Source organism: Tamandua tetradactyla, chromosome 23 (genome assembly GCF_023851605.1).
Source record: "Tamandua tetradactyla isolate mTamTet1 chromosome 23, mTamTet1.pri, whole genome shotgun sequence".
Classification (NCBI taxonomy): Eukaryota; Metazoa; Chordata; class Mammalia; order Pilosa; family Myrmecophagidae; genus Tamandua; species Tamandua tetradactyla.
The window spans coordinates 48,587,876-48,830,616 of NC_135349.1; the positions used below are offsets into that span (position 1 = coordinate 48,587,876).

The 242,741-nt window shown below is 49.7% G+C and overlaps 6 protein-coding genes, 1 long non-coding RNA gene, 1 other non-coding gene and 1 pseudogene across 21 annotated transcripts; 4 read left to right on the forward strand and 5 right to left on the reverse strand.

Moving 5' to 3' along the window:
* Positions 1 to 3,674: 3,674 nt before the first annotated feature.
* On the reverse strand, positions 3,675 to 7,379 carry LITAFD (LITAF domain containing). 2 transcript variants are annotated; one of them, XM_077141857.1, is made up of 4 exons: positions 7,265 to 7,379; positions 5,669 to 5,755; positions 4,277 to 4,433; positions 3,675 to 3,819 (listed from the first exon to the last, which is right to left on the reverse strand). In XM_077141857.1, the coding sequence occupies exons 1-4, from the start codon at positions 7,281 to 7,283 to the stop codon at positions 3,711 to 3,713; spliced, it is 372 nt and encodes a 123-aa protein (XP_076997972.1). In that variant the 5' UTR covers positions 7,284 to 7,379; the 3' UTR covers positions 3,675 to 3,710. The 2 variants fall into 2 exon arrangements, with proteins under 2 accessions (XP_076997972.1, XP_076997971.1); XM_077141856.1 differs by having other exon boundaries at positions 7,184 to 7,373.
* A 20,543-nt stretch (positions 7,380 to 27,922) lies between these two features.
* Positions 27,923 to 38,537, forward strand: CARHSP1 (calcium regulated heat stable protein 1). 3 transcript variants are annotated; one of them, XM_077141863.1, is made up of 4 exons: positions 27,923 to 28,005; positions 35,665 to 35,832; positions 36,453 to 36,575; positions 38,128 to 38,537. In XM_077141863.1, exons 2-4 carry the CDS (start codon positions 35,672 to 35,674, stop codon positions 38,288 to 38,290), a joined length of 447 nt encoding a protein of 148 aa, XP_076997978.1. In that variant the 5' UTR covers positions 27,923 to 28,005; positions 35,665 to 35,671; the 3' UTR covers positions 38,291 to 38,537. The 3 variants fall into 3 exon arrangements, with proteins under 3 accessions (XP_076997978.1, XP_076997980.1, XP_076997979.1); XM_077141865.1 differs by lacking the exon at positions 27,923 to 28,005 and adding an exon at positions 29,473 to 29,695; XM_077141864.1 differs by lacking the exon at positions 27,923 to 28,005 and adding an exon at positions 34,073 to 34,196.
* Positions 38,538 to 42,402: 3,865 nt separating this feature from the next.
* On the reverse strand, positions 42,403 to 66,069 carry PMM2 (phosphomannomutase 2). Of its 5 annotated transcripts, none has more exons than XM_077141858.1 (8): positions 65,924 to 66,069; positions 59,821 to 59,932; positions 57,842 to 57,918; positions 56,163 to 56,254; positions 52,930 to 53,029; positions 52,683 to 52,758; positions 51,113 to 51,228; positions 42,403 to 43,496 (listed from the first exon to the last, which is right to left on the reverse strand). In XM_077141858.1, exons 1-8 carry the CDS (start codon positions 65,987 to 65,989, stop codon positions 43,398 to 43,400), a joined length of 738 nt encoding a protein of 245 aa, XP_076997973.1. In that variant the 5' UTR covers positions 65,990 to 66,069; the 3' UTR covers positions 42,403 to 43,397. The 5 variants fall into 5 exon arrangements, with proteins under 5 accessions (XP_076997973.1, XP_076997976.1, XP_076997977.1 ...); XM_077141861.1 differs by lacking the exon at positions 42,403 to 43,496 and adding an exon at positions 48,188 to 48,371; XM_077141862.1 differs by lacking the exon at positions 42,403 to 43,496 and adding an exon at positions 48,188 to 48,398.
* A 147-nt stretch (positions 66,070 to 66,216) lies between these two features.
* Positions 66,217 to 68,595, forward strand: TMEM186 (transmembrane protein 186). Its single transcript, XM_077141870.1, has 2 exons — positions 66,217 to 66,258; positions 67,325 to 68,595. The coding sequence occupies exons 1-2, from the start codon at positions 66,256 to 66,258 to the stop codon at positions 67,958 to 67,960; spliced, it is 639 nt and encodes a 212-aa protein (XP_076997985.1). The 5' UTR covers positions 66,217 to 66,255; the 3' UTR covers positions 67,961 to 68,595.
* A 6,696-nt stretch (positions 68,596 to 75,291) lies between these two features.
* Positions 75,292 to 162,201, reverse strand: ABAT (4-aminobutyrate aminotransferase). Of its 3 annotated transcripts, XM_077141866.1 has the most exons (17): positions 162,102 to 162,200; positions 117,174 to 117,268; positions 116,395 to 116,502; positions 107,938 to 108,035; positions 106,131 to 106,160; positions 104,698 to 104,815; positions 97,376 to 97,425; positions 89,673 to 89,753; positions 88,822 to 88,914; positions 87,055 to 87,117; positions 86,112 to 86,175; positions 85,538 to 85,686; positions 83,229 to 83,366; positions 82,197 to 82,364; positions 80,950 to 81,096; positions 76,459 to 76,570; positions 75,292 to 75,869 (listed from the first exon to the last, which is right to left on the reverse strand). In XM_077141866.1, the coding sequence occupies exons 2-17, from the start codon at positions 117,241 to 117,243 to the stop codon at positions 75,748 to 75,750; spliced, it is 1,611 nt and encodes a 536-aa protein (XP_076997981.1). In that variant the 5' UTR covers positions 117,244 to 117,268; positions 162,102 to 162,200; the 3' UTR covers positions 75,292 to 75,747. The 3 variants fall into 3 exon arrangements, with proteins under 3 accessions (XP_076997981.1, XP_076997982.1, XP_076997984.1); XM_077141867.1 differs by lacking the exon at positions 116,395 to 116,502; XM_077141869.1 differs by lacking the exons at positions 116,395 to 116,502; positions 117,174 to 117,268 and having other exon boundaries at positions 162,102 to 162,201.
* LOC143667536 (uncharacterized) lies at positions 135,970 to 139,152 on the forward strand. The gene is made up of 4 exons (XR_013168081.1): positions 135,970 to 136,437; positions 137,526 to 137,614; positions 138,400 to 138,482; positions 138,623 to 139,152. It is a non-coding gene; the product is annotated as an uncharacterized LOC143667536 (long non-coding RNA).
* A 1,622-nt stretch (positions 162,202 to 163,823) lies between the features above and the next one.
* LOC143667881 (U6 spliceosomal RNA) lies at positions 163,824 to 163,930 on the reverse strand. Its single transcript, XR_013168188.1, has one exon. It is a non-coding gene; the product is annotated as a U6 spliceosomal RNA (small nuclear RNA).
* Positions 163,931 to 183,712: 19,782 nt separating this feature from the next.
* METTL22 (methyltransferase 22, Kin17 lysine) lies at positions 183,713 to 205,155 on the reverse strand. 5 transcript variants are annotated; one of them, XM_077141872.1, is made up of 11 exons: positions 205,042 to 205,155; positions 201,201 to 201,369; positions 198,541 to 198,921; positions 193,219 to 193,259; positions 192,988 to 193,132; positions 190,035 to 190,106; positions 188,475 to 188,528; positions 187,356 to 187,436; positions 186,987 to 187,089; positions 185,132 to 185,300; positions 183,713 to 183,812 (listed from the first exon to the last, which is right to left on the reverse strand). In XM_077141872.1, exons 2-11 carry the CDS (start codon positions 201,331 to 201,333, stop codon positions 183,777 to 183,779), a joined length of 1,215 nt encoding a protein of 404 aa, XP_076997987.1. In that variant the 5' UTR covers positions 201,334 to 201,369; positions 205,042 to 205,155; the 3' UTR covers positions 183,713 to 183,776. The 5 variants fall into 5 exon arrangements, with proteins under 5 accessions (XP_076997987.1, XP_076997986.1, XP_076997988.1 ...); XM_077141871.1 differs by having other exon boundaries at positions 205,026 to 205,155; XM_077141873.1 differs by lacking the exon at positions 205,042 to 205,155 and adding an exon at positions 204,873 to 205,010.
* A 2,246-nt stretch (positions 205,156 to 207,401) lies between these two features.
* Positions 207,402 to 209,132, forward strand: LOC143666804 (nuclear pore complex protein Nup50 pseudogene; annotated as a pseudogene).
* The last annotated feature ends 33,609 nt before the right edge of the window (positions 209,133 to 242,741 follow it).

Consider the following 242,741-nt stretch of genomic DNA (forward strand, 5'->3'; position numbering starts at 1 on the left):
TCGCCCATCACGGGGCCACCTTCCGCCCCCCGTCCCCAGGAGGTGTGGGCAGGGTGGCCCGACTGTTACTTTGAAGGAACAGTAGATGTTGGTTTTCGTTTTGACTGTTGGTGGGGGGGGGGTTGGTGAAAATCTTAGGCACGTGAAACTTCCTGCTTTTCCTGAAGATGTTAAATGACTGTTTGGACGAAGAACTTTTTGCAGCATGTACACTGTATGCCGCATTTCCTTTTTCATTCACTCCTGGTTATGGCAGCAAGATTTTGAGTTTACTAAATGGATTTTAGGGAGCTGGGTGGAATTTTTAAAGGAAGGAGATAACTGCCTTTCGGGTGGTTTACTGAGCCCTGAAGCTGTGGCACCCTCTCTAAGATATGCTGGGTGCCCTGTGGGTGCCGGCCGGAGGCCTTGGCGGGGCAGGCCCCTCGAAGCCACCACATGCTAGGGTGGGGCCCGGGGTTTGTCCTGGCCAGGGCTCATCCCACCTGTCCATGGAAGCAGCTGAGCCGGTCTTGCTTAGAATTAGAAAGTGCATCCTGGGGCACAGGCTCCGCCTCTTCCGTCTTCTGTAGCAGTGCTTTAGGCCCAGGTTCTTCTTCTTGAGGCATTAAGGCACCGTCCCGACGCACCCTGCTAGTTTCAGGGGGGGACCCTTGGGGCGCGCCCTTGGCCTTTGGTGAAGCGTTTTGGGACCCACACGCAGTGGGGTTCCGGGTAGTGCTCTTGGGGCCAATGTGGGATTATGGGGGGAGTGGGGGGTCAGACACCCTGGGAAATGCAGCTTGGGTGTCAGTGCCTGTCGGGGGAGGAGCCTAAGGCACTGAGGATGGCACTCCTGGCATGCTCTGTGATAGGTGGGTCTCGCATGGTCTCGGCACCCTCTCCCTCTGTGCGGGGTGTCCCTGCGGTGTCTCCCAGGATGTGGGGGCACCTGGCAGTGCACCCGTGTCAGCATCTGGTCCTGAGGCAATGTTTCCCGGTTCAGTCAGTAGCTGGGGCGAGTTTACAGAAGTCTGGCCCCTTAAGCCTCCACGAATGCTTGAGGCGAGGCATGTAAATTAGACAGTTCGGGTGGGGCAGTGGTGGCTCAGTGGCAGAAAAGAAAGAAAATGAGACGTTTCTTATCTGCTTTGTGGTTTGGGTTCATAGGGTTAGAGCTGGAATGGGCAAACCGTTTTAAAAGGGCCAGACTGTGGTCTCTGTCACAGCTGCTTGACCCTGCAGTTGGGCGTGGCCGAGTGGCACAGACGGTGCCCTCGTGGGGGCGTCATTTGCCCCAGCACGCCACGTGTCGCCCTGCATTCCAGGGAGAAGGAGGCCCCCTGGATAACTCGCAGGCTGACGTCAACAGGCGTCTTGGGTGAAATGACGGGATGGGATTACCTGGCCCATCCAGCTGATTAGTCTCTCCAGGGGCAAGGTTCTTGGCAAAAGGACCCTGGAGGCAGGCTATGCCCTCTGTGGGAGATATTTACACTCTCAGACGCTGGTGCCCTGGAGGTCCGAGCTCCATGACCCTTAAATCTGGACCAAACTCCCGGAGTTCCTCTGTTGGAACAAGGGAGACGGGAGCTTGCCTGTGTCCTCCCTGCCAGCCCCATACTTCTACCCCAGTGCTCTGCGAGCCGAACACGTTGGTGCCGAGCTTCAAGGGCGTGCCCGCAAAACCCCCGCGCGACATTGCACTGCCTGGGGGCGGGCACCCAACGAAGCAGGAAGGACCTATTCGGGGTGTGTGGCAGTTCGCGGTGCAATTCTCTTGTGGTCCATTTTGCTCCTAATCAAAGCTTGGAGACTAAAAAGCCACATGTACCCAGACTACCCGTCGAGCCCATTCCCTGAAAACGCTGGTCGCTGAGACCCTTTTCCACCCACAAAGTGGGGACTGCTTGAGCCCTTTTGCCTCGTTTCTACAAGGTTAGTTTCGCAGGCAGGAGGCAGGGAGGCGTCAGGCGAGTGAAGGGTCAACTTCTGCATCTGGACAGCAGCCAGGTGAGTGGGGTGCTGCCAGTGGACCTTCCGCTGCAGAGAAGTTGCTGGCGATTTGCAGCCCGGCCTCGGTGCCCCTCGCCCCTGCCGGGCGACACTGCTGCCTCCTCGCCTCCCTCAGCACAGAGCTCAGGCCTGGCTCCCGGGAGTGCTGGGGACACCTTCCTGGCAGCCCTCCCGGGCCACCGTGACACCTCCAGCCCGCAAAGGGGTCGTGCGGCGCCCGGTGCTGTGACGAAGGCTCGGAGGCACCTGACAGTGGTGCTCTGTCTGGCACCACACCTACAGGCCCACACTGGCACTGCCACCCCCATGATATAGGCCACCGGGGTGCACTCAGTCTCCAGGCTTGAGCCTAGCTTGGGGGACAGTGTTGGAGAAAAGCAGGTGACAGTCTTTCCTGACAGCGGCCCTGTGAGCTCTTGCCACGTGATCAGCAGTGAGGCCTCAGCACTACAAGCGGCACAGGACGTGGACTCGGGGACACCGAGTGGCCTTGCTCTGCTCTCGAGTCTCGCCGTGTGCGGGGCTGGCATGCAGACCCAGACTCGCCGCCAAGACATCTCTCCTGGCACTCCCAGTGCTGCTCTCCCTGTGTGGAAGCTGGGGGCTGTCCCGATGGTCAAGGTCACCACCAAAGACAGGACACTTCCCTCCATGCCTGGGTCCTGCCTCACCTCCTGGGGCGGGCCTCAGGAGGGGCCAGGGGCCAGGTCAGCCCTCGGGGAGGTGTGTGGGGCAGAGGGGGCCATGGAGACCATCGCAGGGGGGTTCAGGGACGGCCATCGGGACTTGGGGGAGGGCCCATTCGAACCCTCAGCTCTCGATCCCGGGTGCTCCACTTCCGCTGGCTGGTGACACCGGAGGCCTGGGCAGCTCGTGCCTCCTGGTCCCCTTGGCCTGGTGAGGCTGCCTGGATCCTCCCCACCACCCACAGAAGCTGTCCTGTCCCCCCTGTGCACACACACAGCACGTGCACGTACGTGCCCCCGCCCGCCACCCTTTCACCTTTTCTCGGAGGTGCAGCGTCGCAGGCAGACATCTGCTGGGTGTGGGTCTCGGGCCCCTGCAGTGGGGTGGGACGCACTGCCCCCCGGGTGGCAATGAGGCGTGCTTCTGCAAGTCCACTCGTGGGCACTCGAGCAGAGAGCTGGTGGATGAGGACGCGTGAGCAGCATCGCCCCTGAGGCCGACCGAGAGAGGTCTGGGACCCGAGGCCTCCGTGTCTACTGGATTTGGCACCGGTGTCACCAGTCCGATGGTCAACCAGGTGAGATACGGTTGACCTGGAGGGGCAGGGGGCCAGGAGTGAGCCTGCATGTGGGTGGAGGAGGGACTGGCTACTGAGGACGAGGATAACAGGAAGTCAGGTGTCCCCTCTCAGCGGGAGTCACCGAGAGGATTTTCTCCCTGCAGAACTGATGGGAGGGAGGTAGGAAGGATGGAATGAGGCAGAAGATAGAGCCTGGAAAGGGAGGGCGCAGCTACTGTGCCTGCCTCGTTCAGTCAGTGGGTGAGTCAGTCAACAAACGCTGAGCACCTATAGGTTCGAGACTTCTAAGCCCTAAGCTGAGCCTGTTAGGACAGGAGGCAGAAGGGAGGGGGGGCGCCTCTGGTACCCTCCCTAGGCCCTGCCCCACTCCTTAGGTCAGAAGGGACCCCAAGAAGAACAGACGCTAGGCACGCGAAGTTTGCTCAGAGAGTGTTGATTCCACCGCAGCTCACAGGCGCTGGAAGCGGTAGATCTCATGCTGGCACACGGGGCATGTGTGCTTCACGTCCATCAAGTCACTGATGCAGAAAGGGAGGAAGCAGCAGCCGAGGGCACACCTGCAGCCGCGATGGCACCGTGAGTCAGGCCCAGCCTTGGGCCATCTCCCAAACCCACCCAGTCAGGGAACTCGCCTGGGGCCCAGTTAAATGAGAATCTCAGGGTGGGGGTCTGGGCACCCCTACTTTTCAAAGTGCCTCAGGTGACAACTAGACCGTCGCGCTTATTAGCCCCGATGGCAGCTTCGGCCAACCACAGGCTGGCTGACACTAAGTGCTCCGCAGGCTCCGCCCATTGGCTCGTTCCCTGCAGTTCTCAGAGAAGCCCACTCACATGCCCAGGGTCTCCACGTGCTAAGTGGCCCAGCCAGACTGGGACCTCCTTCCCACCCGCCTGCCTTGGTCCTGCCCCGCCTTCCCCAAAAGCGCCCCCTGCGCCCCAAGCAGCAGTACATCAGGGAAGAGCCCCTCCACCTCCCCTCCCTGCCCAGCAGGCGTCAAGGGGCCATGCGCTCACCCGAACATGAAGAGGCCGGTGCACATCAGCCAGGTGAGGGTCCCCGGGACCGAGGAGGTGACGGTGATGACGTGGCTGCCGCAGTACGTGCATGTCGTGCGCACGGGGATGCTGGAGCAGCACCTGCTGTCCACCTTGGGAGTCCTGGTGAGCAGGACTTGGGGGCAGGGGGAGTGGGAGATGGGTCAGCCTCGGCACCCTGCCCTGTCCCCCAGGGCCACCCCTGGGGCGCCGTCATCAGCAGGTGCACTGTCCAGAGGGGCCTCCCTCCACGGAGGCCCCCAGCCCTGCCCTGGGCAGGTTCGGGCCAGGTGACCGCAGGGGCCCGGTATTGGCATGCACGCACGCTTCCGAGAGGGCCCCAGGATATCCTCCCCAGGAATGTCCTTTGTTTGTTTTTGTAAAATTCATCAGAGTTCAGGTCTAATCCCGGCAACGAAAAACCCTAATGGGACACCCTTGGTAAAAGAGCTGCGTGGTGGGGGGGTGAATCAACCTGAAACTAAACCTCTTCCGGTGGGGGCGCGTCTCGCCTGTTCTTGACGCGACTCCCTCGCGTTGCTGCAGTGCGACCAAAAAAAGTGCACGTAGCTATTTTTAAAACTGCAGCCATTTCTGCCTCCCCAGGCGAGCAGGGGAGGGAGCGCTGTGCTGGTGGCTGTCATGTCCCTAAACCAGCACCTTCCCCACATTGGTGTTCTGAGTACAGGCTCCGGGTCTGGGTGATGAGGAGGGGTTAAGGTACTGAGGAACCTGGGCTTCCTCGGGGGCCCAGGGGGAGAGGGTGCTGGGGTTTGGAGGCTCCCAGATGTGTGGGGGTGTGGAGACTGCAGTTTAACAGGGAGTTCAGGAAAGACCTTGGGCCACAGCGGGAGCCACGGGTGGGCTCGAGGGACAGTCATGCTGCTTTCCATCCATAAAGTTTGCCATCTTCATCCTGCCTGCTGGGATGCTCCCTCAGAATTGACAATCCAACCCGAGACCTCTCCAACTTCACAGTGCACGGGAATTCTCAGGAAGTTTGTTTAAAACTGATTCAGTAGGATTGGGGGGGGTGGGGGCTTGGGGATCTGTATCACCCTCCCCCCACCATGTGGTTTGGGGGGCTGCAGCTGCAGGGCAGCGAGTGGGACAAACATTTCCTGAGCACCTACTGTGTACCAGCCTCCCCCCCCACCACCGTGGCTTCCATTGGCGAGCGCGAGGAAGGCGCTGGGTGGCTGCTGGCCAAATGGCGACGGCTGGGGGCAGAGATGGAGCCACAGCTTGGGGCTGTGGGGGTCGGGGCGGGTGTCTTCCTGGGGGTTGCTGCTGGGCAGAGTCTCGGTGAGAGAGCAGGAGAGGGAGCCTCCCGGCGACCCTGGGAAGCAATGGACGAGCGGGTGTGCTCACCTGTCTGAACCCCTTGGGGGCTTTGGACATAGAAGCTGGGAGGTGCTTGAGAGCTCTGGTTTGCATTCCTGGGGTCCACAGGGGGCTCTTTGGGAGAGAGAAGGAAGAAGAGACACCCTCAGATCCGAGGGCTCCCTATGTGCTGGCTGCAGAGCCGCAGAGCTGGCCAGCCTGAGGGAGGCAGCCCCTTCCACAGAAGCCAAGGCTTGGTGGGGAATGAATCGAAAGCTGGTAGGGATGGGGCTGGGCCGGGGACCCGGGGGTCTCTGACTCCAGTCGTGCCCTCGTGGCCTGGCATTCCAGAAGGAGACGGTTCCAGGAAGGTGAGATGCACAAGTGGCAGGAGGGACCCCATAGGCTTTCGTTTAAAAAAAAAAAATCAAATATTGGGCATATATCACCTGCCAGCCCTTGTGCCGTTCCAGCCCTTGCTACAAACCCAGGTGGAGCAGGGGTTTGACATGACTTCAGTTTTACATGGCAGAGACGAAGCTGCTCCAGAGGTTTGGTAGCTTTCCTGAGACCACCCAGGGGTGAGTAGCCGAGTGTCGGGGCCAAGGCAGGGTCTTAAATGCCCCCCACCCCGAGCGCTGTGCTCCCAGCCCAGCCTGGACCCCCACAGCCTGTGGACACCCCGGCCTTTTCCCTCACTCCCCAAGAGTCAGGAAGAGTCCCTAGCAGGCTCAAGGCCATTGGGAGAAGGAATCGGGCTGGGGTGGGGGTCCCGGGTCCCTGCGAGGAGGGAGTTGGAGCCCCAGCAGCTCCCACGGGCACCACGCAGGCCCCATAGCTAGAGCGCCCTGCCCCTCCTAGGAAAGGAGCTGCGTGGCTCGAGGGGGGTGTCTGGGACCTCCCTCCCCAATGCCCTCACCCCCCACCCCAGTGGGGCCACCCAAGCAGCAGGAAGCCCCTCCCTGCTTTGGGCCACATGCTCTAGATTCCAGGGTCCGGGAAGAGACATCCTCCCGTCAGGGGACCCCAGCACCCTGGCCGGGCACAGGAGGTCAGAAAGGTCAGATGATCAGAGATGAAGTAGCTGCAACAGGGCTCAGGGCAGCCCGAGGCTCAGGCTGGGGCCTCTCAAGTCCCAGACAGGCCGGCACCCATCAGCTCTGTAGATCCCCTCATCCACACTGGGTGGCCAACTCCATTCCCCAAGGCCACCCCCTCACTTGCCCAGGGTTCCAGCTGCACGGCCACGGTGTGTGGCTGGCCACACGGGGGCAGGGGGGACAGGCAGGGGTGTGGACAGGTTGGGGGGCCAGTCAGAGGAGTCGTAGCCTCATGGGTTGAATTCATTGTGACATTTTAAGAGAGGCCCGGATGTCAGAGCCACCCCCTTCCCATCCCCACCTTGATCTAGGGCTGGTGGGGGACCAGCAGGGGGGCCGGGCCAGCCCCCAGCTCAGCCAAGGGACCCACAGAGTCTTGTCCTTTGCCGCGGGGGCACCAGAGCCTTCTCCTCCCTGTCGACCCTCCAGGGGCCAGTGGCCCCTTCTCGGAGGAGGCCCTCACCTGGGGGAAGCTGCTCTCTTGGTCCCAGCAGTGGCTTCTGGGCAGCTTCGGATTCCAAGCTCTGCTGTGTCATAGACTCACCTTTAGAGATCCCCATCATGGGTCCTGGTGGCCCTGTGGGAGACAAGTGAGGGCCCGGCCCCCCCTGACCCCTGCCGCTGGCCCTGACCGGGTGGCACGGCCATTGTGATGTGTGCCTGCCCAGCACAGGTGGGCAAGGGGAGGGCCTGGAGGGACCTCCCAAGGTGGGCCCTGCTCCCCCACCCCGCCGCCCCACACTGCCCCCATTTACCCCAAGAAGCTGAAGGCACAAACTCAGAGGTCGGCGCACCCACATTCGCAGTGGCTTTATTCACAGAAATGCCCCTGACCCCCAACAACGCCAGGTTTTCCCAGGTGATCTCATTTTACATTTACCCACAGCTGGTTTCTCAGAAAGCTGAACATACGTCCTCCTGTGACCCAGCAATTGCACTCTCCCAAGTTTTCACCCAGAGAAATAAAATCATATGTCCACGAAAATGACTTGTATGAGAAAATTCATACAGCCTTATTCGTAATAGCCAAAATTTGAAAATGACCTAAATATTTGTCAGCAAGAAAATGGATAAACAAGTCATGTGTATTTTAACATAAAACGACTCAGCAGTAAGAAGGAATAAGCTATCGATAGACTCAGCAATGCGAATCAGTCTCAAAGAAATACATATTTTTGAGTGAAAGGAACCTGCCACACAAAATCACATAGTCTGTGATTCCATTAGAAGAGTGGCTGCCTTTGGGGTGGGGGTTGGCTGTGGACTCAGAGAATTTTCCAGAAAGGTGGAAATGTTCTCTATCTGGATCATGTAGGTCTTTTCATTTGTCAAAACTCATGTTGAAAATGTTAAAATAAATGGAGTAGATTGAAATGCTAGTGATGAATGAAAGGGAGGGGTAAGGGGTATGGTATGCATAAATTTTTTTCTGTTTTCGTTTCATTTCTCTGTCTGAATGGATGCAAATGTTCCAAGAAATGATCATGATGATGAATATGCAACTATGTGATGATATTGTGAATTACTGATTATATATGTAAGACGGAATGATTAAAATAGGAATGTTTGCGTTTGGTGTTTTTTGGTATTTAAAAAAATAAAATAAAAAATTAAAACAAAAGCAAACAAACAAAAAAACTCATGTTCATTACTATTTTATTCGCTGCCATATTCTCAGTGCCTAGAACAATTCCTGGCATCGAACAGACACGCAATGTTTGTTGAATAAATAAATGCATTATATGTGCATTAGTGGCGGTTCTGACTTTAGAAAGTCTGTGGATAAACATTTAAAGATTTTTGTAATTGGTACATATATATTTGTACAAGTACCCCCCTCTTTCTGGCAGGTATACTGGTTTTCGTTTATGGTAGAGCGAGAAATGTTTCCTTTTAAAAGAATGTGTTTGGGTGCACGGGTGGTTCGGTGGTAGAATGCCCGCCTTCACGCAGGAAACCTGGGTTTGATTCCCGGACCATGCACCGCCCCCCATAAAAAAAAAAACGAATGCGCTTAACTTTAAAAAGAGAATAGCTTTAAAAATGTATTAAATTAAGCACAAAATTACGGTACAACCCAGCAATTCCACTCCTGGCTATATAATCTGAAGAAGTGAAAATAGGGACTCAGATACTCATACCCCCATTTTCATCACAGCGTTATGCATAAGGGCCCCTCAGCCAATGAATGGAGAAATGAAGTGTGGTCCATCCATGCGATGGAATGTTACTCAGTCATAAAAAGAAATGAAGTTGTGACCCATGCTATGACATGGACACACCTTGAAGACATTATGCTGAGGGAAAGAAGCCAGACACAAAAGGATAAATATATCATTCCATTTCTCTGAGCTATTAGAGGAAGGAAGTAGATTAGAGATTGCCAGGGGCTGGGAGGAGGGGAATGGGGAGTCTGGGCCGAATGAGGACAGAATTGCAAGCATGATACTGGGATGTAATTAATTGCCATGGAATTGTATATTTAAAACATGCTTAGGATGGCAAATGTTAGCATGTATATAACCACAATAAAAAATCTTTGCTTCTGTGAACCTCCCCGCCTGCTACCCCCGGGGTGGCAGCGGCTCCCCCAGCGTCACAGGTGGGCCTGTTGCTAACTCCAGGGCACCTGGGGACCCTTCTCCGACCCGCCGCCCCTGCCACCCCTGGCCCTCCCAGCGGCCCCCTGCCTCGAGACCACTCTCCTGTCACAGCCCTGACCTCCCTTGGCCCCCGCCCTGATGCCTCACTCTCCCCTCTAGCCCCCTGTCCATGGCGCCCCTGTCCCCTCTGGAGCCTGAGATTGGGTGATTCTCTGCCTCGTTGCTGGAGGCCTTGCCTACTCCGTTTCCTGCTGCATCCCCCAGGGCCTGGCATAGGGAAGCGGCTCAACAAATCCTGCTGAACGAACGAATGAACTGATGAATGAACGAAGAGCCCAGCCTGGATGACACACCAGGGCTGAGGTCCTTGTACAGACTTGAAGTTATGTATCTTGGGGGTGGGTGGGGACGGCCTCCTTTTCTGGGTATTTTCAGGGTGGGGTGCAGCCCCCCTAACACAAGGTTGGGATCCCAGCAGCCATGTCTGAAACGGGGACCCCCAGAGATGAATGAATGAGGCCAGCACTTGTGGGCGGGCTCTGGTGATTCTGGCCATGGCCACCAGGGGGCAGCATGAGGCTGCCATGAGTCAACCTTGCTTGTTCCTTCTGGCAGCCAGGTTCTGCTAAAAGCAGGGATTCCGATCCTGAGAGGGGCAGACCCAGGAAGCACGGCTGCCCCCAGAGGGCGTCTCCCCCACCTCCAGCCCTTTAGCACAAGTCCGGTCCTCCCCAACCCGCCCTGGGGTGATGGCTCCTTTCCCGTTTACAGGGAGGAATGAAGAGATCAGAGAGGGCCTGAAACCTACCCAAGGTCACACAGCAAGGCCCTGCAGAGTGAGGGCCAGCTCCGGCCTCTCACCCAGGACACAGGACCCCTAGGGGAGTCAGGCGGGCCAAGCTGGGCTCCTCGTGGGCCTCTTCTTTGTGCATCCTATGTCTTTTGAGTTTTGGGGCTCCTGGGGATTTTTTTTTTTTTTTGCTTCACAATTTTTTTTTAGTTGTGATAATATATATACAAAACAAAATTTTCCATTGTGGCCTCATTCAAGTCTACAATTCAGTGGCATTGGTCCCCTCACCCCCACCTTACCAAAGCGTTTCCATCATCCTGGATAGAAGCTCTGACCCATTGGGCAATAATGGCCCCGTCCACTCCTTCCCTGGCCCCGGTACCCTGCATTCTAGTTTCTGACCCTTTGGATTTGCATATTCTAATTATAACAGTAAGATCATATGATGCTTGTGTTTGGGGCTCTGGCTTTTTCACTCAACAGTCTGCACTCAGCATAATGCTTTAAGGTTCATCCATGCTGTAATGGGAATTAAGATAAAAATTGTGTCTTTGGGGCGGTGCCATGGTGGCTGAGTGGCCGAACTCTCACCTGCCATGCCAGAGACCTGGGTTCGATTCCTGAAGCCCGACCCATGCCAAAAAATAAAACCATGCCTTTGCACCCCAACATAAGGCCTGACCCAGAGGAAGAATGAGGTGGTTGAGGGTGGGCACCCCCCACTCAGGCGGGGGCTCCTCACCTTTCAGAGAGTCGCTTTCCCCCTCTGCACATTGGGTGTAGCAGGGGCACCTCCTGCTAAGTGCTGTGCAGATCCGCTGAGCCCGTGCTGGCCTCGTCCTGCAGGCGCACCTTCTCCGGCTAGCCTCCGCCCCACCCCGGCTCCGCAGTGCTGTCCCTGCTGCTGGGACGCAAGGCCCTGGAGTCTGCCACAACTGGCAGTCACCCCCAGGGTCTCGGCCATACGCCAACCCTAGGGGCCCACCACGGCCCCTGCCTGGAGAAGCCGGCTGCCCTCTCGCTTCCTTACCTTCTTTACAGCAGGGGGCGCGGCCGGGAATTACCTGGCTCACCTGGCGGCTTAGTCATTGGCTGAGGTCCCTGAACTGTCAGCTGTGCGCAGATGGCGGCCTCGTGGAGATTATTCGTGGCTGCACCCTCTCTCCTAGCACAGGGCCTGCACGTAGTAGGTGCTTAACAAGGACTTGTCAAATGAATGACCAGGTTCTCATAGGGAGAAGGAAAACACGGTAACAGGCGCGGGACATGGGGGCACCATGCTTGATTTTGGGGTGGGCCAAGGGTCCCCTCCTCAGACCATTACAGGTTTGAGCTATGATGACTGGAAGGCGGCAGCCTGGGAAAATCTGGGCGAGCAGAGTTGCAGGCAGAGGGAATGGCAAGTGCAAAGGCCCTGAGGCACCCAGAGGGGTGGGGAGGCTGCAATGCAGTGAGTAATCAATCAGAAGGGCGTGAATTTGGGCAGGGAGTGCTGAGATATGATTTATGTTCTTAGAAGCCCTCCGGGCCGCAGCGCACAGGGGCCATGGCCAGTGGCGAGTCAAGGGCAGGAGGGCGACTGTCCAGAAGAAAGTGGCTCAGATAGGAGCTGAGGGCAGCAGGCAGGGGGAGCCAGGCAACGCTTCCTGAGCAAGGGCCTTCATTCCAAGGGGCCCAGGGAGGCCGCCCCTCAGGGTGTGACACGGCCACGGTGTATTGGTCACCTGAGCTTCGTTTCTCCACCTGTGGCAGGGGCTGATGGTTCCTCTGGGTGGCGATGAGCGATGAGGATTTAGGGAGCTGAGCTGAGCTGTGGTGTGATGTAGATTATGGGAAATGTGCTGGCATATTGTAGGGGGCCCCAAGTGTGCCAGCGCTCGTCGTTCCCAGAGCCACCCCCAGATTTAGGTCAGAAGCTTTTAAAAAAGCGGGTGATGCCCCTGGGAAGGTGCCAGGCTGTGTGCCTGGAGGTCCGCTCTCTTGCTCACCTTCGCACAGCACAGCAGCCTCACGGAGGTGGGTTATTCTTACTTCACTGATGCGTTAACTGAGGCACAGAGTCCAGGGCCCCTCCCCACCGCAGCCTGTCCCCAGAGCCTGTTCCATGCTCAGCACAGCCGGCTGGGGCCCCTCCTGCCCCACACAGACAGTAACTTCCAGAAGATGGAAAGTGGCTTCTAGAGATGAGCAGAGGATTAGAATGGGCTGCGGGTGGCAGGGCAGAAGCCCAGAAGCTGCAAAGGAAAGAAGGTCAGAGTGAACCCCTGGAAGCAGAGGGGCCTCCCCGTGCCCCTGCAGGCTTGCACTCGCTGCTTGCTCCCTGCTCCGGGATGGACGGTGCCTCGGCCCGCCTGGGACCCCTCAGCCGCCGGCTGGAATGAGTCTGAGCCCTGGTTCTTGGTCTTTCAGCTCCAGCATCCCCTGTCTCTAAGAAATATTTGGGAATGCTCCTCTATTTCCCAGAATGAAATTCATGGAAATACTGAGCTTCAAACACACATTAAAAAAAAATAACAACAACAAAAAACCAATTTAATGGGATGCTGTAACTATAACACCAAGTAGGAATAAAGGAAAAGCAATTTATAGTCAAGTCTAAACCCAGTGTGCATGAACGCACATCACATTTTGAATGTATTTTACCGTTTCTAGTTGTGATGAATGTCACACGCTTAAGAAAAATGAAAGCCCACATCTCTACAGAAACCTGTAGGGTTTTTCTACCAGCTTTATGTGTAATAACCTTAAACTAGAAATGACCCAAGTGCTATCAGCAGGAGAACGAATAGACAAATTGTGCTACTTCCACGCCGTGGAATACTATGCAGCAGTGAAAAGGAACAGCATTCATACAACAAAGTGAATGAATCTCAAAATAACTACGCGAAGTGAAAGAAGCCAGGTAAAAAAGAAAGACATGTAGCATGAATCCATTTACATGAAGTTCTAGAAAGTGACAAATATTTATGGGGAGGTCGGAGAGAGGTGGGAAAGGGTGATCACCAAGGGGCATGAAGAAACTTTGGGACCACAGGTATTTCACTGTGGATTGTGGTGATGCTTTCGCAGGTGTACACAAACTAATCAGGGTATTGTTTGTCAGATAGATGTTGAGAAAGCTGTTTAAAAACAGAGAAGTAAGACAATAGTCAACCAAACATTGATCTGGTTCATCTTTGGCATTTCAAACTAAGTTCCCTATATTTGTAGGATTCCTTGGCATGTGTCAACAAGTACAGACACACACAGAAGTGCCAGGTGTGTGTGTGTGTTTGCACTTGTTGCTACAGTGGTGGTGTGACTTTTGGGGACATGGTTTCCCACAGGGTGGCCTCTTGGTGGGAAGCCCAAGCACTGATGATACTTGTCTCCCTGGGAATTCAGTGTGTATGAAAACTGTAACCAAAAGGTTCCTCAAGTTGTGAGAAATGCAACTCGGTGAATGAGCCTTGAGGACAGTGTGTTGAATGAAATGTCAGAAACAAAAAGACAAATCTGATCATACCTCACTCACATGGCCTAACGATAGCATAAAATCTCAGGGAATTGAAGTTGAGAACGTGGCTTGTGAGGTTGGGGCCTGTTGTAAGGGGTCCTAGATGGTAAGCTCTTATACCAGTCGCATATATTCAGGAGTAGTGACTCTCTAAATTCTGAGATGCTGAGTCATTTGTGTATGACCTGGTCGTTCTCTGGAGCTTTGGGTATTTATGTGACACCTGAGAGTCGGGGCAAGAGCTGTGAAGCTATGAAAGTCAGCAGCGCCCCGTAGAGCAACTGTTAAGAAAAGTTGTAAAAGCCCAAAGCAAGAGCACTGAAGAAATAAATAAATGGGAACTCCTCAAAATTAAACACTTTTGCACATCAAAGAACTTCATCAAGAAAGTAGAAAGACAGCCTTCACAATGGGAGACAATATTTGGAAACGACATATCAGATAAAGGTCTAGTATCCAGAATTTATAACGAGATTGTTAAACTCAACAACAAAAAGACAGCCAGTTCAATTACAAAATGGGAAAAAGACTTGAACAGACAACTCTCAGAAGAGGAAATACAAATGGCCAAAAGGCACATGAAGAGATGCTCAATGTCCCTGGCCAATAGAGAAATGCAAATCAAAACCACAATGAGATATCATCTCACACCCACCAGAATGGCCATTATCAACAAAGCAGAAAATGACAAGTGCTGGAGAGGATGTGGAGAAAGAGGCACACTTATCCACTGTTGGTGGGAATGTCAAATGGTGCAACCACTGTGGAAGGCAGTTTGGCGGTTCCTCAAAAAGCTGAATATAGAATTGCCATACGACCCAGCAATACCATTGCTAGGTATCTACTCAAAGGACTTAAGGGCAAAGACACAAACGGACATTTGCACACCAATGTTTATAGCAGCGTTATTTACAATTGCAAAGAGATGGAAACAGCCAAAATGTCCATCAACAGATGAGTGGCTAAACAAACTGAGGTATATACGTATGATGGAATATTATGCAGCTCTAAGACAGAATAAATTTATGAAGTATGTAGCAACATGGATGGACCTTGAGGGCGTTATGCTGAGTGAGATAAGCCAAAAACAAAAGGACAAATACTGTATGGTCTCACTGACATGAACTGACATTAGTGAATAAACTTGGAATATTTCGTTGGTAACAGAGACCATCAGGAGATAGAAATAGGGTAAGATAGTGGGTAATTGGAGCTGAAGGGATACAGACTGTGCAACAGGACTGGATACAAAAACTCAGAAATGGACAGCACAATACTACCTAACTGTAATACAATTATGTTAAAACACTGAATGAAACTGCATATGAGAATGATAGCGGGAGGAGGGCTGGGGGCATAAATGAAATCAGAAAGAAAGATAGATGTTAAAGATTGAGATGGTGTAATCTAGGAATGCCTAGAGTGTACAATAATAGTGAAATGTACAATGTACAAATTTTAAAAATGTTTTGGCATGAGGAAGAACAAAGGAATGTCATTATTGCAGGGTGCTGAAAATAGATGGTAATTAATACTTTAAAATGTCACCTTATGTGTGAGACTAAAGCAAAAAATGTTTATTTGGTACAAAATTAAAAAAAAAAGTTGTGAAAGGTTACAATAGGGCCAGGATGGAGTTTCTTCGCCCTTGGGTTTGAGAGCAAAAGGAAAAGCAGTAAATGATTACAGGTATTCTGTGAGGATTTACTAGGAGAAACACAAGCTCCCAGCCCAGTGCCTGTATGCTATAGCAACCCGAATGGCTGTGAGGAGGAATTAGATGAGGGACATGTGACAATCACTTTAGTTCCAGTAAAAGAGGAGCCTCAAGAAGAGTGAGACAATGACCAAGACAGGAAAGGGTCAGAAGAAGGAGAGAGAAGAAATGACTAAAAAAAATTGATGTGATAACTGCAGCTCAGGAGGCAATGCTGGCATCACGGACAAGAATTGCTGCAAGAGCAGTTCAACCTAAAACTGTGAATTCATGCCTACTTCTGTTGAGACCTTTTTGCTGCAAGTGTCAGGTGTCAGATGGTGGTGTGGTCCCTGGCAGAGCTCTCCCTGCAGACACAAAGGGCTGGGTTCACCTACAGTTCCATGCAGGGCAGGCCTGGCGACCTGACACTCCCAGGAGGATGAGCTCTCTCTTTCTGTTACCAGCCTGCCCTTTTGCATCTGCAAATATTGGGCCCAGAATGTGTGAAGAGGAACAAGAAGTTAATGAAAAGATTAATTCTAATTGAGAAGGAGAAGAGATCTGCTTTGAACACACCACCGTCTCTTTTGTTGGAAGGGAGATGTTTTGTTTTTTTTTTTAGATATCATTCCATTCTACATATACAATCAGTAATTCTTAATATCATCACATAGTTGCATATTCATCATTTCTTAGTACATTTGCATCGATTTAGAAAAAGAAATAAAAGGACAACAGAAAAAGAAATAAAATGATAATAGAGAAAAAAAAACTATACGTACCATACTCCTTACCCCCCGCTTTCATTTACCACTATTTCAAACTTAATTTATTTTAACATTTGTTCCCCCTATTATTTATTTTTATTCCATATGTTCTACTCTTCTGTTGATATAGTAGCTAAAAGGAGCATCAGACATAAGGTTTTCACATTCACAGAGTCTCATTGTGAAAGCTGTATCATTGTTCAATCATCATCAAGAAACATGGCTACTGGAACACAGCACTACATTTTCAGGCAGTTCCTTCCAGCCTCTCCATTACATCTTGAACAACAAGGTGATATTTACTTAATGCGTAAGAATAACCTCCAGGATAACCTCTCGACTCTGTTTGGAATCTCTCAGCCATGGACACTTTGTCTCATTTTACTCTTCCCCCTTTTGGTTGAGAAGGTTCTCTCAGTCCCTCGATGTTAATTCTCAGTTCATTCTAGGGTTTTTCTCAGTCCTTTGATGCCGAGTCTCAGCTCATTCCAGGATCTCTGTCCCACGTTACCAGGAAGGTCCACACCCCTGGGAGTCATGTCCCACACAGAGAGGGGGAGGGTGGTGAGACTGCTCGTCATGTTGGCTGGAGAGAGAGGCCACATCTGAGCAACAAAAGAGGCTCTCTTGGGGGTGACTCTTAGGCCTAAATTTTAAGTAGACTTGACCTATCCTTTGTGGGGTTAAGTTTCATGTGAACAAACCCCAAGACTGGGGGCTCAGCATATAGCTTTGGTTGTCCACACTGCTTGTGAGAATATCAAGAATTCAACTTGGGGAAGTTGAATTTCTCCCCACTCTCACCATTCCCCGAAGGGGGCTTGCAAATACTTTTCCAGACACTGATCAAATCACTCTGGGATTCATCGAGGCATCACTCTGGACAAACCAACAAAATCTCATTTCCTACCTGAGATTCCAAGTACTTACGCCATTTAATCAAACTATCTACATGAGTTATATTAGAAAATGCTCTAGTCAAAATCTAAATTTTGTAACAAATAAACATTTTTTGCTTTAGTCTCACACATAAGGTGACATTTTAAAGTATCAATTATCATCTATTTTCAGCACCCTGCAATAATGACATTCCTTTGTTCTTCCTCATGCCAAAACATTTTTAAAATTGTACATTGTACATTTCACTGTTATTATACACTCTAGGCATTCCTAGATTATACCATCTCAATCTTTAACATCTATCTATCTTTCTGATTTCATTTATGTCCCCAGCCCTCCTCCCTCTATCATTCTCACATGCAGCTTCATTCAGTGTTTTAACATAATTACATTACAGTTAGGTAGTATTGTGCTGTCCATTTCTGAGCTTTTGTATCCAGTCCTGTTGCACAGTCTGTATCCCTTCAGCTCCAATTACCCACTATCTTACCCTATTTCTATCTCCTGATGGTCTCTGTTACCAATGACATATTCCAAGTTTATTCTAACGTCAGTTCATGTCAATGAGACCATACAGTATTTGTCCTTTAATTTTTGGCTAGACTCACTCAGCATAATGTTCTCTAGGTCCATCCATGTTATTACATGCTTCATAAGTTTATCCTGTCTTAAAGCTGCATAATATTCCATCGTATGTATATACCACAGTTTGTTTAGCCACTCGTCTGTTGATGGACATTTTGGCTGTTTCCATCTCTTTGCAATTGTAAATAACGCTGCTATAAACATTGATATGCAAATGTCCGTTTGTGTCTTTGCCCTTAAGTCCTCTGAGTAGATACCCAGCAATGGTATTGCTGGGTCGTATGGCAATTCTATATTCAGCTTCTTGAGGAACCGCCAAACTGCCTTCCACAGTGGTTGCACCATTTGACATTCCCACCAACAGTGGATAAGTGTGCCTCTTTCTCCGCATCCTCTCCAGCACTTGTCATTTTCTGTTTTGTTGATAATGGCCATTCTAGTGGGTGTGAGATGATATCTCATTGTGGTTTTGATTTGCATTTCTCTAATGGCCAGGGGCGTTGAGCATCTCTTCATGTGCCTTTTGGCATTTGTATTTCCTCTTCTGAGAAGTGTCTGTTCAAGTCTTTTTCCCATTTTGTAATTGGGTTGGCTGTCTTTTTGTTGTTGAGTTGAACAATCTCTTTATAAATTCTGGATACTAGACCTTTATCTGATATGTCGTTTCCAAATATTGTCTCCCATTGTATAGGCTGTCTTTTTACTTTCTTGATGAAGTTCTTTGATGCACAAAGGTGTTTAATTTTGAGGAACTCCCATTTATTTCTTTCTTTCTTCAGTGCTCTTGCTTTAGGTGTAAGGTCCATAAAACCGCCTCCAGTTGTAAGATTCATAAGATATCTCCCTACATTTTCCTCTAACAGTTTTATGGTCTTAGACCTGATGTTTAGATATTTGATCCATTTTGAGTTAACTTTTGTATAGGGTGTGAGATATGGGTCCTCTTTCATTCTTTTGCATATGGATATCCAGTTCTCTAGGCACCATTTATTGAAGAGACTGCTCTGTCCCAGGTGAGTTGGCTTGACTGCCTTATCAAAGATCAAATGTCCATAGATGAGAGGGTCTATATCTGAGCACTCTATTCGATTCCATTGGTCGATATATCTGTCTTTATGCCAGTACCATGCTGTTTTGACCACTGTGGCTTCATAATATGCCTTAAAGTCAGGCAGCGTGAGACCTCCAGCTTCGTTTTTTTTCCTCAAGATACTTTTAGCAATTCGGGGCACCCTGCCCTTCCAGATAAATTTGCTTATTGGTTTTTCTATTTCTGAAAAGTAAGTTGTTGGGATTTTGATTGGTATTGCGTTGAATCTGTAAATCAATTTAGGTAAAATTGACATCTTAACTATATTTAGTCTTCCAATCCATGAACACAGTATGCCCTGGAAGGGAGATGTTTTAATGAACAACAAATGACCAAGAGTTCACAGCTAAATTGACTTGTATCCCAATGATTAATGTGCTGTGCCCTAAACATCCTCAATGCTGCCTGCTTTTTTTGAGTTAAAATGTGAATTTCTGGATTCTGGACTTTGGGTTTACCAAAAAGTGATTGCTACTGCTGCTTTTCATCAGTTGGGTTTAGGAAGAGGTTACCCCATCCATGTCAATTAAAATGTTGCTCCAGGTATTGGTTCCATAGAAATTACTGCTAAAGGAGAGTTCAAGTATGGAAAAGGTATCCGTAAATATTTTAACATTGTGTGCTATATAGAATATGTTTTTGCTACTTTAAAAAATTTTATGTGTATATGCCCACAATATTCAAAAAGTACTTGGGTAGATGGTGGAATATTTCTCATTGTAATATTGACACAGGCTTGTTCAATCATACTATGTGTGTGTATTTGTACAATGAAATTCCTACATGTGCATTTTCTGTTTAATAAAATTCACACAAGTGGAAAAAAAAGTTGTAAAAGTGACCAGACTTCAACTAGAGATATGAATGAAGCTGATATGGACAGGACTAAGGTAAATCAGAATATAGCGTAAAGGATGATATGGTCTCTATTTTAAAACATCAACTTCTGTGTGAGACCAAAGGAAGAGATGTTTATTTTGTGTAAAGTTTATATTTTTGGGCAGCACACTATCTAATTTAACTTGTATGGTCAGTTTATTTGAACATCATAATTACTTGGAATCTTAAACAGGAAGTGAGATCTTACTGGTTTGTACAGGTGTGCTGGTTTGAAAGGATGTAAGTACCCTAGAAAAGCCATGTTTTAATCAAAATCCCATTTCCTAAAGGTAGAATAATCCTATTCAATACTGTATGTTTGAAGCTGTAATCAGATCATCTCCCTGGAGATGTGATTTAATCAAGAGGGGTTGTTAAACTGGATTAGGTGATGACATGTCTCCACCCATTGGGGTGGGTCTTGATAAGTTTCTGGAGTCCTATAAAAGAGGAAACATTTTGGAGAATGAAGGAGATTCAGAGAGAGCAGAGCAGAATGACATAGGCAGGAGAAGCAGAGTCCACAGCCAGCGACCGTTGGAGATGAGGAAGGAAAACACCTCCTGGGGAGCTTCATGAAACCAGAAGCCAGGAGAGAAAGCTAGCAGATGACGCCGTGTTTGCCACATGCCATTCCAAATGAGAGAGAAACCCTGAACTTCATCGGCCTTCTTGAACCAAGGTATCTTTCCCTGGATGCCTTAGATTGGACATGTCTATAGACTTGCTTTAATTGGGACATTTTTTCAGCCTTAGAACTGTAAACTAGCAACTCATTAAATCACCCTTTTTAAAAGCCAATCTGTTTCTGGCATATTGCATTCTGGCAGCTAGTGAACTAGAGCAACAGGTGAATGTGACGCCCCAGGACATCCCAGAGTAATTTGGGAAGAGAACAAAAAATATTTGCCAAGTCCCCTTAGAGGGCTGGGGAGAAAGGAGGAAATAGTAAACTTCTCCACCTGGGAATTCCTGATATTCTCACAAGCAACGGGGCAACCATTTCAGTAGGTTGAGCCCTCAATCTTGGGGTTCACTGCTTTGAAATTTATTCCTGCAAATGAGAAGGTAAGCCTACTGATAATTATACCTGAGTCACCCCCAGAGAGTCTCTTTTGTGGTTCAGATGTGGCCTCTCTCTTCAAGCCAACTCAGCAGGTGAGCTCACTGCCCTCCCTCTTAAGTGAAACATGACTCCCAGGGGTGTAAATGTCCCTGGCAACGTGGGACATGACTCCTGGGGATGAGCCAGGACCTGGCATTGTGGAAGTCTTGACAAAAAGGGGGAAGAGATTGAGACAAAGTTTCAGTGACTAAGAGATTTCAAAAAGAGTCGAGAGGGTATCCCGGAGGTTATTCTTATGCATTATATAGATATTCCTTTTTAGTTTATGGTGATTTGGAGTGGCTGAAGGAAAGTACCTGCAGCTGTTGAGCTGTGTTCCAGAAGCCTTGATTCTTGAAGATGATTGTGTAATTACATAGCTTTTACAGCGTGACAGTGTGACTGTGAAAACCTCGTGTTTGATGCTCCTTTTATCCAGGGTATGGACAGATAAGTAAGAACATAAGGACAACTCCCCACCCCCAAACAAATAAATAATAGGGACGGATAAGGATTTTAAAAAATGGGTAGAGTGCAATCCTAGTGTGGTCAACGAGAGGGAGGGGTAAAGGGTATTGGATATATGGGGTTTTTGTTTGTATTTCTTTTTCTGGAGTGATGCAGATTGTGCTGGTTTAAAAGACTGTATGCCCCCTAGAAAAGGCATGTTTTAATCAAAATCCCATTTCATAAAGGTAGAATAATCCCTATTCAATACTGTATGTTTGAAACTGTAATCAGATCATCTCCCTGGATGATGTGATTTAGTCAAGAGTGGTTGTTAAACTGGATTAGATGACGACATGTCTCCACCCATTTGGGTGGGTCTTGATTGATTTATTAGAGTCCTGTAAAAGAGGAAACGTTTTGGAGAACGGGAGATTCAGAGAAAGCAGAGAATGCTGCAGCACCACGAAGCAGAGGGTCCACCAGCCAATGACTTTTGGAGGTGAAGAAGGAAAACGCCTCCCAGTGAGCTTCATGAAACCACAATCCAGGAGAGAAAGCTAGCAGATGACGCCATGTTCGCCATGTGCCCTTCCAGCTGAGAGAGAGACCCTGAACTTCACTGGCCTTCTCGAACCAAGGTATCTTTCCCTGGATGCCTTTGATTGGGCATTTCTATAGACTTGTTTTAATTGGACATTTTCTCGGCCTTAGAACTGTAAACTAGCAACTTATTAAATTCCCCTTTTTAAAATCCATTCTGTTTCTGGTATATTGCATGCCGGTAGCTAGCAAACTAGAACACAGATATTCTAAAAACAATCATGGTGATGACACATAACTATAGGATGATATTGTGAGCCACTGATTGTGTGCTATGGATGGGCTGCATAGTGCGTGAAGATAACTCAATAAAAATGTTAAAAAGAAAAAAGAAAGAAAACGTGTCCTCAAGCAGTTAAGCACAGAATTGCCATCTGACCCAGCAATTCTCCTCCTGGGTCTATACCCAAAAGAATTTAAAACAAGGGCAGGCCACGGTGGCTCAGCAGGCAGAGTTCTCATGCCCGAGACCTGGGTGCGATTCCCGGTGCCTGCTCATGCAAATAAATAAATAAATAAAAAGAATTATAATTGAAAACAGGGATCCTGAACAGATACTCGTACCCCAGAGGTCACAGCAGCAGTATTGACAGTAGCCAAAAGGCGGAAACGGCCCAGATGTCCATCAAAAGGTGAATCAATAAAACCACGTGCGGTGGACCCATGCAAAGCAAAGCGCAGACCAGGCTGCCACGTGGATGAGCCTTGACAGAAGCAGACGCCAGGGCGAACCCCGTGTGACTCACTTACCACGAAATACCAGAACCGGCAAATTCACGGAGACAGGAAGCAGCTTTGAGGTTAGGGGGGCCGGGGTCGGGGGGTGGGGGGGTGGGGGAGTGGGGGGGGTGGGAAGCTGTTGCTTGATGGGGACAGAGCTTCTGTTTGGGGGATGGAAGTGTCCTGGGAACGGTGGCCACACAACGTCAAAGACTGAAGGGAAGACTTGAAAATCGTTAAAATGGGGAATTCTATGCTGTATATATGTTTCCAGAATACATTTTTTTAAATGGTTAAAATGGTCAAGTTAATTACATATATATATTTACACACACACATATTAATTATATAATTATATATATTATACATATTTATATATATACATATATATAATTAAATAATCACAATAAAATGTAAAGACAGACCCAACTGATAAATAAACTGGAGGTTTCCAGTTGCTTGGGCCGGGGGTCTTGGGTGGGGTTCTGTCCATAAGGCAAGTAGGGACCTGGCTGTCGAGTGACTCTTCATCACGTGACACGGTGATGGGTCCCCGGCACCCCCACAACCCAGGCCCCTTGCTCTCCATGCTGGGGGCGTCCCCCAGTCGTTGGGACAAGCCTCAGTGCTCTGCCACACGCACTCAGGGCTGGGGGGGGGCGAGGGGACGGGAGGTGGGCCTTCCGCAATGTCGGTCCCTTCCCGGAATCCCTACCCGCCTCCTTCAAGGCTCAGCTCAGACTCTGCTCAGACCTGGCGTCCTGTCTGTGTACTCTTCCTGGAACCTCCCCCCGCCCCTGGGCAGGACATGGTGCCTTCTCTGGGCTCCCCCATCCTAAACTCAGTCATTCTCTTTCAGGTCCAAGGAAAAGACCCCGAAACGCCCAGGCCAGTATTCCCCAAGGTGTATTGGGAGAAGATTTGAAAAGGAGTTCTGTGACAAATGGCTGCCTGAGTGAATGCAGTTCATCCATTCATAGATTCATTCTTTGATTCAAGGAGACTTTTCTCTGTGTGGGGCACAGGGCCGAGCTCTGGAGATGCAGGCTGAGCCCGACAGAGGATGTTCTGTGTTCCTGAAAGTGATGGCCTATGGGGGAGGCAGGAAATTAACTGGTAAACAAGGTAACTAAAAGTTTAGGATAACTCTAAATGGCACCCAGAGGGTGTCAGGAAAGAGAGAGATTGGGGGTGGTTGAGGGAGGTGCTACTCAGACAAAGATGTCTGAGACCCAGGGAATGAGAAGACACACTCCTGTGCCCTGCCACATCAAATTCACATGCTGATGTGTGATGGGTGGAGCCACAGCAGCATTAAGGAACCATGAGGCAACCTTGATGGTGGAGCAGAAAAATAGGAGATGCCCAGGTCCTTGAGGACCCAAAACCTGCCTTATCAACCTCAGACTTCTTTCACATGACAAAAACATAAGCCTTTAACTTGCCTAAGATCTTTATCTGAGTTTTTAAAATATATGCAGCAAAGTCAAATCTGAACTGATAATAAACAAAGAAGGGTTTGGATTATATTTAAAGAGCAGGGGAGAGACATGGTTGTATTCATGCTTTTTGAAAGGTTTTTCTGGCTGTTGCATAGGAAATAGATTGGAGGGTGTATGTGGGTATTGGGGGAAAGAGAGGGGATGGGAGAATGCTGCTGCTTCTGGGGACAGACAGTGGAGACTCGAGTCGTAGTGGGATGAGGAGAGAGGAGGGGCTGAGTGGGTAGATCGGAGTTATACTTTGGAGGGAGGAGTCTCCATATTCTCCATGCTTTAAGCCCCCAAATGGCTGCTCTTGCTCTCTTTTTTTTAATGTTTTTTAAAATTGTTAAATATAACATATACACAAAGAAAGAAAAAGCAATGATTCTCAAAGTACGCTTCAACAAGTAGATACAGAACAGATTTCAGAGTTTGTTACGAGTTTCCATTCCACTATTTTAGATTTTTCCTTCTAGCTGCTCCAAAACACTGCTGGTTAGGAGAGATTTTTCTTCTTTTTCGTGAAAAATAACATATGTACAAAAAAGCAATAAATTTCAAAGCACATTGCAACAACTAGTCGTAGAACAGATTTCAGAGTTTGGTATGGTTTACAATCCCACTATTTTAGGTTTTTATTTCTAGCTGCTGTAAGATACAGGAGACTAAAAGAAATATCAGTATATTGATTCAGCATTCATACTCATTTGTTAAACCCTGCCTTCTCTGTATAATTCCACCATCACCTTTGATCCTTCTCCCACTCTTTAGGGGTATTTGGGCTATGCCCATTCTAACTTTTTCATGTTGGAAGGGGCTGTCAATAATATGCGGTGGGGAGATGGAACTAGCTGATGTTCTGGAGAGGCTGGACCTTCTGCATTTCAGGATTTATCTGGTTCAGGGACCCATCTGGAGGTTGTAGGTTTCTGAAAAGTTACCCTAGTGCCTGGAAACCTTGATAGAATCGTTTTTTTTTTTTTTTTTTTTTTTGTATGCTGTATGGTGAAGGTCACATTTCATTCTTTTCCCATGTGACTATCCTGTTAGTACAGCACCATTTGTTTATTTTTTGGAGGGGGAGGGGAAAGTGCACTGGCTGGGAACCGAATCCAGGTCTCCCGCATGGCAGGTGAGAATTCTACCACTGAACTACCCTTGTACCCCCTGTAGAATCATATATAACGCCCTAGGTGATTTTTTAGGATTGGAATAGTTTTGGTTGGCAAAAGTTATAACTTTTGTTATAACAGGTAGCAATGTCTAACTAAAGCTTGCATAAGAGTGACCTCCAGAGTAGCCTCTCGACTGTATCTGAACTCTTTTGACCACTAACACCTTATTTGTTTTTCCCCCCTTTTGGTCAGGATGGCATTGTTGATCCCACGGTGCCAGGGCCCTCCAGCACGGTGCCTGTCCCCACGGTGGGTCCCGATGGGATTTTATCCCATGTGCGACTGCTGCGTTAACATCTGCGTCCCCCACTGAGGGTACCCTCCAGGGGGACTGGGCCTCCGTGTGTTAAGGTTAGTCCAGGGCCTAGGACACAGCTCAGGAGCAATCAGGGTTTGTTGAGCGACTGATAGATGGCTGAATGGAAGACAGGCAGAAACCTTAGGCACCAGCTGGCAGCTTCTGGGCCACCGCCACAGCTGGGGTCCAGACAGAAGGGAGAAGATGTGGGGAGAGAAGCCCTCCTGCACCCCTCTCATGTTGACTTGCTGGCGGGTGCAGCGCCCTTGCTGGGTCTAGGCTTATCCAGCTCACCACACGACGTCCTGCTATCAGTTCTGTGTGCTGCCCTGCGGGCTCCTCTGGGGTGGGGGCTGGGTGGGTACGTTGGCTTTCTGTCCACCCCACACAGAGCCTGGCACAGCCCACATGCAGGATGTAAGACTGCTGAATCCAACTGCGTCCAGCCTTGGCTTGGAATTCCAAGAGGCCTTGATGAGGTTAGAGGTTGAAGAGTGCTTTCGGGATGGAAGGAAGAAAAGGGGCCCAAACACTGCAGAGCCTCTACCGGGTAACGCGGGCTGGGCTAAGCAAGTCCAATTGGCATCTCCGCACCCGTCACCACAACCATTTCACAGATGAGGAAACTAAGGCACGCAATGGCCATGTGGCCACGAGGTGTCACTTACCGGGGGTAGCTCCCCCTTCTCTGGGCCTCAGTTTATATTTAACATGGGATGAGGCCACATCTGCATTGGAATGTTGCTGGGAACAACGTGTGTGTGTGTGTGTGTGTGTGCGCGCGCGCGCCATAGCAATGACAGGGGCTGGTATCAGGAACACAGCGTCCCTCTGTCTTGATGGAGCACAGTTCACAGGGTCCTGGGGGTTGGCTTCTCCTTTGGGCATCGTCCCCAAATTCTTGACCCTAAATAGGGACCAGAGGAGTGAGAGCAGGGTCCTGCCAGGGTTGGGTCAGATCCCATCGTTATTTACAATTTCGATATTTTGTCCATCAGGGTTTTTTGGCATTAAGTTTATTTCTAACAATGTTGCATCAAAACGTTATGTATCTGAGTTTTGGGGCACGCCCTTGAATTGTGGGCCCACAGCGAGTGCCTCACTCACCTCACCCTAGACCCAGCTTTGTTAATAATGTCTATTTCACCTCCAGCTATTTGTGTAATGCAGGGGGAGGCTTCAGCTTTTCAATTTTCTTCTCTGTAATGGGGAGGTAGGGCTCCCTTGAACCAATGGGTTTCGTAAAAAACCGTACTATTGGAGTTTACCCCAGGCTGTTGTGGCTGAATGACTGTTCTTAAAGTGAGTCCACCATGTACGGAGCCCCCAGATTGAGGGATGGAATGTTACCAGCCCCCAATTCCGCCTTCTGCCCTCTACTCGCTCCCCCACCCCCCGCCTGGCCATGCCCCTCCTCCTGGGGTCTCCCCTTGCTTTATTTTTTGTTTAATGACACCTTTATCCAGTTCTCATTCACATACCGCCCAATCCACCTATTTAAAGGGTAAAGTTCAATTCTTTTTAGTATCTTTATGGGGTTGTGCAGCCATCACCCCATAAGAAACCCTGGACCCTTCAGCTATCCCCACCTATCGCCCCAAATCCTAAGGAAATGCCAATTTGCTTTCTGTCTCTAGATTTGCCTGTTATGGACATTTCAGATCAATGGACTCATACAACATGTGGTCTTTTGTATCCTCTTTTCTCTTGAACTCAGCATGGCTTTAAGTTTCATCCACGTTGCAGCATGGGTCAGTTCTCCACTCCTTTTCACAGTTGAATAATATTCCACTGTACAGGTCCACCACATTTTGCTTATCCATTCCTCTGCCGGTCTGGCTACTGCAAATGACGCGGCTGTGTCCACGCACGTACAGGTTTTTTGTGTGGACGTAAGTTTTCTGTTCTAGTGGGTATGTACCTTGGAGTGCAACTGCTGGGCCAAGTGGCCGCTCTGTGGGGTCGGAGCAGCAGGGTCACAGCCGAGGGCTGCGGAGGGAGGCCTTGGCCTTTCCCAGGGTGGGTCGCCTCTCCCTGCGCCTCAGTTTTCCTCGTCTGTAAAATGGGGGACTCAAGGAGTGGAAATAAAAAATTTTAAGAAAAAAAAGAAAAACGCCTCGCTCCTCTTTCCGTTTTTCCGTCTTTTCCCTTCTTTTCGTTTTTGTTTTCCTCTTTCCGGTTCCTTTCCTCCCTTGGGTTCTTTACCTGCCCCTCTCCTCCTCATTCCTTCTTCTCTTTCGGCTAAAGCGCGGGGGCCCGGGCCACCCGGCTCCTCGGGTCACGGGAACGAGGGCAGGTGGGGGCTGGACCGAGGCGCCGGGTCGGGAGCGGGGTCTGCGCGCTCTGCAGGGGAGGCCCTGCCCCCGGGCGCAGCCCCCGGCGGTCCCCAACCGCCCCGGCTCGCATTCCCGCCCCGCCGGCCCCGCCCGCCCGCGGCGCCCGCACGAAGGTGACGTCGGGGCGGCTCCGGCTGCCCCGCCCCCGCCTCCCCCGGGCTCCGGCTCGCCTCCCATTGGCCTGCGTGACCGGGGGCGGGCTCTGGGCGGGGCCGCGCCGAGCCCGCCCTGCCGGCCACGCCCCCTCCCCGGGGCCCCGCGCCCAGTCGGAGCCCAGCAGCTGGCGGAGCCGAGCAGGTCCCTAGGTAGGGAGTCGTCCGGGGGGCCCCCAGGAAGGGCGTGGGGGGCGCCCCGCCCCGAGGTCCCGGGAGCCGCCGGGACGGGACCTCGGCCGCCGCCCCCCCCAGCAGCCCCGGGTGCAGGGTCCCTTGGTCGGCCGGCAGGGGGCACCCGGCTGGCTTCTCTGGGCCCCCAGGAAATGCCCCGGCCGCCGGGGCCTCTTCGGGGGAGCCGGTTCCTCGTCCCCTGGGGAAGGGGTGGGTGTGGCTGCAGCAGAAAGGGTTTGGGGCGGGCGTCGGGCAGCACTTCCCGCCCGCCACCTGTTTTTTGCGTGCAGGGGAGCTGCCGCCGCCCTCGCCCCTCCCCTCCCCTCTCCCTCCCTCCCCCCTCCTCCACCTCTCGCCCGCGCTTTCGCCTGCGGGCTTGAGCGGGAATGGATGGGGTGACTGGTGGCGCGGGGGGCGCGCGGGCCGGGGAGGTGGAGCCGCCCCCCTCAGCCGGGCCTGGCCGCTCCAGCTGTGGGCCCCGTGGTGGAACCCGGGCCAGCTCCCCGAGTGGGGGGTGAGTATGGGGAGGGGGAGGTGTGGGTGGGGACCGTCCTGGCGCCGCGCGGGTGGCGGCCTGCGGGGGAGGAGGGGCTCGCGGATGCGGGGGGGCCTCCGGGCCGGCGCCGACGACTTCACCCGCGGCCGCGCGGCGCGCCCAGGTCTGCAGGCCCGAAACGCCACCTTGTTTTTAGATTTTTTGTTAAAGGAAGCCCCACACCGCCTCGCCGTTCCGGGGTTGGAGTGGATACGTGCGTGGGGAGGGGGTCACCCCGCCGCAGGCATGGCCTCCGTTCTCCGAGGTGGGGGTGTCTCCTTGCAGTTATTTAGGAGCCCTCTCGGAGCCTCAGTTTCCCGTTTTGTCGGTCGGGGCTATAATTTCCACTGGGAGGGGAATAAAAGGCTAGGTGGCTAGCCTGGTGCCCGGAGAAACGTTCGCTACTGTTCTTTTGAATTTATGAATTTCTGGGTCTCTCTGCGCCCAGTTCTGCGCCTCCGGTTCGTTCTCCACTGCGAAGCCAGAGAGAACTTGTGAAAACACAGTTGGTTCAGGTTAACCCCCGGCCCATTAAAACCGTCCCCTCATGTCCCCCTTGTGCCCAGTGCCTGGTTGCTGCCCGCCCCCCGCCCCCTCCAGCCGCGCTCTGCTCCCTGCCCTCCCTCCTTCGGGCCTTTGCCCCTGCAGGCCCTTCTCCCAGATTTCCCTCCATTTTTGAAGTCAAGCTTTAAAGCTCAGCCCCCGGGGCAGCCCCGATGACGTCCGGCCCTAGTACTGGTCACATCCCTCCCCGGGAGCCCCCCCCCCCCACCGCCAGGGCTGGATCGGGATCTGTTTCCGGGCGGGGGAGCTGGGGTGGGGGTGGGGGGCGTCCGCCCGGAGCTGAGCTGGGCCGGCGGGCCTGGGATCCGGGGGCGGGTGGAGGGAAGACGTTTTGTGTGTGCCGCCGGCAGCGTCCCGTCCGGCCGAGCTGGGGGAGTCAGGACATTTGATAGGTGTCCATCAGTAGGGGCCGCCCGGGAGGGCTGGAGTGTTCTAGACCGCCCCCGCCCGGCAGTTGCACCCCTGCGGCGCCACTGTGGTCTGCTGAGCTCGCCCTGCGTTTCCCTGGGGGCTGGCCCCCGGACGCTCCGCGGGCCCATTTGACAGATGAGGAAACTGAGGCACGGAGAGGTGAGGTCGCCTGCCAGGGGTCGTGGAGGGAGCCATGAGCAGAGACAGGGCTGAAACTCGGGTCCGGTGCCTAAGCCCCCGCGTCTCGTGGTGTGCGGGCTGGGCCGGGAGCACTTGGGCACCGCGGCTCGGTGCTCTCCGGGAGGGGCTGCGGGGCTGGCCCGGGGTCCTGGGCCGGCTCTGGGTGAGGCTGTGCGGGGCCTCCCGGTGGGGTGGGAGGAGCGGGCGGCAGTTCCCAGGTCGCTGGTCCTCGGGTTTCCGGCCTCTTCCCAGCACTGAGGGGCCCCAGGGGGCGGACGAGCAGTTCCCGGCTGTGCTGGGCACTGGAAGGGGGGGCCCCAGGGCTGCAGGCGCCCGGGCCTGGTGGTTTGTCCTTCTTTTGCGGCTGGGGCTATTGGCTCCCTGTCACTGGCAGGCAGTGGACTTGCCCGGGCTGGGCCCCTTCCCCTTGACTCCCAGTCCACTTCCCTCCCCTCCTCCTTTCCCTTCCCACCCCCTCCTCACCTCTCCCCCCTCCACCACACCCCTTCACTTGGCCCCTCTCTCCACCCCTGCCCTCCCCTGACAGACCCAGGCTCTCCCCGGGACAGTGGAGGGGAGTGGCAGAGGCCTGCCCCTCTGGCTGGTTCCCCGCCTCCCACTTCCAGGGACCCCTCTGTGGGGAATAGCACACCCACCCACCCTCCCTGGCCCTGCCTTCAGCAGTTCTGCCAGGCTGGGGCTCAGCTGGGCGGGGCAGGGGAGGGAGGCCTCCTCTGCCTCAGTTTACAGATGAGACTAGGGGTCATTTTGTGACTCCCCTGGAGGCCACCTGACCCATTTCCCTTCCATTTTCCCACACTGGGTCTCGGCCCTGCCTGCCCCTGAGCGAGCAGGTCCCTCCCGGCTACTTGGAGGGGGCCGAGGCCGAGGGTGGGGTCCAGCAGCCCTGGGAGCCCCGTGGAAAAGCAGGCGCCAGACCTGTGGAAACAGAATCTGCCTTTGAACCTGCTCCTGGGTTGGGCACTTCAGAGCAGGAGAAGCATTGGCTTAACCCTCGCTGTGCCTCAGTTTCTTCACCTGTAAAATGGGGCTAATAAAAGCACCTCCTCTGAGTTGGGCTAGTGTGAGGATTCATCTGGGGAATGTCGGTGGGCGGGGCCTCTCGGCATAGGGCAAATGAAAGCGGATCCACCCTGCTCACCCCTTCCTCTGCCCATGGGCACAAAGGCTCCTGCCTCCTGCAGCCCACTCTTGCATTTTCCTTAGGGTGAGCTAGTGTCAGTCCCACCTGCCAGCTGTGGCCTGGCCCTGAGGCTGGGGGGTGGGAGGTGCCTCAATCCAAGCCTAGCCATGGCCAGAAGCCCATGGGAAGCTCCATACACCCCTGTTTCATAGAGTAGGTTTGGAGGGTGTTCTAGTTTGCAAGCTGTCAGAATGCAATATGCCAGAAACAGAATGGCTTTTAAAAAGGGAAATTTATTAGGTTGAGTGTCTCTAGTTCTAAGGCTGTGAAAATGTCCAAATTAAAGCAAGTCTATAGAAATGTCCAGTCTAAAGCATCCAGGAAAACATACCTTGGTTCAAGAAGACTGATGACATTCAGGATTTCTCAACTGGAAAAGTTTTCTCTCCAGGCTTCTTGTTTCATGAAACTCCCTCCACATTTCCAAAGGTCTCTGGCTGCATAGTCTCTCATCGCTCTTTCCAAAATGGTTCCCTTTTAAAGGGTTTCAGTAAGCAGCCCCACTTTTAATGGGTGGTGACACATCTCCGTGGAAACCATCTAATCAAAAGTTACCACCCACAATTGGGTGGGTCACATCTCCATGGGTAATCAAAAAGCTCCCACCCAGCAATACTGAATGAGGATTAGAGACATGGCTTTTCCAGGGTATACCACAGATTCAAACTGGCACCGAGGGGCTCTGGGTTGGCCAAGAAGCCAGGCTGAGAATGAAGTACACAAGGTGAACCTGTTTTTGCTGCCCTTCCCCATCTCCCTGTCCTCACGGAAGGGTTTGAAGCTACTGAGAATGGAGCCTTGTGGAATGAATTGCACGCTCGTTCTCACTAAGGTGTGAAAGGCTGATAGCACCTTGGCACCTGCCAAGGTTTCCCTCCCTGGGCATTTGGCTCAGAAAAGACTCATCCTCAGTCAGGGGGGGGTTTCAGGCAGGGAGGGTGGGGTCGTGGTTGGGAGGGTGATTAAACCTGGGACCCTGCAAAATTGGGTCCTGAGTCCCCCCAAATGGGGATGGGCTGGGGAGGAGTTAGGAAAGCCAGAACCTGATGTTGGGCTGAGCTCGTGGAACTTTCCAGGACAACCTGTAGGGCTTGTGGAAACTTCCCAGGCTATTTTGGGGAGAGGCCCCCTTCTCTAGTCTGCCCTTTCCCGGAGGGTGGAGACAGGGCCCTGCTGACACTTCTCCCTGGGACAGCTGGGGTGGGATTAGCTTCCTGCATCCCTCCCTGCCTCCCTGCAGACTCTAAACCCCCTCCTCTGGCTGGGCCGTTGTCAGATCCTGGGCTGGCTGAGGGGGGAGGGAGTATGGGGGTGGAGGTGGGAGTAGTCATGGCCTACTACCCACCTCAAGCCTCTACCCCCACGCTCCTCCTTCCTGCCTCCCTCTCCCCACCCCCACCCTGACCCTACATGCTGTATATTTCCCTGGCGTATCTTATGTGACCTTGGGCAAGTTACTGGACCCTTTGTTCCTCAGTTTCCCCGGTGCTCTGGGGCTGAAATGTGTGACCTGCTCAGCGTGCTGCCCAGCCCCCTGGCTGTGACTGTCACTAGGGCCAAGTCTCCAATGAGGCCGAAGGGCCTCCGGGGCAGGACTTTCCGCTGTCCCGTGGCCTTGTTTCCTGCACACAGTGGGCGCAGCAGTGACTGTTGAATGGGGTTTCTTGGGACCCAGAGGGCAGGGCTCTGGTGGGCAAGGTTTCCCAATGCCCACACCCATCAAAGGCGTGCACACACGGGCAGTGTCAGGCTCGTGCTTGCACTTGCATGTGCACAGACAGCAACAGCGTCCACATATGTGTGTGCACAGATGGACACAGACACACCTACCCACAAATACGGGCACTGACATGCATGTGCAGAGACAGATTCACCTACATGCAGATGTGTGGCGTGTGTGCACATGCAGTGATGGACATACCCTTATGCACACATGCAGGACACACGAGCACGAGACACAGTTGTGAATCCGTCACGCTGATGGGCCTTGGGTTGGCTTTGGACCATTGGGGGTCCTGCCAGCCCGAGCTTCGAGCTTTCGGCTCCTGTTTGCTTCCTTCCTCCCCACCAGCTGAGGGAAACCAAAGGGGTACAGGGTCTGAGCACAGAGGGTGAGCCCCAGTTGTCCCAGGGACACTCTGAAGCCAGGCTTGTGGGTGGGACTAGGGCTGCTGCACACACCCCATGGGGAGCTTGGGCACCAGGAACCACAGAGCTGGCCCCAGGGTGATTGGCTCCCGCCGTCAGCTGTTTTCTTGGGAGCTGGCCATACCGGGAAAGGCTATTCACTCTGTCCTCCCTGCTGGGTGTACTGGGGGAGGTGAGTGGGGCTGGAGAAGGGGGCCCTGCAATTTGGGCCTGTTTCATGAACCCGGGGGGAGTTGGACATGGTAAGGGACACAGAGGCAGACAGACAGCTGCGGCTGCTGATGCCAATGATGTGTGGTTACTGAGCTGGCCTCACCTGCTTTTCCACCTTGTCTCCTGCCCCTTACCTCCCCAGCCTCCTCGCCGGACTTCAACCGCACCTGGGCCCTTGCCAACCTCAGGACCTTTGCACAGGCTGCCCCTCTACCTGGAAGAGACTCTGATTTTCAAAGACTCTTATGGTTCAGGGTGCAACTCACGTTCTCTTTAGAGGGGCACCCCCACCCTGTTACTTTTTAATCCCTTTCTATTTCTTGAGAGCCCTTTTGGCAGTCTTTAATGATCTTGTTTCTGTATTTGTTTACCCGTTTATTCTCTGGCTCCAAGTTCAGCCCTGAATGGGGCTTGGAGCACCCGTTTGTTGAATGACTTTATGACAGTTACAGCAATAGCTAACAGTTACTGTGCACTTGCTCTGGGCAGATGGTATACCAAGTGCTTTAGCGTGTATTATTTCAACTTCAGCACAACGGTGAGTGGCAGGGACTATTATATGCTCCATTTTCCAGATGAGGAAACCGAGGCCTAGAGAGGTTAAATAACTTGCCTGAAATCGCACAGCTGGCAGGTGGTAGGATTTGAAGTCAGATGTGCTTGACTCCAGAGGAAAAGAGGGAGGTAAAGTTTGGGTTGGTGGGGACAGGGCCATTCTCTGCCTGTCCCTGATGTCCCAGGGCACTGCCACCCCCCTGCCCAGAACCCCGGGCCTTGGAACATTCCAGGACTCTATGACCTGTGCTGATGGGTCATGCTGGAGCCCTGACCCCCTGGGGGCAGCCGGTGCCTTTATGAGGTGGGGGCTCCCGGACTTGCGGCCCTCCCTGGCCGCGGCTGCAGCTGAGAGAAGAGGTCAGGGGGCAGCTCTGCCACTTCCTCAGGAAGGCCATCCGGCCACCTCCCTTCCCAGCCGGACTGACACGCGGCCTGACAGGGGAGTTGGGGGGATGTTTTGGGAGGAGGCTGGCTGTGCCCCGAGGAGCTGGCCCAGGCCCCTGGGTGGATTGGCACAGGGGGCAGAGGGGACGTTGCTGGGACACGTGGGTCGAGAACTCAAGTGCCCTGGGGAACACATGGTTACTGTTAAGTAGAGGGGAGCTGGGATGGTGATCTGGGGGTCCAGGGTTCCCATAAATTCTGATCGTTTTTCAAGAGTGGCTGGAAATCTGGATTTTGAGGCAGACTGCCTAGATGTTTAAAAACTAACTTGCATTTTCAAATTTGAAAATCCGGGATGAGCCAGATGGCATCGGGGGCCGCGGGAGGCTGGTGGGCTGTGGGGGCTGGGCCCCAGGCTGCCATTTTAGCTGCTGGTCCTGGACTCTTCTGTGTCAGGTGACCCCGAGTGTTCAGGCTCCTCACCCCGTGTCGTGTCCCCATCGCTGTCCCTGAGCAGGTGCCGTGTGACGCCCACCCAGCTGCCCCTCTTTCCTGTTGGGGAAACTGAGTCGGGAGGGAAGGAAGGGACCAACAAGGGCTTTTGACTCCTGGCTTTTGCTCTTTCCACTTGACCTTGGGCCGCAGCCACAGTCGAACTGGCCCCTTCACGTTTATTCATTCATCGCAGCGTCCACGTTCTGATCTTGGCAAAACTGCCCCACACAAGGCAGCAGCTGTGGAACCCCTGCCCTCCAGCCTTCCTCCTGGGTCTGACCCAGCGTCTGCTCCGTGTGAGGGGCCGTAGAGGGAATTTGATTTCCTAGCAGCCGCCAGCGACCTGGCTGGGTGGAAATTTACTGAAGCGTCGTGGGTTCAGGCCAGCCTTTGAAATGCGCCTTCCCCTTTGAGTCCAGAGGTGGGGTTTAAGCCCCTCTTTGGTATGTGTCCAGGGTTTGCTGGAGGTGGACACTGTATAATGCTTACTGTTTTTGCCCCCTTTCCTCATAAAGTCTGGCACAAAGCAGGGTTTGCAGAGGTTTCCCGAGCTGCTGGAGTCCTGGTCATGGGCAGTAGTAGGCACTGGAGAACTGCTGGCTGGGAAACTCCTCCCCCTCCCTCCTCCTCCCCCTTCCTCCTCCCCACTCCCTCTCTCCTCCCCCCTCCCCCTTCCCTCCTCCCCCTCTCACCTCCTCTCCCTCCTCCCTCCTCCTTCTCTCCCTCCTCTCTTTCCACATGTATTTACCCAGTGCCCTGAGTGTGCCAGGTTTGGTGTGCTGGTCATTGGGGACATGGAAGGGACAGTGCCACCCTTGTCCTCTCGGAGCTCGTGTGTCATGGGGCAGGCCTGGCATTTCCGTGCAGAGCTGTGGTTGAGGGGCGCTCCTGGCTGTGGCAGGAGCCCCCAGGCCTGAGCCCCTGAGAGCCCCCTGTCTCTCTCCAGGTCAGCCATGTCATCTGAGCCTCCTCCCCCACCGTCACAGCCCCCCACCCACCCTTCGGCCACCGGGCTGCTGGACGCTCCGCGGGCCCGTGAGCGCTCGCCATCCCCCGTGCGGGCCAATGTGGTCCCCAGCCCGCTGCCCACTCGCCGCACCAGGACTTTCTCCGCGTGAGTCTCCGGCCGCCCTGGGAGGCCTGGGGGGGTCTTCTCCAGACACGCCTCCCTCACCAGGCCAGGGCGCCTCTCTGGGCCGCAGTGCCCCTGTCTGTCTCTGGGGGGTGTTGGGTCAGGCCCACCCAGAGCTGTTCACAGCAGGGGTGAGGGACAGGTGGCAATGGGTGGGAAGCCTCTGGGGCCTTCAGATCATCTTCCCTTTGAGACCTCACCTTCCCCAGCTGCAAAGAGGGGCTTGTGGCAGATGCATTTCTGGAGCTGCATGAGCTGAGGCCAGGCTGCTATTGATAATTATTAATAATGATTCCCCAGACAGATGCTCAGAACTCTTTCAGTCCAAACTCCTCTTTCCAAATGGGAAAATTGAGGCCTGCAAATAGGCTTGCTCACTGAGTCCTCCCTGCAGAGCTGGGGTCACCGGAGTCTGTGTGAATGGCTTCCAGAGTTGTGCAGTGCACAGCTTGCCCAGCAGGACATGGTGTCCCTTGCCAGGACCCCCCGGGGCCCAGCTATGGGTAGTGGGGGCTTTGAAGAGCTGGGTGGTCCTTGGGGAAGCCTGTGGCCGTCCTGGAGGGCTGACGTGGAGCCCCTCACCCCCCACCCCCACCCCCCAGGACTGTGCGGGCCTCGCAGGGTCCAGTCTACAGAGGAGTGTGCAAATGCTTCTGCCGTTCCAAGGGCCACGGCTTCATCACCCCGGCCGACGGGGGCCCTGACATCTTCCTGCACATCTCCGAGTGAGTCTGGGCGGGCCAGGGGCCCCGGGGCTTGGGCAGGCGCTGCTCCATGGTGATAGGTACAGTGTATGACTAGGACAGCTGTGGGGGGCTGGGCGTGACAGGTGCCGGGAGTATGTGAGTGTGAGCTGTCAGTTGTGGTTGTGGGGAGTGAGTCGGCAGGTGTGTTGGTGGGGTGTGAGTTGGGTGTGGCTGTAGGGCTGTACATGACTGCACTGGCGTGTGTAAGGCCGTGGGCAGCAGCTCAAGTGCCTGGGGATGTCTGTGTGAATAGCCGTGTATGATTGTGTGTGTGCATGTGTGTGTGTCTGTGTGGGAGATTCCAGCCATGTGCGTGCGTGCCCGTGGGTAGGGTCTGGGGACCCATTTCCTGCCTGCGGTGGGGACAGCCGCCTGGTGAGGAGTGACCCGGCCCTTCAACTCCGGGAGGTAGCTCAGGGCTGGACGCATTCTCCTGCCGCTGCGACACTGATGGCCTTCCTTCCTTCCTGTCCCGGGCCCTGGGACATGCTCAGCAGCTCTGCACCTCCTTTCAATGTGCCAAGGCCCTTCTCTGGCCCCCTACCCAGAAGCATCCCAGTTCCACCCCACAATGTTCCGTCTCAGACCACAGCAGGCATAGTCTTACCCTGCACAGCAGACCTGATGAAGAATCCAAAATCACTTTTTTTGAAAATAGGATCCTGTTGCGAAACCCCTGCTGCGATGGAAGAGCTGCCCCTCTTTTCCCACCAGCATTCCCACGGATCAGTGAGGCCCCTCAGTGTAGCCACGAGAGAGGTGTTAGGGAGATGCGTTTGTGTATGTATGGAGGCACACATGCATACATGATGTATAGATGTGTTTGCCCCTTGCCTCTTCCCACACAGGATTTGCAGTGGGTTATAAGGATATATACTGTGCAACATGAAAAACAAATCAGTAAAAAAAAGACAAGTAAGAAAGGTGGAGATAAGTGATCCCTGGTTTTGTGGCTAGAAGCTGGCTGCAAATTTACTTCTGAGCTTCCTGGTGGCCAATTCAAAAAGGGAAGCACCATTAGCTGTAAGAGTCTCTGATCCAAACAGACCAGTTCCTGGAGAGCTGAAGGGGATTTTTCTCCTGGGCTCTCTTCAGGGTGGGCGTCTTGCTCCTCATGGGTGACATGGTGACTCTTGTAGAAAGTCAGGGAACCTTCCGGGGGTGGTCTTAGGGAGAGAACCCCACCTGGAACTTGGTTTAAGCACGAAAAAGGACTTTGTCGACGGCTCACTGGGCACCCGGGGAATTCAAGAGCCGAGAGGCAGCTTGGTTTCTCTCCCGGTCCTCGGCTCCCATGTTCATGTTACATGTGAGCACCTGAGGAGGGGCTGAGCGCTTATTTTCAGTCCCAGGGGAGGAGCTGACTGGGTGGGGCCGCAGTGGAGGAGCTGAGGTGGGAGGGCAGAGGGAGCAAACCCTGGGGAGGGCGCTGGGCGCTGAGTCGGTGGGGGCCCACCCGGCTGGGATGGTCTCTCGGGCTTGGAGCCGCGAGCCAAGCTGGGGCCTGAATTCTCCCTCTTTGCCCCTGCAGCGTGGAAGGGGAGTATGTTCCCGTGGAAGGCGATGAGGTCACCTACAAGATGTGCTCCATTCCGCCCAAGAACGAGAAGCTGCAGGCGGTGGAGGTGGTCATCACACACCTGGCGCCGGGCACCAAGCACGAGACGTGGTCCGGGCACGTCATCAGCTCCTAGGAGCCGCCGGCACCCTTCCTCCGGGGCGGCCGGGAGACTGCGGGGGGCGGCGCGGGCTGGAGGGGCCGCTGACAGCGGGAGACACGGGGCCTCCGGGGAGAGGCGCGGCCTCTTTCCGTGCTCTCCGGGAGGAAGGGATGTGGGGGGCAGGGGCCTGGGATGGGGTGGTCTCGGCCACCAGCACAACCTCTGACCATTGCAACCACCTCTCACCATCTGAAAAACATTAAAAGCATTTAAAAAAAGAGGCACCCTCTGGTGGCCGGTGGAGGGCCCGTCCCCAGCCTGGGGTGGGTGGGTGGGGGGCTCCCATGGGTGGAGCAGCCTGGACCCCCTCTACCTCCTGGTGTGGCCCTCCCCATTGTCCCTCGAGTCTGGGCTTGGTTGGTTTGAAGGGAGGCTCGGTTTCAGGGGATTCGGATCTGGGGGTCCTGGCCCTTTGGTGCCTTTGGCAGTGGGGTTCCCAGCCCCCACCCCTGTGCCTGGTGGTCTGGAGCTGCGAGGCTGAGTGCTGACTCCTCAGAAGCCTGGTCGTTTCCTTCTGTGTTCAGGTTGAGGGGTCTCCGCATTCACCCTCTGCTGCTGGAAGGTGGCAGTTGGGGTGATGGTGGGGGGCGAGGGGGAGCCGAGGCAGGGCGAAGGGCGTGTGACCTTTCTCTGGATGGATTCCAAAAACACGCAGGCCGCCTGCTTCCTTGGTAGCCAGGTAAAGCCACAAGTTGCAGGAGAGATACGCCTCCGGTGAGGGGTTTTCTTTAAAACCCATGTTAATTAAGATGGGATTTAAAAATATATTTTTTTAATGAAGCTCTCGCCCAGAGCCGCCTGTTTGCTCTTCGCTGTCCACGTTGCCAGCCTTTGTAGTTGTTTCCAGTAAACAAATTCCTAAGCTTTTCCTTGCTGTGATTCCGTTTGGTTTTAGTTGTGATTTAAAAATAGAATGAACTGGGTGATCGGTTTTGGAATACGTGGCCTATGTGTGGCCAAGGGCCCCTCGTCACGGCAGGGATGCCGGCACCCTGCACGCTGGCTTTTGGGCAGACTTCGAGGTGGAGGAGGGGGGCTTGTCTGGTGCCCGAAGCTCTGTGGCCTCGGCCGTGGCCTCTTCACTCTGGGCTCGGTTGTTTCCAGCCTCAGATCTGCTCTGCTTAGGAGGTGGAAGGCGAGACCTGCTTTCCTGATGACTGGTGTTTGAGCATGAGCGAAGGAATTCGCGAGTTGGTCATGTATGCTGTGAAACATACAAACTGCCTCCGTGGAGCTGCCAGGAGCTTAGGGGACCCCCTGAAGGCCCCTCCACTCCTGTCTTGGCCTTTTGCTGGATCAGAGGTGGCCTTTTCCCCTCCGGTCTTGGCTGGGCCCCTCGGCTGGGACGGACCACACTCTCAGAGCGTCCTCACCCCTCGCCTCCACGTGTCCCCCCAGCCTGGTCCTCACCTTGGCACATGGTCCAGGCCTTTGACCCACATGCCGGCTCCCGCCAGGCGCGGCCCCTCTGAGCTTGGGAATTGGGTTCTGCAGTTCGGAGGCGGCCTTGAATCGCTTGTGGGGCCCTGGGCAAACAGCCCTTGCTGCGCTCCCTGAACGACCACTTCTTTTCAGTCAGTGAATATTCTGAATTGCAGGAAGGTCGAGCTGGGAGCAGCCCCCTCTCTGCTCAGACATGGTTTCAACTTGCAAGATGGGGAAACGCCTTGAAGCTCTCTGCAAGGGGCACAGGCTGTTGGTGACAGAGCCAGGATTAGAATCAAGGACCTCCCCTCCCCCCATGCAAATCTTTTTCCTGTTGACCACCTTTCTCTCAAAGTTTTGTCTTGTGCGAGGCTGTGCATTGGTAATATGGAAGCTGGCTAGCTGAGATGCATCCCCTTTAAGTTGCAAGTAAGGTGATCTCCCCAGGCTTTCCACTCTGCAGTAAGGTTTTTTTTGGGGGGTGGGGTGGGGAATGGCGGTGGATAGGATCATTCTGTTTTCCTTCAATGAATGATTGTGCTCGAGCTTAGGAAAGCCTAGCAGTCCATCATGGTTTCAGGACAATAGAAAAACAGGAAGCCATTAGTGCATTTATTTGGCCAATGGATGCTTAAGAAGCATTTAGGGGGTTTCCCTTGTGAGAGCAACCTCATTTCCGTCGGACCCCTGGGGGAGAAGAGAAGCTGCCACGGTGTCTGCCAAGGGCTTCCCTCTCCAGGCACTGGGGTGGGTGCCACGAGGACTGTCGGAATCCACACGCCGGGACCGGATGCTCGGCCGGTGCCCTGGGGAGAGCGCGTGGGGCAGGCGGGGAGGCTTCCCGTGGCACGGCCGCGCTGGGCACTCGGACCGTGGCAGACGGAGCCGTGGGAACTAGGGCTGGCCACACATGGGGGTGTTGAGAGGTGGGGAGGTGGTGGTTGGGGGGCAGGGCTAGGGCTGGTGTTGGGGGAAGAGGCTGGGGAGATGGGTGGGGTGGGCCCTGGGAGTGACCCTACAGGCGTTTGGGGTGGGGCAGAAATGGCCATTTTCGATGTAATATATTGACTTTTAATGTGTACTAGGAAAACTGTAACTGGCCCATCAAACCTGTTCACAGAGAGGGCCGAAGTAGGCATTTAGGTGAAAACAGGTGAGAATTACCAACTTGTAGCTCACAGGACAGGCGACAGGAAGGTTTGGCAAACGCCGTGTGGGAGTTGCTGGAAAGACTGACATTTGGGAAAACAGCCGCTGGTGAGGGGTGCGATGAGCCCCAGAACTGAACTTGGGGTGCTGTGCAGGCCCCAGTGGGAGCGGAGGCGGGGCTGCTGGCGACTGGAGTCCTGTGGGGACCGCGGTGTCACCACTAGGGCAGGGTGGGGGTGCAGCCTGCCTGGGCCGCGGTCCAGGAGCATTTGGGGGTGCGGGAGGCGGCAGCGGCCTTGGGAGAGGAAGTGAGTAACTCCTGGATTATGGCAACATCTGCCCACCTCCTCCTCCCCAGCCTGATCCTAGCGCTCCCCGCCCGTGCGGGCACATGGCCAGGCCTCGCCCCAGGGAGCCGGTTCAAGCCCCCGTGCCCCGGAAACCTGCTTCCGAGGCTCACCCCGTCAGCTTCCCCAGTGCTGGGGAGGGGCTCCTCAACAGCCCAGAGGGCTTGTGGCACTGATCGTGTTTAGTTTTCTTACCCAGGGTAATGAAATTCCTTCTGCTGGTGTCTTTATTGGGCACTGGCACTTCCTGTGGGGCCAGGGTACTGCCGAGCTGGCCTGGCCTGCAGACCCTTATCCGGATATCAAGTGGGCTTGCCCTTGGGGTCACCGGAGCCGTGGCTAGCACGCTGCTCTAAGTGCTTTACTGAGCCCCCTTCGATGACACGTGCGGTAGGAGTTCACCCCCATCTGACACCCGAGGGAAGGGAGGCTGCGAGGAGCCATGCTAAGAGGCAGAGCTGGTCAGCGCAGGGCTGGGACTGGAGCCTGGGTTGCGCTGTCCCACCTGCCATGCGAGTGGCCTCTGTGGATGGCACGGGGATCAGTGCCTGTTATTTGGTGATTGTCACTCTATGTCTGGCACAGAGGCCCATGGAGTACAAAATGATGGAAAGGGGGAAGGAGGGGGGAAAAGTCCAAATTGTTTGGTGATGGAAGGTGGGAGGTTGGGGGAATTCTGAGTCGGGGGGTAGGGACGGTGAAGGAGATGGGGAAAGGGCAGTGGGAGATGGTGAACTGGGGGGACCAGGGAGGAGGTGATGGTGACAGGCCTCCCCCCCCCCACAGTGGGGGGATGACAGGGACAGGACAAGGGGGCAGGGAGGGTCTAAAGCAGCCACAAAGGGTGGGGTGGGGTGAAACTGGTTCCTCTTGTCTCGTCATGAAAGCCCAGCCCAGGTTGAGTCAGGCTCAGTTTCCTTTCCTTGATACAGCAAATCAGGGAAAATTCCAGGGCATGGTGATTCCATATTCCATGGGCAGAGAAGGGGTGAAGGAGAGGAAGGTGGCGAAGTCAAAGAAACAGACAGTGTCCAGAAACAGCTCAGAGCTCCAGCTCTCAGCCGGCAGGTCTGCCTTCCAGAATCTGACTCGATGCAAGAGCTCATCTGTCACTCCACCACCAAGCAATTATCCAAGGAAGAAGAAAACAGGATGAGAAAAAGACAGTCCTGGAGGCTTTTGCTGCAAACAATAAAATCATTTTAATTTCCTACTTTTCCCTTTGAAAGGTCATTACAGTATCATTGAAAAAATCAACCACTGGAGCCACAACCATCCAGGCGGTGGTGGGGTGAAGCGGAGCGGCAGAGGTCACAGTGTGTCTCACTGCTGCGCGACCCGGCCCGGCTAAGGCCTGCAGGGGTGGGGGTGGGGGCAGCCCTGGGCCCTGCACTGGCATGAGGACAGTTTCTCTGAACTGGACCCGGCGTCCGGGGGTAGGGCTGGTGCCAGTCCTCGGCCAGGAGCCGCTGGTTCCTATTTCCCTCCCTCTGGCAGGGCACAGAGTGCCAGCTGGGCTGTGCAACATGTAGTGAACCCAGTGGCGGCTGCAGTGGCCCAGCTGAGGGCCAAACCCTCTGGGTCGGTACCTCCTGGGCTCTCACTTGCCTGACAGGCCGAGGTCAGCGGCTCACAAATGGGTCTGAGGCTGGGAAGAGCCACCCAGCCACTGACCTCACTCACCAAAGGCCACAATCCTGTGGGTTTCAAAGCCTCCTTCAGGCCGACACTGGGGGGAGCTCAGCCCTAGACACCCTGTCCTTTCATCACCAACCCCTTTTTGGCAGGGCATCCAAACACTGACCCCCAACAGGTGTCACGGGACCCACATGGGGAGGGCCTGGGCACATGTGTCCCTCCATGTAGGATTCTAGAATCATGGGGAAGTTTCCCAAAGCACACGTGCCATGATGGCACCTACCAGGCAGGTCTCAGGCTGGGGGTGGGAATCTTCTGTTTGAGGTATTTCTTGAGCAGTGTTCCCCTCCCTCTGGCATCATCTGGAGGGGGGTGTCCGCAAGCTGTCGGGGATGGTCTGATCAGCATGGAGGGCCTGGCAGGGGCTGGGCCAGGGACGCTCATGAGGGAGGAGACTCAGGCATGTGGCCCAGGATGGCTTTTGGGCCTGCTAGCCAGGGCCCCCCACCGGGGAGGGACCGCTAGAAGAGTTCTTCGCAGATCCGGCGCGTGTCCTCAGGTGTGGTCACAGTGTAGCCCATGGTTCTTGGGTCTGTGAAAATCTCATGGTCATTGCCGCCCTGCAAAAACCAGCAGCAGAGAGGCGGGCATCAGCCGGGGACCCTGGACCGCTCCACTGCACCCCTGGAGCCAGGCGGCCATGGCCGTGGGAAACTTCAGATGTGGCTGCGGGGAGAAGTGCCTCTTCATCGCCTTCATCTGTGTCTCCAGGAGAGGAGCAGCCCACATGCAGGCATCACTGAGACTCGGCTGTCTAACCTCACCTTGAACTGCAATTTAGCTCAGAACAGGTAATCATGCCTCTGAAAGAAATCACGATCTTCCTGTGAAGAGCTGGTTAGGGCTTATTTTTCTATAAAGACAACCAGGAGTCTATAAGAGAAGGCAGAACAGTGACAGCACTCTCACAGCTGTCAGCTTGTTTTAACCATACTCAAAGTTTTCTCCCAAGTGACGGAGTGTTAGCAGGGCCTTAGTACAGAGCTGCGCAGCAAGAGTTTGTGTGTGATGGAAACGGCCTAGCCCTGCTCTGTCCATGGCCCTGGCCACGTGACTGCTGAGTGCTTTAAGTGTGGCTGGTGTGACCGAGGAACTGAGTTTTAAATTTCACTTGATTTTACTTCATTTAAATCTGAACAGCCCTTTGTATCTGGTCTCTGGAACCCAAGGGCCTGGTTTCATGCAGGTCTCCCACTGCCTGGTGGAGTGCCTGGGGCAGCTCCCATCTGTGAAATGGGAGTGGGGGTGGACGGAGCCCCGGGCACTGTGGTGAGAAGTCAGCCAGATGGCCAGGGAAGCCTCTGGAGCAGGGCCTGGCTGATGACAGCCGTCACCACATCTGCTAGCACAGCTCTCTAAGTGTCCTCCCACGTTACTTCCCTCATGCGGCCCCCGAAAGGCTCCTTCTGCTAGGTTGTAGCTCTGAGGAACACCTAGATATGCGTGGGGTGGGGTGGGGTCCTCTGGGTCCAGAGCTCTAGACCGTGCAGCAACCCCCCCCCACCACACACTCACGTCCTGGGCCCCTGGTGTTGCACTGAGAGCTCTAGGACCGTGCGGCACCCCCCCCACACACACACACTCAGGTCCTGGGCCCCTGGTGTTGCACTCAGTAAGGCATCTGCCACTCCTCCATCCCCAGCTCTGCAGGAAAGCCCTGAAAATAAACTGGGGAAAATGGATTTTCCTCATAATGCAGATTTTTTATGAGGGCGACTGGAGCAAGACTGCAACTCCCTAGAAGCTCTGACTCCCTTTTAAAGGCGTGGCACTGAAATTTCCTTTGTATTCTCCGCTTTGTAAGAGCAGCCCATCCCCAAGCTGACTGCTTCCCCAGAGGAGGTGAAGGTCAGGGCTGCGAGGGCCAGGAGAGCCGGGTGGGGGTGTCAGGAAGTGCCGGCCTTGGAGCTCCTTCGAGAACATCCTTCCCTGGTGCTGCTCAGGAGCCCGTTGGCACCTCGTGTACCACACACGCACTGGAAAGAGGCTTTTGGTAGCTCAGCCAGCATCTGCCAGCCAAACACATGTAACATTAGTTCTAGTACTTCTTATGATTAAAAAAAAAATGTCAGATTTCTCATAGCAATGACAGATTACCACAGTGAAACTAACAAAGGAAAAACGAACACTTGCTCTACCCACAAAAACCAAACACTCATGCAGGACAATCTCACTTCCTCGTCAGCCGAGAACCACTGATTTAGTACTCAGGGACTGGGTACCTCCGTGGGGCACCTCCTACTGGGCAGTGGGGGCCTGGTCTGAAGCAGACAGCATGTGGCACTATCAGGAAGGGGAAGTGCAGGTGGAGGCATCTGCTTAGGGATGCTGTGGGGTTGGAGGGGAGGCAGCCAGCTGGGGGTGGGGGACCAAAGGGCCCTGCAGGTGACAGTGGCACGGTGAGAACCTGGGAATGACTTGAAGGGTACTGACTGGGAAACTACCGGAAGGTTTAGAGCTGTAGATGAAACCCGGTTTACCTGAAGGATCTCTGGGAAATGGTTAGAGGCGAGGAGGGATGCAAAGGTACAAGCAGAGGGAGCGGTTAGGAGGCTCTGCAACTCAGTAGGGTGGACTGAGGACCAGGCCATTACCTGGGAAGAGTGACGGCTGCCACACCTGCCTTCCTGGAAGAGGCTGTCATGTGGGACTCAGGCACCCAACGGGGGCCTCATTTGACGTGGGTTTCCTGTGGTCCTGTTGGGAAAGGGGTGTCTGCAGCTGAGCTGTGTCCCGTGTCACTCACTGGTGCTCAATAACCAGGCCCAGAAATGCGAACGTCCAGGGAGGGTGAGACACTGCCCACCCTGCTGGGCACTGGCCAGCAGGAGCATCTGCACCACCCAAAAATGTCCCTTCTTTGTGACCCCTGGGTGCGCTGGGCTTCCTTCCCCACCTGCACCAACTCGTATAACAGAAGGCGCAGGATTAGGAGCACCAGAACCCAAACCCTGAGCTGGTGGGAGAGCCAGAGCTGCCAGAGTAACAGGACTTCAGAGAACCGGAAATTTCAAGCCTGGATTTGCTAAAAGGTACCTGATTCCAGTCGGGGAAGCTCAGCCTCCCCAAGTCTCCAAGGACAAAAACCCTGTTTGCTGAAGGAAACAGGAGGAATAAAATGAACTACCATGTACCTGGCAGCCTATTCCTATTTAAATCCCTAAAAGGGCCAAGGTGCAAGAAAGCACCGTGGGGTGCTGCTCAGGCCTTGGGGGATGGGCCCGGTCACCCAGCAACACCGACCACCCTATCAGAGCCCAGTGGAGAGCACACACCAGGAGTGTCCACTGTCTGTCCTGCATGACAGGAAGCAGGGCTGGGCCTGCTGGTTTTCATCTCATCTCCAGTGCACATTTGCTGCATGAAAGCCAACCCGCTGCAGACAAAATGTGGCTTCTTTGTAGTTCAGACTCTTGCTGCTTGTGGATGTCTACTGGCATTAGTTATATGCCAATAAGCATAAATAATTCATCGATCTTCTTAGCTTTATGGGTACCAAGGCCAAGGAGACAAGGGTTCTGTCTTTAAAGAGACTGGAGCAGCAGGTCTCGCCCTGGAGGTGGGTCAGAGTTTGAGAGAGCTTTCGAAAGGTGGCCCAAACCAGAATAACTCAAAGTGACCACGTGATCGACTGTCCTTCCAGGGCTGAGAATCAGCGGTTTCAGGATACAGCATGGGGTGGCAAGTGGGGTGGCTGTGGGTTAAGGCCCCTCGGGTGAACCTGAGCCTGCTATGGCCCTGAGTAGCTGCCTGACAGGCCAGAATGTCTTCTGGAGACACCAGTAGCTGGACCTAGGGCATGGCGTGAAGCCTGATACACTCCAAGGGCCCTGGACTTAGGTCTCCTTGCAGAGGCACTGCAGTGCAGAAAGAGGCTAGGGGTTGCTTCTCCCTTGGGGCTCGTCCAGTCCTCCAGTTCTCTGGATCAGTGGGCATTGGACCCTGCTGTTCAACGGAAAGGACAGCCAGCAAGCACCAGCAAGCATCTTAGATTCAGGATTAGGCAGGGGCCTCGGCAAGCACTGAGAGCTCCTGGCTCCCCTGCATAACATCCTGTTTCCTGTCCTCCCAGTGATGCCAATGGGATTTCTCTGCAGAGCGGTGGAGAACCTCTCATCTACTCCAGCCTCCTCCTGTCAGCTGAGAAAACAGACCCTAGGGTACAGCCACTTGCCCAGGGTTCCTTGGAAAGTGAGGACCTTCGGCATCACCATGCCAATCTCAGCCTGCCAATAGCTACACAAGAGAACCTGGGTCTCAACTTTGCTGCAGAAACAAATGTACTAACAGAGGTTTGGCCACCACCATTCCATGTGCTCGTCAGCCCGTGGGGGGGTCTAGAGAGGGCAGGCGATGGCAGGCACGCAGCAGCAGAGAGTAAGTCTGGAACCCGGGCCAAAGAACAACTCCATCTGCAGCACAGACGATCCAACCAGGGTCACCAATTCATACCTCAGGTGAGCGGGAAGGCACCTATGCCGGGGAAAGCAGGGTCACTAAGGGGCTCCCTATCTCTTAAGACAATTTTGCTAACAGGTAAGTCTTTTTATAACTTTCTTAAAGGAAAACTGAAGGCTAGGCCCCTATGCTAGGAAAGATGCCAGCTCACACGGCCTGCATGCCATCCTTTCGTGAGCTAGGTCCTGGGTGAGCCGCTTTCTTACCCAGCCCCTTCAAAATAGGAAATGTCCCCAGGGAAGTGCCATGAGCATGAGGCTCAATGAGACAAAGCCAGGGGCGTGGGCAACGGTGCTGGGGAGTGGTGGGCCGGATGTGCACTTTCCTGGTCTCAAAGCTCAAAGCCTGATGCTGGCTGCCCGCAAGCTGTTAAAAGAGGGATTTTCCTTTTAAACATTTCTGGTGAGTAGAACATTACACAATTTAACATGAAAGGAAAGCCTTTAGCATTTGGCAGTGATGTGGGATAACAAGAGAAAGGGCTCCTGGAGCTCGCTGGGGCTTCGGCCTCCCCACCCACCGCCTCTGTGGAAGATGACATCACTCTCTTGTGGGGCTGCCGGAGGGCAGACCGTGGAAAGTGGCTCTAACACTGAGAAAGGGATTGAAACCCTGTTTCCATTCCTTTTTTCAATGTGGTATTTTAAAATTTTATTTTCAACAGATAACGCATTCACATAGTTCAAAAATAAGATAGCATCGTAGTACTGTGTCCCTCCTAGGCCATCCCCACCCCACAGTGACTCCTGTAAACTCAGACTACCGTTCTGCGTTTACAAAAAAAACAAAAAAACACGGGAGGAGCAATTTTATTCTCCTTCTTTAGAGAGAAGCATCATATAATACTTAGTATCCACCCAGCAAACCCCCCAGCGCAGATGGGCCGCAGTGTATTCCCCTTGTCCTGTCCTGAGGAAGGGCAGGGCTGTCCAAACCCTGAACCTGCGTGCATGTCGCTTCACTCACGCCCCAGTATGCTGGTGGATAAATTACCCAAAATGGAACTGCTGAGTTAAAGAGCAATTAATAAAGTGTTACAATATTTTAATATTGAAAATGTCCCAAAGTCACATCACTCAAATAAGTATAACTGCCTTGCCTTCCCATTCGGAAAGGCTGAGGGGGTAATTCAGCTGGTCCAGCCCCCCTGGAAACGGCTGCTAAGCATTCTGCGTGCGTGTGTTTCATGTCCCTGCCATCTCTCTCCCTGCAGCAAAGCCAAGGCAGCCCAGGCTGGGCCCAGGGCCTCCAAACTGAGGCCACAGCAGGGTTTGAATAAACACCGGCTGTTGTGGCTGATGGGAAGGGTGAGGCGGTTTCTGGGACTGACAAGTATTCCGAAAAGCAAGGGCCAACACTACTTCACTCGGATTGCTCAAAGCAGGGGAACACCACTGCCTAACATCAGACAGCATGGGTAGGAGGCTTCCTAAACCTTTAGCCTGGCAAGGAAATGACTCTTTTCTGACAGCTCTATAGCTCAGGTGCCAATTCCCTGGAAGCCAGCAAAATATTCTGCTTGGGTGTAAGGAAAGAAAGGAGCTTTCAAAATGTCTATCACTGACTATGAAAAGAAGTTTAAAGTTGGCGGATCGACTGCTGTGTGCCTCAAGTTTCAAGAACTGACGTGTTGCTTAAAGGTTCAGCTCCCAGATGATGCTCCCCCTTCTAGGGGACGACTGATGGACAGGATCAGGGACGAGGACCAGGGATCACGTGGCCCGCTCACCACGGCTCAGTGACAAGGGCAGAAGGCAGACGCAGAACGTGCCCCCAGGGAAACGGTTAAAGCAGTTCCGCCTGAGTGACAGACTGTTTAAAACCCTGTTTCCAAAGAGGAGGAGAATAAAATAAACGGAAAAAGCTGAAAATAAAATTCAGAACATGCAGGGAGAAGAGCCTGGGAGGAGGCAGGCCGGAGGATTGGCTGTTACTATCGGGAACTTTCACTTTCTGCTTCATACTTGCATTTCCAAATTTTTCTACAATGAGTACATATCAATTTAGAGTCAGGTGTGGAGGCTCCATTAAATAGTATTCGTTTTTTAAAACAGATTAAAAAAACAGAAGAATTAGTGTGTGGTAATTAGGCTGAGATGGTTAAACATAACAAACTTTCAGAAGTCATTTTCCGATCATTTCAAGAACTGTACTCCATTCTGCAAAGGGGCAGCAAACCTAACTGAAGCTTCTAGATAGCTATTTACATGCATCAAAAATGTAACTGGTACAGAAAAATCTGTTTTAACATCATAATAAATAACTCTCTTCTAAATTTGTAAGAAATGGCACTGAGTTGGAAGGTTTGAAGTAGCTTCTCGCATTCCTTAGATCCTAGATATAATCTCATTAACTTATTATTATTTTCTTAGGCATAAAACTGAAGAGTGAGTTTTTTCAAACCCTGTGAAAATATGCATTCAAGGCATTTCAAGAGAAGGATACAGTTATGAACTACTTCTCTCTGTCACTGAGAACAGTAGGCTGAAGGCTGCACCTCCTTAAGAGTGCCATGTCTGGGAATTCGCACAGTATCTTCCCCGCCTCACTAGACAGCCAGCTTGCTGCAGCGGCAAGCATGCTTATTAAACGACAGCTGCACTTGCCCTGGTATCACCAGTTTTGTCATTAGCTTTAAGACCTTGGGCAATTTGCTTACCCTTTGGGTCCCAGTTTGATCATGCTGAAAGGAGGAAGCAAAACTGTGCTATACTGCAGCCCCCTTCCTGCTGGAAGACGATAAGTTAGAGACCTGGCTGAAAAGCAGGTCTATCACCTAACAGACGCCAGCAGAGTATTTTAGAGCAGATGGGCGCGTGGAAGGATGAGAAACTTTTATAAAGCAGCGTTCATGCTTCGCCTCTAGTGGTTGCAGGATGACCACGAAGCCTAGAACAGAACCCCTGGTCGCAACCTAACACCACTGGCTGTCATCTGAGAAGAGAAGCAGAGTGGCAGAGGACAGGAGTAAAGGGAGACGGCCCGGAGACACCAAGCCCAAGGCTGGACTTGAATGTTCAGGGGGTGGGGGAGGGAGCTGAGCCTCTTCACTGACCATCATGCCTTTCCCACAGGCCAATGACCAACCATCCCAGGGAGAGCCTGGCTCTGCTGCCACAGAAGCTCTGAGAACATTTCTTCCATGTCCTCTTCCTGCAGTACCTGCTCTTTACAATGGGCTCTGTTCTCTTCCCAGTTTAGATTTAGTCCCGGACTTGGCTTTCTGATTCCCGATACACAGCTTTCGGCACCCTCAGTGTGTGACACGCAGGACCGGTTCTATCTCTTAGCTGTCCCTGATGCCCTTTCCTGAATTTCAGATGTAGGGGTTCCCTGGCCCATTATTTAGGACTCCTAGTGCTCAATGCACAAGCAGAGCCTCTGGGAAATTAATACATGGACTACTAAGAATGGCAAGGGCCTTTGAAATGCAAAGAGGATTTGACAACAGCACCAGGACAGGTGTCCTGGAAGGCACTGAAGCAGGCAATATTAAATTCAAAAGCCACAGTGAAAAGCATCAACTTAACACACAGTATGATTCTAGCCTCTGCTGAGGGAGTGTCAGGTGTCTGAGCGTGGAGAATAGAGGCTTAATCCCCTCCCACCCCCACCCATATGACAGAAGCTTCACTGATAGAGCTGGGCTGGTAGGTTTAGTGTGGGTGAGGGGAAAAAGCCAACATAAACAATGAAACCACAACAATTCCATACTTACTGGCATGGTTTTGTCTCCAAAGAAATAAATGGTCTTATAGCCGTCCTTTTCCACATGTCCCAGGCAATACCTTTTATCCCAACCATCAGGAAAAACGTCAAAGCTTATCTGGCCTCCTGCCAGGCAGAAAGGGGAAATACAAAAGGTAAAGGTGAAAAAGAGGCTAATGATATGTCACTTAAAAAATACAGAAGATGTACAGATGCCATTGGATTGACTCACTTGATTGTGTGTTCTTTGGTCCAATTGCCTTCTCATATCTTAATACCGGACATATTAATATAGCCCCAAATGGATTCACTCTTAAGGATATACCCTGTCTTCATCTATAGGGCTGTTTGTTTTAATAAACAGAAGATGGAATTTCAGATAATTCTGCCCCCCTCCCCGCCCAATACACAATGTAATCGTTGTCACCAACTGGATGGCTGCTTACTCTCCTTTAGGGATGGGTACTAGAAGCTAATCCTACATTCTTTTTCCCCCAATATTATTTTGCCTGGGTCTGAAAAATGAGACACAGAGTGCCAACTCAGACTGAGGAATGCATTTGCATTTAAGTGCTCTGTCAAGCCAGTGAGTTTCCATGAAGGATGCTCATGAAAAATCTGATGACAACCTCATTCAGTTGAGCTCGTCTTGAGCTTTAACCCACCCTTGGTGAAAATGTCTTGAATCAGACTGCATTCCGCTCATCTTATAAGAAAAATGAAAACCATATTGAAGGTGATTTACAGGCACCTTTCACAGGCAACAAAAACCCTTTCAAACCTTTGTCAGAAAGATGTTCATCTCATAGTTCAAGAATACTTAAAAATCCACCCATTTATCTACTGAACATATTTTCTTTGCAATTCCAGTTTTCTTAGAGCCCATAGCATTTATCAAAGCTAGTAAAATAAGGGGGCTTTAAGGAATGACTAACTAGCTTTGCCAGGAGAAATCAGTTTGCTTAGAGGATTCGACAGGTATATTCCACCAAAAAACAAGGCCGAGACATCACTACTGTGGGAAGAATTCTGCACCAGGCACCAGAGGACGATAAGCTCGGGCACTGCATCAATAAAACCTTTTTGCAAACGTACTCAAATTCTTTCTTCTTTTTGAGTCTCAGTTTTTGGATCTGTACAATCAACTCAATTGCTTTCTCAGGTTCCATGTGATTCTCCCAAACATTTTCAGTTTAATTTATCCAAGACACGCACACACACACACTCTCTCTCCTACAGGGTTCAATACAGTGCAGTACTGCAATCCTGCTCAGAGGTGTGAGGGGACAACGTCACACCTCGTCAATCAAGATACTCTTATTCTGACCAGGGGTACACGTAGAAAAAACCCCACTGGAGAAGAATTCAGAACCAAATTCAACAGTCTTGAAGTTATTTAGAGTAGGCAAGCATCACTATGGCCGAAAGGAGAGTGGTTTTCCTCTCCAGACTGGTCTATTCATTTAATCCTCTTCTCCACCTTAAAACTGGGCACCATGCAATCTTAAAAGCCCCATGGCCCATGACACATTCCTGGAAAAAGGTTAACAAAATCTGAAATACATTTGAATATACAATACCAATAGAAAATGTGAGGCCTTTTCCTGCAAACTCTTCCCGCAGATCCGCCACAAATTTTTGTCTTATATTTTCTTTCTGAGAAAAACAAAAAGATACAGATTGTCTATTGTACTGCAGTTTAGAAGGCATACTTTAAAAGAACAAATCTATTTATTTTCCTGAAATAACTACTCGCCACAAAGCTGACCGTCTTATCTCATTTTCTTGAGCTCAGCAATGCACCAAGGACATTTCCAAAAGACTCACTTTATCGAGTTCGTAGAACTCAATCCGTTCTTCTTGGCTGCAGCTTCTTCCAATAGGGGACACATTTAACATCCCATTTCGGAATTCAATGAAAGTGCCCCTGAGGAGAAAAAGGGGAGACAGGGTTGCCAAGATGCATTATTTGCATGGGCATTATAGATGGATAAGCCAGGATAAAAAGTTGGGCAAGTCTGAAAAGTTGAGGCCAGTCTGACCCACATCTCAGAGCTGAGCTGTGTGAGATGACGACCGTGACTCTCGGGTGGCCCCGAACCTTGGGCTGTGGCCAGTTTGAGATGAAATGGCTACAGACATAAAAGACACACTGGATTTCTCAGACTCAGTATGAAAAAGGAATGAAAATACTCATTATATAGGTTAAAAAGATTCTATTTCAGACATGGGTGAAATAAAATATAATCTTAAAACTAATTTCACCTGTTTCTACTTGTAAAATGCAGCTTTAGAAAATCAAAAATTGCATACAAGGCAATCTATTTCTGCTGGACAGTGCTGATCTAGGGTATTTCAGAATTAATAGAGCTATGAAAATGATGATTGCACTACAAAGCAGTTCCCTGAGGAGTTTGAAAATCTACGTCCCAGAGACCTATTTTGCTAGTGAACTCTGAACACTGATTTTACCAAACAGGGCAACAAAGAAAAACTTGTGAGAATTGTCTGTCAGGCCTCAGGAATGAATGAAGAAACTCTACCCAGTGCTACACTGCTCCCAGTGTTTGATTTTCAGATCAAACAGAAAATGAGAACGGTCTAACGCTTTTTTTTCTGATTAAAATAAATGCATTTATTATACCTTTTCATTGAGTAATTTTTAGGAAAGTACAACCAAGTTTGGAATTTTCCAGGTTAGAAAGACATATGATGAGATACATACATATAAGACCATATATTTAACTCTACTAAATGTATATATATGTTTTCTTTTTTTTTTTTCCACATGGGCAGGCACCGGGAACCAAACCTGGGTCTCTGGCACAGCAGCTGAGAACTCTGCCAGAGCCACTGCTGCCCCTCTATTTAATATTTTTAAATTAAATTTAGCAAGCATATTCACAATTCAGTATCTTCTCAACTAACCATATTTTTTTCTGTTGTTCCCATCTAACATTTTTAAGTTACTTTGAATAAAGATATTTCCAAAAAGACTTTTCTTTTTCTATCACATTTCCAGCTTCTCAAAATAGTTTTTTTTAATTTCAAGTAATTTCCAGCTTCTCAAAATAGATTTTTAAAAAATCTCAAGTAACCTAAATTTCAGTTCTGACAAACGAAATTCAAGTGTTTTGTGACAAAAATGTATACTCTTAAGGCATTGTTCAGCTCTAACTGTGGATACCATGGACCCCCAGAAACACTTCCTGTCCTCTTCTGTTGTTTTAATTATACAGCTCTAATCTCCAGCCACAGGTCAAAACTGAGTGACCACATACGAGCCGGGAGCTGAGGACCTGGCTCTGGGCCAATGGCCTCCCACCACGCTGTGGGACTCTGGGCGCTACTCTGAGCCTGTCTGTTCACCTGCGGAAAGGGCCAGTGGCACTCACTCTGGTTAGCTCTGGGTTGTGAACATGAAATGTGTCAGTGTATGTAAAAGTACTTTGTAAACTGGGAAGCAAGAAGGACTCAAGCAAGGTAAACACACCAAAATCTCCATCACCTGGACCCCTGCCCCTTCTGTGCTTCACTTGTAGAAAAAGAGGCAAACGATACGACGACACTGATGCGCCTAGTCTAGGTGTGCACTGTGGTGCCAGGGGAATGGCCGTCATTCCCGGGGACCACCCTAGGGCTGCAGGTTCTAAATCACCCAAAAAACAACTCAATTATTTTACCCCAGTTCAAAGGCACATTGCTACACTGATTCTCAAGGCAGGAGGTAAGCGGATGCATTTTTGAAAGTCTTCTTGGAAACAAGGGTTAAGTGGCCCATTAAGCATTCGAGTTGTCCCCACGGATGTGGGCCCTGTGATACCCCCTTGCATCTGCCTGACGACTGTGGCAGCCAGTCAGTGTTGATACCCAACCTGCAAACCTGGATCTTAGGCTATTCCAGAATTACAGCTCTGCTGTCTGTCTCCCTCACTAAATGATAAAACTCTTTGAGGACAGGATGATATCTGATTCAATTTTCTTTTTTTAAATGCTTAGCCTAAAATAAAGACTGAACTGAACTTGGGTACACGTATATTTAACTTTATTATGGAGAATTCCTAACATCTACAATAGATAATGAACCCTTATGTGCCCATTCCCAGCTGCAATAATCATCAACCCCAGCTCTAGCTTGTTTCATGCATGCTCCTTTTCAGAATCAATCTTAAAAGGGAAGTTCCTTGTATTTGGATGGAAGATGTTGAACAAGCAGCATTTGTTTTATGAATTGTTATAGTGTGAAGCAATTTCTAAAGTGCACCATGAAATTCAACCACCATTTAAAAAATGTTTCTCCCTTCATGATTGAAGTGTTACGTATTAAATGGAGAAAGGAAAAGTATCTAAAAGAAATCACTTATAACCTCACCCACCAAGAGAAACCACTGTTGGTATTTGGGTCCATTTTCTTCTCATCTTTTTAATTGTGGGCATTTATATACATCATTATAATTTTTAAACTGGGATTTGGGATCACACAGTCTCTAGAGCAGGAGGCCCCCAAATCAAATGCTTACAAAGGCCAGGAGGTATGAAAGTGAGAGAAGTAGGCTGGGTTGGGCCCTGGAAGACAAATGCTGGGGACTTCTGGGGATGGGTCCCCTGCAACTGCTGCCCTCTGAGACTGGGGTCCTAGGGTTGCCAAGTCTTAAGATTTGCCAAAATAAGCTGGTGGTCCAAATAAAATGTGAAATCTGACTTTTAAATGATGGCTATCAATTCATATTTTATTTTATTTTAACAACACAGGCCAACCAAATCTGGTTCTGCATGAAGGATTACCTGGGGCCTCCAGTTTGAGCCTTCCAGATTTGGGGTTTTCGATGTTGCTTTTTATCACATCACACTACTTCACAGGCATCTGACCTTTGTAAGCACAGGATTTTCAATGGCTGTCTAAATCTCTATCATGTGGATATGACATCATTTATGGAATCATTTTTATACCACTGGGTTTATAGATGGTTCCAATTACTCCTTTGGATAAATTGGTACTGACCCACCAAACGACAGTGTTCCATTTTCCAGCAAGGCCTCTCTAATAAAAGCAAACCTACCTCTTCTTCGGGAGTTTAATTTTCGCAATGTAGCTCAGACAGTAGTTGATTAAGTCTTGGATTAGGGCCTCACCCAGGTGACCCTGAATATTCTAGACAAAGAAAATACGAGGGTTACTGGATTCAGTGGGAGGCACTTTTAAATGATATACAGCAAACCCAGGTCTTCAGCCAACACTTTGTGAGGCACTTGGCCGATGTAGCACTGACGGCGACATGCTCCACAGCCTGTTTCTTTTTTTCCTTTTTCCTCTGATTGAAAACATTAAGGCAACTGGAAAGGGCTTTGGTCAAAAGCATTTTCTGCTTCATTACTCTGGACTTTTGTAGTCATTAGCTTTCAAATGCTTCATGGAAGGCCCATGAGTTATCTCTGGTGCTTTATTCCATTAAAATATCTACAGACCTTGATAGAAAATATTTGTCCTATGACCAACTAGCACAATTTACTACTGTACTATCAAAGCTACACAGCAGCTCTCAAAAGTCCTTACAGTGAGGCAGCCTGCCCTCACTTCTTTTATCATAATAGGAATATTACATTAAGTATTCTTAAAAATTTAGTTATCAATGTGGAATGGGTAATAATCACATGGTTCAAAATTCAAAATGTTAATTCTCCACCATGCCTCTGCAGAAGCAGTCAACGTTAAATACCCTTTTAGAAAAAAAAATATTTTTTTTTACTTTTTTTTATTGTGTAGTATAACATATTTACAAAGCAAAGAAATAAAAAAGCAGTAGTTTTCAAAGTACTCTTCAATAAGCAGTTACAGGACAGATCCCAGAGTGTGTCATGGGCTACTATATGATCCTTTCATATCTTCAAACTACTCCAGAATATAGGAGGCTAGAGGGCTTAAAGAATCTTTTATCATCACAACTGACTTTTTTTTTAGAGGGCTTAAATAATCTTTTATCATCACAATTGACTTTTTTCCCTTCCTTTTTTGTGAAAAATAACATATATACAAAAAAGCCATACATTTCAAACCACAGCACCACAGTTAGTTGTAGAACATATTTCTGAGTCTGACATGGGTTACAATTCCAGAATTTTAGGTTTTCACTTCTAGCTGTTCTAAAATACTGGAGACTAATTTTAATAACAATGTAGAGGAAACTGCTGTTCAGAATGCTGTGGGATCACATGCTCAGGCAAAACGCCACTCTTAGCAAATGACCCCTTTAGTGCTACCACAGCACAAAGGATTCAAAAAAGCAGGGAAAAAGATCTTACTTTTCGGCCCAGGGAGGCTGAGTGCTCAGGTGGGGGTCAGCGGGTGGCAGGCAGCTCTGCACTCCCCTCTCCGCACTGGAGACTAGGGGCACCTGCGCTGACTGAGTGCTGAGCTCTGATACGCTCCAGCGGGAGAGGGCCCTGCCAATGATAACCTGTGTGGCCTAGCAGGCAGCTGGGGCTGGTTAAGATTTAATGTCTCCCCAAGCTGTCTGTGGTCTATCGCAAAACAGAAACAGAGCAAACACCTGCATGCAAACAAGCACAAATGAAAACATAGCAAACACCTGCAAATAAAGAAGAAGGGAAACATAAACACTTGCATACAAAGAAGCTGAGGGGAAAAGGGGGATAGATGAGGGCTGGGAGAGGGTTGTTGAGTGTGCCCTTGACTTCCCCAACAAACTGTATATAGTAGTTTGGATGCTCCGGAACCTACCTGTTTACATAAGAGCTGCCCATCTTTGTATGCTACCAAGCCATTTTCTGGAAACACATAATCATATTTTTCAACCACTACAACCAAAACAAAAGAAAACTTAGAAGGCAATGGATTGAAACCCATGTTTCTATTTCTTGTTTAACACCTGCTACCAATAAAGCTACTAAACTCAATTAAGGACTGTGAAAGAACGGCTCATCCTAATAGGGAGAGTAGATAAAAGCTCCTTTAAAAAAGTAAGCCATTTTGATTACAAATTTACAGGAAGATTTCTGGGCTGGAGACTAGACACTCAGTGTTGGTTTATTCTGTGTCTCTGCCTCAGCCTCCCCATCTGTAAACAAAGATGTTGACCAATGATGGCTGTCAAACCTCGCTGGAAGGACAGTCACCAGGACACCAGCACAGTGAGTGAAAACAGATTTCCAGGCTCTGCTCTCAGGCTTTCTGAATCAGAATCTTCAGACAACAGGCTATAAACCAGATTTTTATTTTATTTTTTTTGGGTGATTCTTAAAATCAGTCTGATTTGGAAACCACCCACTCTTAATGAAGGAATTCTCAAACTTTGGACAGTTCTTTAAAATGCAGATTCCTGGGCCCTGCACCCCCTAGGCTATGTCACTACGTAATTTGCACTTTCATAAGTTCCCCAGGTGACTCCGATACAGGTGGGTCTTCAACTGTCTTCTAGCTTGAAAAGCTTTTGTTTCTATTGCTACACCCTCTCTGAAATATACAGACACTAACTGACTCTGCACAAGAGCTCTCTGAACAACAAGATGGAAAGGGCATTCGAGTCTAGGGAACAGGATTTCAGAGGCATAATATGCCCATTATCTTGATTACAGTGTTTCTGAAAGGAAAATTAGACATAAGTGGACAGAACATTTTAAAGGGATGCACAGATTACTTTTTTCAGCAGTTGTGAGGCAATAAGTATAGCTTACACAGATTTGAACTATTAGATATTACATTTAGAGCAGCAGTTCTCACCTGGGGGTTATTTTGCCTCACAGAGGACATGCAGCAAACGTCCGTAGACAATTTCTGGCTGTCACAAGTGGGAATGTGGTGCTGCTGGCATCTGGCAGGTAGAGGCCAGAGACGCAGCTACACATCCTACAGTGCACAAAGACAGCCCCACAACAAAGAGTTCTCCGGCCTCAAACGCCAATAGCAAGAATTTGGGAAATCCTGCTCTAGAGGAACTGGATCCAAGCTGTGAGGACTATGGGGGCAACAGTGGTTAAGAGAATGATCCAACTGTGCAACTCTCTACCCAACATTTTACAGATCAGGCACTCTGCAGGCCCTGAGGCTAGAGATGGATAAGCTTCAAGCATATGACATAACCAGACAGTTTCCAGTAATCAAGCATGCGAGGCATTAGCAGGGGTGTGCACTAGAATCACTGGGGTGCTTGCCAGAACACAGCTTCCCAGGTCCTGCAACACCTACTGAGTCAGAATTTCCATCAAAGGGACCAAGAAAAATCTACAGCCTCCCAGGACCCCACGCAGAGATTCTGGTTTAACAATTTGGGGAGAAGGCTGGGTGACTCTCATGGCTAGGGAACTTGGGAAACACTATGTCCAAGCAACACAGATGAGGCACGTAGCCCCAGAGGGTACCTCCGCACCCGGATGAGAAGGACTGTCAGGGTCTGAGCTGAGGCTAGAGGGGCTGTTAACGGGACAGTAAAAAGTATGCTAGGCAGGAAGATTACCGTGTGCCAAGTTTTGCCTTTCTGGGTCAAACTAACATGTGCTTGTTTACAAGTGTTTACCAGCAGCTCCAGAAATTTATTTATAGGATTACAAGCAGAGGGAAAAAAAAAAGGCAGAGAATATGTTTCCCCAAATCAGGAAGCAGAAAGCCTGTCATTTGGGGATGAGGGCTCCAGGCTGCTCAGGATACTTATCCTCCTAAGAAGTTAACCTTTTAGTGAAGTGTAATTAGCCACTATAGTTTACCATCATTTCCCAGTTGCTCCTTCATTTTTTCAAAGTCCGATCCACCGACCACACCAATTTTGATCTTCTGTCTCAATTTCTGTAGCAGGCCGTCCATTTCTTTGGTGATTTTCTACATTTCAAGAAGGAAAAGACAACAGCCATAAACCACAAAAAATCAGGAGACTAAAACTGCAAGAGGAACACAATCCTCACTTTCATATATGCCAATTCAAATCTAGGTATACAGATGCAGTCAAAGATTTCAGTTGTGATGTGGGACATTAAATTTTAACCAGAATATACTTGGTAAATTTTATTTATTTTGCCAAATTTTAAATACACAATACATTAACAGTTGCTATGTACTGTTCCAGATATTTTTTCTGTGCATTTATATACCTATTTATATGCACATATACTAATAGGTTTTGTTCTTTAAAACATAAATGGAATCATTCCATGTTTTGTGCAATGACTTGCTTTTCACCACTATGCTGTAATCTTTCCATGTCAGCACACAGATCTAGCTTACTCCTTTCTAAGGCTGTACTGTTTCCCATTTATGGATATAAGCTGTTGGTTTTAAAGCAAATATAATGAGATTAAAGAAGTTCAGAAATGATTTATTACAATTAATCAAAACCAAGAAATAAAGCTTAAGAGTAAGATGACCAGATTTTTTTACTCTCATAAAAGAAAAGTTTGATAAACAATGGTCTCAATGATATTTATGATAGTTAAATTCCAAATTTTAAAAGAAACTGTAAACCAAGAAGAAAATATTAGACAAATCACAATGACTTAAAAAACCTTAAGAATTCATTAGTTGTTTTATCAATCTTAATTGTATGCATACATGAAATATCTTAACAAAGTTTTCAAAAAAAAAAATTCAACTTCAGTAAATAAACATCTGGAGTTCAATCAACTTTTTCTTTTTAAATTTTTAACCAGTAAAACATATATATGATTAATTATTAAAATAAAGTTGTACAAAAGGGTGTATAATAGATACAGTCTTTTCTACATTTCAGGTACAGTGGAATCTCACCCACTAGACAAAATCTCGAATAGCACCAGCAGACTCCATTAATCACCGAGGACTGTGAAAATGAGTCCCAGAGTCCCCAGCGGTTTACTCACACCTGACATCAGAATGAGAGATAGTGGAAAGGCTCTTCAATGCAAAATATTAAAAATGAGATACTTAAAAGAAAAAAAGCAATATTCCCATCTTCAAACAGAAGCCTAAAGTTATGTTTATCTTATCCTATCCCTCGTGGACACAAAAGAGCTAAATAGTTTTGTGGTCAGTCATGCTGACATAATCTGCAATGCGATGGGGTACAGAAAGTATCTTTTCTCTCCTAAGTGGCAGCAAACATTTTCTGACAGGAAATAAGCCCCAGCTGCCATGACAAGTGAGCACTTGAATTATATCCTACTGCAGCGGAGATCTACAGTACAAGATAACTGTACAGCAAAATTGTCTCAATATTCCCAAATAACTCATGTCGATAATTATAACAATTGCTTTATAAACCACCCCAGAAAAAATAAATCACCGAGAAAGATTCAGATGCTTGAATTGAAGAGGGATGAAGTTAAAAATTCAACTTCTTAAAAAAACCAATTATAAAAGACTTCTTGTGACAATTAGGACTATGGGCCAGGGGGTTGGGGCTGGCACATGAGGGCACACAGGCCCAATCTGGCCTTCTGCCCGTTTCGGTACATGAGTATTACTGGAACGCAGCCAAGCCACTTCATCTACACATCATCTATGGCTCTTTTCACCATCTGAATGCAGAACTGAATAGTTGTGACAGAGATTAGATGGACTGCAATGCCTCAAATATTTACGCTGCAGCCTTTCACAGAAAATCGTTTGCTGAACTCTGGTCTAGGGAGTTAAGTATTAGGGAACTGGGGATACTGGTCTTGGTCTCATAATGACACTGTAGTTAAGACAGAGGACGTCTGTGTCCCTAAGAGATGCGTGCTGAAGGAGCTGGGGGGAAGTACCCTGATGACTGTGACTTAGGAGGTGGTTGGGCAAGACAAATCACAAAAAATGTAGAGATAAAGTTCATATGACAAAATGCCAACTGTGGTTGAATCTAAATGGTGGGGATAGGGTGTCCCCTTGGCTGTTCTTTCAGTGGTTCTACATCTTTGAAGTCTTTCATAATGAAAAGTCGGACAAACAATTCACACAGGTTTATATCCCGTTCTTTCTGAAGGCTATGGCCCCAGATGGAATGGCATTTTTTAGCAAAGGACTCAGCACATTAAAATTCTACTCAAACAACGAACTGTTTGAGAAAGCCCTGGGGTCCACTCTAATTAGATTTTGCCTGGTTAGTTACTTGTTTCTGCAAGAAAAGATAACCCATTCTTCTGCTTCTGGTTTATACTGGACTTATCCATGTTTGGGAATTCATATATTGAGGAAGGGAAAGATTGTATAATGAATATATTTTTTGCTGAAATATTTTTATTTAGAGCAAACAGGAATAACTATCTTTTAATTAGACTTTTTTTTTTACTGTAAAAACTTATTTTCTGGGGAAGAATTAGCTTTACTCAAAGGTCTGACCTTTGCCCTCAGCTACCTGGAGGCGATTCTGGTCCCCTGGAATGTCCTGCCTGATATGAGTGTCTTTGTTTGCCTGGGGGCTTTGGTCACCAAATAGTTGACCAATTATGATGGGGGTTTTAAGCCATATGAGCAGTTCTGACCTCTGGAGGAACTGGAGAGTTAAGCTGAAGGGGCTGGAGACTAAAGGTCAGCCATGCGGGCAGTATATGATTAAGCCCTGATAGAAACTCTGCAAACCAAGGCTCAGGCAAGCTCCCCTGGTTGGTGATACTCTAAGTGTATTGTCACACACAGTGGTCAGGAGAGGGTGACACAATCCAGGACTTCATGGGGAGTGGAAGACAGAAACTTTACGCTTGAACCCTTCCCAAAATTTGCTCTATGCATCTCTTGCCTGATTCTAATTCGTATTCTTCCCCCAAATAAAACTGTTATTGTAATTTTATCACTTTCCTGAGTTGGGTAAGTCCTTCTACTGAATCACCGAACCTGATGGTGGTCATGGGAACCCCTAAACTTGTAGCCAGCTGGTCTGACATGAAGGTTGTCTTGGGTGCCTGTGAACTTGCGGCTGGTATCTGGAGTGAGGGCAGTCTTGGGGGACTGTTCCCTGTGACTTTGCAGTTTGGCAAACTCACTGCAAGTTCAATGCAGAAAAACAGCCTGTTTCAAATGTTTTAAGGTATGTTGGTTTGAAACCGTTGTGTACCCCAAAAAGTTGTGTTCCTTAATCTTGATTCAATATTGCTGAATGGGATCTTTTTGATGAAGTTGTTTTCATGGAGATGTGACCCACCTAGTTATGGGTGGGCCCTTTTGATTAGGTGGTTTCCATGGAGATGCATCTCCACCCATTCAAGATGGGTCACTTACTGGAGTCCTTTACGTGGGAACCATTTTGGAAAAAGCTTCAAAGCTAACCCAGAGAAGTCTAGAGATACAGAAATAAAATGCCCCCAGGGGAAGTTGTTTAAAGAAGCTGGAAGAGAAAGCTAGCAGGCATCACCATGTGCCTTCCCAGCTGAGAGAAAAAAACCCTGAATGTCATCAGTCCTTTCTTTAGTCAAGGTATCTCTCCCTGGATGCCTTAGTTTGGACGTTTTATAGTGTTAGAACTGTAGATTTGCACTTTAATAAATTCCCCTTATAAGAGCTGTTTCATCTCTGGTTATCATATCCCAGCAGCATTAATAAACTAAATCATAAGGGATTACACTGCAGGTCACCTGGTTTCTTTACTATTTCAAGCTTTAAGCTCAGACATTCTGAATCTTTCTGAGAATCTAAAGCACTTTTCCAAACAGCATCCATAACAACTGGAACAGCTTCCGTAGGAAATGGCAAATGTGGCAAACAGCGATGCCCTAGGGTCCAGGGATTTGTAGCAGGTCTGCTGTGTGAAACTGAGAAGGTCAAAACTGCATGGGATCTCAGGTACCTTATGCGTAAATTGGGAATAACAACTATCCTACTTGGAGTGGAAGAGGGAGGAAAGAAGGTATGAGAGGATCCAATGATATTGTGTAAAAAAAGTTTTGGAAATAAAAACTTAGACCAAGGATCAATCAGCCATGGTCCACTGGCCAAAGAGAGCAGCTGCTTGTTTTTGTAAATGAAGTTTTATTGGAACACTGCCATGCCCATTTGTTTACATGTGGTCTATGGCTGCTTTTTTTTTTTTTTTAACATACCATACACCCACCAACCACCAGCATCTCAACCTAAGTTTATTTTAACATTTACTCCCCCATTATTCATTTTCATTCCATATGTTTTACTCGTCTGTTGATAAGGTGGATAAAAGGAGCATCAGACACAAGGTTTTCACAATCACACAGTCACACTGTGAAAGCTGTATCATTATACAATCATCTTCAAGAAACACAGCTACTGGAACACAGCTCTACATTTTCAGGTAGTTCCCTCCAGCCTCTCCATTACATCTTGACTAACAAGGTGATATCTATTTAATGTGTAAGAATAACCTCTAGCATAACCTCTCGACTCTGTTTGGACTCTCTCAGCCACTGACACTTTATTTTGTCTCATTTCACTCTCCCCGCTTTTGGTCAAGAAGGTTTTCTCAATCCCTCGATGCTGAGTCTCAGCTTATTCTAGGATTTCTGTCCCATGTTGCCAGGAAGGTCCACACCCCTGGGAGTCATGTCCCACGTAGACAGGGGGAGGGTGGTGAGTTTACTTGTTGTGTTGGCTGGAGAGACAGGCCACATCTGAGCAACAAAAGAGGTTCTCTTGGGGGTGATTCTTAGGACTAATTTTAAGTAGGCTTGGCCTATCCTTTGTGGGGTTAAGTTTCACTATGGCTGCTTTTGCATTAGAGTTGAGTAGTTACTATAGAAAAAAGGGTCTGCAAAGATGAAAATTTACTGTCTGGCCCTTTACAAAAAAAGAATTGCTGATCTTTGTCTTAGACCGCTGTGGACCTTTAGCAACCCACAAATGTGTGCTATCACTGAACCTCAGGGCCTTTGGAGAACTTGCCAGACAGACTGAACCTGTGGCTCAGAGGATAAAATGACGTGACTAAGGTCACACACATATAACGTGGAATTCTGGGTACACCACTGCCCACTCAGCTAAAAAACAATGGCAGGAAAGGGAATAGGGTAGAGGGGTTGTACTTGAGGACGGTAAAGCTATTTGGGCCCAGCCTCAAATCTCAATGGCTGATGCTGAGCAATCAATTTGTGCAGGAGATAATAGTGAGCCTCATCACAAATGCCGATTTTAGCTGAAACCTATCCATATCTATGGCAGCAAAATCTGGGAATGAGAAGCAAGAACCTAAAAAGTCCGAGAGAAGTCTCAACAGGTAGCCTCTAACTTCAACTCCTCTGCTGTCCAGATCCACTGCAGGGGTGAGAAAGGAGGGTGGTGGCTCACACTTATTAAAGCCTGCTGCGTGCAAGACACTTTTACAAGCTTATTTTATTTCATCTGATCCTCACGAATAACATAAAAAATACAGAATGTCCTCACTTAAAGCTGCAGACTGAGGTGTAGAGAGGTTAAGTGACTTGCTCAAGGTCACACAGTGGTGAAGCTGAGACTCGCCTAGGACTGCCTGACCCCGAATTCTTTGATTTTAATATTAGGCTACACAACACAGCTCATGGATAACGGGACCTCAGAAGGCACATGGCTGGTAAGGAGCCCTGAGCTGTGGTTCAAATCCACGGCCACCAGCCCGCAGGACTTACGGAGAGATTCTAGAACTGCACTTTTCAATCCAGTGCAAGTTTCCTGCTCTCAGGCGTTTTTTGGTTCCGTCCCATCACTCAGAACACCCTGAGGTCTTGAAGAATTGTACAGGGCTTTCTTCACATCCCTCCAAGACACCAGATTAAGACTCAGCCCCTTGGAGTTGGTAGGAGGTCATTAGCCGACCGGAGGTGGTCCTCAACCGCCCTCGCCGCCCACCCAGGGCGTCGTTAGTCCCGTCTGATCCCAGCAGAGGGCTCCACACCGGCTGCCGCCGGCCCACCGGGCGCCGCCTACCTGCCGCGGGGCCGTCAGAGTCCCGTCCACGTCGAAGAGGCAGAGCACTGGGCCGGGGTCCGCCATGTCTCCGGTCCCGTGACCACCTAAGAGGACTCGTTGGCACCAGGAACTCAACCCGGAACTTCCTGGTCCGGCCCACGTGCCGCAGGGCAAGCCGGGAGGCGGAGAATCTACTCCCACAATGCCTGGGGACTAGCAGCGACTACTTGGCTTTGGACCACAGCGACCAGAATGTAGTGCGCCTCGACGTTGTCGTTGCACGTATGCGCATGCGCCCTTAGAGGTCCGGAGGCAGGCGGGATTCACTTCCGGCAGCCGGCTGCGGGGCCATGGTAAAAACGCGAGTAATGGAATGAGGGAGGAATTGCGTTTTCCGGGGTTAGGGTAGAATTGGGGCGGACGGGCAGGACGCCCGAGTTTCTGACTCGGAGAATCCGCGGGAAGAAACTTCGGCGTGGGTTGCACTTAATTTTCTGGCTTCCTGTGCCCTCCATAGGTCACATGGGCTGATAATAGTGATGGCTAAAACTGACCGAGCGCTCACCTGTTCAAGCGCCGTGTTGAGGACTTTCAAATCATTTTATCTTTCACTTTGCTGTGAATCCCCATTTTTAAAGATGGGCAAATGGGCTCTCAGAGGTGTTGAGTAACTTGTCCAAGGAGATACAGCTAGTGACGGTTGGAGCCAGGTTGGGACCCAGATTGGGACCCAGATCTGGCTTCAAGGCCCGGGGCTCAGAGCTTTTTCCATTTTGTTCCACAAGGTGTAGAACTGCGCGCCTAGGATAATCTTTTCCCCTTCCCCTCTGCTGTTTTCCTCTCCTGAGCTAGGCTAAGGAGTTAGTTAGCAGTTAGTTGGTTAGGCACCCAAGCTAACGCATAAACCTGACAGAGAATTGAAAAGTTATTATCATAAGTATCTCACTGATTTCTTGCTCCAGTATCCTGATAGGACACTGATTGTTTACTGGGGAAGTGTCCACACAGCCTTGTGGATCCAGTGCTCAGCATAATGCCAGGCCCACAGTTGACCCTTATTAGTTATTTGTGGAATGAATGAAGGCTGGTCCCCCTTTTCTTACCTTTTTGGAACTGCCTGGAGGTAAGAGGAACGTTTTGAATGTCAGACCTGGCCTCCCTCACTAGCTGTCCATTTTGGGGCAAATTTTTTTTATCCTTTGTGGGTTTGGTTTCCTCAGTGGTAAAGTGGAAGTAGTGCTCTCTACTGCACATAGCTGGTGCAAAGGGCACTTGAGGTAGAGCATCTGGTTTTACCTTTCTCTTCATCTCTGGTGTCACTGATGACCTCAGGATGAGGGGGGAGTCTCTGTGTGAGAAGCCTTGCAGATTACTATGATGGAGTTCTGTAAGAGAAATGTTCTCCTTTCTCCCTTGCAGGCTGCCCTTCTCCGAGCTATACCCCGGTTGCGGGGACCAGCTGCGTGGGGAAGGCCTCTCTATGGGCTGTGGTGCTGCACTGAGCAGGATCCCAGGAGGTGCGTGGGGACCAGGTCACCCACCTCAGAGGAGAAACCACCAGACCCAGAGAAAGAGAAATTCCGTATGGTCTACCGGTTTGATGCCATCAGAGCCTTCGGGTATTTGTCTCGACTGAAGGTGGCACAGACAGCTCTGACAGTAGTGGCCCTGCCCCCAGGCTTCTACTGGTACTCCCAGGGCCTCATGACTCTCGACTCTTTGTGCCTTGTGGCTGGGATAGCTGGCTTTGCCCTGGCCATGTTGTGCTGGATGAGCTATTTCTTCCGAAGACTGGTGGGAATCCTGTATGTCAGTGAGTCGGGCACCATGCTGCGTGTAGCACACCTGAACTTCTGGGGGTGGCGGCAAGATACATACTGCCCTGTGGCTGATGTGATCCCCCTGACGGAAACCAGGGACCGGCCTCAGGATGCGTTCATGCGAATTCAGCAGTACAGTGGGAAACAGACCTTCTATCTCACCCTGCGCTATGGACGCATCCTGGACGAAGAGCGGTTCACACAGGTGTTTGGGGTCCTGGACACACTCAAGTGAATCCCTAGCTCTGGTCACCTAGATCTCTGAAGGGAAGACTGAGCGTACAGGGCAAGGCTGAAGAAGAGGATTGGACAGTTGGAGTCTTTGCCAGGACCCCTGGGAACTTGTCTTTTGGGAAGAGGAAATTCATGAGGCAGAAGCTAGTAATCAGGTTTAGAAAAAAGATCCTTAGTGCAGATTCTTAACTGCAATTTGTGTATATGACATTAAGTCAAATAATGACAGTTCATGGAGGAGGCTACGTCAGGTTCACCTGCATGGTACACAGTTGGGAAATTAGAAAACAGAGATGTGGCTGGGGGAGCCCAGGATTTGGAGTCTGAAGACTCCCAAGTTTTTCATTTCTCAGCTTTCTGTTGAGGGTAGGTTCTTGAATGTCTTTGAACATTGGTTTTCACATCCACAAAGTGGAGAGTCCTGCCTGTCTCCTGGGATGGGTATAAGGATAAACAGTAAATATCCGAATGCTTTGAAAACTCAGTGACCCTGAGCAAATACTAAGCTTTACGTCACAGTCCCAGACACTGCTCTGTTCTGAGGGTACCAGAGGTTCATAAAAGCCTTGGAGGTGTTTGTCGTTGAGTGTCTTGTGGCAGGACAGACATTAGACAAATAAACCTATGTTGTTACAAGTGGTGGCGAATGCAATGGGAGAGTGGGGTGGTTGGGGTGGGGAGGGGCATGGAAGGGACCTTAAATAGAGCCCTGAGATGGAAGTAAGAGGCAGGCACAGAGTTTGTTTCAGTCCAAGGAAACTGTGAGTATGAGCTGGGGAGAGCTGGGTGCATTTGCTGAGGAACAGAGAAGATGTGGAAGTGGAGCTAGGGAGGGAGGAAGAGCAAGGTCAGGAGACCTGCCTTGTTGGCAGGAGGGAAAGATTTTGAATTTTATCGATATCACAGTAGGAAGCCTTTGAAGGTCAGAGAAAGGAATTAAAACTTTTTTTTTTTAAGAACAAGAAATCACAGCTACTTTTAAAAAAAAATTTATTAATTAAAAAATTAAGAACAAAAACATTAAACATTAACATATAATTCTGTTCTACATATATATTCAGTAATTCTCAATATCATCACATAGTTGCATATTCATCATTTCTTAGAACATTTGCCTCAATTCAGAAAAATAAAAAGACAACAGAAAAAGAAAACAATAACAGAAAAAAAAATTATACATACCATATCCCTTACCCCTCATTTTCATTTATCACTAGCATTTCAAACTAAATTTATTTTAACATTTGTTCCCCCTATTATTTATTTTTATTCCAAATGTTCTACTCGTTTCTTGACAAGGTAGGTAAAAGGAGCATCAGAGACAAGGTTTTCACAATCACACAGTCACATTCACAGCTACTTTTAATGTTTATTCACCTTTACTTAAAGATACACATGAAGGGACTTAGGCTTACTGGTTTGTTTCAGTTGTTAAATTCCCTTTACACTTCAGTTCCTGCCAGTGGGAGAAAGGGCATGGTGGTTGGGGGAGGTATGAGTTTGTCCTTCATGCTTGGAGACACTGCGCACCCACTGCCAGTCTTTGTGCCCCAATAGTTTTCCTAGATAGAGGGGCCTGGAGGGGAGGACGAGTGGCATTTATACATTCTCAGCATACAGTGATTCTCACAAAGTGAGACCAAGAGCATGGCAGTGGGCCTAGAGAGCCCCAAATCCATACAAAAGTGCTTGCTCTTTCTTCAAGGTACATGCCAAACCATTCCATTGACTTAGGTCTTATGATGACCCTATTTTAAAAATATATTCAGGATCAGACCACTACTCACTCCCTGTACCATTACCACCCTGATCTAAGCTGCCTGCATCTTTGGATAGCTGCAGTCCACTGCATCCTTCCTGGCTCTACCAGACCCTGTTCTCATATCAGCAGTGATCCTTCAAGACTGGATACTGCTGTAAAAGCCAGAGTCCTTACAATGGCCTACAAGGCTCAGCATGGTCTAGCCCAGACCTCCCCAGAGCTCTGCTCTGTATGACTCAGGCACACTGACCTTCTCCAAGAAGCAAGGGCACTCCTGCCTCAGGACCTTTGCACTGGCATTCTCTGCTTAGAAGGCTTTTTCACTAGATACCTGCACAGAGGGCTCTTCCTTCAGTTTCTCCCCCTGTATAGTGGGGACATTATTTCTGTTCAAGAAGCTGTAGTGAAGGTTCAATTATGAGGCAGTGTTGGGCATGTGATAGGTGTGTTCCCTTATGATTGTTTTCCTCACCTGCTTCTCAGCCCCTTCTGGGATCAACTGAAGCTTTTCCCCTCAAAGACATACAGTCTATAGCTATGAAATGTCTTAAGAGGTATGAGTGATTTGACCTTGATCTCATTAAAGCCAAAAATTAATTCAAATGCCCTCCCTCAGTGTTAGGCTGGTTGTAAGCAATTATCTGAGTGAGCCTCACCCCTGGAGGTTCTGACCGTGTAGGTCTGGGGTGGAGCCTGAGAGGCTGTCTTTTTTGGCAAACTTGAACCAACTCCGAAATGCAGCCAGGTGGGGACATTTCTGAAATAGACTGCCAGGACAGAGACCCTAAAATGGGACATGCTTCTGCAGATCTTGTGTTCCTAGGCCGTTTTTGTTTTTTGGTCTCCAGATTGGGTCTTCAGGCTTACCTCCATGTATGGGATCACCTCGAAAGCCTTTTAAAAATACCAGTGCCCAGGTATTGCTATTTGAAAGGTCCCCCAGATGATTCAGATGTGCAGCTAGGGCTGACAAAACCTGCCCTAAAGTAGTCACATTGGAGCCTGCAAGGAAGGACTGTGAGCCCTTAGTCTCACCAGGCCACTCCGATTTGTGGTCTGCCCACACAGTACCAGCAGAGGTCGCACCGAACAAATGTTATTCTATCCACTTAACTCCTAACTAAAGCCACAGCTCTCCACGTAACAATGGGAAGTGGCTTAGGGCTTCTGCATGACAACGCTAGAACAGGATCGGGGAACCCCAAATCAACAAGCAACAGAGGTCATCTGGGCTTATGAGCTCCATAATGGAATCCATTATGGATTCCGGTAGGACCGGGCCCTCCCTGGTGATTTAGGCTTCCCCAGGAATTCCCAGGCATTTCCCAAGGTTTGAGGGTTGCCACGTGGGATTTTTGTACTTCTTCAGAACTGTGGGATGGACTGTGAAGTAGCTTTCCTGGAAACTGAAGTGGTTTTCGATTCAGTGGTGGATATATTGGTGATTCCTCCCCTTTGAAAATATTAATTCAATAGAAATCCTCAAGCATACATGTGAGGATGTTCATCTAATTGTTTTTAATAGCAAAAGCAAGGTGAAATAACCACCCCTCCCCCACCAAAAAAAACAACTAACCAAACAACAAGCTGGAAATCATCTGAGTTTCCATTAGTAGGGGTAGTGTTAAATGATCGTACATCCAAACAATGGAATTTACAAGGTCCTTAAAGAGAACTGCGTTGAACTTGATCTGCTCATGCGGGAAGATGACCAGGTGTTAAGGAAGCAAATTTCAGAACAGTGGAGTTCTGTGTGCTTGTATGTGTGTGTGTGTATCTTTTAAATAGGTAGATTCCAAATTGTGGTTACCTCCAGAGGACTGGAGGTTGGAAGTGGGATAAGAAGATTTCACTTTCAACTTGATAACTCTCTAGAATAGTTAAATTTTTTTTTTTTTTTTTTATGAAAAGTCTGCCATTCATCTTAACAAATGAAGAAAAGTCTCTAATAAATGCAGTCTCTTCCATTTTGTGACCCCACCTTTGGGGTCATGCCAGCTTTCTAGGCCAAGAGAGTTTCTCAAACATGAATTCTAGTTTTGGACTGGGAAGCTGGGTCAATAGTAGAAAACATTCAGCCATTGAAAGTATCTGTGAGGTAACCATGCTTGTCCTCTGTCGAGCAGCTTCTCTTCCCATCTTCTGAGAAAGTTTTGTCCATGCCCTGTGCTCTGTCCTGCGTCACTTTTCACATAGCTGTCATCCAGGGGTCTGCTCTAAATGGTGTGCCCCATTGTGGCACATGGAAAGCCTAGTCCAAGTGGTAGCTGCTGACCTTTCTACTTTCTGCCCCCCACGTGCCAGGTCTGCTACTCAACCTTGTCATGGGGCTAGCCCCCATTTAATACACTCCCCAGAACAGATTGGTGGGTCTAGCTGCTTGTGGGAGACAGCCTGAGATGAATTTAACAAATAATTGGGGTTGGGAGCTTTCCTTTTGTTGCTGCTTTAGGAGCTTCAGGTCCTGTGAATTCCTAAATGGAAAGTACTAGGGTCCCTTTGAACCCCAGGCAAAGTCCACATTTTATGGTCTTGTTTTGACACTGTGGCATTCAACTGTAACACCTTGCCTGATTAGAGTTAATCAGACAGAGCTGATACCATCTGGCCATGTTTGTGTTGACTAGTAACAAAACATCCATTTTACTGATTAACAGTTGAAATATTGTCCAGGATTCAGTTGGGCTTGTGTTTGTGTTGGGGAGATTTGATATTTATGAATGGGAACCTAACTCTCAAAGAAGTAAGTGTTTTGTTGTTTAGAACTGTATGTGAGACTCGCTCATCCATTTATTATGATGTGGCAGGAGGAGCTACTATATATATGTAGCACTTACTGTAAGTCAAGCAATTATGGTATGGTTTTATTTAATCTTATGAGCAGCCATTTGAGCCTACAGCAGACCCATACAGGTAGGGTATTCCCCCAAGAAGCACTTAAGAGCTACACAATACGTGCTTATCAAGTACTTGTCAGATAATTATTTAACAAGGCCACTTTCCAGCCCCCAAAGACCACATTCACTCTGATGATTCCATTATAAATTTTTTAATTTAAGAATACTGATTAACACAGGAAACTAATTTAATTCATGGAATTGCGCATGGGGACATCAGTTACATTATGACATGTTAATTTCTTCATTTATTGGCACTGTCAACAGAATACTGTAAACAAGATCACTTTGAATGCGTAAGTCTGCGAGGTTCCCTAGCTATGGTTTTCTACCATGAGCTGATATATATAGATAGATAGGTATAGATATATAGATAATGTGCACAATTTTGCATGGTTACTGAGTGTCAGTAAAAATTATAAAAAACACCCATTTATAATAAAAGTGAGGATGTGCTAAGACTTGCTATTACTGGATCTTGTTTTCTGTAAAAGTGACAAGACTTACTACAGATAATTTCTAAAATTGATGGTACTAATGTGTGATGGATTTGCTTCCAGACCATGGGCCACAGAGCACTTTTTCATGGACTGCTTCCTGGATGGCTGCCTATCCACTGGGCACCCCGTGTTTTTACCAATCACTTCCAGATTTCCACATCTTGAGCTCTGCAGAGAATTCTCTTCTTTGAAATTCTTAAAAATTTCAAATATAAATTCTTATACCTCCATCCCCAAAAGAGGATCTCTCAGAAACTCATTGTGCCCTGAGTCAAGCACTTGTTGATAAATGGCTTAATTTGTTTTTACAATAAGTAACTTCCCTTGGGGTAAGGAGCAAATAAGTCCAGAAATGACTTTCCAGATAAAATGGTTTCACTTTTCTGTCAGTGCCCAGTGAGGAGAGAACAAAATATTTGAGCCACTCTCTCCACCCAAGAGAGCTAAGTTTCTGATTGTGCCCTGGCTTAAAACCCTTTGAGACTCCCAGAATCTTGGTGAATGTTTGTATCCAATGCTGAAGTTCTCAGGGGAGAGAATTCTTAAGCCAATGAATGAATTTCTTCAGTTTGTCTTTGACTGGTTGTTAAATAAGGCCTTTGAACCTTGGGATAATGCCTGTGGATTCTGGCTCCCCAGTGAAGGGTGTGAGATCATGAACTCATGTGCCTTTGTACATGCTGTTCCCTTTCTACAATGCTCTTCCTTGCCTTGTCTGCTAGGTGAACTCCTACTCATTCTGCAAAACCCTGCTAAAGTGCCACTTCCTCCCCCAAGACTTCCCTGACCCTCTTTAGGTGGATTGGGGTGCTCCCTCTTCTGATTTCTGCACACACCTGACAGCACCTGTCACTCTGCTGTAATTACTGGTTGAAAAGTTGTCTGCAGTGGGATGAGAGTCCCTTGAGAACAGGGACGATGCTTTATTTCATCTTTATATTCCTAGTGCTAAGTACAGCACCTGGGATGGAGCAGGTATTTAATGAAAGTTTGACAAAGAATTGGTTGGATGAATAAATGATAATGTGAATAAGTGAAAATTTGCAGAAAGAGGGAGGCACAAATCTACATTTACCTGGCATTGCAAATGGCCTTAAATGTGGCAGAAGTCTTTATTAAAAGCAAAAGATTAGCTTTGACTTCAGGAATGCATCCATGTCTGTCGAACATTTTAGTGCCTTTCATTCCTCAACAAAAACAGGTTGGTGACCAAGTCTGTGGAAGAATGGAAGCTAAAAAACACTGAGGTCTTTGGATGATTAGTTATTAAAGGAACAAAGTGCCGAATCAGAAACCAAGATATGCCCATCTTCCAAAGTACTCAACCAAGGCACGGGGAGATGAAGTGGCTTCCTTTTGGACAGAGAATAAAAGCCAGGCTTCCTTAGGCTACCTGCTAAACAATACTTCATCACTGTAGAATTATCTAGAAGGAATGCTTGAGATCCAAGTGGTTCCAAGGATGTCTGACATCCAGCAGAGATAAAAATTTAGCTTCAGCCACAGCCCAGTGAAGCATTTAAGAGTCATCTGCCTGTTATCTCCATATTCATCTTGGGAAAATCTCTAATATTGTTTGGCAGGTACAAGGCAACCCCCTTGAACCAATGGGCTACTTTTCCATGCCCGGAACTCTGGTGGCTTTAATTCATGATGCTTCCCTCAGGAAGAAATCTAGTCCCGCAACTAGCCCCCCTGATGGAACAGCAAAGCTATTCCCACCCACCTAAAAGTGGTTGAGCCAAAGCTGGAAAAAGAGCCCCACAGGGTAAGGGGTCACAAAAACCAGACCGTGGCTGCCTCCGAAGGCAGGAAGAAGCAGCTTTGCTGCCCTGGCCCCTGGGCTTACCCTCCCAGGCTTACGTTTCTGACCTTCCAGCTCCAGTATGTCCCTCTGGGTGTCTAGGTTGACAGTGAGTAAGTAAGGATGAGCAGCTGAGAGTTCAGGAATGTGGGATGGTGGGAAAGCGCTCTGGTGATGCCACCGAGACATCCTCCAAGGGCAAAGTCATGCCAGAGCCAGAATTCTTAGGTCAGAGGAATCTCAGATGCATTGAGATGAGGGTCCCTAGTCACAGGGAGGCTGGGGGACCCCTCGACCCTAATGTGTGTCTCTTACCGCCTTCCTGTGATCTGCCCTGTCCCTCCTGAACTGTGGATGGAGCACGCTCCAGGGACTGAGTGAGAAGGTGAGAGCATGTTTGTCTGCCGAGGGTGGAGGGAAACCAGCATGCTTGGTCACAGAATATGGCACTTGGAGCACCGGCTGCCAGTCCCAGGAGCAGGTCTAATTCCCCGGATTCGCTCCCAAAGAAATCGTCGGGGTCAGCGGTGGGCAGATACAGGGACTAGGGCTCTCACAGCCCCTCCCCAAAGACTGTGTCCAGGGCTCAAGCAGAATTTCTGGGCTTAAACCAATATGCACCAGTGGCTCTGCCAAGACAGTCAAAGCCAGCGCCCCCCCCCCCCCCCCCCCCGACCACCAAGAACATCCCGTCTCCACACAGAACCCTTCTGGTTATGAATTCACCTCTGATACTTTTAAGTGAAAACATGAATTAGGCAAACTAATCAATTTGACGACTGTTGAGATCAGGGCTTTCTCAGAGTGTGGATGGAAATGGCTTGTTTACTTGAAGTCGGCTAAGATGTCGCTGAAAATATTGAGGAACAGGTGTGCGTGGTGATCCCTGAAGACCAGAGTGGGACGGAAACGGATGGATTTATCGCCGCAGCCCCCCAACACCACACCTGGGAGAAGAGGCAGAAGCTAAGTTAGGGGCTTGGATGATGGAGCTTCTTCCCACAGGAGCGGAGGGGTGTCTGATCAGGGGCACCTTTTGTTATTGGCTCCAGTGGCCCCAATAAATGGCCTCCATTTATTGTTCTGTCATCCAGGCTTCCATCTAGCCTTCCTTCCACCCGCCCATCCACCCTTCCTCCTTCTCTGAGCCATCTAGTCATCTCATCCGTCGCCTCCTTCTTTCCTCCACCTATTCATTGCTCCTTCTTTTTTATCTTCCTCTCTCCCTCCCTCCCTTCCTTACAATCCTGAATGCCTGCTCTGCTGCCCCAGCTAGGTCTGGTGATAGAGAAATCCCAACACCAAGTCCCTGGCCTTCCAGAAACTCATGATGAGAGAGTGAGTATTTGTTGAATGAATGAATAAATGATAAAGGAATCTCACTGGTAACTCCCTCATCTTTTGAGAAAGGACACTCTGACCATGCTTAGCCCCGTGTACCACCTGCCTGCCCACCTGAATCCCTAACAACATTTTGCCCTCACGTCACATAACATGGGACACGTAGGAAACTCGGCTTCTACTCATGGCCCTTACCTTTGTTCCTGGCTATTAAGATGAGTTTATTCCGCACGGATTCATCTGGAGTGTCGAAGGAGCAAAAGGTGCCTCGTCCTCTCACTCTGCTGATGAGTTGGGGGTACCGGGCCTGCAAAGGCAGAGACAAGGCAAGCACTGAAAACCGTCACCCACGTCCCAGTAGGATGAATGGCTGTAGTTCCTCAAATGCCCCCGCTGTCTGGCCTTTGAGCTTTTGTGTGGACCTGGTGGGACTTCTTTGGGGGCATCCAGTCCTGGGTTCAAAATACAACTCCTTCTGCAGCCTTGGGTGAGTCCTGTGCCTCGGTTTCCCCTCCTGTAAACCAAGGGATACTGTGCCACTGACCCCAACAGGCTGCGTGGGGATTTAGTGAGACGGAGGTTATGTCCTAAGCCCAGGGCCAGGCACCTGGTAGGTGTTCACCAGGTGTTAGTCGTCTATACTATTAGCTCTTCTACAACAGTGCTGATTCTTCTAGAAGAAAAGCTCATCTTCCCTCAAGGCTTTGAGATTGTGAGTCTAGACCAAGGGATCTTAACTGCTTGCCACTCTCCAAGCAAACAAGGGCTTGGATAACCCCTAACACTTTCAGGGTGCTGGGGGCAGAGATGTGGGGGGCCGGGTGGGTAAGTGTTCTCTCATTACAGCTCCTGGGGGGAAGCTGGAGATCCGGTCGCATCCTGGGATAAGATATCCTGGGATGTGCCTATACCAGGCTCCCCTACGCCAAATCCTGACTCCCCACTGTGCCACCAAGAAGGACACATGCTGGTCTCTACATGTGGCCACAGCTCAGAAGTCACTCCAGTCCGGAAGCTACCACCCTCCCTGGGCTGGCTGACTGCCTGGGTGCATGGATATTGGAAGTGTCCCTCTCTCCCACCTGAGTGTGGTCTGTGGGGGGCTGGGGGCATGCAGGAACAAGTCCTCGTCTATCCTAACTGATGTGTGATGGTCGGGAGCCCCCAGCCCCTCTCCCTGCCCCAAGGCCGAGTGGTTTGAACGCCTTTGTATTTGCCGACAGAGCTCACTTTTGCTTCCCCCACTGGTCTAGCTGACAGTTTTAGAGCCTTCCTGTAACCTCAGCAGTTTGTCCGTGCAGCTTTTTAGGGCTCAGATTGGAAACCCTAGACCATTCCCTTTGCTGAAATGAGCCAAACCCAGCCTCTCAAAAGCAGAACACTGATCCTGGCTCAGGAACATTTTCACGGAACCCTTTCCTTGGGGGAAGGCTGCACCCTATGGAACCGCTTTGGAAATGAGGGTCCTCCACGACTTCTCGGGGCCAGGCTGCCTCTGTGGCCTCTCTGAGACATGCCCTGTGACTGTGGGGGCTCGGCATCAATGCAGACAATTAAGAGGCCCACCCAGCCACGCTTCCTGCGTGTTCCCCAGCCCAGGGGCCTGTGCTCTTGTTGATCTGGAAGAATTTCCCTCCCAGGGTCCAGCCCTCCACGCCCATTCTCTGCTTCTGTGTACGCGAGCCACATTATTCTCTTGCAAGCTGATGGTGACCCACCGATTGCTCCCTGGGCCTCAGGTCTGACCAGGGCCATGGCAGGCCCCTCTGAGCTCATCTGCTTTTTTCTCTCTTCCTGCGTGAATTCTCCCTGGAGCTCCCAGCTGAGCCCTTGCCAACATGGGAACCTGCCTGTCACTTCTTATCCTGCTGCAGTGTCCGACTTCCGAGGGAGGTACTCAGGATGCGGACAGCCCACGTCTGGGACAGCTCTGGGACAGGAGGGGCCTGCTGGGCCCTGGGCCGCAGTTGGCAAGGGAAACCTGAGCGGGGCCCAGACGTCCGCCCAGGACATGAACCCCACTTGTCATTTCTCCTGCCTCCTGCCTGCGCTGGCGCTGGCGGATGGCGATGAGCGAAGCCCGCAGGAGCAAAGGGCTTGGCCTTTGCAGAGGCTTTGCCAGGCACCTTGCCCTGCCCGACCTCAGTTTAAACACAAATCCGGACTGAGAAAAGCGGACTCCATCCTGAGCAGGACGGGAGGCTCTTTGCTGTCCTAAGCGTGACATCATCCCCTTAGAGGCTGGACGCGTGGAATCCTGGGAAGGTGGCACATCGGGATTTAAAACTTAGCTCCCTTGCTGCTTGCTGCTCGAGCTTGGGCAGATTCCTCATGCCCCCAAGCTTCCAAGTCCTCATCCAGAAAAGGGGGGGGCGAGCCTACTTTCCTAACGCCGCATTGCTCAGTTTTAGGGCTGCCAGGTAACATACAGGATGCTCAGTTAAATCTGAACTTCAGATAAGCAACAGATACTTTTCAATTTCAGTATATCCCAAATACTCAGATCAAATGTTGTTTATCTGCACTTCAGGTTTAACTGGGAGTTCTGTACTTAATGTGCTAAATCTGGCTCCCTGCCGCAGTGGGAGGTCAAGGTCACTGGAGCCCCTGGCTCGGCTCTGTGCTGTGGCCGGAGTCAAGCCCTTCACCCACACCCTGCCCCACCTGCCTCCAGCCTTCTGAAGTTCAAATTTAATAGAGTCCTGCTCTGGACTAAATGTGGTAACACTATTTTGAGGGCTGAATGAGGCAAGGCACTTAATGCAATGCCTGGCAGGTAGAAAGTTCTTGATAAATGGAAGTTATTGTTATTATGGTTACGAGGTCCTTGATCTTGGCCGTAAGGTCAACATGGGCTCTGAGGCCCACAGAATCCAGTTCAGCCTGCAGCTGGCCCCATGGAAGTTGATAAGCAGTCATGCCTCAGTTTCCGCATCTCTAAAGTAAGGACAGTGATAGTACCTATACCCCATAGCGTTATTGTTGGATTTGAACTAAAAAGTTTATCAAAGCATCTATGATAGGACTTGGCACATATACGGAAGCTGTTATTATCCTCCTCCTCACTGCATCACCACCACTGTTGCCATCATCATCACCACATTGTCATCATCAAATCCCATCATCATCATCACCATCATCATCATTGCCACCATCACCACCACCATCACCTCCATCATCACCTCCTAGGCAGTTCTGCTCTAGGCCCTGGTGACTGAATAATAGAAGGCCCTGTGGGGACGGGGCTCCTCATGACCAGACACTGGTAAAGGTCACCTCGCCTCCCAGCACCTGGGTTGTGCCAGCGGTCCTGGACACTCACCCTGCTTCCCTGGCAGCCCCCCCCAAGTCTAGGAGAGTAGCGCCATGTGTGTGGGTGTGAGTGTGTCCTGGGCAGGGGGTATGACATAGCAAAGACACAGGTGATAATGCAGAGCTGTCCTGTCCAATGCAGAAACCACGAGCCACACGTGGCTGGCCCAAGTTGGGATGTGCTGGAAGTGTAAAATACATGCTAGGTTCCAAAGCTGCAGCAGAAGAAAAAGAATGTGAAATATCACACAATTTTTATATTATTTACATGTTGAAATGATATTTTGGATATAACAAGTCAACTAATATGAAAATAAACTTCACTTTTTTTTTTTTTTTTTACTTTTAATATGGCTGCCAGAAGAATTTAAATTCCACATGTGGCTCCCATTGCATTTGTATTGGACAGCACCGCTATAGGGTGTGTGTATGTACAAGGCGGCACAGAGGAGTGAATAAATAACATCCGTGGGGGCGAGAGGGGCAGTGTGTGGGGAAGCTTCTTAAAAGAGGGATGTCTGAAGTTGGTTTCAAAAGCAAAATAGAAGTTCAGGAACTGGAGTGGGGCTGGGATGGAGGGATGGGAGGGAATTCCGGGACGCCAGGAAAGCACAGCTCACTCAGAATAGCTGGAAGAGCAAGTTCAATGCTGAACCGAGGCAAAGACGTTGTCCCCGGGCTCAGAAAGCCAGGGAGAGGCGGCCCGGGGAGAGGAGGCCCGGGGAGAGGCGGCCAGGGGAGAGGCGGTCAGGGGAGAGGCGGCCAGGGGAGAGGCGGTCAGGGGAGAGCTGAGGTGGCCCGGGGAGAGGAGGCCAGGGGAGAAGAGGCCAGGGGAGAGGAGGCCAGGGGAGAGGAGGCCAGGGGAGAGGCGGCCAGGGGAGAGGAGGCCAGGGGAGAGGAGGCCAGGGGAGAGGAGGCCAGGGGAGAGGAGGCCCGGGGAGAGGAGGCCAGGGGAGAGGAGGCCAGGGGAGAGGCGGCCAGGGGAGAGGAGGCCAGGGGAGAGGAGGCCTGGGGAGAGGAGGCCAGGGGAGAGGAGGCCAGGGGAGAGGAGGCCAGGGGAGAGGAGGCCAGGGCAGAGGCGGCCAGGGGAGAGGCGGTCAGGGGAGAGCTGAGGTGGCCCGGGGAGAGGAGGCCAGGGGAGAGGCGGTCAGGGGAGAGGAGGCCAGGGGAGAGGAGGCCAGGGGAGAGGAGGCCAGGGGAGAGGAGGCCAGGGGAGAGGCGGCCAGGGGAGAGGAGGCCAGGGGAGAGGCGGTCAGGGGAGAGGAGGCCAGGGGGAGAGGAGGCCAGGGGAGAAGAGGCCAGGGGAGAGGCGGCCCGGGGAGAGCTGGGGCAGCCCTGGGAGAGGCGGCCCCGGGAGAGCTGGGGCGACGGTACCTGGAGGTCCATCAGCCCCGTGAGCAGGGCCTTCCCGGCGTGGGCCGCGTTGTTCAGCAGGTCCTCCCTCTTGATGACGTTGATGACTTCGGCCAACAGTAGGTTCTTGGATGGGTCCCCCAGCCACGTGTTGAAGATCCGGTAAGGCTGTAAATAGCCATGGGGTTTTGGGGTGGGTTTGCACACAGGCATCCCCCGAAGGCACCCACTTCCCTTTACACCTTCTCTTTCCTTTAGTTGGGAGAAACTAGCCTGCTGAGAGTCTCCCAAGGGCAAGGTGGCTACACCCTTTACCTCCCGGGAGTAGCAACCCTATAGGTAGGTGCTGCTATCAGGGAGACCAACTAGTCCCACTTTGCCAAAGATTTCCCATGTCCTGGGAAATCCTTCTGTCCTAGGGAAGCCAATAAACTGCTGTCCTCCTTATTTTACAGAGGAAGAGCTGAGGGTCTAAGAGGCTAAGTTATTTGTCCAGGGCAAATATGGTTCATAGTTGGTGGAGTCGGGTCTGGATTCCTGGCAGTTTGATCCTCAAAGACCACCCACTTGACCCTTCACATCTCTACTGAAAGTGGTAGCTGTGTAACTGTGTGTGGGATGGGGAAAAGAAGACAGACATTTTTTGTGATGGCTGGAGCTCTGGTATCCATTTTGAACCATAAGGAAACATTGACGGTGGAAACTATATGAAGGAGGGTGGAAGAAAGGATCTTGGGCCCCTGATGATGATGGTGACAAGGATGATGGTGACGTGTGTGTGTCTGAATGCGTGCATTCCATGTGTGTATCTATGAAAATCTGAATGTACATGTGGCAGTACAGTTTAGTGGCCTGAGCTCTGGGTCTGAATCCTGGCTTTGCCACTTACAGGCTGTGTGACTTTGGGCAACTTGCTTAACCTCTCTGTGCCCGATTCCTCATGAGTAGAATGGGGGATAAAAAATAGTGCCTAGTTGGTTAGAGTGTTCTGAGGTTTATGATGTACTTAGAACTGGGCCTGGCACCAAGCAAACGCTCAGCCCGTGGCAGGAGCTTTTAACAATGCACTGAACTGACACACAGAGGAATGGCAGAAGACGGATGGGACTGCCTTGCGGACATTGCTGCAGCAATCACAACCATGGGCTGATTAAATTGAGGCCTTAGAGAACCTCTGCAACCAGAAAGGGGTGCTCTGGAATGGCCCTCCCCCCGCTGTGCCCAGGCGGGGTGCCCAGGCGGGGTGCACAGGCTGGCTTTGCACTCACAGCATTGGGCCTGAGCTCCTCCTTGTGGAAGAAGCCACCAGTCATCATCTTCTTGCTGAAGGTCATCACGTCCGCCGGGTCATCCAGGCCCCAGTGCTCGTGGGCCCAAAACTTGCCGGTGCAGCCACCCCCCGTCTGGACTTCATCCACCAAGAAGGCACAGCCGTGCTGAGCAGAGACGGGAGAGAACAGGTAGGGGGTGGAGAATAAACACCCCGGGGAGCCCCGGGACACACACCCGCCACGGTGGAGCAAACCACAGAACCTGGAACCCCCAATCCAGGCACATAGTGGTTGCTTTCAGTAGGACCTACCTGCCGCCACTGAAGCAAAACAACAAAAACCACCCAAACAGGGCAGTTCCAGCTCTATCTGAATGTTTCCTAAAACTGCTGGACTGCAGCAAGACCAGAGCTCCCGTTACAGCCGGGACCAGAGCAAAGCAGTGTCTCGCCTGGCCTCAGTGCCGGGTCTTGCCCTACTCGGGAGACTCACACACAGCAGGAGACGCGTCCCAACCGTGCAGCCCGAATGATGTCTCCCAGACTTCAGTTGCTCTGCGGCCCGCTCTGCGTATCACTGTTCTTTATTTCGTATTTGTGTTTAAATCCATTTGCCTCACCTAACTATTATCTGGGGAATGACAGGCTCTGTTGTGCCAGTTATTCAATCAGCGTGTGAGATTAGCATAAAGATTTTTCGTTTTACATCCGAGTGTGGAAGACACCGGGCTAAGAGATGAGGTGAGAGGTTTAGAAAGAAATGGGGGGTGCTGAGGCTTTTCCAAGAACCTCCTGATTGGGAAGCCCCCAGATTAAGATGGCAGATTGGCTGGTGGCTGATGTGGCAATAAGAATGTAGAGGAGAGTTCTCTGTCTCCCACCAGAACCTCTCTATCGAGAGACGGACTCCGGCCTCTGCACCTCTGGAAGTTTACAAGGACTCCAAAGCTGAAGCGGAGCAAACCCTTTGCTCTGGGAAACCCACTGGAGCCCCCCGTGAGCTGGTCCAACCAGGGCAGCGTCCACTGACCTTCCTGGAGATGTCTCTCAGCTTCCGGAAGAAGTCATCGGACGCGTGGTTGTCTCCGCCCTCAGACTGGATAGGCTCCACGATGATGCCCGCCACCGTCTTCTTCTTTTTCCGGTACTTCACGATCAGGTCCTCCGCCTGGATTGCGGGGTTGGGGGGCGCATTCACTCATGGGGGCTCCTGAGCACGTCCGCGGAGGAGGATCTGGGCGCCAGGAGCCCTTTCAGATCACCCTGGGAATTCGTTTGCATGCCTCCCTTCCTTTCCGTTCCGTTTCTTTCTCTTCTCTTCCCTCCCTCTCTTCCTTCCATTCTCCCTCTCCTCCTTCCGTTCTCTGTGCATGTATTTAGTGTGAGGAGTGTGGCATCCTACCTGGGAACTGGTGCTAGCACCTGCTGGGATACAAACTGATAACTCAGAACAGGTCATTTAACCTTCCTAAGCCTCTCTTTTCTGAGCTGTATGTGGCTGCACTGGACAGGATCTACCTAAGAGGCCGGGGAGAGGCCAAGTGGGAAGTTATGTTCCAGTGTCCTGCATGCAGAAAGCAGGAGCTGGTGCTGCGTGCACAGCTGTCTTACTGGAGGCTGTCACTGCTGTGACCGCTTTATGGTTACTGTTGGTATTATCAATATAAGTGCTCGCTCACGGCAGCACCTGAATCTCAGATGCATCCTGGTTTGCAGAGCAGTCGCAAGACCCCTACAGTGAGAGAAACCCCACAGGGGTGCGTGGAGCAGGGCTCGGTGTGGAGCAGACAGACTCCCAAGGGGCCAAGGAAGGTTTTTGGGTGATAAGACACACTTGTCTGCAATGATGGCTGTACGAGTGTGTATGTTTGCCCAAACGCACAGAACTTCACGCTTAAAGAGAGTGCATTTCGTGGTATATAATTACACTTTAATAAAGTTGAGGTTGATTTTTGAAAATGTAACTTGTAACAGGCGTGGTGTGGGAAGGAAGGACCTGATTGTCCCTAAGTGGTCATGACTTTTGGGCTCTTGTTCTAAAGGGGGTATCGTCATATATAGTGAAAGGTGAGTAGTTACGGTACCATATTATTAGAGATGAGTGGTTATGATAACTCATGAATAGTTTAATAAATATGCATAATTACAAAAAATATCCAGACCAGACACCTAGACAGAATAACAAGTGCAATTCTTTTTTGCATTTCAGAACCAAGGAAAAAGCCTACTATTTGGCCCTGATGATTGGCCTATGTCTTCGCCATCAACGTCCAGAGGTGCTTGTTGCTTTTCTTTGCTTTCGGAGCATCATTTGCAATTTGCCCTTAGGTAGTTGTTTTTACGCTTTTCTGCTCGCCCTGCACTGCCCCATACAGCGGCCACCAAGCCACGTGTCACTGCTGAGCATGTGAGACGTGGCTGGTCCAAACTCAGGTGTGCAGTGGGTGTAAAATGCCCACCTGGCACAGAAGACTGAACAGGAGGAAAAAAAAAAAACAATGGAAAACATCTTAACAATTTGAAGAAAGTGATTACAAGTTGAATTGATGCTATTTGGAATATATTGGACTCAGTGAAATGAGATTAACAAATTGATTCTGCCCACTTCTTTTAACTGTGCAAAAACATTTTCACTAGCAAGTTTAATTATGGGTGTGGCTCACGTTACATTTCTGTCGGACTGCGCTAGCTCTACTCCTTGCTGTTGAGTATCAAAGCACCTGGCACCCAGCTCGGCACCGGGTAGGTGCTTGACACGTATCGATTGATTGGAAAGAATGACTGTTAAGAGGCAAACCAGAAGGCTTATTTGGGCTCAAATTCAAACAGAATCCTGCCAGTGTCTCCCACGGCCCTGCTAACCGAGGCACTCCTGGCTGGCGTGGAGGCCGGCCGTAGGGGGCTGCACTGTCCCTGCCTCTCCCCGTCCACCCTGCAGCCCCTGAGGGGACATAAAGAAGGCCCAGACTTGGGAGAGGATGAAAACCAGTGGACTGGGGGGCCCGCGGAGCCATTTTTCCTACATACTACTCCATTTTCTTTCAACCAATTCCTTCTCTCTAAATTTACACTCCTTGAAGCTTGTCCTTAAAGAAAGTTAAACGATGCAGAAATCAGAACCAGAAGTGGGGTGATGGATGCAGGGTGGCAGAGACGATGTGTCTCCCTGCAGGACCAGTTCCCAGGAGGCACACGAAGCCTCTGTCCCTACTCCCCGCCCAGGCAGCTCCCCAGGTGCGCTCTCTGTCTGCTCCTCTTCCCCAGGGCTAAGTCTCCGGGTGGCGAGGGGAAGGGGCCAGGGGAGTGCATGCAGGACGGACCCAGGAGGCCCCTCGTTACCTCCTCCAGGCAGTGGGCCTCCTCCTGCTGGTTCTCCTTCACAAACTCCTCCAGAGGGTATTTCAGCCGTGGGAACGGCGCAATGGGCCAGTCGAAGGAAGGGATGTCAATCTTGTGAATAGCTTTGGAGTGGGTGGTCGCTAAGCAACCTAAATCCAGCAAAGCAGAAGAGTCGGTGCTGGACTCGGGACCGTGGGATGAACCATGGGCCTTTGCAAAGGAGGTGGGCACTTTGAGCAAACGCTCTCATGCCCGGGGAGGCCTGCGGGCTGCAGAACCCGGGAACCCTGAACTGTGCGGGGGTTGCTTTCTGATTTATTACAGATTGAATGCAGGCTTTGAGGACGGGGAGGCGAGAGTTCAAATCCTGAACAGCCTTGCAAAGTTCCTTCCCTTGCTGAGCCTCTGTTTCCCATCTGCAAAGTGGGGCTAATAATCTCCACCCTGCAGGGGGTTTCGGGGTGGATTTAATGGGACACTGAAACACGTAACTGGCCAGCGTAGCTGTCGCTTTTGTTGCCACCATCATTTGCACTCGCAACTCCACCCTGCGCTGGCGCTGGCCCCTCCTTACCCATGGTCCTCCCGTGGAAGGCGCCCATGAAGGAGAGGATGCTGTAGTCGGGGCAGCCGGGGGCCTGCAACCAAGAGACACAGGTCAGCGTCCCAGCCGTGGGGGCCGGCCACCTCACTGCCGCCCGCAAACCCAGAGGACCCCCGAGGTCTGTGGGGGAAACCGGGAGCTCCCTCCCTGGCAGAAGGTACAAACTGGACCCTAAGATCTTGTTTTGCCTAAATCTGAAAAAGCAAGAGATTTCATATGCTGGTTTCTCCCGAGTCCTGCATCATGGGGCCCGTCTTTCTCCTGTGGTGACAAAAGGTGGTCAAGCCTAAAGGGCCCCTTTCTCCTTGATGCTGCCTGCCACCCCCATGGCCCCCCGCCCACCCAGCCCCAGACTGCACCGGCTTCTAAAGCTCCCAGGGGAGTTCAGAGTTGATGGGTGCAGCGAGAAGGGACGGAGCCAGGCACCTCGTGGGAAAGGCCCGCTTGGCTGCAGTAGGGTGGGATCCCCACCCTTCCCTCCTCCAGGGCAGTTGCTGCTTGGGTTCAAGAGGAGTGCGGGAACCCCCAAGCCCTTCGCAGCCCTAAGCAAATCTGCAGCTGCCCCACCCTTTCCATTGTTTTCTGACTGTTCTACCTGGCAAGGGAATCCAGACGCCTCCGTGAATTACCAGGGTTCCATTTGGGACCCCCGTATTTAATTCACCGCTTCCCAAGACTGGATATACAGGTGGTTTCCAACCCAGGTTAATGGCCTGCTTGGACTACTCAGGTGCAGCAGCTGTCCTGGGAAACTGGTGAGTGCTGGTCTGGACACCCAGGATTGGGCTCGGGAGGGGCAATGCTTGGTGAGGGACCTCTCCTGCCTGAGGAGGGCAAGGCCAGGCAACAAGCAGGAGCCTGAAGGGGCTGAGCAGCACCCGTGGCTGGCCTGGGAGGGCCGGACACCACCTACCTGGTTGATCATGCAGGTCTCCAGCTCCTCCTTGGAGAAGCCTGTTTGGCCCCGCTCTTTGCTCTGGGAAAACAGAAGAGAACAAATTCTCAGGGGCGCCGTGGGGCAGAAGGGGCTCCGGCTTTCCACCTAAGCCCATATTGAGCCCTGGTCAACTACAGAGGGCTTGCCCAAGAGCTGATCCCAGGTACTGGTCACTAGACTTATTTATAAGTCGGAGCCCGGGACTGTTAATCGTGTCTGCACTGAAGAAGAGAAAGGAACATGCAGGATGCACTGATGTTCTACTGGCAACAGCTAGGACCTGCCGAGATGGTCGGTGGTTTCTGGTTTGGAGACTATGATCTCTGCATGCATCAGGGAAGGGACATGGAGGACGTGCTCTGTCACGTGGGTGAGGAAGGGGATGGGAGAGTGGGGGGCAGCGGGAGTGCAGCTCTGTGCCCATCTCAGGCAGCGCAGGATGCCCTCTATTCTCGCCGAGCTTCCCATGTAGACCCCACCTGTCTCCTCCACAGCAGTGAGAGGCAGTGTTAGGGCATCAGCTTTCAGGTTGACCTGGCAGAAGTGAGATGAATGACGTTGCTCCCTGGCCTTAAATGCCGTCATCTGGAAGATGCGGCTGATACCACCTACTAGTAAAGACTTTGGGAAAAGGTGGGTAAAGTGCTCAGCACGTGGCAGGTGGTCAACAAGTTGGAGGCACCAGAAAGGAGCAGGGGTCTTGGCATCTCCCCTGCTGGTCCACGGGCCCAGCATGGCCACATGCTAACTCAGTGGCCCTGCACCTTACCAGCTTCCTTGGAGCCATCTTGGAGATGGCCCCCTGTTCTCAACTTCTGGTCTTTACACCCTTTTGGAGTCTCCGCCTATTCTGATCGGGCTGACCAGTGTAACCAGTAGAACACTGTGGAAATGATGTGTGTGACCTCCAAAGCTAGATCATGAAGGATGCTGGGTCCTCTTCCTGGCCCTCTCTTGGACTGTGCATTCTGGGGGAAGCCAGCCCCGTGCTGGGAGAGGTTCGAGGAGCCTGTGGAGGGGGAACGGAGGCTTCCCGCCAACGACCAGCACCACATGGGGGAACCATCCTGGGTGTAGGATGTGTCTGGCTTAGGGTCTTTGGAGACGTCAGGATGTCGGCAGGGGCAGCTGCATCATCTGAAGACTTGACTGGGGCCGGAGGGTTAGCTTCTCTACCTGGTTCATTTCCTTCTTAGCACTTACCCTGATTTGTATTGGAATATTTCCCTATCGACTCTCCTTCACCAGGGTAAGAGCTTACTTCTTTTTGTCCGTTAAGTGTTAGCCAGGTACCTTCAACACCTGTCCAGGTGTCGTGCAGAGAGCAGGGTCTCGATAAATTGACCAAATGAACTATCACCTATTAAGCCTGGATTCAGGACTAGGCTCTGTTCACCTGATCTGCAGGGACAGCCCCATGCAGTAGGAACTATTATTAACAAACCCATTCTACAGATGAGGACATCGAGATCACAGAGACTGGCCTGATGAAGGTTGCAAAGTTGGGATCCAAACTTGGGTTGGTCTAATGCCACAGCCTCGGCCCTTTGTCCACCCCCCACTGAGATGTTTGGGAAACCCATCCAGACAGTGATCCTGCCTGGATTTTGCCCCTCATCACTGTAGTCTAATACCCTGGCCAATAGGGATGAGCAGTTGGACAACCATAAGTGGATAGCTGGGTGCTGGGGAAGCCTACGTGTGTGTGTGTGTGTGTGTGTGTGTTCACGCCCAAAGCCTCACCCGGTACCACATGAAGATGGTCTTGAAGGCGTTTTCATTGGAGCAGGAACCACAGGCCATGGTGATGAGCTGGGACATCCCTTTGGGGGCCACCTGGAGGGGAGGGGAACAACTGTGAGTACAGACCCCTCAGGACTCCCCGCTTCCCTCCGCTGCACCTGCCTCCGCTGCACCTGCCTCTGCAGGGGCTGTGCCCTGGTCCCCGAAGCAGGGGGAGGCAGCGGGAAGATAGGAGGCAACGAGGGACACCTTGGGAGCAGTGGGTCTAGGAGGGGGACCAAGCCCAGGAAACCCTGACACTGAAAGAAGGAGCAGAAAGCAGAGTGAAGGAAAGCCAGGTCTGACTCTCCTGGCACAGCTGCTTCCCCTCTAAGATGCTCCAGGTTTCACAGGTGGGAATTTGAGGTTCCAAATGACTTCATCTTTTTTTTTTTTTTTTTTTTAACATGGGCAGGCACCGGGAATCGAACCCGGGTCCTCTGGCATGGCAGGCGAGCATTCTTGCCTACTGAACCACCGTGGCCTGCCCAACTTCATCTTTTTAACAATTAAAACTGAAAAGTGGAGGAGGGTTAAATAACCCACACATGGCTCCATGCATGGGACAAATAACTAATTTCCCTCAAGTTCCTTTCTTTGGGCACCTAGGGAATCCCTTCTTTTCTTCAAAAGCACATGAAAGCACAAAAGGCAAGATTTAAGTAAAACCCCATATCCTTAGTTGTGATGATCTCGGTCCTTCCCTTCTCCTGCCCAAAGGGACTCTTGAGAGAACAGAACTGATGTTCCTGCTTTTCCCACTGTGAAGTCAGCGGGGCTGGGAGTGGTGGGATTGTTTCCCGGGAACTCACTGAGAGTAAGGAGTCTTTTAGCCTCTCCACGAAGTTCTCTGGAGGGAGGATTCCCAGGGCAGGTCTGTTGATGAATGTGCTCTGCAAAAAAAGCCAGGAGACCACTTGTGACTTTTTGGAACTGAACCCCTGAGAACCTTGCAGCTCCCCCACACCAGCAGTTCTTTGCATAATTGATGTGTCCAAACAGCTCTGAGGGGTACCAAGGTAGGGCGTGCTGCTCTGTTATTCTGCTGGGAATGATGGACGTCCCCAACCTTTTTGAGAAATCCATTGGGATTTCCCTCGGTTAAAAAAAAAAGGATGTGTCAATTTCTGGTTATGACATGGATGACAGTTATGTAAGTTGCTAACCCTGGGAGCAAGGGAGACCCTGGATGAGGGAGGGGACACGGGCCTCTCTGTACTCTGCTTTGCAGCATCCCACGAAACCTTATCAGAATGGCTAAAAAAGCCAACAGTGGAGACTGACAAGTGTGGTCGGTTGAATTATGTTGCCCAAGGTTGATGTGTTTGTAATCTTAATCCATGACCCTAGGACCTTATGAAGATGCTATTTTTAGTTCAGAACTGAAGCAGAGTGGGTTTTTATCTGGATGCCTCATAAGGAGAAGGTCACAGAGAAAAGTAGGAAGGCAGTGATGAAGTAAGTAAGATAAGACAGCTGTAAGTCCTTGGTTTCCTGTTTAGCTCTGAAAGAGTTAACAGACAACTGCAAACCCCTTGTTTCTTATCTAGCTCCAAAGGAGCTAACACAGAGCTGCAAAGTTCCTGCTATGAAAATTTCCCTAAGCCCCCAAACCTCCCCAAACCATACAGGCCTGTAAAGTTCTGGGCCCAAAGCAAACTCTTAATTAATAACAGGAAGCATAAGGTCATAAAGTTTGTCAACCATTTGCCTAAAGACAAATTGTAAGTATGTGACAACACACCATGAATTCTGCTAGCTGTCACCTCCTGGAACAAAGAAGACACCTGTACTCAAAGGTTACTAGGGTAATCTGCTACCGACTAAACTTTCCTATAAAACAAGCCGGCCCACTCCACTCAGTGAGTGTCCCTCCCTTGGGCACTCTGCCTTAACCTCTCTAACATGTACTCTCTCTTTTAATAAACTTTACTACTTATTCCTACTGGCTCTCTCATCTCTAAATTCTTTTAGTTTTGAGACCATGGAACCTGGATTGGTGCTCAGCTGGCATCACTGCCAGCAGGGCACTGGTTACAGAGGGAACACGGAAGAGAAAGGAGGGACAGGTCCACGTGGCCGGGAAGCCAAGGAAGCCCGCTGGTAGCCAGAACAGCACCGTCCTCGGGTGCCGAAGCCTTGCTTTGGGACTGCTGCCTTCTAAACCTACAAGCCAGTACGTTCCATTGTTTAAGACCAAACCAGTTGGTGGTGTTTGTGACAGCAGCTCAGGCAAACTGGGACAGCAAATATTAGCAAGGACACAGAGAACCCCGACTTCAATCCACAGCTGGGGGAGGGTGAAATGCTGCAGCCACTTGGGGGAATGGTGCAGCAGTTTCTTATAATGCACCCCAAATACCCCGCAATCCCACTCCTAGGTATTTAGCCAAGCAGAGTGAAAGCACACATCCTGCATGTTTCTAGTGGCTTTTATTCTGAATTGCCCTAAATGTGCCTCCCCTGGGGAAAAGATAATGAAAGTTGGTACATGCATGCTATGGAATGCTCCTTAGCTGTAAAAAGGAACAAACTGCCCCTCTGAACGAACTGTGGAAGACTCTCAGTCCTGTTGCTGAGCAAATGAAATCAGAATCCTAGGGCTGCCTCCTGCATCCTTCCACTGACTGATAGGATATTCCAGAAAAGGCAGCACTACAGGGTAAGAAAACAGCTCCTGGCTGGAGGGGCTGGGGGGCTGGGGATGGACTACAAGGTCAGTGTTTTGGGGTGAGAGGACGGCAGGCTGGGCTTTGATAGGGAGTACATGACTCAGTGCATTTGCCAAAACTTACAGCACTGGACACTAAAAAGGGGAGATTTTACTGCAGCCAAATGATACCTTAATTAAAAAAAAATGTTCTTTAAAAAAGAGCATTAAGAAGTAATTGCAGTCTCCCTGGCAATGTGAGAGATGACTCCCAGGGATGAATCCAGACCTGGCACCGTGGGATCAAAACTTCCATCCTGACCAAAACGGGGAAAAGAAGTGTAACTAATAAAGTATCTGGTGGTTGCTCTTACCCAAGCTTCATGTAGACCTTGCTACCTGTCATAACCTGCCAACCCCCAACCAGGACCATCCCAGCCAATCCTAAAGAACACCTAGGGCAATATATAAGATTCCACAAGGGTTCCATGCACTAGAGTAACTTTCAGAAAAATAACATATTTACAAAAACGCTATAAATTTCAAAGCACAGCACCACAATTAGTTGTAGAACATATTTCACATAGCTTTGCTGTATATATGTTATTTTTCACAAAAAAAAGAAGGAAAAAAAGTCGACTGTGATGATAAAAAAATATTTAAGCCCTCTAGCCTCCTATATTCTGGAGCAACTAGAAGGAAAAATCTGAGAGGATGGTATGGTAGCCCATGACAAACTCTGGGATCTGTCCTGTAACTACTTGTTGAAGAGTGCTCTGAAAACTATTGCTTTTTTATTTCTTTGCTTTGTATATATGTTATACTATACAATAAAAAAAGTTAAAAAAAAAAAAGAAGAATCAACTGTGGCTCTGGAATTTCAAACACAATGGGGCTAAGGACAGCAATCTAATTGGGGGGCTGGTGAAACCACCGGAACAGGGTAAGCAAAGCAAAACACTTGAAAAACTGCTTAGCTCTTTAATCATTTTTTCTTCCTAATTTTGATAGAGACTTGGGTCCAGAGAAAGCGTCCTCTTGGTGAGGGAATCTAGAGTATAGCCTGGGTGGTCAATGGACACTCGGCTTCTGATCGCAGGGAGGCCAGGGCACGGCGGGAGGTGGTGGTGGCCGGGGGACACCTTCCCCAGCGCCGGTCAGCTCTGCCCAGGTCCTCCAGCTTCCGAAAGAAAAGGGAAACCCAGATTGTCATAGGAAATTACCCCACTTTAAATGCAGGCTCAAAAGACTCGAAGACGACCTCTGGCCAAGGGTCAGCCCACACGCATGGAGCCACATTCGTGCTGAAAACCAGCCCCGTCCAGGTGGGCATCAAATTCAGGGAGGTCGCTGCGAGCTGCCCACAGGGCGGGGCTGGAGACAGACGCAGGGGCGAACTCCCCTGGGCTTGCTGCCAAGCTCCAGACGCTTTCCTTAATGTGAAGGAAAAAAGACTGGCTCGACCCGAGTCAGTTGTAAATTTGCGTTTGGATTCCGCCTTCGCAGTTTTAGAACTCCTTCTAAAGAAAGAAGGGTACAGCATCCCCACCCCACACCCCGGCCACCTCCAGGCAGGTGCAGCAAGTCCCCAGGAGGTAGCGACTTCCCACTGGAATGGTCCTGGGGCGCCCTCTTTTCCCCATGGGCAGTGCGTGGGCCCCGAGAGCCGGGCAGCGAGTCCAGGGATGGCACAGGGAGGAAAGCACCTAACATGCAGCGGGCACATTACATATCCTCATTATAATGTAGTGAGGGAGAGAAATGCATCGATTTAGTAACACAGAGTATTAGGTCTAGGAGCTCCAAACGGTTCAGCTCTGGGAGAAATGGGGGAGGCAGAGGCTGCACAGCGTTACTCCTGGGACCCCAAGAGGGAGGCCAGCACGAGTAGCAGGGAATTAGGCTGACAGAGGAGATGGCTGGCTGGCTGGCAGCCTGACTGCGTATCTAGGTCCAGGAAACGTGGGGGTAGTTTTCTTGCTTGACAAAGTGTGACAGTAAGCACAGAAGATATCTGGGACATCGGGTGGCAGAATCAAATGAGGGCAGCTGTCTAGAATCCCTGCTGTCAGACCCAGTAGCTTTAAAATGCAGCCTGAAAAGAGTGGGCTTTGATTGTAGTGGCTGTGCAGTCTTGGGCAAGTCACTTAACCTCTCCGAGCTTCAGTGTCCTCATCTGCAAAATGGGACTTTGTCACCAGGGACTTGTACGGAGTTAGTGAGATGACACAGTATGCAGAAAAAGCAAGAGCTGAGTCTTAAAGGACAGATAAGATTATGCAGGTGGGAAGGCCTGGTGGTCCCAGGGCTGGCTCGTGGTTTAGCTTGGCCAAGCCTCCTATGCTACATCCACCCTGGGTGCTGGGGACTTCAGACTGCCCTCTTTATCCACTGCCCTGTGACTGTGCATGATCAATGCCCAATAATCATTATATAACTTATGGGCAATGTGGAGAAGACCCTGGTGACATATTAAGAAACTGGAACTGGAACCCAGATATTAGATGCAGGGGGCGTGGCTTCATTTTTTGCAATCACCTAGAGCAAGTCTGTTGGAATTACAGGGTGACGTGATTTGTGTGCCAAACTGTTGATAAAATACCATCCCCACCGCCTGAGTGCACTTCCTGTCCAGCGTTTGGAAGACCCAAGCAGTCAGCCAGTGCCCCCAGCTGAGGCTCCATGTGTGCCCGACTGGAAATGGACTTGAGCTTATGACAATCAGCTGCCTCTTTGATGACCCTTGGTGCTCCTTTTCCCCAACACCCCCGCCCCCCATTCTCTGCAGGACAATTGGCAGCAGCCCCTTGAAACTGCCGCAAGAAGGTCAGCATGGCGGGAGCCCTGCCCGGAGCCTCCACGAGGCCAGCAGCTTGTGTTCTGCTCACCATCAGATCCCAGCCCCGAGAAAGTGCCTGGCACATAGTAGGTCTTCATCCACTAACAGAAGGAACGAATGTCAAGGAATAAGGCTGAAGAAGAAAGCAGGCGTCAGATAGCCGAGGGCTTTGCATTAGAAGGGAGGAGTCTGGGGTGCATCCTGAAGGTAGAGGGGGCTCAGGGAAGGGTCCCAGGCACGGCACGCCTGCTCCAGGTCCGCAGCCTGGAGGATGGTTTGGAGGAGGTGAGAACGGAGGCAGGAGACTGATGGAAAAATCCAAGCGGGAGATGTGAGGGTTAGGACTGGTCCCGGACTGGGTAAGAGCTGAGAGGGCTGGGGAGGACGAAGCAGGGTTCCGGGCCAGTGGGGATGGGGTGCTGCTGCCCCCACCCCCCAGGAATCCCTGTCCCCGGGCCTGGCAGCCCCGCCCCACGCCGATCCCACCGATGCCGCCTCCGGAGGCAGCTGACACTGCAAATGTGTGTGACATGTTTGTTGACACAGTTTTTTCCAGCACCAACTGCCGAGGCATCTGGGCTCCGCACAACGTTTAGAAACAAGGCGTGCTTTGAAAGCAAACAAACTCGCAGAGGCTCCGGCCGCACACAGGCCTCAGGAGACACCTTCGGGGGGACGCCGCTAATCAGGGGCGAAAACGTCCCCTAAGTCCTGCGAGGTGGGGCACCCCCACTTATAAAGAGTGAGAAGTGGTCCCCTCATGCTTTCAGCTCTGTCAGTTAAAAGCAAGGAAAGGGCCAGGTTCCCCCTCGCCTCCATGGGGCACCGGGAACCTCCTGCCCCGCTGTGGGAGGGCAGACTGGTCCGACCTGCCAGGGGGCATCTACTGCAGCCATGACCAGCGACTCCATTCCCAGTTCTGCATCCAACAGAAACCCGTGCACACGCTCACCCTAAGGCACCTTCTGGAACGTCCGCAGCCCCCCTTCGTGGGAGCCAAACCCTGGAAACCGCGCGCACCCACCCACAGGGGACGCAGACGTAAGCTGCGGATTATCCGCACCACCGCAAGCTTGCGGGCAGCGCCAACAGCGCGAACAGGGGGCGTTGGCTGCGCACGGCGCGTGGACCCATCACAGACATGGGTTTTGGGAGCTGAATGGACCAGGGCGGATAAAACGCACACCCTGCACGATTCAGTCCAGTGACGACCAAGAGCAAATGCTCATCTTGGCTGCCAGAAGCGAGGGGCGTGGTTACCCTGGGCGGGGAGAAAAGAAAAGGGTGGGGGTGGGGTACCAAAAGGGACTTTTTGTTTTTGGATCTGAGTACCAGTCACAATGTCATGCATTTTCAACTGCAGCTCTCAACCTGTGTGTGTGTGTGTGTGTGTGTGTGTGTGTGAGTGTGTGTGTGTGAAAACTGAACCCCTTTTTTATGTATAAAGCACAGATATATATGCAGTCCATTCACAGTCTGTGTTCCACGGAATTCTGTTCCCCAGGAGGATGCTGTACCCCCATCCCATCCTTGGGACCGTGTCTCTGTGGCATGGCAGAAGGGCCGTGTGAAGTATTGCGGTCCCTAAACCAGGTGAGACCTGGCGATTATTCTGGCTTTTCCGGGGGCCCCTGTAACTGCCCGTGGCCTTAACAGCAGAGGCCGAAGGGGAAGTCAGAGAGGGTCAAAGCGAGAGGGGAAGTGACCTGCGGTGGCTGGTTTGCAGGACCGGCCGCACGGAAACCGCGAGAAGGAAACGGACTCTGCCAACAATTTATAAGCCGGGAAGAGGGCTCCTGACCCCCCAAGCTGCGAGATTACAGATGGGTGTTGCTTCAAACCCTATATCTGGGGTGATTTGTTATGACAGCAACAGAAAACAAACCCAGTAGGATCAAGGATTCGCGGAGAGGGGAGGAATTAGGAAAATAATGCCCGAAAAGGCTTCTTAAGGGGGTGATAGTGAAAAAATAGGCTGAGAAACAGCTGAGTTGGATGGGAAACTGCACCTCAGGATTTATGCACCTTTCTGTGTGAGCGTTAATCTTTAGGGGCATCTGGCCACATCTGGAGACATTTCTGGTGGCCGCAGCTGGGGGTGGGTGCTCCTGGCTTCTGGTAGGAGGAGGCAGGGGTGCTGCTGAACACCCGGCGTGCCCGGGGAGGCCCCTACACAGGACGCAAGCCCCCGTGCCGCGGTGCCCAGGCGGAAAGGGCCCGTTCTGGGTGGCCTATGAAAAGCGCACGCTGTCTGGCCCCTGCCGGCACCCCCAGTCTGGGTGAGATCCCTGCCCCCCTCCAGCCACCCCTGGCCCCTTCCGCTCGCCTGCCGGCTCTCCTCTCCCTGCCTGGACCCCTCTTCCCGGATTCGCCCTCAGCTGCCAGCACCTTCCCGGGGTCACTCTCAGAGCGTTTGCCCTGACCCGGCCCTCCCATCCCCCAATAGGTCACACAACCCCCCACCCCCTGCTCCACCAGGGGCCCTGGGCCCGGCTCCTGGGATTCCCAGCTCCCCCACTGGCCGTGTGGGCTGGGGCAAACACTTAACCTCTTTGTGCCTCAGTTTCCTTTTCCGTAAAACACGGTAACAAGGGTGCCTTTGCCTTCCTCACAGGCTCATCAATGTTAGAGGTGCAAAGCGCCGAACGCAGTTTGGCGTGTACACTGCACTTCACATACGGTCACCACCATCATCATCATCATCATCATCATCATCTTATGCTCACAAGGCCACGCCCACCTCTCTCTGAAGCGCTGTCTGGTGGCACGTTTCTGTGCATGAGTGCGGTTAATTGACTGTCTCTCCATGGGGACATCCCAAGTGCCCAGCACACAGTAATGCACTCAATAAATATTTAAGAAAGGAAGGGAGGGAGGGAGGAGAGGGAGGGGGAAGGAGGGGAAGGATGAAAGGAAGGAAAGAAGGAAGGAGGGAGGGAAGACACTCTTTCCAACAGCCACCCCAGTGGCACCCTGATTCCCCACGGGCACGTTTGCTGTTTATTCTGCGAAGGTCGGGGACTCACCATGTTTTGAGGCTGCTGGACGAGCTTCATGAGGGCAGGATGGTTGTAACCTGGGTGGGAGGAGGGGAGCGTTAGAGCCCAGCATCCCAGCTGAGGCCCCCTGTGCCCTACCCCATCCCTGCCCACTCCCTTCCTTTCCAGCCGCATGACCCTCCCCGTCTGCCAAGGGGTCCTGCATTCCTTGCAGACAAAAAGACTGATTCCTGGATGCACCGCAGCCCCCTGCCTCAGGACCTCTCAGCGTGGGGGACCTCCGAGATCTTGGACCAGTGGTGACCCGGATGCTTGGAGAACTGCAGGATGAGACAATGTAAGAGGAGGCGAATGCAAGATCTCAGGGGAACTTCCAGACCAGGGCCGGGGAGGGCGGGCGGCTGGCGTGGTGGGCTGCGGGGGTCCTTGCTAATCACCTCAGCTCAGGGGCCGAGGGCGAGGCCAGCAGTGCTCGGCATGCCCAGGCCTGCCTATGCTTAGCGGCTTGCTCCCAGGGTCCTGCTTAAAAGGCCTAAGGTACCCTCTGGTCCAGCAGACTACTCGTGCCGGGATTTCCCCGATGGATGCGGACAGGCATCTATGTGCAGATGCCCGAAATGAGACACGGGTCTGTAACAGCTCGAGATTTGAAAACGACCTGACGTCCACCCACAGCGGGTCAGGGAAGTAAAGGATGGCCCCCCCAAACAGTGAGAGCGCTGCTGTGTATCCGTGCAGCTGCACAGAAGGATGGGAGAGAGGTGTCCGTGTGGATTTAGGAAAATCGCTGAAATCTACCAAGTGAAAAAGGCAAGGCAGAGGATAAAGACACGCTTATGGGGCCTGGAATATCTCTCCTGAAGAGACCAGTGAAGGGGTGCCTCTGAGAGGAGACTTGGGAATGGAAGTCAGGCTGGGAAAAGAGATCAGTTTTCCCAAACACACGAAAATAATCTTTTTTTTTTTTTTAAAGAGCTAAGGTGGACGAGTTGTAGTCACGTTAGATTCAAGCAAGTTTGTCTTAATCTTTCAGGGCTTTTGGGAAGACGTTCTCTGTGATGTGACAGCCCTCTGGCCTTCCTGAAGAAGCGAGGCTGTGCTCTCCTGCGGCCCCTGCCCTGCAGGGTGTCTCACTGTCGAGCAGAAAACAGCCGCGGGAAGGTCTTGCCGGTTCTCTCTGAACAAAGAATTCAACAGTTGGCCTCAATTTTTTTTTTTTAATTTAAGTTAAAAAAGTAAGCACATCTGTCACTCCTGATGAGTTTATCTTCACTTTCATGGACGCTGAGGCCATGGGAAAGGAAAGCACTGTCAATTTCCAAGATCCCCATGGGGTATGTTATGAGCTGACTCGTGTCCCCAAAAGACACCTTCAAGTCCCAACTTGCGGCTCTGTGGACGTGACCCTATTGGGAAATAGGGTCATTAACGGTGTGATTGGTTACGACGAGGCCAACCTGAAGTTGGATGGGCCTCGATCCAACATGACTGGGGGACCTGGGTACAGACAGACAGACCCCGAGGAGAACGCCCAGTGACGACTGAAACCAAGGACAGATGACAACCCACCAGGGGCCGGGAAGAGGCCAAGAACGATTCTCCCTACAGATTTTGGACCTCTGGCCTCCAGCACCGTGAGTCACGACACATTTCTGTTGACTCCAGGCCCCCAGGTGGCCCTTCGCTGTGGCAGCCTTTGGGCACTAAGAGAAACTGGGAGATGGCACCCATTGGATGGCACCTGCCTCAAACTGAGTTCTGGGGGGACAGGGCAGAGGGGAGGCCCTCAGGGGCTGCATTTGGGGCCGACCAGGTCTCGATGGGACCTTCCCCCAGAGCTGGATGGGAGTGGAAGGGAAGGTTCCTCTCAAGGTGCTCGGACAAAGTCCGGCTCTCCTGCGGACTTTAGGGCCTGCCTTGGACACTGGGTTGGCCATAGGGGACCAGAGAAGGGCAACCCCTGGTTCCTAGTTTGAACCCTCTAGAGGCCTATCACCCCCTTTGCTTGTATTCTACCACTTGACTCGAACACCCAGTCTTTATCTCTCTGTATGTCCAAATTCTTCTCCTGCCTCAAGCCCAGCTTAGGTCCTTCCACCTCCAGGAAGGCCATCCACATCACTCTCTCCCTCCCACTGCCCCTTCCAAGAGTTTCTGTTCCTTCCACCCTTCAGTATTTAATATATACTGCCCAGCACTGCCATTTAACTCCCCAACTGGACTGAAGTTTGTTGAATGCTCTGTGCTCAATGTTTGTTGAGTGAATGCAAAAAATACAACTAATGAGGACTATAATCTCCATGCCTTGAGCGCTTACTATGTGCCTGGCTCCATGCTAAATGTTTTTCATTTAAATGTGAATCACCTCATCTACTCCAGCTCAGTGATGCAGATGAGAAGAAAAGGTGCAAAGAGAGTAAAGATCATGTGGGCTTGTTTATCACCGAGGCAGGATTGGAACCCTTGACATTCCTGCACCAGTGCTGGGCAGTACAGCCTTTCTCCTCCTTCTTTAAAATAACTTTCATTTACTGAGCATCTACTATGAGCAGGGGGCTTTCTGTACTAATTGCTAATCCTGGCAACAATCCTGAAGGAAGCCCAAAGTTTCCAGGATAGAGGAAGGCACTGCGGGCAGGAGACCAGAACGTCAGAGCTTCAGAGGCAAGAGCCACATGTTCAGCTCAGTAGATACTACACTGAAGAATGAATAAGGTGGAGAGTCAGAGACATGGGCAAGAACTCAAAACTGTTGTATAGGAGAAGAGATTAATCAATGCATCTTGGTGCAACCAGTAGATTTTGGAGAAAAACTCCAAGTAGGTATCATACTCTACCTTCTACCTACTTTCTTTAAACCAAGTCACTTTTTAATTTAAATAGATGTCTTTAGGTGGGGAGAAGGTGAATGCAGTGGGAACAATCTTTGTCACCTGCCTGAGGCTCTGAGCCTAGGGACTGTCTTCCCCATAACAAGAGATTAGCAAATGCTGACAGGTATGAAAGATACGGCAACACCCAGGAGAGACTTTTTACGGCAACACCCAGGAGAGACTTTGTCCTGGACAGAATAAATAAAGACTGAGAAACGGCCTCAGCCTAATGAAGACCGTAGAGTGAGACCATCAGGGCTCCGTCCCCCTGCAAATGATGCTTTGAATAGCCAGGAAGAACTGGCGAAAACCTAACTTTCTCAAAGCTCCAGAAAACAGTTAAAGGATGGCAGTAACAAGGGCAAGCAATGAAGCAAGAAAAAGGCTACTTCACAGTGGAAGGATCCCCCGGCTGCCCCCTTCTCCATGCCATCACGGCTTGGCCCCCTGGCTGCCCCTTCTCCATGACATCACGGCCTGGCCTCCCAGCTGCCCCTTTCTCCATGACATCACGGCTTGGCGCAGAGCTGACCCAGCTCTCAGTTTGCATCTTTGGTTCTGGTTCTGGAGGGAGCAGAGGAATCCTCGTGTGCGAGCTGGAGCATGTGTGTCCGGCCAGCCCCCTCTGGTGGTGGCCTGAGGGGTGTAGAAGGTGGATCTCCCAGCTCTCCTACAGGACACTGGGGGAGGGCAGTCAAATTGTGCTGCTTGGGACAAGGGGTTGCTGGCTGTAGGACTTACAGTGCAGGACCCAGGACCTGAGGAAACTGTTTCCTCAGGAAGAGGGGACATTTGGACCCATGTAATGGGGGAATTCCCAGGCACAAATCTGGGATGAGAGGCATAGTGAGGCCCCTATGCTTTGGCCTGGAGCTATTCTCTAAACTCATTATATGGATAAGCCCTAAAGGAGAGCATTTCACAGGTCAATCTGAAAAAACTAGGAAAGGTTTTCTTTCTTTCTTTCTTTCCTCTCTTTTTTGTTAACTCCTATCATAAAAGGAGAGCTCTGTCATAACACTAACTGGATAGAAGCTTAAGGAACAGACGCCTCAGAGTCTAAATTCCAGTCATAACACACCAAAGTATTAAAATGTCCAGATTTCAACAAAAGATTACAAGACATACAAAGAAACCAGAAGCAATGGCCCAGGCAAAGGAGAAGATGAAAGCACGAGAAAGCATCAGTGACGAGGCACATACCTGGACATTCCAAAGACTTTAAAAAGAAGGGTCCTAGGTAAGCTCAAATAAAACATGGACAAGCAACTAAAGGAAATTAGGAAAATGATAGATAAACACAAAAAGAATATCAGTGAAAATATTACTTGATACGATCTTTTTATTACTTTAAGTGACTAAAAGGAGCCAAACAGAGCAGAAGGCCATAGTAACGGGAATGAAAACTTCCCCGGAGGGGCTCAACAGCAGACTGGAACTGGCAGAAGACTCAGTGAACTTCAGGATGAGATCATCATTATCACTGAGTCTGAGAAGCAGAAAGAAGAAAGAATGAAGAAAAGTGAACAGAGCCTGAGGGCCCTGTGAGATAGCATCAGGCAGATGAGTGTGGGAGTCCCAGAAGGAGAAGAGAGAAAGGGGCAGAGAGAATATTCAGAAATATCAAGCTGAAAACTTCCCCCAGTTTAATGAAAGATAGGAATATACACTTCTAAGATGCCCAGGGAACTTCAAACAGGATAAACCGAAACAGGCCCATGCCATTCCATGTTATAATCATACTGTTAAATGCCAAAGATAAAGGGAGAAGGTCAGAGAATGTGCAAACTTACAGAGACAGAAAGTAGAGCACAGGTACCAGGGTTGGGGGTGGGGTGTAGGGATGATGGGAAGTTATTGCAAAATGAATACTAGGTTTTTGTTTGGAATGAAGGAAAATTCTAGTAAAGGATGGTGGTGAGGGTACTGCGACATTGCAAATGCAATTAACCCCAGTGGGTGATAGGCTTGAGAAGTGGTGGCCTGGGACGAGATAATGACAATTAAATGCAACAAATGATCCTGGATGGGATTTTAAGAATGGAGGAGAAAAAGATTCAAAAGGATTATGGGGATATAAGAAAAAACTGGAATACAGAGTGTGAGCTTTAAATTAATGTGAAATCGCTTGAACTTGATAATTATACTTAAGGTGATTACATAAGTGAATCTCCTTGGTTGTAGGAAATGCACATGGAAGAACTACATGTTCAAGGAGCATGATGTGCGCAAATTGTTTTTAAATGTTCAGAAAATAGATGGATATAGAAAGATAAATGGGATAAGGCAAAGGGGGCGAAATGTTCAAATTGGTTCACTGTGTATCTGGGACCTTGGGCTATGCTGGAGTTCTTTGCACGGGGTTTGTATTATTTTTGTAAATGTCTAGTAAGTTCCAAATTACTTCAAAATTAAAAAAAAACCCTACAAAAAAAAAAGAGATCGAGAGAAACTTGAAAATCCTTGCGGTTTCACTTGTGCTGCAGAGACACCAAGGTGCCTTGAGGGAAGGTTGTGGACATGCCCTCCTCCCCGCCAACTCCATGGGATGCCAGGCCCAAGGTCAGGATATGCTTATTCCTTAAGGAAGACTCTCTGGATCTTTCCAAGGGCCCAACCAACTGCTTTTTGGACAAAGGTCTCTCAGCTCTGGCTCCTTATCAAGCTGCCTGGTGCTTACGACTTTTCTGCTCCAGCAGATAAGCCTGTTCCAGGGAAATCTCATTAAGCCTCAGGCAGTTTGTCTCCCTGGCTCCCGAAGGAGAGAGAAAAGCCACGCCGGCCCCTCTGATCAGGGAAGCCCCACACCTGGGCTCCAGCGACGTTGGACCCCTCACTGCAGGGCAGGGCAGGGGCCGCCATCTGGACGGAAGTCTGGGACCATGGAGATAAGTTTAGGAGACAGAGCCATGGGTTCAAATCCTGGCTTACCCTTGTGGACTCTGTTTACGCTGGGTAGACCCTGCAGCCAGCCGGCTCATCTTTGGTAAACCAGAGGCGATGTGAGAAGACCCTATGTTAAAGGGCTGTTAGAGGGACTTAACAATATAACGCATCTCATATGCCAGGCATGTAGCAAATTCACAATAATTATTTACTTAAAAAAAAACAATCTTGAAGACTACAGATGGGGAAGAAAGGAATGGCTGGTGGGAGAGCTTTTAGACCTTCTTGCAACAACTGCTGCCTGTGTGGTCCCCCCACTCACAGACCCACCCTGGGTTCACAGGGACGGAGCCCTGGGGCAGCTGGGGGTGGGGTGGGGGGAGGGTAAGAGCAGCTGGAAAGGGATTGGCCCCCAGTCCCACTGCCAATCCATGGCGGACCCGGGGTTTGAACCCAGGCCTAACTTGAGAACCCGTTCCTTCCACTCCAACACAGAAGTGAGACAGGATTTTGCAAATCTTTGAATCTAAAATGCCTTCAAAGGCCAAGACATCCCCAAATGATGGAACCCCCCCCCCCACCAACAAAAGAACAAGTCATCCGCTTACTGTCTCTTGATGTCTTACTGGGAAATAAGCAGGCTGGAGGAAACGGGCTGGGGGAGCAGAGGAGGAGAGGAGGGGAAAGGCTGGGGTCTCAGGAGAAAGGCCCCCGGCTGCTGAGAGGGCAGGAGGGGAGCCGCTGACGGGGAGCAGGAGGAGGACCCCAGTGGCCTCCGCAGAAGACAAACCTGCACTGGCGGCGAAGGGGTCGCTGTCATCAGAGCCTCAGCCAACAGACCGCTGAATGCAGGGGGGTCCATCAAGCCAAGCAGACTGCAGCTCCTGCATTGCCTGCTGAGCCCTGGCCCTCCCGGAGTCTGTGGTACCCCCTCTGCAGCTCCGGGAGGGGAGCCTGGTGAGGCTGCCGCTGAGGATGCCCACCCAGACCTCCCTGACTGGCCCCCAGCTCCCAGCTCCCGTGCCCGGTGGTTGACAGTGCCTCCTGCTGCTTCCTTCTCTGGTTAATGGGAGCTGCTTTGCCCAGGAGAACACACACGTATCCCCTCTGGCAGCGAAAGGCAATGACCACTTGGCTCATGGGTACAAAAGGCCAGCCCCTTGGCCTCAATCTGCAGCCCATGCTCCACAGCCCCCCATGGGGTCAAGCTGGGGCTGGTCTCTGGTCCCTCTTCTCGAGAGCCCTCCTTCAGTAAACCACTTGCACGAGAATCCCTGCCTCGGGCTCTGCTTCGAGGGAACCATAGCTTTGCTGTCTCCCCTGCAAGCCACCTGGCCTCTCCCAGCTCTGCTTAGCTAGCTGCAAAACGGGGATATTAATGCACACTCATTGCCTTGTAGGGTTTCGGGAGGCATGGAGGAGATGAGGCGTGGCACATCGTCCACACGGGTTCCTGTTCCTTTTCCCTGCCCTGGAGGATCTGACAAGTAGCGCCCCTCCCCCCTCCAGGAGGGCCATTTAAAGCCTGGACGGCCACGGCCAACAGGCAGAGAGAGGCCGCACTCAAGGACGGACCTTGGCAGTTCTTACCTATGGGGACAGAGGAGATCTGGGAATAAAGATCCAACATCCGGTTGCCATCCACGTCGACCAGGTAGTTGCCTCTGCTCTCCTCGTAATTGCAGAAAAAATGCACCGCCTCGGCATTCTTTGGGGAAATAAGAGATCGACTCAGGCGCGCTGCCATTTCCTAGCTTCTCAGTGTTCCAGGATGAGTGAAGTAAACCATGTCCCGCCCGCCCCGAGGACATGCGGAGGGTACTGGGGTGCTGGCAATGCTAGACGTACAGCCCAACTGCAAGGGTGGTTTGCCTTATAAGCTTCATTAAACTGTGAACTGGTATCTTGTGATTTTTTTTTCCCTCTGTGTGTATTATATATGACAATAAAAGAAGGTTTAGATATAAATCTCAAGATTCTAAATTAAGGTTATGTTATAAGCCCTGGAGCAAGCACGAAGAAAATAACTAAAGAAAAAAAAAATAAAGCAACTCATTACATGAATTAAAATGTTACACTAGAAAATGTTCACTTAATGCAAAAGAAAGCAGAAAAGGAGGAATGGAGGAACAAAAAAGACATGAGGCAGAGATAACAAAAAATAAAATGACAGACTTAAGCACAATCAAATAAATAACAATTAAATGTGAAATGGTTTGAATGATCCTATCAGAAGGCAGAGATTGTCACGCTGGATAAAAAAACAACATTCAATGATATGCTGTCTATAAGAGAAACGTTTTAGATTCAAAGAGACAAATAGGTTGAAAGCAAAATAAAGGAGAAAGATTTATCATGCAAATAATAAAAAAATATTACTAGGGATAAAGAGAGACATTTTATGCTAACAGGGTCAATCCACCAAGAAGATACGACGATGGTAAATACATACGAACCTAACAACAAGCTTCCAAAATACACAAAGCAAAAACTGACAAAATTAAAGGGAAAAACAGACAATTCAACAATAACAGTTGGAGATGAATATTCTGCTTCCAAAATGGATAGACCAACCAGACAGAAGATCAAAAAGGAACGAGAAGGCTTGGACAACACCTGAAACCAACTAGACCTACAGACATTGACAGAACTCTCCACCATCAGAATAAACACACATTCTTCTTAAATGCACATGGGACATTCTCCAGGACAGACCATATGCTAGGCCGTAAAAAAGTCTCAGTAAATTTAAAAGGACTGAACTCATACAAAGCGTGTTCTCCAACCATAGTGGACTGAAGTTAGAAACCAACAACAGAAAGGAATCTGGGAAATTTACAAGTGTGTGGACATTAAACAACATACTCATAAATAACCAGTAGATCAAAGAAGAAGCCAGGAGGGAAATTGGAAAACAGGTTTAAAATAAAATCCAACTACAGTCTTTTAACAAGATGCAGCACAGTTTAAGCGACAGTGTAATACAGACGTGGTGGAGTGAATGCCTCCTGATGTCCACTTACCTGGATTATATTCAGCTGTTTCATTAACTCCTGCAGGAGAGAAAAACAGAAGACTTAGAGTGTGGGACATACTCTCTTGCCAAAGCAGCTCTTTCAGGTCTTTCCAAGCCCAGTGAAAAGGCCGTTTATGAACTGGTTCCAGCCTCCCTTCTCAGCTCCATCCAGTGTCTTTACATCTCACCCACTAAACATCTACTGCGGGATGCCATATTGTCACCCTTGCGTGCTCTCCACAACCCCTTGCCTAGAAGAGCATATGCTTCTTTGGCAAATTCATCTTTTTACTCTTCAAGAGTAAGCTCAAGGGCATTTGACATTTTTTGATGCCATGGTAGACGGCATTGTTTTAAAATTCCTTTTTTGGGGGGTCGGCTCCCACTGTGAATTGCAGAAATGGCCCAAATTCTTCATCCACCCTGGATTGGCGCCCTGTGCCATGTGCCACTGCTGTGTTCTCCCACTGCTAGTGACGTGCTCTACCCACCACTTGACTCTGACTCAGCCCCGTGGCTTACTTGGCCAACAAAATGCAGTGGACATGATGACGGGCCAGTGTGGAGCTTGGGCCTCCAGAGACCGATCAGGCTTTCCTCTTATTTTTTTGCCCCTTGGCCACTGCCATGAGAACAAGCCCAGCCTAGCATGCTGGGGGATGAGAGTCACGAAGCAGAGCCAAGCCACCCCAATCACCCCAGACAACCCGCAGCCAGGAACATAGCTGAGCTCAGCAGAGCTGCCTACCCAACCCCCAGCTAGCCCTAGAAACACAAGCAATAAACACCAGTGCCGTAGGCTACTGAGGTTTTGTGGTTGTTATGCAGCATTACTGAGGCATTAGGTAACTGATACATCTTTGCGAAGCCTTCTTTGATTAATTATGGTAGAGTGAGTCATGCGTTTTATATCTGCACCAGCACCTCACTGTTCAAATGACTATTCTAGCTCTGCTCATATCGTGGAAATATTTCTGTTGCTCTCTTATCCCTCAGACTGTGAGCTACCTGCCCCTCTCCACCTAATCATCTGCATAATAGGACTGATTGGGTGTGAGATTGGAGATATTTAGGGAAATTGGAGTAGCAGTTCTGGGAAAAAGAGACCACGTTAGGAGGCATGGTTAAGAGGAGATGAAAAAGGTTGTATTATCCTTTAAAGGCATTGAAACCTGAATAATAGCCTGACTCCTTTGGTATCTGGGGATAGCAAATATATAACTCGTATAGGGCCACTCTTCCCTTCTGCATCCACAGGTGGCAGTGGGAAAAGATCACTGATCTTTTCTGTCGAACCTGGATGCACCTCTGAACCCTTCCCAACACTATGCTCTTGACATCACAATTAATTAGAGTTGCGTGGGGGTAAATGGTAGTTAAAATGTGTTTGGTCTCTCTGACTATTCTCACAACAGAGACAAAGAGTGAGATACAGAGAAAGAAAGAAAAGAGAGAGAAAGAGAGAGAGAAACTGAGCAATCAGAGCCCCCCTAAAAGATTTCTTAAGATTAGCAGGAGGAAAACTTCCTGGTTTTGGATTCCAATTTGAGGTCTGACATGACACCATACACAGCTCACTTTTTAGCCTTCCATCAATCCTGCACCCATTTTGCCAATGAGGAAACTGAGGCTCCGAGAGGTGAAGTGACATGCTCCAGGGGTCTGTGGTTTCTGGGCTTATTTAATGTGCCAAACCCCAAGCTGGAAGCCCCTGAAAGCAGCCAACGGCAGGTTCCTGCGCTTAGCTGGGTTCTTGCTTCACAAAGTCCCTTCTCTCTTTTCCAGAACATGCTACTCAGGTGTGCACAACTCACCTGAGATCTAGGCCCTGGGACTTCTGTCTTCATCAGGGGCCCGTCATAATCAAATTCAACGTCGACTTTGGCTGCAGCTTGGCTGATGCGTCTTGAGCCTGCGGTCAACAAGGAGGATAAGAACCTCTGGCCATAGCAGAGAGAGTGGGGTTCTCCTTCCCGGACTCCAGTGCCCCTAACAGAGGTGGTGTTGGGACCTCCACCCCACCCAGCCCAGCAGGACCACCCACAGAACACTTCCAGCTCCCTGTTCCTTTCGAATAAGCAATTTCATGTTCCCAGCATTCATTCTAAGAAAACCGTGGGACGAGCGTGCAAAGATATCGGTCAAAAATATTCCTCAGAATGTGCAGCAATTGCCCACATAATTGCTGGTGGGAAAGCAAAATGGTACAGGCACTTTGGAAGACAGTCTGGTTATTCCTTACCAAGTTAAATATAGCTTTGCCATACGATTCAGCAGTCACACGCTGAGGTATTTATGCAAATGAGTTGAAAACTTACATCCATGCAAAAACCTGAATGGGAATGCTTATAGCAGCTTTATTCATAATGGCTAAAAACTGGAAGCTGTCAAGATGTCCTTCAGTGGGTGTGCTGGCTTGAAATTGTCATGCACCCAGAAAAGCCATGTTTTCTTTTCTAATCCAGTCTTGCGGGGGCAGACCTATTGTTTAGGGTGGAAACTTTGATCGGCTTGGCAAGCCCAATTGCTGGTATGGCTTTTTGATTAGATGGAGGTGTGAATACACCCATTCAAGGTGCATCTTGATGAGTTTACTGGAGTCTTTTAAAAGGGTAGACATTTTGGTGTAAATACAGTTGCTTTAAAGCCTGTAGAGATGCAGACCTTTGGAGATGCTTGGAGTGCCAGCAGAGAGAGCAGATGCCTAGACATGGACGTTTGGAGTTGCAGAGCCCAGCAGGTGTCACCATGTGCCTTCCTCTGAGATGCCAAGCAAGCCAGAACCCAGAGTTGTGTCCCAGAGGAGCTAAGGGAAGGCCCACAGACGCCTTCTTAGGGCGGAAACCACTGGCATCAGAAGCGGGAAGCAACAGAACCAGGAACAAGGACCAGCAGACGCGAGTCACGTGCCTTCTCAAGTGACAGATGTGAGTCTTTCTTGAGTCAAGGTCTCTTTCTCTGGATGCCCTAGTTTGGACATTTTTATGGCCTTAGAACTGTAAACTTGTAACTTACTAACTTCCTTTTTCAAAGGCCTTAGCACTATTGGTCTTTTGAACAGACTAATATTTTGCTGTGGGGGGCTGGCGTGTGCATTGTGTGCATGGTGAGATGCTCAGCAGCACCTGCGGTATACTGCATTTCTGGCCGCAGAGGCAAACCAAAACAATGGGTGAATGGCGAAACACACTGTGGTACATCCATACAAGGGAGTACTATTTGGTGACAAAAAGATGCACGTAATCAAGCTAGGAAAAAACATAGTGGAATCTTAAATGCATATTGCTGAATCCAAGAAGCTGGTGTGAAAAGGCTACGTACTGTATGATTCCAAAGATATGCCATTCTGGAAAAGGCAAAACTGGAGAGAGAGAGTTAATAGACCATTGGCTGCGGGGTCCAGGGGTAGGGTTAACAAGGTGGAGCCCAAGGCATTTTTCGGGCAGTGAAACTACTCTGTATGATACTATATTGGTGGACGCAGGACATTATGCATTTGTCAAAATCCTTAGAACTGTATAACACAAAGAGGGACGCCTAATGTAAACTACAACCTTGTTCACAATAATGTAACAATATTGGTGCATCAATTGTAATAAATGTATCACACTAATGCAAGGCGCTGAAAATAAGAGAAACACTGTTTGCAGGGTCCAGATAGGGGAGAGGGAGTAAATGATAACTCTACACTTTCTGCACAATTTTTCTGTGAACCTAAAACTGCTCTAAAAAAATAAAGTCTATTACATTTTTTTTAAATCACCAAAATATTGTCTATCATAGCAACAACAAGGAGAAAACAAAAGTCCAGTGACGGAAGTTGGTTCAATAAAATATGGCATTTCATGAAAAGTGTCCCTGGTATGGACAATAGACTGTTAGGCACACTTTAATGCAGAAATCTCAGGCATTTTTAGATAAACAAAGATTTTAGATATATAAAAATAATATACATCTTATTACATGAAAAATCAGATTTTAAAAATTATCCAAATAAAAAAAAAACCATACCTAAATGTGTGTATTGGCCAACGTTTCTCAACCTTAGCACTATGATATTTTGAGCAGAATAATTATTTGCTATGGGGGGCTGGTAGGGTATTTAGCGGCAGCCCCAGCTTCTACTCACTAGCTGCCAGGAGTACCCTTCTCCTTTCCCCTTGTGCTGGTTCAAAAGGCTTATGTACTCTAGAAAAGCCATACTTTAATCCTGTTCATTCTTAAGGAGACAGCCCTTCTTTTTAATCCCTATTCAGCACTGTAGGTTGGAAACTTGATTAGATCATCTCCACAGAGCTGTGACATACCTAATTGTGGGTATTAACCTTTGATTAAAGGGAGATGTGACCCCACCTGTTCCAGGTGGTCTTGATTAGTTTACTGGAATCCTTTAAAAGAGGGACCATTTTGGAGAGAGCAACAGAGCCATGAGGCTGAGGACCCATGCAGCCAGTGACCTTTGGAGATGAAGGAAAATGCCTTCATGAAACAAGAAGCCTGGAAAGAAAGCTAGCAGACGTCGCCCTATTTGCCACATGCTTTTCCAGTTAAGAGAGAAACCCTAAACTTCATCAGCCTTCTTGAACCAAGGTATCTTTCCCTGGATGCCTTACATTGGACATTTCTATAGACTTGCTTTAATTTGGACATTTCCACAAGTTTAGAACTGTACACTAGCAACTTAATAAAGTCCCCCTTTTAAAAGCCGTTCTGTTTCTGGTTGATCGCATTCCAGCAGAGCAAACTAGAACACCCGTAGTTGTGAGAGCCAAAATCAACCAGGAGGTGATAACCGAATTTAAATTTTGGGTGATCCTCACTTGTGAATAATTTGCGTTAAAAAAAAAATATGGTTGCAAGTCATTTGTTTTGCAACCCATTTCACATTTTTGTGTAGGGAGAACCTTAAAAAGGTTGTTTGCTTTCCCAGGCCACCCCCACATGCTTTTTAGCTCATCGTGTTCCTGCAACACAAAGGGAAGCCTTGTTGATTCATGAGTAAAAGACAACTGGAGTGAATCCAAGATGAGTGTGTGATGAGTCACAGTTGGTGACCTCTGGGAAGTGTTTTTACGTCACTGTCTACCATCCCGGCACCGTAACTGGTGATTGGGAAATGTTAGTTCCTTACTTGGGTTTCTATAATTGTATCAAACCAGGGAATCAGGAGACACTTTACATAAACCACGTAACGTGAGCCTATTTCATCTTTATATGACTTTGAGAGGTATTACTTACCCCACAGCAACTCACACTCTCTCTTCTCACATACACACAGTTTGCAGATCTGTACAAAACCGTGAAGTTTGAAACCATGTTGAAATGCATTCTTAATTTCCCATAATTGCTTTGGATCTCAAACAAGATTTCTGAATTAATTAGGTGTTACAGTGTAGCCCGTAGAACTAAAGTCCAGCTCAAAGACAAGACTATGCTAATTTTAAGGCATGAAGAAACCAGCTTTTATTTTCTCCTGTTTGATCTTGAAATTAACAGGGAATTCCTAAAAATGCTTATTCCATTAAAAGCGACTTAAAGGTGATTCAGCATTAATGACTTTACACATGTATGTGTTTATCTTTTCCTTGGCCAGAGCTCAGGGATACCGGCCAAGGTTGATCCTAACCAGATCTGTACAGCACAGGGATGCATGCTTTGATAAAAATAGCTCCTATCCAGTGTCGATCTTGCTTCGTTTCCAGCAAAGGGGGAAAGGGAAACTTCAGAGCTGTCCTCAAGTGAAGGTACACAATCTGCCCTTCCTTCCTCCAGAAAATGTTCGGATGGTCACCACTGCATGGGAGCAATCAGATTTCTTGGGAACTTGAAAATTCCACGAAGAGAGGCAGTTAGCAGTGGGAGCTACAGCTGAAAGGATCCTGAGAGAAATGTGCAGGTGGACAGGGTCAAAGGGGGGCTGGGTTAAGAGGAAGCCGAGGCTAGGAGCAAACAGGAGCTGGGAGGTGGGGTAGAGACAGCGGGAATTGGCCACTTTGGAGCAGGGATCAAAGAGATGCTGAGTTCCCAGAACGGCCTCAGTCTCTCCATGTGCCAAGTCTTGGTGTGATAGATGGAAGAGAGCAAAGGACCGCTAGCAGAGATCCTAAAAAGCAGAGGCCATTAATTTTGTTGGAAACTACCCAAAGAAAAGGGAAGATGAAGACTGGAACACATATTCAGCTCCTACTAAGTACTAGGCAGCCCCTACCTAGGCTAACTTCCATTTACTCCACAGCCCTCTTGTGAGATAGGTGTTGTTGCCCCCATCTTACAGATGAGGATCAGAGAGGTTAGACAAGTTTTCCCATGTCACACAGCAGGTGAGATGCAGAACCAGGATTTTTGTTTGTTTTTTGGTGCATGGCCAGGAGTCGAACCCGGGTCTCCCGCACGGAAGGCGAGCATTCTACCACTTGTGGACCTCAGAACCAGGACTTAAATCCAGGTTTGTTCGACTCCAATATTTCTGCTTTTCCTACTATCCCTCGATTTGTGGAGGGAAACCCCCACAAATAACCAATAAAATGAATAATCACTAAATGAGGGCATGTAATCTCATAAACCACAGGGAAAAGCATGAAACGTGAAGGGCCAAGGAGGCTTTCCCTGAGGTCTGTCACGGCAAGTTGCAGGAGGAGCTGACCATTTATTGAGCATTTATGGGGGCGTAGCAGGCATGAGGCTGGTCGATTTACACCAATTACCTCCTTTACGCTTCCCAACTGCCTAATGAGGGAAATAGAATTATTATTTCCATATTACACAAGAGATAGTGAGGCTCAGAGAGGCCAATTAATTTTCCCCTAAAATTCTGAGTGTAACTGATACAATCTCTGACCTTGCCTAGTGCTGGGTCTTTGAAGCGAAACATCTGCAGCAAAACAGCCCCACCTCCTCCCAAGGCAAGATATCATCAGAAACACAAGGAAGCAAAAACAAGTTTGAATTAATATCCAATGACCCAGCATTTCACTTACGAGTAAAACAGCACATCCCGAAGACAGGAAATGTTCTAGTTTGCTAGTTGCCGGAATGCAATATACCAGAAACGGAATGGCTTTTAAAAGGGGAACTTAATAAGTTGCTAGTTTACAGTTCTTAGGTTGAGAAAATGTCCCAATTAAAACAAGTCTATAGAAATGTCTAATCTAAGGCATCCAGGGAAAGACACCTTGGTTCAAGAAGGCCGATGAAGTTCAGGGTTTCTTTTTCAAGTGAGAAGGCACATGGTGAACACAGTCAGGGTTCCTCTCTCATCTGGAAGGGCACATAGAGAACAAGACTTCATCTGCTAACTTTCTCTCCTGGCTTCCTGTTTCATGAAGCTCCCCGGGAGGTGTTTTCCTTCTTCATTTCCAAAGGTCGCTGGCTCGTGGACTCTCTGCTTGGTGGTGTGGCAGCATTCTCTGCTCTCTCTGAATCTCTTTCATTCTCCAAAATGTTTCCTCTTTTATAGGACTCCAGAAACTTATCAAGACCCACCCAAATGGGTGGAGACACATCTCCCCTAATCCAGTTTAACAACCACTCTTGATTAAATCACATAAGAAATGGCTGCCTTTATGAAATGGGATTTAGATTAAAACATGGCTTTTCTAGGGGAGCATACATCCTTTCAAACCAGCACAGGAAGCTTGTCCTTAACACACAAAACCAGTGGGCAACTGGTCCACCTAGCCCAGCCTTCTTAGACTGATTGTGATGTCCGTGGCCCTCTGTGGACACCCCAACCTGCAGAGGGAATTTTTAACTCCAAACTATATAAACAGCCATCAAACATTTTTAATGTCCTCTTGATCTTTACACTGAGTAATAAATGAATGTCCTTTTCCCCAAAGGGCAAGGGTTCCACATGAGACCCGGGCTACATAAAGTTCACAGCTGGAGCTCTGTCTCGAACACCCTCACTCCCTCTGGAGCGTTTCTCATTTTGATGAAGCAGCTGCCCTGCTCTGAGCTGCTCCAACAAGATGTCTCATGGCCAGGAGCTGAGGGTGGCCTCCAACTAAGAGCCCACGATGAACTGAATCTCGCTACAACCATGAGGCTGAGCTTGGAAGTAGGTCCCCAGCTGCCAACTTCAGCTTCAGATGAGCCCATAGCCCAAGCCACAGCCTAACTGCATCCTCACGAAAGACCCCGAGCCAGAGGATCCGGCTAAACCATCCCTGGATTCCCGACCCGCCCAAATGGTAAGATAATAAACATACATTTTCTAAGTCCTCAAGTCTGGGGATATTTGTTATGTGGCAATGGGTAACTAATACAGTCATTAAGAGTGAAGGTCCTGGAGCCAGACTGGGGTCAGCCCAAAGCCTGAGTCAGCCACTGGCTAGTTCTGTGACTCTGGGCAAGTCACTTAATTAGTCTGAGTCTCAGTTTCCTCTACTTTATGGAGTTGGGGTGAAAACTGAGTGGGTTAAGCATAAATTACTATCCTATCACTTTTTTAAACACCGCTTGTTGCTACTTGCCCACCAGCAGTGCGGGAGCATGCACATATTCCTGCATCTTTGTCAAAACTGCATTTTTAGTATTAAAAAATAGTATAGAATATATGCCAAATAGGCCAAAAGAAAAGAGAAGACTCACTAGCTTTCTAAATCTGGCCAAGGGTGCCAAGAATGATTAAACTTTCCCTTGAGTAGCCTGTGGTCTGGCCATTTACTCTTTTGCATCGTGTGCTGTGCGTTCCACTCTTGTGCACTGCTCACCCAAGCTGTAAATATGAATGAAGGGCTTTCCCCATGAACCGACTCTTTTCACGGAATAAGTAGGGAAGATATTATTATTTTCGCCACCCTCCCGAGGAGAAACTGAGGCTTGGAGAGGTCCTGTGCATAGGCTCGCTGGCTGACACGTGGAGAAGCCAGTGGCCCAATCTTATGAGATACATCCAGTGCTTTTTCCATGTTACCAGCTGGGGAAAACTCAGATGTCCTTGAGAATGACCTTCACAGGGGGCGCCAGGTGTGCCCCTAGGCCGGAGCCCCCCCGAGCCACATCTCTTCTCCTGGAGGAGCCTCATGAGAGCTCGGTACGTGGGAGGCGCTCAGTGAAACCTGCTCCAGAATCAATGAATCTTCTACTCAGAACCCACCACACCTGCCTCATTCTGGCTTGGATTTGTTTTTAACATAAAGATGGGTAAACAGTAATATGCTTCTCTTACAAATCAATAATAATGCACCACAAGACCTCAAAACCGAGCAACAAACCCTCAAGACTGTCAAGGTCAAGAAAAGCAAAGAAAGACTGAGAAATTCAATGCAAAGGGGTCCCCCGGATGGGCTCCTGCGCAGGGTGAGGGGCTGAATTGTGTTCCCCGAAAGGAAATGGCTTAAGTCCTGGCCCCAGGACCCCAGAGCGTGGCCTTATTTGGAAATAGGATCGTTACAGATGGAATCAGGCAGGTTAAAATAAGGTCCTAATGGAGCAGGGGGGTCCTTCACCCAACATGACTGGGGTCTTATAAGAAGGGGAGAAGAAGTACAGACAGAGGGGAGAAGACACGGACACAGAGAATAGGCCACATGGAGAAAGGGGGACTGGAGGAACGCGGCCCAGGAGCCAGGAGAGGCAGGGGACAGACTTCCAAGGGAGCCTGGCCCTGCTGACATCTTGATTTGGTACCTCTGCCTTCCAAAACCGGGAGTCAGTATATTTCTGTTATTTTAAGCCACCCAGTTTGGGGTCATTTGTTACAGCAGCCACAGGAAGCTCATACAGACCGAGAAAGGATGTTCACGGAAAAACTGCTGAAATCCAAATAAGGTCTGGAGCTGAGTTAAGGGTAATCTACCATGGCTGGTCTTTTTAGCTGTGACAAATGTACCGCTTCGATATAAGACGTCAGCAGTAGAGGAAGCTGGGTGAGGCCTACCAGGGAACTCTCTGTACTCCATTTACAACGTCTTGGGCAATTTAAATGATTCTGAACTAAAAAGCTTATTTAAAAATAAAACCTATGAGAGGCTTGGCACCCCCGCTCTCCACCTCCTGTGAATATCACCGTCGCACAGGCAAACCCAGGACACTGTCGGATGGTGTCATGATGGCAGTCAGGGCTGACGGCAATCAGAGAAGCCCTCGTGACAAGCGTGGGGACTCAGCAGAGTGGGGACCACGTGAGACACTCGTCGTGTTCTCTGCACTGCTCTCACTGCCAGGCCAGAGCCGGAGCTGGTTGTGTCCCCGTGGGAGGCCCAAAAGGAGACGCTGGGGTCAGGGCCTACCTCCGGGGGCCTACAGGGGCACACGAGGGCCAGTACCTCCATGCTGGGAGGCACACAGGCTTGCTTGCATTCGAGGGGCCCTTCCACTCACTGCCTTGGGTGCTTGAGCAAGTTCCTTGCTTCTCTGAGCCTCAGTTTCCTCACCTGTAATTTGGGTGTGTGGAGGGTGGGCGTTGAGGCTTAGAGAAGCTCTGTCCACCCATTAGACTCACCTGGCTAACCGGCCCTGGCTCAGGCACAGATGGTGAGGCAGAGGATTTGAGACAGACTGTGGTAGAAGCGGGAGCCGCAGCTGGTGGCCGGGTGGCCGTGCAGAGGTGAGGGACAGGGCAGCATGTGGGTTGCATGCATGGGGTGGCACCTCCTGACCAGTGAGTGCCCTTGATGCGCAGCTGACTTCCATGCCAATGGCAGAGGCCATCGGGGCCGTGTACGCTCCTGGGCAGCCACCCCAGCCTTGTGTCCCCCAGTGGTCCCTGCATCCCCCAGTGGTCCATGAGGGGATGGCCTGGGCCCTCTGGCTGCTGGGGCGACCAGCTATGTGCAGGCAGAGGGGTTCGGGGATTCACCACCTCCTTTCAGACTGCAGAGTTGTCCACCTGGGGACAGTAGCGCACGTGGCCGAGGGGAGCCAGGCAGGAGGCAGTGGGCACGTTTTGCAGTGGGACAATCGCTGACCCCGAGGTCAGCCCCGGGACCCGGGCTGGCTGCTCCCTTTCTCTCCAAGGACCCCCTCCAGCCTAGGACTCGGTAGTTTGATTCCGTCCCCCCAGAGGGTCCAGCTCCTGCAGAGACCCCACCCCCCGGGGGCTTACCGGGCCGCAGCAGGCGGAAGCTGTGCTGGACGCCGCTGGCCAGCGGCCGGGTGAATAGCATGGAGGCCATGGCCCTGCTCCCGGGCGCCGCCGCCCTGGAAGAGAGCAGAGAAGCACGCTGATGCCGCGCTGCCGCCAGCCGGGTGTCCCGGCCCCGCAGTTCCCCACACAGCCCGGAAGGCTGTTCCGGCATCGAGCCCCTTGCTCCCACACTGTACGTGCACTGAGCTCCTGGCCCACTTCACCCACCTGCAGCAGAGCCCAGGGAGGGGCAGGGGCCCGGTTTCCAAATGGCAAAGCAGAAAGGCGCGCAGGGGCGGGGCGGAGGCGGAATGGGCGGGGCAGAGGCAGGGCAGGGGGCGGGGCGGAGGTGGAAGGGGCGGGGCAGAGGCAGGCATAGGCACCTCCCCGGGCTGTCATCCACCCCGGCCAGCGAAGCCAGGGCTGTCCTTTGCAGGCCAGGAGGACCCACCAGAGGAGACCGCAGGACACCCGACAGGAACCAACCGGCCTCTCCCTGATCAAGGGGGAAGTGGGATGCTTCAGGGCTCAGTCCTTCAGTTCTGCAGGAACTGGCAGAAACTTCTTTCAGAAAGCTCCCCAAACAGCTAAAAGCTTGCAGAGAGGGCGAGCGCCCAAAAGCAAGAAAAAGGCGATTTAAAAGCGAAAGGACCCTGTGGCGCCCCGGCCGGCCCCCGTTCCGGAGGGAGCAGAGTGACCAAGGGGCATGCGCGGGGACCAGGGCGTCTGAACCCAACGGACCGGCGGAGGCCTGAGGACCGAACCAGATGCCGGATCCGGGCCTGCTGCCCCACCTGCCCTGTGTGCAGAGGGCGCTCACCGAGCACGGCCCGAGAGCAGCCGGGGCTGCCTGGGGTGGGTGCACGGCCTGGGGCCGTGAGAAAGGGTTTCCAGGCAACTCCTAGGGCCATGCCTGCGGGCCCAAGGCAAGACACAGAGGCAGATGGGACCGGGAGGCCCCAGCGCTGGGGCCTGGAGCGACTCTCCAAGGTCACCGTACGGAGAACCCCCAAAGGAGATCCCCACGGGTCATGGGCGAAGACTGGGAAAGGCGTGCTTTTATTCCCCCTCCTCTTCCGTCTTCTTCTCCTTCTTGTGCTCCTCCTCCTCCTCCTCCTTGTCCTCTCCCTCCTCCTTGTCCTCTCCCTCCTCCTCTTCCTCCTCTTCCTTCTCCTTCTCCTCCACGACCCCCTCCTCCTTCGTTAGCTCCTGGCGTTCCAGGAAAGCTCTGCCATAATACTAGCTGGATATGAGCCTAAGGAACAGATTCCTCAGTCTAATTCCAACGATTACACACCAAAGTATCAAAATGTCCAGGTTTCAACAGAAGATCACAAAACATACAAGGAATCAAGATGGTCCCAGCAGAGGAGAAGACAAGCATTAGACACTGTCCATGAGGAGGACCGGACCTGGACCTACTGGATCATGGGTGGTGAACGAGGCAGGCATGGAGCTGCATTCCCTGTGAGGACACAAGACAGTGCCACGCCCGACGACGGGCAGGTCCATGGCTGGGGCTGGGGCGTGCTTTGCGCGAAAGTAGAGGGAGCCCAGCCTGAGTTACTGCACCTCCCTTATGTGCTAGGTGTCATGCTGCAAGCACTTAACTTGCATTTCTGAAAATCCTCCCACCAGGATGACTCTCTCCATTTCACAGATGGGGAAACTGAGGCAAAGGAACAGTGTAACTCAGCCTCAGACTAGCAAGTTGGCAGGGGAACCAGGACTGGATTCAGAGTCCGGCTTGGAAGTCTAATTGGTCCCTAGTGTGTGGATTTATTGTGGGTCGAGTTATGACACCTGACACTCTGCGACAGGCCCTGGGCTGCCCACCTCCACCCTCGCCTGCATGGGGGTGGAAATACCACCTTGGACTCGGATGAGACCAACAGAGCCCACCTGCCCACTATATGAGTCCTCTGACGACAGAGCATGGAGGAAGCACCAACGAGGGGTGACAGACACAGATCTGGAGAGAACCCAGCAGCTGGAAGGGGGGCCTGGGTCCACGGAGGGAGAATGGCACAGGGAGGGACGACAGGTTGGGATAGTACACCCAGTGTGTGTGCTGGGAAGATGCTGGGTTAGCAGCATGGATGAAAAGGAGCAGGTGGTCTGGCAGAACCCAGGACGGTGTCCTGTGGCTGCCCCAGAGATCATGGGATGATGGATACATTATGAGAAGCAAAGACTGACTGAAGGAGGGAATGGTCAGCACTGAGCTGTGGATTCATTTATTCTAAGACTATTCGGGGTCCACCGACTATGTGCCGGGCTCTCCAAGCATCACGACACATGGCACACTTACTAAGCGCAGGCTCTCGGCCAGGGCTTTGCAGACACCGTCCTCAGGGCCCTAGGGGGTAATATGGGTGAAGCAACTGAGGCACTACCAGGTGTTGGGGGGCATGCCTTTTGGGGTGTCTGTTGTGCACATCATGCCTCCCTCTTCTCAGGTGCTTCCCCAGTCCACAGGGTGCAGGCCTGGCCACTGTGTCTGTTCTGCATAACCCACTTCTCCCGATCAGGCTGGATCAGGGTCCCGGGAATGGTGGGGTCACAGAGGGGAGAAGCAGCACGGAGACAAGATCTTCAGATGGACAGGGAGGTGGCCGTGACAGTCCTGGATGTGGGAGGACTCTGGTTCCAGACCCAGCCCGGGGCCCAGCTGCCGGCCTGGCAGCAGCGGACTCCCCTTCCCCCGGGGTGGGCTGGGGTGGGCTGGGGTGAGGGGGTGGAGTGGGGGGGGCAGAGAGGGCCAGGGGTGTTAGGCTTAAAGACGTCCCTCCACGTGGAAGGAAACATCAAGAGTGAGGGAAAAGGGTTCCCATCCTCCAAGGGCCTTTGTGAGAAAGTCCAGGAAGGAAGTCCATCTTCCTTCCTAGAGTTTCAGACTGATCGGCCCCAAACCACAGGGCTTCTGGGAGCAGCGCTGCCTCCTGGGCTCCTGCATTGCAGGTGGGTGCCTTACGATGCAGGGTGGCCCTGCAGGGCAGCTGACAGTTCTGGGCCAGCAACTCCAACCCCTCTCCTGGACCTCAGGCGCTGGGCTGGGCGGCCAGGATCCCAGAACCCGCCGGGTTCCTCATTTCTCCTGGAGGGGAGGAGGGGAGTGGCTGCGGGGGGGGGGTGGCGCACGGCGCCGGGTCCTAGAGGCACGTCACCCCCTCAGGCTCCTCAGCCACCTGCCCGGCCGGGAAGCTCCCCATTGCAGAGTTAGGAAGTGGAAACCCGGAGGGGTTCGGGGTTTCGGCCTTGATAACAGGATGGCCTGGTCGGCCTGACCCCAGAGCCCCGATGTGCCTCATCACACCATATCAGTCGGCTCAGCCAACGACAAGACGCTGGGCTGCAGCAGACATGGGGCTGCATGGACGGAAGGAAGGCAGTCCAGAGAATGAATTTAGTGGCTCTTCATCCGAGAAAACTGTACTGAGAAAAGCATGAATTCAGAAAGTGTGACCATAAACAACTCAAGACTCTTTTCTTGGTAACTCAGTGGATTTGGAAAAAAAATCTATTTCCGTATATCCAAGTGGAATCGAGAAGTTAGGGTTTAAGAAATGATTATGATTACTGAATCCATATATGGATATTTCTTTTTTTACTTTCTAGTATATTAGAATAGCCAGAGGGAAATATTGAAATCTCCAAACTGTGATCCAGGTGCCTTGATGTCTGATAATGACTGGATGAATACACAGCCTTCCTTTACCTTGTGATTGTAAAGACCTTGTTGATTGACCCTCACTTGCGCTCCCTTATCTGGTTTTTCAACTTTAGGGCCTAATGAGCACTAACCACAGCCCCTAATGTTTATTAATGAGGGGCCCTGAGTCAGCCCAGAAGGAACCCAGCCCAAGTGCCAGATTATGCAAATGATCAATCTACACAGGTTCAATAATTAGATCCTCTCTAACTTCATCATGCTTTGTGCTTAGCAGTAAACTCTCTCTTTGAAACCCCAGTGTCTCAGGAATCGATCACTTGAGCACATCGGGCAGAGAACCCGCCTCTACTGATTGGTAACACAAGTCACTGCAAGCCTGTTCGTTTTAGCAGCATGATAACCGTGTAGAAAGAGCAGTTTTGGTCTCTCATTTAAGACCATTTGTCTTTAACGGTACCACTTAAGACTCCACACAGTTCAATTTCCATTAAGTGCAGGTTTGAAAGCGCGAGTCTCAAAGAATTCGCATATTAACATTTGAATACTCTGCAAAAGTGAGAATCCCACCCACACACTTTCAATTAGAAAAATGTCACATTGGAAAATATATCACGGTGACATTTCGGTGGCCTGCGGTTGAAACTGACCTTCTAGCAAAACCTGATCTCTACCAGTCGTTAATTTGTAGCACATTATATTTCAAACAATCAGAAGAGTCAGTGTCATTCATTTACTCTCTTGCCCCACTAATCCAATCAACAAAAATTAATTAAGTGCCGATTATGGGAAGGCACTCTACCATTTAGATACAGGAGAAGCAAGGATGGATAAAAACGTTCCTCTCTTTTTGAAGCCCATAATCTAGTGGCAGAGGAATAGGGAATATAGTAATTCTATGCTTAATGTTTCAAGGAATCCATAATTCTTAAAGGAGAGGGCATCTCCCAGACTGAGGGATTGGGAGCTGGACCCTGGGATCTTCCTCCTCACCAATGCCCACCCCACTCAGCACCTCCCATGTGCCTCATGGCCATTCCCTTCTTCCTTGCACCCCTCTGTGATTTCCTGGGAAATGGGAGAGCCTAATATGCTAGTGTGCTTCATGCAACATGCCGACAAATTCTTAAAATAACCTGGCAAGATACGTCCATAACAGATTTCCAGTTCACTGTTGACAACTACGTCTGTATAAGGCCCAATGGGATGCTGACCATTTCTGTGGTCTGCATGAGGTGCTATGGGAACCCAGGAAGATAAATCCTGGTGTGTGTGTGTGTCCGTGACAATGCCCCCAAGGTGTCACCTGACCTGCACCCTGACACAGTAGGTGATTGCAGGAGCCAGAGAAGAAAGAGGCATTCCAGAGGGAGGGTATGGCATGAGCAAGTGCTCAGAGGGGTGAAAGGTCAAGGACTTGGATGCACAGTGAGTGTGGCCGGGACAGGAAATCACAGAGGGGTGCAAGGAAGAAGGGAATGGCCATGAGGCACATGGGAGGTGCCGAGTGGGGTGGGAATTGGTGAGGAGGAAGATCCCAGGGTCCAGCTCCCAATCCCTCAGTCTGGGAGATGCCCTCGCCTTTAAGAATTATGGATTCCTTGAAACATTAAGCATAGAATTACTATATAAGCCAGCAATCCCACTGTTAGGTATGTACTCCAGAGAACTGACAGCAGCAACTAGAACAGATATTTGTGCTCCAATGATCAGATTTAGGACAACAGCCTCAAGATGGAAACAACCCAAGCATCTGCCAGCAGAAGAATGGATAAGGAAAATGTGGTCTGCCCACGCGGTGGGATATTGTTCAGCCATAAGAAGGAATGAAGCTCTGTTCCATGCTACAACATGGATTAACCTTGAAGACACTATGCTACGTTGAAAGAAGTCAGATGCAAAGGACCACATATTACGACTCCATCTATGAAATATCCAGCCAGAGTGGGCAAATTTATAGAGACAGAAAGTAAGTTAGTGATTGCCAGAGGCTTCTACATGGGTACAGTGTTTCCTGGGGGGACGGAAATGTTTTGCTGGATAATGATGATTATGCAATATGTGAATATACTGAAGCCACTGAATTGTACGCTTTAAAATAGCTAATGATTACTTTCATGATATAAACAAAAAATTTTAAGGTGCATACATATGAATTTTACCTTGTCAAAAAACTTTTGGAGCCACCTGCCTGCCCGTTTATAGATGGGGAGAAAGGACCAGAAAAGGGAGTAGAGAGCAATGACAGGCTCGGTCGGACAGGCCTGGCTTTGAATTCCTGCAGGTTACAGACCACGTGACCCTAAGCTTGCCCTCGGCCCACTGCTGGCGTCGCTCCCTCACTTAGCGGATAATATTGCACCCCTGTGGTGTGCCCGGCCCTGTGCTCGGGTGCTGGGATGGAACAGCAAATGAGACCAAGATTAATTTCTTCTTCTCATGGTGCTTGCATTCTAATAGTCTGCCTCAGCTTCCTTGTCTGTAAAATGGGGGATGATAATAATAGTTCCCATTTCTTGTCTTCTTATAAGGACTAAACGAAAAGAGCACTTGGTGCCGCCTGGCAGAGTGACTCCCGATGATGGGGATGACGGTGACTATTTTGCTGTGGTTGCTTTAATGTCACAGAGAGATGGGTCTAGAACTCGCGTGTTCTACTGACTTTCTCATAGGGCCAAGCCAGGAGCATAAACAAGACTCAACTTGAGCGGAGAAGGAACTGGTTGGGTTCTCGTTGGTGATGGGATGGCAAATAAATGGCAGGGCATGTTCCGGTTCCAAAGAATTGATGTTGGCTGCTTGGGGCATTGAGCTGAAAGATTTTATGACCTTTGAGGGGGAGAGATCTGTGCTAGATTAGTGATGTCTGTCACGTGCACCACAGTAGATGGTAAGGAGAAGTGTGCTGGGCACGGATATAATTGTATAACAGAGTGAAGCTTATTAAAACTCTCTGCACCTCGGTTTCCCTATTTGTAGAACGGGGACGATGCTGCCTCTCTCTGCTGGGTTGCTCTAGGAATTTGAGCTAATGGATGCAAACAGCCAGGTGGACTGTAGGTGTTCAAGACATGCATTGTCTCTGACTCGCTCTTATACTTTCTGCTGAAGATGAAGCCATAGAGTCTAGAACTCTAGAGCTCATGGAGGTTTCTGGGGCCCCAGAGAAAAACGGTGCAACAGACAAGTGGATACTCCCTGGGGGGCTTGCTTTGGAATTTTCTGGAACTGGTTGGCCACAAGGGAGGGTTCCACAGGGAGCGGCAGCAGAGAGCTGGGTGCCCAGGGGTCCTAGATCATCCCTGTTTGCGGCACATCCCTAAATGCTCTGGTCCAAGCCGCGATCCTCTTTCACCAGGACGAGGGTGTGACATCCTAAGTGCCATTTTCTATTCAGTCCCCAGAAGGACCTTTTCAAGTGCAATTCATCTCACCTCACTCTCCCGCTTAAACCCCTCCAATGCCACTGAGAACATCGCACAGTTCCTGGAGTTAATCTATGTGCTGAATGAACCCAACACTCCTGTGCTTTGGATTGGGGGCCACTGAGCAGGTCTGCAGTTCCTGTTAAAACAGCACTTCAGCAGTAACACCTCCCATCCCAGCTGACGTCACCACGACACTGACGCCCACGGTCTTTCTCTGGCTCAGAAATCAAGGACACCGTCCTATCCCTGCCTCAGTTTCCTCAGGTGTGAAATGTGGGTGTGGATGAAATTGTCCCTAAGTGCATCTGGACCCTGAGGCTCCTGTGGCAGACAGGCCACGGGTTCCGTGCCTGACCGAGGCCTCACCGCGACACTGCTTCCCGTGGGGTCTGCATACCCCCTGCCCCCACCCCAGAAGTCACCCCGTTCTTTCCACCACGCCCTTCACAACTCTGCTGGACCTTGGCCTGCACATCAGGAAAACAGAGGGGGTGGCCTGAGAGATGGGGGACAGGGGGGAGCCTTCGGAGCAGCAGCACTCTCCAAGGTTGTGACCCAGGGGAAGCTGAGAAACCCCAAAATCTGAACAAAAAGCAACTGGTTGTGGGTACTTCTGGTCTCAGAAACCCCAAATCTACCCCCGAAGTTCCCAAACCTCAGTTGTTTACACAGCACACCACTTCGCCTTCTTTGTTCTTAATTCTAATATGACATGTATTCACTGAATACTTTTCTTGAAATGAATTCGCTTTTTAAATGCAAGTAAAATTCTTGTCAAAGAATCCTTTGTAATCGCTATCCATCCACCCCTGATTTTTTTTCATTTGCTACAAATAAAAGGTAACTGGGAAAATTAGATAATAAAAATCAGAGCGGGCTATTAAATTCTAGTTGGCAGAGTTGACTGCCCAAGGCTTCGGGCCATCTGTTAGGACGGAGAGACCGGCAGATTTGGGGCAGCAGTTAGAGGCCAGCGAGATAGACAAACTGATACAGTCTCCTCGATGAGCTTACGAATGAAAGAGAAATTCAAATCAGCCACTAAGTTAAAGAGAACAGAAGCCACTGGAGTGCAGGCAAGCAAGCGGAATCCTCTTGTTTCAGGCGCTCGTGCACCTGCCATCAGCTCTCTTCCCTAGCCTGGGTCTCGGTCAAAGCACGTTTGAGAAAACTGGTTTAGGCAGACAGAGAACAGGCTTCCGGTCCCATCCACTTCTCCCCAAACCTTCTCCTCTAATTAAAATGCTAATTAGCTCTCTTGGCTTCTGCTTACCTGTTTTGCGAGTGGGGGCAGGGAGGGGTTAAATCAATAGGGTGAGAAGAATCCTGGGGAAGGGGTGGGGGTGGGGGTGTAAAAAAGATCCAAAACATAAAAAAAAAAAGAATCTTCCAATTGGCTCTGGAGGGAGAAGACTAGTCATGAAAGTAGCAGCTGCTATTTATCGGCTATGCATCGCTCCCCTATCAGTGCAATGTTCCTTCCGTATGTAAATTCCATCTTCTGCGATATTTGCCCCATGACAGGTGGAGAAACTGAGGCTGGACGTTTAAAGCTCAGGAGCCAGAGATCCTCAGAGGCACGTGAGACCCGCAGGGGTGAGGGTGTCAGAATTCCCGGGGTATGTCCCATCCCCTCCTTCCAGTCTGTCTCCTCCAAATCCTTGCCGAAGGACCACTTCCAGCAGACTGGTCATTCCAGCCTGCCCCCTCTCCAAGCACCTGCCTGATGTCCTTGGGCACATTAAGTAGCCGCTGTGCCTCAGTTCCCTCATCGTAAAATGGGGACAATACCGACAGACCCCACCTTGTGGGATAGGGAGGGTGGGCTGCGACCTGGTGCCGGGGGCGCTGCTGCCCCCCCAGGGCCTGCCTGCACCCCGTCTCTGAATGAACCGTAAAGGTGTTGCCTGCTTCCATCTTTCCATGACGTGGCCTCCCAGACCCCGCACATGCATCACTGGCTAGAAATGGACACCCAGACCTATCCAGGGCCCCCCAAAGAAGTTTCCTCTCGTTTTCCCAGCTGTTCTCAGGCCCGAGACAAAGGTGCTGGCACAGGCTCGAGACATTCCTTTTTGGTCGGCAGCCCCTGTCATCAGCTTTGCTATGGATTGGGGACACAATGACACACACAGCCGAGCCCTCCTCCCCACCCCCCAACCCCTTGCTGGTCGGCAAGGCCCGGGGTTGCCATGGCAACCAATAAAGCCGGAGCCGTGAGCCTTCACAGATGGGGCCAAGGGGCCCCCCACTGACGGGGCTTGGATGGATGGCATCAGGACGGAGGGCTCAATGTCAGTCTGGCCTCCCTCTTCCGGCCCCTGCTCGAGTCTGCTCCGTCCACCACTCGGACGGCCTCCCCTGGCTTTCCCCAGCTCCCCTCTTTCTGCACACATGGTTTCTATAACCTGCTTCTTGGGGCACTGTGCAATCATCAGCTAGTCGTATAAGGAGAGAAATTGGCATGGAGCGTCCTCCCCTCCCGCCCCCCAAGCAGGACTAAATTGAGAAAGCAACCTGAGCCAGAGCTGGGTCTGAACTGTGGCTGCACCATATGGAGGGAGGGTGTTGGCTCCGGGGCCAGGTGCTCACCTCGTCAGGCCTCAGTCTCATCATCTGTGAATGGGGAGACTGACAGATGCTCAGGGCTCGAGCGCTCAGTCGGGTTGAGACCACCCAAGGGAGCACAGGACGTGGAGGGCTGGCGTCCTGCAGGCCACACCCCATCTCGTCTCTCCTTGGGCCTGACCTCTGGCCTGAAGGGTGGGTGGTGCGTGCACAGGCAGTGAGCGTGCCCTGAGTCAGGACTTCCTAGTCTCCCCAGAGAGAAACTGTCTCTGCCTTTTACCCAGGCGGCTCTGGCCCACAGACCTCCCCACCTCCCAGCTACTGCCAGGCTCCCACTGGGAAGAATTTGGTAGGATGCAATCACACCTGCAGGAGACCAGAGCACACTGTTGCTAGAAGGTGGTTCCATAGCCTGTGAACACTTGGCAGGAGAGGAGAGCAAAGGAGGCTTCAAAACCAAGCCCTGCAAATGCGAGACATGCAGATCTGTCGTTCTGGGGTAGGACACATGCAGGAAAGCAGTGTTTACAAAGCAACGAGCGCGTTCTATCTCCATTCCTACAAGGAGGAGTGAGCCAAAGAACAAAATCTGCTGAGGAAGGATGCTTGGGCCGATGCTAAGGAAGCAACCCCAGGCCAAAGCCACAGAAGGTCCGGTTTTACAAATCAGTCTGCTCATTTCCACAAATGTTTGCCAACCACCTTGCATAACCCCAGGACATGTCAGTGAGCAAGACGTACCCTGCTCTGTTCTCTGGGATCTGGTATCCCAAGAAGACGAGACCAAGAACACTCAGGCAAATAAAGCTGGCACAATTAGGGGAGATACACGTCCCATTCAAACAAATAACTTTTACAGACTCCAGGACCTGGTAAGTATGCAAATGCCACATAGCCTCATACAAATCATTTAACCCCTCCAGGTCTGCACAGCTTGCCTCTTGGAGACACTCTGTTGGTGATCAGAGTTATGGCGTGTGCTGACAATATCACTTGAAAATAACTTTTCATGGAATCAAAGGGTCTTTCATTTACGTATGTATGCATGTATCCGCTGTGATTTCGTAAATGAATGCCTCCTGGCTTCGCTCACACCATCTCATCTAATCCTGGAAGGCAAAGATGGCTGTTCCTGTTTTACAGGACGAAAGCGGCTCAGAGAGTTTTGACGCCTGCCTGAGGACACACAGCTGGAGACCGTGGAGGTGGGATGAGAACCAAAGCTGTCGGGGTCTGAAGAGCCTGAAGGGGACACGTGGCCAGAATGGTGGCTTCGGCCCTTGCCCAGAAACCTCATCAGACACCTCAGCCCAGCAGTTACCCCCTTCCCCAGGAACAGAGATTCCAACAGACAGCGATCCCCGCCCACAGCCTTCCCGAGATCTCACCTTTTGGCCACGTCGCGGTGGGTGTCCACGCGTCCTTTACTGACCTGAGGGAGCAGCTGCAGCCTCAGCCCCCACTCTCCGGATGCCCCACCTCGATTCCTCCCGAATTATACGAGGACCCCCGTCCCACCCAATGGGATAGGCAGTCCTTTGAGGGGAGGATCCGGGATCTGCACGATACCTAGGACCACGCCAGGTGATGGGGACTGCCTGATGGGTGTTTTTATAATTAATCTTTGAGAAAGAGGTCGCCCACATTTTCTTGTTTCCTGTTCTCCTAGCCCAACCCATTCTGCACTCTGGTGCAGGAAAGCCAGCGAAGCGGGGTCCGGGGAGACAGCCATCAAAAAGCTACCACCAGGCACACTTTCACATGAAATACCTACGACAAACTGAGGATTTGTTAAACAGCTAATTTTTATATAAATAATACGTACCTTGTTATACAAATTCAGAAAGTAGATCAGATGTCCACATCTCATTACCAGAAGCTGGAGGGGGGATTGGGAGTTACTGCTCAGAGGGAACAGAGCTTCCCGCCTGGAGGAGATGAAAGAGTTTTGGGAATGGGGGGGGGGGATGTAACACTGGGAATGCTATACACTTAAATATGGTTAAAAGAGGAAATTGTCCTATGTGTGTCTGTGTTGCCACAATAGAAAATAAATGACTTGTGCAAAAAAAAAAAAGAAAAGAAAAGAAAAGAAAAATGTCTGGATGCATCACCTTCTGCCAACTATTTCAGCCAAACAGGCGAGCTGGCCCCTTGCTCTGACGCAGCCCTACCAGCCTTCACCCACCAGGTCTTGGCCAAACCTTCTGGCCTCTGGGTGGGACCCGTGGGTCGTGGTTCCCAGGGTCCCGGAGCCCCACGAGACGCACAGCTTCACCTGCCCACGAGGCGCGCGCCGGCTCCCCGCGGGAAGGCGGAGGGCAGAGGCTGGTGCCCACGGCGCCGTCCAGTTGGGTTGGGGAAACGGTGGAATCCGGGGGGCAAAAAGTGGGCGCCCAGATCCCGGGGCAGATGGCGGGTCACAAGACGCCTTGGGGTTAGCGGCGTGTGGGGCCAGAACAGCCACTTTGGTCAAAAAGCGAAACAAAAGGTAACCCGAACCTGCTTCCCAGTGCGTCCTGTCCGCAGAGCAAATCCGGTGGAGATGGAGGGAGCTGGCGTCCCCCGTGGAGGGGACAGTGCACCAAGGTGTCCAGACTGGCTGCGCTCCTGGCCTCCGAGGAAGAGGCAGTCTCGGCTCACCTTTGAGAAAACTGCCTACACTCTATCTTAACGCTTTTTGACACTTTTCAGGGAAAACAAACTTAAGTAAAACAAAACAAAACAAAACCCCAAAGCTCTAAAATGAAACTCCTTGAGACGTGCAAAAAAACTCAACCACGCTCCAGGCAATCAGTTAAGGCTGCAGGAATAGGCTGAGGGCTTTAATTAAACCGATTTACTTTTCACAGGGTGAAGCTGGCCCGGGCAGGGTCTCGCCTGAACCGCGGGCTGGCTCCATTACCCCCAGGCCAAATCGCAGCCCCCTGGCTGGCACACAGGCTGCCTCTCCCCGCCCTGCCTCTGGACACTGAACCGCACACCCTCGTGTAGCCAGGTCTTTGCTCGGTAATGCCTGCCTGCAAGTCCTTTTTGCTTCTGCTTCCTGTTTACATTGCCTTAATGCTCAGGAACCTTGTGGGGGATCATTTCAGCCGCTACCTACTCCAGGAAGCCTTTCAGGGTTAGCTATACCCTCCTTGGTATTTCTCCAGCAATCTGTTTATTTTTTTATTTTCATTTTTTTAACTTTTGAAGATTTTCAAACACACAGAAAGCTGGATGGACATGGCCATCCCCACCAACTAGTTCAAATAATTGTCAACATCTGCCATCTTTTTTTTGGGAGTGCATGGTCCGGGACTTGAACCCGGGTCTCCTGCATGGAAGGTGAGCATTCTACCACTGAACCACCCGCGCACCTGCCATCTTCTCTTAATAAACATATTCTACTATGGTTTTCTGTCTCACAGCATCAGTGGCCCTGTCATATAAGGATCTGTCCACATCTCATTCTCTCCAATTAGGCCAGGAATATTCATTCATGGATTCGCTGTCAGTCATTTGGTACTTCCTGACCCTTACTGCCTGGAAATACAATACTAAATCCCAAGGACCTGGAGTGGGGGCAGGGCCTGGGGGGTAGGGGGGGACCAGGCAGCAGAACCCTGCTCTCCAGGAGGGGAGGGGACAGAGGACAAAGAAGAACAAATAGGATCATGTCACCCTGAGAGGAAGGTCATCAGATGGGAGCAACGGGTTCATCTCTGCTCCCCTGGCGGCTGGTGCCCGGCTCGCCCAGCGAAGGCACAACGTGTCTGCTGCCTGCCCCGGAAGCAGCCGCCATCCCTGACAGCCTGCAATCTGGGGTCACTGTGGCCACGGCCTTCCTTTTCCACCCCTTGGAAGGGGGGCAGCGAAGGGGACGCTGCTCAGGACAGAGGCACTGCCTCCCGCGCTGCGCTCTCAGGACGGCTTTCCAGGTAAGTGGACAGAAGTGCAATGAATGAATTTATAAGCAGTCCCTCCCCGGGCTCCATCTCGGTCATTCTAAGGAGCTGTAAATGCAAAGGAGGGGAAAGCACAAAACTAACAAACCGAAAGCAGGAGGCCGGCTCCTTGGCTCCTGCAGCTTCACCTGGGGAGGGTGCACTCCCCAGGAGATCCTTACAGAGCCCCAAGTAGGGCGGGTTCTCCTCCTAAGGAGGTGAGAACAGGGGTTCACAGGGAAGTCACGGCGCCATGGGGGATAGGGTGGGTTAAGGAGGCCTCAGAACCCCTGACTGAGATCCTGGGAATGCCTGTTAGGGCTGGCCGCCCAGAGGCAGGGGCTGTCCCCGACCTCAGAGGTTCCGGAAAGCAAGTGCTGGAGGGCAGTTGGCTGACTCCCCATTCCCAGGGTTTAGAAGAGTGCCTGGCATTGGAGATGCTCGATAAACACTCGTCAAACTCAATATGGGAATTCCAACCCTCACAGATGAGAACAGAAAAGCTCTCTCTGAACTGTGTCTATCAGATTAATACAATATTTCTCAACCTTTTCGCATTATCATTTCCCTACAGCACCTTTTTTTAAAGATTGATCCTCCATGAAATTTTAATTCCACAGATACCTGTACGGCTATACTTTCTAGTAGGTATATCTATGCTTTATACATAAAGAACAAGAGTTTTTCATCCACCCAATGAATCAATTTACCCCCCACAATTTGGGGGGGACCACCACCCCCATTGAGAATACAGGGATTTAGGGTGCTCGCCTCGTGTGCCGGCTGCTGACCAGGCATTTTCTCTGCGTCCTCCTATCTCACCCTCACAGCACTCTTACAATGCAAGTATAACCAACCCCCATCGCAGAGACGAACCTGGAGTTCAGAGAGGCTAAGCTATTTGTCCTGTGTCACACAGTAGGGCCAAGCCTCAAACTCAGGTCGGCGAGACTCTAAAGCACGCGCTGATCTGCTTTCCTGCACAGAGACATTAAGTAACGGGCCCAAGATCACTATAAAGAGGGATTTTAATTTAATTTCTGGCTTAGTTTTTCTGATTCCAAAGAAAGTACCCTTTCCACCCAACGTGCTGCCTTACAGATACGTTTAGTCATTTGACAAACTCCTTGGGTATAAAAGTCAGGGTCTTGGAGACACTCGGAGAGGAGAATGGGTGAGGCAGGCCTGCAGCAAGGACGCCTCTGGAGAGAGGTGCCTGGTGGATGGTTCGGCGCAGGTGGGTTGACGTTACAGCGCCAGCACTGGAGCATGGCTAGAGCGACCTGGAAACTGACCACGCCATGCCCAGGGACAGGTCAGCCTGGCAGGTCTAACCATGTGTCTTACTTAACCCAACGTATCTAAAACTACAATCATTTCAACCGTTATCAATTTAATATCAATCAATACCATCAATAAGATACTTCACATTCTCTTTTTTCATACTAAGTCTCGAAATCTGGTATGCAGTTTCTCCTCACAGCACATCTCGATTTGGACTTGTCACATGTCAACTGCTCAGTCGCCAGATGTGACGGGTGGCCCCCACCCTGCCTGGGTAGCGCGGGCAAAGGTGCAACTTCAGATTGGAGTGCGGCCAAAGGAACATCCTGTCTGATCCACTGGGTTATCTCCAGCCTGCCTGCGTCCGTTTGGAGCCGTGTTTGTCTTCACAGGCATTTAGTCTTAGTGCTGTTTTCAGTGGGGTCTGAGCAAAAGGGGTGCAGACAGGACGGGCTGCATCATGTGTGCAGCCCAGTGCAAACTGAATATTGGGGGCCCCTTGTTCAAAATGAGCAGGAACGTCGAGAAGGTGACAGCAGAGCACTGAATTGAGTGTGGCGTCCTTCTGTGCGTGGGGCCCTGTTTAATGGCAAAGGTGGCATGCCGGGAAGCTGACCCTGGGTGCAGGGGAAAGACCTGCAGGTTTATCTACTACTGGGCAAAGTGTTAGGAGCTGGGATCACAATAGCAAGCAGATCAGCAGCGACAGGAGCAGCAGTCAAAAATACCTACTGATTGCTTGCTATGGACTTGAGACCCTGTTGTAAGCTCTGTACACAGAATAGCTCCTTTAATTTTCAGTACCGTCAGTAGTAGATACTATTTTTGTTCCTCTCTCACAAAGAAAGAGAGAGCGCGTGTGAGAGACAGCGAGAGAGAGAGAGAGAGAGAGAGAGAGAGAGAGAGAGAGAGAGAGAGAGAGAGAGGGGAAGAAAACCAAAGCACAGAGAGGTTAAGTGACTTGCCCAAGATCACACAGCCAATAAGTGGTCAGGATGCAAACCCAGGTTGGCTTGAGAGTCCATGTTCTTAATCTTTACACTGCAGCAAAGAGCCAAAATCACTCAGACTCAAACTAGAGATATTTCTCCTAGAGGTACAAGACTGTTGAGTAATCCTTAGTAATTTTCTAAAAGTAGAAGGGGAGGAATTGCTGGAGTTTGGGAATAATGCAGACCTGGGTTAAATCCTGGTTTTGCCATTCATCCAGCCATGCGACTTTGGGTGAGCCCTTTACCTCTGTGTCCTTAACTGGAAAACGGCTGCCACAGAGGGGCCCCAACCCCAGGGCTGCTCTGAGGGTTGAATGAAAAAATCCTTGTACAAAAGCTTGGCTGAAAGCCCAGACGTGGTAACAGGCACTCAAAAATTTTCAAACCTATGAGAAAGTTGCAAGCACAGCACAACAATCACCCATAATCCGAGATCCACCAATTGCTAACATTTTGCCACATAAATGCTCAATCTCCATATCTATCTATCATCTATCTGTATGTATCACCTATCTATTGATCATTCATGCCTCTATCGGTCATCTATCCTATCTACTGAATCATGTCAGCTATTTTCTGAATTATCTGAGAGTGAGCTGCAGACATCCTGATACTTCATCCCTGAATCCTCCCCTGCAACTTCTAAGAACGAGGACATTCTCCTCCATAACCTCAGTACAACTGTCACCCTCTGGAAATCTATCGCTGCTATACTACTATTATCTAACAGAGAGTCTATATTCAAGTTTCCCCACTCGCCTGAAGGCGAGGCTCGGGGCAAAGGTAGGGAGAGAGCGTGGGGGACACACAAACTGCAGGCAGGTGGGCCCAGCAGCCTCAGCTCTGCTGGGGTGGAGTCCGGGAACGTTCCCGGAGACCACGGCGCAGGGCCCCGGCAGGCAGAGCCGCGCAGCAGGGTGGGGGTGGGGTGGGTGGCCCCGGGAACGGGCTGGCACCTTGGCGAGGGGCAGGGGCCTCGTGCCACCAGGGCGGCCCCACGCGCTACCGGAAACGTCCCGAGGCGGGTCTGCGCCCTTGTGGTGTCCCCTCTACCGCAAGCCCGGGGCAGTGCCAAGCCCGCCGGCGGCGCCCACGCAGGGGCGGGCAGACCCCACTGGGGCCCCTTCCCAGGGGCCACCTGCAGGACCCCAAGGGGCAAATCACCAGGACGACCCCGTCTCGTGCTGCACACGCTCTCTAAAACTGCTTCTTTCTTGCTGCCTCGTGGGGCACGGACCGCTTTCAGAGAGAGAAAAAAAATCAGAATGAACTTCTTCTATTCGACCTCAAAAGTAATAGGCGTGAGGAAGCCGCTGTCCGAGCGTCCTCCCCCCGACTCTGGGTGGCCCCCCCACCCCCACCCACGCTGTCAGGGAAGAGGCTCCGGCTGCAAACGCCTCTGTCAGGTGGAAGAAATCGAGCCCAACGCCTCCCATAGCACCCCCCTGGGGCAAACAGGAACGGGGTGCCGGGGTCTGCGGAACGGAAGGAAAGGGTTTCTTTTGGGGCTTGAGCCAAGATGCCTTTTCAAGGTGACCCTCACCTCATTTCCTGGGTGGAAACTGGTGCTGCAAGTCTACCAATCAATGCAAATTCCTGCCTGTCGTTTTTATAACCATCTCTGTTGATTCATTTTGTTCCCCCTTCAAAGGGGCTCGTCCCGCTGTGCTCTCTCCACACAGCATCCTTGCAAATTGTCATGCGCGTGTGTGGGTCCTTCAGCTGAAAGCCACACACAGGTGCCGTTGCACACACGGACACGGACACCGACTCACACTCACACCTACCACGGATACACAGTCAGCGACACACGGGACAAACTTCCCCACGCCAGCAGCTACATACAAATATGCGGATACACAAAGACACAAACACACACACGTGTACACTCACCCACAGGCGTGCGCACACACGGGCACACTCGCAGTGCCTGGGAGGCGGGGTCCCGCAGCAAACCCAGCTCTCCTGCTTACAATGCCTCCTCTAAGCCATTCTGCAGAGGCTCGGGACGCAGCTGGCTGGGCGCATCCTGCGAGGTTCTGCCAGATCCCAGCGCCCCCAGGGACCGCCCCGGACTTCCAGGCTGGTCCAGCGCATGGGCTCAGCCACAGGGTGGGGGGAGAAAGCCCCTCAGAAACAAAGCAGGCTGGGGGGGCAGGATGCACTCAGCTTCCGAGTGAGAGAGAGAGAGAGAGAGAGAGAGAGAGAGAGAGAGAGAGAGAGAGAGAGAGAGAGAGGGAGAGAGGAGAGCGACGGGGAAGAGGAGGGGGAGAAAGAGGAGGAGAGAGAGGAAGAGGGAGATTGAAAGATGGATTCAAAAGAGATTTTCAGACAGAAACAAGAGAGGGAAATGGGAACAAAGGTGAGACAGAAAAAAACAAACAAAAAAAGAGTCCAAAATAGAGAGGAAAAAGAGAGAACATGGATTTTTAAGACAGACTCCATCTGAAGCCCAGCTTGGTTGGATGGAAAGCCCCATCACCTGGGACCCTCTGAAATAGGCGATGTCCCCCCACTCCTCCTCCGAAACTCTTCTCCTGCTGGCCAAGAGGCTCCGGAACCCCCCGTGGGGAGAAGGCAGAGACCCAAAGCTGCAGGCGCTGAAATGGCTTCCTGGGGACCCGGGTGGCGGCTGTGATAGTCCAGCTATGACACAGCCACAGACGCGAACAGGTTCTCAGGGGCACAAAGTCATCACCAAGACTTCGGGGGGGGGGCAGACCCCCTTTCTGTGGGGGAGGCAGGGGGCAGGGGTCCTTTACTTCAGGCCCTCTCCCATTAGAGCCCAAGCTGGGGTCAATGCTTTGTCCGTGGGGGGACCCAGAACTGGAAATGGGGATGGGGGGGGATGGGAGGGCACAGCTTTTGGTCATGTGCTGCTCATCAGTTGCCATGACGACCGTAAGGGGGTGGGGGCACCCAGAGAGGAGACATGTTGGTTCTAAATCACCGTGACAGCGCTTCGGTTGAGCTAGTACGCCGTTGCCATGGCAACCAATGGACTCAAACCACAGAGGAGATCTATAATTATTACAAGGCAGAGACCGCGGACTCGGCACAATAATCAGCATGTTAGGGCAATTCAACCTGAACTCTAGGAGGGACAACTGGCGAATGCCCCCCACCCACCAGCGCTGGAGAGAATACGGCCAAGGGCCGACTGCGAGAGGCAGATCTGTTGACGTTACAGATCGAGACACTGGAAGGGTCTTGTGGCCAAATGAGGACTAAATATTAGGTTGAAACCAAATGAAGTTGCCAATATTCGGCCGCTAAAAAACTTCTCATGAATTTATGATGGAAATTTCCAATGTACAGCAAAGCTGAAAGAAATGTGCAATGAATACCTGTATACTCACCGTGAACATTGGGGTTAAGATTTTACTACACTTGCTTTACGACAGATCTACTTCTCTATCCAACCCTTCATTCATCTCCATTTCTTGATGCATGTCAAAGCAAATATCAGACCTCAGTACCCTCCCACCTAAATACTTCAGCCAGCAGAAAATATTTGATCATTTTTTTGACCAGCAAAAGCAGCGAATTTATATAATTCACTCGAAGTAGAATAAAACCTAAGTCTTTGCTTTTCTGTCAGTCCATCCACCCATCCATCCACCTTCCCTCTCTCCCTCCCTCCCATCCACCATCCATCCATCCATCTATCCATCCATCCATCCATCCATCCATTCATCCATCTATCCATCCATCCATCCACCATCCATCCATCCATCCATCCATTCATCCATCTATCCATTCATCCATCCATCCATCCATCCATCCATCTATCCATCCATCCATCCACCATCCATCCATCCATCCATTCATCCATCTATCCATTCATCCATCTATCCATCCATCCACCATCCATCCATCCATCCATTCATCCATCTATCCATTCATCCATCTATCCATCCATCCACCATCCATCCATCCATCCATCCATCCATCCACCATCCATCCATCCATCCATCCCTCCCTCCCTCCATCCATCCATGCATCCATGCATATCTGAGTGAGCTCATGCACACTCACGGTTTTCTCACCATCTCTGAAACTTCCTCTGTGGTCCAGCAGACTGCTCACCAGATACCTCTAAAGGATGTCCTACATATCAACTTAGTATGTTCTTATCTCAAGTCATCCTTTCCCCCTCCCCACACCTACTCCCTTTTCTGTGCTCAGCCTCTCAGTAAACTATCCCATCGTCCACCCACTGGCTCTAGACAGAATCCTGAAAATCATCCTTGATTCCTCCCTCTCATCTTTCCATTCATTATTCATTCCATGAATAATTATTCATTATTCATGCTCCTGAATTTTACTTCCACACAAGTTCTGGGTTCCATGCTCTCCTCTCTTTCTATCACCCTTGCTTAGGCACCCATCATTTATTAAGTGAACAGGAACCCCAGCTTTCTGACTGGTCTTCCTTCTGCCATCTCTCCCTCCCTCAGCTTTCCTGACCGTGACTTATCATCAGGAAATCTCTGGCCATGTTGATGGTGTGCGGGGCACTGGCACTTCATGTGTTGCCAGTGAGAGGGTAAGTTTATACCTATGTCTTGTAGAGCAATTTATCAAAAGCTGTATGATTTTAAATGCACAAATAATCTTCTCCCAACATAATTCTACTCAAAGGAATTTGTCCCATTGATTTAAACTGAAAATAACCAGAATGTCCATCCATAGGAACTGGTTAAATTTTGGCCCATCCGTAGGATAAAATAATATGCATCCAATGAAAAGAACGAGGCAGTGTTTTATGTACTGACATAGGAAGGTGTTTAATATTTGCTAATTAAAATAAAATGAGTTGCAAAGGACCATCCATGGTCCTACATCTCCAGTCATTCTGCAGCTCCTTATACTTGGGCGTCATGCTGGTTAGAGACATGAGCAGGTACTACAGTGTCCAGGTAACACTGCTTTAGGAGTCACCTCTTCCCTGTACAAGTCTTTCAACACAAGAGTCTTCTGGTGTCTTTCAACCCAGAGAGACGCTGTCCCTCTACCAGGTTGGAGAACAAACAGGTTGAGGCTCAGAGGTACCTCTCCTGCCCTCTGGGTCTCCCTAGATAACGTACACCGCAACCTGGACCACCAGGTAGAGTACACCAGTGTTGGTCTCTTTCCTTGTTCTGGGGACAACTGTGGAAGCCACCTAACCTCTGAAGCGTGCTAAGTGTTATGGGTTGAACTGTGTTCCACAGAAAGGTGAGTTGAAGTGCTAATGCTCAGGAACCGTGAATATGACCTGCAAAAACGGTCCTTGCAAGATGTCAACAAGCTCAGAACGGGCCCTAAATCCAATGACTGTTTCTGTTTTAGAAGAAGAGGAGAGACACAGGCCCAGAAGGAAGAAGGCCAGGTGAAGACAGAAGCAGAGACTGGGGCCCCCAAAGCGGGGAGAGGTAAGGAAAAACTTCCCTACAGCCTTCGTGGGAGTGCAGCCCCGCTGACACTCTGATTTTGGTCTTTCAGCTTCCAAAACTGTGAGAGAATAAATTCTGCTGTTTTCAGCTACTCAGTTTGGGGTACTTTGTTTCGGCAGCTGCTGGAAATTACGACAGCAAGTTTTGAGGGAGCACAGCAAGTTTCCAAGAGAAGACCTGCTACTAATTCCTGCTCGGACGCTGAGGCACTCTTGAGCCTATTTTCTCATCTCCATAAAGCCTGGCTATACTTCCCAGGGTTGTTCAGAAGATCAAATGTGGCAACAAGGGTGAAAACAGCATGCAAAAATCCATCTTGCTAAACAAAAGAGCGTCACCGCTATTAATTTATCTTCAGGACTCGCCCAGCCCACTTCTGAATACTAACCACCCCCAATACGTGGTAATAACAGCGATAACCCTTGCTCTTGTCTGAGTCCCGATTTTGTGCCCAGGACTGAGCTAACACCACATTACATAGATGATCTCTTTTAAGCCTCAGAACAACCGTTTGTGGTAAGGTATTTGGCTCCCATTTCACAGATGAGAAAGCCGAAGCACCAGAGATTAAGTGATCCCACTGATTGCACGGAGAAAGCGGTGGTACCCAGCTAAGCTCCTGAATCTTTCAGACTACAAAATCCACGCTCTTCCCATTTCTTAAATCAGACCTTCAAACCAGTGACGTGGAACAGAAACATAATGCACATCACATATGCAATTTTTAATATTTTAGTGGCCATGTGAAAAATAATCGAGTATTTCATTTAACCCAATATATCCAAACTATCATTTAACATGCAATCAATATGAAAATGAGTTAATGAGACGTTTTATTCTAGTTCTCATGCTAAGTCTTTAAAATCTGGTTTGCATTTTATACTTAAAACAGCTCACAACTCAAGACCAGCCACATTTCAAGTGCTCAGTGGCCCCGTGTGGCATTTTGGATAGTGCAGCTTGTGTGACATCAACATATACCTGAATTGAGCCTAAACAGTAAAAAATGATGTCAGCCCCCATTTCTTGACCACCTGCTGGCCCTGTCCTAAGTATTTTGCCTGTTATTGACTCAATTTATCCTCACAACCCTATGAAGTAAGTGTTCTTACTAGAGACAGAGGAGAAAAATCAAGCCAGGTGATTTAGGTACACATGCCTAAAATCGTAGCGCTAATAAACTGGACAGCTGGAAACTCAACCAAAGCTCATCCATTAACCTGACCTCCCAGGCGGTCACCAACTATCGACACATATCCTACTAAAATACATTAGCCCGGTGGGGCCGTAAAAATTAAACTCCCCGGAATACTACTTAATTTTAAGCAATCTGATTAATCAATAAATATGATCGATTAAGCATTAGTTAAAAAGGATTCAACTGACCCTCAACTTCTTACTGGCGCCGGACTTTAGGAGTTGATGCCAAACCAGGCAATTAATCCCCCCACCGGTGCTCCTTCTTTTGACTTGATCCTTGGGATGAGACTCAGAAGGAGCGGCCAAGTGCACGTCTTTCCCCCGTGCAGCAGCCTGTCCTGAACACGATGACGGCTTCATTCTTTCATGCAGTCACATCATGGGACCGGCCACCTGGCTGGAGCATGCTCCTCCCCCAGACCAGGTCCGACCGGGGTGTTTAATTCATCGATGACAGGGGAGTATCAGTGTTCTTTTCTTGGGGATGGTGATGATGGTTTTATGCCAAGCGCTGGGTTGATCCTAGAGCAAATCAAAGCCCAAGCAATACATAACACGGGGCAGCCTACAGCCCCAACCCCTGGCCGGAATGCACTGGACTCAGGCCAGCACTTTTGGTTCTGTGGTGTGGTTGATGCCTTAGAAATATAGATTTTCCCCTTGCCTCCTGCAAGCTGACATAAAAGTAGACCACACTTAGCTCTGACTTTTCAAACATGACCAGAATTACCTAGTTATCATTTTCAGGAAGAAAGAAGGGAAGGGAAGAGGAAAGAGAATTCTATTTCACTTCCAGGTCATGCCTCGAATCCACCTATTTCCTTCATTTCCATCACCTCCTCCACATCACCACGGGCTTCTCACATCAGGAAGACTGTAGGGACAGAGCCATTTTCCTGCTTCCATAACTCTTAGCTCATCAGTCTGCAGCTCACAATTTGCTCCTGACCTGTCACAAGACCCTGCTAGGCCATCTCTGCCCATCTCCTACCTCATGTCATGCTGCTCTGCCTTTTGCATGCTCTGGTCATACTGGCCTCTGATTCCTGGAAGGTGACGAGCTCTGTGGTGCATCCTCGGTGCCTAGACTGCTTCCATCACTCCTCCCATGGCCAACTTCTATGAACCCCTATGGGTCTCAAGCATCCCATTTTACCTACTCAGAGAAGTCTTCTTTAATCTCCCCACTGAAATATGACTGTGCTGCTGTAATCTCTTCTGGCTCCCCATGTGCTTCTTTTCATTTATCACAGTTTGCATTTATACATTTATTTGTGCCTTAGTTTAATGCCCAGCTTCCATGCAAGCCCACATATTCCATCCGGATATGGATGGTAACCCCCAAGACAGCAAGTGGCACACATGGTGGGCATGTGCAATGCTTGCAAAATGAACTCTTACCATTGCTGTTTTACACATGAGGAAACTGAAAACTTGGAAGTAAAGTGACTTCCAAAATCACACAGCTGTCTAAAAATGATTGACATCCAATGCTTTGCAAAGTTCTTAATCCAGAGGCAGAGGAGCTCAATCAAGAAATGTGGGCAAATAAATGGCTAGCACACAGTCATACTCAAGCAAAAGCATCATATGTGTTGGGTACTATGAAACCCACCTTTCTCTTTCAATTGCTTTCTTTTTTTTTTTAAACATTTTTTATTAATTAAAAAAAGATTAACAAACAAAACATTTAGATATCATTCCATTCTACATATACAATCAGTACTTCTTAATATCATCACATAGTTGCATATTCATCATTTCTTAGTACATTTGTATCGATTTAGAAAAAGAAATAAAAAGACAACAGAAAAAGAAATAAAATGATAATAGAGAAAAAAAACTATATGTACCATACCCCTTACCCCTCGCTTTCATTTACCATTATTTCAAACTGAATTTATTTTAACATTTGTTCCCCTATTATTTATTTTTATTCCATATGTTCTACTCTTCTGTTGATATAGTAGCTAAAAGGAGCATCAGACATCAGGTTTTCACATTCACAGAGTCTCATTGTGAAAGCTATATCATTGTTCAATCATCATCAAGAAACATGGCTACTGGAACACAGCACTACATTTTCAGGCAGTTCCCTCCAGCCTCTCCACTACATCTTGGATAACAAGGTGATATCTACTTAATGCATAAGAATAACCTCCAGGATAACTTCTGAACTCTGTTTGGAATCTCTCAGCCATTGACACTTTGTCTCATTTTACTCTTCCCCCTTTTGGTTGAGAAGGTTCTCTCAATCCCTTGATGTTAATTCTCAGCTCATTCTAGGGTTTTTCTCAGTCCTTTGATGCTGAGTCTCAGCGCATTCCAGGATCTTCGTCCCACATTGCCAGGAAGGTCCACACCCCTGGGAGTCATGTCCCATGCAGAGAGGGGTAGGGTGGTAAGACTGCTTGTCATATTGGCTGAAGAGAGAGGCCACATCTGAGCAACAAAAGAGGCTCTCTTGGGGGTGACTCTTAGGCCTAAATTTTAAGTAGACTTGACCTATTCTTTGTGGGGTTAAGTTTCATGTGAACAAATCCCAAGCCTGGGGGTTCAGCCTATAGCTTTGGTTGTCCACACTGCTTGTGAGAATATCAAGAATTTAACTTGGGGAAGTTGAATTTCTCCCCACTCTCACCATCCCGAGAAGGGGGCTTGTCAATTGCTTTCTTGAATTGAGAGGGTGTTTCAGGTGTGGGGCCAATCTCCTCCTTTTAAAATGAAATCCAGAAGGAAAAATGAACCAACCAACAATGTATCCAACCAACCAACCATCCATTCAACCAGCCAACCAACCAACCAACCAGCCAACCAACCAACCAACCAACCAACCAACTAGCCAACTAACCAACCAACCAACCAACCAACCAACCATCCATTTAACCAACCAACCAACCAACCAACCAACCAATCATCCAACCAACCATCCAACCAACCAACCAACCAACCAACCAACCAACCAACCAACCAACTAACCAACCAACCAACCAACCAACCAACCAACTATCCATTTAACCAACCAACCAACCAACCAACCAACCAACCAACCAACCAACCATCCAACCAACCATCCAACCAACCAACCAACCAACCAACCAACCAACTAACCAACCAACCAACCAACCAACCAACCAACCAACCAACCAACTAACCAACCAACCAACCAACCAACCAACCAACCAACTATCCAACCAACCATCCATTTAACCAACCAACCAACCATCTAACCAACCAACCATCCATTCAACCAGCCAGCCAACCAACCAACCAACCATCCAACCAACCAACCAACCAACCAACCAACTAACCAACCAACCATCCATTTAACCAACCAACCAACCATCCATTTAACCAACCAACCAACCATCCAACCAAACAAATAGGAGTTACAGTACTTGCATTTCTGATTTCAGGTGTAAGAGGCAAAACATTATCCCCAGCAAACCAGAAACTGCTGGAGAGTATATGAGTCCAACCCTTTTTTGGAAATCAGTAGTCATTAAGGGATCAAGAGATATTAAATATTTGGACCCCCCCAAATTCCACCTTAGGAAATTTAGCTAATGCAAGTAATCCTAAATAAAGGAACAACTCTGTGGTTAGAGATGTTCACTACAGTTTAATTTCAAAGAGTGGCCAGTTGAAAATGATCAAACAACCGACAGTGCAGGATTGCTCAAATAAGTTATGGCACAACAGCTTGATTACATTGACATTTACGAAAAACTATGTAAAAACACAGGGGAATGATTTTTGAAGCAATATAATGAGATAGCAAAGATCATAAAATTTTATATGCAGGTTGGCTATAACTTTTTAGAAGCACAAAAACAAAATCATAAATCAATACACAAAGAAAAGGAGGCTGGAAAGAAATGTATTTTCTGTTGTGTTTTTTTTTCTTCTTGGATATGAGTGCTATTAAGTAACTGTATTGTTTTCTACCTTTTTGTAATTTTTGAATCACCTTTAATTACATGCATTATGAATTTTATCGACATTCTGGAGAAAAGTGTCTCACTTTTTCAATTAATACACAGAAAAAAACTATAACAGGTCACATGTAATGTTGATGGCAGCCGGAATCTGTCTAGACAATTAATTATAGGAAAACACTGTTGAATTTCTTGATGTAGCATTAACACAGAGCCCCAGAGGCACTTGAAAATCTATCTGTGTTCAGTTCGGTGTTCCCAAGGTGTACAAAGAGAGATGAGCTTCCAAATGGACAACTGTAAAGGACATTAGTTTTCTGGCATCGAACCAAGTCAAACTGGATTCCAATCCCCAAGCGCAAATACTAAAAGTTGAAAGTGGGTTAGCACGATTAGAGAGTTTAATGCATTTGTACTCCATACAAAGTGCAACTTCTCCTGACTCTTCCCCAGATGGGAGGAAGGGAAGTTGGAGACTGAGAAGCCTGGAATCCCTGGGACGCCCAGAAAGAGGACATTCTTCTTGCTCTGAAATTCAAATTCTAGGCTAGGGGTTGACATACAACAGCCAGTTGTTTGATGCAGAGCTTCGGTCCATTTTGATCATTGGGAAATTGTGGAGCATTGCAGCGGCTATTACTATTTTAATTTTACAAAAGGGGAAACTGAGGCATGAAGCAATGAAGCAAACCTGCCAAGGGCTACAGCTCCTAGTAAGTAGTGCAGCTGGGATGCAGCCCCACTGGGGACTGGTGCACAGCGTGGGGCCTTCTCACCATGTCTTCACTGCCCCCAGGTCACACAGTAGGGCATGCATACAGCCAGTGCTCAATAAGTGTGAATGCCTTGCTTCCCAGCATCACCATCCTTGGTTAGGACTTGCTGCTGTCTGCTCTCGCAGCATGGAATGTGTTTCCACCACAGCCCTTACTTCAGTTTTCAGAAAAAGAATTGGTTGTGGGATTTCACAAACACCACCAAGGGAGTGGTCCAACACCCACGAGTATATGCTGCCTGCTTCCACTGATGTGAAGTTCAAAAAGAGGGGTGATAGATGCTAAACGGCGGTTACCCCCTGGGGGCTATTAAATGGGAAAGGAAGTTTCTCAGGGCTGGGAATTGTCCTCATCTCCATGTCAGTGCTGGCTCCATGGGTGTTTGCATTGGTAAAAATTCACAGAGCTGTACCTCTTAAGTTCAGTACAGTTTACCACATTAAGTTATGCATCAAAAAAAATTGGTAGAGAGGAAGAGGCTGTCAGGAGAGCTTAGCTCTCCTCCCGATTATCTGCTTAATTATTAGTTAATGGCCCTTTCCCAGTGAATTGTAAGTTCCGAGAGGGCCAGAATCACAGGCAGGACACTCACATCTGTGTCCCCACATCTGACAGCAAAGCCTGGCATAGAGTTGGCATCAGTAAATAGCCCCAGAAAGAATGAATAAATGGACCAATGCATATGCCCAATGTGGCAAGGTGTAAGTCCCAGACGTGGCTGCAACGCTATCTCCCTCCTACATTGCTTCTCGCTTCAACCACCTCTCCTTGCCAGTCTGCCTGGCCTTGGTCCCTTTCTGCAGGGTCATGGGGGGCTTCTGAGGGGGAGAATGGTGAGCTCAGCTGTTCCCAAGTCTCCCTTGGGCAGTGGGAACACCTGACTGGACCAGGCTGGAGGCTGCGAGCCGGCCTGTGGGGCCAGGGCTCCAGCCACCCCGCACCCAACCCCGGGGCCTCCTGGCCCTTTTCCATACCCCCCCTTCCTTCAAGCTCACGGTATGCTTACACCACTTTTCAAATTTTGAGACTGCAGCTGTCAGTTAGCCATTCAACAAACGTCACCATTGCCAACGTTGCCACTGTCATCGTTATGTTCAGCACTTAACTTGGCGGTGGTGCTAAAGCCCTAACAGCCTTGATCTCTTTTCATCCTGCTGGCCTCTCCACCTGCCAAGTGCCTTTGATTTTTCCATTTAAAAGTGAAAACACTGACGCTCAGGGGAGATCCCAGCTGCACAGCCAGGAAGAGGTGAGCCGGATGGGATCCAAAGCTGCCAGGCTCCCCCTTCCAACTTTTAACCTCCTCTGCAGTGTTTCTCCCAGTCTGTAGGAACTCATGCACAGGGGATTTTTTTTTAATTGCGGCAAACTAATACAAGGTGGCCAGTCTTTATTTCACTCACTCATATCCTTTGCTCCCATCATATCTGGGATCATCCTCTGACTGTCTCCAACCGGATCTGAGCCACCCCTGCCAGCGGCAGCCTCCCTAAGTGACCTCCTTCAGTCCATTCTGCAAGGCGCAGCCGGAGGGACTGTCTCAAAGTGAAACTGCTCATGTCACTCCCCAGTTAATAACCTACCAGAGGCATCTGATTTGCAAAGAGAATACACAAAACCCAACCTGCTTACGGTAACCTACTAAGTCTTCCCTCTCCCGCACTGGCCTCTGCTTCCCTCTCTGACCTTGACTTTTGGCGACAGCAGGCAGACAGGTGTCCCCTGTTGTGGACGGAACCATGGCCCTCCCACCCCCATCCAAGGACACGCTCAGCCCCCCAAACTCTGCTCCTGTGGGCATGGACCCATTCGCAAACAGGACCTCGGAAGAGGTGATTAGTGAAGGGGAGGCCAACCTGAATCGGGGTGGCCTTGGTCCAAAACCGCAGGAGTCCTTCCAGAAGCCGAGGCCTGGCTTCAGGAGGAGGCAGGCCAGGAGGCAGAGGCAGAGCTGGAGTTTCGAACTGCCAGCGATACACAGTTGGAATCCTATGGACTTCAGAGAAAGTACAGGCCACCACCTCTCTTTCGGACTTCCAGACTCCCATGCTTAGGTGATAAATTCCCGTGGTTTCAGACAGTTACCTGGAGTACTCTGCGATGGCTGGGTCTGGAAAGAGGCATCATCCTCTCATCTGCTTGGCTCTGAGCCTGGGATGAGCTCCCCCGGCCACCTACAGCTCAAAGCTCACCTCTTCAGAGGGTCTTCCAGGCCTTCCAGGCACCCCACCACTTCAGATCACCAAACTGTCCTTTCATCAAGGCCCTTGTCTGCCTATGTTCACAGACGTCTCTGTCTCCTTCCACCCGAATACAGGCTCCTCACTGCATTCACCTCTATTCCATGGTGGATGTTCAATATAAATGAGTTGCTGAATGTTGATACACGCTTGGGACATAGGGTTGGGGACAGCAGTCTGACTTTCCAGGAGGGAAAACTAAAATCAACAGCTCATCACTCAGCCTCGCGGAACTTCCTCCCCTGGGTCAGCTCAGACAGGCTGGTCTGAGACTGGGGCCCCCGAGGCCTGCTCCCCAGGGCACCCGGTTGCTGGAACATTCTCTGGGCACTGCAGCAATGGGCCTCATCAGCCCTTCAGCAGCTTCAGACAAGGAGAAGGACTGGCCTGGACTCAGAGAACATAGTCACAGCTGCCGATCCCCAAACCCCTAAGAGTTTCTGGGGCGAGGTAGCTTTCTCCCCGGGCAGTCCTCCTGCATGGGTCTCCCCACCCCTCCTTTAATCTTGCTGTGTGTCTACTGCTCAGCCGAGTCCTGGGGGCAATGCAGGAATGGGACCCGGGATTACAGAGGTGACTGGCTCAGGGGTTCGGCTTTGCACGTAGACCTGAGTTTGAGGTCTACCTGTATTATGGTTACTGTCATGGTTAAATTACAAAATGAGATGGAAAAAAACAGAAGGCAAATTTCAGCTCAACAAGTAAGAAAGCACCTTGCTTTGCAATGGGATCAACTCCAGAGGCCCAGGCTGACCACCTACTTTTCTAGGACATGGGACAGAACTTGAATCAAGCAGAAAGGGTGGGAGATTCTAGGCACTGTTTAGTTGTTCACTCCATTGAGTCAACTGCTGTACCCTGAGGAATGGCAAGCAATGGAAATGGGGAGCCACTGTGCTCAGTTATGATTCAGCTCTGTGTCTCCCTATTGACTGTACGTATCATCTTGAGACTCAGTATCCACCCATCCATCACAAGGGAGCTTTCTTCCCATTTAGCAGACGAGAGAACCAAGGCAAAGAAAGCTGAAGGGCCCTTGGTGAATCAGGCTTTTCTTCCACTCACCCCATGCTAACTGATTTCCAGACTCAAGGATAAACTTTGACACCTAGTGATATGATGGTGGTGCCAGTTTGCAGATGGGGAAACTGAGGCTCAGGAAATGTTAAGCCAAACTCACCCCTGGGCCTTGTGATAAATGGTAGTTGGGATTTAATCCCAGGTCTGTCCGTCCGCCCAGCTTCTCTGCAGAACCACCAGCACGGAGGTCTGATTCTGCAGAGACAAAGAGATGCAATCTTTACAATCACTTGACTCCTGCAGAAAATTAAAACTAAAGCAAGGCACAGGCCTCTTCTTGCAGCCAGTATGAACCATGTGCTTCTCATTCGGTCTTTTAACAGAAATCTCGGAGAAGTTCTCCCTTCTCCCCCACGATGCCAGCTCAAGTGGGGAAGGATATCTTGTGGACTCAGCAACTTTCTCCCAAAACCCTGAGCCATGTGGCATCACAGACGACGGGAGACCCAGAACAAAGAGCTGAGTTCTCGGAGACACGGGTCCTAGCTGGACAGAGCTGGACGCTGGTTCCCAGGTGCCAGCAGCACAAGCTCAGCACTTGGAGCTCCCTGGTCCCTTGACCCAGCTCCATGCCTGCTGACTCTTGCTGCCACTGAAATACGTTAAGCATGGGGGGCGGGGGGAGGTCGGGCAGGGTGGGCAGTGAAGGGAGACGGAGCCTCTGATGCTCCCAGTAGTTTGCTAGCTGCCGGAATGCAATATACCCGAAACGGAATGGCTTTTAAGAAGGGGAATTTAATAAGTTGCTAGTTCACAGTTCTAAGGCTGAGAAATTGTCCAAATTAAAACAAGTCCATAGAAATGTCCAATCTAAGGCATCCAGGGAAAGATACCTTGAATTAAGAAGGTCGATGACCTTTAGGATTTCTCTCTCAGCTGGAAGGGCACGTGGCAGACATGGCAGCGTCGACTGGCTTCCTCTCCAGGTCTCTTGCTTCCTGAAGCTCCCCGGGGGCGGCGTTTTCCTTCTTCACCTCCAAAGGTTGCTGGCTGATGGACTCTGCGGTTCTCTTGTCCTTCTGTCGTGGTTTCTGCAGCTTTCTCCTCGTTTTCAAAAGGAACTCTCTCTGAAATGTCTCCTCTTTTATAGGATTCCAGTAAACTAATCAAGACCCACGTAGAATGGGTGGAGACACATCTCCCTGTAATCCAAGGTTAATACCCACAATTGATTGAGTCACATCTCCATGGAGATAACCTAATCAACCTTCCAATCTACGGTGCTGAATAGGGATTAGAAGAAACTGTTGCTGTCACAAGATTGATCAGTATTAAAACATGGCTTTTCTAGGGTACATACATCCTTTCAAACCGGCACACTCTCCAAACTGGAACTCTGCCTGCTCAGGGCCCCAAATTGGATCTCAGGGGTGAGGCTGCAGAGGTCCGCTGGAGCTTCCTTTTCCTCCTGCTTCCTTCGTTCCTAAGAAATCCAGGAGAACCCCTGCCAGACCTGATCCAGGGCAGATGTCAGAAGCTGCTCCAGCATGTCTCAGCCTCCAAGAGCACCCGTCACAGCCAATTCCACCATTTCCGTGGGTCGCAAGACCCTCTTACAGTAAAGTGACGGGTTAACCTGGGATCTCACGTCAAAACTTCTAGAGCTCGTTCTCCTCCTCGGTATATACCCAAAGAACTGAAAGTAGAGACTCAAACAGGTACTTGTACACGCACATCCACAGTCACAGGGCTCATAATGGCCGAAAGGTGGAAGCCATCCATCAACAGGTGAACAGATGAACAAACTGTGGTCCGAACAGACGGACCCCATAAAGGAATGAGGCTCTGAAATGCATTAGGACATGGATGGATCTTGAAGACACGACTCCCTGACTTGAGCTCTGACTCACTTGAGAAGATCAGAATGCTACCTTCTGGTTTTAGTGGTGCCCTGGGGAAACCAGCAGTCATTTTTTATTTTCTAAAATGGATTGTATGGTTTGTGAATTTATTTCAATAAAACTGCTTTTAAAAATGTAAAAGGTGAATGCACGGAAAACTGGGGATATCCGGATAACACTGGTAGGTTGTATCCATATCAGCTTCAGGGCTGGGACAGTGTCTCATAGTTTAGTGTGCTTGTTTGAAGCTGTTACGTACCCAGCAAAAGCCACTGACCCACTCCATTCAGGGTGGGTCTTAATCCTCTGGCTGGAGTTTGTTAAAACAGGATAAAAGACAGAAAGAGATACAGAAGCCAAGAGATGAAATTAAGAGAAGCCCTAAGAGCTTAGAGAAAAGCCCTGGAGAAGTGAGGAGAGGACCCACAGAAGCTCAGAGAGGAAGCCACTGAGGCCAGAAGCTGAAAGCAATGAAACCTAGGAGCAAAGGACCAGCAGATGCCGGCCATGTGCCTTCCCATGGGACAGAGGTGTCCCAGATGCCAGCAGTCTGTCTTCAGAGTCCAGGTATCATCTTGTTGATGCCTTGAGCTGGACATTTTCCCAGCCTAAGAACTGTAATTTTAAGTTAATAAATTCCCGTTGTAAAAGCCAACCCATTGCTGGCATATTGCATTCTGGCAGCTTTAGCAAACTGAAACATTTAGCAAGATATGGCCGTTGCGGGGAGATGGGTGAAGGGCACACAGAATCTCTGTTTTATTTCCCACAACACATGTGACTCTGTAAGGAACTCAAAATTAAATGTTTACTTAAAACCCACAAGGTGAAGCAAAACTAATCCCTCCAAGCAAAGTCAGGGCCTAGACAGACACCAAACCTCCTCAAGAACTTTCCTGAACAAAAAAGTTAAATTTAATCCAAATAATGCACTCACTTATTTATTCAACAAACACTGAGCATGGGTGCACTTAAGCCAGATCCCAGATGATACTGAGGACCCAGAAAGGATGGTGTGTGGGCTTGGACGGGTCCCTCAAGGTACTCAAGGTCTAGTGTGAGAGACAGAGAAATGACTAGAGAATTAAAAGGGAGGGCAATTTAGATGGAAATACTAGTGGTCAATGAGAGGGAGGAGTAAGGGGTATAGTATGTATGAGCTTTTTCTTTTTTATTTCTTTTTTCTGGAGTGATGCAAATGTTCTAAAAAATGATCACTGTTCTAGTTTGCTAGCCGACGGAATACAATATACCAGAAACAGAATGGCTTTTAAAACGGGAATTTAATAAATTGCTAGTTTACAGTTCTAAGGCCGAGAAAATGCCCCAATTCAAACAAGTCTACAGAAATGTCCATCCTAAGGCATCCACGGAAAGATACCTTGGTTCAAGAAGGCTGATGAAGTTCAGGGTTTCTCTCTCATCTGGAAGGGCACATGGTGAACACAGCGTCATCCGCTAGCGTTCTCTCCTGGCTTCCTGTTTCATGAAGCTCCCCAGGAGGCGTTTTCCTTCTTCATCTCCAAAGGTCGCTGGCTTGTGGACTCTCTCCTTTTTGTGGCTACGTCGTTCTGCTCTCTCCGAGTCTCCTGCTTTCTCCAAAATGTTTCCTGTTTTATAGGATTCCAGTAAAGTAATCAAGACCCACCTGGAATGGGTGGAGACACGTCGCTACCTAATCCAGTTAACACCCACTCTTGATTGAGTCACATCTCCAGGGAGATGATATAATTAAAGCTTCAAACATACAGCACTGAATAAGGATTAGGAGAAACGGCTGCCTTTACAAAATGGGATTAGGATTAAAACATGGCTTCTCTAGGGGACAAACATCCTTTCAAACTGGCACCATCATGGTGATGAATATATAACTATGTGATGACACTGTGAGCCACTGCTTGTATACCATGTATGAAATGTTTGTATGTTAAGAATTTATGTGCTTGTACACTATCTTATGAATAAAAATTAAAAAAAAAAAAAAGAGAGGGAGAGCAATAAACCTCCATAAGGAGGAGGTCCCGGGTCCGACTTCCTCCAGGAGAGGCCAGCCACCCAGCCTGGAGCATCGGGAGGTTTGTGGAATGAATGAGAGGGGTCCGCCCCGGACCAGAAGGGCCTCCCTCCTGCCTCAGGCTGCCTTTGCTCTCTTTTCATTCAGTAAGACCAAAGTTTCTGCAGCAGCTATTCTTCGGTGAAGTTACTTAATTTCACTGGGCCTCAGTTTCCTCTTTGCAAAATGCTGATGAGAACCGGACCTACCTTGAGGGTTCTCTCGGGGGTTAAATGGAAGAGAAACCAGTGGGAGGGTCTCAGGGGTCACGTCCTTTCACTTCCTATTAAAAGCAGAGCCCTAGGCAGACTTGGGATGATCAGCTTTGCTTCTGCGGTTCTGCCTGAGTGTGGCCAGCTTTGTGTCCAGGCAGCTGAGCCTACAACTGGCTTGGCTCATGCAAGCTGGGGGAACAGAAAATCTGGAGTCGGGGTGCAGGGGTCCTACAGCTACTAGCAGAGCCTTCGCAGGGACCTGCCAGGCAAAGCCCTGGAACCTGGAAGGGAAGCATGGCCCTATCTTATAACCCAGGGTGAAGATCGCCAGTCCTGGTGACATTTAATTATAATCGCCCATATCCTATAAAAATACCTTTGGATCCTTGGAAGGGTCTGAGTCTAGCAAATCTCCCCCGAAATGTATGGGGGGAGTATTTACTCAATTGGGCAAGGTAGCCACATCTCTCCATAAAGGGCAAGGGGCTTTGCATACTGGCTCCCTTCCTCAGGATAAACGTGCTGATAGCTAACCTGGAAGAATGCCGAAGCCTTTGGCACCCACATTTAGGAGCAAGGGCATGAATTTATTAACATTCTCCAGAGACACAGGAAGGCAAAGAATATGATACGGCAAATGCAAAGAGCTTCCAGCTCCTACGGGGGGCTTTTCCTTTCAACCCCCTGTACGCCAACACACGGTGAGCCGGCAGTATGGGATACACTCGCGAATGCAGGTTCCCAAACAGTCAGTTTTAAAAATCTACCACGAGCCACGTGTCAGCCCCAGCTGCTCCTGTCATCGGGCTCCAGGGCCTCTCAGCCTTGGCTTTGATCTAGCCACGCTGCCTCTAGGACGAGACCTGGGGCCAGTCGCTATTCTTTCGGAGCCTCATTTCCCACATCTGAGACAATCAGTCTTCCGTCTCAGGGCTGGTGTGACTAGTGAGAATAGCAAACGTAGGAAAAGCGCACAGAACCACCCTAGCACCCATGACACCTGTGTGGCCCGTCGTGGGTCATGTCCTTACAACGGGCAGAAACTTCATCTGGGGCAGGCTCGAAGTTCCTCCTGGACCCTGGACACCCCAGGGCAGAGTGTCCAGGCTCTTCTGAGCCCCGTTTTCAGCCCCTTGGAGGAGCCTGCACTTCTCCACTGGGGCGCGGTGCCAGCCTGCAAACCCGCATGCAGGCAGCAATTTGCACACACGCTCCCGGGCGTGCTCATTTCCAGCCTGTCCCCTGAACAAAGCCAGCAGAGAGCTATTTACAGCTCCGGGCAAGGAGAGGGGAGGCAGGCTATGTTCCTGCCGAGCCGGTGGCTTGCTCTTTTGGCAGGTGTAAGAAGCTGTTTGGCCAACCCTGTCTTGAAGAAGCTTTTGCTGGAAGGCCAGCAGTTAGCCCCAGGGAATGCCTGATTCCCTCATGGTACCTAGGCTCAAAGGAAGGGGGCAGAAGGTGTCCAGGGTTCCCACCAAGAGCTGCCAATGAGTTCTTTTTTTTTTTTCATGTTTTTATTGAGAAATACCCACACACATACAGTCCAACCAGATTATACAATTAACGGCTCGCAATATCATCACATAGTTGTATATTCTTCACCATCATCATTTTTAGAACATTTGCATTACTCCAGAAAATAAATAAAAAGAAATAAAAAAGACCTCATACATTCCATACCACTGACCTCTCCCTCTCACTGACCCATGCCAATGGGTTCTAAACCCCCAAAAGAGGAAGGGATGCAGGGGGGCTTTGTCCACACCATGGACAGCTCTGGTCCCTCTGCAGCAGCCCTAGGTGAGGAGGCTGCAAACCGTGGTCGCTGGGCTAAATCCAGTGATTTAGCCGGATTTATTTTGTAAATGAAGTTTTATTAGAACACAGACATGTCCATTCATTTAAAGTGTCTTTGCTTGCTGTCTCTTGTTCACCCACAGTTGGTACTCTCTCCACCAAGCATCCAGAAGGATCTCAAGGGCTAATCAAATCATTTCACCTCCTTGCTTGGAATTCTTCTATGATTCGCCATGGGTCTCCGGATCAGGTCCAAACTCATTACCACACATCACCTGATGTACCTGGCCTGCCCTCCTGTAGCCTCTCCTCCCCATGCCTCACCTGCCCTGTGCCCTGCCCCCCCCAAGGCTTCCCCATCCTCTGAATGCTGGTTTTATAAGGGAAAAAAATTGCATTCCAGCGGAAAACTATGCGTTGTCTCCTTTCATTTGATTCTAGTCCTGCTCGTCATCTTCAAGCATCCCTGAGGATGGGGATTTCCTTCTCTGAGCTCCCACTTCTATTCCCAACCCTCTCCAGAGGTCATCTCACTGAAAGGAAATCAATTACGGCCTGTTCCCTTACAACTGGCCTGTAAGGTCCCCTGAGAGAGGAGCCGGCTCTCTATCTCTCCCCCAATCACGCCCCCACATACAAACACACCTAGTACTGTACATGGCACATGGAAATTGTGCAGCAAGTAGACACAGTATGCATGAATGAATGAATGAACGAATGAGTGTCAGATAGCCAGACTGCCCATTGAGAAAGAAGTCCCTGAGAGCAAGACCTTCTGTTCCTCATTCACCACCACCTACCAGGTGTCGCTGTTTGGCTTCTGGTAAGCATGGAATACGCACTTGTTGAATAACTGAAGAAGTCAACTCAGGTTCTGGCACCTGCCCCCTTTCCAGTCTATCCGCCATTTCTCCACGTTGAACAGCAAGCTTAGAGGCCTGTGGAACTGACCTTCACCCCCAGGCTCTGCCCTTCCCCATCCCTGTTAAGGTGTCAGACTGCTACCCTTCCACCTAGATTGTCATGACTCTAACCGTGAGATCTCAACCCATTCCCTAAAAGGGAGTGGGGTCCCATCTCCATTCTGCTTCATGGTCATTGTGTGGCCCTGAGCAGGGCACGACCCCCATCCCCTTCCTAGGGTCAATGTTTTCCAACCAGCAGAGCAAAAGTTAGTTCAGATGCCCCCAAAACTAAAAGTGTAACTTCAAAAGTTTATCTGAATGGCAGATAATGCCTTAAAGACGTTCCAGCCCAGATATCATTTATACGTCACCCAGGGTAGCTGTGAGTTGGGAAGGTTACAGATGTCCTCGGACAGACTCCTCAAACTTTAATGTACCTATGAATCACCCCTGGGGATCTGTTAAAATACAGATTTATTTTTTGTAAATCTGAGTGGGGCCCAAGACTCTGCATTTCTGTCTTGTTTCCAGATGACAGGATAGTGCTGGTCCCTGGGCCACATGTGAGTGGTGTGGTGCTTGGGTACTTTGGGAACCAGTAAAAGATTCTAGCATGTTGCTGGGAGTCTACGGGTATAGATGTTGGCACCTAAATGAGAGATGTCAGCATTTAAGGCTGAGTGTTGACAGGTGGGGCAGGGGGCTCTGGTCCAGGGCACCCAACGGACATGGGTTGGGAACACCCTGCCAGGCCGGTGGTTCTAGCAAGTGACAACTCTGGACGTAGGGGCCAGTAATTCTGTTTTAAGCCCTGCAGGGGATTCTGATACACGCTAAAGCTGGAGAACCAGCGAACTAGGCAGTGAGAAAGGCAGAACTGTATATATTTCCCCCCACAGTAGTTTCAGATCTTGTAAGGTCATTCATTTATTCGTCTGTTTATTCACACACTCACCCATGAATGCAGCCAACCAACAAGAGTGTTATGTCCATATCCACCCATCCATCCTCCATCATTTCATCCAGCCAGCCATCCACCATAGTTCAACACCCACCCATCCAACACCCACTGGGTATCTCCTGAATACCTACTATGAACCACATTAGGAGTAAGAGATCAGACCACAGTTGTGGCTATACATGCCTGTCTCAACCTCTAGACCAGTGATTCCCAACCAGGAGCAATTGTGCCCCTCAAGGAACATCTGGCAATGTTTAGCAATGCTTTTAGTTGTCACAACTGGGGAGCATATGCTGCTGGCACCTGTGGATAGTGGCCAGGGTGCTACTGTACATCCTACAGTGCCCAGGACAGCCCCCCACCATAATGAATTATTCAGCCCAAAATGTCATTAGTGCCAAGCTTGAGAAAGCTTTTACCCAAACTGTGAGCCCCTTGTGGGCAGGGACTGTTCAGAAGTCACCTTGATATCCCAAGGTCACAAGACAGGGTCTGACTACAGGAGCTGAGAAAATGTTTAAATGGATGAGTAAATGGTGACACAAAAAATTACATTTATCTCTATAAAGAACTGCTATAACGCAAAAAAAAAAAACAAAAAAAAAACAACCAAAAAAAGAGCCCAACTGAAAAGTGGGCAAAGGACTTGAATAGACATCTCTTCAAAGAAGATACACAAATGGCCACCAAGCACATGGAATGATGCTCACCCTCATTTAGGCATGAAGGAAATGCAAGGCAAAACTGATACCGATGAAAAGCAGTGGGTTCCTTGCCTGAAGCACTTAAATGACCAATTCCCAAGACACTGGGGCTTCAAAGAGAGAGAGTTTATGGGTAAGAGCAGCACAGGAGACCAGATGGCCTGCCTACAGTCCTAAAAATTTACCTCCTAAACTGCAGTAACTCCGATGGTTTTATAGTTCCAAAAAATGGGCACGTTTTAGGATATTGAGTACAATGGTTCAAGATGATGAGGTTTAAGATTATTTGCAACTGGGGTAAGTGAGGGTGACAAGGTAAAGGCTAGAGGCCTCTACAAACATTATCAGAGACCAAGACAGCTGGGTTACAGTTTAGAGGTTTCAGGTATTTCTCTCTTTTTACCAGAAAGTGAAAAAAGGAATATCTATATAACGGTTCAGTAATCATAATCACCCCCTGAATCCTGACTTCTCGGTTACAAAACCCCAATAAGATTCCATTCCACACCCATTAGGATGGATAACAACAAGAGAAATGAACAAATGCAAAGAAATTGGAACCCTCATACCTTGCTGGTAGGAACGTAAAATGGCGCAGCTGCTGTGGGAAACAGTTCGGTGGCTCCTCAACAAGTTAAACACAGAATGACCATAAGAACCAGCAATCCCACTCCCGAGTGCACACCCAAGAGAAATGAAAACAGATGTTCAAACAAAAACAAGTACAATCATTTCCGTAGCAGTGTTATTTCAATCACCAAAAGGTAGAAGCAACCCAAATATACAAACAAAATGAGCTCTATCTATACAATGGAATATTATTCAGCCATAAAAAGAAATGAAATTCTAGTACATGCAGGGATGAGCCCGGAAAACATTATAAGTGAAAAAAAGCCCAATTCAAAAGCTCACACGTAAGATTTCATTTATATAGAATATATCGAGAACAGGCAAAGCGACAGAGACAGAAAGCAGATTAGTGGGTTCCAGGGGCTGGGGAGAGGATGGTAGGGTAAGTGACTGCTTAATGAGTTCGGGGTATCCTTTTGGGGTGAAGAAAAAGTTCTGGAGCTAGAAAGAGGTGATGGTCGCACGGCACAGTAAATATACTTAATGTCACTGAATCGTCCACTTTAATATGTGAAAACGGTAAACTCTATGTGAAGTGTACTTTACCAATTAAAAAAAATATTACGTACTCAATCCAATGACTGTTGAGGATCAGCTAGCTCAGTGGGCCGGGAACTGGGTACCGGGACAAGTGACACCAACGCAGTCCCAACCCTGCAGGAAACCACAGGAGGGGAGAAAACCCAGCTGAGGGCCCTGGGCAGAGGGCTCCGAGGTGGGTGCTGACGGCAGACACGGGATGGGCAAGTCCAGAGGGGCCAAAAGCTCTCCTGCTGGGTGCCAGGGGGAGTTAAGTGGTCAGGGAAGATCCCCCAGGAGATGGAATGTGAGATGGTTCTTGGAGGAGGAAATTTGCCCATGGATTGCAGGACCTTATTGAAGGAAGGTGTGAGTAGAGGCCGCAGGGGGCCACCCAGTTCCAGTAGTGGGTGAGACAACTTAATGCACAGTGTCCAGAGAAAGCCAGGGCAGTTAGACACAGGTGAAGGGAGGAAGAGAGAGGAGGAGCCAACCAGGGCATGGTTACCTTTGAACCTTCTCCCCAGGCTTCCTAGGGAACTCCTATAAGAGGGGGTGGGGAGGGCGGAGAAGTAACTGTCACTCAGCAGGGGCCCGACCGGCAGCTGGGGAGAGGGCGCGGTTCACATTCATTAAGCACCGACGAGGTACTCCAGGTATTCAACCCACAGGGGTTCATCTCACCCCCACAATAATCCGATGCTCCGACCAGGTGGGTTCTATGATATCCCCTTCTAGTCTTGCCATTTTAATCACTATTATTCTCTTTTCAACGATGTGGAAACAGACGCACAGACAGTGAGAGTGGCCCAAGTCGACTCTGGCTGGACGCTGGAGGCAGGAAGCTCTGCCCCACCGGGGAGACGAGGCCTCAGACTCCATGCCCTGGCCCCAGAACGCTCTGGAAGCTCGAAGGCCTGAGCTTCTGCTACTGGCCACTCCGGTATGACCACTTCCCTGCAGGCAGGGCCCGGTGCAGGCAGACTGTCTGGTCGGCCGACCGCCCGGGCCATGCTGACCCCAGGCCAAGCACTGCTGCTGGATGCCAGGGCAGCTCAAAGAGCCCCAGCCCCCTGGGGTTCAGAAAATGGGCTTGGGGTCCCACCTGCGGCCCTTCCTGGCAGAGGGACTGTGAGCAAGTTGTAAGTCTTTGTGGAGTCCTTTGCTCCCTGCAGCGCACAGGAAGCACAGCTATGGGACTCCTTTTCTTTTTCCTCCATGAATATATTCTCATAGACATCCATCCTTTCATGTCTCCTCTCTCCTTACTCTCTATTTTTATAAGCATTTACATGTATACATCTCTCTTTCTTTAGAAAATGGGATTATATTGCATATATTGTTTCACGTAATAATATGCCTATATGTGACTCTGTGTCGCTCTTCTTAAAAGATTGCTCACCTCTGCGTGCGCACACCCCGCGCTATAGCCCCTCCCCTGAGCGTCTTAGCATGCCCATCTGTGTGCACCTGTGAGCATTTCCCTAGTGGGTCCGTAGAAGTGGGACTGCAGGGCCCATTTTTAAATCTGGAAGGAGACTGCCAAAGGAGCACCTGGAGAAGGTTCCAGTACTGTTGTTTCTGAAACTCTTTCAGGAGTGAAGATTTCTTTCATCCCTACCAAGGAAGGGAGCGATGCCATCAGATAAGGTTATTATTATTATTAATTTTTTGAACCTCTCTGAGCCTTCGTTTGCTTATCTGTAAAATGGGAAACCTATGGTGATATACATGAAAATGCCCTGATGGTAAAGCTTTGTTCACTAGGAGGGATTATAGTTTTCCTTAACACTGGGAGGCTCAGCGGCGGGGACCCCTTCACCCCTCCCCAGTCCCCCCCTCCCACTATTCAGAAGCAAAACAAGAGGCTCCTGCAAGGAAGAGGGAGGCTGCTCTTAAAAATGCACCTACTATGCGCGAGGCACATGCACATACATTAGACCAGTGATTCTCAACAGGGTTGGAGGCGGGAGGCTGCTGACTTTATCCCCCGCTCCCTCAGGGGGAGATGGAGCAATGCCTGGAGACATTTCTGGCTGTCATAACTGGGGGGCAGAGGGTGCTATTGGTTTAGCAGCAGAGGGGTGCTGCTAAACATCCTCCAATCCCCAGGACAGCCCCCCACCTCAAGAATGATCCGCGCCCAAACGCGGGTCTCAGAGGCTCAGAGAGGTTGCCTATGGCCTGTCAGCACACCAGCGGCCCGCTTCCTGCACTGTCTGACCTCAGATCTGCCCTGGACCACGCTCTCTCTCGGGGGAGGCATCGCCCTTGTCTCTAATTGGCTGCCAAGTTGTTCGCCGCCTTTGCCCCTGGCAGGAGAGCATCTGCAGGGCAGGGTACCCCGTCGCAGGTTCAAACAAGCTTCACCTAAAAGCACGCGCATCGCACTGCCCCTTTAGGCGTGTGCACTTGTAAATCGCCGTCAATGCTCCCTCTTGCCAGTTGTGTTATGTGCCACGCGAAAGGAAACCCATTCTTCTCTCATAGGATGTTCAAGGAACCGAGCAGCAGAGAGGTTAATTATTTGTCCCAAGATTAAGTGACGGATTTGGTCTGTGGGACCTCTAAGCATTAACCTCTATGCACTGAACTTTCACCTTGGACTTGGCCCCCATCTCTAAATTCGCCCATGACAGCCAATCACTTAGTGGGGGTGGGGTGGGGATGGGGGTGGGGTTGGAAGACAGAGTCCCCAGCTCAGGACCCTCCCATTTGTAGGGAGCCAGTTTCTGCTGTCCAGCTCAGTGTCCTGGATGACCCACAGGCCCCTGAAGCCTCCTGCTAGAATTCCAGCTGTTTTTCCCCCATCTGAGTCTGCAGGAAAGGAAGCTGGGCTCTGAGCTGCTGGGCATAGGGGGCCAGAGGAAGAGAGCAGGGCCCCAAGGGGCAGGGCAGGCACATGATTCCCCACCCAAGGGGCCTCAGCATCTGTCTAAAGTTCCTGGAGAGAACGCAGCTGTGCAATGAGGTGCCTACAGCGGCCTCTGCTCGGGCACCCTGCCTCTGATCTTACATGCCACCCTGGATTCGTTTGCATCTTGGGAAGCCTGGATTTGGTGGTGGGCTCAACGAAAGGATCACAAGAGGTGCACACACCGGGAACGGAACCCGCAAGACGGGCTGGCAGGGGAAGGCACTGAGTTTCAGCTCAGTGAGGAAGGAGCTCCCTTCCTCATTTCGTGACCTTTGCCGAGCTTCAGCGCTTCCACTGACCAGTGGGGACAGCAGCGCTGGGCCGCCCAGGGAGTACCTGTGAAGACCGGAGTCAGGGCCCGGGGACCCCAGCATCCCAGGGGCCCTGGAGAGCCTGTGGCTGCCTTTGCCACTCTCCACCCGGCTGACCTTGAGCAAGTCCCTTCCCTTCTTTGTGTCTCTGTTCTCTCCACCGTCAAATGAAAGGGCAGGACCTTTCCTCTAGAACCCCTTTGGGTCTTAGGACCCCAGGCTGGGCCAGTTCCCTCCCCCCCCAGGGTCTGGGGCACACGTTTCTCCGTACCCCACACCACGATGCGCAGCTCGAAAAAGCAAGGCTTCTCTCTCCCCTGTCCCCTGACCTGAGCTGCCAGAGAAGAACTGTCCCCAGTCTCTGCAGGCCACCAACATCCTGTCCCTTAGTCCAGCTCCGTCAAAGCCACAAAGCCGACATTGTCCTCAGCTCGACGACGTTCCCAGTGGCATCCATCTCTCTTGGCCGAGGGCCCAGGGAATTCCACCAGGCAGTGGCCACAGGAGCTGCAGGCAGCCCCGGGAGCAAACTGGGGGCCCCTTGGAACCTGGGCAGCCCTTTTCTCCCAATTGACAGGAGGGGGTGTTGGACTGCCTCAGTCCAACACTCCTTTGCCTGTGTTTTGGGGGGTGGGGGGTGGAGTTTCTGCTGGTCCTGCTGCCCCAAGGTTTGGGGAAGGGTCTCAAGATCCAGGATTCCAGCTTGAAGGGCCTCAGGCTTGTCAGACCCCCTCTGGCCCTAGCTGTGGTCAGGTGGATGGAGAAAGGCGAGATGGGATTAGACAGGTGGGCAAGGGGTGGGAGAGGGTTGGGTGAGGTGGGGAGGGGTCAGTGCCGGGTATGGGGAGGAAAGGATTTAGGTGAAAGGAATAGAGAAGGCTGGAATGAGCCCTGGGGAGGAGAGCACATCTCCCCACAAGCCTTCAGAGTGGTGGTGAGGCTAGCTCCTCTCTCTCACGGGTGGGGAGGGGTCTCGAGTACCTGGGGGAGGGGGAGTCCCCTACGAGGGTCCAGCGTCTGAGGTTGGGGAGCAGAGGAGGGCTGCAGTGGTGTGAGGGTGATTTGCAGAGCTCTGCCAGGGGACTTCCTTTTGTTAGGAAGGGGCTTATTTCCGAGGATATCGGGGGCCTCCATTTTTCATGGGGGGAGGACACCGTTCTCTGTAGCTAAGAAGACCCCTATCCTTGAGGGAGGGGGAGGGAAGAGACCAAAACTTAGTTATTTGGGGGGGAAGGGTAGGAGGCCCTGGATGTTTGGGGAGGTTGGACTCCACTTCTCGGGGGCCACATGGGAAAATTCGGGAGTGGGGTCCGATCTCCAGAGGCCAGGAGAAAGGGCCCGTGTCCGAGGAGAAGGAAAGCATCGGCTCTCTCCGGAGGGAGGGAGGCCAGCCTTCTGAGCGAGGGGAGTCGCGCCTCGCAGGCTGGGGGCCCCGTTTCCGGGAGAAGATGCCCCGTCCCGGCTCCCCGCGGAGCGGCCCGCCCCCACGCGACCCGGCGCCTCGGCCTCACCTCCAGGCCCCGGCTGGGATCTGCGGGCTCCGGGCCGCGCGCTCCGACTCCGGGGATCCGCGCCCCTGGCTCGGGGTGCGCTCGGGCTCTGCGCCGCGGCCCCCAGCGACCCGCGAGCCGCCGGGCGCCGCCGAGCCTCGCCGGCCAATCCGCGCGGCCGGCCCCCGCCCTCGCTCGCGCCGCAGCCAATGGGCGCGCTCGCCACGGGCCACCGCCCCCGGGGGGAGGGGGGAGGCGGGGCGGGGGCAGAGTCCGGCCTTCCCCCGCGGCCAGGGCGGGGCGGCGGGCGCGTGGGACCCCGGGCCTGCGGGAGGGGCCGCGAGGGTCGGGAGCTGGATCCGGGCAGGGGACCAGGCCCGACGGGATTCCTAAAGGAGGTGCGGCTCTGTAGGGAGACTTACCCTCGGTCTTAATGATCCCTCCCCCCCCCCTCCGTCCTTCCTCTAGGGTTTCAGGGGAGTGTGGCTGCCCCATCTTACCCACACCCGGTGCCCCGGGATCCGGCCCTCTAGAACCCCCGGATCAGAGCCGGACAAAGGGCCACAGAAAGGGAGGGGCTCCCCCATCGCCCCAATTCCGGCATTCGTGCCCCCTCTCTCCCAGCCCTCCCAGCCGCCCTTCACTTCCCACGGCTTGGAGTACTGGCTCCGAAAGACTGTGGGGCCCTGAGAAAGCCCTGGACAGAGAGCCAGGCCTGACCCGGGGCAGGTCATTCTCCCTTCCCTGAGCCTCAGTTTCTTCATTGGTGAATAGGGCCAATAAAGATACTGCCTCCTTCATGGCCGCAAATGTCCTTTTATACAATTCAGATGCTGTGCGGGAAAACTAGTTCCTACTAAGGTGTGAATGGCTGATAGCCCCACCGCTTTCCAAAGGTATTTGGAAAGAGGGCATATGCACTCCGTCGTAAAAATAAAAAACGCAAGACATTGCCCATGGATTGATTTCATTCCTGCAGCTCAGCTTGGTCACAAGTAGCTACCGCCTCGGGCCAGATGAAATCTTGCAGAACCTGGAGGCCCCTCCTTCCTGCCTTCCTGGGATCCAGGCTGCCGCATCCCTGAGGAGGTGAGGGGGAGTGAGTTCTAGCTGAAAAATTCAGATAAATGCAAAGCAAACTAATAGACGATATAAATCTACCAGATGAGCCACCCACCCGGTGTGGCCTGTGATTGTAGAAACCACAAAATAGTTATTAGGAATGATTCAGGATAAACAAATGTGGCCTATGCATTCAACGGAATATTATTTAGCCATCAAAAGGAATGGAGTCCTGATACATGCGACAACATGGATGAACCCTGAAGACATCATATTCAGTGACATAAGCCAGACACTAGGGCAAATATTATATGATTGCACTGATTTGAAATAATTAGAATAAGCAAACTGATAGAGTCAATCTATCAGTTCCTAGGGCACGGGGTGGGGTGCAAAGTTAGGGCTTAGAATGTACAGGGTTCCTATTTGGAATGATGGAAATGTTTAGGTAATGGATGGTGGTGATGGCAGCACAATATTGTGCACACAGGTAAGCACTGAAATATATATCTGAATATGATTAAAAGGGGAAATGTTAGATTTTATGTATGATAAAAATAAAAATAAATCTACGAACTATTCTACATGAACAGTGAACCCTAAGTTAAACCGTGGACTATACTTAATAGTACAATTGTAAAAATGTGCTCTCCTCAGTTTTTATTCATTTTTACTTTTTAAAAAGATATGGAACGCTTCAGGAATTTGTGTGTCATCCTTGCACAGGGGCCATGATAATCTTTTCTGTATCATTCCAGTTTTAGTATTTGTGCTGCTGAAGCGAGCACTCTCATCAGTTTTGTAACATGTGTTCCACACCAGTGCAAGATGTTAATAATAGGGGTATATGGGAATTCTGTATTTTATGCATCATTGTTCTGTAAACCCACAGCTTCTTTAATAGAGTGAATGATTCAAAGGAACAGACAGGAAGTATAATTGAGGCACTGTCCTGCTGAAACTCAAGAGAACTTCAGCAATCTCTCTGGTATCTTAATCCCCTCACCCACTTACAGAACTTTGCAGGACTTGGGTTGAAATCTAGCAAATGATTTATTCTTATAACCTAAGCCCTGCAGACTAACCCCTCCCCCACCCCAATGCACCCAAAGAAATAAAAAGGTCAATAAATGTAGGAGGAAATAGTTGGTCGAGAAAAGGCAAGTTAAAACAAAGTCATGGAAATTTCCACCTACAAATTGACCTCAGGTTTATTATTATAAGCATCATCACTCTCTGTGTTTGGGGAGATTTCAAGGACGAAGACGATTTTCGAGCACTGTTTGTGGGAGTATAGAATATTTTTAAAAGCATCTTAGAAGTGAGTTTATCAGTGGCAGAGAGTTCAAGTAGAGTTGAGAGGCTACTCTGGAGGTCACACTTATGCAAACTTCAGTTAGACCTTGCTACCTGTCATAACCTACCAACCCCCAACCAGGACCATCCCAGCCAATCCTGAAGAACGCCTAGGGCAGTATATAAGATTCTACAAGGGTTCCATGCACTCGGGTAACTTTCCGGAAACTTAAAACCTCCAGATGGGTCCCTGGTTCAGATAAGTCCTGAAACCTAGAGGGCCCAGCCTCTCCAGAACATCAGCTAGTTCCATCTCCCTACCCCATATTAGTGACAACCCCTTCCAACATGAAAAAGTCAGAATGGCCATAGCCTAAATGCCCCTGAAAAGAAGGATAGAAAGATCAAAGCTGATGGTGGAGTTATGCAGAGAAGATAGGATTTAACAAATGAATATGATTGCTGAATTATTAAATTGATATCTCTTTTAGTCTCCAGTATCTTAGAGCAGCCAGAAGTTAAAACCTAAAATTGTGAAATTGTAACCCATACTGAACTCTGAAAAATGTTCTACAATTAATTGTTGTTCTGTGCTTTGAAACTTATTGCTTTTTTGTACGTATGCAATTTTTCACAAAAAAAGAAAGAGAAAAAGTCGATTGTGGTGATAAAAAAATATATTTAAGCCTTCTAGCCTCCTATATTCTGGGGCAGCTAGAAGGAAAAATCCGAGAGGATCGTATGGTAGCCCATGACAAACTCTGGGATCTGTTCTGTTAACTACATGTTGAAAAGTGCTTTGAAAACTATTGCCTTTTTATTCCTTTGCTTTGTGTACACATATTATACTATATAATTAAAAAGTTAAAAAAAAAGTGAGTTTACCTTGTCAAAAGGGTGAAAGGCACTGACTCAATGGGAGACAATATCTGGAAACCATGTATCAGATAAAGGTTTGGTTGCAAGTATATATGAGGAAATCTTACAACTCAGCCATATAAAGACAAAAGACCCAATTTAAAAATGGGCAAAAAGTATGAAAAGACATTCCTCCAAAGATGGAATACAGATGGCTAAGAGACACACAAGAAAAGATGCTCAGCGTCACTCGCTGTTAGAGAAATGCAAATCAAACCCACGATGAGCTATCATCTTACACTGACTAGAATGGCCTCCATTAAACAAACAGGCCTCTGCGAGTGTTTGAGAGGACATGGAGAAATTGGAACACTTATTCGCTGCTGGTGGGAATGGAAGTGGGGACAGCTCTGGGGACAATGGTTTGGCCATTCCTCAGGAATCTAAGTATAGGATTGCCTTACGACCCAGCCATCCCGCTACTCGGTGTATACCCCAGAAGAACTGCAAGTGGGGATATTTGCACAGCGGTGCTCAGAGCGACATTAGTCACCATTGCCAAATGACGGAAACAACTCAACTGTCCATCAACACATGAATGGATAAACAAAATTTGGTATCTACCTATGATGGACTGTTACTCAGCAGTAAGAAGGAATGAAGTCCTGACGCATGAGGGAACCTTGAAGACATTGTGTTGAGTGAACCAAGTCAGATGTAAAAGGACAAATATTTTATGATCTCACTGATATGAACTAATTATGCCGTGTAAACGGATAGACATAAACTAGAGAACACTGGCTGCCAGGAAATGGAATGAGGCTAAAGAATGGGGGCGGGTTGCTTGATATATGCAGAATGTTTAACTAAGGTCAACTTAAACCTTTGGCAATGGGCAGAGGTGACGGTAGCATGTTATAGTAGAATAATCATCACTGTGAATGGTGTGAGTGTTGTAGAAAGGGGAAGTTTAGGGTCATGTATGTCACCAGAAGGAAAATGCGAGGTTAAGACAGTGAATCCTGTGGTGGACAGTGCCTGTGATTAACTGTAAAATATAAAAATGTCCTTTCATGAACTACAGCAGATGCCTGGCATTGTCATAAGGAGGTAATAATAGTGGAGCATATGGAAAAAATGTACCTATTGCAAACTATGGACTCTATTTAATGATAATATTTAATATTTTTTCATCAATAATAACAAATGTACCACAGTGACACTATGGGTCAATAATATGGGGGGATAAGGAGTAACGGAAAATTAGGGTTTTCTTATTTATCTTTATATCTTTTCTGAAGTGTTCTAGTTTGCTAGCTGCTAGAATGTGATATCCCAGAAACGAAATGGCTTTTAAAAAGGGGAATTAAGTAAGTTGCTATTTTATAGTTCTAAGACTGAGAAAATGTCCCAATTAAAACAAGTCTTTAGAAATGTCCATTCTAAGGCATCCAGGAAAAGATACCTTGGTTCAGGAAGGCCGATGAAGTTCAGGGTTTCTCTCTCAAGTGAGAAGGCATGTGGGGAACACGGTCAGGGTTCCTCTCTCATCTGGAAGGGCACGTGGCAAACACGGCGTCATCTGCTAGCTTCTTCTCCTGGCTTCCAGTTTCATGAAGCTCCCCTGGAGACATTTTCCTTACTCATCTCCAGAAGGTTGCCGGCTCGTGGACTCTCTGCTTCTCGTGGCTATGAGGTTCTCTGCTCTCTCCGAATCTCTAGCTTTCTCCAAAATGTTTCCTCCTTTATAGGATTCCAGTAAATGAATCAAGACCCACCCAAATGGGTGGAGACACGTCTCCACCTAATCCAGTTTAACAAACACTCTTGATTGAGTCACATCTCCAGGGAGATGATCTAATTACAGTTTCAAACATACAGTACTGAATAGGGATTAGAAGAAATGGCTGCCTTTACAAAATGGGATTAGGATTAAAACATGGCTTTTCTAGGGTCCATACATCCTTTCAAACCAGTCTAGGGAGTAATGAAAATGCTCTAACTTTGATCAGGGAACTGTAAGCACAACCATGTGGAGATACTGTGAACCAGTGATTGTATAGTTCAAATGGTTTCTATGCTGTGTGAATATATCTCAGTAAAATTGCATTTTAAAAAAAAGTGAGCTTACTCTTTAACCTAGCAATTCAATTTCTATGAATTTATCCCCCCAAAAAAATGAAGGGTGCAAAGCTTTAATAATAAAGAGGTCTACCATCATTTTGCTTATCATGGTAAGAAACTGGAGACAATGTAAATAAGTATCAGGGACTCTGAAGAAACATGATGGACAAAGCAGGATACCTCCATTAAAACACGGTCATCAAATACCAAATGGTGCAAAAATGTCATCTCAAAATATTAAATGAACAAAGATACCCACAAAACAGTATATTTATGTGCTGGTTTGAAATGATGTATGGACCCTAGAAAAGCCATGTTGTAATCCTAATCCTGTTTTGTAAAGGCAGTCATTTCTTCTAATTCTCATTGAATGCTGTATGTTTGAAACTGTAATCAGATCATCTCCCTGGAGATGTGATTTAATCAAGAGTGGTTGTTAAGCTGGATTAGGTGATGACATGTCTCCACCCATTTAGGTGGGTCTTGATTAGTTTCTGAAATCCTATAAAAGAGGAAACATTTTGGAGAATGAGAGATTCAGAGAGAGCAGAGCAGAACGACATAGCCACGAGAAGCAGAATCCACCAGCCAGCGACCTTTGGAGATGAAGAAGGAAAATGTCTCCTGGGGAGCTTCATGAAACAGGAAGCCAGGAGAAGAAATTAGCAAATGATGCCATTCTCGCCATGTGCCCTTCCAGATGAAAGAGAAATCTGACCGTGTTTGCCATGTGCCTTCTGAACTTGAGAGAGAAACCCTGTAACTTCATTGGCCTTCTTGAATCGAGGTATCTTTCCCTGGATGCCTTAGATTGGACAGTTCTATAGACTTGCTTTTAACTGGGACATTTTCTCAGCCTTAGAACTGTAAACTGGCAACCTATTAAATTCCCATTTTTAAAGGCCATTCCATTTCTGGCATACTGCATTCTGGCAGCTAGAAAACTAGAACAATTTGCCATCGTCCTGTTTTTGTTACGCCCATCTAAATAGCCATAGATAGATCAGCACTGATCAACAGAACTTTCTGCAATGATGGAAAAGTTCTTTACCTCAACTGTCCAATACGGTAACCACTGGCCACATGAGATTTTGAGTATCTGAGATGCGCCTAGTCAACTGAGGATTTAAAGCTTTAATTGTGTCTAGTTTGGATTTTACGTCAAATAGCTTTATGTGATGAGTGGTTACGTACTGGACAGCATGGATGATGGACAGACGGATGGATAAATAGATGTCACATAGAGACAGATTAAGAAAGATAGATTGAAAACACCCAGTGCTAGAAGTAATTATCTCTGCACGTTAAAGTTGTGAACAATTCTAATTTTGCTTTATTATATGCTAATTACTAATTATTCCAGAATAATGCATATTGCTCCTGTACAATTAAATGTTTAAAAAAACACGGAAGAGCAAAAGTCTAAGATGTCGCTGGGCAAACTCGAGTCTGTGGCCCCAGATGCAGGCTGCCAGCTGTTTTGTATGACCCGAGAGCTAAGAATGGATTTTACGTTTTTAAATGGCTGAGAAAGGTAAAAAGAATAATGTTCTGTGACACCTGAAAATTACATGAAATTCAAAATTCCTTGACCACAAATAAAGTCATATGGATGGGTACATGACCACATCCACTGTCTTAGGCATTGCTGAGCTGCAGGGGCAGAGTTGGGTGGTTGTGACAGGGAATGTACAGCCCACGAAGCCAAAAATATTCACCACCTGGCCCTTTCCGGAAAAAGTTTGCCAAGCCCTGGTCTAGACCAGTCGGGGGAAACAAGGTGTGTCCAGTCATTTTTGCTCATCGTCTCTCCATCTGTCGACTGCGGGTTGTGTACCTACTGTGTGCCAAGGCTGCTGCTGGGCGCGGGCTTCCCAGAGCAAAGGGAGGGGCTGCGCGGTTTCCAGTTAAGGAGGTGTGTGAGAGGGATGTGAGAGCCAGGTGCTTTGCAAGCTGATTCTCAAATAGCTTCATTGTGACACTTGTGAAGAAAACTGTCAGCAGGTGGAGCGAGCCCACGCATTTCAACAGCTTCGCTGGCATTTCTCGCCGTTCTTCAGCTTGGACCACTGGGAGCTGCAGATGTCCTTCAGGAACGCTGAGAACGGGATGAACCTATAAGGCTGTTGCTTCCGGGAGAGCAAGCTCCGGGCTGCCCAGGGGGGCTTCCCCGCCAGAGATGCAGATGATGGCGTTCAGTGCTCACTGTCATTAGTCATTAGGGAAATGCAAACGGAAGCCACAAGGAGATACTGTTTCACATCCGTTAGAATGGCTCTAATCAAAAAAGGGAAAGCGATATGTTTTGGTGATGATGTGCAGAGATTAGAACCCTCACACATTGCTGCTGCACCTATTGTGGAAAACAGTTTGCCAGTTCCTGAATAACTTAAATATAGAGTTGTCATATGATCCAGTAATTCCATTCCTAGGTATGTACCCCCCCAAATTTGAAAACAGGTGTTCAAATGAAAGCTTTTACGTGCTCGTCAATAGCAGCACTTTTCACAGTAGCTGAAAGGTGGGATCAGCCCAAATGCCCATCAACAGATGAGTGGATAATCAAAATGGGGTTGATCAAGATAAAGGAATATTATTCAGCCATAAAAGGAATAAAGTACTGATACATACCACGACAAGGATGAACCCTGAAAACGTTATATAAATGAAAGAAGCCAGGTACAAAAGGCTACAGATTGTATGATTGATTTACATGAAATATCCAGAATAGGCAAATCCGCAGAAACAGGAAGTGGATTAGTGGTTGGCAGGGGCTAGGGGAAGGGGGAGTTTCCTTTTGGAGTGATGAAAAAATCCTGGAAGAAGATAGAAGCCATGGTTGTACAACATTGTGAAAGTACCTAACACCACTGAATTGTGTACTTTAAAATGGTTAGAATGGTAAATTTTATGTTACGTGTGTTACTATGTAGTGGGTCATAGCGAGGGGTCCATGAGACAAGTCTGTCCTTGGTCCAAGTGAGCATCCATATATTGGCAGCTGTTACTACCGGTTTTTCCAAGTCACCTGCCTTGTTTCAGGAGGATGACCAGAGCCCATTCATTCACTCGTTTAGTAATTCAATGATCCATCCATCCTCCACCCATCCACCCACCCACCCACCCACCCATCCATCCATCCATCCACCCATCCATCCACCCATCCATCCACCCACCCAGCCATCCACCCACCCACCCATCCATCCATCCATCCATCCATCCATCCATCCATCCATCCACCCATCCATCCATCCATCTACCCATCCATCCATTCATCCATCTATCCACCCATCCATCCACCCACCCATCCATCCATCCACCCATCCATCCATCTATCCATCCATCCATCCTCCACCCATCCACCCATCCATCCATCCATCCATCCATCCATCCATCCATCCATCCATCTATCCACCCATCCATCCACCCACCCAGCCATCCACCCACCCACCTGTCCACCCAGCCATCCACCCACCCACCCATCCATCCATCCATCCATCCATCCACCCATCCGTCCATCCATCTACCCATCCATCCATTCATTCAACAAACACACACTCATCACCTACTATATGTCAGTTGCTGAGCTTTTCTAGGAATTCAAGTCCTTGCCGCCATGGAGCTTCCTTCCTGGGGTGGGGGACAGCCTATAAACCGGCAAACATGTAAACAAGCAAGGGAAGGTCTGATGATAAGTACTTGAGGGAATGAAAAATGGGACCAGGTGCCCAGGGTTGGGGCAGCTGGATCAGCCATGTTGGTCAAGGAGGGCACCTGGAAGGATGTAATGTAAACTGAGGCCCGTATACTTGGAGGGAGCTTTACACATGGGTTTCCCTTGGGCTCTTTCCATGCATTTTGTCCCTTCCTTGGGCTGGCCTCCTAGATGAGCCAGGGGCTGACTGCAGCTTTCCTGATCTTCCCAGGAATGATGTGGGGGCCAGAGCAGGGAGGTGTTCTGTTCCCTAACAGCAGCAGTTGCTGCATCTACCATGGACACATCACAGCTTTGTTCCTCTGTCTTTGTGATGAGTGTGCTGGCCCGAGAGAGACATGGCAGTGCAGTTCCCCTAGTAGCTCAGGACCCATTAAACATGTGTCATCTCTACAGCCACATCCATGCTCAACAGTTGTCTGGCCTCAGATCTCAATAGTGCCAAAGAGGAAACCCTTTAGTTAATGTGCATGTGCTCCTAAGGATATGGAAGGAGCTTAACACATGCTGGGTCCCTTCCCCTTGTGGTTGGAGAGGCCTGCATGTTCACACCAGAATCTGCTTGCCCTCACGTGCCTAAGATTTCTTGGGGGTCTGATGGAGGGGTGGGGTTCCCTCTCACATCTCCACTGTAGGAGGAAACATCTCAACATGTACGTCGTTTCTGATAGTGCTTGGTATGCAGTAGGTATTCTATTAATACCAATTTCACTGCACTCAAAGGACAGTGTGTCGGGGCAGGTTGGGGAAGGAGGGTGCTGACTCAACTTGCCCTTCCCTAGCGGAGCCCTAGGCCCCCCAGGAACTGTCCAGCCCCTCGGTGCTGAAACTCCCCAGAGGAGGAGAAAGTGCAAACCGGGGCCAGGCTCTTCCCCCAGGGCGAGCTGATTGAAACCCGCTTTCCCCTCCTCTGCTGCCCTCTCCCCAGTGTAGGCAGCTGCAGATGAAGACCAGGAGACAGCATGGAGAAGTGACAACATCCTCAGACTCTGGGCTCATATACCAAGCTGTCTGAGCTTCAGTTCCTGGTATGGAAAGTGACGATGTGATAATGATGTCCACGTGAGAGGGCTCTCGGGAGTGTGAAGTGGGAGAAATGTGTGTTGCACGCTCAGCTGAGAGGATGGCATGTAGTAAGTGCCCAATGAACATTATTATTACAAACATGAATGCAACTATCACTCTCGCAGTTGGGTTCCTTTAGAAACAGACCCTGAGACAAGGACTTGAGTGCTTTATTTGGGAGGGGAGTGGGGAGTGAAAGAGAAAAGGAAAGGCAGATGTCAAAGGGTGGGTTATTTAGCAAGTTACAGCTGTGGACAACTGGAGCTTCATTGCACTGGGAGAACTCCAGGAGACAGTGCAGAACTTCAGTTCCGAGTTATCCTACTTGAGCAGCAAGGGAGCTGGGCTGTTTATCCACAACTCCCATCAGCCATTGGTGGATTACTGCTTGCCCAGGAGTCCACTCTGTCGTCCTCTTCTTCCTGATTTTTAACATCGCTGAGGTTTCAAATGCCCCTCTGTTGGGCTCTCCCTGCCCGTGCTTGTCTCTGTCACTGCACTTGTCAACTTCATTCATTCATTTGCTAGCTGATTCAAATCCTCATTTATTCATCCATTTACTCACTCACTTATCCTTCCATACCTTAAAAAAAATCTGATCACCTACCATGTGCCAGGTACCACCAGGCTATTAAATCATCTATTCCAGGGATGTCTCTCCACCTGGCCAGTGAGCTCCTTCAGGACAGCCCTCGGCCTGGCTCCTTTTTCTGTGCCCCGTGCCTCCCACAGTGCCTGGCACTGAGCAGAGCTCAGTATGTGTTTAGTTGACTGGAACCAATTAGAGGAAATTGTCGCTTTCTTTTTCCTTTCTCAACGGAACATGCCACGAAGCACCCAGGCTTTGAGCAAACTGAGCAGTTGCTTAGCTGAAGCTTCACATGCCTTTCCATGGGGAAAGTCCTCATGAAAAAGAATCTTGAGGATCCCTGGAGTTTGCAAGACACGAAATCTGCATGCAAATGCCTGCTGTCCTGCTGATGTCAAAGGAGGCAGAGGGAGGGAGCTTTGCCTGGAAGGTCCCAGGGCTTGTCCTGGATCATGGGGCAGCTCCTCAGCAGCTGGGTTCACCCCCAGGCATACCGCTACCCTCCAACTGTGGGACTTCGGACCTGCTCCTAACCCGCTCTAAGCTTCAGCTGCAAAATGGAGATGATAGTTTCTTCTTGCTGGTTGCTGAGACGTTGCAATATGGCGACTTGTGCACACAGCTTGCAGAATCAATGCTCGTGAGGTGTTAATCCCTGTCACCTCACCACGGCAGCAAAGCCTCTTCCGCTGGAACGCCTTCCAGTCTCCTCTGTAACCTCAGGAAGACGACACCCACCCCATGCCACTTTCCCGTGAGTCACTGGGACACGGGCCCACCTCACTCCCGCCACGCTGGTCTCAGAGCCACGGACGCCCAGGACTTGATGCCGTCACTTGGCCTCTGCTCCAGGCTCCACCACTGGCTGAATCATCCTTCGCACAGCACGACCTTTGGAATTTAGAGACCTTCCGGGGCTCGGTGGCCACCACCCGGTCTGAGGGCAGATGCACTGCACTTCCACCTCATTCATCCTCTCGGACCCTCGGTCTCCTTGCTCCAGAACAGGGCTGAAACTCTGAGACGGAGTCCCAAACAACCGTGTCAGATGGTGTTAGGGGTTGAATTGTGTTTCCCAAAAAGACACGCACAAGTCCCAGCCCCCGCCCTGTGAATGGGACGCCGCGTGGAAATAGGGTCTCTGAAGAGGTGGTTGACTTGGATGAGGTCAACCTGAGCCAGGGCGGCTCCTGATCTGATGTGCCTGGTGTCCTGATAGAAGCGGACACTGGGATAGAGACCCCAGATGAGAGGAGAAGGCCACTGAGGCAGAGACTGGAGCCCAAGAATGACTGGCAAGCCACCAGAAGCCAGGAAAGAGGCAAGGAAGGGTTCTCATCTACAGAGCGAGACTCCTTCTAGCTTCCAGGACCGTGAGACTAATAAATTCTGTTGTTTTAAGTCATGCAGCTGGTGGCATGTTCCAGGAAACTAAGGCAGGTGGTTTCATTTCACAGGGAGCGCCTGCCCCAAATCCTGGACACGGACTCACCCCAGGGGCTCTTGGAGGAGGCTCTTCACCTACGAGAACCTCAAAATCGTGTGACCACACACGTGAAAGAGCTTCAAAAATGGAGCACGCTGTACAGGACTGGGGAATGATTCTTATCAACTGGGGACAGCTGGTGATTTCTGGAAACATTTTGGTTGGCACAACTTGGTGGGGGTATTGCCACTGGTTTCTAGCGGGAAGGGGCCAGGGCTACTGCTGAGCCTCTTACTGTGCTCAGGACAACTGCCCCATGACAAAAAAGCGTCCAGCCCCGAATGTCAATAGGGCTGAGGTTGAAAATCCTTTCTCCGTATAATCCCTCTTGTTTGGGCCATGAAGCACAGAAAGGTCCAGAATCACCCAGTGCGTGAGTAGCCTACTGACCTTGGGCAAGTTCCAACCTCTCTGACCCTCAGTTTCTTCTTCAGGAAGGTGGGGGGAGCAATCACGTGGCTTGCTTCGTAGGGTGGCAGTGAGGTTTAAAAGAGATAGCCCCTGTAAGGCGCCCTGGGCTGGCACCACGTGGAGACTTGACAAAGGGCAGGCAAGAGTACAGGCGTGGGGGGGCTGCCCCCCTATCTCAGCCTGAGCTCTTTGCCATGTGGCTGCCCTCCCCCTAGAACGTGCAGGTATGCGTTGTCGTGGAAACCTTTCAGGGAAGGTACACTCAAGAGCTTGACTGATGTTTTTTTTCTCCCCCAAATAATCCATCCTGTCAGTCAAGCAATACTTAGGCAAATGGTTAAGCAAGTGAGCTGGTTTTGCCTTCGTTAATGTTGAGCAAAGGCTCCTGCTTGAGGGGGTTTGCAGCCGCCGGAGACAGGCAGTTAATAGAAATGCCACAGAAATGACGATGGAGGTTCATACCTTTTTAGGAACCCTCTACCCACTCCAGGCCGTGAGCTGGGTGCTCTAAGTAGCACCCCCACTTCCTGGTCAAGGGTGCTGAGGCTGGTCTGAGCCCAGCTGAGATGCCAGACGGCAGTTTCTGACCGCCGGGCATCATCGCCTCTCAGCAAACACAAACGGGAAGGGGTGAGGGGAGACGCTTCCTTTTCTCTCCGCTCTGAGCGTCCAAACCGTCGGTTCCAGGTTCCCTTCTTGGTGAGCTCCTGAGCGGGAAGGCCCCCTTCTCCCCAGGGAGCCCAGTTCTGAACTTGGCTCCTTCCTGGTCCCCAGAGAAATGCTCTAACGGCCGTTCCCTCCCGAAGCCCGGGGACGTGGCTGTGACCACGTCTCGGTCCTGGCATGTCCGCCCTCCCACCCTCCTCGGGACGATGGCTCGGCAGTGTCCAGGGCACGGCTCCTGCTTGCCTTCAGTCCAGCAATTCCCACCCGGGGCAGGGGCTGGGGGAGAAGACCGCGAGGGGGTGGGAAAACCTGCGCTTAGACCCCAGTCTTCCTTCTTCTGAGCCTCACAACCTTGGACAGCCCACGTAAGCTCTCAGAGCCTCGGTTTACCAGTCTCAATAATGGGGGCAATAGTACCCACCACAAAGTGCAGAGAGACGCGGTCAGTGGTGAGTGCTCACTAAATGTGGATGTTGCAACACTGCATAAAAAAGCCAGCGGGTTGCCTGGGGTCCCTCGAGAGCTGCTGGAGACCCACGCTATAGAGGGACTGCCTGTGGCCAAGGGGACCAAAGACTGCCTTGGTTTCCTTCCTAGCATGTCCCGCACCGATCCGCGAGGCTGGGGCGCCACCTCGTGGGGAGGCCTCCAAGGACCACCGGGTACCTGGTGGTGGGGTGGGGGTGGGGGTCCGCCTTATCAATCCTTGGGGCCTGGGGGAGGGGGCCACGACCGCCAGTCCCCCTGGGAGTCTTGACGCCAGGAACAAGCTGTCTTCACCATTGATTGGGCCAGAGGGAGGAGCGTGGGGGCTCCGGGCGTCCATTCCACTCACTCATTCACTCACCCACTCACTCATTCATTCAGCTGGCGCCTTCTCATTCTTTCGGACTTGCCCCCACTTGCTCTCTCCCATCCTCTCCACTAAAGTAGCAGCCAACCTCATTTCCCATCCTCTAGCCCTCTAGGTGGCTTTGTTTCCCTCTGCAGCACCAGACCGGGCAGGTTGGAGTGCTCACATCACTAGAAGGGAATGCGAATGAAGTGGGGAGTGAGCACGTGTCAAAGTGGCATTTAATTTACTGAGAGGAGCCGCAAGGGGTGACAAAGCTGGCCCTTAGGGGCGGCCGGGGCACGGAGCGGATGACGTGCGAGGGACAGGCGCCGCCACTCCTGCTGCTGGAGTCTCAGGGACCGCCTTCCCCTCTGCTCTCGCCTCCCCAGACCTCTGCTTCCTCTGACTCAGGGACTCGGGTTGCAGTTCCCATGAGAACCCCTCTGGCCCCTTCGGCCGGCGGCTGTGTTGGAGCCTAATCTTTGCAGCCTCAATGGCTGGTTGTGTAGCGGGCGGCTGGGGTCACTTGGGAAGGACTGGGGGAGGAGGAGAGAGGCCCTTAGGGTACAAATCAAAGAATTTAGGGAGCTGGGTGGAGGAGGGCACCGGTTGGATGAATCCCAGGAAACAGACATTAAACAGGTAAACTTTTAAAAATGTCCCCTCACAAACTCCCAGATCCCACCGGTATGCACTAGCCGTGTTTTGGGGAAGACCACGTTAAAGCGAAGACACGGCCAGTAGGAGAATTTCCCCGGTGGGGGTGGAGGCTGTTCTTCAAAGCTACCCCTCGTTAGAGGACACAGTCATCCGAGCCAGAAAGCTGGGTTCCACCCCCAGTCCCCGTGCCTTCCCGTACGCCCTACAAGAATCTCAGTCCACGTGTCTCGGTGGGCAGGAGAGGAACAGCGTTTGGTTGGGAGAATCCCAGGACAGGGGCTGGTGCCGAGTGAATGTCAGCCCTTGTCATCAAGGTCCACGGGTTTGGCCACCTCCTCCCAGACCTGGCATCCGGGCAGGGAAGGGTCCCTGAGCCCTTCGTGTTGGGTGACCTCTGAGATGGTCCCTAGTGAGCCCACCCTCTGGTATCACCCCTGTGTCCTCTCCTCCCTTCGAGTGAGCTGAGTGCCTCGCTTCTAAGGGACTGAACATGACAAGTGATAGGATGTCGCTTCTGAGATCAGGTAACAAGAGGACTGTCCCTTCTGTCCTGCGGATTTGCTCTCCCCGGCTCTTCTCCTGCGCTGGCTCTGACGGGGGCGGCTGCCATGCTGCCCCGTGGCGGGGAACTGAAAGGGCCCCTTGGCCAACGGTCAGTTCGCGACTGAGGCCCTCAGACCAATAGCCGGTGGGGAACGCAGAGCCCTTGGAATTGGATCCTCCCTCAGTCGAACCTTCAGATAAAACCGCAACCGCTGTCCCTTGATTTCAGACTTGCCTGGCCAGTCACTACCATCACGTAGGCTGGTCCCTTGCAATAAATCTCTTAATAAACATAAGTCCTACTGGTTTTGTCTGTCGGGGACGACTCTGACCGATGTGCCCAGATTCTTCATCCATGGAAGCTGTGAGATAATATATGTGGGTTAAGCCTCTGAGGGGTATTTTGTTATGCAGCAAGTAGATAACTGCTGCACTCTTTCCCCCCATTCCCCCACGCAAGGCTTGGCTCGTATTAGAGTCCTTCAACCACTGGGAGGAGACTCAGCAGGCTGGAAACGGCCTCCCACACCCCGTGGATTTATGTGCACCTCCAGTTTGCTGCTCTGTCCACTAACATGCTCTGGAAAAAGGTAATGGACTAGAAACACAGATGAGATTTATGATGGAATTTCAGGCTTTAGCAAAGGCTGTGGACATACTCTCCTCCCAGGACTGGATGTGCCAGATTCCCGGCCAGGGCAGCTGGGTGGCCTGGAGCCTCATGAGGGGGAGGCTGCTCATTCGGTGCAACATTCGGATCCCAGATTGAGAAGTGCCGAGCACGGGGTCTTGCAGTCCTAGACCCCACTAGAGCAGCCCCAGACTCAGCTTACTCCAAGTTTCTCTAATTTTCTCTAAGTCTTTATAGAACCTTTGGGTTTGATTGATTTTATTTCCCTAAATTGGCTTTGGAGGCATACTTTAAAAGTTTGCTTTGACCTACTTGCTTTCAAATGTGTCTCTTGGTAGAGGCGGTATTGGGTGTGTATGTGTGGGGGGGTAGGGACTTTAATTCATTATTTCTTTATTTTCAGTCAAAAGAAAAATTATGAAAATTTAACCCATGCTGGCTGTCAAAATGATATACACGGAGACAGCAGGAAGGCAAACCCCCTTTTCCTGAGCCCATGCCCCAGAATTAACCAAGCTCACGGTGCAGTGGCTGACTTACCCCACGTCAGCACAGGGCTGCCACGGATGATGGGGGTGAGTGGGGCAAGTGCCGGGAGTGGCGGGATAGCTTGGTGGGTGCGTGCCCAGACCCCAGAGGCAAACCGCCAGCGTTCAAACCTACCTTTGTCCCTCACCAGCTGTGCGACCCCGGGACGGTAGGTTACCTAGGTTCTCGTGCCCTCGAGGTTTAGGGGAGTATTAGGAGTTTAGGGAAACTCCTCATGCCTGAGTTTCCCCTTTTATAAACCAGGTCCGATGCTATCTAGCGGGTGTGGCTTGGAGGATTTACCAAGCTAATCAGAAGCGCATAGAGCAGTTTGCTGCTATCATCTCGATTCTATACAGCTGCATTTTTCTGGAGCCTGGCTTAGAAGGGAGGCTTTCTCTGGAATTCTGTTGTGCATTGAGGACTAAATGGAAAGTTTTCCGCGTTGAAAACCCTTCTCGGACACTTGGCTGCATTCCCTTCCAATGTTTTGCGGGCACCACAGCTCAGCCGGGCCCATGCCGCGGCCTCCTTTCTAACGTGGCGCTGCACTGCCCGGTATTTAGCTCCCTGGACGTCCTGGTGGTCCTTTATCGAAATCCTGGTCTAAGTTTACCTCCCGTGGTTTGAAGCAGGTTTAATGAACTGAGCTCTAGGTAGTTAAGTCTTTCCTACACGTGGCAGCTTAGGAACAAAGTTGGATTTCAATCACTATTAACTCTGCAGCTTAAATTCACCAAGTCCTCCCCATGGAAAAACAATTCAAGATCCGCTTCGACCAGGCTTCTATCAATAAATTAATCGATTGCTCTATTAATTTATTTGTACATTGCAGTTCAGTTTGAGTTGTTTACTTTCTGTTGCCTTTGATCACTGATGGTGTTGTCTTTATTTTCCCTCCACTTGTACTCTTTCCATTCATCCATCAATATTTTCCCATCGATACACAAATCATACATGCCAAATAGGTCTCCAAGGCATGAGGGCATGTGTGGGGATTACGGCAATGATGTAAGCCAGGTCGGGCAGACATCAGCACCTGAAACCACGGGTCCCTCTTTGGCCTGAGGTGCCACCCCCAGTCCCTAACTTCCACTTTAGGTCTTAAAAGTTAGCATAGATTTGTGGTTTTAACAAATTTACAAAGTTGTGAGGTTGATGCATCAGTCTGTAAAGAGGCGCAGTTTCGCTGAATCCAGCGCGGGTTTATAGAGCACCGGTTACCCGTCCCGGTGCGCTGGGCCGTTCACGAAGCAGCGTGGATCCAGCCCACGCCTCTGCTCCCCACGTCGGGGCGCGGCCCTGAGTCTGCGTGGGACACAGCACCAGCCCCAAGTCACAGGCGCGATCCAAACGCCTCCCCGGCTCACGCTGGGATCTGGGCTTGGAGCCGTGGCCGGCTTGCAGCGTCCGCAGCCTCGGCATGTGTCCCGCATGCGCTCTGAGCCGTGGACGTGGGCGTGGGGGCGCCTTGGCGGCCACCCTCCCGAGACGCCAAGGGCTCCCGTGTGATGCCACGCGGGCGCAGGGTCGCAGAGGGTGCGTCCTCATCGCTCTGAGCCCCCCGCCCAAGCACATTCGTCTCACTCGAGTTGCTTAGGGCTCAGCGTTGCTGCCCACACACAGCTCTCCAGTCCAGGAGAGACCCCTTAGCGAACAGGACAGACAGCATACCAGGCTTTTTCTAAAAATATTTTACTGTAGTAATAAATTTCCCCATTACGTGTGCAGTTCAGGGATGGGTTACAGTCACAACGTTGTGTGGCCATCACGACTATCCACGACGACAGCCTCTGCATCCCCCCAAACAAACTCTGCCCCCATTCCCCTTCCCTGCCCCCCAGCCCCTGGTAACCTCTGATCTACTTTCTTGTCTACAGTTTTGCCTATTTAGATCTTTCACGTGGGTGGAATCATACAATATTGTCCTTTTGTGCTCGGCTTCTTGCACTTGGCATGTTGTTGCATGTTTCAGAACTTCATTTTGTTTTATGGCACAAAAATATTCCATTGCGTGGATGAATGACATCTTGTCTGTTCACTCATCTGTTGAGGGACACTTGGGCTGTTGTGAACACTGGCGCACAGGGATCTTTTGAGTCCCTGCTTTCAATTCTTTTGGGGATATGCCTAGGAGGGGCATGGCCGGGTCCTGTGGTAACTGAACACATCCCACTCTTATTTTAAGTCTGTGCTGGAGAGCATGGACTCCGGGGCCATTCCCCCAGGAGCTTGGCCCCCTTTCGGCAGCCCACTAGGCATCTTGTTGATGTCCAGATTGGCAGGTATGAAGAATGAGCCTATTACTTTGAGGTTCCGCTCAGCCCCTCTGAAGTGAACTCTGTGTACAAGTTTGTCATTTAAGGCAGACTTGTTCAATAGGATTTCCAAATTTGCCGTTTGTCCCCTGACTGCTGCAGGATAGGGTGATGGATAGGATCCATTTTATTTATAGGGATAGGCAGATAAATGTTCAAAATGATTTCTAGTACGTTATGATGCTACATGATAAAACCTTATATATCACACAGGCCATGCTGTGCATGTTGAAAATACTCCCCTAAACCTCTCCATTAGAACAAGATCTGCAATTTGTTGAACACTTACACATTAGGCATCTTACCTGGATTATCTCCTATCATCTTGGCAAGAACTCTGTGAAGGAAGTCTTATGTTATGGATGAAGAAACTGAAGCTCACAGAGGTCATTTGTCCGAGGTCACCCAGCTGGCATGTGGCAGAACCAGGATTTGAACCCAGGTCTGCCCAAAGCTGGAGTCTGTTTTTAACCAGCTCCTCGTGGAGTGGGCCTGGACCGGCAGCATGGGCTCTGCTGGAGCTTGTCTGGAAGGCAGCATTGGGCCCCACCCAGGGCCTGGGCCGGAATCTGCCTCCTGACAAAGCCCCATGTGACTCGCGGGTGATCTGTGCACACAGAGACTTGAGAAATGCTGGTGCTATAGCAATCACTGTTGGTTTTAGCAAATTGTTTCTACAGCTGAACAAACAAGGCCATATATTTTTCTGAAAATGTTAGAATCTGTCAAAAAAAAAGGAACCCAGTGGTCTGGGTAGTGACTTAGCAGAACATCTCGATGGTTTGATGACTCTAAAATGCCACTGCCAAGCACGCACTTGCAGAGGCTGGAACAAAGCGTAAAACCTGCAGATAAGGGCACATCTAGATTCCCAGAGGTGAAACTGATGATCCTTTGAATTACAGTGGATCAAGGCTAATTCTAGGCTGTGCCTGGAGGAAGCTTTCAGGCCCAGTGGTTCCAACATGAAAGCAGATTGCTCTACTGTGCCAGGTGAGAGCTCGGACGCCACTGCTTGGGGCCAATGGCACTTATGGGCTCATCCCCAGGAGTGCCAGGAAAATGTCCCCAGTGGGGCGCCCTGTCTAGTGCGGTGCTGATTTGAAGACTTCATGTTAATATGTCCCACCATCATCTGCAAGTCCCCTCGCTGCCAGCGAGTCCATCAGGAAGAGTTTCTGGGTTGGGGACCTGAGAGGACAGGAATTGCATAGCGGGGCAGGGCACGGGCAGAGCCGAGGACGCCAAGCCTGACTCTGCCACTCGGCAGCTCTGTGATGCTGGATAGCTGCCTGAGCTCCCCCAACGCCTTCAGCTTTCTCACAGGTAAAATGGGGCGCACGCTTGCCTTTGAGGGTCTTTATATGATTTATGGATAATGTTTGTTTGTAAGTTTCTCCCCATAGAAGGGAGGCTCAGCCACTCCCTCATCACTGCAGGTTCTGTGAATACAGTGCTCGTATTCCTTTCTGAACAGCTTGGCCTCTTCCTCCGAGTCACAGTTCCTCAACCCAGGCACCACTGACACCAGGGGTGGGTAACTCTCTGCACTGGGGTCTCCTGGGCCTGGGGGCATGTTCAGTAGGACCACAGCCCCCTCCAGTTGTGAAAATGAAAACAGCTCCAGGCCTGGTTCAATGTCTCAGGGGGCAAAACCGATCACCATTGAGAACCTCTGCTCTGAGCAATAATCATATTCCATTATTCATTCAGCTAATGTATGCTGCGTTCCTACTTTGTGTCAAACAACGTGGCAGGATATAGTGATGTTAAGGCAAATGAGGCTCCCTGACCTCACAGACGCCTTCCCCTTTTGGAGCCTCAGTCTTGTTAAAGTAAAAGAGTTACAGCCAGACTGTGGCCTCTTGAAGCTGCTGGGAGGCTCAAACCGGCTCAGACTTGCCAAGACCTGGTCCCTGGCCTCAGGGCGAGCACATGACTGGGGAGGAGTAAGCTGAGGATGGGGACAGCTGGAGCTGGAGAGACTGAAAGGGAAGCCAGGAGGCAGCATCTGGGCTACCACAGGTGAGGAGGGTGCAGGGGCCAGGCTGGGCCTGGGGGGAAAATGTACAGGAACAGTAAGGCAGGGGAAGTGGATTGCAGAGATGCGCTCCAAGCTGGCGAGGAGCAGAGATGAGGGAGAGACAGTGGGAAGGTGGAGAGTGACAGGGAGGGCAGAGATAAGAGGAAAAAGGCACAAACAGAAAAAGACAAAAAACCCCAGAAAGACAGACACCCACACAGAGGACACAAGATGGAGGGAGGAGGGCAACCGAGCCCTGGGCTGAAGAACGGGAGGCCCCGAGGCAGCTCACTCCGTGGACCCCAGGGCAGCTGCATGGGCCGAGACGACGGCTTTCCTTTTGCTCAGAGCACTCTGGATTCTGTTTAGACGTTCCAAATAAAAACCAAAGGCCCCTTGCTGGTGGGTTCTGTTCACTGGGCCAGTTCCTGCCGCCTCTGCATGGGGCCCTCACCAGCGACGGAGCATTTCAACCTTGCAAGGAAATGAGGCTTTTGTGCCGACTGGCAGCAAAAACTACCCACACAGCCACAGTCTCCTGGTGCCTTAAGCACATGGCTCAACTAATTTACTTGAGTGGAATTAATTTGAGAAAATATGCCCAGTGTGACCACATAGCCCACGAAATGTCCTGGGACACGCACCGCAAGCAGGAGCATTAGACACGAGACCACCCAACTGACTCGGCCACAGCAGCGAAATCCCAAGATCAAGCTCTCTGGCAGCTGTTGGGAAGCAACCAGAAATCCATCTTGGGTTACATAAATGTACTTTTATAAAAATGTACCATTTCTTTAAATGATAAAATTTCAAGCGAATCACTCTGGTGCACTTCTGGCTTTATTAGAAACATCCTGTAAGAATGGTGGTGAACTGGTGCAGCGGGTCACGTCACGGGTTCTGCTACCATCTTCCAGAGCTCCTGCGGCAGAGAAGAGAGAGCTTTAGGCCTGAACTCGAAGTATGCAATGAAATTTCACAAACGCATCAAGGCATGTGATCAGCCAAAGAAAAGAAGAGTTAAGCAGCATGCAAACCACAGGCGCCACCCGAGGGGCTTCTGTGTGGCGCTGGGCTTTTCCTCCTGTTTTACTGTAGGACAGAAGGAGGAACGAAGCCCCGGCGGGAGGTGGAGGGCATGTGACTGTCACTTGATCACCAGCGCCCAAAAGAAGGCCAGCACGCCCCACCAGCCCAGGTACGTGGCTGCCGAATTTCGCTGCTCATTTTCTTGGTCATGTGATGTTACTCTTAATCCGGCAGGTGGGGAAAGAACAAGAGCATGCTGTTTTTGGGGGGAAATCCATGTCCTCTCTGCAGAGGTGGCTTTTGTTCAGAAGTATGATGCTGGTACCACTGACTGGTGGGTGGAGTGAGAGCGGACGGGGCAAGGAGGCAGGCACAGGGGGGGAAGAGATGAATGAAAAAGACAGTCTCAGCAGTGCACTCACTCAGGGAAAGGGCCTTGACTGTTCCTTAGAATCAGACCTCGGCCTCTAAGCCCCCAGAGAAAGGGACGCCACGACCAAATGCAAACAGGATGAAAGAAGCTAATTCTTAGTCTCTGGACAGCTATGAATCCAGCTCCTGGTAATTTTAAGGGATTTTTCAAGGGAAACTGGCCAGGAGGAGGATGTGACGTTGCCGTGGAAGGTAGTCCCTTTCTGTCACTTCCTGCCTTGGGTGTTGCCATGAGGATTAGCAGACAGCAGTTGAAAGGACTCTGCCTGGGACCTAGTGCTGATTAACTACACGACGAGGGTGATCACCCAGAAGCTCAGTGGGATGGAATCCTGCTGTGTCAGGGTCTGAGGGCTGACGACAGCGAGACAAGCCCGTCCTGTCCAAGAGGCCAGTGTGTTTCCACAGGGAAGACACAACTCTGAGCCCTGCTTCAAGATCTTCAACCTAACCAAGTTCCCCACCATGGACTTCTTTCCCCTGGGGAAATCTTCCACCTGCGGTCTTGCTTCCTCTGGGGCCAGAACTGCCCAAAGGGGAAAGAAGGATCCTAAAGGTGAGGGTGAAAGTGCGCCCAGCAAGTTCACCCCAGGAGACCGTCAGGAATGGTTCCCCAGAGAGACCGCCCAGCCCACAGCCTCGCCCCAGGCTGCTCTCGGGCCTCCGCAGGACACAGGGCTTGAGCTTATGGCAGGAGGACATGGCTCTTCACCTCCTTTGCCCAGTGTCCACAGTGTCACATCAGAGCAGCCAGCGGCCCGTCGTGCGGGCCGCACCTACCAGCTGCCGGATGCGCTCGTACACGAGGCGCTGTGGGAAGGAGGCTTCTACGGGCTCCACCACAAACCGCGTCCTGCCACTGAGCGGCTTCTCCAGCTGGTGCAGACAGGAGCGGAAGTGGTCGTAGGCGTCACACGTGACGTCCAAGTGTCTCAGCGTGAAGTTCAGCCTGGAAACAAACCAGCCAACACAGACTTGCCCATCATTAAGGGGAAGGGTTTGGCTTTTCTCTTTCTCATCTTGGTCTCCTGCTGCTTCACTACTCTTTTACACCAGTAGGTTTTTACTGAGGGCCTAGCATATGCTAAGCTTTTGAGTTCAATTCCGTCCTGAATCTGTACAACAGCTGGGGAGACAACGGTTACCACTTCGGTTTTATAGATGTGGGGATCAGGGCTTAGAAACGTGAAGCCTGAGCCCAGGATTCCACCACGTGAGAGATGAAAGTGCTCCTGTCTCGGTGGGGCACACATCAGTGCCAGATGTGGAGCTGGGTCAGCACCGGAGGACGGGACCTGGTGCTGCTTGCCTCCGACCCTCCTGCACCACCACAGAGTCTGGCGCAAGGCCGCTGCCCAAGAACATTTGTGGGATGAATGAATAAAAAGCATTGGCAGAGGTCAGGGCCGAGGACTTTGGAAGTACAAAGGACAAATGTAACAAGTGCACATTGGCAGGTGGGGTTGGGGAGACTTCAGAGAGAGGGTGACTTTGGCACCAAGTCTTACCAGCACTCCCAGCCCTGCCTTCTTACCTTTCAGTGCCCCAATCTGCAAGACTATTTAACTGGAAATTCAAACTCTTCACCTTTTTCCCTTTAGTGTTTTAAAACCTCTGTTGAAAAATTTCAAACGCAGAGCAGGAGAGAGCACTGGTCTATGAAGTGCCACGAACCCATCGCTGGTTTCAACCTCAGTCCATCATGGCTTATGTTGTCCCTGCCCTCCCGCCCCTGGATTATTAAAAAGCAGGTGCCAGACAGCACAGCACTGCCTCCACAAATATCAGTGCGTATCTCAAAAGAGATAAAGACTCTAATCAAAACGACAATGCTACTCCAAAACTTGGCAATAATTCTTCAACATCAAATATCTAGTCAGTGTTCAATTTTTCCCATCTCAATTTTCTCCCTTAGGGTTTAAAGTTCAGAATCCAAATGAGGTCACCGAGTTGCTATTGGTTGAGAGATGCCTTCAAAGAAACAGCACTGCAGTGAATATGTAATTTGTATGGATTCGTAGATGCCACAGCCGTTTAACAGGGTAAATTTCTAACTGTTGAATTGCTGAGTCAATAAGTATGTTCAGTTTGATGGTTTTGACCCCATATTCCATATCGCCTCCAGAACACTGTGGACTGTTGTAGACATTAGCAAAGACTGTGCGCAAGGTGTACCGAGCGGTAAACAAGAGGACGACGTTTCAGCACAGAAGTCCTCGAGAGGCTTGTGAGTGATGAGGCTCAGTTTCAGTTAGGGACAAGACAGAGACCTGGGGAAGTTGAGGACACAGATGGTGTCCCAGAGAGGAAGTTTAGAAACGGGGGGGAAGCTCTAGACGGTGGTGGTGAAGCCATTTGGCTGTGGCATATGGTCTGCATTTGAATTCTCGGGTAACGTCACTGCCTACTAGTTGTGCTTGGATCAGTACCCCCAGGGTCTCCCTGGAAGAGAGGAAGACAGGGCCTAGCCTAGGTTAGAAAGCAGTTAAACAGGTGTTTCACGGGGCCCAGCACACAGTAGGTGTTCAATAAATGGCTGCTAGGAAAACAATGGCAGGGACAAGAATGCATTTAGAAGGTAAAGGTCTGGCTGAGATGCAGGATGCCAACCTCACTTTCCGGGTACAATGCTCACCTCTTCTCCACTGACAGAATGACTGTGCAGGCCCTTTTCAGTTTGTGAGCGAGCCGGGACAGGGTTCTAAACAGAGCGTCTGTTAGGTCCTCATCATAGAACACTGCAGGGAAGAAAAAAAGGCGTTAGGGGAAAATACGTAACCGTTAAAACAAAATCTATCTGCTGGAGGACCAGTGCAGACATTAAGGTAAGAATCTTTAAAAACTTGGAACTGCAAGAGTCCTCAGAATGAAAACTGCCTGCAGATGCAATTATAATGCCCTGGAAAGACACTTCTGAAAAATCAGGATTCAGTGGAGGTGAGGGGTCACAGTGCTTTACTAAACATAACAGCAAAACATGGGGGACAAAGGAGAATTTTGTTACCTTCAGCTGCAAGCAGTATGGTGGTGTGATTGTACAAGTCAGAAACTTCCTCTTCTGACCAGCTGAAAGGGACTTCGGGATCTATGAAATGGGAAAGAAAAGGCCACTTTAGGCTCATTCCTTTCCCTGTCTGCCATGAGCTCTCCCAGACAGATGAAGGAAAGAAGGTCCAGGAGAAGAAATGGGGGTAGGGTGGGGTCTGCACTGGCCAGGCAACCCTGCATGCTAGCGGTCCAGCGGAGTGGTGCCCTTTCTGCCCGGGGAACAGCCCTCTAGTGGGAGTCTGTCCTGGCCAGTGAGGGGTGGGCTGGATTGCAGCTTCAGCCAGAGCCCTGTGCAGGGCATCATCTACACCACTTTCAGGGTCCTCCTGCCCCCTTTCCTTGCTGTGTGACCCTGAGAAAGTAGCTTCATCTCTTTGGGTTTCAGTTTTTGTATCTCTAGAATGGGCATGAAACAGCTCCCCTCACAGGACTGCTGGGAAGGTCAGAGGACCTTCAGAGGCATATGCAAAGTGCTTGGCAGGTGCCAGGTTCTCAGTGAGTCAGGATTTCTTCACCTGTCGGTCTGACATCTGACAGGGAAAAAGAAGTCTTCACACACACAACAAGTGTAAGCATCCAGGTCTGAAATAACTTGAAGGGAAATTTATAAACTTGCCCACCTGAAAGGCCCTGAATCCATGTTCTGACTTCTTGGTGGGGGCAGAGGGCAGGCCACCATGTGGGAACGTCCTGGCCTGGGGCAAGAGGGACTCTTAGGCCCTGCTGTTTGGTGGGTCTAAAGCTCTGGATTCTGGCACTGCCATTTACCCGCTGTGTGACCCTGGGCAGGTCACTTAACCTTTCTGAGCCTCAGCCTTCATTCCTAACTCAGGGATCATCACACCGACCACATGGTGACATTGAGAGGACTGAGTAACAAAAGTAAGGTGCCCAGCATGTGCTCAAGTAATGACAGCTGCCACCCATCAAGCAACAGAGGAACTCGTGTGAGCTTCTGCGGCCATGGCAGTGGTGGGACTCTGCCACTCAGTCAGGGCCATGGTAAAGAGTCGATGGCTTTAGTTGTTACAGGAGGACAGGGAAGCAAACAGGGACATCAGAGAGGAAAACGCACCTGTGCAGAGGTTGTCTTTTAGCCAATCCAATTCTTTGACCTTAACCACACCACCTGTGTGAAAACAAAAACAAACAGAACTCCCCATATTCTAAAAACAATAAGGAAAAAAGATAAACTCTTACTCCGTACACAAAGATTGACCGACTCCTCTATCCATCCATCCATCCTTTTCAGCACTTTTTGAGTGCTAGGTTATCAGGTACTTTCCCAGGCACAGGGAACACAAAGATCTATGAGACAGGGTCACCAGTTCTGGGGATCAGCCAGCCTAGAAGGGGAGACTGGCAAATTCACGGACAACTAGAAGAAAGTGTGGTGAGGGTAAGGCTAGGATAAGCCAGGAGACGGGAGGAGAGAAAGAAACCTGATGTCCTTTCTGACTGGGGGGCATCAGGGAGGGTCTCAGAGAGGTGATTCATACTCACTCCCTTCCCCGCTTGCTCTTTCCTTCAAGGATTTGTCCCCTGCCTGTGCACACTGGGCACCCCGCAGCATTGGCTACAGTGGTTATTTCCCTGCACACTGTCCCTAGCTCATGAAGTTTGCAGTCCAGTGGGTTGGTGGACACCAATCAACCAAACTCACCCACAAATGCTATAACGCAGCGGTTCAAGGTGTCAGGAGTCTGCTAGGGACTCTGACCACATCTGGAGGGCAGGAGAACTGAGGAAGTTTAGGTGTTAAGAGGACGCAGAGGGAGAGAAGAGCATTTCGGGCAGGGGACCAGCAAGTGCAAAGGCTCCCAGGGGAGGGAGCCTCCATGGCGAAGAGAGGGCTGCAGAGACCGGCAGGGTCAGACCCAGTGGGATAAAGGATGAGCAAAGGAATCTGGTCCTTACGCCAAGAACAACAAGAAGCCTCTGGAGGGCAAACCCTGTGAGGCTGCCATGGTCTGATCTGAGAAGGGCCCTAGGGCTGCTCTGAGGGTCTGGTGGGGCAGTCTGTCTAGGAGCTGGTTGTCAGCGTCCACCATGGAGCTTCCTCCTGCAGGCGGCAGGAACCTGATGTTCAGGAGAAGGGTGCAGAGGCCATTCCAGGCAGTGGGAAGAGTGTGAGGACCAAGCAGAGCAGGACAGTGACCTGTCCGCAGAAAGGTTGGCAGGAGAAGTAGGCAGGGCCCGGGCAGGGAGGGATGGGAGCCAGAGGAAGAGTTTGGATTTATCCTGCAGGTGATGGGAACCCCTGGAAGTTTTTCATGGGGGAATGAGGTGGTCAGCTTTGCATCTCAGAAAGATCACTCTGGCTATTACATGAAGAATAGCTTGGATGGGGCCAGCACGGAGCTGGGGAGGCCAAGTAGGTGACTACTGCCAACATCCAGGTGAGAGAGGACTGAAGTAAGATGTGGGAGTGGGTGTGGGAAGGAGGAGAGGGACCCAAATACAGAGTCATCTATAGTCTGAAGCTACGTGAAGCCAAGACAATGTCCCCATCTCCACTCACCTAGGTGTAAAGAGGAGCAAGTGGAACACCTGCCCCCAGTACCGCCTCACTGGGTGTTTGTCCCCTTTGCCAAACAGAGACCCCTTCCTCCCAGGGGACGTCCTCAGGCCTCACCTCCAGTGGCGGTCAGGTGGCTGTTGAGGGCAACGTTTCGCTGACACATGGCCAAGAGGTCAGCACCGACATCTGGAACGACAGAAGGGCGTGTCACAAAGCCCCAGCCATATGTCACTCTCACCTCTGTGATTTTGCCTGGAGAGAGCTGATAGCAACAGCACTAAAGAAAAAGGTGTGCCTGCAGAAGGGTGCAAATTTGAAGTTAGAAGATTTACTCCTATGTTTTTTACTGCCCAAACGAAAAGCTAGTTACTTTAAGGCTTGTTTTCAATTTCCCTTCTAAGTAAGGATTCTCATCTGGTAGGGAAGATTTCTGTATATTCCAGAGGGAAAGGGTGAAAACTGCTAACATTTGTTGAGTAAATAAAACGGTAAAGTGCTTCTCATAGTCTATCTTTTTAATAATATTCTTTTTTTGGTTTTTAAAAAATTTTTTTTTTGTTGTTATTTTGTTTTATCTTTTTCATTAACACCACATACTCTTAAGGATCCTTTATAACCACCCAATGAATCAGTATCATGATTCCCATTTCATGGACAAAGCAACTTAAACAAAGTCATGCAACCGGTAAGAGCAAGTTGGTATTTGAACGCAGGTTTCTGTGACTCCACACTGTGCTTGCTTTCGGACACCAGGTAGTGTTCAGACTTGGGTGTTCTGATATAATCAGTCCAAATGCAGAGCAGGCTCAGAGGGGCGGAGACATGCGCTCTCTGCGCGATTCATTCTGTCCACTTCCACGCCCCCTTCCCTCTGAGCTCCGGCTCCTGGGACGAGGTGAGATGCCCCCACCATACTACGCAACTGACGTACAGTGCAGTGACTCGTCCCTGCCTGCAGGATGCAGTGCTTTGTCAAAAATTCCTTTCCAATTAGGAGAATGTATGTGTGGAAGGTACAAGATGTCCTTACTTACTGCCCCCTGCCCTGTATGGACAGCCCACCCTCACCTCTGCCAACTCGGGGGCCTAGACCACCTCCATTGGCAGGTGGGAGCCCCAGCTTGGGAGGACGAGACCATGCCTTCTCTAGGACCACTGAGATGATGTGCGCTGGACAGGTCCTAGCCTGGTTAGAGTCAGGGCGAGGTCAGTGGCTTTTATACCATGACTGATGAAAGTTCTTTCAAAAGAGATCTGAAGCAGATTCTGAAGTATGGATAAGAGAGGTGCATCTTTGGCTGGGGGCTGGTGCCCCTCTGTGCCTGCGGTGGTCCCTGAAAGAGCTCATGGAACTCTGCTTTGCGCAACAGAGAAAACCACTGACAAGATGGAAAGGTGCCATGCATCAAGTGGTCTAGGCCATGTGGCTGTCAGTGACGTGGGGCCGGCCACCTGCCCCGAGCCTCAGTCTGCTCACCTGGACCACGAGGACGGTCACAGGCTCCCTGGATGCTGCCCAGCATCACTGTGAGGTTGAAACCAGGGGCTGCCGCATGGAAGCACTCTGCTCGCCGCAGCGTGCCATCTACATAAACATACGCCCTCGTCTCTATGCTGGTAGGAAGAATCAACTTCATTCCATTCTGGGCAGTAGGCATAGCAGCAAGGTTCTTACATGCTTCATTGTGACCTGATTCTGAGACAAGCTCTCTGGCAATTTACATAAAATTGTGGAGGAACAGCAAATAGACGGGGCCGTACTGCAGACTGCTGACCCGTGGTTAATTCTGAGTATTTGAGAAGGAAACCGGAATCCCAGGTTGACACCCAGATTCTGCTTTCCTATCCTGTGGTGGAGAAGCAGCAAAAGGCCCATGCCACGAAAACACCTACCAGGAATCAACAAAACGTAAACCAGATCAGCAACAGCATATTTGGCCTAGCAGATATAAAAGATTTTAAAAAATGATAATAATGCACAGCTAATGAGAAAATTACTCTTCTATAAACTTTCTAAAAAAAAATTACTCTTTTATAAACTTTGGCGAGCCTGTAGCATAGTGAAAACTGTGGCCCCGATGCCAACAGGCGGATTTTGGTCCCTGTTCTCTGGCTATGTAGGATTAACCACTGGGGAAGCTGGGGAAGGATACACGGGAGGGTTTGACACTATTTTAGCAATTTCTATGGGAATCTAAAATTATTTTGAAATACATTTTTTTAAGCCAATGTACACTGGCAGTATGTATCAAAAGCTTAAGAAAGGTCATACCCACGTCTAGGAAATAACATGGAAATAATACAAATTTGCAATAACAGGGTTGGGAAAAAAACAGACAAAATATTACTTAGTCAGAAAAAAAAAAACAAAACAAAAAATAAAATTACCTAGTCATTAAAAGTCATGTTTACAAGTAATTTCTGATGACAAGGGAAGATGCTCATGATAAAACGTTTGACAAAAGCAGGATATAGTACAACAAAGATATGGTTTAGTTTCTGCTCATTTGGTTGCATTTATACTCAAAGAAAAAAGGTGGTAAAAATTACACAAACAGTAAAAATAGAGATTACAGAACGTGAGCTCCCTGAGAACAGTGACTCTCTGACACGTTTTAGGGGTTCAACAAATTGCACACTGTTGAATGAATCTGGAGAATGTGGAATTATGAGGAATTTTATTTGCTGTTTTACAAAGAATAGGCAAAACTTTTCTGACCAGGAAAAATATAAAATAGACTGCTTTCAAAGGCTTCTAAAGGGGCTTTTCCTCATGTTTTCTGAGAGTCTGTTCCTTCTCGAGGGTGAGCAGAGCCACCTGCAGAGGCACCAGGCGCATTCTGATACGTGAACAGTCTCGCACCTGTGGGTGACGCTGCCACTGCTGCCTGAGTGCGGTGCTGCTGGGGCATTCTGAAAAAACTGAGCGTATGGTGAAGGGAGGAGAAAACCAGATGGCAAAACCAGTAACAGCCAAGGTCAACTTTCGTTTCCCTTCATTTTCCTGCAGATGAGGATGGGCTTTGTGAGGCTGACAAGCCCCTGGGCCTACCATGACGGTCCTCACCTGTGCAATACACGGTCTGGGCCACAGTAGCAGCGACAATGCTGGCGAGGCCTGTGCCGGCCCCGAGCTCGAGCACGGTGCATCCGCGGAAGAGGTCCCGCTGGGACAGGATGTAATCAGCCAGGAGCAGGGCGCCCCGCCACACCTGGGGCAGGTGGAGAGAATGACAGGTGGCATGAGGCTCCCATGAGGAGTGCTCTGGGCTGCAGGGAGCGGATGGGACCTACCCACCTGCTTGCCCACATCCTCCAAGGGGGTGGCCATGGTGTGCTCTGGACAGGATGGAAACCAAAAGAGAAACGCCCACTGTGAACACGGGATGGATAGAAAACCAGAGGGCACGGGGCTGCAAGCTGCAAGCATGTCAGGCGGCCCGTGGAGTTAGGTGTTCTAAAGAGAAGCAGAGAAACAGGCCATGCCGCCAGCTGGGAAGGGGTGTTTGTGCATCACTCACAGACTGGGCACCGCAGCTACTTGCTCAGATAATGAGTGTTTCGGCCGAGACAGCACATGAGGGTCCCAGAAGTACATGACTCAAACCTAATTAACTGCACTTACCCATCGCATTGCACTTTTTAATATTCAATAATTGTAAATTACAATTTAAAATAGATTCATGTTGTTTTCACCAATTGCATGCGATAATAATTGCAACTCATTTCAAAATATTTTTTTCCACTTAGAACCAAACTAAAAATTAACAAATTAAGTTTGAATTTATATCCTCCTTTGAAGAGAAGTATAATTCATGTTTTCTCAAGCATGGAGTATATTAGAATAAAATTCTGGGATGGGAGTAGAGAATAAAATTATGAGATCAAGGAGATAGATGTTGTAAAGCGTTTTTGCTGTTCATTAAGAACTTGCTCTTGTATTTTTAAGTGAGATGGTATCAAATTAAACCACACACACACACACACACACACACACACACACACACACACACACACAGAGGCACAGTGGGGCAGCTTTGCTGGCTCACTGGGCTCACACAAACCAAACCACAAACTCTTAACAAACAGAGCGAAGGAGGGAGGGGCGGGAAAGGGTGGCGTGGGGTCTGCCCTGGGCAGTGGGGTGGCTCCTGCACCCCCTCCATGTGTTCCCAGTCCCTGAGTGCTCCTGTAGTGCGAGCCTCTCCATGTCTTGAGAGGTGGCCAGGTTTGAAGACGTGTACTCCTACCCAGGGTCTGGAATATAAGGTAGCCACTCTGTCCAGTGCTCAGTGAAGTTGCTCTGTCCCCAAGCAGGGGAGAAACTGGCAGCGCAGGGTCCTCCTGGGGACCTGGGCTACTCTCTCTGAGGGCTTGTCCGGGATCAACGTGACTCAAGACTGCCGCCCTGCATGCGGACTTGGAACCTGAGCCAGCAATCAAAGGTGACTGAGCCTGCGCAGCGCGGGGCTTCGCTGTGCGGTTGGAAGTGACTTGGAATAAAGCAGGCTTCTTTCCGAAGGGCTTCCGGAAACTCTGGTCTGGCATGTGGCTCCGCGGTTTCACACGGGATCAGCAACATGGCCATGATACACCCAACAGTGGAGCTCCTTCACTGAAGGACCCTCCTCCACGGTTTCATGGGACCCCACAACCTATGGTTGCCCCCGGCTTACAGACACAGCCTCTGAGGCTGAGGCTCGGCATCTGTCAATGTCAGGGGAAAACACAGCTTCTGTGCCAGGCCCTGTGTGGAATTCCTGGTGAGAGAAATCTCATTGAATCCTCAAAACCACCCAGTGAGCGGGTTCCAGTGTTAGAGGAAAAGAATCTGGGTGAGGTGAAACAGAGCAGAGCGAGGAACAAGTGTGGGATTCCAACGCTGCGCTGCCTCTGCAGTGTGACTCCTGCCCCTACTCCCGAGCATATGGAGGCGGGAGTGGGGTTGAATCTGAGAAGGTCCCCAGAGACACAGTTTAAAAAGCACTGGTGCAGAAAGGGAACTGGGAAGTGACGGCTTAATGGTGTTTCCTTTTGGGGGATGAAAATGTTCTGGAACTAGATAGAGGGGCGGTCACACAACACTGTGGATGTGTAAATGCCCCTAAATTGTTTATTTTAAAATGGTTAATTTTTTGTGGTGTGAATTTCACCTCACCTACCTGGGTGAAGGGTGCAGTGACTCGCTTGGCCTGCGGACAGCTTGTGGGGTGGGGTGGAGGGTAGGCAGCGGGGAGCCCTTCTCTGGGCTTCTTGTTCCCGCAGCCCTGCCCTGGCCCCCCCGTCTGTTCCCTCCCACCGCTCCCTGCTAACCCTGGCCCGCAGGGTTGCATCTGGATCTCAGTCACATAAGGTAGGGCATTTTCTCTGAGTGGTTCCTGGACATAAGTTTTGCCCCCTCCCCAAACCCAGCTATATTCTCACAAGGTCAGAGTAGGGGCTAACATGGGGTTCAAGCAGAGAGCAGTTAATGGAGGGCAAGGGCTCAGCGAGGGTCTGAAAACCGCTTCCTCCTATCAGAATCCCCAATCCTTGTACAGCCAGGGGTAACCGGGGCCTGGGGAGGGGCAACGACCAGTCCAAGGTCACACAGCCACAAAGAAAGTCTAATTGGATAAAAATGCATCCAGTGTTTTTCTAAAGCCAAACAGAAACAAAGGAAGACCTAAAAGTAAGTCATGTGGCAGTCTGGATAAAAACTGACTTCAGATGTTATTTTGCTGACAGAAATGACAAGAGAAAATGCCACGGCAGCTTGACAAGAGAGAGCAGGGGATGCCTCAGGGTGGGTGGGACAAAGGGGTGATGAACTACAGACCTGCCAGAAGCTCCTCCCTTCTCAGCTGCTCTCCCTCCTCCCTGGGCCCAGGAACTGGAGCACGCAGCGTTCCCTAAGCACCTGGTGTGCACCAGGCACTGCGCCAGAAGCCTCCCGTGCACCACTCTCAGCGTCCCACTGCCAGGGGCTGCTGACCCACTTTACAGATGAGGGAACTGAGTTTTGAGAAGTGAAACAGCTGGCCCAGTTCACACGGCCAGGGGAAAAGGCACATAACTTGGAATCTGACAGTCTGAGTGCCTGTCCTGCCAGTGCTGAGCTGTCTTTGAGGCTGTCTATAAAACAGGGAAAATTATCACAATGTTTTGAACCCTGGGTCTGTGGATTCCTAGCAGGCCACAGATAAACTTTGGTGGGAAGCTGTGTCTCTGTTAGCCCCCTGAAATTTTTTGGAAAACACTTCCCCCCCCCACAGGGAAGTTTTCCTCTTATATCAGTTCATGAAATGGATCTATGACCTGAAAAAAAAATAGCTTGTTTGTGGGCCAAAGGCAGAGGGTGGTCAGGAGTGACGACTACTCAGCACGACTCTGCAGTGCCAGGCTCTGGGCCAGGCCCTACTGGCCATTATCTCATTAAATCACCATTGCAGCCGAGGAGGCAGGCAGCCCTCCTGCATCCATTTCATAGGTGCAAAAACTGAGGCTTTGGGCAGGCAAGACATTTGTCTGAGGTTCCCTGGCTCCTAAGGGTCAAAACCCAGCAAACAGACTAGGGTTGAATCTCAGCTGCCTTACTGCCCCATATCATGTTTTGTGGATGGAAGTGCTATACCTGTGGATGAAATGTTAGAGCTGTCACTGAAGTCCAGGTATTAGAATCACCTTTCCACTCTCCTCCCTTATAGCAGGTAGGGGCGACTGGCACTGAGTTGAAAAAGAAGTGAAGTTCTGGGCATCCCAACACCAGGGCTTCATGGTGGAGTCAAGGGCAGGGAGTAGGTGGGGCAGTTGGCCACACCCCATTCCATGGGCCTTCCTTTGTAGCATGCAGGGTGAGAAGTTCCCAGGACATCACACACCCCCACTGGAGGCCAAATACTCACTGTGGAGTGAACAACACTGCCAGCCCCCAGGCCCCCCCACCTTCAGGAAATTATTAGATGCGTCCTCACCAGCCCCTCAGAGAAAAAGAACTGCCCAAAGTACTTTCAGATGTTTTGATCACATTACGTGGGTGAGATATGTGGTGCCCCACAGCCCTGGTTGCCAATCCCAGTTCTGCCGCTGACCAGTCGGGGCGCCCAGGGAGGTTCCTACCCACTCTGAGCCTCAGCTCTCTCCTGTGAGAAATGGGAAAAATCACCCCTACCTGGAAAGGCTATGAGGACAGAGACAATCCATGAAAAACACAGAGCAGGGGATCTGTGAATTTCACATCTCCCCCACTGGAATGGTCTAGAATACAGCGACACTCAATAACTGTTTGCTGAAAGGATGGACGGATGAAGGGATGGCTATCAGAGCTGTTGTTTTGCATGTTTGTATTTGAGAGTGACCCAACTGGCCGCATGGTCTGCACCCCAACCCAGGCTGATGTTGTTGGGGAGTCTTTTTTTTTTTTTTTTTTGCATGGGCAGGCACTGGGAATCGAACCCGGGTCCCCAGCACAGCAGGTGAGAACTCTACCTGCTGAGCCACTGCGGTCCTCCCTGTTGGGGAGTCTTTACCTAGGACCCCAGGCACCATCAGAGACCTTGGCTCTCTCTAGCAGTTTTAAGGACTAAGAAATTGACAAACTCCCCCTGCCTCTCACCTCCAACAAGCTATGCGGCCTTGGCTTGTCACTTCCTCAACCTGTACCCCGCTTCTCAGAGGCAATGGAGGTAAAAAGGTCTAAAACACAACAGGTGCTTAACAATCACTGGCTCACTTCCTGCCCTTGCTCCTACTGCACCAGGTACTTCAAGAGCTCTTGGCATCTCGAGAGGGCCAGGCCACTAGAGTTGACATCTCGGAATCACCACACCCCTCTCCTTCATCCCCTATGCCTGGGGAGGGGAAACTTTTGACCCTGCCATTGTGTGTCTGTTGAAACCTCTCTCCTGCTCCCCTTTTCTGCCACTTCATCACACCCTCTTTCCCTTCTTCCTACCTGGGTCCTGGCTGCCAGCTCCCTGCCCACCTACTCAGTCCATGGCACTCCTCCAGATTAATTCTGAGTCTGCATCCCACCCAAGGACTCTCCTATGCCTCCCTGCTGCCAGCCTGGCCCAGCCAAGTCATCCAGACTCTGCTCTCAACCCCACATGCCTAGCATGTCAGGTTAACTCAGAACACCCACAGAGGAAGTAGCAGCAAAGTTTCCAGACGGAGGTGATGGCTCAGCTGGGACTTGAATGCCAACTAGGAATGAGTTAGAGAAGCAAAGGCAGGCACCCCAGGAAGGAGGCACAGCAACGGCAAAGGCCCTGGGGTAAGAAAGCGTTCGGAAGGGTGTGAGGGTGGGAGGGTGGGATTTGAGGCTGGAGAGGTCATCAGAGGCCACATCAAGCAGGACCTTGTAAGGCAAGCTGTCATTTGGATTCTATCCTGAGGGCAATGGTGAGCTTTTGAGGATTCCTTAGCAAGACAGAGAGCACTGTCTGCGTGGTTAAGAAAGCTTCCCATGCTAGCAGCGGTTGTGCTTGCTCCCAGGCTCACCTGAGCTGGTTCTGATAACATGTTTTGTCCTGTAATAACTGAGTGTGGGCCTGAACACAGAGCCAGCACTCAAAACACACTTGTTCCCTGACTTATACGGGGGTGGCCTTGGCAGCAGGTGAGCCAGGCTTTTATTTACCTATTTTGATGACACGGTGGAGGCTGCTTTCTTGTGCTGCATCTTCCATGACATCTTCTTCCTGTGTTAAGATCGTGGGGTGTACCTTGTCTCGCAGGGGCCCTGATGGGTCGGGGTCAGAGTCAGCCCGTGGTCTTCTCACCACATCCAAATCCCCATCCTCGTCCAAGCGAGCTCCCACCCCTTCCTGGCCAGTGGAGCGAGCCCAGGCCGGGGGGGAGAAATCCTTGCTCCTAAGGCTGCTCCCCGGAGGGGATCCCGTGGTGCCTGCCCCAGCAAGTGGGGTCTTTTCCGCGTGGGCATCTCCGTGGTCACCACACGTGACGCCTGAGTCTGTCCAAGAGTCTCGGTGCCACAGAAGCTTGAACTGGGACAGGAACACTGAAAGGCAAGACAGAGAACAAATGGATGAGAATATTTCCAATATTCCTTTTTCTCTTCATCTCCTTTCAAACACTGTGGTCACCAAATGGAAAGATTTTTAAAGGCCAGGTAGAGACAAACTAATGCAGCAGAGAAGGCCCATTTGATGCAGCTGTGATGCTGGGGCCACCAGCAACAGCCACCAGCAATTTCTGAACATCTACAAGGGGGCACTGGGCCTAGGGCATTTATGGAATCCCCGTAATTGCTCCATTGTACAGATGAGGAAATTGAGGCTCAAAGTTGAGAGAGCTGAGCAAGACTATACGCTTCCTTCCTGTGGCTGAGGAAGGATCACAGTTTGCTAAGGTCCCACACCCTCTTCTCCACCCTGCCCCTCTTCAGGTCTGGAGATCAGGAGGAGCTATGGGAGTACAGCTCACCATACAGTGGTCACAAGTCACCACAGCAGGTTTCAATAAGCTGCTGTGTGCCAGGAGTGGAGAGCCCTGGGTTGGGACTCTCCACCTATCCCCAAGCTTTGTCTCATCCTCCAAGTCACTTATCTCTTCTGAGCCTCCCCATCCAAATGAGGATGACAGTCCCTACCTCTGGGCCGCCTGAGGCTGGGACGGGCTGAAGACTCTAAGCCACCTTGTACACAGCAGCCAATCAGTCCGTTCTTTCCGATGGGCCCTTCCTGCCTACTTCACTTAAGACGGGGTACACTGTCCTCTGCCTTCTCCAAGGAAAATGGAATTGCAAACGCTATAGGCAAGACCATGGGAGACAGGGCCAGGCTAAAGCTTACGACTCCAGGCCCTCATGTAGGTGTTCCCTCTGCCTGTGATGTCTTTCCTTCACTTGTGCGTTTGGATAAATTCTTTTTTGGCTTTTAGGATTGACTGCAGGTGAATTCTCCTTCTGGGCTGGGTTAGAATCTGCTACTCCACACTCCCACAGCATTCTGTGCTTATCCAATTTCTGCAGCACTTCACTCACAGATTCATTCGTTCATTCATCCAACTGACATTCAATGCCCACTGATTGGGTGCTGTGTACCATGCTAGAAAACGGAGATTTAGAGTAGCATGTCAGATACAGTCTCTGCTTTTGTGAAATTACATTTTAGGGGCAGGGGAGGAACAAACACTACACAAGTAAATAAGATAATTACAAGCCACGTGTTTACTGCTACGAAAATAGTAAAAATGGACGGTATGACAGGTATGTCAATGATGTAATGCATGGGTCTGCAAACTTTTACTATAATGGGTCAGGCTGTAAAAATATATAAATGAAGATGTGAGCATGGCTGTATTTTAATAAGCCTTTATTTATAAAAATAAGTGGTGTTGCCTCCCATGTGGGAGAGCTGGGTTCAATTCCCGGACCGTGCATTGACCCTGCCCCCCCAAAAAACAAACCAAAATTAAGCGGTGGGCTGGATTTGGCTCATGGGGTGTAGTTTGCCAATCCCTGGCATAATGTATCATCCAAATCAGCATCTGAAGGAAAGGGGGGTTAAGGATCACAACAGGACAACAGCTAACACAGGGTAATCGGGTTAGGAATGGGGACAGGTAGGGAAGGTGATCAGGGAGAGCCTGTTTGTGGAGATGTTTCAGGAGCCGGGACTGGGAGGGGAGAATGTTCCAGGCTGAGTAAATAGCGAGAGCAAAGGCAATGAGGGAAGGAGATGAGTGAAGGGTTTGAGGGACAGAAAGGAGTTGAAAGTGGCCATGCTGCAGGGAGGGAGAGTGCAAGAGAGATGAGGGTGGATGTGGAGGCAGGAGGAGTCCGGGCTTTACTCTGAGAGCAGTGGGAGCCACCACATGGTCTTCATCAGGGGAGCAACATTACTGATTAGCATTTTCAAAAGCTCCCCTTGGCAGCTGGGGTAGATGAGTGGGGGAGGCTGAAATGACAGGGAGTCCAGTAGGGAGGAGACTGAGGCAGCCTGGCAGGCAGAGGTGGCTGGACCAGGGCAGGGCAGTGGGGATGGCGAGCAGCGGGCAGAAGGAGTCTTTAGCACTTGTGGCTTGGGGGCTCCCTGAGGGCACAGCTTGCTCTTCACTCCTGCACTCCCAGCACAGAGTGCTGGGCCTGGCATACAGTAGGCACTAAGGAAAGCCCAGGAGCTTAATCAATGAATGAAGGGCACTCAAGGAATGGTGCAAAGTAACAGTTAAAAATCCAGTCTTCCCAATCTTTTCCCAAAAAAGATGAGCCCAAGAAAGCAGGAGACAAGATGGGACCTGGGGAGCTGGGCTGTCCATACTCTCCCAGGGCCTTACCCGGCTGCCCCATGCCATTCAGCCGCACCATGAGGTGTCTTTGGTTTGGGGTGTAGAGGTGGACATCAGACAGCACCGTGTCACTTTTGAAGGTGACCTCATCCATGGCTGGGGCAGGGGCCACTCGCACCATGGCCCAGGCCCCACGTTAATCCTGGGACAGGAGCACCTGAGGGACAGGAGGAGGCAAAGGGCAGGAGAGTGAACAACCCTAAGCAGCAGGCCAGTGGCTTTATATCACTCACGAGAAAGTGCTTTCCTTCTCATTTCTCTCTTAATTCTTCCTCAAGGAGCAAGTCTCCGTCTCGGCAGGGGAAAAAGTCCAGCTAGAATGCGTGTTGCTTTATTTGTAAAGTATTCATTTTCATGGTACCTTCTATTTACGGCAAAGGATCTGCTTTCCCATTATACTGATCAAATAAAAGTTCCTTTCCCTTCTAATGCTTTTCCAATGTTTTATTATAAGACTTTTCAGATAGACAGGAAGTTGAGGAAATAGCATAATAAACAACCATATACCTGCTACTCAGATTCAGTGATCTCTCTCACTATCTTTTCTCATGAATTATTTGAGACACCATGACACTTTACCCCTAAATTCTTCTTCAGCATCCATCTCTTAAGAACATGCTCCTAGAACGGGGAGAAATTCAACTTCCCCAAGTTGAATTCTTGATATTCTCACAAACAGTGTGGACAACCAAAGCTATAGGCAGAGCCCCCAGTCTTGGGGTTTGTTCATATGAAACTTAACCCCACAAAGGATAGGTCAAGTCTATTTAAAATTAGGCCTAAGAGTCACCCCCAAGAGAGCCTCTTTTGTTGCTCAGATGTGGCCCCTCTCTCCAGCCAACACAACGAGCAGTCTCACCACCCTACCCCTCTCCGCGTGGGACATGACTCCCAGGGGTGTGGACCTTCCTGGCAACGTGAGACAGAGATCTTGGAATGAGCGGAGACTCAGCATCAAGGGATTGAGAAAAACCCTAGAATGAGCTGAGACTTAGCATCAAGGGATTGAGAAAACCTTCTTGACCAAAAGAGGTAAGAGGGAAATGAGATAAAGTGTCAATGGCTGAGAGATTCCAAACAGAGTTGAGAGGTTATCCTGGATGTTATCCTTATGCATCAAGTAGATATCATCTTGCTATTCAAGATGTAATGGAGAGGCTGGAGGGAACTGCCTGAAAATGTAGAGCAGTGTTCCAGTAGCCATGTCTCTTGAGGATGATTGAATAATGATACAGCTGTAACAATGTGACTGTGTGATTGTGAAAACCTTGTGTCTGATGCTCCTTTTATCTACCTTGTCAACAGACCAGTAGAACACACGGAATAAAAATAAATAATAGGGGGAAGAAATGTTAAAATAAATTTAGTTTGAAATGCTAGTGATCAATGAAGGCAAGGGGTAAGTGGTATGATAGGTATAATCTTTTTTTTTTCTTTCCTGTGTTCATTTCGTTTCTTTTTCTATTGTCTTTTTGTTTCTTTTTCTGAATTAATGCAAATGTTCTAAGAAATGATGAACATGCAACTAGGTGATGATATTGTGAATTACTGACTATGTATGTTTTATTTTGTTTCTTATTTTTTTAATTAATAAATAAATTTAAAAAAAAAGAACATGCTCCTATATAACAATAAGACCATTAGCTGGCTTAAGAAAAATTAATGATTTCCTAATATCATCTAAAACCCAGTCCATAGTCAATTTTCTCCAACTGTATCCCACATGTCTTTTATAGCTACCCTTTTCCTCAAACCAGTACCTGATGACAATCTATGCTTTGTATTTAGTTGTTTTTAGTTTCTCCCATTCTAGAAAGTGACTCTACCTGTCCACACACCTTTTGTTTCTTAATGCTTTCTTTTTAATTAATAATTTAAAAAGTGAGAGGATTTAAAGGAAAACGATTACGGAAATCACAGGTGACATACAGATATGGAAAATTTATGATCACACAGTAATAAATAAAATCTGGAAAGTTGTGCCTGAGGCAAAGTAATCAAAAACAAGAAGGATCTTACTCCATTCAAATGTCCCACCTCATCAAAAGCATCAAAGAGCCAGAGCAGGGAAACAAGAGTCATGGGTTTTGATGCTGGGCAGACCAAAATGTAATCTCAGAACTGCCACCTCCTAGCTGTCTGAATGTGAAAAAAGGTCACTTCCCCTCTCTGGACCTGTTTCCTCAGCTACATTCTACCCCGCAGGGTTATAGGGAGACAAAGTGTCTAACAGAGTTCATGGTTCATGGCAATTTTCTTGTCCTGGGGTTGATTTCAACTGTTGATGCAAACCTGACTATAACCACTGATCTACCAGGGAGGTACTGTTCCTACCTGGGCCTGAAGCGACAGCTATGTGTCCTAGCCACGTCATGAAAACTCTCTGGGCCTCCATTTCCTTATTTGGAAAATGGGAGCAACATAACCCAGGCTGCCCTCGTGATCCGAGTATGCATAACTGGAGTTCCAACACTTAAAAGCTTGCCTGGAGAAGCAAAAGTTGTCCCAACACAAACACGTTCATGAATCAGCTGAGCCCTTATTAAATTAGCCCTAAGCTTGCTTTCCTACTCGACACTATGAACCAGCAGAAAGCAAACGGCTTCAAAAGCAAGGCTGCAAATCTGGTAAAGCAAAACAGGATTTCATGAAGTCAATGGAAATGATGGAGGAAAAATGCTCCACTCTTAGGCAAAAGCCCTGGACCAATGAGGACTGGCAGAATTAGACTGAATCCAAGAAGAGGGAGAAACAGCCCAGACCTATCACACCAGGAGCTTGAGAAATGGATTTGGCTCCCAGGACTGAGAGAGATCCTGGGGGGAAACTGAGAATACCTGCACAGAGTTTTTTTAAAAAAGAGAAAGAGCCTTTTTGATGGTGCTGTGAAAATCAAATGTGAACCAAAGGATGCTGTTTCTTGTTGCACTGTAATGAACGCAAAAGAAAATGAATGTTCTTCGCTTTCCAAAAATGGGCATATTACAATTAAACATCAAATTTTCTTAAATACAGACCAAATATACTCACGTTAATTTCTAGTTGAATTTTCAATTTTAAAATTTCAACTACACAAGTTTCCCAGGAAATGTACCCAGCACTTGAGGTCCCGGGCAAAGTGAATTCTCTTTATGGGGCTTTTCCAAGAACCAGTTATGTGGGAGTAAGGAGCCCCTTTTTCTTCTACCTATCTTGGACTGTGTATGAGGATTAAATGAGACAATAAACACTTCCATGGCTCAGGACATAGCAAACACTCAAAAGTATGCCATTATAGCAACAACAATAATTACTATTAAAGGGTGGGTCGGGATGATGGGAAAAGGCAATGGTCTCCTTAGAAGCTAGGTGACTCAACTCTGGGAGTGCTGGGGCTGGATGGAGTTCCAGGCCCTCTCCTCACTGGACAGAGCAGGAATGGGAGACCCAGATCGGAGACCAGACTCCGCCTCCTCTAGCTGGGACTGGAGTCTCCCTTCCCGGTAGCGGGGCTAACAGAAATTCCTGGTTCTCCTAAGGCTGTGGGCGTCACACACCCCTCCCCTTATGGTTCTCCAGTCAGGCCTGCCCCAAGAAGCGGTCTACTGGTCGCAGGAGCTTGAAATACCTCCCCGCCTCCTAGTCTTTCTCCTGCCAGGAGCCAGTCACTCGCCCACTCACTCATTCATTCAACAACCAGGATCCGGGTGCGACCCTAGGACGCCTTACGACCGTCACAGCGAGGGACCGTGGGTCTGGGGATTTCAGAGCCCGGTTCGGCGGCGGGAGGCCCCCATGCCCTACCGCGTCCTGCCGCCCTTCCCCGGAATTTACCGCCGTGGCCTCCAACCTGGAGTTCAGGCCCGCCCTCTCAGGGAAGAGGTCAGGGCGCCGCCATGGCAGACGGTTTGCGCAGGCGCGGCCCAGCTTACTCCGCGCGCGCGCTCTCGCCCGCCCCGTGGCCACGCCCATTTGCCCCGGCCGCGCATGCGTGCCAGGGCGTCCGGCGGCCGCAGCGCCCTTGCCGTGGGCCCCGCGTGGGAGCGCGAGGTTGAGGTGTGCTGGCGTGGCGCGGCTTCATCATGCGCGGGGCCGTAACTCACCGTCTAAAGGAGCTAAATAACTCTCCCAAGGGCCCCAGCTATGAAGTGGTGGGGCCCGGATTCGAACTCGGATTGTAGAGCCCCAGATGCTGTGCTGTTTCTTACCGTTGTCCTCGTCTTCCTAGTTCCCAGTACTCGCACGGACCCGAAGCCCAAGGCCCTACATTCCATCCCCATTCGCCGCCTCAGTTTCCCCTTCTGAATTGTGGGACAGGAGTCTATGATGTCATTGGGGTCTCTGCCCCAGGTCCGGGCAGCCCCCTCAGCTCTGCATTAAGAAGGAAGGCTGAGGCCCGAGCTGTGACCGCCTTTTGAAAAGGCAATGCTTAATCCGTAAGGGTGGCTTCGGGGAGGCGGCAAGACAGAGAAGGAGAAGCCCCTGGGGGAAAGGGACCCTTGGGGGACAAGGTCCCTGCAGCCCCTGACACAGATGGTGTGTCCCTGGTCCTGGGTTTCTCCAGCTTCCCAGACTTTGCACCCTGCCCTGCGTTCCCTCTCTGTAACTGCCATTATTATTAGATGATAATATTTCTTTCATTTTCTCATCAAGTCTCCAATGCCAAGCTGTTGCAGGATCTCATTCTTAACCGGAACCTGCGTTATACGTGTGCATCCAAGTGACTGGAAAAGGCTTACCAAACGTCCAAAGGCCCTGAGACCTACCAGCGGAGGTGCCTTCAGGGTGGCGGGGAAGTCTCCCGGTGGACTTATCCTCCAGCGGGCCCTTGCTTGAGTTCTCTCCATCTGACTCCCAGGGCTCCTGGGAAACGGGGTCTCTGAACGCAGACACCAGCACCTATAGCACAGGCTGGGGGAGCCTGAGGAGCCCCAGGCCTGCATGAAGTTTCTTTCCTGTCCTGACTCAAAACGGGAAAGCTTTTGCATGGAGGAACAAATGAGAGGCATCCTTACTGTCAAGTCTTCTAGCAAAAGGGGCAGGGGTTTCCTGGCGGCGCCTCTCCAAGCTGCTGCCTTCCCGTATGGATTTTCCTCCTGTCCTATATTCAATCTGGAATACACGCACACATACACACAAATACAACACACAAACATGTATGCAACACATACACATTAACCTACACGCAGGCTCCGGCAGACATATTGACACATACCAGCCTGTGTACCTATCCATATCTGGAACTCACACAAATGTGCGCATTCAGGCACCAGGACAGACACACACAAAAGTGCACATGCAGATGTGCAGGCACCCCAAGTGTCACTCGGAGACATTTGTACTTTAACTCAGCAAATACTGATTGCATACCTGTCGTGTCTCAGACAGCGTTCTAGGTGTGGCAGCTGGTACAATAAGGGACAGGACAAAGGAGGTCTGCCCCCATGGAATTCACATTCTGTTGAGCAAGGGGCAGGTAATAAACAAATCGATAAACACAATACAATCAATAAACAAACACAATCCACCAGGCAATGACAAGTGTTGTAAAGAACAGGGTTCGGGATGGAAGGTGACCAGGTGCTGGGTCACGGGGCATCACCTGGGAAGGCCAGGCTGCTATGGCAAGAGTTAAGCAGAGGCTGAGTGAGGTGAGAAGGGACCATACAGACATCTGGGGAAAATCTTCCAGGCCGAGGGAGCAGCCATGCAAAGACCCTGGAACAGGCATGTGGCAAGTGTGTTCCAGTGACAGCACAGAAGGGAGTGTGCCAAGGGATGGAGAGCAGGCAGTGAGAATGCAGAGGTGTCCAGGGGTCAGATCTTTTGGGCCACTGGAAGAACTCTGGTTTTTATCATGAATGAGATGGGGGCTCTTGGAGATGTACACCATCCTGATGGATTCAGATAATAAACACAATACAATCAATAGACAAACACAATCCACCAGGCAATGACAAGTGTTGTAAAGAACAGGGTTCGGAGAGGGGTAGGTTGGAGCTACAAGATGGCAGCTTGGAACGTGTTCGCCGCTGGTACCCCCGCAGTTTCTGGCTAAGCCGACAGCTCGTCCCCCTCAATCCCGAGCACAGAGAGACGAGGACCCAAGGGGACATGATATTTGAGAGTCCAAGGTTGCTGATCACGAAATTCTTCGAGGCTTTCAGCAAACCAGAAGCGACCAAGAGCGCTCGGCTGGGCGATAGCCGCCGCCTGGACCCCAGCACCGCGACCGTGACCTCGGACCTGCTGGTCTTCGCTTCCCCCACAACATAGCCAGTGCTCCAGCGGCCTCGGGGGAGGTTTGAAAAAATGGCGGAAAGAATTGCTGAGAAGGAATTGACAGATAGGAATGGGGATCAAGAAGATGAAGCAGAAGAGGTGGGAACATTCTCAGTGGCTAGTGAGGAAGTCTTGAACAATAGAGCCATAAAAAAGGCAAAACGAAGAAATGTTGGATTTGAGTCTGATAGTGGAGGGGCCTTTAAAGGTTTTAAAGGCTTGGTTATACCTTCTGGAGGAGGAGGGTTTTCTGGATTTGGTAATGGCGCTGGAGTGAAGCCTTTAGAAGGACTATCAAATGGAAATAGCGTAACTAGTGCCCCTTCCTTTACCGTAGTACAAAGACAGCAACAGAGACCAAGGCACCCTTTGGTTCCATAACTGCAAATGGCCCAACCCCCTTGGTTGAGAATAAGAGTTCAAATCCCAAAACTAATGGCGACAGTCAGCAGCCCTCCTGCTCTGCATTTTCTTCCGGTAGAACATGCCATGGAAATGCCTATCACAAGCAGTTAGCCGCACTAAACTGCTCTGTCCGTGATTGGATAGTGAAGCATGTGATAACAAGCCCAGTCTGTGATCTGACACCTATCTTTAAAGACTATGAGAAATATTTAGCAAATATTGAACAGCCACATGGGAACAGTGGCAGTATCTTTCTGAAAGTGAAACTAACAAAACGTTGGTTGAAACACAGTCTCCTTCCCTATATGGATCAGCAAAATTACAGCAAGAATCAGCATTTTTGTTTCATGGCAACAAAACTGAGGACACATCTGAAAAAAAGATGGAGGCTGTGTCTGAAAAGAAAATGGACCCATCATCAGGAGCAACAAGTGCCTCATTTAATTTTGGCAAGAAAATTGATAGCTCTGCTTTAGGCTCGCTAAGTTCTGGTTCCCTGACTGGATTTTCATTTTCCCATGGCAACTCCAGTTTATTTGGCAAAGATGTTACCCAGAATAAACCTGTGTTTTCACCATTTTCCACTAAAACATTGGAGAACCAAGAAGAATGTGGCAGTAATGAATGCAAAGGTGGAGGTGAAGGAGAGACTGACGAACCACCCAAAGTAGTAGTTACTGAAGTAAAAGAAGAAGATGCTTTTTACTCCAAAAAGTGTAAACTATTCTACAAGAAAGACAGTGAATTTAAAGAGAAGGGTATAGGTACTCTGCACTTAAAACCTACAGCCAATCAGAAGATGCAGCTTTTAGTGCGGGCAGATACCAACTTAGGCAATATACTGCTGAATGTTCTGATTGTACATGGTACAATATGCCATGTACCCGGACAGGGAAGAACAATGTGCTTATCGTCTGTGTCCCCAATCCACCAATCGATGAGAAGAATGCCACCGCCCCAGTTACCATGTTAATCCGGGTGAGAACAAGCGAGGGTGCAGATGAGTTGCACAAAATTTTACTGGAGAAAAAGGATGTCTGAAAACAGTCTTCTGAGGAATCATTGCCAAGTTGCTGCTCCCCCCACTGCCCTTTTAAACTTTAGCCAATTTTTTCTTCTCTTCTACTCTGACATTCTAAGAACTTATAGATAACTTAAAAACTTTTGTGAGGAAAATTAATATGGCCAATAAAATCTTTAAATGTTGTGTCAAGAAACTGTATCTTCCCTTAAGGAAACTGTCCACTGTGAAAAATACATTTGAATGAAATTTTTTTGGGAAAAAAAAAAAAAAGAACAGGGTTCGGGATGGAAGGTGATCAGGTGCTGGGTCACGGGGCATCACCTGGGAAGGCCAGGCTGCTATGGCAAGAGTTAAGCAGAGGCTGAGTGAGGTGAGAAGGGGACCATACAGACATCTGGGGAAAATCTTCCAGGTAGACATGGGGCTTGTGTAGACATGGGGCTTGTTGTCGTTTGCTAGCTGCTGGAATGCAATGTACCAGAAATGGATTGGCTTTTAGGAAGGGGAATTTAATAAGTTGTAAGGTTTACAGTTCTAAGGCTGAGAAAATGCCCCAATTAAAGCAACTCTATAGAAATGTCCAAGCTAAGGCATCAAGATACCTTGATTCAAGAAGGCTGATGAAGTTCAGGGTTTCTCTCTCAAGTGGAAAGGCACATGACAAACACAGTCAGGGTTTCTCTCATTTGGAAGGGCACATGACGAGCACAGCGTTATCTGCTAGCTTTCTCTCCTGGCTCCCCATTTCATGAAGCTCCCTGGGAGGCATTTGCCTTCATCTCCAAAGGTCGCTGGCTGGTGGACTCTGCTTCTCATGGCTATGTCGTTCTGTCGTCCTCTGCTCTCAGAATCTCCTGCTTTCTCCCAAATGTTTCCTCTTTTATAGGATTCCAGTAAAGCAATCAAGATCCACCTGGTGGAGACACATCTCCACCTAATCAGGTTTAATAGCCACACTGATTGAGTCACGTCTCCGTGGAGATAAGCTAATTAAAGTTTCCAACACAAAGCACTGATTAGGAATTAGAAGAAACCGTTGCTCCCACAAAATGGGATTAGGATTAAAGCACGGCTTTTCTAGGGTACATAAACCTTTTCAAACTGGCACGGGCTGAACCCTTCACAGACCCCAGGCCAATGAGCACACAAACATGAACCCAGAGGCTCACAGGGCCTCTGATGCAAAATGCACACGTGCACATACAGTCTCAGCTGGCATCCCTTGTACCAATTACCTTTAAACGGGGATTTCTCTTTTCCAGACAAAGGAGAGTGAACATCAATTTCATGGTCACTGTTGGTAAAACACAGGGGTTGATGATAGGGTGTCCAAGTAACATAAATAAGAAAATAAAAACTTTTTTTTTTTTTAAGGAAACCTTGTGTTTCTGCAATCGCCCAGCATGGTGTAGAGAGCCATTTTGGGGCCTTGGGACCCTGTTTTAGTTCTAGTCCTCCCTCCAGGTTCGCCCCTCGAGGGCTCTCTCAGGTGTCTCCAGGGCCTGTTGGGCTGGTGGGGAGGGCAGGGAGCGAGGTGGCACTTGCACTTCCTGGGGTTTTTGTCTTCAAACCTGTGGAGATTGAGCAGGCAGAGCGATCCTTTAAAGAACGTTAAGTCAGTAACCAGATACTGATGTGCCAACGCTCCCAGCAGCGTTGTTCACCACGGCCAAGAGGTGGATGTGACCCATGTACCCATCGTACCCATCGAGGGATGAATGGAGAAACAAAATGTGCTGTCGCCAGACAATGGAGAACTATTTAGCCATAAATAGGAGTGAAGTGCTGCTAACAGCATCATGCCGCGGGAAAGGAGCCAGGCACAAAAGGTCACATACTGTACGACTTCATGTATAGGAAGGATCTAGAATAGGCAAATGCATCGAGACAGAAGGATCCGGGGGGACTTGGGGCTGGAGGGAGGAAAGGGCAGTTATTGCTTAACGAGGACAGAGTTTCTGTGTAGGTAGATGGAAGAATGTGGAAATAGAGATGAGAATGGTGCGAATGTAACTAATGCCAGGGAATTGAACACTTAAAAAAAATGGTCAAAAATGGCAAATTTTGTGTTATACATATTTTTTTTTTTTTTTTTTTTTATTAACGGAAAGAAAAAAAAGAAATTAACACAACATTTAGAAATCATACCATTCTACATATGCACTCAGTAATTCTTAACATCATCACATAGATGCATGATCATTGTTTCTTAGTACATTTGCATCAGTTTAGAGGAACTAGCAACACAACAGAAAAAGATATAAAATGTCAATATAAAGAAAAGAAATAAAAGTAGTAGTAATAGTAAAAAACAACAACAACAAACAAACCAACAAGCAAACAAAAACAAAAAAAAACCCTATAGCTCAGATGCAGCTTCATTCAGTATTTTAACATGATTACTTTACAATTAGGTATTATTGTGCTGTCCATTTTTGAGTTTTTGTATCTAGTCCTGTTGCACAATCTGTATCCCTTCAGCTTCAATTACCCATTGTCTTACCCTGTTTCTAACTCCTGCTGAACTCTGTTACCAATGACATATTTCAAGTTTATTCTCGAATGTCCGTTCACAACAGTGGGACCATACAGTATTTGTCCTTTAGTTTTTGGCTGGATTCACTCAGCATAATATTCTCTAGGTCCATCCATGTTATTACATGGTTCACAAGTTTATCTTGTCTTAAAGCTGCATAATATTCCATCGTATGTATATACCACAGTTTGTTTAGCCACTCTTCTGTTGATGGAGGTTTTGGCTGTTTCCATCTCTTTGCAATTGTAAATAACGCTGCTATAAACATTGGTGTGCAAATGTCCGTTTGTGTCTTTGCCCTTAAGTCCTTTGAGTAGATACCTAGCAATGGTATTGCTGGGTCGTATGGCAATTCTATATTCAGCTTTTTGAGGAACCGCCAAACTGCCTTCCACAGTGGTTGCACCCTTTGACATTCCCACCAACAGTGAATAAGTGTGCCTCTTTCTCCGCATCCTCTCCAGCACTTGTCATTTTCTGCTTTGTTGATAATGGCCATTCTGGTGGGTGTGAGATGATATCTCATTGTGGTTTTGATTTGCATTTCTCTAATGGCCAGGGACATTGAGCATCTCTTCATGTGCCTCTTGGCCATCCGTATTTCTTCTTCTGGTAGGTGTCTGTTTAAGTCTTTTTCCCATTTTGTAATTGGGTTGGCTGTCTTTTTGTTGTTGAGTTGAATAATCTCTTTATAAATTCTGGATACTAGACCCTTATCTGATATGTCATTTCCAAATATTGTCTCCCATTGTGTAGGCTGTCTTTCTACTTTCTTGATGAAGTTCTCTGATGCACAAAAGTGTTTAATTTTGAGAAGCTCCCATTTATTTATTTCCTTCTTCAGTGTTCTTGCTTTAGGTTTAAGGTCCATAAAACCACCTCCAGTTGTAAGATTCATAAGATATCTCCCAACATTTTCCTCTAACTGTTTTATGGTCTTAGACCTAATGTTTAGATCTTTGATCCATTTTGAGTTAACTTTTGTATAGGGTGTGAGAGATGGGTCTTCTTTCATTCTTTTGCATATGGATATCCAGTTCTCTAGGCACCATTTATTGAAGAGACTGTTCTGTCCCAGGTGAGTTGGCTTGACTGCCTTATCAAAGATCAAATGTCCATAGATGAGAGGGTCTATATCTGAGCACTCTATTCGATTCCATTGGTCGATATATCTATCTTTATGCCAATACCATGCTGTTTTGACCACTGTGGCTTCATAATATGCCTTAAAGTCAGGCAGCGCGAGACCTCCAGCTTCGTTTTTTTTCCTCAAGATGTTTTTAGCAATTCGGGGTACCCTGCCCTTCCAGATAAATTTGCTTATTGGTTTTTCTATTTCTGAAAAATATGTTGTTGGGATTTTGATTGGTATTGCATTGAATCTGTAAATCAATTTAGGTAGGATTGACATCTTAACTATATTTAGTCTTCCAATCCATGAACACGGTACGCCCTTCCATCTATTTAGGTCTTCTGTGATTTCTTTTAACAGTTTTTTGTAGTTTTCTTTATATAGGTTTTTTGTCTCTTTGGTTAAATTTATTCCTAGGTATTTTATTCTTTTAGTTGCGATTGTAAATGGGATTCGTTTCTTGATTTCTACCTCAGCTTGTTCATTACTAGTGTATAGAAAAGCTACAGATTTTTGAATGTTGATCTTGTAGCCTGCTACTTTGCTGTACTCATTTATTAGCTCTAGTAATTTTGTTGTGGATTTTTCTGGGTTTTCTACATATAGTATCATATCGTCTGCAAACAGTGATAGTTTTACTTCTTCCTTTCCAATTTTGATGCCTTGTATTTCTTTTTCTTGCCTAATTGCTCTGGCTAGAACTTCCAACACAATGTTGAATAATAGTGGTGATAGTGGACATCCTTGTCTTGTTCCTGATCTTAGGGGGAAAGTTTTCAATTTTTCCCCATTGAGGATGATATTAGCTGTGGGTTTTTCATATATTCCCTCTATCATTTTAAGGAAGTTCCCTTGTATTCCTATCTTTTGAAGTGTTTTCAGCAGGAAAGGATGTTGAATCTTGTCAAATGCCTTCTCTGCATCAATTGAGATGATCATGTGATTTTTCTGCTTTGATTTGTTGATATGGTGTATTACATTAATTGATTTTCTTATGTTGAACCATCCTTGCATACCTGGGATGAATCCTACTTGGTCATGATGTATAATTCTTTTAATGTGTTGCTGGATACGATTTGCTAGAATTTTATTGAGGATTTTTGCATCTGTATTCATTAGAGAGATTGGTCTGTAGTTTTCTTTTTTTGTAATATCTTTGCCTGGTTTTGGTATGAGGGTGATGTTGGCTTCATAGAATGAATTAGGTAGTTTTCCCTCCACTTCAATTATGTTGAAGAGTTTGAGGAGAGTAGGTACTAATTCTTTCTGGAATGTTTGATAGAATTCACATGTGAAGCCGTCTGGTCCTGGACTTTTCTTTTTAGGGAGGTTTTGAATAACTAATTCAATCTCTTTACTTGTGATTGGTTTGTTGAGGTCGTCTATTTCTTCTTGAGTCAAAGTTGGTTGTTCATGTCTTTCCAGGAACCTGTCCATTTCTTCTAAATTGTTGTATTTATTAGCGTAAAGTTGTTCATAGTATCCTGTTATTACCTCCTTTATTTCTGTGAGGTCAGTAGTTATGTCTCCTCTTTCATTTCTAATCTTATTTATTTGCATCCTCTCTCTTCTTCTTTTTGTCAATCTTGCTAAGGGCCCATCAATCTTGTTGATTTTCTCATAGAACCAACTTCTGGTCTTATTGATTTTCTCTATTGTTTTCATGTTTTCAATTTCATTTATTTCTGCTCTAATCTTTGTTATTTCTTTCCTTTTGCTTGCTTTGGGATTAGTTTGCTGTTCTTTCTCCAGTTCTTCCAAGTGGACAGTTAATTCCTGCATTTTTGCCTTTTCTTCTTTTCTGATAAAGGCATTTAGGGCAATAAATTTCCCTCTTAGCACTGCCTTTGCTGCGTCCCATAAGTTTTGATATGTTGTGTCTTCATTTTCATTTGCCTCTAGGTATTTACTAATTTCTCTTGCAATTTCTTCTTTGACCCACTTGTTGTTTAAGAGTGTGTTGTTGAGCCTCCATGTATTTATGAATTTTCTGGCACTCCGCCTATTATTGATTTCCAACTTCATTCCTTTATGATCCGAGAAAGTGTTGTGTATGATTTCAATCTTTTTAAATTTGTTAAGACTTGCTTTGTGACCCAGCATATGGTCTATCTTTGAGAATGATCCATGAGCACTTGAAAAAAAGGTGTATCCTGCTGTTGTGGGATGTAATGTCCTATAAATGTCTGTTAAGTCAAGTTCATTTATAGTAATATTCAGGTTCTCTATTTCTTTATTGATCCTCTGTGTAGATGTTCTGTCCATTGATGAGAGTGGTGAATTGAAGTCTCCAACTATTATGGTATATGTGTCTATTTCCCTTTTCAGTGTTTGTAGTGTATTCCTCACGTATTTTGGGGCATTCTGGTTCGGTGCGTAAATATTTATGATTGTTATGTCTTCTTGTTTAATTGTTCCTTTTATTAGTATATAGTGTCCTTCTTTGTCTCTTTTAACTGTTTTACATTTGAAGTCTAATTTGTTGGATATTAGTATAGCCACTCCTGCTCTTTTCTGGTTGTTGTTTGCATGAAATATCTTTTCCCAACCTTTCACTTTCAACCTATATTTATCTTTGGGTCTAAGATGTGTTTCCTGTAGACAGCATATAGAAGGATCCTGTTTTTTAATCCATTCTGCCAGTCTATGTCTTTTAATTGGGGAATTCAGTCCATTGACATTTAGAGTTATTACTGTTTGGATAATATTTTCCTCTACCATTTTGCCTTTTGTATTATATATATCATATCTGTCTTTCCTTCTTTCTACACTTTTCTCCATGTCTCTCTCTTCTGTCTTTTTGTATCTGACTCTAGTGCTTCCTTTAGTATTTCTTGCAAAGCTGGTCTCTTGGTCACAAATTGTCTTAGTGACTTTTTGTCTGAGAATGTTTTAAATTCTCCCTCATTTTTGAAGGACAATTTTGCTGGATATAGGAGTCTTGGCTGGCAGTTTTTCTCTTTTAGTAACTTAAATATATCATCCCACTGTCTTCTAGCTTCCATGGTTTCTGCTGAGAAATCTACACATAGTCTTATTGGGTTTCCCTTGTATGTGACGGATTGTTTTTCTCTCGCTGCCTTCAAGATCCTCTCTTTCTCTTTGACCTCTGACATTCTAACTAGTAAGTGTCTTGGGGAACGCCTATTTGTGTCTAATCTCTTTGGGGTGCGCTGCACTTCTTGGATCTGTAATTTTAGGTCTTTCATAAGAGTTGGGAAATTTTCAGTGATAATTTCTTCCATTAGTTTTTCTCCTCCTTTTCCCTTCTCTTCTCCTTCTGGGATACCCACTACACGTATATTTGTATGGTTCACATTGTCCTTGAGTTCCCTGAAACCTTGTTCAAATTTTTCCATTCTTTTCCGGATAGTTTCTGTTTCTTTTTGGAGTTCAGATGTTTCATCCTCCAAATCACTAATTCTATCTTCTGTTTCTTTAAATCTGTCATTGTAGGTATCCATTGTTTTTTCCATCTTTTCTACTTTATCTTTCACTTCCATAAGTTCTGTGATTTGTTTTTTCAGTTTTTCTATTTCTTCTTTATGTTCAGCCCATGTCTTCTTCATGTCCTCCCTCAATTTATCGATTTCGTTTTTGAAGAGGTTTTCCATTTCTGTTCGTATATTCAGCATTAGTTGTTTCAGCTCCTGTATCTCATTTGAACTATTGGTTTCTTCGTTTGACTGGGCCATATGTTCAATTTTCTGAGCGTGATCCGTTATCTTCTGCTGGCGTCTGGGCATTTAGTCAGATTTCCCCGGGTGTTCGACCCCACCCGAACGTTGAAAGATTTTTCTGCGCAGTCTCTGGGTTCTGTTCTTCCTATCCTGCCCAGTAGGTGGCACACGTGGCACACGCCTGTCTGTGAGTTCCACCAGCGAAAGTTGCTGTGGGTCCCTCAACTCTGGAAAACTCTCGCCGTAGGGGAGGTTCGGCAACCGAAGCGTCTTGGAAGAATGTCAGCCGGCCCGGGGTTCCAAACGCGGGGAGGGTCGCCGGCTGTCGCAGCACAGGAGAGCGTCCGGCCAAATTAGCTAGTCGGCCCGGGGCACCAAGCGTGGCGGGAGGGCGCCAGCTGTCGCAGCCCGGGAGAGTGCACTGCTCCCAGCCGACGGGGGAGTCACGTGTTTGGAAGGGATCCCCCGGTCACTGTTCTCCGCAGTCTGGGGATTTCCGACCCAACTATCTCAGTTTTTCCGGGGGGCCTCGTGTGGTGGGGGCACCAGCCGCCGCGGCCTAAGGGGACCGCCTGTCCAATTCTACCAGCTGGCCTGGGAAGGTGGAAGGGAGGGACTCCGGTCGCTTGCTGTCCCACCCAGGAAAGCCCGTGCCCCTTGGTGATCTCACCGGAGCTGGTTCTCCCAGATAGTCAGCCGTTCCAGGATGGGGTACGCTGTCCCTTTGATTTCCCTCGTGGCTCCGGGAGCTGCTCTGTATTATCTCCACTCCCCCAGTAGTTGTTCTGGAGGAGGAAAGGTGAGGGCGGCAAGGCTGTCGAGGCTGGTGGCGGAGGAGCACGGTGAAGGCGGGGGAAGAGGGCACCGTGTTGGTTGGAGAGCAGCCGGAGCAGGAGGGGGAGGAGGGGGGTAGAGAGGGGGGGTAGGGAGGTCGGGCGGCTCGGCTGCTGCGGGGCGCGTGCGCCGCGCGGCGGTCCGGCGGAGAGAGAGAGGGGGTAGGGAGGTCGGGCGGCTCGGCTGCTGCGGGGCGCGTGCGCCGCGCGGCGGTCCGGCGGAGAGAGAGAGGGGGTAGGGAGGTCGGGCGGCTCGGCTGCTGCGGGGCGCGTGCGCCGCGCGGCGGTCCGGCGGAGAGAGAGAGGGGGTAGGGAGGTCGGGCGGCTCGGCTGCTGCGGGGCGCGTGCGCCGCGCGGCGGTCCGGCGGAGAGAGAGAGGGGGTAGGGAGGTCGGGCGGCTCGGCTGCTGCGGGGCGCGTGCGCCGCGCGGCGGTCCGGCGGAGAGAGAGAGGGGGTAGGGAGGTCGGGCGGCTCGGCTGCTGCGGGGCGCGTGCGCCGCGCGGCGGTCCGGCGGAGAGAGAGAGGGGGTAGGGAGGTCGGGCGGCTCGGCTGCTGCGGGGCGCGTGCGCCGCGCGGCGGTCCGGCGGAGAGAGAGAGGGGGTAGGGAGGTCGGGCGGCTGGGCTGCTGCGGGGCGCGTGCGCCGCGCGGCGGTCCGGCGGAGAGAGAGAGGGGGTAGGGAGGTCGGGCGGCTCGGCTGCTGCGGGGCGCGTGCGCCGCGCGGCGGTCCGGCGGAGAGAGAGAGGGGGTAGGGAGGTCGGGCGGCTGGGCTGCTGCGGGGCGCGTGCGCCGCGCGGCGGTCCGGCGGAGAGAGTGAGGGGGTAGGGAGGTCGGGCGGCTGGGCTGCTGCGGGGCGCGTGCGCCGCGCGGCGGTCCGGCGGAGAGAGAGAGGGGGTAGGGAGGTCGGGCGGCTGGGCTGCTGCGGGGCGCGTGCGCCGCGCGGCGGTCCGGCGGAGAGAGAGAGGGGGTAGGGAGGTCGGGCGGCTGGGCTGCTGCGGGGCGCGTGCGCCGCGCGGCGGTCCGGCGGAGAGAGAGAGGGGGTAGGGAGGTCGGGCGGCTGGGCTGCTGCGGGGCGCGTGCGCCGCGCGGCGGTCCGGCGGAGAGAGAGAGGGGGTAGGGAGGTCGGGCGGCTGGGCTGCTGCGGGGCGCGTGCGCCGCGCGGCGGTCCGGCGGAGAGAGAGAGGGGGTAGGGAGGTCGGGCGGCTGGGCTGCTGCGGGGCGCGTGCGCCGCGCGGCTGTGTTATACATATTTTACCACACACATGAAAAGTCAGATCATGCCGCTCCTCTGTTGAGACCCTCTCACCGAAAGAGAAGCCAATGTTCCCAAATGCACCCCATCTTACTCCCATCCTCCGGCTTTCAGGCACGCTGGCCACCTCGCTGCCTCCCCCAGCTCCAGCCCTGATCCTGCTTCTCGTCCCAGGACCCTTACCCCCAAACCCCACCTGCCTTGTTCTCTTCCCTTACTCAGAAGCTGCCTTTCAGCGAGGCCTTCCCTGACCACTTAAAATAGCACCCCCTTGCCACCTTCCCAAGCACCCCCAGACACTCCCTGTCCCTCTGCCCGTAGCACTTTGCACCATCTGGCATCTTAGAAATAGTATCTTATCTATTAGGCGCATTGTCCGTCTGTCCCCTCTGGGATGTAAGCCCCAGGGGCACAGGAGGGGCAGCAGTTTTGTCCACGGCTCTCTGTCTGGTGCCTAGACCCTTGCCTGGTGCTTGACAAATAGCTGTTGCGTGAAGGAGGGAAAGAAGGAGGGAAGTGAGCTCATGGCAGGTGCAGAGAGCGGGTAAAAACAGCTCCGGTGCCACTGGCCACCTCTGGGCAGGGAGCTTGGGGTCTGGGTGGCTCTTCACGAGGATGTCAACTCATGTCCTTGCAGGCTTCCACCGCCCCCAGGGTCCCAGCCAAACCCTCGATCTGGTCCCAGCCAAACCCTCACCTCGCCCCCTCCTCCCTGTGGCACAGACGATATCCATTCTCCCTGTCTTCCGTCATTGTACAACAATTTTTTTTGCTGGGCATCGGTCTTCCCAGAATTAGAAGTTACATCTCCCAGCCTCCCTGTGACCAGTGTGGCTAGGCGGTTAAGGGGTCAAGCCTTGGCCATCGGGTTGGGAAGAGGAGTCAAGGAACAGCAACTGGAAATTCTTCCTTATGAGGGCGCTGGCATGCCCTGGTCCCTACATCTTGGTCTCTTCCAGCATCCAGCATCCAGCAGCCAGCATCCAGCATCCAGCCCGACACGTGGATCCCGCCGTCACAGGCAGCTCAGTGTCCATACTTGCCCAGAGCCACCTAGCTGGTGAGTGCCAGAGTTGGCATGCATTCTCAGGACTCCAAAACCTCCCAGTGAGTCTTCCGGATGGAGCCCTGGAGTGGAAGGCCTTTTCCGATGCCCACACGGGCCCTTTCCTTGGAGAGCGTCCCCCCGGGAGGCTGGGCATCACAGTGGGGTGTACGGTACCCCCGTCGCCGGAGCTGATGGCAAATCGCGTATGCAGCCAAGGGAGGGCAGCCAGCCAGATGTGCAATGGGAAGCCAGCCTGCAGGAAACCGCTGTCGGCTGATTATTATTAGCTCGGGTATTCAGAACAGCCCCTTCTACAAAGGTCGTGCGTTTACCAAGCGCTGGATGTGTTTTCCCAATCAGTCGTAGAAGATTTTGTCTCCTGGAGAAACAGTGCTTCCCCCAGGAGTGCTGAAAGCAGCTGATTATAATTCTGTTCCCCTACCACCGCCACCTCCCATGGGCGCCTGACAGCCACTGCTGCAAATGCACCCTGGCCGCCTGTCTGCTCCCTGGCTCTGGGTGCAGAGAAGGGAGGCTGGCTGGAGCTACCTTCAGATCCCCAGTTCTGTCCACCACCAATGACTCATAATTCGCTCAGTCCGTAATTGTGGAGATTTTACGTACTGGGTACTTGGACCAGCCTCTTTACTTCTCTGAAACTTGGTTTTCCAATTTGTTACATACTGGCAATAATACCAGCCTCGAGGTCTTGTGCAAATGAGTGACACAGAATGTGTAGATGGTTCCAGGCATGACTCTCGTCCTACTCTCGAGGTGACCTGACAGTATCTGTTGTATTTTAAAGAACTGACCAATTTCCCCAAGTCCTGGTGTTAGATGGAAAAAAAGCAAGTTACAGAACCATGCACATTGTATAGTATTGATTATGTAAAAAAACTCACAAAACATTATGCTTTCTCAGGAAATATACGTGTATATAGATGCACTGAAAAAAGTAGAAGGATGCTTTTAACTGGAACAGTGGCTTCTTTTGGGGAGGGGATGGGGGTAGTTGGAAGAGGACTTTGTTTTCGTTTTTTAAGATTCATATGTATAATTAAAAATTCATTAAAAAATGAAAGCGTAAAGAAGCTTTCTCCAGCCAAATGTTCGACAACACGAGAGGTAAAATGAATAGCCGTAACATTCAAATGACACATTTAACAAAAACAATCCACGAGTGCCGAGTGATACAAAAATAAAAATTTAGAAAAGGGCAAAGGGTGGATGCAAAGCTCCAATGAATAACTGAAGAAGGAAGGAAGGAAGGCTAGAAATAGAAAGTCATCAAAATAATGGGATTCAGGCAAGGATTCTCAATGGATGTTAAAGCCATAGGGAGAAAGACAGCTGGGGATGAGATGTTCGCACATACTCAAAGTATCACTCCCAGACTAATTATTACTTACAAAGGAGGAAGATGCCACTGCAATGTAGAGATCCGAGTGGGCCCCTTTGCCAAGTGGCCAGACTTAACGCAATTAACAATGGGGCAGACACGGGTCCACGTTGAGAAGGACACAACGGCACCTGTGAAGTATTCCCGTGGGAAGTGTTGGCTCCTTTGGCTCTCTTCCTCTCCTTTCCTGGTCACAACCATACCTGCGCTAGAATGGAAAACTCAGGGCCATTCTTAGCATACCCTGCTGTTCTCTCCTACCTTCCACCTGTGTGTGCCCCAGCCCCACGCAGCCATCCGGTCCTCTTGAGTCTATCTTGGGGACTTCTCCTGCATTGCCTCTGGCCCCTCCCGTCCTCCCCACTGCCGCCTCTCTGGTCCAGGCACCGCCGTCACTCACCTGAACACCTGCTGAGCCTTCCTACCTGGGCTGCTACCAGTTCCCACCCACCCCCTCCTCTACAGACCCTGTGCCCACCCTGATCCTGGGGACATTTGTGGGACGGAAATCCGAGCCAACTGTCTCCTACGCATGGATAGTCTGAGGCTCCCCTTGCAAGGCATTTGCATTGCTGTCTTACCCTCGCCAGGTGGTTCTCTGCTCTCCAGATGCGCCGTAAGCACCCTAGGCTTCTAGCACACCCTGCCACACTCTTCTCTGTGCTTTGGAATCCTCTGGGCAGATTCGTGGGGAAGCCCCCTTCTTTGCAGCCAGGATGGGTTTCTCCGTGAATATGAATTATTACGATCGAAGGGCGTAGTATTAAAACAGAAGGGAGAGGAACGGGCACCTCGGCAGGAGTTACAGGGCCCCTCCTCCCCCCAGTCGTGGTTCGTGTCATGGCTTGGTGTTGGGTACCACAGAAAAATGTGTTCTTAATCTTAATGCATTCCCGTGAGTGACCCCATTGTGAAGAGGACCTTTTGATGAGGTTACTTTCCTGGAGGTGTGGCCCACCTCCATCAGGCCGGGCTTTAATCTGGATTGTTGGAGATTTAGAAGCAGAGTAAAGCCAGGTGGAGAGAAAATCCATCAGGAACAGCCAGAAGCTGGAAGTCAATGGAACCTGGAAGAGAAAGAAGACATGGCTGGTGTGCACTGCCATGGGATGGAAAAGCCAAGGGACCCCAAGGATTGCCGGGCAGCCAGGAGATACCGATTCTGGGAGGAAGCAAGCCTTGTAGTCTCTAAACCCACGAGCCCATAAATTCCTGTGGTTAAGCCAACCCATTGTATAGTACCTGTTTTAGCATCTGGGAAGCTGAGTTTGGTTGCCCGGGCATCCTCATGCCTACGTTTGGTCATTCCTTGTTTGTTTACTGCATTGGATCCCCCAGAAGCAGCCCCAACACGAGGGTTGAAGTGGACACAATTTATGTGGAGAGGATTCCGGGAAATTGAAGTAGAGAGAAGGAAATGAGACAGGGAAGGGAAGCAAGCCAACAGGGATGCGCTATCACCAGTTACCACTGTGGGCAACTGGGGCTTAATCTTTTTAAAAAATGTATTAAGATAGAGATATAATCCATGTACCATAACATGCATTATTAAAATTGCACAGTTCAGTGGTTTTAAGTATGTTCAAGGTTGTGCCACTGTCTTCACTAGTTTTAGAGCATATTTATCACCACCCACCAAAAAAATATCCTACACCTGTTAAACCGACACTCCTGCTCCCTCCTCTCTCCAGCTCTTGGCAACCACCGGGTTGCCTATTCTGGACATTTCACGTAAATGCAATCATAAATGTGTTTTACTTTTCTGGCTTATTTCACTTAACTATTATTTTGTCAAGATTTAGCCACATGTGGCATGTATCAGAACTTTATTCCTATTTATAACTGAATAATATCCTACTGCAGGAATACACCACATTTTGTTGATCTGTTCATCAATTAATGGACATTTGGGTTTCTCCCTGCTTTTTTGCTTATTTTGAATATCGCTGCTGTGACATCCACGTACAATCTTTTGTGTGGGCACATGTTTTAATTCTCTTGGGTTATATTTAGGAATGGAGTTGCTGGGTCATCTGGTAACTCTGTGTTTACTAGTTTGAGGGCTGGGCTGTGGCTGCACCATTTTACATTCCCCCCAGCAATGTATGAGCGTACCAGTCTTCTGGAGCTTAATCTTAATCTTACTGGGGAGCTCTTGGAAGCAGCATAAAATATGTGCCTCAGTTATCTCACCGGATGGATGAGGGTGCCGGTTTGTTTATACCCCACATCTAGGGGCTACTGGTTGAGGACTGCTGGTCTCAGCCCTTCTGGTCTCCCACATTGAGCCAAGCGGCCCCAGGTACCAAAGCACGTCTCCAAGCAAAGAAAGGCAGGTGCTGGGGGCTGGGAGTCAGGCCTGTGTGCATGGAAATGGTGAGGAACTTCTGCTGCTGTTCTTGCAAATTGTTTTAGGGTAACCCAGTTAATGCCCTCTGTCTCCCACGGCCTGTTAAGGCCCTCGTAGAACTCACCGCTGCAGTGTTAAAATCTCACAGTTTTGGGTCTCAGCTCATCCATGCCTCAAGGTCTTTTTGTTTGCTGCACTCAGGGTTTGCAGCCCGCTCGTCTTCACTACCGGCTCTTCTCCTTAGTTCATAGCTCTACTGTTCATGGTCCTGATATCGCACCTTACCTGAGCCCAAAGCCCTCTCCATCTTGCACCTGCGCTGTTTTCTCCATGGGGCCTGTCCTCTCTGGAATGACCTTTTATTTCTTTTTAACTTGTTGATCATCTGTCCCTTTGCTGAAATGTAAGCTGCCTGAAGGCAGGGCCTTGCTTGTCTGGCCCATTGATATAATGCTGGGCTCAGAGCATGATTTGCAGAATGAATGGGAGATGGAGACACTTCGGGAAGCTGCTGTGAGTGTTATCTGGGTGTCCTAAGGAAGGCAGTGGAGCGTCTGAGAAGTGGGCCATGACACCCCCTGGCCAAGCGCACTGCATTGTGGGAGCAGAGGTTTTCAGTGATCTGCTTCGACCTGAGTCAACATGTTCTCTTTTGAGACAAGCAGCAAGTCTGGCTTCAGGAGAAGAATAATACGTACTTCCACACTGCCACAAACCTGCTCTGTTTTTCTTCCTTGGACTGTGGGGAAGGCCACGCATGCTGGTGGGGGACGGTGAGAGGCAACGCCCCTTCTCACCAGCCCCCCTCCCTCCTCCCAGTATCACCATATCCTGGCACAAGTGTCCTGTCGCCATGTCCTAGCACTTATCAGAGGATCCCAGCAGGATGCACTAGGAATCAGGGCAGCAAGAGAAAGTTGGGAGGAGGGAGAAGGAGCTGCTCAATAGCGCCATGTAGGTCTCTTGTCTGATTTCTATTTCATCTAAAACGCAACTGTTTCCTTCAAGCTTGGGCATGAATTGACCTTTTCCAGCTAAGGAAGGGGTCAGTGACTTTGGACTGAATACTCATGTCCTGGTCGTTATTCCAGACAATGGAAGACATCCCAGGCACCTCACATATTTTATAGCTGGTAGTTCTCTCGACAATCCTAGGAAGGAAGTATTGTTGGTCCCATTTTATAGACAAGGCCCAGAGAGGTTAAGTCTCATATCCAGATCACCCAGCTGGCCTGTGGGGGAGGTGGGTTCCAGCTAGGTTCTCTTAGAGGCCCATGTCTCGCCTGGCCTTCTTTTTTCTTTCCTTTCCTTTGCCTGCATTTCCTTTGCTCTGCTTTCCGAAAGGAAAATCTTTTTGTTGTGAAATATAACATTCATATAAAATATTCATTCAACTCCTGTGTAAAATATCACAAATAGTTATAAAAACAATCAGCTAGGTAAATGCCACCCAGTTCAACGTATAGATGTTGCCAGAACCCCCAGAAGCCCCTATCTGTTCCCCTCTCCCTACTGCCTGGGAGTTCTCAGCCATCCTACCTTCAGCGTTACTCAGTTCTTTGCTTGTCTTTTAAGCCACGCTGGGGACAGATGCACCGAAATGGTAAAAGGGAAAATGGCTTCATTTATCTAGCATTGAATGAACGACTACTCTAAAACTTAGCGGCTTAAAGCAGGCATTTTAATTTGCTCAGCGCTTTGGGGGGCGGGAACTGAGGAAGGGCTCAGCTGGGCTTTTCTTCTCCAACATGCTGGGGTTGGCTGGAGCAGCTAGAGCTGGGGGCTTAAGCCCAGGAGAGCCTCCAGGGACCTCCTTCTCTCTTCCCACGGGGCTGGTGATCCCTCCATGTGTCCTGGAATTCCCACAGCATGGGGGGCGGGGGCTTTCAGGGCAGCTGAGTGTCTGGCCGGTGGAGCTCAGTCCACACAGACCCGAGAAGGCGAGGGCAGCAGCTCCCAGGGCACACCCTTACACTGTGTGGCAATATTTTGGGGTCTGAAGTGCTGAGTCTGGACTGCCCCTGCCCCTGCTAGGTGCACTAAAGGTGTTTGCATGGGTGCCTTTTCTTCTTCCTGGTGACAGTCGTGAATGCCTAGCATATCGGCCCCGGGCAGCTGCGACAGGGCCAGAGAAGGAGAGAGGCCCTGTGGGCAGATTGTTGGGGGGCTGGGTCCCAGCTGACATCATGGCCTCCCAGCCAGGATCCTGCTGGGCAGCTGCCTCCTTTCCCCAGTGGAATGTTGCATTTTATGTTTAAGCAATTCCAATGACATCTTAAGAGCCTCCGAGGTCAGCCCCTTTCTCCACACCTGGCTGGTCTTCCCTTCATCAGCTGAGGGCCTGGGGCAGGGGGAGTGGAGGCGAGCCCTTCACATGGCAGCCAGCTCCCCCCCCCACCGAGAGCGAGCGAGCTTCCCGAGGGACCTGGTGACAAGCTCTTAGGACCTTGAGGTCTTAGCATGGTGCTTCCGCTGGTCACGAAGCCATCGAGGAGAGAGACATTAGACCAAACCCCAACCGCCGGATGGTGGGAGGGGTCAAGGACATCACACAGGACATCTGGGCAGGGGACCGACTGGGCCATAAACCCCACCTGCACTTAATGCATGGAGCCTCATCTGTAAAATGAGGATTGTAATATAACTTGCCCTACAGGGATTGTAGTAAATGCAGTAAGCGTGTAAGAACCTAATGGAAGGCAGCCGCTAGCAATCACTCCTGTTTTCTGATGCTTCCGGGCACATGAGTTGTGTCACTTGTTCATAGTTGCAGATTGTAACTACACTGTGGGTTGAGAGCTCACAGCACTGTCCCCTCCCACTATTCCCCGTGGTGGACCCAGAACTCTGGAAGAAGAGGGTTGGACCAGTCCTCCAAGTTCCAGCCCCTCATGCTGGACAGAACCACAGGGCGGGGCAGGCATCAGAGTTTTCTGGCAGGAGCAGAGACCAGAGTGCTTGAGAACGTTAGTTAGCAGGTGCACACGCTGCTTGGTTTCCCCAAGGAACTGAGGCAGCAACATACAGTACGGGAAGCAGGGGCTCCAGGGTCAGGCAAAGCTGAGTTTGGTCCCAGCTCTGTGGCTGTCTGAGTGTTGGCTCTGGATGGTTCACTGAAGCTCTTTGAACTTCAGTTTCCACATCTGTAAAGTGAGGATGGTCTTAGTACCCTGGGAAGAACTTTAAAGTTTATATAGAGAGTCAACACCATGCCTGAGACATGGGAGGGTCTCCTTTTGTTGCTATTTGCTTGGGCATCTGGAGGGGAGGTGGGTGAGGGCAGAACAAAGTATCAAGGCGTTATAGTTGTCCAAATGTTTGTCCACACATCTCTGACACTCCTCCCTCCAAAAGGTGAAGCTCAGTTCTCCCCTCAGATCCTCATCGAGCAGGGGCTGGACTTAGTGACCAACTTAAAACAGGTCGAGTGTGGTTGAAATGACCATATATGACTGCCAGGACCAAGTGATAAAAGGCCCTGCAGGTCCCTCTTTGCTGGCTCTTGGATCATCAGGAAGCCAGCTGCCATGCTGTGAGGACACTTAAGCAGTGCCATGAAGACACCACCTGGAAGGGACTGAGAGCCCTGGCAGCTGCTTGCCAGTCATGTGAGTGAGCGACTGAGGGGAAAAGTCCTCCAGCCTCGATCGAGTCGCCAGATGATGCAGCCCTGGCTGACGTCTCGATTGTAATGTCGTGAGAGACCCTGAGCCAGGACCCACCCAAGCCGCCCTCGAATTCCTGACCCACAGGAGACAATAAATGTTTATTATTTTAAGCCACTAAACACTGGAGTAATTTGGTTTACACAGTAATGGGTTGCCGACCCAGGAGGCAAGTGGCAGATAACAAAGAATTAGGCAGGTAACACCCTTTGAAGATGGACAGATGCCAGATGCATAGAAGATTCTTCATAAATGTTTGTGAATGAATGGATGAATGGATGAATGGATGAATGAACGATGGAGGTCTCTCATCTTTGAGTTGGGCCATGGCCACTCTGCTCTGTTCCAAAGGTTGCTGTCACAGCTTGGGCCACCTTTTTGCTCACCTGTTTTCCTGCCATAGCCTTCCACTTGCCTTTTCTGACCCCTGGCTCACTCCCTCTAATATCCAATTCATTCTTGACTCTTGTCCCATAACAATTTGACTTTGCAAAGCTCTTTACCTATTAGGATGGCTTGGTTGGAAGCCCCTGAGACCAGCAATGGCTAATTTAAGCTAAAAAGCATAGTGGTGGGTATGGGGTAGGAGAAACTGGGAAACCCATGCTTTGGAAAGGAAAGGATGCTGAGAGGTCCAGAGATGCTGAGAGGTTCATTTCTTAGAAATGAGTGAACTCTGCTCTCCAACCACTTTCCCTCATTATGTTCTCTATTCCTGATGCAAATTCCGGAGAGAAGGAACATCCTATTGGTCTACCTTACCCTTGAGTGGGGAGGGCATCTTGATGACAATACCAGACTGTGCGGTGGGAAGGGTTCATTTCTCCAAGGGAAAATTGAGGAACTATTGCCTAAATAAGGTATATAGGGTGCTGGGCAGCCCCAAACCACAGATGCCAGCCACACAACCCCTCATCACACTGGATGCAGCATACCAGGCTATATTTGCTAAGACTACGCTCTTCCTTGAGGACTTTGTATCTGGAATGCCGACTTTTCATGACAAGTCACGAAAAACGGCATTGATTAATTGATTAATTAATCAATTTTTTGATTAATTCCTACACATCCATTGATTAATTCCTACACATCCTTCAAACTCCCCATCCTTCGGACAGCCTTCTCCATGTCCTTGCCAGGCTGAATTAAAAGAACTCTGTGTTCCCTTCAGCTCCTTGAGGTGGCCTGGCATTTTTCCTACCGGTTTTGCCAGCCCCTAGCCAGCTCCTGGCCCACAGAGCAAGCTCAATAAATATTGACCGAAGCAGGGCCAGGTTTCCAGCTCAACTTTTGTCTGACTTCGGCTATTATTCCTGCTCTGGGAGGAATTCTAGCCGCAGGTTTAAAGGGCAGCTTGTGCAAAAACAAAATTCTCCATTTCTACTTTCTCACCTGGGAAAACCGATTGCAGACAAATCAGCGTGGAGCTCCGTGGGGATGGAGAGAAAGCAGGAGAGCTCACCGGGAGCTTTCAGGGACGGGGCGCTAGTGGGAAGGGGTGCAGTAGGCAGAGCCAACATATTCTCACAGAGATTCAGGCTACGTGTGGAGCTGGAGAGGGGTGGTGTTGAATTCTCGGGGGTCCTGGCAGCTGAGGAATCCAGTATGGGAGAACCGGAACCAACCACCTCTCCACGGGAGGTAGTGTGATGCTGGCACAAAAGCTTGGATTTTGGAATCTAGGATTCAACCCCCCCCCCCTTTTGCACACACACTATGTGACTTTGGGCAAGTTGTAAGTTTCTTATCACCTGTAAGATGGGGATAATAGAGTCCACTTTGCAGAACTCTTTTAGGGGATTAAATGAAACAAAGCCCAGCCTGGTACCTGGTGCATAATAGTTGCTCAATAAAGACAGATTCCTTCCTCCTTCTGCTGTTCTTAAACAACAGTCCCTGAAGAGTTCATACAGACCAGGGCGAGCTTGGGCCATGGGCCATATCCGGCCCCAGCACCTGCTTTTGTGAACAGTTATATTGGAACACAGTCACATTTAATTATTTATGTATCATCTACAGCTACTTTCACGTTACAATGGCAGAGTGAAGTTGTGGTGATAGATAGTTGCAATATGACGTGCAGAGCCTCAAATATTTACTGCGTAGTCCTTTGAGAGGTGGCTGACCCTGTGTCACTCCACACACCAGGGCTGAGAAGTTGCTGTAGACCAGGGGACCCAAACTCAAGTGTCCACAGGGGCTGGCTGGTCATACTTTCTGACGTGTGTTTGCTTATATCACCACTTCCATAGATGATAGCCATTGCCCATTTTTCCTGAAACTTCTTGTTGGTGGGTTTGTTTATCCTTGTTTGATAGAAATTGGGTTTTAGGCAGTTTGTTCATTCTGCAAGTATTTATTGAATATATGATATGTGCCAGGCTGGGAATAAAGTGTGAGCGAAAAAAGACAACTCCCTGCCCTCAGGGAGCTCATATTCTAGTGGAGACATCCACAAGCCACCAGTAAACTCATCCTGTTGGGTGGCAGTAACTGCGGCTGGGGACAGGGGATGGAGAGAGAGATGGGCTAGATTGGATGCAGGGGGCTGGAAATGACAGACAACTGAATGATCACTCCTGGAAGCAGAGAGGGCCCCCTGGTCTCTTTCCTTGAGGAGAAACACATATTTCTGTGCTTAAAGGATTATGTTTTGTGAAAGAGCTCCATTGGCCCTGGAGATCAAATGGGCTAGCTAGAGCCCTGGTCCTTGACTCATGGAGCTCACACTCGAGTGGGCAGACAGAAGTTGGCGATGAGAACAAGCTCCAGACCCAGCTCTGTTTTAATTGCTTTATATGAACTTGTCTGACCAGTGAATGTGACGCTTCAACTGAGGTAAGTGAAGCAAAGGAAAGAACTCGTAATGCGGAGACCAGCTGGTCAGGGAGGTCAGTTGCCTGCAGCCAGGCAGTGCTTATGATGGGGTCTCGCCTAGACTTGCTCTCCAATGAAGGAGGGTCCAGCACTTCACTGACCATTATGGTCGTTGCTGGCCATGCCCGACCCTCGAGCACCTGACATATGGCTTGTGCGACCAGAGAGCTAAATATTTAATTAAAAATTTCTAATTAATTGAAAATTAAACGGTTACATGTGGCCAGTGGCTCTCCTCCTGAATGATTACGTAAAATCTATAAAATGTGTCCCAAACCTACTTCTTTCCTAATTTTTGCCGAAATCCAGATTTCCATTTACCCTACTTAATATGTTCATTAAACTGACTCACCTTGTTCTTTAAATAAGATACACATATATTAAAAAATTCTGTAGGTCAAGACTGAAAAGGAGAATTGTCCCTTCTTGGCGTGGGGAGAAGGTGGCTGTAAACCTAGAGCCGGATCAGAGCCGGGGATGCTGCACTCTAGCCCCGGAGCGAATGCACCCCAGGCCAGCACCTGGGGCTCCCTCTGGCTTAGCCAGGGGAACGGGCAAGTGTCAGGAATGAAAGGCCTTCCTAGAGACCGAGTCCCTGCGCCAGTCAGAAGGGCTGCAGGAGAGCTGGAGAGGAATTGGCTGCTTCCTGGGGCGTCACCCAGCAAGGTGCCATCTGCAAACAGTCTCCAGCCTGCCCGGCTCTGCAGCCTGCACCCCACTGTGCTCCTGAAGGGGGGCTGTGGCGGTTTTCCCCACCTTGGCAGCCTTTCATCTCCCCTCTCCCACCCAGCACCTTTGTGGCCTCAGCTCAGGCCCTGGGGTGGGGGAGCAGAGGTGGGGGGTGGGGTGGTAGTAGGTGGGTGAGGAAGGTGGGTGAAATGGCAATGCCTCGAGCTCTTCTCCCACTTAGAGTTCCTGTTCTTGAAAGCCAAGGGCAGCTTATCGGGGTGGTTGGGGGGGACACTTTGGTCCTCAATGGACCCAAGTTCAAATCCTGACACAACCACTTAGGAGTTGCACGGTCTCAGATGAGCCTCTTTCAGCCTCAGTTTTTCATTGCGAATGAGCTAATAGTAAGAGAACCTCTGTGATAGGGTTGTTGTGAAGTTGAATGAAATAATGCTTAGTGTGTAGGAGACAGCAGCTATCATGACTGTGTTGGATGCATCTAATGAGACCTTGGCTCCTAAATCGGGGCCCAGTGAGTCACTGGGTGTTGGGGAAGGTGGGAGGTCATCAGACAGGACCCGGTGGGTTGGTCAGGCGCGAGGGTAGAGAAGGGAAGAGACGGTCTGGTTCTTTCTTCTTTGCGTTCCGGCTGGATAGTGCTTACGACTGGGGCCCATGTCAGAATTAGAAGCCGAAGCCCAGGTCCCAGAGAGTCTCTTCACAGGGGCTGGGCTCAGGAGAGGGAGTTTGAACCCCACACTCAGCTCTTTGACTTCGAGTGAGTCACATCACTGCTCTGTGCCTCAGTTTCCCTGTCTGTAAAATGGGGGTCATGGAAGCACCTTCATCCTAGCGTGGTTGTGAGCCCGAGGTGGGTGAAGTGTTGAGGTCAGGTCCCGGCGGGTAGTAACTACTCAGCCAACATTAGCTATTTGTATGGTTGGTTCCATCAGAGGGTGGGGACAGACCCAGAGGACCTCTCCCGGGCTTGCCAGCAACACCCGAGCCTGCGTGGCTGAGACGAGGGGCAGGTCAGCGCCAAGGGCTCTGGCCTCTGCGTCCGTGGCCGGCTCGTGTTCCCGGAGCTCCTTTCATGAGGTGCTTTCCACCGCGCTGTCGGGCTGAGCTGCTGCTTCCCAGGCCTGCTGACAGCAGCCTTCAGCTCCACTCTCCTGAGCTGTCCTGGACTTTGAAAAGGTTAGAGGGGCAGCTGGGAGAGGCGAGGTGTGTGTGATGGGAACGACGTGTGCTCCGGACCTGGGCAGTCGTGGTCTGACTGCAGCCTTCACCCCTCAGTAAGCCAGCGTAGTAATTAATTGCTACGTGTAGTGGTGTCAATTCTGCCAGCAGCAGCCCTTCCTCAAACTCTGGGAGCCACTGTCAGTCATGGACAGTCCTGCCCCTGGAACAGAGACCAATCCGAGCGCCCCAGCCTCCTGGCCACAGAGTCTCAGAAAGAGGCTTGTGACCCAAAAGGGGCCAATCAGAGTCTTCCCAGGGACTGATCTGGGGACTCGGGGAGAGGGATACTCTTGTTCTCCCAGACTTTCTAGGCCAGGAAGAAATAAATTGGGGACCTTTGCCTGTCATGTGAAAAGAAGCAGAAGCAAGCAGAGCTAATGGATTGACAAAGACAGAGACCTGATGATATTCTCCCAGCCCTTGGATAGAGCCGTGCCTGAGAGCCAGCTGCATCTCTGAATGCTCCAATTCTGGGAGCCTTCCTTGGCTCAAACCATTTTGAGTCAGGTTTCTGCACCTTGAATCTGACTAACACTAAAATTTGTTGAGCATTTACTTGAGCATAGACACTGTGCTAAGAATTTAATAAGCATTGTCTGGTTTATCTCAGGTGAATCACTTTATCTCTTGAAGACTCCATTTGCTGGTGAGTAAAACTGGGGTAATATTATAAGTCTAGGATTCTTAGGAGGCTAAAGCGAGGTAAAGCATGCAAAGCAGCTGACACATAGTTGGTCCTCAAGAAATGTTAGATAACTTTCCCTGACTAAGGAAGTCTGTGGTGCATATCTTTGTATGCACTTCTGGTGGAATTGCGTCTCCATTTACTTAGGATAAATTTCTCAGAGTGGAGGTGCAGAATCAAAGGATGTGTGTATGTTAAGGCCTTTGAAACTCAGCACTAAGAAGGTCTTCAGAAATTCCAAGCGTCTAAGTTATCTGTTGCTGCAAAACAAATCATCAAAAAGTTAGCAGCTTAATACAGCACACATTTATCATCTCACGGTTTCCAGGCACAGCTTAGAGGGGCCTCTGTGTCACTGTCTCTCATAAGGCTGAATAAAATTTTTCGCTGGGGTCGAGGTCTCCTTTGAAAGCTCGACTGGGGAAGCAGCTGCTCGCATGCTCACTCAGACTGTTGGTGGAATTCAGTTCTTCCAGGGCTGGTTGGCCAAAGACCTCAGTTCCTTGCTGGTGTTGGTCAGAGGCCACCTTTGTTTTCTTGCCACATGGGCTTTGCCAACAATGAGAAGGCAAATAGAGAAGTTCTGTTAGCAAGATGGGAATCATAACCTTATGTAACGCAACCCCAGGAGTGGCCACCCATCCCACCCCTTCACTGTGTCCTAATGGTTAAAAGCAAATCTCAGGTCTGGCCTGTGGCCCAGGGAGGGGAGCTACCCAGTGTGACAAGACTTGGAGGCAAGGGTCACTGGGGACACTGTCCGTCTGCCATACCAACTTACACCCTCACCAACTCAGTATTACAGATATTGCTTCCTGTAATCTCAACAATCATGGACATTATAAAATGAACAATGAAAACTTCCTTGGTTTGCTAGATGACAAGAAGTGTCTCGTTATTATTATTAACTTCCATCTCTTTGATTACTGGTGATAGCTGACCTTTCCCCCCAATCTTACTGGCCATTTATATTTACTCATTTATGAATGATCTGTTCGTGTCCACTGATCATTTTTCTATTGACCATTTCTCATCATCTTTGTCTTTTTGCTTATATTTTTTTTAGCTAAGGTTTATAAACAAGGGTGTTCATTACAATGCTATTTATAGTATTGAAAATTGAGTTTTGACTATTGAAAATTTAGAAAGCCCAACCAGGACTTTTTTTTGTTTATTTTTTTGGAGGGGTCTTTTAAAATGATTTATTTATTTATTTTTTTTGTTTTTTCAACCAGGACTTTTAAAGCAAAGTATAGTAAAGTTTATAACCCCCCCCGAAAGTTCCCTCCATGTTCTTTTGCATTGGCCCCCTACCCCTATACCTGGCAATCACCGATAAGGATTTCTGTCCCTGTAATTTTGCTTGTTCTAAGAACTTCAGGCAAGTTTCATATCATTCGATTAATTGAATGATATGGAACTTTTTGCATCTGGCCTCTTCCAGTTATAATGCTTGCATTAAATCTAGGTATGTTATGGCATGTATCAGTACTTCATTCATTTTGTTGCTAAGTAATATTCCATTGTAAGGATGTAAAATTTATTTTATTCACCTGTTGATGGACATTTGGGCTGTTCTCATTTGGGATTATCATGAATAAAGATGCTGTCAACATTCACATGCAGTCTTCAGGTGGACATATGTTTTCATTTCTCCTGGGTCCCTAGAAATGGGACTGCTGTGTGGCATGGTGAGCATATGTCAGCTTTTCAAGAAGCTGCCAAACTCTTTTCCAAGTCAGTATCAGTTTGCTGCTCCACCAGCAATATATGAGAATTCTAGTTATTTCACATCCTTGCCAGTGCATGATATTTCCGATTTAAAATTTTTTTTGGCTATTCTAGTCAATGTGTAGTGGTATATCATTCTTGCTTTAATTTTCATTTCTCCAATGACTAATCATATGGAATATCTTTTTTTATGTGCTTATTTGCTATCATATGTTTTTGGTAATGTGTGTTCAAATGCTTTCGTCCATTTAAAAATATTGGGTTAATTTCCTATTATTGAGTTATAAGAATTCTTTACATCTTCTATATTCTCATACTGTATCAGAGATATGCTTTGCAAATATTTTAAATATTTTCTATAATTTTGTGACTTGTTTCTTAGCAGTGTCTTTGAAGAACAGAAGTTTTAAAATTTGATGGTGTCCAATTAATTACTTTTTTCTTTTATGGATTGTCCTTTTTGTTTCCTGAGATACCTTTGCTTAACCCAAGGTCACAAAGATATTTTTCATATGTTGTCTGTTAGCAGTTTTATAGTTTTAGTTTTTACATTTAGGTCTGTGATTCCATTTAGAGTTACTTTTTGTACATAGCACAATATAAGGCTCGAGGTTCATTTTTACTTTTGCATATGAAGCCCAACTGCAGGTTGTAATTTTAACTGAAGAATGCAGCATAGTAGATTCCATATGCAGTATGATGACTACCTTAATAAAAAGAGCTTACACGTTCTGGGCACTTGCTCTCCAAGTCTCTGATTAAATGTGCTACCTGCATTATTTCATTTGCTTCTCAAAATGACCCAAAGAAGAAGGACTTAGTCGCGTCTTCTCAGTGCTATGCGTTTGTTAAATTAGAACTTACCACTGTGTGACACGTAGTGACCCATGAGATGCTTTGTTGAATTAGAAAAGCAGGGTTAGGAGTATGCCACCATTGGTGGATGAAGGAACACACACACACACACACACACACACACACACACACACACAATACATGGTACAAACCCATCTTTGCTTGCCCAAACTATCTTTGGAAAGATATAAAGAGGCTGTTTAGTGTGGTTGTCTCTGGGGAAGGAAAGCTGGTGGCTGGGGTCTGGAGAGGATGGGAGTCTTTTCATGCTATGACATTTTGTAGCTTTGGAATGTTAAAACTTGTATCTCTTTCTTTCTATATGTACACATATATAATATATATAAATCCACCGGCGGTCTGACTCTAAAGCATATTCTCTTATCCACCATCCTGGCTTCCATTTCCATTCATATATCTTTACATCTATTTATCCTTCAATTGTTCAACCTCTCTTTGCCTCAATAGCCTCACCTGTAAACTGGAGGTGACAATAGTATTGGCAGGATTGCTGTGAGGGTTGAGACAAACGCATATTAAACACAACAGGGCCACGCACCCATAAAAAGCTCAGTAAATGCTATTAGCATTATTTTGTTCATGGGAAAGGAAAGAAAGAAATGCATCTGAAAAGCTAATCGTGGTTTCTCTGGTTGTGGGGTAACCAGTGACTTTTGTTTTCTTCTTTTCTCCTTGAAAAGAAAAATGGTTTTAGACTCTTTGTCCATAAGCATGTCTGCTGCTTCCCGGCCTGGAAGACCCCGGGAGCCTCTGCAGGGGCCCTGGGGGATTCCAGGCCGGCTTAAGTACTGGCCGGGATTGGACAGGGCCGGCCTTGTCTGGCTCTGTCTAGACGCTGTATGCGCCCCGCCGCCGCGTGGAAACGAGCTACCCCTCCACCGAGGAGAGCTCCGCGAGGAGGGGAGGTCGCGGCCGGGCGGCGGGTAGAAGCCTGATTCCAGCAGGCATCGTGTGCCCATTTTCCAGCCAGGGTCGCTTGTAGAATTTTCAAACGTTCGAATGAGCTGGAGTGTGGCTGCAACAGGCTCAAGGGTGAGGTCTCTGCCCCAGGGGGACCACAGGGGAAACGGTCTGGTGTGGTTTGGGGACCAGTTTTGTCCCCCCACCCCCAGCATTGCATGCGTAGACACGGCTCCTGGGAGGCGGTGGCTGGGAATGCAGCCTGCGGTTCTCTCCGGGATGCCCTATTTCTCTTTAGGGCCTGGCTGGGACCCTCCCTCTTCCTGGAGGACCCCCCCTCGACGACTGCTTTGTATTTTTGTAGGAAAGTGGAGACCACACTGTAATCTTAGGCAGTAAAGCCGAGCTCAAATCCTGCTCCTTTTATGTCTTTGGGTGTGTTACTTTTTCCCTCTAAGCCTCAGTTTTCTGGTCTCTAACAGGGGAGGGACAGCGAGTCTCCACCTTATGGGGGTGCAGGGAACATCGTCCAATGGCCCCCAAAGATCTCTGCACCCTAATCCCTGGCACCTCACATCACAAAGGATTCTGCGGAAGTGACTGAGTTAGGGATCTCGGGTTGGGAGACCATCCTGGATTATCCAGGTGGGTCTGATGTAATCACAGGGTCCTTAGGAGAGGGGGAGCGGGGGAGAGAAGGCAGGAGCCAGAGAGGACGAGGCTGGCGGTGATGACGGTGGAAGGTGCGCTGAGGCCAGGACTGGGCCAGCCTCTCCAGGCTGGAAAAGGTGAGAACCGTTAAGATAAAAACATCCACTTTGTTTTAAACCACGAGTTTGTGATGACTCGGTACTGCAGCCATGGGCGCCCAGTGCAGGGCTGTCCTGGAGATGAAATCTCACCGAGCATGTGAGGCGGAGCCAGTGGGGGCTGGCATGGGGAACTGTTGGGGTGCCCAGGTTTGGGATGGACTTTTTAGGGCCACACTCGATGAACAGCAGTCATTACGGAGGTCGTGTGCATTTTCTTCCCTTCCCTGTGCTCCCTGGGTCCCTGAGCTCCCTGGAGGCGATGCCCTCATCCTAGTCCTGTCTGTAGCCTTAGTACCTGGCGTGCAGTAGTTGCTCACCAAATAAGTGCTTCCAGGCAAAGAGAGATACCCCGCTTTTGGTCTTCTGGGTGGGCCTGAGTAAAGCCCCGTTTCTTTTCTGGGTCTCCTTCCCTCCTCTCTATCTCCTGGCTGGCGCGATGGGAGAAGGGACAAACCCGCCCCTCACCGCCCCTCATTGTGGTCCTGGCCAGGGAAGGGGGTACCAGTGGCCCCAGAGGCAGGCAGTTTTAAGGGATCATGGCCGTGGCGTTGGCATGCGGTCCAGCTGAACCCTGCCCCCCTCAACCCCCAGCGTGATGCTCAGAGTCTCTGCTGGTGAAGCTCTAGTGTGGCCTTCAACCCAAGGCTCGGACGGCTGCACTGGGCATTGCTGTGGCTGGAGCTTCTGGCGTTAACAACCTGGAGAGATGCTGTCTCTGCAGGAACAGCAAATGCTCTCAGAGGGAGGTCCGGGCAGGCGGAGACCTAGACCCCTGGTTCAGATTAATAGCTGGGGAGCGGCAACAGCCTGGAGTTTGGAGACAGGCCTGGGTCTGAATGCCAAGTCCATGCCTGATTAGCTGTGTGACCTTGTGGGGTCAAATTCTGAGAAGCTGTGTGGCATTTTGTAAAGCAGGGACCCCATCTGATGTTTATCAGTTGTTTCTTTTGGGCTCCCAGAGCCTCTGCTTGGCATGTCTCATGCCTGCTTCCAGGCCGTGTGCTCACAAACCTGAGGCCAGGTTCATCTTTATACCTTCAGATGGAGAAACTGAGGCTTCGTGTGGCTCTAGGCCTTGTCTGAGGTTACACAGCCAGCCGGGAAATGGTGTGGGGGTGGTCATCCCAGAGCAGACTGACCCCAGAGCCGTGTGCTGATCCAGGAGACCCGAGGGCCGCTGACGGCAGCAGAGCCTGTGGCCCAGGATGGTTTTAATGACCTGAGCTGATGGACACCTCAAAGTCTGACATGCCTCCACCACGATCATCACCTTCATTTCTCTACAGTCTTCATTTCACCACCACCTTCATTTCACCACCTTTATTTCACCACCACCTTCATTTCACCACCTTTATTTCACCACCACCATCATTTCACCACCACCGTCATTTCTCTACAGCCTTCATTTCACCACCACCTTCATTTCACCACAATCATCATTTCACCACCACCTTCATTTCACCACCACCTTCATTTCACCACCACTATTTCACCACCATCATTTCACCACCATCTTCATTTCATCACCACCATCATTTCACCACCACCTTCATTTCACCACCACCATCGTTTCACCACCACCATCGTTTCACCACCACCTCATTTCACCACGACCTTCATTTCATCGCCATCTTCATTTCACCACCACCATCATTTCACCACGACCTTTGTCTCACCACCACTATCATCATTCTTGAACACTTCTCTTCCTGTTTCCTTTTGGTTCAGGCCTGAGTAAATCTGGCATTGACTTAAATATTTTCCCCTTGTGAATGGGTGAATTAATGAATTAACCTCCCCCCAAGCTGTAGGCAACTACAAATCTATGTTCTCTTTCTCTATATTTGCCTTTTTTGGACATTTCGTATAAATGGAATCACACAAAAAAGCAGTCTTTTGTGATAGGCTCATTTTACTTAGCATAATGTTTTTTGAGGTTCATCTATGTTGTAGTATGTCAGACATTCATTCTTTTTTGTTGCCAATTGTATGGATAGACCACATTTTGTTTATCTATTCACCAGTTGATGGATATTTGGGTTATTTCCAGTTTTGGGTTCTTATGAATATTAGTGCTATGGACATTAACGGACAACTCTTTGTGTAGACCTGTGCTTTCATTTCTCTTGGGCAGAAAGCTGGTAGTGGAGTTACCATGTCAAATGGTGATTCTATGTTTAACCTATTTTTTAATTGTGAAAAATAACATATATACAAAAAAGCAATAAATTTCAAAGCACACCTCAAGAATCAGTTGTAGAACTGATGCAGAATTTGGTATGGGTTACAATTCCAAAATTTTTGGTTTTCATTTCTAGCTGCTCCAAGATACTGGAAGCTAGAGGAAATATCAATATTCAGCAGTCATACTCATTTGTTAAATTCTATCTTCTCTGTTATAAATCCACCTTCACCTTTGATCTTTCTCCCAGTCTTTTAGAGGTTTTTAGGCTATGCCCATTCTAACTTTTTCACGTTGGAAAGGTGTGTTTATAGTATGGAATTGGAGATGGAACTAGTTGATGTTCTGGAGAGATTGGCCCTTCTGGGTTTCAGGACTTATCTGGCCTAGGAACCCATCTGGAGATTATAGGTTTCTGGAAAGTAATCATAGTGCATGGAATCTTTGTAGAATTTCAGACAAAACCTAGCTGTCTTAAGGGCTGGCAGGAAAGGCTTTGGTTGAGATTTGGCAAACCATGATAAATAGCAATATCTAGCTGAAGCTTGAATAAGAGTAGCCTCCACAGTTGCCTCTCAACTCTATTTGAACTCTCTTAGCCCCTGATAACTTATTTTGTTACATTTCTTTCCTGCCTTTTGGTCAGGAAGGCATTGTTGATTCCACAGTGCCAGGGCCAAGCTCATTCCTGGGAATCATGCCCCATGATGCCAGGTCGACTTTCACTCCTGGATGTCGTGTCCCATGTAGGGGAAAAGGCAAAGATTTCACTAGCAGAACTGGGCTTAGAGAGAGAGAGAAAGGCCACATCTGAGCAACAGAAGAGGTTCTCTGGAAGTAACTCTTAGGCATATGTGTAGGTAGGCTAAGCTTCTCTAATACATAAATAAACTTTGCAAGAGCAAGCCTCAAGATCAAGGGCTTGGCCTATTGACTTGGGGGTCCCTAATGTTTGAGACAGTATCAGGGGTTGCTCCAGTGGTAAAATTTAATAGTTCCATTTTTTTTCTCCATCTCTCAAGGGACTTTGCCAATACTTTTTAATTATCCACATACCTTGGGATGTATTCAGGCATTACATTAAGCTATGCAGGATTACAAGCCCTCATTCCCATTCTGGGCTCTTTGTGTTCAGGTTGTTTAAATGAGCTATCCAGACAAGTTGAGTTAGATTATGTGCTACAGAATATTTAGGTTTTGGACAAAATAAACCTCTCTTCCTTTAGTCTCACAGAGTGGGTGAAATTCTAAAATACAGACATTATCTTCTTTACCCTGTATTCTGATGTACCTCAGCACCAATCTGATTGACTTCATTCTTATCTCTAATTGAAGCCTGATCTCTTTTCCAACTTCTTTTACAGTTGCTGTAGGTGTCAATGCCGACCTTCAGAACTGCACAGCTCCTACTCTGAGTCTTAGGTGTCACCCCGTGTGTTAGTCTGCAAGCTGCCAGAATGTGATATGCCAGAACTAGAATGGCTTTTATATGGGGAAGTTAATAAATTACATGTTTATAGTGTTAAGGAAGTGCAAATGTCCAAATTAAGGCATCAACAAGAGGTCACCTTCACTCAAGAAAGGCTGATGGGTCAGAAACACCTCTGTCAGCTGGGAAGTCACGTGGCTGGCATTTGCTGGTCCCTTGCTCCTGGGCTCTGTTGCTTTCAGCCTCTCTTCCTGCAGGGGTTCCTCACTTTGCTTCTCCAGGACCGGCTTTCATCTCGGCTTCCCTTGGTTCTCTCCAGGTTCTGGCTTGCTTAACATCTCATGGCAACATCTGCTGGGCTCCAAGTATCTCCAAACATCGATGTCTCTCTTTTCCACGTGTCTGCATCTGTGTCAGCTTTGCTGTGAAGTTTCTATTGCCAATGTGGCTTCTGTTGCTTCTGACTTTCCAAAATGTTCCTGCTTTTAAAAGATTTCTATAAGCTAATTAAGTCCCACCTGGAATGGGTAGAATCACATCTCCATCTAATCAAAAGTTAATACCCACAATTGGGTGTGTCACATTTCCACGGAGACAACCCAGTCAAAAGATTCCAATCTACATTACTGAATCAGGATTAAAAGCAATGGCTGCCTCCACAAGATGGAATCAGGATTAAAACATGCTTTTCTGGGGTACATAATATCTTCAAACCAGTACACCCAGGTACCCAGAGTCCCAGATCCCAGGGAAATGCCAGGTTATACATATATAACTCACCTCTTAAAATCTAGAAATAACAGTTATGTTTGACATTTTGGGAACTACCAAGCTGTTGTCCGAAGTGGCTGAACTGTTTGAATTTCCCACTTGCAGTGTTTCTGGGTTCCCATCTCTCTTTATCTTTGCCAACACTTGTTCTTTAGGGAGTGATCTGGGGTAGGGGGAGGAGACAATAAGAGTACGTGATTGAGATAAAGATATTTCCCGGACGTGGGTGTGACCTGCCTGTAGACTTAGGAAGGTTCTCTAGGCTCAAGCATCTACCAAGAGCCCTAAAAGAGACCGAGGGAGGTAAAACCCAGACTCTGTTCTCAGGATGCTAATGTTCTGGTTAGGAAGACACGGAAGATACATGAAACAGTTACAGCCTAATACCTGACAGTGTAACCAGTGTCGCAGAGTTCAAGGAAAAGAATGAGCCTATGGAAGGTAGGATGCTAAAATCTAGCCAGCACCTACAATGTGCCACGCTCTGGGATAAATACTTTCTCATGTGTTGCCTTGTATAATTCTGATGATAACTGTGTGAATTTGGTATCATATATCCACTGTGCTGAAGAAGAAAATCTAGTTTGAAGAATTAAAAAACTTGTCCAGTGTCACTCAGCTAGTAACTGATGGAGGTGGCATTTGAAGCCAGTTTTCTCTGATTCTTAAGTACTTTCCACTTCCTCTCCAATACTGAGCGATTGTCCACCAAGTCAAATTAACAAGCATTTACTGAGCATCTATTAGTGCCAGTGTTGTTTTGGGCTCTGTGTTAACCAAATGAATGAAACCAAACCCATGTTCTGAGCTTGGTTCTGGAACTAGACAAGCCTGTGCTTGATTTCTGGCCCATTTCTTTAGGAGCTGTGTGATATTGATTAGGTTACTTAACCTCTCTGAGACTCTGTGACCCTTTCTGTAACATGGTTGTGTTAAATATACCTCCCTTGTGGGATTGATACAGTTTCAAATAAAAGTGTACCTGAGCAGCACAGCACATTATAACTATTTAGCAAATGTCAGCTATCACTAGACTAGATTCCCAGAAGAGAACGTTTATTACCCCTTCTACAGCTGAGAACACTGAGGCTCCCAGAAGTGGAGTAACCAGTTCAGGGTCTTTCAGTAGGTTAGTGGCAGAGCTAGTGCTGGAACCCAGGCATTTGGCTCTTGGCCCAAGTTCTTTCCCTAATCCCATCTTGTTTCTGGAAGAAAGTTCTCTCCGGCTGAGGGATTTTTCTTCTGATTTGAAAAGAGGTACCCAGATATGGAGAGAGTAGCTCCTGCCTTCATTTCTTGACATCATGCCAGGAATGTAATGGGCTAATTAGAGCAGTGGGTTACTGTTCCCTTTTCATTCTAAACTAATCACATTGGATAGATTATAGAGGATGGCAGCCAACAGCTCTGGATGCCTCTTATGGACAGATGGGGCTTTGCACTTAAACAGTTATACTTGGGTCAGGGCTGGAGAGTCTAATTTGCTGGTAGAACATCATGACCTCATGAGATGTAATAAACAGAGACTATTTCATTCTATATAACAATACAGACATTCTGGTTCTGTGTCTAAAGCCCTGGGTTGGTTCCTTGAGGGTTTCCCACACAAAAATAAGCTCTGTGCTTGCAAAAGGAGGCTTTGGGGTAGAATTCATTTATTTGCTTATTAAATCAACAAATCTTTTTACTCATGTACTATATGTCATGTACCAGCCTCAAAGCTGATGATACACATTGGATAGGTTCAATGCAATCCCTGTCTGCGTCAATTC

Excerpts from the sequence above, each read along its gene's own strand:
- LITAFD (XM_077141856.1), bottom strand. The coding sequence starts at position 7,283 with ATGATGGGGATCTCTAAAGGTGAGTCTATGACACAGCAGAGCTTGGAA. Across the intron at positions 4,434-5,668 it reads CCCCCAAGGGGTTCAGACAG|TCCTGCTCACCAGGACTCCC; the intron begins GTGAGCACACCC and ends CCTGCCCCCAAG. Across the intron at positions 3,820-4,276 it reads ACCGGCCTCTTCATGTTCGG|GTGTGCCCTCGGCTGCTGCT; the intron begins GTGAGCGCATGG and ends TCGCGGCTGCAG.
- PMM2 (XM_077141858.1), bottom strand. The coding sequence starts at position 65,989 with ATGGCGGACCCCGGCCCAGTGCTCTGCCTCTTCGACGTGGACGGGACT. Across the intron at positions 57,919-59,820 it reads GGAGCAACTGGGAAATGATG|TGGTTGAAAAATATGATTAT; the intron begins GTAAACTATAGT and ends TTTTGGTTGTAG. Across the intron at positions 52,759-52,929 it reads AGTTCTACGAACTCGATAAA|AAAGAAAATATAAGACAAAA; the intron begins GTGAGTCTTTTG and ends TGTTTTTCTCAG.
- CARHSP1 (XM_077141863.1), top strand. The coding sequence starts at position 35,672 with ATGTCATCTGAGCCTCCTCCCCCACCGTCACAGCCCCCCACCCACCCT. Across the intron at positions 35,833-36,452 it reads CGCACCAGGACTTTCTCCGC|GACTGTGCGGGCCTCGCAGG; the intron begins GTGAGTCTCCGG and ends CCCACCCCCCAG. Across the intron at positions 36,576-38,127 it reads ATCTTCCTGCACATCTCCGA|CGTGGAAGGGGAGTATGTTC; the intron begins GTGAGTCTGGGC and ends TTGCCCCTGCAG.
- ABAT (XM_077141866.1), bottom strand. The coding sequence starts at position 117,243 with ATGGCCTCCATGCTATTCACCCGGCCGCTGGCCAGCGGCGTCCAGCAC. Across the intron at positions 89,754-97,375 it reads TCCAGCAGCCTCAAAACATG|AGCACATTCATCAACAGACC; the intron begins GTGAGTCCCCGA and ends CTTTTTTTGCAG. Across the intron at positions 85,687-86,111 it reads CTTCCACGGGAGGACCATGG|GTTGCTTAGCGACCACCCAC; the intron begins GTAAGGAGGGGC and ends TGCTGGATTTAG.
- METTL22 (XM_077141872.1), bottom strand. The coding sequence starts at position 201,333 with ATGGTGCGAGTGGCCCCTGCCCCAGCCATGGATGAGGTCACCTTCAAA. Across the intron at positions 193,260-198,540 it reads CCACCGTGTCATCAAAATAG|AGCACACCATGGCCACCCCC; the intron begins GTAAATAAAAGC and ends CATCCTGTCCAG. Across the intron at positions 190,107-192,987 it reads CCAGACCGTGTATTGCACAG|ATGTCGGTGCTGACCTCTTG; the intron begins GTGAGGACCGTC and ends CTGTCGTTCCAG.